This window comes from Camelus bactrianus, chromosome 4, assembly GCF_048773025.1.
Source record: "Camelus bactrianus isolate YW-2024 breed Bactrian camel chromosome 4, ASM4877302v1, whole genome shotgun sequence".
Lineage (NCBI taxonomy): Eukaryota > Metazoa > Chordata > Mammalia > Artiodactyla > Camelidae > Camelus > Camelus bactrianus.
The window spans coordinates 38,964,407-39,252,764 of record NC_133542.1 but is presented as its reverse complement, the minus strand read 5'-3'; the positions used below and the strand labels follow the sequence as shown (position 1 = coordinate 39,252,764).

Below are 288,358 nucleotides of genomic sequence, written 5' to 3'. Positions count from 1 at the left end.
ACTATTTCCCTTGTGTGTGTGCATATGATATGAGGGGTGGGGAGAGGGAGAAATACTGTGCTTCCTGTATTCAGAAAGGGCAATCAGCATACCTACTTGCCTCCAAGGAAGGTGTGTTCACTGTTGTTCTAGAATCAGTAGGCATGACTACATGAAAACTTGTTCAAGTAAGACTTCAGACCCATGCCTCCCACCACAAAGGGCTGAAACTGGACACTCCCCTGGCTACCAGGGATCCAAAACAACAGAGGAACAGTTTATACCTTCCTTGTCTATGACCAGCTGGGATTGGAGTGCACAGTAGAAATTTATTTGGGATTTCAAAATTAGAGGAGTGTAGAAATGTTTAAAGTCTCTTAAAATCCAGAATGGTATTGCCCTTAGACCAGGTAAGTGGGGCTCCTGTGTTAAGCCCCAAGCCTCAGCCTCATTCATTCCCCTCAACTTCTCTCCCTCCTCCCCTCCACCTCCTTCCCTCTCTTACTATCCCATTAGAAGCTTTGAAGTGCCTTCCTTGAAATTTTCTAAGTCTCCTTCTAGTGTTTGGAACTGGTACCTGATTTCAGCTCTATTGGTCTAAGGGTGTCTCTAATGCTGTAGTCCAAAGAAAACTTAGAAGTGATTCAGATCAAATGTTCTCATTATACAGATGGAGAAACAGACCCAGGGGGCAGCGGTTAAGTGCCTTTACTAAGGTCCCTTGTTATTAGGAAGTGGAAGAAGGATTAAAACCCAGGACCCCGGTTTATCAATCTCATGTGCTTTTTCCTTTACTTTGCTAATTTCTACAGAAATCTGTTTTGTCCCCCTTCCAACTACAAGCAGGTTCATGGCAGGGCCTGCATCTCACTTCTCAAGCTCCCCAAACTGCCCTAATATTCATTTAATGAACATCACTGCCTCAAACATTAATTAACATAACAAGGCAAGGTTACTTCATCACAAAAGAAAAGGCTAGTCCAAGAAAAAGAAAAAGAAAAAAAGAAAAGAAAAAAGAAAGAAAAAGAAACATGTTCTAAGAGTTGAATTAAGTAAAACCATAAGCATTGCCCTGGAACCCTTGGGTTCTTTCAAGAATGTTACAATGCATTTTTTTTAAGCCAAGGAGCCAAGTTCAAGTACTTCCACCATCCATGACCATTTTATTAAGAGGAGGCTCCCAGAGTAGAAAATGTTCCAGATTGTCAGTGACTCCGAGTAAAGCCACTGCGGCCACACTTACCGTAGTTGCTCGGGATTAGTCCAGTCCTGCCTTTGGAGGTGCCTTTCCACCAATTGGTATCACTCTGGTGAAAGAAGAGTTAAATTAAGTGGCACCAAATCCAGTTTGCACTCAATCACTTTAAAAACCACGCAGCTCATGGAGTGTACCTGCTCTACAAAATGCCCACCCGCCCTGGTCACACTGACCAAGCCTCCTCAGTCCCCAGTTACCCATGTCCATTCCCCTTATTGTTACATTACAAATACACACACATCTGCCTGCAACCAATCGGAGAGACTTCATCACAGAGCCTCAAACAAATCAAACGCAGATAATACGAAAGAGAAGGAAAACATTATGTGTAGTTTAAACTATTTATAGGATTTTTTTTTTTATCCAGAGTCTAATTTCTCTTAGCCTCAGTATGGCTTTCTAAAGATCTCTTCATTTTACCTTTGTTTTTTTGGGTAACTGCTTATCATAGAAAAATTCAAACCTATACCAAAGTAGAAAGAACAGTATAATGAACCTACACATACCCATTTCCCAACTGCATGAATTATTTACTCACGGCCAGTATTGTTTCATATATATCCTCACCCACAACTTCGCTCCCCTTAATCCCCTAAAGATTACTTTGAAGTAAATTCTAGACATCGTATTATCTCAACTGCAAATACTTCAGTATGGGTCCCTGAAAGATAAGGACTTTTTCAAAGACATAATATTAATACCATTATCATGACTTAGATTTTTTTTCAATAGTAAATCCTTCATATCATCAAATATCTACAATCCTCGAATTTTCCAGTATGCTTCATAAGGGCCATACAACATGATGACTGATTTGCCTCTTAAGTCTCTTTTAGTCTATGGGTTCCTCCATTTTTTTTTTTTTTTCACTCCTTCACAATATACTTGTCAAAGAAACTAGTTGGTTCTAAAGAGTTTCAAACAGTCTAGTTTTGCCTGTTGTATCACTTGTTATCAAAAATGAGTTCCTCCATTCCCTGTATTGCCTATAAATTGGTTATTAGTCCTAGAGGATTAATTAGACTCAGATTCCATTTGATGGACAAGACTATTTCACAGTAGCATTGATTCTTCCGTCAGGAGACAAAAAATGGTGGTCTCTTGTTAAAGTAAGTAACCACTGATGAGCATTATCTGGGTACATTATTCCATAGGGGTTACAAAATGGGGACATCGTAATTCTATCTTTTGTTCTTTATTTAAATAACTAGAATATTACTTTAAAGAAAAACGTGCCCTCATCAACTCTCAGGTTACCCAGAGATAAAGTGCACAGAGAAAAGGCAGAATAAATGCTGATTCTTTTCCTTAACAGTCTACAGAATAAAAAGTTAGTTCCCTAAGCATTCTTTCAGGTTGACCCATGATGTTTGTTTTGTTTGGTTTTGTTTTTAAGCATCATTAGGGACTCACGAATTTATATGGTTCAATCCTTGGGATTGTTGCCCTAATTGATGGCTCAAATTGTCCTATCTTTGACTGGCAACCTCTTCAGCTTAGTTTCTGTGTCTTTCCAGCATGACCCTAGTTCTCTTTGGTAGCTTCCTTGCTTTCCAATAACAAGATGTTCTGGGATTATTTTGTACCTTTGCTGCCCTCAATCTGGTACCAGACATTTCTCAATGGCATCTTATTCTTTTAACAGGAAATAACATATTAATACTGGGTTGGTCTTTTTTTTTTTTTTTTTTTCCTTTTCAACAGACAGAACAGGAAATATTTTTGCTAATTTTATTTTAGATAAAATGAACTGTGCTTCCAATTCAAATGCAGAGCTACTTAACCTCATCAATCTTACATCCTTCTGTATCCTTTCTTGCAAGATGAAAATCACTGACCTAGTGACTCATTTGCTCTAAACCACAACATACATGCAGCAATCTCAGAATAACAATACCAACACTTCTCCAACAAGATCTTGATTAAAAACAGTTTATAATTTGTGGGTGGCAGTTCTTTTTATTCTTCATATTATTCTACTAAAGATGTTCAATCAAACTGCTGGATTTTAAAGTCACTTGGAATAGTTCTCCTCTCTGTGTGGTTATGCCAAATACCTGGGGTTCAATTAAGTTCATTTGACTCATTCTGCTTTTAACTTTCAGAGATTTCTTTTTTTTTTTTCCAGAGATTTCTTTTTACCATTTAATTTAATTTTATAACTATGCAAAAGTTCACACGATTCCAAAGTCAGATCTTCAAAACAAGGTACAATTTTTAAAAAAGTCTGTATTTCACTTATGTTACCTCTCCCCTATTTCCCTTCCATCACACAAAAGAAAGTATTTTATTTGATTTTATTGTATGACCCTTCTTTTGACTTTTTATTTTAAATTGAGGAAGACAAGTATGTGTATGTCCTCTTACCCTTTCTTAGATAAGAAAGGGCACACTATCCAAGTTTTTTCATCTTGCTCTTTTCCACTTAAATCACTCCATAATGACATATAGAGCTATTCCTCATTCCTTTTTACAGTTGCATAATACTCCATCCAACTATTTTCCTACTGATGGACATAAGGGCTACTTCTAATCTTACAAATTGTGCTAAGATTAACAGACTTGGGCATATGTACTGATACACAGATATACATGTAAATAATGTACAATATTATAGCTATACAAAATAGTCTCATATACCTTTAGCTCACACATGGTATTACAAAATATTAGATAGATGGGCTTACCATGTCAGTAATGTAGATAATATCACCTTCTTCAAAGTACAATTCATCTGGCTAAAAGAAAAAAAAAATTTAAGTTTGACTCCATTTGATTTTCATGAATTAGATTATAATAGTGATGATGAAGATAATTATACAAATTTCTAATTTTAAAATATCCTTATAGACACTGTGGTTTTTATAGACCTAAATCTCCCCATAAACCATATAACAAAACATTACTGACAAACTAACAGAAGCACAGAAAGCTGAATTTTTGCCATGATGAACTTCAAAGAATGACAATGAATGGCCAGTAAGAACCACCCCCCACATAATCTTATTTTCTTCCACAATGAAATCAAGACATTTTTATATCAAAATAGAATATGAAGAAAACTTCCTTTCTTGCAGGGAATTTCAAAAGGTGATATACATTTTTTCACAAAAGGATAAATATCAGGAATTAAAATCATGAAAAATAGCTAGAAGCTTGGCTCTCTCCTAAATGATTAGGCTTTAATCCTTAAACACTTTCATATCATCATCTGCTATCTGCTTATTTTGAGAAAACCTTATCCTATCTCTTCATATTCAGAGAGAATGAATATTTCATGTATGAGAAGAGTTAATACATTATTCAACCATTAATAAGGCCAAAGAGCTGAAAGACATGAAGCACTAACTCAGTCCGGACCACAAGTAGCTCTAAGGGGTTAACTGATTATACAGACAATATGTGCTCTGGCTTGGATCAGCCAAATGTCCTACAAACTCTCTGAATAGAGCCAGGCTCTCAAATTAAACATCTTCTCTTTCCCATCAGTTGATAACACTTATCAGCATGACTTTATAAGTAAACAAGATGATGCCCGTTGAGAGCAAGTTTCAGATATTGGGAAATGCCTACATTGTCATGTTGACTGAAAAATGTAGGCCACAAAATTTCACATAGGATAAGATAACAATTATGCATGAAATATGCATAGAAAATTTTCCAAATTTTCCATCACAAGCATGTATTACTTCCATAATTTTGGTAGGAAAAATACTTTTTTTAAAAAAGGCTTGGATATTTGACTATAGTTACTGTTCTATACAAATAAAAATTATGCTAGTGAAATAAATTATTTCATTCTTTCATTTTCCTTTTGTTTATCTCCTTTCTCAGTTGCAGACTAAGGCAGTAAATGTAACTCTGCACTAGTAATTTATTTAGTTTTAAAAATGATATACACTATTATTATAACTATTTCTCCCTGAATATAAATGAAGACTATATCAGCTATAGCATGCCTTAAACAACTACAATTCATAAATATTTAGATGCACTATGCATTCAAATATAAAAATTTGCAAATGATGATTCATGAAACCAAAAAATGTCTTGAGTTCCTTTAATAAGCACTTCCTGAAGCATCTGTTGCATTTACACTTTGATTTTCAGAGACTTACACATAGCACATTTATGCAAAATTAGTTGAACCTAGGTAGATTCAAAGACACACATTTTAAAATTATTGGAAACAGGCATTCAGAAGGAAAAAAGTAAAGCCTTCTAAGATTTTTCTCTCATCTTTCTCTAAAATGTTCTGATAATCCATGATCAATATTACTACCAATATGTGATGGATACAGAAAGTGATTAAAGAAACAAACTATTTCCTTAGGTATTTCCTTGCTACAAACTGGGTCATTTCTCAGAGGGGCCAGAAAGGGGACTCGCTTACTACCAAAGCTTCCCAACTAGAAGCTGTGGCCATCCCTGCAACAGTAAGGTTGGCCTTCGCTGGCAATTTGAATACCATCTGACTATCTCTCCTTTAGATGACAGTAAAGAATGGCAGGACAGAATGAAACAGGATGTAAGGGAAACAGAATGAAACAGGATATAAAGAAAATGGCATACATGTGAAAACTCAGCATTTTTTTGGAGTGATTCTGAGTTTCTTGGAGTTTTGAAAGGGTTCAATGTTGGGGAGAGTATAGTTCAGTGGTAGAGTGCATGCTTAGCATCACGAGGTCCTCGGTTCAATCCCCAGTACCCCCATTTAATAAACAAACAAACAAACAAACTAGTAAACCTAATTACCTCCTCAGCTACCCACCCTCAAAAAAAAAAAAAAAAAAAGAAAAAAAAGAAAAGAGTTCAACGTCTTGAAGAGATCTTTCTGGTCTTAGAGCCATCCTGGACCATTCTTATGCCATTGCATCTCCAAGTGGGTAAGAGCTAACCTTGCCTACTTACGTCTAACAATGAATCTTCCTCAATTAGCCCTTACATTAAAAGAGTCATCTCTACCTACAATTTTGGTCTCCTAAAATCACAAAAGCCAAGATTATTCACCCTTGAAACAAAAAGGCATGTTCTGAGAAAGTACCGAATGAGTAACTATTAAAAACAAAATAAAACAAAGCAAAGAATACACACAAATCCCTGTAACTAGCCTTCTCATTAAAAAGAAAGGAAGGAAGGAAGGAAGGAAGGAAGGAAGGAAGGAAGGGAGGAAGAAAACCTGGTAGAATGGAAAGTAAGTGCTTCATAAGTACAGGGTTTTCCGTGGGGTAATGAAAATGTTTTCAAACTAGACAGGGTGATAGCTGCACGACATTGTGAATGTACTAAAGGCCACTGAATTCCTCACTTAAAAATGGTTAACTTTATGTTATGTGAATTTTACCTCAATTTTTAAAAAGGCAAGAAAAGCCAAGAAGAATTAAAACTCTTAAGGTCTTTTAAATAATTCTCATCCTTCATGGTTTGGTAAAGGGCATGATTTGGAAAACGTCACAAAGTACAGTCATTTCAATACTTCTCGGTGCTGTTTTGGTTTTTTAAGTTAATGGCTGCCGTTCAACAGTGGTGTCTGCCTGAGCCACCAAGCAGACCAGACTTGTTTTTCAGCCGAGGCAGCAACAGTAAGCAGTCAATTTCAGTCAGGTAAAAAGGGTCTCGTCATTTTTTTGTCCCGAGAAAAGACAGTGGATGGTTTATTCTCTTTTTAATCAATAGCTCCCAGACACACAATGCTACTCCCTGTAAAAAATTGTCTTCCAAAGAAACTAAAGGCAGTTTTTCCTAACAGAGCTAAGGAGGTGATCTACCAAATTCTTCCAACTGCTGCTGGCAGTAGACACAACAAGGAATTTCATCATTTAAAAACAGATTTTTACCTCCAATATTCACACTTTCCATAAGAAACCACTTGGAGGGCAATTAATGTAAATTGTTCAATGAGGATCTACTTTTAAATTCCTGACACCATATTCATGGAACAGAAATGGGAAAAAAAGTGACACCATCAAGTCAGCACTTCTGTTTCTAGTTTGTTCTTCGGTTTTTAACCACATTCCTCCTTTCCTCTCTCCTTGAAGAACCACAAGGTATCAGAAGAAGTAAATTGTTGGCCACTAGGATGTTATAGGGATGAGTACAGACTTGGTAATGTACATCCTCGCTCCTGTGCCATATATTCTTAGTAACATATAATTCTCAAGGCATTAATTTTGTTGGTTTATGCAAATACATATTTCATGAAAGATTTTGGAAAGACTACGACATCCTTTTGAAATCTTTCACATTTGTCAGCCTGGAGCCCCAAGAATTAACAGAAAGAAAAAAAAATCAAATTTCCATAAACATTTTTATTTAGCACTTTATAGTATCATGCCAAGTCTGGACACTTAGAAATATTAACTAATTTAATCCTCACCAACAACACTGTGAAGTGGCTGAGATTCTTATCACCACACTGTGGATGAGAAACTTGTCCAAGACCACAGAGCAGGTACATGGTAGACCCTAAACTTGAACCAGGACAGTCAGATTCTGGAGCCCCAATCTTACCAACTCCTATACTTTCTCTCATACAGGCGGGTCATGCATGGCCATTACTGGTCACCATGCTGTCATGACCAGAATAAAAGGCAGTGGCTGTGGAAAATATCTGTGGTTTCTCCCCACCCCACCCCACACATAATGCAATACAACAAAGCCAACAGCAACACCTTACACTTGCAAAGCACACTTAACCTCACCGTATCCTCACAACAACCTATCAAAGCAGGGCTGGGTCATGGGTATAATCCCCATTTCACAATCAGGCTCAGAGAGGTTGAAGAACTTGCCACAGATCACACAGTGGTAGGGAAGGGCTACTTCAGCTTTTGGAATCCCATTTTAGGGCTCCTTGTTCTACACACAGTGCTATAAACCTAGAGGAGTCCAGCAAACATTATATGATAGAGGAGGGTCCTACTGGTTTCCCTGTGGAAACCAACATACTTCCAGCACACAGAACATGCTGTGCGTGCTCCATCAGCGCAGCTTTATGCTGGTCTATCCAGTCCTGCCAGGCCTTTATATGACACTTTATTGGATTGGAGGTGAAGCAAGAAATAAGAACCGAACAGCACTGGGTGGTGCCAGGACTATCTTGCCTTCAAGCAAGGCAGAGGAAGAACAAGTTGGCAGGAAGAACCAGGAGCTCCAAGCTTCTCAGTGTCCCACCTGTTCAGTAGATCACCAAGACTGGAGTTGGGCGTTGCTGCTCGTGCCTCCTGAGGGTAGCCCAGTAGCTAAACACTGGACCCAGGCCTTCCTGGGGTGCTACACATGTCAGCAGTGGTCCCACAGAGTCCAGCTCAGTCCTCCCAACTTGCCTTGTCTCAATGACTTTAAGGAGGCCAGGTGAGTTTAGGACGTACCAAGGTACACCTATCCCATAGAGAGGTGCCGAGGGAGAAAATCCAACACAAATTCTCATTCAGAAAAAGAATGTAAGACAAATCAAGTCCTGGGATGATATTCAAAATATTGAACAACTGGTACAGCATGGGCACTTAACCCATCAGGAAGGGCCAGGGGACCCAGGGGCTACCTGCTTAGCCAGATGCCTCCCCTCTAACATTCGGACGGAGAGGAGAGGGAAAGGGGCAGAGTGTGGGGGGAGCAGGGCACGCGGTGGTCATTACTGACCATCCGGTACGTACAGGTGAATTAGCAGCACGGCTCTGCAGCCTAGGATCCATGGGACCAGAGACATTAAAAATAACACTTAAAATGTGGAATATTAAAAAAAAACCCAATGAATTAAATGTCTATTTTCTCCTGTGCATTCAGTAATAACTATGAGTTTTTAAAAAGAGTAAAGAGACTCCATCCTGGAGCAGAACTAGAGGTGAATTAAAGTAATCAATATGCGAACTAATCAAAAATATGTGTTAAGAGACTGTGAACAAGGTGGGGAGGGTGTAGCTCAGTGGTAGAGTGTGTGCTTAGCATCCACAAGGTCCTGGGTTTGATCCCCAGTACCTCCATTAAATAAATAAATAAATAAATAAATAAATAAATAAATAAATAAATAAATAAATAAACAAACAAACAAACAAACAAACAAACAAACAAACAAACAAATAAATAAATACAAACAAACCTAACTGCCTTCTCCCCACAAGAAAAATCATTAAAAAAAAAGTCTGTGAACATAGCAACCACTACTCCTAATAGTAACAAGAAGTCCTTAACAGTAACAGCAGCTTTACACAATCTCACTTAATTCTCACTAAAACCCTGAGATTATTATTATTTTCACTTTACAGATGAGTACACTGAGGCACAAAGGTTAGGTAATTTCTGAATTTACCAGGTCACACAGCTGCTAAAAGCTACTCTCAGCTCTGAAACCCTATGTTCTTCTGCACCCTAGATACCGTGCTGGTGAACAGGACTGCAATGCCAAGTGCAGAAGGTCAGAGCGGGCAGAAGCAGCCCACTCCTCGCTGGGGCACTCAGGGAGCCTCTGCGGAAGAGGAAGTATGTAATCAGAGCTGAGAGAGGTGCAGAGCCATAAGTCTAGAAAGGATTCAGAGATTAAGAGTTCTACTGTGCACCAAATCCAGACTGGAACAGTCCACAAAGGGAAGGAGCAGAGGACGGCAGGGCTGGAAAGGGGGCTGGACCACAGAGGACTCTGTCCTTAGTCAAGTGAAGGGTTGAAACAGGTGATAGGATCAAAGCTACACTGTAGGAAAACCCATCGGGCAGAAGGATGCAGATGGAATGGAGAAGCTGGAGTCTGTGTGTCAGGAGCCAGGAAAGGCACAAGGTCATGGGAACCAGAGGAGGAAGAGGTCAGTGAGAAAGGACTGACAATAAGATGACAATAGAATATTGGCGGGGAGAGAAGATAAAGAGTTAGGAGTCACCTCAGGTCTCAAGTTGAGTAAACGCAGGTCACTTTCTAGAGTTAGGGAGGCTGCTGAGTATGGTCTGTTCTTTGACCTGCTCAGAAGGGCAGCTGATGACTGCCTCCCCCACCAACTCCTATCCAGCTCAGGGGTCTTGCACCAGAGGAAACAAATGACTAGGACAACGAGGGGCATGAAACGACAGACCTCCCTGTGAGCAGAGGACAAAGATAACAATTTCTGGGCCTCATACTAGCTTACATTTTTGTGTCCCCCACCAAATTCATAGTTACAGTCCTAACCCTCAGTACCTCAAAATGTGAGTGTATTTGGAGACAGATTCTTAAAGAGGTAATTAAGTTAAAATGAGGTCATTAAAGTGGACCTTCATCCAATATGACTGATGTCCTTTTAAGAAGAGGTGACTGAGACACAGACAAGTACAGAGAAAAGACCAAGTGAGGACGCAGGGAGAAGACAGCCATCCACAAGTCAAGGACAGAGGCCTCAGAAGAAACCAGCCCTGCCAACACCTTGACCTCAGACTTCTGGCTTCCAAAATTCTAAGAAAATTAGTATCTGTTGGTTAAGCTATGCAGTCTGAGGTAGCAAACTAACACGCCATCTGCTCCACACCCTCACCAACATCACAAAGATATTATTGGAACCTCAGTGTGAGAAGAATTAAAACCTGAGACTTAGCCCCACCCACCCAACCCCTTTCTTGTTCCAGAGACATTTAGTTCCCAAAGTCTAGGAGGACTCACCTGAACACACCCATATGCGCTGCATTCACTGATGTCATTTAGGGGCACCCTCCATGTGGCGGGCTTTAAATACTGATCTCGTTCCACGCTCAAAACAAGGCTCTACCATAGGATGGTTAATATTATCCCCACTTTCGAATGAAGAAACCAATGGCCATAGGTTAAGTAAATTCACACAGTGAGTAGAGGACAGATGTGGGGTTTGAAGGCAGGCTCCAGCCCGATGGCAGTGACTCAGTGCTCAGCGCCGCTTGTTCTGCGCTACCTTCTGAGCTGCTGGCTCTGGGACAACAGGGTCCGGGGCAAACCCACGCAAAGCCAGCAGCAAGCTGAAAGCAGTGAGCTTTCCTTTCTTGGTTTCCTTCTCCTCTGCCTCCTAACTGTCTGGACTCCTTGCTTCCACTCTCGCACTCCTGGACGGTTTTCTACACCTCATGTGGAGGGATTCTTCTGAAACTTAGCTCTCTAATCAGTCCTGGACTCAAAACTCTCCAGTTGCTTCCCAACTTACCCAGGGCCAAATCCAAATGAGACCCAGAAGGCCATCCATGATCTGCCCTCCCATTCCACCAGGCTACCCTGAACTCGTCTCCGACCTTCCTCTCCCTCCTTCGTGACTTTCCCAACCCTACTCCCCTCCCCGCAGTTTCTAGGGCCCACCAAAGACACCCCTTGCACTTGCTGTGCCTCTGCTCCCTCACTTCCTTCAGGTCTCTTTTCAAACACGCCCTCTGTAAAAGGCCATCCCTGAACACCTGTTGAAAATAACACTCCTCCCTGCATTAATCTCTCGGCCCCTCACCCTCCTTATTTCCTTCACAGCACTTATCCGGCCCTGAAGTCACATGCATTGTCTGCTTACTGTCTGGCTCTCCTCACTAGGATGGAAACTCCATGAGACCGTCCCTTCTGTGCTCACTGTAGTATCCCCAAGGCCTGGACCAGTTCTGGCACATAAGTGCTCCCTAAACCACGGATGGATGGGTGGATTGATGGATGGACACTAGAAACTGTAACAAAAGAAAATACATACAGCAAAGACAGAAAAAGTGGCTCTGGACAAACTGGCAACATGTGCCACTGAGAATTAACGGGTCAATAGGAGAATCAGGGAAGGTTAGCATGAGATTCAGAGGAAGAATGACTAAGACAGGGTCACATATTGTATATACAGGTCACTTAGTGGTTTTAAAGCAAGTGGTGTCACCACACGGGGAGAAGCAGCAGATGAAAGACATGAGCCCAAGACAGGGAGGACAAACAGATGAACCGAGGGGCTCAGCTTTCACACCTGTGGACGGTACTGAGAAGTTTTTTGTTCTGGGTTTGGTTTTTTTTTTTTTTCCGGCTTTGGCAGAAGGATGTTTATTTGCTAGGTTCAGCAAGCAACACCCATTCCTGTGAACTATTTATGGCTATCAAAGAAAAGGCAGACCATTTAGGCTAGAGGAAGTATCTAAATGAAATCACCTTTGGTTTTTATGTCAACTTTAAAGTGAAAAACTGAATACTTACAGTTCTGGGTTCAAACGTATAAAGAGCTCTGAACACTTTAACTTGCCCTGAAAGACAAGAAACAAAAAACACATGATCAATTCTTTCATTTCTAAGTTTGCTCTGAATAGTATTGTCCTTTACATTCTTCAGAATTCCCTAACTAAAAGCCCCCATGAGAAATGTATTTTGGAATTAAGTGCTTCTTGTGCATAGGAGGTATTTTTAAAATATTGGTTAAATGAAAGTATGAATAAACACACACCCCTGGGGGATGATCTCATCCTCTCAAACAACAGGTGCTACCTAGTTATTTGCACTTAGCTTCTGTCCTATAGAGAGTCTTTCCAACCTTAAGATCTAAGTTAAAAATAGAAAGGTAGGCATTTGCCATAAAGAGATACTTAGTGTGGTAATCGACAGTGGGTCAATATTCCTAAATCAATGGCTTAAGATTTTACATTTTCTCCAAAAAAAAGAAAATACTAGGAAGAAAAATGGCGCCTGCTGGAGAAATCTGTGATTCCATGAAGTTTCAAAACAGAGTGCAATAACCATCCAACAACGAGGTCCCGTTCATGAGCGCTGTCCTCCATTCTGCTTTTCTGCTGTAAGTCCCTGTGTGGCACTTCCAGAATACCCAGTACCAGAATAACTAATTGGCTGGCCTGCCTCATCGGAGGGCAGGAACCCTGACTTGTTCAATCTCCCGGCACCTACTTGGCATATAGTAGGAACTTAATAAATGCTTGCTAAATAAACATATAAGTAAAAGGACAAAATCAAGTAGTGTAGGAAAAAACCAACAGATGTTAAAATAGAAGAACTTCCTATTTAGAATGTGGTAACAGTTCAGTTTCAGCACTGGAAGAACCTTCAGAGATGACTCCCTAGCTTAAGAGCATCATCCAGGACAGCGGCCCCCAAGCTGGGAAACGAGAAGACTATTTCAGAAGTTATTTACATTTTTATCACATTCTTTTTCAGTCCTATTTTAACACGTTTTAAAATATAACAGCACAATAGAATACATATATGACTTATAAAGACATTTATTGGGAGTACTCAAAGCCTTTTGCTGACAGAACGGTAAGTGTTATGAGGGCAGGTGTTTTATGAATAATCCAAATACCTAGCACAGTGCCTGGCACATCGGAGTCACTTAATGATTATTTATAGAATGAATGAAGAATGGATGAATAAAGGAATGGAAACGTGCTCTCAAAAAAAAAGATCTGAAAACCAGTAGTTGAGACCGGTACTGTCCAAAGATAGAAAAGTTCTATATCTGTGCTGCTTACATATAAATACTGAGCACTTGAGATATGGCTAGTGTGATTGAGGAACTGATTTTTAAACATAATTTAACATGAATTAAGTTAAATTGCCACAGGTGGCTGGTGGCTAGCATATTAAACAACGCAGGTTTAGAACATCAGAAAATGGGAAATGACGCAATTAAGAGAGGACTGTGCAAATCAACCCTGATTCATCTGTATGGCAGAATCATTTAAAAAAAAAAAAAAGGCTGCAGACAGACCTGCAGACACTGATATAGCAAAAAGCCTGCAAAATATTCAGTGGAAAAAAAGGATGTTATAAAACAGTACACCAAGCACCATCCATTTTACGTTGACAGCATACACACACTCTGAGGGAAAACACCAATTATGGGAACCTTCACATTCTACTTTTCATGTACTGTTGAAATTCCTCACACTGAGCATGCATTCCTTTTATTATCAGTGAAAACAATAAAAATACTTTCACTGGGGGCATGGAGGGGTGGGAATCATTCTTTCTTCTAAACATCCTAATATGGGAGAGCAGCTCAAATCCCGTTACTTACTGTATCTGCAAGAAAATATTATTTTTGTGACCCGAATTCCAGTGCCACTTCTAGAAGCAAAAGTGAAAACTCTTCTTTGTTTGGAGTTTGTTTTTACCCTACCCTCTTAGGCCTAAGAAAGGAAACACTACACGGAAGGAGGAGCTGCCAGGAGAAATATTTTCTGCTGACCTGTCTGTCTAAGAGGGGAGATCAGCTATTTGATTACTTCAAACTTTCCAAACAGAAGTTACACAAGGAAGCAGTCCCCTCATGACCAAAATCAATAAGGACAGAACTTTCTTGCTCCTTTGAGGGAAGGGCAGTGATGTGATGAGTGATGGCTAATTTTGGAAACAAGATCCAATGTTAACTTAATGAGTTTAGAAAAAATTCAGTATAAATTAAAGAACCTGGAAAAAAAAATACTTGGAAGTGTGACTAAACTGCTGATTTTTGTAACTGCGTCTTTTGTGACTGTCTGACTTGAAATGCTCACAAATGAAAAGGAAGCTGGAGAGTATTTGCATTTTGATTTATACTAAACAGGGAACATTCTCTCTGCATAATGCTGTAGAAGACACTTTCACAAACATGATCCTACGTATCCATTAATGTTGGGACCTTGGCCCTCTGTGGGTCCCCTTTAATCCATATATTCTAAAAGTTCTGGGCTTTAATTTATTCCATTCTCAAGCCTGAGTCAAGTAGAAATGAAAGTACGCAAAGAAACAGCAGAGGATATGGAAGAACAGCGTAAGGAGGAAAAACGGATGACTTTCATGATTACAGTTTACCAACCCTGGATGTAGTCTCTCAGGAGAACAGTAATTAATAACACTTAGTCCACTGATCATTTTTACATCATATTTAATGAAACTTCGTGCAATGGTCTACTGGTGTACAGGTTAACCCAGAGTACTGAAGGGACAAATCAGGGCATTCTGTTTCTGTAGTATTATCCCTGCTGATGTCTTAAAAAAGTGTAATAAACATCTTAACAAATTACCAAGAACAGATACTGATCCATGCCAAACATATTTAATGAAGACAGACTCACAAAGGTAAAATAGTCAGGTTCTTGAATACGCAGAGAGGCTAGATTAGATGCCTTCTCCAGACACCCTTTATCCTGATCATTTTCTCATGGAAGTCTGGTTACATTCAACAAAGGGAGAAAGTGACGGCATGAAACCTGAAATCACCCTGAATTAAGACTGGAAACAGGCCCAATCTTTTGTCTGATGCTTTACATGGCTGGCCTCCTGACATAAGCAAGATAAGCAGATCCCATTATGCCAGCAGAAGCTGGCTCCTCACCTTGCCAGGCATGCCCTTCCCTTTTCTTTGCAACCCCATCCAGCCCCTGCAGTGAAGGGGCTGTCTCCACTAGTCATCAGCCAAACTCGATTTTCCTCTGGAATTAGGCTGACCCAGGACTTCAATAAGCTAATCCTTGTTCATAACGGTGGAGGCTGGTAGAGTGGACGGAGATCTGGGACAGGGTCATGAACAGGCAAAGGGTAAGAGAATTTGCTGTTTCTGAGGTTTGCAAAGAGTATAGGTATTGGTGTACTGCTAAGGCCCTGAAGTAGCACTTAGAAGGATGTGTGCTTACAAATTGGAACACAAAGTTTCTAATCTACTTTATTCTCTGTTGGTGAAGGAGTGGAGGAGGAGCTTCTAGAGTGAGCCCCTATGACAGCATTAAGAGGGGACTGCTCACTGCAATGGACAGATATGCCATAAACAGCAACAGGAATGACTTCTCAAAATAACAGAACTTAGTCATCTGTAACAGAGCGACTATTTCATTTACATTCTGCTTTAAAAAGTTGGGAGGCATGAGATATTTTAGACGGATTTCATTTAAAGTGGCTATGATAACTACTACATACCCACTATGATAGTAGAAGCTAAAAGTACTGACAGCCCTAAGAGTTAAGAAGGATAGGGAACAACTGGAATTCTCAGACACTGCCAGTGGGCATGTAAAGTGGTACAACCACTATAGAAAATGACTTGGCAGTAGCATTAATCCATCTTTTACAAGTCTTAACGTGTGTTTGAGATCTTAAATGCATTTCTGGAGAAGGAACATAACTAGAAAACATTCCTTGCATCTTTGGTGGGACTAAAATATTGCATACAAAAATGACCCCTCCCAGACAGTGTCGCCATCCCCAGAGTACAGTGAATCTCAACATTTTAAAACTGTAGATCATGACATATTAGTAGATGGTAAAACTAATTTAGTGGCTTTTAAAAATATGAAATAAAACAGAAAAGACCAGAGTATACTGTATGTAACAGAAATAATTATGGTATTATGAAATTTTTGCTGCATTGGGACTGGACAGATGGATGGGGAAATGGGTGTTTATTTTAGAAATTTACCAAATATATATTTTGGCATAATGCCAAGTGGCCAAATATTAAAATCAACACTTGCCAAAGCCAAATGATACTTTTACAGAATGAACTACTGGGAAACAACAATCTATCTGAAATTTCACTCAAAATTTAATTATGATTACAATTTTATTATTCAAAATTCTGGTAGACCCATTTTTGAAGTTTGATATAAACGGGCAGGAACCATAATTCCTCGGCACCGTCAACTGCAGCCTGATGACACTTCTGCAAAATTAAACAAATATTCTCTCCAAAATGAGGTGCACGTAAAAGGATATTACGGTGCTAGTTCAGCCAGCGTGGCTGTTGCCTGTGGTGATTTTTCCACCAAATCGTTGAGCTTTCTTTCCTCCCTAATAGAAACTGACTGAAGTCAAAACTTACCTCCTCTTCATCTCCTAGGCTTGAAAATTTGTTTAATTCTGGTTATGCAATTTCACTGAAAGCAACCCCAAAAAAGGAGATAATGGTTTTCCCAATATTATTAAAGATCATATTCTCTCAACATTAATTGTCAATCTACACCTATTTTTTACTATTTTTTTACTATTTTATATATATATATTTACTATTATATAAATATATATATATTTTACTATTTATATAAATACATAAAAATAAAATAATAAATTAAATAAAAAATAAAATAAAAAACATATTTATATATCTTTGTCTTTTGGACAAATAAAATTAACAACCTCACAATCATCATTAACTATTGCAATGTTTTATTCTCCAATAAAAAATATACATTTATACTTCCAGTTGACTGAGAGAATTTTCATACATAAAGCACAAAGAGGACATTTGGAATAAGTTACATTTAGAGTATGTACCTATCTTTCAAAGTGAATATTAAGAGAACAATAAATCCAAATAGCATGCCTTGTTTGCATCACTGGCATGGCATGAGGTATACCCATGCAATCTACGACCCTCGCTCAAAGTACAAGTCTTACTGTGCCGGAAACGATACTGAAGTAGGCATTCCATTTTTTGGTCAATCATCCAAAGCTGAATGGTAGATTTTGGAAGAAATTTGAGGCGAAGGTAAATTTCTGTGTACTCCTATGTTCGTGTGTGCCCGTGTATTTTTGTATGTATTAGATCATTAAGTTTTATATATATATATGTATTATATATGTAATCTTATTGGAGGTCAAGGTCAAAAAAAAGTTTGAAAGCCACTGCACTAGACCATCTGATCAAATCAGAGATTTGCTACAAGACTAAAGAATGGGTAATAGTTCCTCTATGAATTCAAAATTCAGCTAGTATATAAAAACAATATTCTCCCGTCACCTGCAAAAGCAGATATTACAACCACTTTTAGATAATCATAACCAATCAAAAAGAAAGATGAGGAAGAGAATTATTAGAACAAGGGAAAATTACAGAAAAATAAGAATTTACTATAGATATTTCTCACATTTTTCTAGGAGAATGCAGGGAATATTAATCTTCTCAATTTGTAACCTGTGGGTATGAAAACGTGTGTCTCAGTGTAAATTAAAGTATGAATGTTATTTCTACGAGGCGTATTTAAATTACGCTATTAAACGTGCATGATGAAACAGGATGTTTTCCGCTCAAAAACAAAACAGAAAGAGTCTATGTGATGGTATTCAAAAGTCAAGGCCATCATTTCCACTGCTGGGGTGAAAGGAAACAGCTGTGCTCCTTTGGGCCAATGCAGGGCTCCTGGGCTTTGTGGATTCCAGCACCCATAAATGAGATGGTCAGCTCAGAACAGGCTTCTTGGTGAAGATCTCTATTCATGTCAGTCCACAAAAGCCCATGGTTCTTGAAAAAAAAAAAAAAAAACACATTTTCTTGCAAAGAAAATCATCATGTGAGTGCAGCAATGTGCGAGAGTTTCAGTGTAAAGACTAAGTTTCTTCCCTCTACTTAGATTCTTGAAAGAATTAAATCAAATCCAATGAATTCCATACCTTTAAAGGATATAATAAAAAAGACGATGAACATAATATTTTCATCTCTCCTTACTCCACACCACCTCTTTCTTTCCTGCTGCCCCTTATGCAATCCAAAAAAGAAAAAAAAAAAAAAACCTAAAGAATTTGAAACGTGTCTTGATTTCAGCTGCAGGAATGGCAGACTCGTTAAAAACAGTAGCCAGTGTGTGTTCTGACAAGAGGGTTCTGTTTATTAACAGTGTGCCTTTCTTATCCACTTTTTCTTTTGCTTATATTTTTCAGTGCCTTTCAGCAAACTTGGTTCCTTTCACATCTTGAGGGGCCATAACTGCTGGTTATTTTTATTTCTTCTCTGCAGTATAACATAGAAGTCCCTAGGAGTGGGGTTCAAAATTTCAAAGGACAAGCTCATTGCCAACTGCATCTTGACTGGTTGAAAATGAGAGAAAAGAGGAAAGGCCCCTAAAACTCTTCATCTCAAGACACCTTTCTTCCAATGTCAGTTAGAGGAGACCGCGGGGAAGAATGGAAGAAAACTCTTTATTTCAGTCCTTGGAATTTAAAGAAAAAAAAAGCCTACATTGGCCACGGCACCTTCTGCAAAAGGCAAGATGCCTCTGAGGGCTGACTCGTGAGAACTGTGCCTGTTTTTGTACAACCCATGAGCTAAGAATTAAGAATGGCTTTATGTTTTTACATGGTTGGAGGGAGGGAGGAACGAAAAAATATTTCATGACATATGAAAATTATCTGAAATTCAAATTGCAGTGCCGATAAATAAAGTTTTCCTGGAACGGAGCCGCAATCTCCATGCTGTCTATGGCTGCTTTCCCACGACAATGGCAGAGGTGAGTGGTTCTAACAGAGACCATCTGTGGCCCACAGAGCCTAAAACATTTACTATCTGCACCTTTACAGAAAAGGTCTGCAGACGTCTATGCTATGGTCCCCCTTTTCCTGGAAAGGACAAGTCAGACCAAAGGAGCATCATGTCGCAGGAGGAGCTGTGGGTCTGCCTCTCGCTGACCCCGCCAGCAGTCTGGGGCTCAGCCTGGTCCTATGGGAAATGATTGGTTTGCAAATGAGTCCATATACCCAAGATTGAGATAGAAAATGAGATAGAGAAGTCCCTAATACGAAAACCTCTACTTCAAGACGCAATGACCCGTCTAAGCTCGTATTTACGGGACCCTCACTTGTACCAGACACCATGCAGAGTGCTGACTTGCAGCAATTCTTTCAGTCCTCAAAACAGTCCTGGGACATAAATACCTTCTGAACGCTGAGGAAACTGACGTCAGAGGGGTAACTGGTCCAGGTCAACACAGCTAGAAGCAGCAGAGATGGGGGTTTAAACCCAGGCCGTCTGGCCCCAGGGCTCATGGTCTGAACACTCTGGATGGGGCTCAGAAAGATCTGAGCTTTTACCACTGGCACGCTGGGATTAAATGAGACTGAACCAATCAGTGTAGGTAAAGTACTGAGTGCAGTTCTGAGGCGCTGTCCGTAAGTGTTAGCTATTATAAATTACTATCCATTTTTACCTTATCTGGGGGCTTATTCCTTGTGTTTTCATCTTCCCTGGCAAGACAGCCTTATCAAAACTCTATTCCTAAAAAAAATTTTTTTTTAAAATACCTATTCCTGTACTAGAGAATTTATCATTTAGAATACCCCAGCAGAGAATTGAAATGCTTCTGTGAGGCAAACGAAGCATAACATCTACTATTACATCCCTCAGAGGATATTAAAGAATCTAGTGAGATTCTTAAGTTGTCATTTGTGAAACCTGTAGCCATTACCTTCAGTCAACTCAGGCTGCCTCAACAAAATACTGCAGACTGGGTGCTCACACAACAGACGTTTACTCTCACAGCTCTAGAGACGAGGAAGACCGGGATCAAGGTGCTGGTCGCTTTGGTTTCTGGGGAGAACTCTCGTCCCGGCGGCGTGCAGGCGGCCGTCTTCTCACTGTGCTCACGTGGCCTTTCCCAGGCACGTGCTCAGAGAGATCTTTCTCCTTCATCTTACAAAACCGCTAACCTCATCATGTGGGCCCCACCCTCATGACGCAATCTAACCCCGGTTACTTCCCCAAGGCCCCGTCTCCATCACATGGGGGGTTTGGACTTTAATATATAAATCTAGGGGGGAGCATAAACATCCAGTCCATTACAACAATGAGTATAGAATTATAGGGGAGAAAACAGAAATGCATGAACATGTAAATTCATACATATGTTGGAATACAGGTTACCACAGTAATAGTAAAAAAGAATTTATCATGACCTTTTAAAATTAGCTTTTTGGAGATGTGCTTACGTTTTATTGTTGTGATGTAAATATAATATTACAATCAGCCATGTAAAACAAAGACATGCATAGAAGAAAAACCAGGAGGAAACAACATCACAATGTTAACAGTTATCTCTGGGTGGTAGAACTATGAGTCATGTTTATTTTCCTCTTTATTTTCTTAATTGTCTACAAAGAATACAAATTCCATACATAACCAAGAAAACGTGGTCTCTTTTAATGCCCTACTAAGGGACAACCTAAAAGTTATATGTGCTTTATTTATTAGCAGAGTATTTTTTAATTAGTTTTCTTTTGTCTTCTTTGTCCCTCTGATTTCACTACCAAAAAAAAAAATTGGTGGAGAGATAAGCAACTATAATGTCAAGCATGCTCACAAAAGTGAGAATTCAGGGAACATGTAAGTAACATAGACAGTGGGTAGATTCTTGGGTCAGTGCAGACTGTTGGCAGGTGGTGCCTACTTTTTGGAAAGATAACAGGAGTTACGGATGTAAAGAGGGGCAGGTGGCAGGGGAGGTAGGCCCAGAATACAGAGCAGTATTTACACAGAGGGGCTAGAGGCCAGGAAGGGTGGAGGGTGGTCTAGGAATGTCATGTAGATCAACGTGCCTGAAGCCCAGCAGAAGTGGTAAGAGATTAGGCTGGGGACAGGAGCACAGACAGGCTAGAGGGTTCTCAAATTTTCCTGAGACTCTCATTAAGAAATATTTCATGTATCAGGAGCCAGGAGAAAACACACACACACACACACACACACACACACACACACACACACACACACACACACACTAATACATATTCTCAAAAAACTAATAAAAGTTTCACCAAAAATACTTATCTTTACTTTGAGTGTGTATAACCAGTGTTTAGAGACCAAATGGGAAATTTTCAGATTTAGGTATCTGGTACTCTTGCGATGATAAAATGCTCTCAGAATACATTAAAGATGGCTTTGGAAATTATTTTATTTCAAGAGGTTTTTTTTAATTTGAGCAAATAATAAATGGACAAGCCTAAATTTTAGACTTCAGGAATGCCCAACTCTTAGGAAAATTACAATTGTACATAGGAAATAAAAATTTGCAACGACAACAAAAAATGGTCTTAGCCCTCTATAAAGACATGTGCTAATAAAAACAAACAAAAAAAGGAACATGGTAGCAACACAACATGATGATAAAAAATATCTACTTTATTTAAAGCATAACTCCTTTAAAAACTGATGTCAGGTCAAAGATATACATAATACCTAAAAAAAGGAAAAGAGAATCTCTAGAGACATAGAACAGAGCTTAAGCAAAGTACTCACTTGATGCTTACCCAATGAACACATAGGTGCAAAATCTGTACCTGAGGGCATTTTGCTATTTCTAGTTAATACTAGAACTCCTGTATAATAATACAAACTCTGGATGTATGAAAAATATTATCAAACACAATAGGAAAAAGTAGAGAGCAAAGAATAAGCAATAATCTTGAAACTGAACCCCTCTCAGTTCAGAGAGAAGAATTCAAATTTTCTTCTCCAGCACATACGAAAGACTCCAAAAAAGTTCGAATCCAAAATTATAACAGAACCCAAAACAGGAAAGGGAGCCCAGAGAGGCCATCTATAGGAAACCAACAAGATGTCTAACATATTCATTTCTTCCAAACCCTCTACTCACTAGACAACAGCCTTTAAACTGGAAATTGTTGCCCTAACTGGATCTTTCTCAAGTCACACAACAATGCCCCTTTAAAAGGTTTGTCGAGTGTTCCTAACGGTCATGTTCCTGTCATGAAAATGGTAAGCCTTGCCTGGTGGTCCTGGAAATGGTGGGAGCTACATCCCCCGGCCTTCCCTGGGCCAGATCTGGCATCTCATTGAGGGCTCAGTCCAGGCAAGGGGATGCCCCAGGTGATGAGTTTCTCCACCCAACTCACCGGGATCTGAAAGTCAAGATTGTTTACGGAAAGGAGGGGCTACGAGAAGCCTAGAGGGTCTGGAAAGACCCAGAGAGTCCAAGTGACTCCTGGAAAAGGTCAGGGGAGAATCTTGACCCAGAGAAACGTTCAGGTATTTTCCCAAAGCAGATCAGATGCTGAGAGGAGGAAGAGGAGGCAAGAACAAGGTCCTTAGGATTTCCCCTAGAGAAGGACAAAGTGAGACAAATGAAAAACTGTGGTTTTCTGGGGTTATAACTAAAATAGGGTAGTAAAGGACCATTCTTAGGAAAATCTCCCTTCCACTCAAGGCCTTGAGCAGGAGCAGTGACATCTTCCTTGAGGGTTATACACTTATTTCAGTGACTAACTTCAGCCACTATAAGGCCCAAGGCATCGTTGCAAGGTTGCAAGTTGCTCATGGAGGTTTTCTCAACTCTTTTCATTAATGGATGCCCAGAAGATCATTCATCTTTTTTATGAGCATGGGGTCATGGGTGGAGGAGAGGGAGGCAAAGTATTGAGACATTGGAATTTGTTCTTAAACTTCTAGGAATACCCTTGGTCCCCTCCCTCGAGCCAGCAGAACTGTTTGCTGTACAATGTGGATGGGCTGACAGTGAAAATAAGGGCTCTGCCCACAGGGACAGAAGAAGGAAAACTCGGCGCTCTCCAGGGCAGTGGCTTTCCACCAACACGTAGTGGTCATCCAAATTGCAGGCTTTCATAATAATTACTAGGAATTCACCCTCCTTCAGCACCCACTGTGCAGATGCAGAGGTACCCCACCTTCTTGTCATCTGTCCTAAAAAACTGCAGTTCTTTATCTATGGTCTTAAAGATGTTTAGTGGAAAATTAACACTCAAAAGCATTCTAATAATTTTTAACTATGAACCAAATTTTTTGTGTGAGTTCTAAAGTTATAGCAATAAAACATATTCCCATCAGTACAATTCCATGTTCTTAAAATTGTCCTTATATCAGAATCCCTATAGGTATGTAAATGCTTTTTTCTTTAAAAAATTGGTTTCTTGTGTGGTATCTACGTAACTGACAAAGTGATGGGTGGACTGAGAGCCACTCTCTTAGAGGAAGACTCATCAATCCTCTTTTAGAGAGAAGTATTGGAAAACCCTCCTTCCCGGAATGAAATGTAAAAATTTCTACACAGCAAGGTGTGAACTTAAATTCATGGCTTAAAACTGTCACCTTCAAAAAAGACAGGAAAAACAAGATGAGTGAAAGGGGGACTCTGAACAATATTTTACACAAGGAATTAATTTCTAAAACCTAGCCAAAGATACATTCTCAGATCTCAAATCTACAGAGTTGATATTATTGAGTTATAATTAATCTTATATATATCCCAAACACAAATATTCTCAGTGTCTCAATGGCCATTCATGAATGGACATATTTTGCAAGGGTCTCATTGGAATCCCTGCATGTAGACCCCAGTCTCATTTCTGCAGAGCCACCCCAATGTTCTCTTCCTCTAGGCAACAGCAAAAAAATAAACAAACAAAACCAAAACCCCGCTGCCCTATATAACCAGAGCCTAAGTGAAATCAGATTAGACCTAATTAAGAATACACTAAAAAAAAATTTAAAAATTTTAAAAAGAACTAAAAAAAGAATATACTATGTCCCCATCCTAACCCATTTCCTATCCTTTCCTCTCTCTCTCTCATAGAAATCTGGATTTATGAACAGCACTTAAAAAGTATTTAATTTCTCTATGTTTGCATTCACGCCCCAAATGTTGAGAGTCACGGGAAGATGGGTAGGGCATTACCAAAAATGCCCCAGGGCTCTATTAAAAACACAGGATGAAATCATGAAGAAATGTGGGGAATTATTTGAAAAGTCAGTCTAAGGCAATAAATATTTAAAGATTTAGAATCAGATTTAGAATAAAATAAAAAAAAAATGAGGCCTTGAGTGGTCTAGGGACTGATTTATCAAAGTGACCTAGCAAGTTAATTAAAAAAAAAAAAAATCTGGGGCCAGAACTTCACCCCAAAGCTAATGTTCATTTCCCAGTACTATATTCTGCCTCCCTCCCTTCCAAATCACAGCTTGATCCTAGAATATCTACCCTAATTAGCCCATCTTTATGCCTAAATTCCTATCAGCAAAGAGCAGTTCATTTGAAAAAGGAATTCCTTTCAGGAATCTTCTTTTCAGCTTTTCTTATTTTTTAATGAAAGCACCTTTGGGAGGGGGATTTTGATAAATCAATGACTGGTTTGATACTGCAGGTGAATCTGTTGATCAGATGTGAAGCAGTGGGTTTGTCCTCCAAGGCCTGTGGAACTGAAAGAAGAGGAAACCAAGTTCTAGGTGATGTCAGAGAGGAAAACCAGCAGAGTCCTGAGCGAAATACTATTGTAAGGCTCTCTGGGCATGTGGTCCTGGTCTCTGAGCTCCAACAACAACTGGCTATGGCCTTCAGGCCTGCCAAAGGTTAGGTCTGAAGAAGGAAGGGCGCCCAAGGGGAAATACACCCAAAAGTAGACATAGATCCAGGCCAATCTCAGGGCCATGGTGCATGGGAAAGACACAAGCATGTTAGCTGTGGGGCCACACAACCTGGGGCATGTGTCCAAGTAGGGGGACAGTAGGCTGACGACAAGGGCTCAGGGCAGACCAAGCAGCAGATATCCCAGTGCCAGTCATCAAGGGAGTGCCTCTTGGATGTCAAAACATCAGAGAGACCCAATACCAATCAAGAGTGAGGAAATGGGGAGAACAGAGCTCCTACCAGTGGCAAGTCCTAGGGGCCTTTTAGAGACCCAATATTTAGGCACAGAACTGGTCCTCGAGAGTAAGAAGTTAGGCACAAACTAGAAGCAGCCCTGTGGATGGGACAGGCTCCCTGGAAGAGGAAGTGGGCGGTCACCATAAGCAGTGACTCCTACTTCCATGGTTCAGCTCGGCAGAGGCCCAGGTTGTGGTTGGCAGCCACTTGGGTGACTCAGATTTAGAACCCGAGTGCAGAGGAATAAAAGAGAATGATTTACCCCTCAACAGAAAAACAAGGTTGAAAACAATCTCAGGTTTGGCATACCAATCAGAAACAAAACTTTGGAGGGGGTGTGTCTGTTGAAATGTTTCACAGACAGTTTTCTTGCCTGAAAAAGCCATGAGAATACCTTCAGTTTAGGTCCTCCCGGGGCTACTGTTGACAACCTGCACTGACTCATCAAAACAAAAGGCCCCAAAAGTAGCCAGAAAACCCTGTAAACCTGGATAGGCAACATTGCAGAGACAGTCCTTAGAGTCTGGTTTTCAAGCAAGGAGATATAAGACCCTGTGCAGTACTCCAAATCTGGGGTCTGGGATACCTGCCACTGTGCCGAATCTGGAGGGGATTCTTTCACCCTAGTCCCCCTCACCCATGCTCAGAGACCTGGAATTTGGTGGGGTCCTCCCCTCAAGCATGAGTTGGATCAAGAAGTTCCTAAAAGGTAACACCCCTCCAGAATACTCTCCAGGTGGAAGTCATTTCTTTGTCTCACATAAGTGAGTTGATTCAAGTCTTTCCTCCTGGACAAGAAAATGCTGAAATAGGACCCATGAGTTTCTCAGAATCTAGCAAAATCCCTGGAGTGGGAGGATGCCAGAAAGACTCCCTAGGGCTGCCTTCAGATCACTCCACAAGGCTGGAGGCAGACTCTAGCCGGAGCATAAACCTGGCCTAGAGATCCTCTAGGGTCTTCCTTAATTTGAATTTAAATTGCCCTCAGGCTCCCTGGGAAACCAGAGCACTGGACTAGGGAAAAACCACACTGAGTACACTCTTTGGTCCCAAGAATATAAAACCAATGTATCAAATTCTAAGGAATACTAATCAAAATGCACAAATACAGAAGTCTTTCCAAACTCCTACCCCAAGAGTAAGTTGAGGGATTTCCCTTGTAAGTTTAAAAAAAAATAAAAAATCTACTGATGCCCAAACATGGAGTGGGAAATGACTAGTCAGAATTAATTAAAAAAAGAGGTGGCCTGAGCAGCCACCAGTGACTTTGAGTTGAAAATGTGACCCTCTTTAACCCATGGCTGAAAACTAACTGCCCACAGCTCTTGTTAACACTCCCGAGAAACAGATAAGCACAAGAGTAAATGGATGACAAGTGGACATTCAAATGCTTGCATTCTGTGTGGAGCAACACTATTTCCCACAATCTGCTGCCCTAGGCAAACGGTGGCTTTCTCTTTAATTTGGAACAAACTTCTCTGGTTCACAGCTCCACGTGTGTACAGGAAATCTCCTTGGCTTCTGTGAGGGAAGTTCAGCCCCAGTGCAGTCAAGCAAATGTGGACAGAACACTATGTCAAGTTACTTGACTTCTCTGCCCAAGTCAAATGACTTTTCCCTCTTTTTTGCCCACCAAACTCTTACTCAGCGCTCAAGACTCTGCTTAAATTTCCCCTCTTCTGAGACACCCTCTGAGCTTCCTTCAGCTCTGTGCCTTGTACTTCTAGCCCTCTGATCACTTTGATGATATTTCCTCTCATGCATTGTAATTTTTCTGTTTAAGGTATGCTCACTCACACATTTTTGGCAGGGAGGTAAAGTGGTACAACCTCTCTGGAGAGCATTTTGGAAATGTCTATGGAAATTGCAATGCACATACCTATGTCTGACATAACAATCCCCCTGCCAGGACTCTGTCCTGTGGATTTACTCACACAGGTAAGTGACAAGGCTGTTACACAATTTGTTATAACAAACAAATGGGAACAACCTAAATGCACACGAATATGGGTCTGCTTAAAGAAATTCAATAGAGTACCATGCAATTCTTCAAAAGAATCAGGAAGCTCCCTCTATACTGGCATCTTCTGGTATAGAGAGAGCTGGTGTATTTTGTTTCCCCTGGCCATTAAAAAAGTGAGGACAAATTTGGCAATAGTTTTCACTGGACATGAGGTAGGAGGTGAAGGGGATCAGAAAATGTCACACGAAAACATGCCACTTTGGCATAAGGGTTATTTTGAGTTGAAGGCAACGGAGAAAAAGCTGACACAGGAAGAGTTCTTTGCCCTTCCTACATCTGCCTAAAAGCAAGGCATAAATTCCCCCATGAAGGTATCCTCCCCTCAGCAGGTTCCCCAGACAAGAAGGAGGAGAGTAGCCCTGATCACAGGGACAGAGATGGCACTGAGATGAGTCTGCATAAGCAAACCTCACTAAAATAACTCTTAGTTTCCATTAGTTTCTCCATGTATCTATCTTCCCAAAATTCACTCCCCCTAGAAGCCCAACCCACCCCTTTCCTTGAATTGAGTCACTTCTTCACAATGTACTGCCCTTTGTTAAAAGGATATGTAAACTTCCAAGTCTAACCACATCTTTGGGTTTTCACTCTTTTCTGTAGAGCCCTTACACACATAAAATTAAAAACGTCAACTAAATGTGTATGTCTTTTCCTCCTGTCAATCTGGTTTTGGGTCAGTTTTGAATTCAGCTAATTCACAGTACCTAGATATAAAACCTACGAGGGTAGAGGAAAAGTTTTTTCCTCCCTTACAGAGGCATGTCAGAAAAGCTCACCAGATTAGTCACATGGAAGTCAAGCTGCGGGAATGCTGAAAACACAAGTGGGAGGGGGCCCCCTCTTTCCAGAAGTAGTGCTGATGGACACTGCCTCCAGACTTTGCTATTTAACATGAAGCTACAAGATATGCCCAACCGCAACCTCCCCCACCTTCTTTCAAACAAACTACGTTATCAACACCTTTTATGTATCTGTTACGCATACAAAGTTCAGTTCCTGTGCAGTTACAAATAAATAAAAGATTACTCTCAAAAAGTATCTAATAGTCTAATACAGATCCAGTTAAAGAGGGGAACTATACAGAGCAAATGCAAACACAACAACTGTGGAAGACGAAGACGGCTGCCCAAGTAAAGCTGGTCCAAGCTAACAGAATCCACACAGGTTCCTCTGCCCAAAATACACAGACTTCAGTTAAGGCTTTTGTTCCATTCCCAGGTCAAAGCAACCACCTCCTAGCTTTGAGACCTTAAGGAGTTTATCTAACCTCACTAAGTCCTACTTCATCCATAAAGTGGGGATATTAGGATTCACTTCATACGGAAGTTAGAGCATACGAAGTGCCTGGCGAAGTGCCTGGCACAGGGCCTGACACTTAGGGCCAAATCAGTGTTAACTATCACTATTATCATCATTGTCATCATACTGGAGTTTTCAAGATATTTCTCAGATTTTATTCTGCCATCAGGTATTACTAGAGCATCAAGTTTATAAAGAAAAACTATTCACATGCACATTTTAAGCCAACTCCGTATCTCACCTTTAACTAATTCATGTATTCAGAGGGGAAAAATTTACTCAAATCATTTTAGATGAAAACCTTTTCCCTCTCAACGGTGTTACATAAGCAGCATATGTAAGACATCTTTGAAGTTTTATGATATTTTTACTTTATATACAAAAGAACCCAAAACACTGACATTTGCTTCTTCAAAGTCCCGTGAATTTATTTTTCCAAGACTAGTGAAATATTTATGCCACTTTACTTCCACCACCAAAATCAATAAGCCATTTAAAAGAATTGGCCAAGGTCAGGCATCAGGCTTCCAACTGCAGAGAAGGGTTATCAAGCTTAAAATGAGAGAATTCTCATCCAAATCTCATTCAACATCCTTTGGCCCATCTTGACATAAGTCTCAGAATAAAGCCTCTTTTTAAAAAGTCTTTGCGAAAACAGGAGTTGTGGTCTATACTCTGACAAGCCTAGGGTCCACCCTAATGGAACTGTGAGGCTTTGGAGGATGGCTGGAAAAAACAAAAGTGCCGTATGTGTACAAATGAGAGGCTGGCTGGTTCAGTAAAAGGTAAGGAGGGTCCCATAAGGAATGAGCTGAAGACACTTTTTAGCAGACAGAGTACCATGGTGGCATGTCTAACACTCAGAGGGGAGCGTTTCAATGACAGACCTGGAGTGGCCAAAAGTGGCCTTATAGAAAAAAAACCAGGAAGGAGAGGTCAAAAGGTGACAGAAATGATTTTTTAGGCAGAGTGTAGGCGACACTATATAGATTGCAGTAAACATATGTCAACCAGCAGCAAGACACTCAGAACTGAAGCTGAGACACAGTTCTGAGGATAATTATTTGTATTTCCTTTTTTGAATAAAATGGATTTGAAGGGAAAAAAAAAACTTGAGAGGAAACAGTAGTTATCACTAGATGATAGGCAGGGATGCTTTTTATATCTTTAGTTTATTTATTATTTTGTTTTTTAGTACCGTAGTTTCTAGATTTTTCTATAACAAAAATATTACTTCCATTTTTAATTACAAGATTTTTTTAAAGGAAATGGATAAGGTCAGTCATCCAATTATAGACATGGGACAATGTACAATATTATCTGTAGATACAAAAAGCTCCCTCGTTAAACTCAAGATCTTCAAGGATGAGATCTTATTTCATTGTTCCTGTTGTTCCTTGGAACCCCAATGTCTAACACTGGGCCTAAAACATAAGCTGCATATATTAAGAAGTGTTTAGGGAAAGAATTTTGGATCTGGTCACTAACCCAAACCCTGGTATAACCTCAGGAAGGTGAAAAAGGAAATGAAGTGGCAGGGCTCTCCTGCCAGCATCTGACCAGGACTTCGAAAGAATTCTCCTTTCAAAATGGTCCCCCTATTGAGTACACACCAATCATTCCAATAGATACATTAGCCTACATTATAGCTTAATGTCCACTGTTACTAAAATCTTCTGGTAAGTCCTCTGTCCTCCCTCCCCTCGGCCCCCTCCTTTCGGCACTGCCTATGGAACCGAGCCCCGCTGTTCTGCCTGGATCTTATGCTGCAGGAAGCCATAGGGACCATATTATGATGTCCCATTTGTGTTTCTTGTAGAGCTGTCCAGTCCACTGCAACAGTTTAAGAGAACCCATGGGAGAAGTTCATCTCAGAGTTCAGTACCATTAAAATAACTTCTCAAAGCAAGTAGTACATTTTAATTTTATGAACACTGAGAATCTTGTAATTGATCTTTTCTCCCTCTGCTTGAAGCAGAGAGCCAGATCTGCAGGCCTCCTTTAGAAACTTTGCAGGACCTTATGATATGCATGTCTGTAAGCTAAGTTTCCCTCTGGTTTCCTCTTATTATTCTTCTCTCCCTCTCTATATGCCCCTGCTTCCTTCATCTTTTTTAAACTTGCACTTGGGATGAGGCAGGATATAAAAAAAAAAAAAAGAAGCCAAAAATTAAATACACCTCATCCCACAATTCCCAGCTGGCTTTAGACACTTCCACCCATATCGCCTGCCTACTCGACAAGAAAGTTAAGCTCAGTACCACTCTCCTGGCTGCTGCCAACCAGGGGATGATCTTTATGGGTATTCGTGACAAGAAAGTCTGACTGAGAACCAGGGGTGCTTTCCTTTCCACTTACTGTTAATCAGCTCTAAAATACACATGACAACGTGTGTGAATGGTATTCTGTGATGTAAGGCACAATAACCTTATGGTTAAGAGTCCAGACTCTGGAGCCACACTACCTGTGTTTTAATCCTGCCCACTCCACCCCACTCAGCGGCTGACCTTGGGCAAGAAATTTAGCTTTTCCATGCCTTGCCTTCATTTCCCCATCTGTGCAATGGGAACAATAAAGGTACTGAACTCACAGGATTGTTGTGAGAGGTAAATGAGTTAATATACATAGAATGATTAGATCAGTGCCTGGCACACAGTAAATGTGGGCCAGTACTATAATAGGACAGTTCTGTTTTCAATTAAGCCAGCCACACAAAGGTTCAAGTCAGATTGAATGTAATATTTCTCATTGTAAATTAGTAAACTAACAGACCAATTTCTAGGGTGACTTTGAGTTTGCGTCTGATTTATAAATCAGTGTGGAGTCTGATCAGCAGTCATTTTCAACCATTTGCTTTCTTATTCCTGAAGAGAAGGAGAAAGCAGTAGGGTCAGACAACAAAAATGGTTCCTAAGAGTGTATTTCCAAGTGATAACAGTATGGTCCCTAAACTGCCCTGATGTAAACACACACATAGACATCACATCAAAGTTCCTCCAGCTGCAGCACAAATATCACAAAGCCTAGAGATGAAAAACCTCATGAACCGCTTCTGGGGGCCTTCTTTAAAATAAAGTATTTTGTTCAACTATCAAAGAACAACTCTGCTTTGTTGGGTACTTGAGGTCCTGATTTACATCTGCGTTTAGAACACTGCCACCTCCTACATACGCACTTAAAATGCAAATTCCTCATCAGATTCCACATCTAAAGAAGCAAAGAGCCCAATTCTAGCCATGCCTCATCTTCGCTCACGGTAGAGGCAAAGTCCCAACAACTTCCTTCACACCCAGCCCACCAAAATTTAACTCCTCAGTGAATGACTATGCCATATATGTGAACATGTACATAATTTTCAAATAAAACGACTTGAAACTGCCACTGCAGGATGGCAAAGAAAGAAAACTAGATAATTATTAAAGTCGTAGTGCTTGATTAAAGTTTAGAAAAATCAAGAAAAAAATTAATCACTGAAACTCTACTCCTTCCTAATCAATGCTACTTTGAAATACGATGTAAACGTATAAATTTCAGCCTATGTTATACTGAAGTTACACGAGATTGGAAGGAAAAAAGAGTGTATCAGAGCTATTTATCTTCCTTTTCCTAGGTTTTCTGTAATTATCTACCAAATGAATGCACGAGTTTGTTACAGTATTGAATTGGAATATGCCAGTCCCTTTAAAATTCTCCTTTCTCCATATTTTCTCCAGAAAATATTCTAATATAAGAAAAAATGAACAAGGACTATCGACCAAGAAAGCTGCTTTGAGGAACTTAATCTCACCCTCTCCATTTTAACTTGCCGAATTCACTGGGGGGAACGGAGTCAGAGGACTGGTATTGCATGATAAAGTGACACTTCCGAGTAGTAATAGCTGGGATTACTCTGTCTCAGCCTAGATTCTTCTTGTCACGAGCTCGAGTACAGTTTTCTAAATGCTTTTCCCAGGCTCTCGAGGTTTATTTCTAACGCTGCTCCTCTCAAAAGTCCCAAAGGAGACTCGCTCACCCACCCCACCCTACCAGCAGCGCACTTCCCGTTCGCTTTGGCCGGTCAAGAACTTAAACTTGACAGTGACACACAGTGAGAAAAAAAAAAAAAAGAGGAAGTGGTAAAAAAAATTTTCAAGACATTTATTTAATTTTTTAAAGGAAGATCAATGGCCCTGTCTTCCAGGAAATCTTCAATAGGACATAGCCATCCCACTGACTGGAAAGTTGCAGCTAATGACAATGCTGCAAAACCGAGGGTGACTCCCTTTTAAAAATAAAATTTTTAAAAATCCTCGAAAATCTTCTTGCTGTCCAAAAAAAAATCTTTCCCCTGTAGCGAACGCAACAAAGCTAACAACTCTCACCCTGGAGGGTCGCATCTCGAAAGCCAGGCTCGGGGCCGGGTACGTGCCTGGTCTGCCCTGCCAAGTGGCAGAGGGAGCGCAGGGCACCGCGGCGGCCAGGGGACCCGGCGAGCACCTCCCTTACCTGGTTTGACCGGTTTGGGTGGCGGCGGCTTCGACATCTCTTCCTGGAACGGCTGATCCTAAAGACCACGCACGAAAAGCCAACCGAACGCCCCTCCAGCCGGCACTCCGGACGCCCCAAAGTTTCTTTTTGTCTGCTTTGCAGTGGTGCGCCTTCAAGGACCTGCGTCCACCCTTGGCAGCGAGACAAGCTGAGGCAGGCAGAGCCGCTCCGCGCAGAGCCCCGCCCCGTCCCGCGGCCGACAGAGCCGCCCCGAGCGCGCGGCCCGGCCGACGAGGAAGTGGCCGCCGCCTCGCCGAGCCTAATTGGCTCCCCGGCTGCCAGCCTCGCCGCGGCAGGAGCGCGGGCGGAGCGCACGGCGGCGCGCGCGGCGGCAGAACCAGCCGGAGCCGAACGAGGGCGCCACAGGCTCGCGCCGGGGCCGGCCCCGCCGCGGGCGCCCCTGACGAGAAAGGGCCGGGCCCTGCAAGAGCGCGCAGGCGCGCGCCCCGGGCCACGCTCGCTGGAGTCCCGCCCCGCGCAACGCCGGCTGGAGCCGGGCGCCGCGTCCGCTCCGGATAGGACGGAACCCTGGGTTGGCCACTTCTGCTCCGGGCCGCCCCTGACTCGGAAGGGGTGCGGGGTTAGGGGCTCTGGGCCTCTCGGTTAACGAGCTGCGGGGGTTGCGGCGGGCTAGTGACAGGCGCGCGCCTGGGAATCGCCGGTGCCGCTTTGCTTGGGAGCACTCGAACTGGCGCCCGGTGAGTACCTGCCTGACCCCGCCGCGCTGCGCTCATCGCGGGGTCTTGGAGGTGTTTCCGGAGTGTTCCTGCGCTGGAGCCCGAGTCTCGTTGTGTCTTGCAAGCCTTGTTGGGACTCTTACCACCCTAAACGGGCTGATAAGTGGCCTGCCAAGGGGGACGTGTACTCGTGATGGTGCCGTACTCTCACGCCCCCTGATAATCCTTAAAATGGGAATCTGCTTTCAAAAGATGTCGGAGAAGTCCCTGGGGACTGGGTCAGGCGGTGATCCCTACGGGAGAAGACAGTCTTTTATTCCTCCAGCGCTGGGATGGACTAATTGCGGCCCTCCTGCGCCTGTTACTGTACAGCCTAAGAGTGGTTTTTACATTTTTTAATGGCTTGAAAGAAATCAAAAGAGGCAGGTTTTGTGGCACGTGAAAATTATATGAAATTAAATTTTAAGTGTCCATTAAGTTTTATTAGAACACAGGCGCGCTCATGTATTGTCCGCGGGAGCGCTTACTTCCTAACAGTTGAGCAGCTGCCCACGAAGCCAAAAACATTTACAATCAAGCACTTGGCAGAGCAAGTTTGCCCACCCCAGACCTAGCAGATTGAATCTCCAATGGGAGCCAGAGGCTGGAGCATACAAGAAAGCAGCATGCGTTAAGTTAGAAATAGTACAGGCAGTATTATAAATCAGTCGTTATGTTTGGGGGAAGAAAGATGAAAAAGAAAAAACTTTACATGAGCATCTATGTAAAATGAAGCTTCGAAGTTTCTACTAGGGTTTAGTGAGTGATTCCAAGAGAAAGGGGCATGGATTGCATATTCGGAAACTCCAGCCTAGAGATTTCTGTTTACCAAAAGGGAGCAAAGTTTAAAGGTTAGTAGGAAATGTGCTGGCTTCGGCAGCACATATACTAAAATTGGAACGATACAGAGATTAGCATGGCCCCTGCGCACGGATGACACGCAAATTCGTGAAGCGTTCCATATGTTAAAAAAAAAAAAGACTAGTAGGAAAAGACTTCCCTGTCACATTGAAGATAATCAAAATGTTGAGTAAAATGAGTGAGAAGTCCTGAAATATTTCACTCTTAGAAATAACCAGGCTGCTCTTTTTAGACACATCGAAAAGCATTTCCTTAGCTTGTCATCCATTTGGACTAAGGGCTTGATATTTTCTTTACAACCTGCTGATTCTGCACATGCCACCTCTGACCATTTTACAGTTTAGAATCCAAAATGTACCATATTTAGTAGTGAAATAATTTAAATATGGTTAACACATACCAGTTATGGGAAAAAAGGACTCAACAACATATTTTACTTAGGGTTAAAAAAAGTATAAAAAAATTAAATTATTCATTTTGGATTTACTCTTTGCTGTCTTAATCTGCTCTCCTTCCCCTAGGCAAATTCTGTCTGCTAACGAGGAAAGCCTTGCACTTATTGGGAGAATAAAGTACAGTTGACCCTTAAACAACACAGATTTGAACTGCGTGGGTTTATTTATACTCAAAATTCTTTCACTAAATTTTTACTGCAGTTAGACACGATCCAAGGCTGGTTGAATGTGACCATTCAGAACCATGGATACAGAGGGCCAAGTATAAAGTTATACGTGGATTTTGGACTGCGAAGAGGTTGACACCCCTAACCCCCAAGTTGTTCAAAGGTCAGCTGTACATATGTATCTCATGTTATTGGAAGTGGTGTGTATACCTAGTAATCAGATACCCCTGGACTAATGAGGCTGGAAAGTCCAAATGGTTGTCTCTCTGAAGACATCCAGTGATTTGCAGCTTGTAGATGATGGAGCTTGTGTTTGCTTCACTGGAGTCTGCTGCTGTGTATATTTGGGACCTGGCAACTCGATTGTAAGCTGTTTTGTTGTTGTTGTTTAAGATCTTTTTAACAGTTTTTTATTTAGAATAATTTTTCTCCTTATTTTTTAATATCTTTATTGTGGTAGATTGCAAGTTTTTTTTAATGTGATTTTAAAATAGTTCTTAAAGAAGAAAACAGGTAGTGAAATAATAGAACATGGTGTAGAAATGGTCAATGCCAGGCCTGAACCTGGAGTTCACCTGAAACTGCCCTGTGCATGCAACAGTTTTTGAAATAAATAAATCGCTTCTGGGATTGCTACACCGCCACCACCTCCAGCCACTCAGCCCAGCCATAGGTATTGCCTCATCTTTTCTCAGTTCCCTTTTCTGTCCACCACAGTGTCACTTGTTCATTGCTAATGGACTGTGCCCAAAATTTACTCACACACTGTCATGGACAGGCTAAGACTGCTAACTGATATAGAAGTGAGGGTTCCTATATTGGTAAAATCTGGCACTTGACTGTGGGAGTTCCCTCTTGAGCCCAGGGGATTTTATAAGTAGGTTCTTGACTCCTCCTTACTGTTGGTTTCTGAATTATTAGAATTTTCACCCAGATAACCCCCTCAAGCCTATTTCCAGCACCACAACAGCACTTCCTTATTATTTACTTGTTATATAATTGATGCATCCTCCTATGTATGCACAGATGTGGCAAGAATCACAGGGGACAAGTAGTCCTTGCCACTCAGTGGAGACAGCAAATATACACCCCATCAATAACACATCAATAAAAATGACATCAATTATATATGAGAGCCTCACAATGAAGCCCGCACATGTGCACCATCCTTTCTTTGCTCTTGGTAATAATGTGCTTTTTAGCAGCTTAGAAAGATGGAAAGAAGTTAACTCACTTGGTTTAGTCTTGTTTCTAGCTTTTCCTTTTATCATTTGTGTGATCTTGGGAGAAAGTGAGTCCATTGTCTGGGCCAATCTCAACTTCTACAAAATGAAGGGGTAGACAAAATGATCTCTAAGGCTGTATTCCTGCAGGTTTGAGTATTTATGTTCTGACAGATTATCCAAAAGTAGGCAGGGTGGGAACAAGGAATAACAAAGTTTTATGAATATTTTTTCTTATTTTGCCAAATGAGAACATCAACCTATGACTACCTACTGCCAACATAATTTCATAGGAGAAAGGATATTTATCACCAAAAAATGTAAGAAAGCTGCCATCTCAGGATAAAGGGCAGCCTTTTCCTTCCTAAAAAAGAGTAATTGGCAGCCTTGCATTGACATATTAGAAATAATAATAGGGTAATATGTAATTCAAAAGTAGAAAAATTATAACATGAAAATTTATTTTTCAATACGCATTGTATCAGTTATTCCCTTGATACACTTTGGCAATTTGAATGGAGATATATGTGCAACCGGTACAACTCCTGGTGAAACTCAGATGTCCAACTTGATCTGCTATTTTATTTTTTATCACAGTCATTGTTGAATTCGTGTCTCATAGAGGCTAGTAAATGAAAGTGTAACCAAACCTTAAAAAATTGCATTCAATTTGAAATATAGTCATTCCTCGGTATGGGGGTGGCCAGGACCAGTTCCAAGACAACACCCCACCTCCACCCCAGGGATACCAAAATCCACAGATGCTCAAGTCCCTTATATAAAATGGCAAAGTATTTACATGTAACCTAAACACATTCTCCTGTGTACTTTAAATCATCTCTAGATTACTTATAATCCCTGATACAATGTAAATACTATGTAAATAGTTGCAAATAATATGTAAATAGTTGTAAATACAGTGTAAATGGTGTATATAAATAGTTGCCGTACAGCAAATTCAAGTTTTGCTTTTTTGGAACTTTCTGGAAGTTTTTTCCCGAATATTATCAAACCACTGTTGGTTGACTCCGCGGATGCAGAACCCTTGGACAGGGAGGGCCAACTATGTTCTGGGGAAACTGAGAAGAAGCCTCCCCTCTCTCCACCAGGCCCTTCTCCCCACCACCTCCCCACAAGGGGAACCTGGACACAAGTCTGGGATAGGAATGGGGAGGGCGGCTGAGAGCTTTCCACCGAGCCACCACTCACCCGGATGGCACAGCTTAGGTCCCTAATCACCCCACCAGAGCAGTCAGCAATAAAGAGCAGCATCAGTCAAGGGCAACCTTGTGGAACCATGATAAGTTTCCCTGCAGCTGAGCTTCACCTCTTCCATTAAAGAGAGGACAGTGGTCCTTGGAATATCTGCAAGACTGCTTTGGGGAACCCTAGGGGGCCGTGTGTGAAACTGCCCTCCACCCTCCAGACCGGGGGTCAGCAGGCAGTGGCCTGCAGCTAAAACCTGGCCCTGTATCCTGACACTCACAGTTCTTTGTGGCAGGGAACACTCATTGTGAAATCCAGGAAGGGAAATGGTATCCCAATAAAATAGGAATTCCATTCTTCTCATTCATAGACATGCATTATGAAAAAAAAAATTGTGCTCAATTATCATCATGTTTTGACTTTTATCAAAAAGTTTGTAGAAATTTATTTTCTCTTACTATATAAGTACCTACATAATAACCTCGATTTTTGCCTCTTGGCCCACAAAGCGTCAAATATTTACTGGCTGGCCCATTTCTGAAAAAGTTGGTATACCTTAGCCCTAGGGTGAGGAAATAGCACCCTTAAAGGGAATTAAGTACCTCTTGCCTCTGACTCGCAGTGACTTTCTCCCCATTTCAGAAGGGGAGAGGGAGAGGCCAGCTCTGCCGGTTCCCTGCCTTGGGAATAACGGATCATCCCTGGGAGACTGAATATTGCAGATGACAGACCACCTGGTCGAGGGGAGCGGGAAATTCTGTAGTGTGCCCTGTGGCTCAGGAACTCTTCTGCCCTTGAAAACAGACACTCAAGGTCAAGGGTGTATGCTTGACCCTGGGAACCCTTTCAGTTCCCTTGACTTCAGCTCACAAGCCCTGAGCACAGCCCAGTGTTGGTACCTAGCAGAGGAGTGAAGCTGTCCCACGGAATGTGTGTAATCCAGTGATGGGGTATCCCAGAGATCGCTGTCACCTTTCCCCGTCAGCTGGCCCTCCTAAGTTAGGGCTTTCTTTTGCCGCTTTAGACATCTAAATGATATGCATTCGATTTTTTTTTTAATTTTAGGAAGACGTGATTTTCAAAGCTAATTATGAAAACATTTGTCATTGGAATCAGTGGGTGAGTAATTTTGCTACAAACAGCTGATTGAGATACTCAGAATGTCCAAAGGGTGTTGCCACGTGATCATGGTGGGGGAAGGAGAGCAGTGAGGACTCCTGAGTCCCAGAGCCGCCACTGTCAAATTTAAAACAGTGGCGTGTTGGCTACACAAGTGCCAACAGGAGGTGGGAGAATTTCCTAAAAACTGAGAAACAGAGTAAGTAAACAAGAGTTTACCTGCTTTACCGTTTGTTTTCTGAAGCTGACACCAAAGGCAGGGCCTGATCAGATGCTACTTTGGTTCTGGGTACTTTGCCATTCTCCGTGTGGCTCCTCCAGTATGACACAGGAGAAAATCTATCATTTCTTTCCTGCTATGCCCAACTTTGGACCTGTGGAATAAGGAATTACTCCATCTCTACTCCTTTTTCCCCACACTTAGGGTGACCTTTTATCTTGAGCTATTGCCCTGGCATACTTATTAGTGATTTGCCCCTTTCCCTCTGAAAAGTATTCTAAATTATATGGTCACCTTACTTGTGGTACCAGAGGTGGACGGACATTCAAATGAGACAGCAACGACTCCGAAGGACATGCTTTGTTTTGCTAGTGTATTGTGTTCACCTTTCCTCTGAGTACTTTCACATTATGTGTAGTCTAGTTCATAAAATATTTGAGACTGTTGAAATTAAAGGTTTGTAATTTGGCGGAGATCATTGTAATACTGCATCACATTACTACAGTAAGTAATCAGTTAGAAGTAAAATTAAATGAATGAAATGTCAGAACTCTGCCTTAACTTGCTCCCATCTAATCAGAACCACAGTTCAGTTTTTCCCTACATTATTTCTCTTGTCCGTCCCTTCCTCCGCACTCAATGCCACCATCCTAATTCAAGCCCTCATTCCTTAATTCCAGTCTCTCCCTCATAATCTTTCCTACATACTTCTGCCAGTTTCATCTTCATACAGATTTTAAGTTATCCTCTCACCTCATGAACAATATTTAGTGGTTCCCAATTATTTAAAATAGAATCTGAATTTCCTGATACATGAGGATCATCTAAAAATAATAAAAGAACTGTATTAGCTTTGGAGGCGGCAGGCTGCAGGAAAGATTTGGTAAAGGATCTTAGTGGTGTCACCAAAGATTCAGTTTCTCTCTGCCTCTTCTCTGTGTCTTCTTCCATTTGAATTCATCCTAAAGTTGGCTCCACTTTTTGGTCACAAGGCCCTACCAGCAGCTCCTGGGACCTCGTGCTTCTTCTTAGCCTGTCAATAGTGGGGAGAAGTGCTTCTCTTCCTTTAGGTCATGGGTCTCTCTTTGACTGGACCAGCTGTGTGGCATACCCACAGTCACTGTGGCAAAAGCAACAGGATTCCTTGAGTTGGTTTAGGTCAGTTGGACTCTGCTCTGGAGTTGAGAGTGGGGTCAGTTCCAACCAGACCTTGGAAACAGGAGTAGGACCTGGGTACTCAACTATGAAGTCCACTACAGGGTCCAGTGCAGCTTTCATTCTGCGCGTGTGTGAATGCGTTCCCCTTGTCTCAGTATTCCGGTGCAGTGCCTTCTGTCTCAAAACCGGCCTCATGCTTTTTTGCCACGTGCATTTGGTTCTACTCATAACTTCCTGAGAAAGTCTCTTTACCATCTCTTCCTCAGCAAGTGCCAGGATTTCATTTTAGTGCTGCTGCTGCTGCTGCTTCTGTGAAGCCCCTGCCAGACTCAGCAGCAGTTCCTGGTTTCCTTCCTCCAAACTCACTGTGCTGTGTCTCTCCCCTGTGCCTGTCACTTGCTGCCCTGTGAATGTTCATTCAGTTGAGACTGCAGGGAATAGTAAGTGTTCTAAAGGATTCAGGGGGCATCTGTGAGCCTCCTGAAAACTTAGTGCACGTGTGAAGATGTTCATTTTTCTGGGGAAGCCTTCATCAGATTCTCACAAATTTCCATAATGTTAAAAAAACGTAAGCTCCATGGGCACTGGAGTGAGACTTTGCATCATACCTCTACTACTTGCTAGTTGTTACCTTGGGCAAGTTTTATGAGCACTCAGCTTTTCAGTCTTTAGTTTCCTCGGCTGGACAGTGGGAACATTGTTGTCTAACTTTTGTGGAATAAATTCTCCACTTGTTGGAATAATCACAGACAGCCTTTTTAACTTCTTCCTAGCCAAATACCATGTTCCAAATACAATACCCGCTCTTGTCACCTGTTACGTTAAAGAAACAAATGGATTAGAAGCAGTGCGTTTATTTGGGCATTGTCAACAAAGGAGGAAGTAAGCCCGTGTAGTCGTCCATCTCCTTCCCCAGATCCTAGGGAAGGACGTGCTTCTGTCTCCCCCAGGGTTGGGGAGCACGTGCAGGAGGTCGTAAGCCTGCCAGTGCCTGGTGGCTGTGAGCATGCTGAAGGAGAAATCTTGAGTCTTAAGGTATCACCTGACCGGGAGGGTTGCATTCTAATTATAGGTCTTAGACATGTTGAATACTTTTCCCCCTTCCTCAGCCCTCTGACCTGGACTGCCTTCTAGCTGGTTCATGTCCTCCAAGTCTACAGGAATGGGGTGCTTATTTCTCACTGGCTGCATGCAGTTCAGTCAGTGAGAAGGGATCTAATTACTATTGGTTTAAATGCATGATCTTGACTAAAGAGGCGACACATTTTCTAGCCAGATTGTTCATACTGTAATAAAGTTACCCCTGTTTACTATGTATTTTAAACCAAAATTCAGTAAATGAACTATAGGCATTGAGTATAGATTACAGACATTTTTGTTAGAAGAGGGAAAATCCTCGTAACAGTATCTTTTCAGTGCATAGTAACAACTGCCCACTTTTCCATTTTCAAGGAGATTGCCCATATCCTACCCAACTGTGTAGTCTAAGGTTAAATGAAAAAAAAAAAAAAGCAGAAACAAAAACAAAAACAAAACTTGTGAATCAAGTTCCTTCTACTTTGTAGGTGTAAGGTATTTGGGTAATAATTGAATGATATTCATTAAACAATGTTGATGAATAAATGTTAGTTCTCTTCCCCCTTTTTAAATTATAAACATATTGGAATTCATCTTACCTGGGATTGAGCACAGGTTCTTGTAAATAAATGTGCATTCAGGAGTCTTTTTATGCTATAGACATTTGGTGATGTGGTTAAGTCTTGACTTCTCAGAGCAGTGGTTTTAAATTCACAAAATAAGATACGGAAATGCAAAGGAAGCCAGTTACAGTAATGATGTAGTTATAAAAATATTTTTAAAGGAAATTTGTAGCATTGTGATATACATGCTTCTTTGTTAACTCACTAAATAACAATGTCCAGTGGTGGGTCTAAAAACTGCTGTAAATTTGAAATAATAATGAGTGCTAATGATACTTCAAGATGTCTGCCCCAAATGCAACATGATATGAAAATACCTGCGTGATTTCCATTGCTAACAGAGTCACAGGTACTATTAATGTGACATATTATAATTAAAGAAAATGCCCAAGTTCTATTAGAATTTAGTGAAAATAAAGATGTACTTTCTTTCAAGTTCATAAAGACCCTGATTCTGTCCACAGACTCTTTGGAAGTTTATCAGCCTCAGGTAAAAAAAACTGTTCGACTGACTGGAGAAGTGCCTCCCACCCAGTGTACACAGTGCTGGATACCAGAAAGCTAGATATGTACACAGAGGAGTTGCTTAGGGTCCCCTTTCTCCTTAATGTTACAGTCCAGCCAGATGGGACAAGAAACTGACTGAATGTGATAAGCTACAATGGACCTTCCAGCCAGCCCCAAAGTAGAGAAACATTAGGGGCAAAGGAGACATCACAAAGGAGATGAAAATTTGTGATAGGTAGGCTGGTAATAACCCACTCCTTCATTTTTCTCTGCTGTGTATTGAAACAAAATCACCACGTGCAATTGTACATACTGGCACTAAAATGTGCTACTCATACTCTCTGTGTGTGTATGAATCCTGTGACTATTTCAGCAGAGACCAATAATTATTTGGCTTATAACATAATAGCTGTATTTTAAGTCTCAGCGTTACCCAGTTCACTTGCCCAGTAGTGAGCTACCTTTCTGCTCCATCCTTTCCAGTTTATTTCTTATCATTTATTGCGTCAGACATACTTGGGCCTATGAAAGAAATAGTTTTTCTTATATATTACGTAATTGAAATATACATTTTCTAAGATAAATTAAAAATGTTTTATGTTCTTTTAACGCATCTTCCTTCCTTTTTTGTTTGTTTTTGTGGTTCAGTGTGACCAATGGTGGGAAGACAACACTGGCCAAGAATTTGCAGAAACGCCTCCAAAACTGCAGTGTTATATCTCAGGATGATTTCTTTAAGGTATTTATAAAGCTTCTAGATAGTTTATTTAACACAAAAAAGTTATAGTAGCAAAGCTAATTGGTTTATGTCCAAAAGCCTTGGCTGGTTGACTGGGCTTTTGTAATGAAGGTAGTCTCCATGCAGTGGTGTTACTTGTCCACTAGATGGCACATTTATGGAAGCTTCTTTGATTTCATTTATCCTCACCAGCCAAAGCATTTGTTAAAATAAAGGTTTATCACCTCTTCATTCTTTAATTGTATTATTTCTGCACTGCACAGTTCTGATGAGTACTTTATTGTTTTTTCCAGCCGGAGTCTGAGATACGGACAGATGAAAATGGATTTCTGCAGTATGATGGTAAGTAGATAAGCTTACAAAACATTATGCTCTAAAGTTCATTTTCTTTTTCAAACCCAAGTAACCTCACTAAGTAACCAGTCTCAAAATATATTTAAATAGATTGCTGTACTTTAAACCTGCTTTCATAAGAGTTTCTGATTTATGTTCAGCTATTTAAATAAATGAAACCTTTTCCCCAGTTTTATAGTTAAAACTGGAAATATTGGGACAATGGATTTTTCTTTTTAAGGTGGGGCAAGGTGGGTCTCTGTTATTCTCCACATCCCTGCCTCGGGCATACAGCCCAACCCTCTCCCCTCTTGCCTGGAGCAAACTCTAAGCCTGCCCATCCTCTGAGCTTACCTTCCCAGGGACCAAGTTACTGGGCAACTGTTCTTTTCATTGCTCAAAAAGATTAGTGAATATTTTTCAGATGAATTCACTTCACTCCTTTGCCCAATCTAACACTTCTTGAAGTCAAAGGAGTAAAGTACATCAGAAAAACATCTACTTACCTATAAAGAATATAACTAGTAATCTGTATTTAATGATGTTATCATGTTTTATAATTAACAAGATGATTATTGAGTCCTTATGCAAACTAGCCACAGAGAGAGCTCTCTAAAAGAACCATAAAATTAGTTCTTTATTTTGAACTTTGATAACCTTGGAGAAAAAATGATGTATCATCAGTTCTTACAGACACATGATAATTCTAAGAGAGGCAAAATCCTTGACTGGCTGTCTCTTTTTGTGTCTTGAGCTATAGCCAGAATAATTTTTTCTTTCTCTTTCCCTTTTCTAAAGGTTAGTAAGGAAGATTATTACAAAGTAAGATTTAAACAAGGGAAAACTGTTTTCAACAGTTGACAAAGAATGATTCCTAACTTAAATGAGTCTTTACAAACTGATAAGAAACACAGACACAAAAGGTTATTTGATTAAATGTACAATGGAAAGTCAACTTCAAAAGTAGTCAAAGAATTATAACATATTTTCCCACTTACCTGGTAAGCAGATTTTTAAAGCAATGATAATGGCATAGGCCCAATAAAGCAAAAACTTATAAATTGGAGTATAGATTGGTACAGTCTTTTCTGGAAAGGAGATTGAGCATATGTCCCAAAGACCTTAAAATGTTCATGCCATGTGTTCAGGTGTCCCACTTCTAGAAATCTATCTTAAGGAGAAATCTGAACGTTTCAGATAAATGCACAAATTTAAGGTAAGTCAAGGTAATGTTGAAATCTTTATAACTACCAAAAGAATAGTATATAGTTACCACATTTATAAATATATGGAATCACTCAAATATCATTGACAAATACAAAAGTGAAAAACAGAGAACTAAAATATCAAAAGATGGTAGAAAAGCAGAAGATGGTAGTAAGATGATAGTTTTAAATCAAATACATCAGTAGCTACATGAGGTTAAATGAACTATAATAAAATACTACAGAGATTGTCAGACTGGCTTTAAAAGCCAACTGTAAGCTTCTTATAAGAGGTATATTTGAACATTAGAATACAGAAAAGTAGACAGTAAAAGGCTAGAAAAAGATATACCATGCAGATACCTACTGAAAGAAAATTGGTGTAACTCTACTAATATTAGACAAGGTAAAGTTTAAGGCTAAGAGTGTTACTAGAGAAAAGAGAGATAAATGAATCAATTCAACTGGAAGATAAAACAGTCTAAAGTTTGTAATAATGTGACCTCAAAATACATTAAGCAAAAACTGACAAAAATAAGAGGAGAAATAGACAAATCTATAATTATTGTGGGAGATTTTATATAATTTCTCTAGTAATTAATGGAACAAACTGACATTATAAGAGTCTTACAGATTTGAACAACACAATTAACGAAACTTGACCAAACTAACATATAAAACATACCAACAATAGCCGAATACACATTTTGTCCTCGAGAACACATGGAACGGTAACCAAAATGGAAGGCATACACAAGGACATGCAGGCAAGTCCTAATACACTTCAGTGGACTGAAGTAATGCAGAGATATCTTCTAATCATGGAGAACTGAATTAAAAATCAATAGCAAAAGAGTAAGTAGAGAATTCCCAAGTGTTTGAAAATTAATCAGTGTCTTTTTTCTAATGTTTAAGAACCTTTTCTTGTGGAAAATTTTGACTGAACTCTCATGAATTCACTATTGTACTTTAAAAATGAACTCTTGGCCAATTATATTTCATCTATACCCTCACCCACTTTCTCCTATATTATTTTGAGGCAAATCCTGGACATCATCACATTTTTCTGAAACAAAACACTTCTGTATATCCCGTGAGTCAAAGATTAAATCTCAGTGAAAACTAGAAAATATTTTTAACTGAATGATAATGAAAATATATTAAAAGTAATGGTACTTCTGGTTCCAGCCAAGATGGCTTGGCCCCATTCCTTGCTCTTCCTCCTTAAAACTAAAAACCCTGAATGGAACACAACAAACAAGGAAGGACTCTGAAAGATGAAAAGAAGAGAGAGCAGACTGACTAGGGACTTTGGAACTTGAGGGAGGACATAGCTGTGAGTTCCCTGGGCCTTTATTTACTTATTTATTTTCTGCCATATATCTGGAAAGGGATGATGGAGAAGTGTGCAACATGGAACCATCAGTAGGTGCACACAAAAACTCCCAAGAAACTTGTCCCTTATAGTCAAAGGACTAGAAAAAGGGTGGCCTAGCAGTATAGAAAATTATTTTGATAATACCCACCTTACTCTAGTCAAACACAGAAGGGAAAACCAGCCTCCCTCACGGTGTTAGCAGGGCCAAGTGGAGGGCTGGACTTCTGGACCCATCAGCACCCATAAGACAGGATGTGTTGGCTTTCCATATCATCTGTAGGGATCATATCAGTGGTCCCATACAGGGAACTGAACTTCCACACTGTCCTGGCAGCAAAGAGATAGAATAAGGCAGTGTGAGGTGCTGCTAGTAGGGCAGGACCCAATGGAGAGCTGAACTTCTGTCTTCACTGAGCTGTATTGAAACCACACCAGCACTCTGCTTTCTTCTTTCTCCCCCCACAGCCACCACCCCCCACCTCAGTATCGGTGAGGCCCAGCAGGCAGCTGAACATCCACCCTTCCTGGACCTGCACACTACACCTAAACAGGGTGACTGCCTGCAAAAAAAAAAAAAGAAAGAAAGAAAGAAAAAAAAAAAGAAAAAAGGATTAACTAGGATCCAGAACCTCATAAGATAATACCCTAAATTTCCAGGATTAGACTGAAAATCATTTGTCATATTAAGAACCAGACAGCTTTCAACTTGAATGAGAAAAGACAGTTAGACACCATCACCATGATGACACAGATGTTGGAATTCTCTGAAGGATTTTAAAGCAGCATCCATAAAAAGGCTTCAACAAGCAATTGTGAACATTCTTGAATCAAGTGAAAACTTAGAAGGCCTTAATAAAGAAAGAGAAGATGTTAAAAAGAATCAAATGGAAATTTTAGAACTGAAAATATGCAATAACTGGCAGTTTAAAACTCATTGGATGGGCTTAACAGCAAAATAAATATGACAAGAGGAAAAAAAATCAATGAACTTGATTGAAGACAGAACAGTAGAAATTACACAATCAGAACAACAGAGAAAATAGACTGAAAAGGAACAGAGATGTGGGACAATAACCAAAGATCTAACATTCATATCATTGGAGACTTAGCAGGAGAGAAGGGAGTGGTACTGGAAAAATATTTGAATAAGTAATGGGGTAAAACATCTCAAATTTGGCATAAGACTTGAACTGATGGATTGAAGAATCTGATCCTCAAATCAGTTAAACGAGACTGATGAAGAAAAAAGAGAAGGCACAAATAAAAATATCAAAAAAAAAAATAGCATCACTAGAGATCCTATAAAGATCTTATAAAAAGATGAGGATATTGTGAACAATTTCCTGCAAATAAATGTGAAAACTTAAATGAAACTGATGATTTTCTAGAAAAATGCAACTTTTCAAAACAAACACTAGAACAAAGAGGAAATCTTAATAGTTCTTTATCCAGTAAATGAATTAATTCATAATTTTAAAACTTTCCACTATAAAACCTTTAAGCCCAGATGGCTCAACTCAGTAGTTCTGGAGTGGGACTGAGAATTTGCATTTCAGAAAAGTTCTAAGTTCTCAGGTGATGCTGATGCTGCTGGTGACACTTTGAGAATCATTGTTTAGGGTACTTTTCTAGAATTAAGCACTAGAAGTATGCACATTTTTGTGTTTGAGAATGACATATTTGTGTCCTTTATAAATTCCTTTAATGATTTTCCTCTTATTTATCTGTGAGAGCTCTTTATATATTAAAAAGCATTCTTTGACAAATACGTTGCTGGTATTTTCCCTAGTGTGTTGTTATCTTTCAAACTAATTTATAAATACTTCATCATCCAAAAATATTAAACTTTTATATGATTGGAGGGAATAGAAGTTATAAATAAAGCAGTGAGTTTATGATTGTCAAAGTTGGTAATGGGGACATGGGAGTTCATTGTACTCTACGCTCCACTTTTATGTATGTTTAAAATTTTCCAGGATGAAAAATGTATCACACATACCAACTTACCAATATTAGAGTTTGGATTTGTTATCTAAAATATTTGTTAATTAGGTATTTTGAAGGGTAAATAAAATAGTGTTATTTCATATACTTATAGACCACTGGATATACTCCTCATAAAAAGCCACAGCATGAAACTTTTGCTGTATTGATTTCATATTTTTATATGTTTTTTCGAAGTGCTTGAAGCACTTAACATGGAAAAAATGATGTCCGCCATTTCCTACTGGATGGAAAGCCCAGCGTACTCTCTGCCGTCAACAAATGAGAGAAGCCTCGAGGAAATCCCCATCTTAATTATCGAAGGTTTCCTTCTCTTTAATTACAAGTAAGCATTCCCCACTCTAATACTGACTCTGAATGAATAGGGGGAAAACCTGGTGAACTGAATATGCTGTTATTTTAGGCCCCTTGACACTATATGGAATAGAAGCTATTTTCTGACCATTCCGTATGAAGAATGTAAGAGAAGGAGGAGGTAAGTTTTGAACTTGCCTTTGTGGATTGTGATTCAAAAAACAAGCTTTAGAAAAAATGAGGCAGCGACATTACTGATCAATGAACATATGTCCTTTTTCAAACAAGGGAAGCCTTAACTCTTTTACACAAAGAGCAAAACCTTTTTCCGTAAATGGACATTCACTTGGAGTAACGTGAATTACTTTTCTAGGAAAAGGCCCTTGTACAAACTGTTGGGCTCATCTTTCCTAAATCTTCATATGAACCAATCCCGTGTGGATTATGATTTTAAATTAATGGGCCTGTATTCTGCTACAGCCACAGAGAACACCAATTAATTTAAAGCTTAATCCAACTTAACAGTATTTCTATCATTATTTACATTGATATTTGTCTCTCAATTCTTTTATAAACCACTGGGGGCGGGGGGGCAGAGATAACTAAGAATGGTAGTCAGTCAATTACAGAGTTCCTTTTTAGATCAGAGAACTAAATCCATTGTGTTGTCTTTGTAACTGGCATTGAATCTAAAATGTGTAGTCTTAATCCTGTTTAGACTCAGTTTCTGAGTGATTTCCCTGTTATCCTGACCATTATTTTACTTTATCAATTGTATGTTTGTCAACCAACATAGTTTCCTATGTATTTTAGGGGAGGGTATAGCTCAGTGGTAGAGCGCAGGCTTAACATGCACGAGGTCCTGGGTTCAATCCCCAGCACCTCCATCCAAATAAATAAATAAATGGAGTTTCCTATGTATTTTGATAGTACAAGGGTCTACGAGCCTCCAGATGCCCCAGGGTACTTTGATGGCCACGTGTGGCCCATGTATCTAAAGCACAGACAAGAAATGGAGAACATCTCGTGGGAAATTAGTAAGTGCATTTTCTCCCTCTGTGGAAGGTCTTTTACTCTTCATTGCCTCAAAGTACACAAAAGAAAGAAATATTTTTCTCATGTATTAGATTATAAAGAGACGTTTTAAGCCAGAACACTCTGGGCTCCTTCTTTTCCACTCTGGCTCTCCTGGCTTCTGCTTCTCTCTCTATGGCTCTTATCAGAGTTTGTCAACTTCTCGATGGTGTGTCATTCAGTCAGCAAATATTGATTGAATGCCTTCTGTATACAAGGCACTGCCCTGGCAACATCAAGGGAAATAAGGCAGGCCTAGTCTCTCCTCTTACAAACCAACGTTCTATCAGGGAAACAGACGCTAAACACAAGATTGTCCTTTCCAGCTGTACAGAGCATGCTCCAGGGGGCATGACCAAGTCCCAGCAATCAGGGAAGACTTCCTTGAGGAAGCCACATTTAAACCACACTGTGATGCATTTAGCTGGACCGAGGTAGGCAGGTTGAGAGAATAGAAGATCACCCCCAGACAGTGGGTATAGTGCATGAAAAGGCCAGGGGGCAGGAAGGAATGAGCACCTGAAGGAATAGAGAAAATGAAGGCAAGAGGTGGTGCTGGTGATACAGGAAGGGTCCACACCCTACAAGGCCATAGGCCAGTTAAGGGCTTGGGTCATTATCCTAAGAGAATTGGGAAGCCCTCTGAGAGAGGTTTTATACAAGAACATGGTAGGTACAAAATTCTTGTTTTAGTGAGATCTCTGTGGCCATGTGAAGGGTAGATGTAGAGGGCGCAATATTGGACCTATGTACTCAAAAGACCTGGGTAATAGAATAGATATAAAGGGCCTAGGCAATTGAGGTGTCAATGACACCAGCACAGGAATTGGCAGGTGTCATTTCAGAAAACAGAAAAAAGTAAGTCAGATTTACAAGGAAGAATGCGAGTCTGTTTGGCACATAATGAGGTTGAGATGCCATTTGGAGATAAACTTATACATCTGTGGGCCTGGGCTAAGAACAGATCCTTGGGATACAAAGTGCAACAGAGAAGATACAGGAGGCTGGAGAGAAAAGGCTTTTGGATAGGGCAGAGGAATCAGAACTAATGTATCTTTTCAGTTAGTAAAGGGAGTTTCCCATATTCTGAGAAGCCTCTGGTTCCCATGCCAGACCGTGCAGAAAGCACACAGGGCCTCCCCAAGTTCTGGCAGCTCTTATGACCCCATTTTCAGTCCAGTTTACCCACTCCTCCCCTTCCCCAGAGCCACTGCGGACGTTCTGGCCTCACTACTTCCAGATCAGACCACTGGTTGCAGGAATAACTTTACTGACCCTCCTTCCCTCTCCCTTTAAAATGCAAATCTGACCATGCTTCTACCTTGCTTAAATGCCTTCAGAGAGCCTCCAGCTCTTCAGAATTAACTACAAACTACCAGACACCAAGGCTTTTAAGGACTAAGGCACAGCCTTGCTCTAAAACCTCATCTCTACACTGTTTCTACCTCCCCACACGCTAGCCTTTCCCAACTGTGCATCTTTTTTCTTAAAAGGCCAAGTTCTCCTACCTCCCTGCCTCTGCAGTTTTCTGACTGGAAGACCCTTTCCTTCCTTTTACCTACATGACTTCTTTTTCTCCCAAACTGACTATGCCAGTTTTGTTTAAAATAAGTATCTCCTGAGCCTGGAGAATTGGGATTCAGTACACATATGAGAGAACTCAGACCCTCCTCTCCCCTCTCCCCGCCCCTCCTTCCCTGCGTGGTTTAAGAGGCTTCACAGGTGATCCTGATGCGTCCGTAAGTTTGAGGACTGCTCCCTTAAATGATTGTTTGGGAAAGGCACCTCTTTGGTGCTCCCAGAGTGCTATATGCACAATGCCACTGAACTCTGGTTCTTTCTTGTTTTCTTTCTTTCTTTTCTTTTTCTTTTTCTTTTTTTTTTTTTTTTCATAATTTTCATACCAGCTAGTTTGAATTTCTCTGATAAACTGAAATTTCTTACCTATTACACCTGGCTATGATATATTTCTCTCTTTAATGGCTATTACTTTCTTTTTAAGTTAAGTCCCTGAGTTCTTTGGTTAAACCTATTGGTGTTCTCAAGAGATTTCAGGTGCCAGAGTAAGTGTCCTATATACATAAGCCTGTTAGCATTTGAACTGCTCTCTGTTTCCCTTCTCAGTTTACCTGGATGGAACAAAATCTGAGAAGGACCTCTTTTCACAGGTGTATGAAGATCTTATACAAGAGCTAGCAAAGCAAAAGGGTAAGTATTGTCCAAGCAGAGTGGACTGTGAAAGAGCAGCCAGGAGAATAGTTCATTTCGTACACAAGAACCGCATACCAGAATGCTAACGTAGGGGTCATTGTATCCATCATTCATTGCTTTGAAGATAACTCAGAATCAGAGACTCTGAATAGGTCTGGGGACTTGATTAGTTTGTGAGTTATTTTTAAGGGTGAAAATATTTACCCTTTTTTACATCTCTTAATGATATTTATTTTACTTAGTTTAAATTTTTTTAGTAGGTGGCTGTTATTTCAGTGGGACTGATACTATCATTGGAGTTGAATGAAGTTAAAATACTAGTGATCTTGTCATATGTGTAGAGCTCTCTTTTCTCCTTTATTTTTCTTAAAGATTTTTCATAAATTTCTATTTCTCATATGCCTCAAAATAAACACAAGATTTAAAAAATTATTTATTAAGTGTTTAAGTTTTTCAGATCAGACAGTACATTTTGCAAGTGACAGAAACCCTCCTAAATCTGGCTTAAGCAGAAAGGAACTATAGGGTGGCGGTGGCTTCCGGCTCATCTGGATTAAGGAGCACAAATAGGGTCCTCCTGGTTCTGCCTCAGTTTCACTTTCTGTTTGGGTTTATTTTGAAGTCAGTCTTTTTCCCCTGACAGACATGATGTCTTTTGGTAGCACCATCCTCCTAGGTCCAAGAGACCCAGAGGGAAAAGACAGTTTATCTTTTTTTAAGATTGTCTATGGGTTGATAAATTTTAAAGCTAAGGAGATCTATATATTATTCTCACTACTTTTGCAGATTTTTAAATTTTTTTTTTTTTTAAGTAGTTCTCCATTTTAACCCAGCTAAAAAATCTCAGGAAAGACTTTGGTTCTGTTTGGGTTGCATGGCTTTTGTTAAACCAATCACCACAGCCAGGGAGATGGCTTACTCTGATTGGCTAGGACTGGATCATGTACTCATCTTGTAATTGAGTGCCTCTTCCTTCTAAGGCGTTCTGATTTAAGGGGAGAAATTCCCCAAAGGGAAAGCAGGGAAGGAAGTAGAAACCAGAAGAAGAAGGATGACAAAGCATGCTGGGAGAACAAAGCTATAGGCCTAGCTGCTGTTACATTGGAACTACTTGAACTAAAACGGTTTTCATGGCTAACACGTGCAGAATTCAGTCATCAGCTGGCTCAGGAGAAGGCAGTATGAGTCACTTTGGCAGCAAAGAATATTACATGCTCTTTTGGTGAGAAGCAACTACCCTTGTCCAAATGTCATCATCTGTCAGTAAGAATTAGATTTCCTATGTCCTCAGTAAATTCCTATCTGACTGGAGGTCTGAGCCCAGCCAGGAAAGCCCCTTAATCCTGCACACTCCTACTTTCAGGATCAGCCCTTTATGAAGTCATGAACCCATTTAAAGAAATTTCAGGACCATTTAAAAATTTCTTCCTGTGAGTGAAACCTGAAGTGCTTGCCAAATATGCCTGCTCACCCCTGCCATCTGTTCCTCTGATGAAAGGCAGGCCTCCCGTAATGAAGCTCAGGCACCAGCGTAAGTGGGTGGAGAGAGTGTAAGGTGCAGAGAGGGGCTCAGCTATCATAAATGATAACACATGAGCCAGAGCCACTTCTGTGAGCAAGGCTCCCTTGCTGACCCTAATAAGATACTTACAGGGCTGTTACAGTGGCTGGACACCTGTACCTTTCTATCTCTTGATAATGGCTAGTGCTTGGATCCAGTTCTCCTTTAGTGGCTAAGTCATACGCTGGAATTTGACCTTACGATCTACCTGCTGGTAAGAATGAAGGAGCCTTGATCATGTAGCTCAGGCAAATTGCACCTAATTCCATACCAAATGCCAGCATTTGCCATCTGGTCCAAAGCTCAGGAATAGCTGGCATGTCTTGACAGGTGCTGAAAGCCCACAAGAAAAGTACATTTCTGCATGTGTGACACCCTCCTCTTGCCTTGCCTATAACCTGGAGGTTTTTAAGGAAGTATTTCTTTGTAAGGCTATCTTGCTTGTTCTAGATGTAAGATAAAGTTTAAAAAGAAAAAAGTAATAACAGGAATGTTAGAGGAGAGATAAAATCCAAAGATCAGCCTTTCCTACCTCCAAGATCTATGTTCATTTTTTCCAGTTGCATAAGTAAGTTACTGTATTATTTATAGTAACCCATCACCTTTCCCAGTTCTAACCACAGTGCCCTGGCAAAGCCAGCCTGGAGGGATCCTCAATGTTGCCTCGTTTAACCCTCAGTATGGGACTGAGCTAGCTGGGAAGCCTTTCAAAGGTTTCAAAAGTTGACTATATCTCAGGCTTGTTAAAGCATCATGAACATGTTTAAATTTCAGCTCTAAACAGTATAGAATTATAATTGTGATAAAGTAATAATAATGAAAGAAAAACAACAAAGATTGAATTTAGTTATTAATAAAACAAATGATCCAAGAGAGTAAGCTGATAAAGTTATGTATTTAATTTAAATACAGACTTTGAGGTAAAGTTTAATCATTACCTATTCTCCCTATGACAAGACAGTCTAATCACCAGCAACGTTCAGACTCCCTTTAAAAATGTTTATTTCCATTTCATTATAAAAGCATATTAATTATAAAAAATGTTTTAATATAAAAGCAAAAGGGAGAAAATAATCACCTGTATTCCCACGAATCATCATTGTTAACATTTTAATGAGTACATATTCAGTGTTTTTGCTATTCACATCAGTCTCTCTTCTATATGGTTACATGGTTTTCATAGTTAATTGTCATGCTTATTTCTGTTTTTACTTTATTTTTTATTTTAATATTTTTTTGGGGGGATCATTAGGTCTATTTACTTATTTATTTATTCTTTTTTTTTTAATGGAGGTACTGAGGATTGAACCCAGGACCTCGTGCATGCTAAGCATGTGCTCTACTATTTGAGCTATATCCTTGCTCCTGCCACTTATTTCTATTTTTAAATTAGTAATTAATATTTAAGAAGCTTTCTAGAGTCCATTATATAATAAAACTGAATAAAACTAAATAGCTCTCCTAGTTAAAGAATTCAAGGCTAAGTTCTGTTTTGCTCATTAAGAGTGAATTGTAAGACAATGCTGACATCTTACTGCAGAAGAAGGATGTCAAATCAAAGGAACAAAAATTGCAAAATAAAAATTTAATAATCACGTGTTTTTATTTTGGGGAATATTTTTCTCTATTGAGTTGTTATAAAGTAATAGTATAATTATCTAGTATAGTAGCCCAAATTAACATAAAATGGTTAAACCATTTTCTAATTGTTGGCTATTTAATGTTAGAAAGTTTTTCACATTGGTAAATAATAAGCTATGAAAATGTCTGCACATAATGCTAGTTTTCTTCTTGAATTATATTAAAAATTTTCAGAAGTAGCACTTGTTTGTTCAAAGAGTGCAGCCATTTTTACATTTACAATCTTCAAAGATTAAATACTATACTAAAAAATGTGTGCTTCTCCAGCCTGAGCTGTGTAATAAGAATGTGGTAGCTTTATCATAGAGTTTTTAAGCCAAGATCATCAAGTTTTCAGCTAGGCTTCCTTGGTTTAAGAAAAAAGATTAAAGGTAAGAATACTTCTTTCCTCAAATGGAGAATAACAGTCCAAAACAAGAATTCTACTGTACTGTGATATTCTTTCGTGGTATTCTTCTAGCTCTCAAATTATTCCACTCCTTGAAGTCAAAAATTATTATACTAGTTGCAAATGATATTAGACATCTAATATCTGAACATAGGCTTAAATTTAACACAAGGATAAAAAGAATAAGAGAAACTTGGACTCTGTTTAGTTCTTTACAGAAAACCAGCATTTCTGGCTCCAGAATCCCTGTAATCTTAACACCCTTAGATGTCAGTGTGAAGATTTAATAAAATGAGAATTGTAATTCTCCATTAATTTCTTTTCAATTTATATTTATTCCCAAGGTCTGCAAGTAACAGCATAAATTTGGAATGCCCTGAATCCTTCCTGGAGTGAGTTAGGAAATTCAAAGAAATCTATTCAAGAACCTTAACCAAGATACAGTATGTACTTTGGTACAGAGACAGCTCTTGTTTTGTTTGTTGATCTGTTTATTTGTTCTATCACACATGGTTTCCCTAACCTGTGGAACAGTGAATAGCTATCCATGACAATGGACAGGAATTTGCCTTAATGAGTTATTCTCACTCCAAAAAGTGCAAAGATATGGCATAGCTCAGAAACAGGGATTAATTTCGCTAGACCAATGATTGTCAGACTCTTCTGACTGGGACCCAGAGTAAGAAATAAGATGTAGATCACAACCCAGTATATATGTCATCTATTGATGTATGTGTTTGTGTGTATGTGTCTATATGTGTGTATATGTATGTGTCTGTATGTGTTGCATGTATCATATCAAGTATCATAAAACATTTACCTCACATGCACTCTTGAAATTTTTTATTTCTAATTTTTTAAAAATATTGGTTACCATCCCATACCAGTGCCCACCTCCTGCAAATAATGGCATTACCAAGAATAGCAGTTACAGTGAATAAATCAAATCAATCACCCAGTATCTTTTTATATGTGTTTTGCCCTTGTTACTGCTGTTAATTTGTGTGTGTATGTATCTGAAACCGCTGAGTCACTTGTGTCACTATGTCGAGACTTTGTTACAAATAAGGGTTTTTTATGTGTGTGTGTTTTATTTTGTTTTTGTCAAACCCATGGTCTAAAATCACAGAAATAAGTTGCAGTTACTTCAGTGATACGCAATACAGGGGACCTTTCATTGAAAAGCACAAATAGGAGATCTGTATAATCGTATAATTTTTTGAGGCTTCATTCAATGCTGGAATTTAAATTATCTACTGTGCTGATCAACTTGTTACTTAATAATATGATTAAACAGATTGTTCACAACCCTTCCGGTCTTTACAAATATAAACTGTAATGTTTCATTAACTTTAAACATTCTCTGTAGGCTCCTCTGATCAGCTCTCATTACTTCCATATTTCTAACTAGCTTGCACTCAGTGATGATTAGGGGGTTTTTTGGTCACACACACTACAAAAACAAACAAAAAATGTGGACTCAACTAATAGTTCACCTTTTTAATAGCTATATGACTTGGATCAAACTGTTTAAAAGTATTTCTTCTTTGTAAGATGGGGATATCAAGAGTACTCAATGTGGGTTTATTGGAGAGTAAGGATAAAGTTCTAAATCCATAACATGGCCCCCAAGGAATCCCCTGATTTAGCTTCTGAGTGCCTCTCTACCCTTACTTCCCGCTGCTGTTCAGCCACTGGAACACTCTCCTCAGACCTACAGGAGACTTCCTGCTCATGGCAGGCACACGTGCTGCTTCTGATGCTTAGGGTAAACTTCTGCAACCCTTCCCTGCAACCAGTCTGCTAATTCCTACTCCTCCTTCAGATCACCCCTAAACTGCCTCTTCTCAGAGGATTTCCCTCCTTGTCCCCCCATAGGTACTCACCAAGCTCCCCTATTTTTTCTTCAAAGCACTAATCACAATTGTAATTATACTGCCACTTACAGAATCACTCATTTAGTGGCTGTCTGTCCAGCTAGACTATAAGATCCTTGAAGGCAGGCCCTACTTCTGTGACTTAGTTACAAACACACCCCTACTAATTAATTAGCACAGTGTCTGGCACATAATGAACACAATAAATGTAAATGTTGGGTACTTTTTATAAATTACTGCTACATCAGGGATGAGTTCACATGCAAGAAATGTGTCACTTGACTAATTGTAGCTTAAACTCATTGGGGTTTTGTTTTGTTTTGCTTTGTTTTTTACATGACAAAGTCCAAGGCATGTAGGCCAGGGTTTTTGCATAGAGTTGTTGTATTTAGGGGAAAAAAAACAAAAACAATATTCTAGGGTACACAGCTAAATCAGCACTTCAGATAAACTATAAATAACTTTTTAGTGTAAATCAGTCCCAAATATTAGATATTTAAGACTGCTGGTTTTCTGAAATTCAGCAATTCAGAAGTGTCATGAGAAAGCCAGGGACTTTCATCCTTGACTATCGCCTGAGGTATCACCAGGAGGTCACAGAGAGGCAGCAGAAGCATCCCAGCATAGTGTCGACTACCAAGGCAGGCAGATGGGTGTAGGGAGGCACAGACAGCCACACGCCTTCCAAAAGCACCCATCAGTGGTCCCAACAGACTTCCCCAGATGTCTCCAGGGCCAGAACTGACTCTCATGGCCACTTCTCACTGCAGAGGAGGCTGGGAAGAGGATGTTTTGATAGATTTGAACCAGTTACCATTCATTTCCTGGGGGATGTTGCCATGGGGGGAAAAAAAGCTTTTAAGGAAGGAGGAGGAAATAGGTAACCAACTCCAAGTGTCTACCACAACCTTTTTATGCGTATCTTCCCTGGCTATGATTTTTTTCAAGCTTATATTGTTGTAATTTGTGTTATCAGAAAATTAGGATTTTTCTTTTAGAATAAATCTAGATATGATTTTTCATAGTTTATTTCCAAGAATTTCTGAAATGCCCTCTTTTCCCCTTCTCCCCGACATGGAGAGAATTGAGTGTGATTGAGAAACGTCACGCTTGACTTTTCTCCCGGTTTCAGCATGGGAAAATAGGGCAGAGAGATACTCTTTATCTTAAACAAACAAATAAAAAACAAACAAACAAACTAACAAAAGACTTTAACAGACATTAAAAGTGGAAACATTCAAACCATTTTGGAAAGAAGTAAATATTTTTGCTCACTACTACCACCGAGAAATAAATCAGGAATTTGAAATAAAATACCAGTGCTTCATAGCTGTATGTGTGGTTGCACATTTAGTTAGTCTTATCAAAGCGGTTAGAGATAGTATATCTGTTTAGAAAAGCACATGCTCTTTTTCTATTGACAAGAAGCAAATCTGAAGTCTTCACTTTCTCTGCATGAGTAACCTCAATCCCTTTAGGATAAATTTGCTTTAGGAAGGTTTCATTGTGCTTGTGGTTAAACACAGAGGGAGTTTAGAAGAGGACCTCATGCACAGACTGTTACACTAAAGGGGGAGACACAAACCTAACAAGTTACCTTTTAAGGATATGCTTGTAGTACATAGAGTCATACAATGTTGGAGCAGTATTAGCTGGTTCGACACTCTATTTCAGTGTAGAAATTAAAACCAGAGCTGGTGACCTACCCAACCCCATGTGGCTAGTTACTGGCGGGACCAGGGCCAGGCCACAATTCCTATACCACACAAATATGCACACACACACATTTTAAATTTTAAAGCAAAACAATGGCAGTAAAATCACTTGCTTGAGTACATCATCTCTCCCTCTTTCCTTTGAAGGGAGAAAACTGAGGAGCCTGGAAAGGCAAGGGCTGTGTCAGGGAAAAGTGAAGTTTTCTGTCCTGGGCTACTGGAGCCTAGTCAAGGAGACAAGCCAGCTCATGAGGTTATCTGAGGGGCAAGGAGCAGTGGTGAGCTACTGTGAGCTCCACGCCATTGTCTGCTCTGCTCATCTCAGGTTTGTGGTGCTAACTGTTCTTTCAATAACTCCATGCATGGAGGAGAGTTAGAAAAGAGAAGGATATGGAATAAGTAGAATGGGCATTACTGTCCACTTCTGTGCACACAAAGAAACAACAGAAACAGACGAAAATTGCAGTAGCAGTTTTGCAGCCCTAATCAAGGTAGCATGACCTGCAGATAAGAGAACGTCATAAGCAGAATTTATCAAAGTGAGCATATTAAGTGCATTCATACCTTTGAGTCAAGAAACACATGATCAGCATATTATTGTATGCTCCCTGCTAATTTCCAGATCCCAGAGAAGTTAGATTATTTTCTTAAAAATTGAGATTAAAGCTCATACAAATAAATCCTTATTGACTCTTCCCTTCAAGCCTTTGCAGCAAGTTCTTAGAACTTACTGTTAGAACAGTGGTTCTCAAATCTTGGCATACATCAGAATCCTTTGGAGGGCTTATTCTAACACAGATGCTGGTCCCCAACCCCAGAGGTCCGATGCAGTCGGTTTAGGGTAGGGCCCTAGAATCTGCATTTCTGACAGGTTCCCAGGTGTTATTGATATTGCTGACCCAGGGACTATTCATAATTACTGCTCTGTGGTGGACAAGCAGCAGCTTACAGACCCAGGAGGGCCCACACTGGCTGTTGTTTAGATGCTAGTGGCCTGAAATTACTAGTATTATCAGCCCCTAAAAATATTACAGGATCACTCTTATGCCAGTTACTGATTTTATTCACTCTTAGCTCCAAATTCTCCCTTTTTGCTTTATCTGTGAAAATGAATCTGGGCCGTTTAGATGTTTTTCCCTTGTCCAAGAGGAATGGTGTTAAGTTTTGTCAATAGAGGGTGCTGGAGGGATGTTGCAGGAGAGAGGATTTTGCTTTTAGGTTCCTGTGGGTTGGCATCTGTAGAGAGTGCATCCAGTGAGACATCTGGGGAGTGGCTTTTCCATGGCATCCTAGAGGGTAGAATTCCCCAAAATTCCAAAGGGTAGATTTCTAGCGGATTTGTTGGCATTGCACCACAGCTACTTCTCTGACAGTGAGCCATGGCGGTGCCTTCTCCAGTAAGGTCTGGCTCTCACTTATAAGGAGGGAAGTCGGGGAAACCGAACCTCTTCCTTTGGTGTTCCTTCTCAGTCCTAGGGCATGTGGCTGTTCCTTGCACCTGTCTTCTTTCGAGTTCTCTTTACTTTTTAGCAGCCAATACCTTGTTTGTATTTTATTCAGAAAATAAATAATTTTAATTAATTAATTATTACTTGTTTGTATGTATTTGTTATATATTTATATTATACACTTTTACTTTATATATTTTAAATATATAAATATATGTAAGTAGATTATATATTTGTTTAGAGATATTTAATATATTCTATTTATTTATTAAATTTCTATGCATATAATTATTTATTACATTTAAAAAATTATTTTATGTAAAGAATCTATAAAATTCTTTATATCAAACTTTTCTTGTTCATATTAGCCTGGTTTCTCCCTCCTGATTAGACCCAGACTGATACAGCCATTGGGTATACTGTACAACTGATTTATAGAAGACAGATTTGGGCAATTGTGTGGTTGCTTTTTTTCTTTTCCTTTTTTTTTTTTTTAACCTTTGCCATCTCTTACACCTGGGACACCATACCCAAGAATAAGAGCATGTTGCAGGGATGTAAGGTACAGCATAGGCAGTATAGTCAATAACATTTAATACCTTTTTGTGGTGACAGAAGGTAACTAGGCTTATTGTGGTGATCATTTTGTAATCTGTGTAATTATTGAATCCTTGTGTTGTACACCTGAATCTTATGTAGTATTGTATGTCAATTATACTTCAGTTTTAAAACTGTTAAAAAAATTTTTGGTCAATAAAAAGGGCTACAGCCTGCAATCCTGTGATCTTTACCTCACCATCCTCTTCCACAGAAGACTATGAATGGATTTGCTAAGGATGTGTTGGATATTCTCAATTTGACAATAACATTTTTCATGTAGGAGGAGAGGCTCAGTTTTTTGAAAGAGGCTTTCAGGAAAATTTTTAAACATGACTTGTTTTGTTTAACAGATCTATCATCCGTAAGTCTGAAGGTTATATTGGAGGACTTTCTTAAAACGTCAAAGTGACTGTGATGAAATAATCTAACAGGAAAATAATTTCCAACAGTGATGATGCATCCGTAAAAGTATGGTGTTTATTTTACTGTGTGGGCATTTGGGCTTCTCTCTAGTGGTCTATAAATTTACAGTAATAACTAACCTTTGTTGAGAAACTACCATGTTTGAGGTTCGGTGCCAAGTGCTGTTGAGAAAGTTTTCCAAAACTTGGAAATAGGCAAAAGGGCTACTGCATGTCCTTTCAGCATTATCTAAGCATTTTCTACCCAACCCACCCAACCCACCCAGCCCATTAGCCAATTTCTAGAAGTGCGTATCTTTGACTTGCTATTTTCTTTTGATTAGGATATTTTAAATTTCATAAGGGTAGATGTTAACTTGTAGAAATTGATAGCCAGGGTTTCTCAACCTCAGAACTATTGGCATTTGGGGCTAGATAATTCTTTTTTGTGGGGGGCTGTCTTACACACTGAAGGATGTTTAGGACTATCCCTGTTCTCTACCCACTAGATGCCAGTAGCACCCCTCCCACCCAGTTCCGACAATCAAAACTGTCCCCTGGAGGGAGAAATTATCCCCACTTGAGAACAACTGTTGATAGTGATGAAAACTAAATTTTTCACTAGAGATGCAAGTTATCTATCATGTAAAGAAGACAACCCTGAAGGCTGTATTTTTATTGGCCTGAACATTAACCAGTTTTGTGTCTAAATTAGCCATCTTATTCAAGCCCTTTTCTTTCAGCCACCTTGACTACTTTGCTCTCTCCAGTTTTCTTTAAACCAGCTTACCATCTTGCCAGTTCTCTCATTAACATGTTAAAAGAATCTTTGACACATGCTCACTTTATATTTGTATGAAAGTCATGCTTTTAACTTTTTGGAAAGTATATTTTGACAGTAACTTACATGCATTTCTTTATTTAAGCCTTATAACAACCATATAAATCCGAGGTTTGAGAGATAAGAGTAACTACGCAGAGTTGCACACGTGTGAAGACATGTTTTCCTTTCTCCAGGATAACTGCCCAAGAGTGCAGTTGCCGGGTTGTATCGTATACACACATTCAGTTTTGTAGGAAACTGCTGTACTCTTTTCCACAGTGACTGTACCATTTCACATTTCCATGAGAATTGCATGAGTGTATGAATGTATGAGCTTTAGCTGCTTAACTAACAGTTCTTCAGAATAACTAAAGAAACCCTGATGGTGTGTTTCAGTTATTAATTCTTGTAGATGAATTGACCTCTGAATGAAAACATCCCAAAATTTTTGGCCCAAAGGGATCTATTATTTGGGAAGATTTCTACAGGAGAAACTCATTGCAAAGAATGAAGAGGAAGTCTGAAGAAAAGTGTTTCAAAACCAGGTCAAAAATATACTCTAAAGAGATCTGAAAGGAAGGGAGAAAACATTCATTAAGCCTACTTACAAGGCATGTTTCACTCTTTATCTCATTTATTCCTCCCAATGGTAGTGTAGAAAGGACAATGTTTTATCCATTTTAGATATACAATCGAGACTTCAGGTAACTTTTTAAACAGATCACACTAACTGGCAAAGTGAGAATGAGAAGTCTGTGCTTCTAGCTTCTAGCTACCTTTAGTTCAGTGCAAGAGATACATAGGAGGCAATCAACACATTTGTTGGAGAGAATGAATGAATAAACGTACTTCAGCTCTGCTATTTATGTGTCCTTGGGCAAGACAATTAATTTCTCTAATTCTGTTTCTTCATTTGTTAAAGGAAGATACCAACACTTCCTTCAGAGTTGAGGTAAGGAACAAATGAGGTGATACAAGAGGGAAAAACAATTTAGAAATGTAAAATGTTGAACAAATGTTAGATAGCATGATATATGTCACAAATTATGACATACATAGTTTATATGTGCTAATGAAAACAGTATCGGTAACAGTATTATGATAATTTATATAACTTAAAAAACCAGACTCTAAGAAAAAGGTACTGAATGAAGAACAGGCAAGAAATTGATATATTGTGTGTAGGAAGGGGATATGAGTGGTTAGGGACAAGATAAAGAAACTTCACATTTGTAACCCTTTGCACTTCCCTTTTGAACTTAGAACCGTGTATTACTGTATTCAAAAGATAGACTTTAAATTTTATAAAAATATTGTATAAAAATGTAACATTAACATAGAATAACCACGGTACTTTTTTTAAAGCATTGCCTTTATTTCAATTATTAATTTAAATTATGAAGATGAGGCCACACATTTTCAGTGGTTTTATCTTTTTAACAGAACTTGCGGTCCCTGGGCAAGTTTAACTTTCCTGAATAAAGCAATCTTCTACAATTATTTTGAAGACTAATTTGCTGGGTGGTAGACTAAATTTGAGAGGAATTAGTTATTTCCTAAGAATAACATCAAATGCAGGTAGGGCAGCCGTTTCACCCATGAGCCCAGAGAGAAATGGGGCAAAAAGTGAACGCAGAAGACTGGCATTGCGAAGGGCCACCATTTGATGTTAGTACTGCGCCGCATTACGCCTGCCATGAGTTTTGGTGGTCTTCCAAAGCTGGAGTAAGTACTAGGTAAGGTTAGGGTTTTGCATTTTCCTCATCTGCTCCCATGACCAGTCCATGGCGGGATTAGGACACTGAAAAGATGACAGTGTCCCTCTCCCGTTATGTAATTAAAAATAGAAATTCGCTCAGGAAATTATTTAAAACTTAAATTTCGGTGAATGCAAGGCTTTCTTCCTAGACTTTCTGAAATAAAAATTCCGAATAGATTCATCAAAGCTAAACTTTTTCCTGCTTTTCCTTCCTTTGCTAGTATCTTGACCGTAGTTCTCAGGCCCGTTCCACAGTCCAGCACTCGCAGACTCTCAAGTGTGAACCACACGGCCGCTCGCAGGTGCTAGCCCCAACCCACTAGGCATCTCCTCCTTCGCCCCACCCACCTGGCTCTTATCCCCGCCCATTTCGCGCGTCGTCGTGACGTCAGCGCGCCGTCGCCGAAGCCCGGCAGCAAATGAGCGCAGGTGGCAGCAGGCCTTCGTCGAACTCTCGAATGCGCTTGCGCGCTCGTTCCGGGGGCTCTGAAGACCTGGCTGAGCCCCGCGCTGATGGAGGCCTGAGGGCGGCGGGGGCGGAGCGCGCCGCGAGCTGGGGGCATGTCCGCGGCGGGCGCCGTCTAGAGGAAGGCCGAGCAGCCGCCACCACGCTTTCAGTCGCGGCGAGACGCCAGCGAACCAGGCCGAGGGCCGCATCGGCGATGCAGCGACGGCGGCGCCCTCCGCCGCCCGCCTCTCAGGTGCCCGAGGGCTGCGGGGGAGGCGGCCGCTGCAGTGGTGGCGGCAGCGGGAGCGAGGAGGTGGAAGTGCAGTTCTCCGCCGGTCGTTTGGGCTCCGCCGCGGCGGTTTCGGCGGCGGCGGCGGCCGCGCGCAGCCCCGAGGAGGAGGAGGAGAGGCTCGAGCGCGAGCACTTCTGGAAGATCATTAATGCCTTCCGCTACTACGGGTAAGGAGCCCGTGGCGGACCCCAGCTCAGCCGGTCTGGGCGCCCTCTGCTTGCGGCGGACCCGCCGGCACGGTGTCGCCCGCCGCGCTTGCCCCCCGGCCGCCACGCCTCCGGGGCGTTGGAACCCGGCCGCCTGAGCTGACCTCCGGGCCCCCGAGTCATCTCGCACCACCTTAGCCCCTCCCGGCCTTGCACACCCGCGTGTCTGCCGCGCCGTCTGCTGCTCAGCCTCTTGTCTTCTGACCTCAGGATCAGATTAGCCCTCTTGCCCTTCCATCCCTCGTTAAAGGTTTGGCTTTGAGGCTGGTGGGGGTGACCGGAAAAGTGCTGTAAGAGTTTCAGCTAGAAGATGATGGTGGTAAAATCGTCCGGTGCTGGGCATGATTTGTATGCTGTCGATGTCCTCCAAACTGAACAGATGGCGAGCCCAAGTTCACCTACACGTGGGATGCCGTAGGACGTTTTTTCCTAAACTGTTGCCAGTTCTTGTGAGAGCAGCATTAAGATTTCCACCCCCCACCCCTTGGCGCTGTGAACGCAGAGATACATTTGTGGTGAGCAAGCGAATGATGATGCTCGCTGTCTATAACTGGTGGGTGAAATTAAGGTCAGAGATGCTCCGACTGTTCTAAAATTTGCCAGTTTTTAAGGAGGGAAATGGAAGAAAGCAGTGTAGGAGCCGCCTTTACGGTCTTTTATTCTGCAGATTTGTATCGAATTCTCACTGTGGGTTAAGGTGGTAGGACTTTTAAACTTCTTAACTTCCACTTTTCTTCTAGGTAAATCTTAATGTAGCTTATAATTCCACAAAATTATAATTCAAAAATCTGAAAAGGACATAAATCAACTGACCTTTCAGGTAAAGAAAGCACTTTTATTCCTGTGAGAGATGAGTCCACCTACGACTATGTCCTGAGTCTGTAATTGGAGTCAGGTAGACGTTACCTCCTACTCAAATAAAAGTGTTCCCTTAGAAGGGCTCCTGCTGTGCTTTACGCAAATATTTTTTTAATATTGCTTGACTGACCTCCTCAAGGGCAGGGACTGATGAGCCTTATATGTCACCAGTGCTTGGCATGCTGTTGGAGCTCTATTTTTAACAAATAAGACAAGTAGTAGCAAAGAAGTACATTTGTTATTCCCAAGTAATCTGTCAATTTGTGACTAATGTTTAAAACTAGTTTGTTACTGTCCTGAATTTTAAAACTTACTTAACAAAAGCTTAAAGTTATTTAGACTCTGTTTACATTTGTGAGATGAATTTTTGAAATTGAAAGATCTTGAAATAATTTACTAATTAAACCCAAGCATAGGAACTGTGGACTGCGTTACTTAACAGAGCTCAAAAGAGAATTAGTAGTATGGGGATTTTATTTAATATAAACAGAGAGGAAGGCAGACAACCAGAGAATTGAATTCGGTGCAAGTATTGTGCCTGGAAGAACCGTATAGGGAGGGGAAGAAGTTGACATTAGATAGCTAAGAGTGATAGGTGCAGAAAAGCCTGGTACGTTTTGCTGTTGAGAAATCTAGAAAGAATACTGGGAAATGTCGTGGGACTGTAGTGGACTCAGTTAAGTTAAAATGTGCATTTGTACCCAATTCTAATATATTAGGACTAATTCAGGATTGGTATTTATGATTAAGTGTCAGATGGACCTTTTTGTGGGAGAGGACGGGGGATTTTGACCTGAAACTAGGACCCAAGTGTGGCAGTATGTAAAAGGGTGCTGTGTGCATGTTCTGGTGGTTGTGATAGAATTTCCTGTACTCTCATCCCTCTTCTTTACCAATGTGGGATTGAGGAAATTTTCATTTTTAAAAAAATAACAATCCTTTTTATTTGTATGTACTCTCTTGATGAAAAAATTCAAATCCCTATACTGAAAACAGTGTACAATTTAAAATATGCTTTTAAAAACATCAGGTAAAGGACTAAGGGTACAGAAAGACTGTGTAGCAGAAAACACTAGACTGTTACATTCCAACATTTTATGATCTTCTAGACCTGCACTGTCCAGTACCATAGCCAGTAATCACATATGGCTACATTTAAGCTTGAGTTAATTAAAATTTAATAAAACTTAAAATCTCCTTCCTCACTCTCCACTAGCCACATTTCAGGTGCTCAGTAGCCACATGTGGCTAGCATCTGGTGTATTGGACAGTGCAGATGTAAGCCTTTCCATCATTGTAGTAAGTTCTTATGGGCAATCCTATTCGAAGCCTTTAGCAGATATTCCCAAATTTCAGAGAGTTTGGTTTTACTGCTCACTGTCTCTAGTCAGTATATAGGCGATTTAGATAAGGATCATAAGGCAAGAAATGTCTTTTGATGAATATTTTCTCTTTCCAGTGGCTTTCACTTTTGTGCTTCCTACAGATTTTGCTTAAATGTCACATTCTAAGGTAAAAATGGCTGTAGGATTGTACTCAATAGCAAGAAACATTAGCCTCGAAATACTACTCTTGTTATGAATGAAGATACCCACTCATTTTAGGAAATACTGCAGTTGAAAAGCCAAAAGTCTTGTCAGAAATGTCCTACTTTTAGAAATAGCATTTAGGTGGGATTTTAAAAGCTGAGATGTAGAACTTATTTTCACAGGTGAAGGGATAGGTATACAAAGAGGTGAGCAACTTAGCTAGGTGGTACCCAACCAAATTGTGGTAGAGTCTGGCCTGAAATCCAAAATCATTCACTAAAACTTCACCCTGCATTAGTAAGCAGTGATACTAGTAAAACAGTTTTAACTTTGGTTATTTAATAAATATTTTAAATGGATTGAGACAAACTTTCCTTCTGAAAAGGTATGCTTTTCTGTTTGAAATTCTAGAATAGTTCAACAGGTGCAGAGGAATGAGTCTGTGACCTTAGCCTTGATCCAGCATTGGACCCACCTTTATGAAAGGTGACTGAGTCAGAGTTGGGGTCACTATCGAGATGAGCCTTCTAGAGAGAGCTGGAGGTAGAGATACCCTTGGGGAAATATGGCTGCTGACACTACTTTCTCTCCTCAGATGCCAGAGTATGTGACCTCTTAATGCTGACTGAGTTCAGAACCAAGGAGAGTCTGAAGGTTGTAAAACATTCCTTTAAAGCAGGTTGGCCAACTTTCCTTAAAGAGCTAGGCAATGAATATTTTAAGCTCTGAGAGCTAGGTGATTTCTGTTAAAACTGTTCAACTCTGCCCTTGTGTGAAAACAACCACAGGCAGTATGTGAACAAATGAGCATAGCTGTGTTCCAGTAGAACTCTTTACAAAAATAAACCAAGTAGCCAGGAGGTGATAATTTGCCCACCACTGTCTTAAAGCACAGTGATAATGTAAGGATTTATAGAGTAGTGCAGTTACCCATAATCACAATAGTAAGGATTGGAGTCTTCTCAATTTTAATAAGACCTCACTTATTTCGATAGGGGTTTGTAGGTGTATGGTATGGACAGCTTGGACACCAGTAAGTAACTAAAGGTTAAGGGGGTATGCCTCATCTTATCCTGCTCTGTAGTTATATCACTTTTATGTGGAATTGACAGTAAGTGTGTGTGGGCTCTCCTAACCAATCCATAACTTACTCAGCTCCCCTGCAGTCATGGAAATAAGTAGTCTCCAAGGAGAACCAAAAGTGGTGCCTAGGGAGCATAACTTAACATTTATTGATTGCTTTTTACATATGCTGAAATACGGAGTTTAAATAGAGAAGAAGGTGAGATTTGTACTTTGAAGAATTTATCTAGTTGGAGGTGGGAGGAAGGTAGATTGGGGACAGCATATTTAGGTAGCAAGCCTCACTTATCTTTGGGAGACACATGATAGGTTGGGGATAAAACTTGGGAGAATGGGTAATTTACAGGTAGTTTTATGAAGTAGAATCAGAAAGATTTTGAGCTTCTTCATCGAGTGGACTGCGAGAAGAGGCATTTTCGATGGCTCATCAGTTTCTGACCTGAGTGGTTTTCTGGTGGACCATTCGTCAATATCAGCCATGTAGGGAAAAGTGCAAGTTTTTTTGGATGGGATATATGCTACATTCACGATGAGAAATCTTGAGTTTTGAGGCATGGTGAGAGGGAGGTTGTGGGGCATTCAGTGCCCAGCAATACTAGGAAAGAATTACAATGAGACTAACCTGTTGATGGTAAATTGTAAACTGTTGTAACTCTGCTGCTTGCCGACTAAATAGTTCATTAGTGTCATATTCTACTGATAGGAATTTAAATTGATACAGTCTTTCTGAAAATCAGTTTGTATCAAGAGCTGTAAAAATACTTATCTTTTCTGACCTAGTAATTCTTTTGGGAATTTGTGGTGATTTTTTCCCTCTAAAATACAGACAGATTTTGAACACAAGAAGATCATTAAATAGACAAGTAAAAGTATCTAGGTGGCTCAGTGTTTGGAAAATAGCTAAGTAAATTTTGGTTGCATAAGGTGGAATGATGAGTAGTCATTATTGTCATTTGAGAACTTTTTTCTGACCTGGGAAAATTCTTTTGATAAGGATGAAGAATTCCAAGTGTTTCTAAAACTTTAATGTGCATGTGAATCATTTGGACATCTTGTTAAAAGGCAGATTACATTTCAGGTCTTACATGGGACCTGAGATTCTTCATTCCTTACCACTTCCCAGTGATCTGCTGTGGTCTGCACCACATTTTGACTCGAAAGGTGTTAGATGACTTTGTCTTAAACAACAACAATAAAGCAGAGAGAAATATGCCAAAACATAGAAGTAGTTGCCTCTAGAAGAGGAATTATTAGGAGCTTTTTTTTTTAAACCCCTGAGTGCTTTTACTTTACTGCATTTTTCATATTTTCACTGTGGGCATATAAATTAGATATACCTCCTATATTTGAGCTTTGACTATGTTGTAAGCACCAGGCTAAGTGTGTTGTGTACATTATTTTGTTATATTTTCAATGAAACCCATTAGTTACACAGGAGTGTAGTGTACTTCATGGGATTTTGTGGAGAGTTTTCAGAATAATTCAAGTTAAGTGACTTGGTTTAGTGCTTGGCATTTATTTATTCTCAGTAACTCATAGCTTCTATAATCATCATCATTGTTGTTATATATTACCTTGTGTTTGTATATGAGACAGTTGAGGCAGAGAGAAAGGAAGTAACTTGCCAAGAGTCACATAGCAAATAGACAGCATAACCTGGATTTCAGTCCAGATCTGTTAGACTTCAGAGCTCACTCTTATACTGTCTCCAGGAGGGAAAAAAGCAAACATTAGTGTAGCCACGGCCAACTTGGCTTCACATTATCCCTAACCACCTCAGAATACCACTACACACAAGCTTTTAAAAATGTGACCAGGTTTTTGCTTAAGTTTTGTCAAGAGCTTCCTCAGAACTTCTTTAAGTATGGCTGTTCAGAAATTGGTAATTTGGCATAAGAAGATAAAAATGAGAGAATTATTTGGATGAATAGAGAGATTCAGGCAACCAAATGAAAAAACATTTTTCATTTCCATTTAATGTTGAGTAAATGCCAAAGAACATTTAAAAGGAATATGCATTTATGTGTTTGTTTGTATATGTAAAATGTAAAGAATGATGTAGTGGACACCTACCACCCAATTTAAGAAGAACATTATCTTAACCTTTTCCCCTTAAAGGACATCACTTTCCTAAATTTTTGTTTCCTTACTTTCCTTATAGTTTTTCTACACATGTACAGTCCCTACAATATATTGTTTATTTTTATATAAGATGGAATTGTACATTATGTATTTTTCTGCAACTTTTTTCAACAAATATTTTGTTCCCGAATTTTATCCATGTATATTATTGTGTATAGCTATATATATTAATTTAACTGTGTTCCACTGTATGACTATATTGTACTTTCTTTGTTCAGTCACCTGGTGATGGACTTTGGGTTGTTTCCAGATTTTTTGTTTATTATTTCTAACAGTGCTGTGATGAGGATTATTTATGTGTCATGGTTCCCATCTGCGAGAGTTTCTTGAGTATGTGTCTAGGAGTATAATTGCTAAATCATATGGAGTGTGCATATGAAGCTTTACTAGCTAATGCTAAATTTTCCAAAGTGGTTGTACTAATTTATTCACCAACCATCAATCAGTATATAAATATTCTAATTCTTTCACATTTTTACCAATATTTCATATAGTCAGGCTTTTAAATTCTGCCCATCTGTCTGACTGATGTAAAATGACATTTCATCGTGAGTGTAATATTTAGTGTTTGAAAATGATGTTCTTTTTAGGTTTTATAAATAGATAGTCTTCAGAGTGACCTTTAGAGTTATTTGGAAACTTTTGAAATGTAAAGTGTGAGTATTGTCTTGTAAAAAGCTATAGAATTTCCATTTTTCCTTTGTTTACCACTTTAGTAGTACCTAAGATCTTTTATGATATTTTTAAAAATTCAACTTGATTGGCTCTTAATTTCAAAACACATCTTATGTATATTCTAAAGTAATTTCAGAGCAGCATTCTGCTACTTGATGGAGAAATCTAAAGCATTCAGCTGCTTAATTTTGGAAATTGAAATCATAAAAATAAACTTACTGTGCATTAATCCTCTTTATGTTTCCCTTTTTTATCCCTTCTAATTGGTGCAGATGTTTTAAACTATTTCTTTTGTTTGGTTCCTTAGAGAGTTTGTAATAAGGTGAAAACATACAAAACTTCTTAAGTTGATATCCTTTAAGAAACTATAAGATTGTAAATGACAAGGTAATACCCAACATTATAAGGGAATAATTGTACAGGAAGAAAGCCTTAAAATAAGATTGGCCTCTGGTGAGAATTCTTTTGCCAATTTAAAAAACACCTTTTATGTTTTAGCACCAGTATGCATGAGCGAGTACACCGAACAGAAAGACAGTTTCGATCACTTCCAACTAATCAACAGAAACTACTTCCTCAGTTTCTTCTTCACTTGGACAAGATCCGGAAATGCATTGATCATAATCAAGAAATACTACTGACCATTGTGAATGATTGCATACATATGTTTGAAAATAAAGAATATGGAGAAGATGTATGTGAAAGTTTGTTCTATTTGTTTTTATTTTAGGGTTTAACCTCTATATTTTGAGGTCTTTATCTTTCTAGATTTCATTTTTATAATTTTGCATGAGTCATTTGCTCTATATAGAGGATGTTTTTACTTATATGTTCAGTCATTTTATTAGGCTTAATAGAATAGTATACCAGAAACTATTTGTTCTCTGATTTTTTTTTTTTCCCTAAAAATGCTAAGATAATTGTTGGCATTTTGATCCATTTTTCACCTAGTGTTCTATTTTGGCATATGGGGTTAGTAATTTATGTTTTTATAAACACCTTTACTAGCTATGTAAAATTAATTTTCCCTTGCTAAACATTATTTTCAGAATCTTGTATCTATTGATCTATTGTTTTAAAAAACTATTTTCACATATAAATCTTAAGGGACCGGCAGTAGTAGAAACTGAAGTCCTCTTTTTGTATCTACAGGATAGATACAGTTGGGCCACTCCAGTGTGAGCCTCTCCATGCTGCCCCATCACTGACCTGGAGGGACTTTCTTCCCTCTCTTAGAGAGAGAGAAAGAGAAAATGTTCAGTCTCCATAGCTGCTCAGTTCTGGTCCTCTCCTGAGTAGAGACTGCTTAATTATATGGTGGTGTCATGATTAATGGACCATAATCTATTGAGAGTAGAAGTGAGACCACCATTCTCTTTTCATTTAGGATCTCAAGCTGCATTTGAGCCCCAGTTGAGGTGAGAGGCTAGTGATTTACCCACTAAACCATCCATATAGCCCCTTAGTAGCATGTTTTTATAACCATATTCAAGGTTGATTACTTTCTTGGACTCTAACTGATTTCTGTTTTTTAAACAGGGGAATGGAAAGATTATGCCAGCATCTACATTTGACATGGATAAGTTAAAATCCACATTGAAACAGTTTGTGAGAGATTGGAGTGAAACTGGGAAAGCAGAAAGGGATGCTTGCTACCAGCCAATCATTAAAGAAATTTTAAAAAATTTTCCAAAAGAGAGATGGTAAATAGTATCTTGTTTTTAAATATTTTCTTTAAAATATGTGATCACTGAGTTTCTCTAAGAGACATTTCACAAGTCTTGACTCATTTTTATACTTGCTTGGTGCCTGTACTTTTTCATGTGTGGGTGTGTGTGGTAGTATATTTGTTTTTGGATGCTTTGTCTGTGGGAAGATTGCAGTTAATGTTTTGAGTAATTATTGTTCTAGCACCATGGGAAATTACTCTATCTAGAAATTAAATAATGAGAAGATTAGAGTGAATCTTCATGATCAACGATGTCTATTTATAGTTTGCTTTATGGCAGAGCAAAAAGCTGCAAACTTTTAATTTTCCTCATTATGACATTCTTGTAAGCAAATGAGGGATCTGTAGCTCAGAGTGGAGATTCTTAACTTTGTTCTGCCATGAAAACCTTGAGCAGTCTGAAGCCCATGGTTTCTTTTTCAGAATAACATTTATAAATGAATAAAATAAAATGCATAGGATTACGAAGACACCAGTTATTTTAAAATACAGTTACCAAAATGCTTAAAAAGCAAATTTATGATATAACCTGCATTTTATCATGTATCATATTAAATAAAAATCTAGCAGCAAGTGTTAATGCATTTTGAAAATAACTGAACAGTAGTGTATGTTATTTTGAGAATCTGAACAGCTAATGGGAAGTGAAAGTATGTATGATTCCTATTTGTGATAAAGTCACAGGTACTCCTAAAACTGCTATTGTTTGTTGCCTACATTTATAATTCGTGAAAAAAAAATCAGTTAAAGTTTAATGAGATTAAAATGTAATTTTTTCCCACCCCCTTCATAGGTACAGTGAACTCTGTCCATTGACCTCTTGGGTCCATGGATCCCAGATTAAGAACCTGACTTAGAGGGCATGTATATTTAAAGAGAACCACTGGATGGAATTCAGTCTATCATTTAAAGGATGTTTGTAGAGAGGCTCTTTTTCCTTATCTCCTTCTTCTCCTCATTGATTGACATCTTTAAGTTTGGGTGTATCCATCCAGAAATTTCAGTACATTTGTATGTATCCCTTCTCTCCCTTACCTTTTAGAAATTTTTTTGTTTTGAAATAACTTCAAAATTACAGATAAATTGTATGAATTGTACAGAGAACTCCCATATATTCTTTACCTAAATTCACCAATTCTTAGCATTTTACATTTACTTTTTTATTTTCTTTTCCTACTTCCCTCCCTTCTTCCTTACCCTATTTATATGTTTGTCTATTGCTGTACATATACGCAATTATTTAAACCATTTGAGAGATAAATTTGTATATATCATGTTTTTTTACTGCCTGATACATGTGAGTTTTTTCTTAAGAACAATGATATTCTTACATAAACACAATGCAGTTACCAGACTGAGGAAATTTAACCTTGAATAGTGTTTTCTAACCTATAGTCTATTCAGGTTTCATAAATTATCCTGATAATGTCCTTTATAGCAGTTATTTTTCTGTACAGTCTATAAATCTAATCCAGGATATTGTATTATGTTTAATTCTAATGTCTTAGTCTTTAATGTGGAACAGTTCCTTGGCCTTTTTTTTATTTTCATGACATTAACATTTTTGAAGAATACAAGTAAGTTATTTTATAGAATATTCCTCAGTTTGATGTTGTCTGATGTTCCTTCATGATTAGATCTAGATTATATGTCCTCTCTCAAAATAATACATAGATGTTGTATTCTTTTCAGGATATCACGTTCAGAGGCATGCACTGTCTATCAGCCCATCATTGATTTTAATCATTGGTTTTCCCACTGTTCAGTTACTGTTTTTCTTCTTGCAACTAACAAGCAATTTCTGGGGAGACACTGAGACCATGCAGTTAAGCTCCTTCTCAAACCTTCTCCCTCCTAGAATTGTCATCCATTGCATCTTGCATGAACTAACCTGTGCTGCGATGGTTGTGGAATGGTGATTTTCTAACTCTACAGTTATCAGTCAATATTCTACCGTATCTATTAATACAGGAGTAACTCACAGTTCCTATTTTGTTCAATAGGTTATAATCCATTACTTTCTTTTTTTTAAATTTTTTTGTTCAAATTTCCTCAGATTTGGCCAGCAGGAGTCCCTTCAGTTGGCTCCTGTGTCCTTTTGGTATGTCATGCCCCAATCATTTTTTCTGAGCACTTCCTTACTTTCTGGCATAGTAAGATATTTCAGTCCCATCTTGTATCTTTCCTACTTCAGTCCTGGAATTGAGTATTTTTCCAGGGACCTGGATCCTTTTAATGTGGGATGGTTTGAAGAAACCAAGATCTGGCACTAGGCATGTTCATTATTCATAAGATGACATTGCTTATGGGCCTTTCAGTGGACAGCACACATACACACCCTGAACACAAGAAATCATGAGTTCATGCTGATACCTCCAGTTCTTTTCTGGCCCCATTGGGTTCCTCTCTTAGCTTCCCCCATTCTCTATGTCTGTCTGTCTTTTTCCACAGTGAGAACCCTGGCTTCTGACATCAGTATATTTACTCATTTACTTGATCCTGCAATACAAACAAAATTGTTTCTGAATTGCTACTTCCGTACTGTTAGGGAAAACAAAACTACCCAAAGGAGTTCAGGATTTGTTAGCAATTATTTTCCTTCCTAAACTAAGGGTTTTTAATAATAATATTCTTCACAGTTTACTAAATTAGCTCCCCTTCAGCCCCCTCACCCTCAGTGTGGTTATATTTTTTATATGAAATTCAGTATATTTAGGTTTATTCTGTTTGCTTTCCAGTTTTAGTGTTGTGTGTTCCTGCCCCCACCCCGATGTCTCATTCTGGTTGATTTTTTTTTTTTTTTTGATTTGTGGACTAGACAAAAGTATACAAAAAAGATGATATTCAGAAAAAATATCATTCCTTTCCCTGTTTCTTCTAGATATGGTTTTCTTTGTGTTTATCCTGTTTGAGATTGGCTTTGCTTTTTGGGGTTTGAAAAGAGATATTTCACCAAATCAGAAATTTTTTGCTTTTATCTCTTCACGTATTTCTCCTACCTTTTTCTCTATTTCTTTCTCTTCTGGGACTCCAGTTATGTGTATTTTAAACTGTTTGCTATTGTCTCTCAGGTTTCAGGTGGCTCTTTTTCCCTACTACCCCTCCCCCTTAACTCTTTCTGTATTTTAGTTTGGGTAATTTCTGTTGACTCTACTTGAACTTTGCTGATTCTTTATTATGCCAGTCTGTTGGTAAGCCCATTGAAAGACTTTCAAAAATCTCTTTTGTTGCTTATTGAGCTTTTAATATGAAATGGATGCTGATCCACCTTGTTTGAATACTTATGTCTGTTTGCCCTGTAGATTGTCTTTAGCTGAATAAGTATCTTGAAAATCACCCACTGTATCTCTGCTTGTGGCCCATAGTTTTTTGGCTTGCTCTGCTGTAATCACCTTCTGAACACACAGTTGAAGAGATAATAGATTAATTGTATACTTTTGATTTTTTTTAATCACTTTAAGTTTTCATAATTTTTGTTCTGTTGATGAAGTTATGACCCTTTACTGATTTTCGATTTTATAAATACTTCTTCAATCAGATATATAATGTTCTGGGTATAAGACCCATATACATACAGCTTAGTATGTGAGTAACCTTGGGTGCACAGTAGACTTTATCATTATTTCAGCCATATTATCAGACTTTAACAAAAAAAAAGACCACTGCTTATTTCTGCATGTCCAAATACCTAATGCACAAGATTCAGAAGTAGTATAGGTAATTGGATAATGATTCATTGCCTTTGTGTGTGTATGTGTGTGCTCTGCAGATATAATTTAGGAAGAAGTTTTTTAGTGACATGTTTTTCCAGAAAGAAATTTGTTCTTAGGCTTCAAGCCTAGGCAAATTTCAAATACTACTTACAAAAAGCTACTGGAAGTGCTTGACATACACAGTACTCATTTGATAAGGTTTTGATTTACATTTTTAGTGTGTGTAAGCTTGTTAATGCATTTTTGCATTCTTTATTATATCTGGATTAAAGATGATTTGTCATAGATAAGATTGTATGATCTTTGACTTTTTCTTTTTTTGCATGTATTAATCCAGTTTTAGATACATGATTTGCAAATATTTTTTCCCATTTCTTGATAGTGTCTTTTGATGTACAAAATTTTATGATTTGGTGAAGTCCAGTTTACTTTTTTCTTTTGTTGCCTGTGTTTTTCATGCTGTATCCATTAAATCATTGACAAAAACAGTGTTGTGGAGATTTTCCCCAATATTTTCTTCTTAGAGTTTTATAGTTTTAGTTCTGAAGTTTAGGTCTTTGATCCATTTTGAGTTAAATTTTGTATATGGTATAAGGTAAGGGTTTGATTTCATTCTTTTACATGTGGATATACAGGTTTCCCAGCACCATTTGTTAAAAACACTGTCCTTTTCCCCATTGAATTGTCTTGGCACAGTCCTTGAAAATCAGTTGACCATATATGTGAAGGTTTATTTCTGGACTCTTATTCTTTTCCATTGGTCTGTATGTCTGCCCTTATGCCAGTACCATACTATTTTAATTTCTGTAGCTTTGCAAGTCTTGAAGTCAAGAAATGTGACTTGTACAGTTTATTCTTTTTCAAGATAGTTTTGGCTGTTTGGGGTTCCTTGCAATTCCGTATGTGTTTCAAAATCAGATTTTCCATTTTTGTGCCAGAGGCTGTTGGAATATTGTTGGGAATAGTGTTAAATATGTAGATTGTTTGGTGATATTGACCTTAATAATGTTAAATCTTCCTATTTAGGAATACAGGATGTCTTTCCATTTATTGACATATTCTTTAATATCTTTCAGCCTTGTTTTGTAGTTTTCAGTGTACAAGTTTTCAGTGTAACACCTCCTTGGTTAGATTTACTCCCAAGTTTTAAATTATTGTAAATACTATTGTAAATGGACTTGTTATCTTAATTTCCTTTTGTGATTGTTCATTGCTAATGTATAGAAACACACTAATTTTTTGATATGTTGATCTTATACCCTGCAACTTTGCTTAATTTGTTTTACTGGCTCCAGTAGCTTTCTTGTGGATTCTTTGGGATTTTTTACATATATCTCACCTGTGAATAAAGATAGTTTTTACCTCTTCCTTTCCCATTTAAATAGTTCTGAAAGTACATAGCAGTGTATAGCAGTGGTGAAAGGGGGCATCCTAAGCTTTCTGGCCTTAGAGGGAAAGCGTTCAGTCTTTGACCACTGAGTTAGCTCTGAGTTCTTCATAAGTATCCTTTATGATATTGAGGAATTTTCCCTCTATTCCTACTGTTCTGAGTGTTTTTATCGTGAAAGGATATTGCATTTTGTCAAACACTTTTTCTGTGTCAAATGAAATGTTTGTTTTTTCCCTTTGTCCTATAAATTTTCCTTTGTTCTTGAAGGCTACCTTTGTTTACTTTAATAAATGCTACAAGTTATTTTGTTAATTTTTATCAAATATTCTACAACTATTTGAATTATAATCTAATCTCATATTTCTGTAGTTTTCATACTTTTTATAAATAAATGTTCTGAGTTTTATGAACTTCTATAAACATTACTGCTTCCGAAAATATATTCTTAAAGTTTCTAGGTGGTGCACTGTCCCCATGTATATACTATTTAGTGCTCTGCCCTATAAAATAATAGACAATAGTTTAATTGCTTTTGTAAACATGAAGTCCAAGTATTTCTCAAAATTCAAAGTATCTTAGTTTCTGAAAAGTAGATTGTGAGATAAAACTCTTCACAGTTAGAATGTACTAAAGTTTGGGTATTTTTGGAACGCTGAATGCCAAATGCTTATGTCAGCATAACTTCTAACACTTTAAACATGATTTTGTTCATACTCAGTGATCTTTGAATCATCTATATTACCATGGTATCCAGTCAGCATAACAATGATAGCCATACTAAAAGGGCCTGTCATTGTTAAAGGGACTTAGTGAACTAGCACTGAACGTTGTTTTACTGTTACTTAACTGTTGTTGTTGTTGTTGTTGTAACTGTTGACAGACTGTAGACTGGTGAGAAAAGAATGAATTAATCCTAATGGTTCTAACAGGTTATTTTAAAATAAAAGAATAATTAAAATTTTTTTGAGTAGGTAAAACATTTTACAGAGTTCAAAATTTTAAAGGTTTCAAATGATATAAAGTATCCTATCCAGCTACCTATTTCCCTTCCCTGAAAGTGATCGATGATATAAACGTGGACAGGGATATATGAACTTTCAATGAAGTGTACCAAAATATCAAACTTATTTTTTTGTCATTTTGGTACCCAGTGGAAAAATTGTGTGTTTCTTCCTATGTCATTTGTTTTTCTCATTTAATTTAGTTAAACAATTTGGTTTCTTTATAGTAGATAAGATGAGCTATCAAAAAACCTTAAAAAAATACATCTGATAAAACACAACAAAGTCCCTATCCATACTAAAGTTGTAACTTTGCCACAAAAAATAAACCCCAAGTCCTGGAAAAGGGACGTAATTATAGCCCTGCAGAATCCAGGTTGACTCTAGGTAAATCCTGGTCAAATCTGGGTCTCAGATAAATTTTTAGGATTCTGTATGTGCCACAGCAAACACATGAAAATTTTACGTTTTTACATTCAGGCTGAATTTGACTCATATTTATGTCAGCTAGCCTTTTGATTGTGTTCTTTTCTAATTGAGCTCTCTACAAAAGACAGTAGTATACTTAATTATACATAGAATTGACTATACTTGTGATTATTAAAATACTCTTTCCTATGAAAGCACGTTTGTATTATCACTTTGTCCAATCTGTTCCTGTTTAAATGCCCAAGTTTGCAAGCACAAGCAGCTTTGAAACCACAGATTGACGTCTGTATTGGGGTCTGTTTGTAAATTAAGGAAATTTTTTGTTTTATTTGTGCTGAATACCAGACACTTCAGTAGTTAGTAGCTTAAGAATTTAGTGGTATAAAATGTATAGTTTCTAAGGAAAGAGATTCTTAGGTTTGAGTCCTATTTGAAGTAAGAAATTGCAACCATGTAGAATCGTATTCTGTTATAAATCCTGAAAACTACTGGACTGTATTTTTAGATCAATTTCACTAACCCATTTTATTTTAGAAGAATTTGAAGTGGTATTTTGTTTGTGGGTGGGGAATCTATTATGTCTTTGCCTTTTAATATGTGTCTAACATTGCAAGAAGACAATGGTATACTATAGACTATTGAATATATTTTTCTTTTGTACAGTTGGGCATTAGGAGAAAAAAACATACTGAGCTTTAAAGAAGCATTTTTCCACTTAGATTAAAAGAAAGAATGTGAGTTATAATTTGTGAAAGGATTCTTTTAGGCAAAAGAAACCATTTTAAAAGAGCAAATGGAGGAACTGTGGACTGCCAAATAATGCAAAAGTAAAGGATGAAAATAATTTCTTCCTCATCCAGAAAACCCTCTTAGACCAAAGACAAATATATAGTTCAGATTTCTTTCAGATCAAGATCTCAAGCTCCTACATTTCAGGATTTCCAGTGCTTACAAATCTAGAGTAATAACTCAGGGGAAAAAACAGTTCAAGAGTATAACCTAGTAGAAAAATAGTATAAATAACTTACAGGAAAAGAAATGCAAGATGCTTAATCTCATAAGAAAATGTAAATGTAAAAACCACACTAAGATGCCATTTTCAATTATTGTTTAATAGTTATATAACTATTTAAGATTTTAAAATTCTATAGCTGTTACTGAAGGTGTGAGGAAACATGTTGCTGATGGAAGAATAAACTAGTAAGATTTTATGTAGGGTAACTTGGAAGTATTTAACAAAATTCAAATGCGTATTTTTGATCTTTGTAATACAGTTTTGGGGAAGCTTTCTACAGATACACTCCTACATGTGGAATATTGTTTATGCCAAGGGTAATAGTTTTAATGTTATAGTAACAAAAGATTGGACATAATCTAAATGTCCTTAATTAGATTTTGATATGCTATTATACAGTCATACAGTAGACTATTTAGTCAGTCATAAAAGAGATTAAGAAAGCTCTGTGTGCTGATAGGGAAAGAGGTACAAGAGATTCAAGACGTATTATATCAGGGATTGGTAAACTTTTTCTTAAAGGGCCAGCTGATAAGTATTATAGGCTTTGCAGGCACTGTTGTTTCTAGGGGCTGATTACTCAGCTCTCTTGTCATGGAAATGCAGCCATAGACAATAATGCGGCTGTGTTCCAATAAAACATTATTTACAATAACAGGTAAGGCCTGATGGGTCATAGTTATTGACCCCTATGTTAAGTGAAAGAAGCCAAGTGATGAGCCAGGTGTATAAATTATAACAGAAGCATGAATGAAGTACTGAAAGCACTGAGAAGTGAGTTAAAGCTTTGCTTGGGATATTTAGGAAAAGAAAGACTTCACAGACAAGGTGATCATTTCAGTTAGTTTCTGTAGATGTATAGGTGCTCTAAAGATTAAGAAAGTTTTCTAGAATTGGTGAGAAGTTATCTGGCTGGTATATGGAGTTCTTTGGAGTAGGTAAAGAGGTAAGTTGGGACCATATTCTTGAAGGGGCTAGGCACTAATCCTGATTTCTAACCCACTTTCTAGTTTGAATAAAAAGTATTTCAACCTTCAGCTCTATTAAACCTTGACATTTTGCCATATTTACTTCAGATTTTTTTTTTGTACTTTTTAAAAAAAGCACAACAAATACAGTTGAAACTGCCCTGCAAACCGTACAGAACACATTCTTCTCTTTCCAGAGATAACTAATATAAATTGGTTACTCTAATCTTACCTTCCTACATTAGCTACACGTGTATATACGTGTACATAAACAATACAGTACGTTTTGCTTGTTTTAAAAGATCATATAATGATTTGTGGTGTCATTTCACAATTGTTTTTGCTCAGAATTAAGTTTTCACAATTCCTCTGTATGAACCAGCACTGTTCAATGAGAATACAATGTATGGTACCTATGTTATTTTAAATTTTCTAATAGTCACATAAAAAGTGTAAATGGAAACAGGTGAAATTAATAATTTACTTTAATAATCCAGTATGTCTAAAATGTATTAACATATAATCAGTACACAGGATTATTAATGAGATAATTTATATTCCTTTTTTATACTGTCTTTGAAATCTGGTATTTATTTTACACTTGGAACACTTCTGAGTTAGAACTAACCACATTTTAAGTGTTGAGTAGCCACAAGTGGGTAGTAGTTTTTGCCATGTTGGACAGTGAATTGCTGTGATTCAAATAGAACCCAAAGCTTTTGGTGCTTGTAAGCTGTGCAGGGTCCTGCCACCAGAGGTCAGCTGTCATTGTGGTGACACACCAAGAGAAAGTATTTTGTGTGTCTGAATTTGGTAATTGCAGCTGCTATGCAGAAATCATTCTGTGTACAATAAAGGAAATCTCTCTCAAGGTTTACAACATTTACTGCTGGTAAAATAGTTGGGGCACAAAGGTTGGTGCAGACATGATCCTCAGCCTCTTCAGACACGCTCTCTGTTCTGTCCTTACAGATGTACTCTTCATTCTTGCTTGTCTGGAAAACTTGAAGCTTTCCCCACTATTTTCAGTGGTGTTACGTTTGTAGTAAATACACTGTTTCTCTATAGTTGGGTCTTAAGAACTAGATAAACTTGTTTGCTTGCTTGCTTTTGCTAAGAATCTCAAGCAGGTAACATTTGATTACTGAGGCACATATTAATTATATGGCTATATTCCTGGTTTTCTAAGTTTAAAGCCAGCTCACTGTAAAGGTCTAAACTTAGACTTGTGTCTCTCTTTTTCTCCACAGAGTAGAAGTGCCCTAGACTTTGTAAGAATCCATAGTAGAAAATGCCTTTTGGAGTGCCTTAGTTTCTTATACATTGTAATTAGAGGGGCTTTCTGATATGCTGTTAATATCCCTTATATAAAGAGCCAATGGGGGAAAAATTCTAGCTAAGAACAAAGATTTGGGGGAAAATTCTCCCATTCATTGCTTGATTCTTGATCATTATTTTCAGTTCTAGAGTTTGTTTTAATGTGTCTCCTCTATATGCCCACTGAATTTTTTTTTCATAAAACAGATAATTGGTAGCTCTATAGTAATCTCTGCTAACTCTTAAGGTAAGGCTTGATGCATTCTGCATTCCATGGCTTCATGACAACTTAACAGCGGCTTTTTAAGGAGATTTTCTGCCGCAAGGTGGAGGTAGAGAGTTCTATAGGGCTGATTAGTATTTGTTAATAACTGTCATAAAGTTAGCTTTCTTTAAGTTAACAAAATAAATGTTACTACTGTTATTAACACAACTTTCCCTTAATGTTGGCCTGATTTCTAATTTCTGCATAGTAATCTTTTACTTGGATTTATCAGCTGTTCAGAAATTAGTAGTGATTATTTTTATAAAGATTTAAATACTCTATGAATTTACTTTCAGATCCTTTTACTTCTGTTGCATTACCTTGGTTGTTTTTTTTTTTTTTTAATTTAAGCTGAGAACAGCCACTTAGGAGAAGTGCATTTTTTTGATTGGGCCAATGGAAACTGAGAAAAGAGGTATTGTCGAGAGTAAGTGTTTTGGTGGGTCTCGTAGGGAGTAGAAGATGAGAGACAGGCCTGGGTGAGGTGCAGTAGTGCCAGGTCCTCTATACAAGGGCCAGCATAGAGTTCTACAGCAAGGAGTTTTTCAAATTCTACTGTTAAAAAATATATATATATTCATGTTAGATAACCGATATTTGTAGGCCTGAGCAAAGTGAGAGGATGTACCCATTCTCTTTATTGAAAACTAAAGTGTTTGCACACACGTAATAAAAAGTATAATCTGGAATAAAAAGGAAATATTCTATTTTATTTTAGTGAAAACTCTTATAAGGTACCTTGGCATTAGTTTGCCCATATCAAGTATTTTTTAAATTTTTTTTATTGAGTATAGTTGATGTGTAATATATAAATGACAGAAGTACAGTATAGTGAGTCACAATTTTTGAAGGTTATTTTCCATTTTTAGTGATTATAAAATATTTGCTGTATTCCTGTGATGCACAGTATGTCCTCGTAGCTTATTTTCTACATAGTACTTTGTACCTCTCAACCTCCTACCCTTACATTACCCCTCCTCCTTACCTCTGCCCACTGATAACCACTAATTTGTTCTGTATATCTATGAGTCCACTTCTTTTTTTTTAATATTCACTTGTTTGTTGTATTTTTTAGATTCCACATATAAATGATACAATATGGTATTTGTCTTTCTGTGTCTGACTTATTTCTTCTAGCATAGTGCCCTCCAAGTCCATCCATGTTGCTGCAAGTGGCAAAAGTTCATTCTTTTTTTATAGCTGAGTAGTAATTCCATTGCGTATAAGTATCACATCTTTTTTGTCCATTCATCTGTTTTTGGACACTTACATTGCTTCCAGATCTTGGCAGTTGTAAGTAATGATGCTGTGAACATTGGGGGTACACATATCTTTTCAAATTAGTATTTTTGTTTTCTTGATATATACCCAGGAGTGGAATTGCTAGATCATATCATAGTTCTAGTTTTAGTTTTTTGAGGAACTTCCATAGTGTTTTCCATGGTGGCTATACCAATTTACATTCCCACCAACAGTGTACAAAGGTTCCCTTTTCTCCATATCCTCACCAACATTTGTTATTTGGGATCTTTTTGATGACAGGCATTCTGACAGGTGTGAAGGGATATATTATTGTGGTTTTGATTTGCATTCCCTGACAATTAGCTATGTTGAGCATCTTTTCATGTGCCTGTTGTCCATCTATATGTCTTCTTTGGAAATGTCTATTTATGTCTTCTACCTATTTTTGAAATCAGGTTGTTTATTTTTTGATATTGAGTTATATAAGCTGTTTGTATATTTTGGATATTTACCCCTTATCAGCCATAACAATTGCAAATATTTTCTCTCATTCAGTAATTGTTTTTTCATTTTGTTGATGGTTTCCTTTCCTTTGCAAGAGCTTTTAAGTTTAACTAAGTTCCATTTGTTTATTTTTGCTTTTGTTTCCTTTGCCTTAGGAGACAAATCCAAAAAAAAAAATTGCTACAGTTTATGTCAAAGAGTATTATACGTATGTTTTCATCTAGGAGTGTTATAGTTTGTGGTCTTCCATTTAGGTCTTTAATTCTTTTTGAGTTTATTTTTGCATATGCTTTTAGAAAGTGTTCTAATTTCATTCTTTTACATGTTGTTGTCCAGTTTTCCCATCACCACTTATTGAAGAGACTGTCTTCTCTATCATCTATTCTTGCCTCCTTTGTCATAGAGTAATTAACCATAAGTGTGTGGGTTTATTTCTGGACTCTCTATTCTGGTCCATTGATCTGTGTCTGTTTTTGTGCCAGTACCATATTGTTTTGATTACTGTAACTTTGTAGTAGAGTCTGAAGTCAGGGAGCGTGATTCCTCCAGCTCTGTTTTTCTTTCTCAAGATTGTTTTGGCTATTTGAGGTCTTCTGTGTTTCCATACAAATTTTAAAATTACTTGTGCTAGTTCTGTGAAAAATGCCATTAGTATTTTGATTGGGATTTCATTGAATCTGTAGATTGCCTTGGGTAATTTCAACAACACTAATTTTTCTGGTGGGGGGAGGATATAGCTTAGTGGTAGAGTGTGTGCTTAAATAATAAATAAATAAATAAACCTAACCCCCTCTTCAATAATAATAATTTAAAAAAAAAAACACTAATTCTTCTAACCCAAGGACACAGTTTATCTTTCTATCTGTTTGTGTCATTTTCGGCTTCCTTCCTCAGTGTCTTATAGTTTTCCAAGTACAGGTCTTTTACCTCCTTAGGTAGGTTTATTCCTAGGTATTTTATTCTTTTCGATGCAAGCTTATATCAAGTATTAAAGAATGTCTTAGTAATCATAATAATCTTGTTTGTCAGAAATCGTTTTTAACAAATTTCAGTTTATGCTTATTGTATATGTAAAATTCAGCAGTGAAACAAACTAAATAGACTTCATTGAAGTTTTTATACAGATACATGTTCCATATATATATAGGTATTTAAGATTGAAGGACCTGGGGTTGATTTCCTTTGCTACTTTATTTGTAGACTGAATTTTCAAAAGCCTCATAGTTCTGTTTGTTTCTTTTCATTTCAAAGTGGGAAAAGCTCGAGGTTATTATATGGGCTACTGGTAAAAAGTCCTGTTGCTGTTTGGGGCACGCCAAACTTAAGGACCATGTAGTTTAAAGACTTGTCCATAGGAGTAGATTTGGAAATTGGATTTAATTCATGAGCTAAATTTCAGGAATACAGACAACAGTGAAATTCATTTTCAATTGATACGATGACACTGACTATACACATTTTCTTTGGTTTTCCATAAAAATACCATTTTAGTTTCCTTAGGAATTTATTGATTTGCTAGTAGCCCTGAGGAAGGTCCTTCCTTTGCTAATAGGACTTTCAGTGGCTTGAAAGTGGAATGGCAGATGTTTCAGCAAAGGAAATTTGTGATGGTAGGGTGATGGTAATAAGTGGAGAACAGTTGTGAACCTCTGGTTTGTTGTGATATGTCTGCCATCATATGTGCTCAGTTAGAAGGCAGTTCCCCATTTTCCCCACAAGAATATTCCAGCTCCAAATTCTTTTGCCAACTCAAATACGTAAGATTTTAGAGATAGATCTGTTATATTAAAATCTTCAGGTACTTAATTTGGTTACATAAACCATTGTATTAGATATAGAATTTAGAAATAAAGTTAATGTTTTGTTTTACTGTCTCATGATAAAATAATTTTGTTCAATCTCTTTGTATGTATTAGAATCCCTTTGAAATAATTTATCTTCCTGAGACAGGTGATAGCTGCTAGAAGTATGAGTGTCTTCATAAGTCTTGAATATGAGACTCCTTTTTCTTCTGAAAAATAATGTTTTGGGTATAAACCCCTAATGTGATAACTGAACATTTGATAATTCTTTATATCCTTAATCCGTATGGATATTTAGAAGTATTTCTCAAATTTAAGAAGTCAGTTTTGAGTGAGCTTATTCTTGTTAAAAATCTTAAGTTTTTAGTTGTTAATGTGGATTTTGTCTATTTTTTTTCTCTTTTATTTGAGGAGTCAGACATAATTGCCTTATTTCATTTCAGGGATTCTTCTAAAGTAAATATTCTGGTACCTGGTGCTGGACTAGGAAGACTGGCCTGGGAAATAGCTATGCTAGGTTATGCTTGTCAAGGAAATGAATGGAGTTTTTTTATGCTCTTTTCTTCCAACTTTGTACTCAACAGGTATTTGACTTACTTTTTGCTGGAAATAGTAATTTCTCAGAATCAGATTGACTTACCTATTTTTGAACAATTCTGAATTTGAAGATGACTACATACTGTTTAATTATGATGTATATCATAAATGTATCTTATATTAAAATTAAATTGCTTATACAGTTACTACTTTAATCAGTTGCCTAGCCAACAGAACGTTGAATAGGATGGCTAAGTGACGTTTCAGAAAATGACTGGGGTACTCTATGAAACTGAAGTGATTTCTGTGCAGAATTTAGGGCTAAGTGTTTTCTCATTGTTCCTTAAACTTCTTTACCCCTTTGTTTCTTTAGCGGAATAAGATTTTAATGTAACAGTCGTAACTTTTTTCTTAATCAGATTCTCATAAAATGGTCAATTATGCTCACAAAACTGAGTTGGAAAGACCTCTCAGAACTTTTGTGGCCTCTTCTAGAAAGTAGGGTAAATGAGTTTTTAAAGCCAGAAGAGGTGTGTTAGAGAAAAAATAAATAGCTGCCTTGTTTAAATAATAAGTTGTCTCGACAGCAGTATAAGTTAGGGGATGATGAGAAGGAAAAAAAAAAAAAAAAGGAGAGTGTTGCACAAATTAATTAAAATAGTTGGGTGGCAAACAAAACCCATACTATTTTTTTTCAAATTTTTTTAACTTGAGCTTGAATTTTGGCAATATAATTTTAAAAATTTGAATGAACATTTAAATCTCTGAATTTAATTTTGTCTTTTAATCCATGATTGGTTCTCATCTACATGTGGAGTTTCAGGTAATTGGGTGGAGTGTAGTGGTAACACTTTTAAGTATTAATTATAAGTAAATCTTCAAACAGAGTATATGTTAGTGTTTAAAGTAGATTTTCTTGGTAGACTATTTAGTTAACATTTATTTTATGCTCATATTTTGCAGATGCTCTGAAATTAATAAATATAAGCTTTATCCCTGGATCCATCAGTTTAGCAATAACCGAAGGTCAGCCGATCAGATTCGACCCATCTTTTTCCCTGATGTTGACCCCCACAGTCTTCCTCCTGGTTCTAACTTTTCTATGACAGCCGGAGATTTTCAGGAAATATATTCAGAATGCAGTAAGTCTAAAGCATTTTACAGGTCATATCCTTTATTCTAAATTTAGTGAGCCAGTTTTATAGTAAGTCAAAATGGTCATTTTTTTTGATATATATATTTTTATTGAAGTATAGTCAATTTACAATGTTGTGTCAACTTCTGGTGTACAGCACAGTGCTTCAGTCATACATGGTCATTCATTTTGACAGAATATCAGGTATCCTTCAGTGACAATTCAGAATATTTTGAAGGTTACGTATAAGGCACTGACAAGAAATATAAAGAAGTATGAGATCCCACAATTAAGAAATTTAGAATCTGTTGGGTCCATTAATATTAAAAGACATATAAACAAAGTTTAAATGAGTAATGAATGCAGTAAAAGTTGGTTAGGTTAGTGTGAGAAGCGAGCTCTTGGTGGAGAGGCTGTGGCTTGAAGGACAGGGAGGACTGGCATCTAGGCAGGCAGAGGTACAGAGCTGTGAATGGGTAAGGTAATCGGGCATGGTAGAACAGCCTGACTGGGAGGGATAGGGATATCTGAGGATTTAATGGTAGGTAATGGCTAAAGAAGCAGCTTGGTTCCAGATTGTGGAGGGCCTTATAATTAGGCTATGAAGTTTGGACTTCAACCTGGCAAAATGTTGAAGAAATTTTAGAGCTAAGCATTAGAGAAAGGGAGACGGTAATGAGGAAAGAGAAAAGAGGAATTGACCATAAAAGGAAGAAAAACAGAGGGCTGAAGGGTCAGCAAGGTCGCTCATTTAACAAGTATTTGGTGAGCACCTGCTAAGTAGCAGGTATGTTCCAGGCATTGCAAAGAGAGAAGTGAGCAGAACAGAGCCCCTGTACGCAGGGAACCCACATTCTAGTTGGGAGAGAGATGCAATAATACATTACTATTGTGAGGAAGAAAAATAAGGCAGGGGAAAGGCGATAATGGGTGTCTAGGGAGGGGCTACTGTTATATAAAGAGCTACCAGGGAAGGCCTTTCTAAAAGGGGAACGTAAAAAGAAAAAATGAGCAGAGCACCTCGAAAAAATGAAGAGGCAAACCATTCAGAATGGCAAAGAAAGGAAGGTTGGGGGTGGAAGGAGGCTGCTTCTCAAAAAGAGCAAGAGGGTCATTTTGACTACAGTGTGGTAAGCAGTGGTCGAGTGATGGGGGATCGGGTTGGAGAGGGTTTGGTGAGGCCGACTTGCAGGCTGTAGCAAAGACTGACTTGTACTCTGAGAGAAGTGGGAAGTCAGTGGAGAGACTGGAGCAGGAGAGTGATAAGAGAGTAAAGTTTTAATTTTTCCTTGATTGCTGACATTGGGAAAACCTGTTCTCTGAAGGTAGGAGGAGAGAGATGGAAAGTGTTAGGTATTAAGGATAAGTTAGGGAACAAGGTCTCAACATGGGAGTGAAATAATGGAAGACATTGCTTTGGCAAGTAAAAGTGACTTTCTTCTGGAGCAGGGTTTGAGAGAGATGGTGAAGGTAATCCATGGTTGGATCAGGTGCCTCATCACACCAGCATTTGTACAGGCACCCACCTTCAGGCCAGTCTGTCTCTGTGCCAGGCCACAGTGTTCTCTGCCCGGTCCCCCCTGCTGCTGCTGACTGCCCTGTCCCCCCTTCTGAACTGCCAGTTCTTCCAACTACTAGTGCGTGTTTACGTATTTTGATGCCACTTCTTTCTCAGTTAGCAGCAATTGATAGTTAACACTGGTTTAAATCACAACTTAAAGTTCAAATGACTATTATTTTATCTTAACTGATTTTAAATGAAGGCTGGAAGTTACATAGATTATAAACAAAAGTTATCAAAAATGATTTCCAAATTGATTACTTTATCAAATTGGTAATGAAAGCTTTTATGAATTACAAAGTATCTCGTAAATGATTATTTGGTTGCTTGGATTATAGTAGTAGTTGATTGGAAGAGTTTAGCTTCTGTCCTCTGCAGTTAGGTGAAATATAGTCTGTAAAGAACTAACTGTTATATTTATATAATTAATTAAAAGAAAGGCAAAATAATAATAACAAGTGTAGCAATTTGATTTTCCTTGAATAGATACCTGGGACTGTATTGCTACCTGTTTCTTCATAGACACAGCTCACAATGTAATTGATTATATTGACACAATATGGAAAATACTCAAGCCAGGTGGAATTTGGATAAATTTAGGTAAGTTCCTCAATATTTATTAGAATTTACATGTTAATCTAAGTATGTATAACTGTTCTACGTTTGGTAACTTCACAGTGCTAAATGTTCGCAAAAGTTACAATTGTGTCATACATGTTTTAAAACCTCCGCAGTTTCCTTTAGATTGCATCCTAGTTAGTGGTGCAGTTCCTCCAAAAGCAGCGGGACCCCCAGAAGTTGTGTATTCATACCAGGCTAGTCTCACAGCAGTCATAATTTCAAAGAGGTGCTCATTATTAATTGGATGATTATCATTCCTCATCTTTCCCACCCCCTACTCCATGGATACAGCAGTTCTGTTAAGCAGAGAGTGTTCTTTTTTTCTTTCTGTGGTGAAACTTTTGAAGGAAAGAACTTATCTCTCCCATGGAAGCCCCCCCCCCCCCCCAGTATCTATACGTACTGGGAAAAGAATAGGTATGATAACTTATGACAGCCTTGGGTTTAAGAGTAGAAATATAATTTCACTTATGCAAAAAACTTTTACTGCATCCTATTGCTAGGTGCTGGAAATCAAATGATGAGTGTGACATGGTCCTTCTCATCCAAGAGTTTAAGAGAAATTGCCAGTTTTATCTTCCTTTAAAATAAAGGGAGAATAATGATAGTATCAAGGTAAATATACTTGTCTTTTTTAGTGAGATATATAATCCATGTTAAGAAAGACTTTATATTACCTAAAAGTTGGATAAACATTGTTTGAGTCCTTAGTCTTCAGTATTGGTGTAACTTTGTTGGTGGGTTCTGTTACTTGCTCTCTTTAATGATTTAACTTTACCAGAGATTTTGCCAGTAGGAGTAAGCCTACAGCTAGTAGTAGGTCTTTCAAAACATCTCTTCAGAACTTCACAGGACAGATGAAAGCAGCTGTAAAATGTAATCATAATATGAAGTGAAGCAAATATCTCAAACCTTGGATCTTTATCAAAAGAAAAATATTTCTCTTCCCACAATATGATTGAAAGATAACATTACCTACTGGGTATTTGCTCCCTGTGGACTAAGCATTATGTTAGCCATTTAAAATACCTTGTTTAGTCTCGCAACAACCCTATATTGAAATGGCATTAATACTGTTTCATAGTTGAAGAAACTGAGTGTTGGGTTACATAACCAGCAGAAAGGTTGAGGAGTGTATGTATGGCAGAGACAGGCTTCCAGCCCAGATCCAACCCCTTGAATGCCTAAACAGCTGCCTCTGCAGGCTTATGCTGGATCAGTTTATAACTTACTCTGATTGTGTATTTATGTAATTTTTTTTTTAATTTCACTTTTTTTGCTTTTTTTGTGGGGGGGGTTTCTGGGGGTAATTAGGTATTTATTTTTATTTATTTATTTTTTAACGGAGGTACTGGGGATGGAACCTAGGACCTCGTGCATGCTAAGCGTGCACTCTACCACTGAGCTATGCCCTTCCCCGCCTTGATTAAAATTTTTGACCCCAATTACTGAGTTATGGTAGGGTTTTGTGTACTTCTAAAGTATTTGACTTAATTTTCATAGAAATAATTTTTCTTTTTGAACATTTATTTTATTGGTTTATTAATGATTTATTAAATAATGTAATAACAATTATTATAACTGGAACAAATGAAATTGGCTTTTGGTAAGTATACTATTTGATAAGAGTAGATGTGCTGGAGTATGACCTGTGATCTGTTTTTGGCATCAGAGTTAATGGAGCATATTTGTTAACAGGAGGTCAACTAGGAGAGCATCCACTCTTCTTAGCATGAAGTTTCCAAATGATTTTGAGAATTAGAATAACGAGAAACAATTCTTAAAAATAGATATTTAATAAAATCTCTTGCATGTAAAAGTTAAATTAAAAAATAGTTATTATCTCAGAGTCAATTTTCCCTTAAGTATCATGTATTCATTATTCTGTGTTACTCCTGCCCAGCCCTCTGACTTCTGCTCTTTGGGTACCCAGTCTGTATCTCTGGTCCAAATACTTCCCTACCCTGCTTATAAACCTTTTTCCTGGGGTTTGAGTTCTACCTCTCCATTTTGCACAGATGCAAGCCATGTTTCTTATCTTTAAGTGGGCATGTCAGTATAACCCCATGGTACATAATAATAATAATTTAATAATTGTATGGCATGTCTTTTTCTCTTAAGAATCCTTTCTGTATCTTTATGTTTTAGGTGTATCTCTTATATGCAGCATACAGTTAAATTTTCTTTCATTATCCAATCTAATAGTCTCTATCTCCTAACTAGAACTTTTGGAAGCTTAAGGTTATAAATGATTTAAATCAATTTATCCCAGTTTTGGTAAATGGGATCCCCTTCAAGCTGACTCCTGTGTTCTCTTTTCTCTGTCATTGTTCGAGCACCTCCTTTCTGGCATAACCAAGTGTTCCAGGCTTATCTTAACTTTCTCTGCCCATCCCTAAGTTTAGCCATTTTTTCCACAGATCCCTGGCTCCTTTTAGTGGGGAGTGGTATGTGGAAGCGAAAATCTGGATTCTACCACTGTGATGGGATTGCTTCTAGGCCTTTTTAGCAGACAGGGGTAGGGAGTATGAGTTTATGTTTATAGATCATGAGTTTATACTGATACTTTTAGTTCCAAAGCAACACCAGGTATAGAGTACAAGAGTACAAGGTTGGCAGATAGCTTTCAACGCACGGAAGATACCATTCCAGTGGCTTGTAGCTTGTATTTTTGCTGTTGAGAATTCCACTATTTTAACTGTTGCTTCTTTGAGTAATCAGTTTTGTGTTTTAAGATTTTCACTATGTAGTTTTCCACTATGTAGATTTTTATATCTATATGTGAGTTATTTTTTAAACCTGTGTACAGTATGTTGGGCTACCTGAGTCTATAAAGTTTTTTATCAGTTCTGAAAAATCTCAGTTTAAAAGGGCTCCCCACTTGCTAATATGAGACCAGTGTAGCATCAAAATAAGTAATAATGTAATCAAGTAAGGTAGAGGGTACCTGGAGAAAGAGAACCAAGCATGGCTTTCTTGACAGAAGAGAAGCTATTTTGTGATCTAAGCCTGGCCACAATGCTTGCCGTTGAACAAATCTCAGTAATTAATGATTTTAAGGGATCTTAAAGAATTCAGAATCAAGCGAGACAAGTAACAACAGCAAAGATAATACATCATTTGTCAAGACTCCCAGTTGTTTCGGTGGTAAAGAGCAGCCTGAAGTGCTCAATCACCATATAAACTGGAACCTAAGGGATGATGGTGTTGATCCATTCTGACCCTTGTGACTTCGTCATCTAAAGCTTGGACTGTGTCTGCCACCTAAGCCCGTTTATGAATTTGCACGTACCCTTAGCTCAGAATGCCCCAGTTTTGCTGTTGGGGGAGACACGGCTTTGGGGAGGTTCCCTGATGTTCTCCTTACTTGCTGCGGCCCTTCCTTCTCCTGGTCTTTGGCTTGGTTATGTCTTTTGACTTGACATCTACCAAGAGGTGAACTCGTTTTGGGGTAACAACAACAGTTACTGTTCATATACTTCTCCCTCGTTCTTTTTCTCTCTGTCTGGAAATGCAATCAAATGTATTTTAGACCTTCCCACTCTAGTTCTAGTTTTCACTTCTCTCTATTTGCCTTTTTTTTTTTTGGTCTCTGCTGCATCCTGGAGAATTTATTCTGACCTTTCTCCGCACTCACAAAAATCTCTTTAACTATGTCTAACATCTATTTTATTTCATTTTCCTTTTCTCTTTTCTTTCTTTCTTTTTTTTTTTTTTTTTTTTAGTCAGCTATGTTATTTAGGAATTTCCTATTCTTGGCATGTATTTTCAAGACAGTCTTATTTCTCTGAGAATACTAAATGTATCATGTCTGATAGTTCGAATATCTCAAGTCTTTGTAGGTCACTCTCTGCTTTCTCATGTTTCTGCTGGTTCTTGCTTATGGTTCTTTGTTTTTCTGGGCTGTTGACCTTAGCTGTTTATTGGTTGGTCATTGCCCTTGAGAAGTCACTTCTGGGGATTTCTTGAGGCCTAGGTGGAGGTGTTTTTTTCTCCAAAATAATTTGCATTTGCTTCTGCCATACAATTGTAACATTTCAGAGCAGAACAATAGAATATTAAATTCTAAATTAAAATTAAATATTAAACTAACGTCAGGGCTTAAGGTTTATTGGATCACCCATGTTACATAAAATTATTGTGAAAATCTACCCTAGGGTTAAAGCATGATTTACAATATTTCTCTGAAATGATTTTCTTTTTCTCTTTTTTTGCTTTCTTTATTAAGCACTAGGTCAGCTTTTCCTGCAGTCTCTTTGGGTTAAAGGATAGAATTAAGTTTACTCATTTCTTACTCTCACCTTAAAGGTACATAGTTATCCAGCTTTCAAAATGCTTCAAACTGTACACTTAAAAAATGGTGAATTTATCATATGTCAACTATATAAACTCACTTAAAAAGAAAAAAACACAGTAAGCATTTTTATTAAACTATTTACCAGTTTGGCAAGAGGAAAATGATAGGCCATACACAATTTCACCTGCATTTCCTTAAGGCTGAGCAGTTTTTCACATTTACTGCCTAGGTGCTCATTCTTTAAATGAAATGTTTACCAGGCACCTAGCAAATGCCTGGCACTGGATATATATAGATGAATAAAACATGGACACACTCCTTAAGGAGTCCTTTATTTTCCCAACTCTCATGTCTCTTCATACTTGTTACTAGAACTAGTAGGAGGAACAAAGAAATAATTTTTCCTTGACCATAAATAAAATACAAGCTCAATAACAGAAAGCTAAAATAACATTTGAAAAAACATAAAAATAAAATCAGACCCATGTCCAATTCTAACATTCACAGATAGCCACTTGAAAACTTTATGTATCTCCCTGCAGTCTTTCCTTAATACTATGATATAGTATCTATCTTGATACTGTGTATATAGTTTCACATCTTATACTTCGTTAGGAACATTTCCTTATTTTATTACTTCTGGACAATGGTTCTACTGTGTCAGGCATGCATATATATATATAAAACCATTAACCTCTCTCAAGATAGGGAACATTTCTATCACCTGAAAAAGGTCTCTCATGCCTCTTTGTAGACAATTCTCACCTCTTGTCGTTAATACCTGGCAGTTAATGCTCTGTTTTATGTTACTGTAGTTTTCTCTTTACAGAATACCACATAAATAAAATCATACAGTAAGTTGCTTTTTGTGTCTGGCTTCCTTCACTTAGCAGAATGCTTTTGAAATTCATCTGTTTTGTTGCATGTACCAGTGGCTTTTTTCTTTTTATCGCTGAAAAATAATTCATTGTATGGATATACCACATTCTGTTTATTCATTCAGTGATTGATGGATATTTGGGTTGTTCCCAAATTATTACAATTATAAATAAAGTTGCTGTAAACACCTGAGTCCAAATCTTTATGTGGCCACAAGTTTTCATTTATCTTGGATAAGCACCTAGTGGTGGGTCATACGTGGTGATTGTATGTATAATGTTACAAGAAACTGCCAGCCTCTTTTCTCTAGTGACTGTACCATTGCATTCCCACCACTTGCTGAGTAAGGTGTTAAAACAAGTATTTATCATTGCATTTGTGGGTGAAAACTGTTATATCTCTTTTGGAAAAGCATTTTGATAGTTTGGTAGTCAGCAAAAATGTTTATCCTCTTTGACCTGGAAATTTCACTTCAAGGAATGTCTCTGTGAGCAAGAATCTGAAATATTCATAGAAATATTTGTTGAAGTACCATTTGTAATCAGAGACTAAAAAATACAGTGCAACTGTAATGGTTGTCTTTGGGTGGTAAAATTACAGTTGCCTAATTAGTATATTCAGTGCTATGGTGTACATTGTGGTAGATTCAAAAGAAACTTAGGATATATTCCTTTATTCATGTAGCTTATAATGGAATACAACATGAGTAGAGGTAAAATACGGCCTGAGGGTGTAAGAATCACTGGAATCTGTTTATGTAGGTATAATGAAACAATATTGTTGGAGGCGCTTAATGGAGCAGGAACAGCATACACTTTAGAGCTGGAAAGACTGCTGTGAGACTCTGCATTCTTTAAAAAGAACAAAGGCTTCAAAAGCTTTCGGATGGTCTTGGGTATAGTAGGTGTTCAGTAAATCGTAGCTACTTTCATTTTTACTAGTACTAATAAAACAAACAGGAATTTAAGCTTGATAAAGTAAAGTAGTTGGTGGGGAATCATTGTTATCTTTTGAAAAGAGCACTAATAAATAAGTTAAATTTATTTTTACTTTTTAATGATTTGTATACAGTAAAAAAGAGAGAAGAGAAACTTTTTAACCCTAAATAGTATGTTCTACAGAGTGATGAGCAGTTTGGAAGCAGAAACTTTGTCCTGTTTTTACTTTTCTCTCTTGTGATTAGCACGTTGTGTGAGGAGTGGGGAGGGGGGTGAGGGAGGTGAGTTGGTCTCAGGATGTATAATTAAGCCAGTTAAAGGTAAAGAGAAGATTGTCTACATTAGTCTCTTTGTATAACTGCGGAGTGATAGCGTTGCCCAGATGAAGCTGATGGATTGGGCAAAATGTGAGATCAAAAGGTTGGAAAATCTGGCTTGAGCTAGATGATAGTTCCTTGGACATCTGGAGTGAGAGGCTAGTAAAGGAGGATGTCATTTTTAAAAGTTGTAATAGCTGTGATTTACTTAGGGCCTTTTATATGCCAGATATGTTCTCTCACATTAAAGTCATGTTACGCATGGGGCAGAGTTAGTGACTTGTTCATAGTCAACACATTTAGTTGGTGTTACAGCTGGAATATGAACTATGCACTTAAAAAGCTAGCTCTAGTATCACCTCCTTCTTCCAGGAAGCCCTGCCTATTATCTCTTCTACCCTGTGACCCCCACACTTTCTCCTACCCAGGCTACCCAACTTGAGGACCCTTCTCTGTTTTCACATGATACTCACTTTGTAGCTGCAGTTTTCCATTTAGTTACGGCATTATAATTACAGTATACTCTTGGAATCTGGGGACTTAGCAGTCTCTGATTCAGCTCCTCCTTCAGGAACTTGAGTTACAAGTAAGTGTAAGGCCCGTGATGTGGAGAATCACAGGGCGAGGCTGGAATACCAGAGGGACTCACTCCGCATGAATGTCGGCTCAGCACTCAAATGTCAATTACTGGGCCAGCGTTTCATGGGTCTGGATACATGTTCTTGGCAAATGTAAAGATTTTTTACTTCTCCTTTTATGTTTCATCCACTAGCCAACTTACTATTCAATGTGGAGTTCAGTCTAAACAGCTACTAATGCATGTTTATATATAAGTAATTCATTCACCATATCTTTAAATCATAGGTCCTCTGCTGTACCACTTTGAAAATTTGGCAAATGAACTTTCCATAGAATTGAGCTATGAGGATATAAAAAATGTTGTTCTGCAGTATGGATTCCAGGTAGAGGTAAGGATGGAATGAAGTACTGTCAAAGTTTAACTTACAGAGCACTTAAACAGGAATGGCGATATTATGACAGTTACTGGCTTTACCTCTTAACCTCTCTGTTTTCTCATCCAAAAAGTGAAAATACTACTACTTAGCTTTTCAGATTATAAGGATTTGAGATAATGTGTATATAAATGGAAAATTATGATCTCTGGTGTAATCACTTTTCAGTAAATGGTAGCTGACCATTATCATAACATTGGCCCTTGTAGACTGACTGATAGATACCAAGCAGACAGGGTGGGAGGGCAGGTGTAAGAGGGATATTATTCACCATATGTACTTTTGTACTGTTCAGTATTTCCTAATCATGTGATTATAAGGTTTCATGATGGTTTTGACTACTGTTTCTTAGTTGTATGTTTCTTTAGAGGCATTCCATTCATTTAAAAAATAAACAAGTCTGTTCTTCAAGAGAAGCAATATATTATAATAGTTGAGAGTTCAAGCTCTAGAGTTAGACTGCCTGAGTGTGAATCCCAGTTCCACAGATTATTAGTGGTGTGACCTTGAGAGACCTATTGTTCAGTGCCAATCTTAAGGGGATGCTTACATGTAATAAATTAATTAATATACAGAATATGTTTAAAATATGCCATGGTCGTCATCATCACCATTATGATTATTGTTTACCTTTCAGGTGGAGAAAGAGTCTGTCTTGTCAACATACACTGTGAATGATCTCTCCATGATGAAATACTACTATGAATGTGTCCTGTTTGTGGTCCGTAAACCACAATAACGGTCTCAAGTGATATCACCAGGAAGAAAGTTTGATAAGAGCAAATGCTGAAACAAACAACTCAGAATCAACTATCCCAATGACAGGACACAACCTCAAATCAGTGGTGCCTTCTTATTCCTAACAAAATTTAGAAATAGTGTCTATTTTCTTAATATGTCTATCTCTTTTTCAGAAATATATTATGCCATGCATATTTGTACTACACAAGTTAAAATGGAGGAAATGTCTTCAAGTATACTTTTTCCTTGGAGCCCAGAATTGTCTTTCAGTAGAAAAAACTATCTCCAGTGTATTCATGAAGCTGTCCTTAGCAAGTCTGCCATATGGATGACTAATAGCATTGAAGTCCCTAGTAATCCCCTTTGTTGTTGTTTTGTATGCATTGTACATGTTATTTTTAGAAGAGTCTAAGGATCCTCTGTCACTTTCAGCATTTGGAATTGGGACTTCTGTTTACTTTGGACCTACGCAGTCTATACATAAAATGTATGTCTATTTTATCATTCAAGGTATTTTTTTTTCCCAACTCAGCTGAACTTATAGTTAGCATCAAACGTTTCATTTCTATGAGATGCTAAATTTATAGGATCACAGGCCAGTAAAATGCATTTTAAATAGCTGAGAAATTAGTTAAGTCTGGCCACACTAAACTGAACCCTCTTTGAGAGCATAATCATCATGGATCACTCTGAAATGTGAGAGATCTCAACATTCTAAGTGAGGCACAAAAGCCTTTATTAAAGATACTGCTAGGAGACTGGGGAAGTAAGAGCAAAATCTGCCCATTTGAAATGTATGATTTTAAACTATAAACGAATACAGAGTTTGTCAGTGATATGTTTACAATAATGTCTTTTTTAACCTGGATTACAAAAGCAAGCACTTTTTTTTTCCCGTTAAAACTATTACATACTCGTAAAAACTGTCATGATGGTATTTATGTGGGGAGATTTTGATAATGAAGTTTAGGGATAAAATACTGCCCATTGTCTCTGTCTTCAATATTGTAAGCAGCAGCCATCAACATAATTTCACTTTAACACCAGTTTTGTTCCCCTGATATCTGTAGCTGAAACCGTATATGCTGCTTTGCATTTCTACCTCTAGCAGGTCTTTATTGGAGGGAGTTTTCCTTTGTATTGTTTTATGTTTATTATCCTGTTTTCCAGTAGCTTGAAAAGTGGAGATGACTAATTTAACATTTTAACCTTTTCTTGGAGAAAAGAAAGTACTATTGAATATTTTCACGGATGATTGTGATGACATTAAGTGACCTCTGTGGCAGTTTGGATTAGATAGGCTTAATTTCAATAATGTGCTATAGTATAACTGTCATGTTTTCATAGGAAATCTTACTTATGATCTTTAGACCTTTATTATCAGTCACTACACGATCTGGCATCTTACTAGTAGGACTTTTTCTGCATACACTACGGCAGCTCCTGTGGCCTTTATGTCCATGATGCAGTAAAGGATTCCATGAATTTAATTTGATTTGTCAAATTATGGACACCTGTAACCTGCTGAGTGTTTCTGAAAAACTACTTCTCTTTTTTGGGTCCCTCAGTACTTAGCAGATGTTCATTTAGTGGGAATTCACATTACCTACCACATGAATGAATTTGAAATTAATGCAAGGGTAAAAAAGACCCCAAGTTTATTTATTTTTTTTAAGGAAGAAAATCTTAAAAGGAGCATAAGTATTTAAAAAATCCATTGAAAGGAAAGGAATGCATGCTGTTTGTAATTTAGAAATGCTTTTTATTCACTAATAAGTATTCACTTTTTTACAACTTGTATCAAAACAGATAGATGATCTTGGTTTTCTCATTGAGGAAAAAACACCTTGACACCAATAGGTTGGCTTTATTACTTAAAACTTTTGCTATCAAGTTTTATTCTTTAATGCTACTTATGTTTCTAAATTATGGCTTATATTTTAGTTTTCTGAAATCATTTATTTGTTTCTAATTTCTCCCTCATATCATGAATACTGTTTTTTAAATATACTACACAAATTTGCACCACTTTTTTTCTCTTATAACTTTTGTAGTTAATATATTCTAAACTTGAAAATTGTGGTATCAATCAATAATAGAGGTGTCACTGGAGGATTTAATTTTGTATTTTTTAACGTGTAGTCCTAGCTACTAAAGTGTGCAAGCCTTAAAGTTTAATTTTTTTTTTCTTAAATAACTCTATACACAAATGTTTTCATTCATCTTCATAAAGTAGAGGGAGTTAGGTCATTGTGCTTGCTTTTTTTTTTTTTAATTTCCATAATCTGAAGCAGTGTAGGCTAGGGAATGTTTTAATCAAGTGAGTAAGATGGGATATGTAAAATATAAAGAGAAGCTGTATAAATCACAGTATAAAATTATGAAGTTTGGGAACTGTAAAATGTACTGTATTTATATGTAATTCTCATTCTAAAAGTTGCCGCAAAGGCTGAAGTGGAAGCTTCATGTCTGCATGAAATTTCCTATATTTTTAATGTGTATGATGGACTTAATTTTTCTTGAATATTAAAGTCTGCCAATTGCTATGAAACAATATTTGCTTGGTTGTTTCCATCTAAAATTAGTGATAACCATAGACATGGAAATTTTAATTAATTAAGCACGTTATAGTCTTGAACTCTTGGAGTAGCTTATTATATGCTTCTACAAAGTCAGTAATATGAGTACTTGGTCTTTGAATATGCTAGGCTTTAAACTAATCTTTTTTGAAAGTAATTAATTTATTTTTAAAATTTATTTTTATTGAAGTACAGTCAGTTACAATGTGTCAATTTCTGGTGCACAGCTCAATGTCCCAGTCATGCATATACATACATATATTCATTTTCATATTCTTTTTCATTAAAAGTTATTACAAGATATAGTTCCCTGTGCTATACAGAAGAAAGTTGTTTTTTAATCTATTTTTATATATAGTGGCTAACATTTGTAAAGCTCAAACTCCCAAATTTATCCCTTCCCACCCCCTTTCCCCAGTAACCATAAGATTGTTTACTATGTCTGAGAATCATCTGTTTCTGTTTTGTAGATGAGTTCATAGTGTCTTTTTTTTTTTTTTTTTTTTAGATTCGACATATGAGTGATATATGGTATTTTTCTTTCCCTTTCTGGCTTCACTTTAGAATGACAATCTCTAAGTCCATCTATGTTGCTGCAAATGGCATTTTTTTTCATTTTTAACAATTTATTTGAATAAAAATCAATTTAAGTTGGGCAGCATCCAATCTAGCAGATAGAAAGGGGAGCTGTACAAAACGAATGTTTTACAGGCAGAGGCGAGTGGGAACAAGGAAGTTATACTGTCCAGAAAAAGCGGGTTGGTTATTACAGTTACTTTCCTTTAGGGGATGGTAGCGGCGTCTCAGGCAGATTACTTAACTAGTGCTGATCGGGTGATTCCTGGTTGACTGACTCTCCTGTCTCTGGGAGAGTCGAAACCGTAGTCAAGTTTAGGTCTTGGTTTGGCTACGTGCTGCTTAGTATAAGCGACTCCATTTTGGGCTTGTCTTGTTTTTAACAGATTCGGTGAGCACTCCTTACAACTGTGACCATGAGGAATTAGGTTGATGAATAGAGCTGGTGTGGGTGCTTTTCCTTTGTAGCTATAGACGTGTTTTCCCAAAAGCCCGTTCCTTTTAATGGAAGAACCAACAGGGTCTTTGTTGAGAGCAGGCCTAGTTGCGGGAGGGAACTCAGAGAAAGCCAGGCTGTGGATCCCCACAACTGCCAAAATAGAGGTGCTTCTAATCTCCAGGGAGAACACTTTACTTGCATTTATTCCTGAGTCAAGCTGCTTTCTATCCTTTGTTACTGTTTTTTCCCCCAGCATCTGATATAAAGTCCAGAGTTTCCTCAAGCTTTGTTCTTTTATCTGGGTCTTGATAACTCACACTGGTTTGGTACCTAGACAAACTGCTTTCTTTTGAGAGTGGTTCCCAAGTTTTATTCAAGAAGTTAAAGCTTCTCTCTACTCTGCAGAAGCTGGGGATGGGGAGAGGCAGCATCCGCAGGGCCAGCTGTCCTGAATCAAGGTTGTTAGTAATGACCCTGGCTGGGCTCCAGAGGAATACAGAGAGGCAGCCTCTGCAGGGCCAGCTGCAACGAATAAGGGTTGTTAACCTATCCGGGGCCCTAGGTCCACACCTGCTCCTTGTATCCGTGGCTTCTCTGCTTCAGTTTGTTCCAAGCTCTCCTGGGAAGAGCCACGCTTTCCTCTGCTCTCTTGGGTCAGCGTTTCCCCTGGTTTTTATTCTTTCCATTGGTCTGTTTTTCAGTATTCTGGACTGTAGTTATTTCCATTTCATGTTTTCCAACTTTGTTATGATTTTCTGCTTCCCTTTATATTTTCTTTGTGCTCTTTCTTCGAGACCTTGAGAAATACGGAAGGTAAGCAGATATCCCTTGTCTTCTTTGGATCATAGTATTTATATGGTACCTTCTTTACGGGAAAAAAACACAACTAAAACAAGAGAAAAATCTCCTTAGTCATGCTGACACTGTTTTGTGAAGTGCTGATACCGTATTTTGGAATTTAGAGACATAAAAATGCTTAACTACTGGAACCTTGTGAAATAAGCATCATTATCTCAACTTTAGAGTTGAGGAAGCTATAACTTAAGAGTTTAGTTACTTGGCCTCAACCAGTACATGCAAGAGCTGGGAGTGGGCCCAAGTTTCAAGACTCCAAAGGCAAATATGTATAATGTAGCAAAAGCGTTACAATATATTGGATGAATTTAAAATACCTTTTTAAATGCACTAAAAATCCAAGCGGTTGTGACTAAAATATGCATTTGTTTTCCATCCAGAATTTTGTTTTTTACGTAGTTGTGTCAGAAGTTCAGAAACAGCAGACGTAAAACCACTGAATCACTGAGAGTAATTAGTAAATACTGTGCACACACAGAAAGTTGGTGAAACTGGAACACTTAAGCCAAACACCAAGTGAGCCTTAGGGATGTTAGAAAGCAGCTTATGTAGTGAGGAGGCAATGACGATGTATTCTTCACAGTGATTGGTTATATTAGTGTTTTCTTGATGGTAAAGAATTGGTTAGCTTATATCAACTTGGTGGAACAATTTAAGTTTTCCTTACGATTTTTCAGAGGTATTAACAAGAAGTGACCCAGCTCAAGTCTCGCTTTTCTTGCAAAATAGCTAAATTAAGTTCTGCTTGTGTGACTAAAGTGGTTTTGTCTGCTCTAGAAGTTTTCAGCTCTGGCCTCCGTTTGTGTTTTTTAACCATCATAATGATTATAGTGGATTCCTATTGGAAAAAAATTAGATTTATTTTCACCAAAAAAATCAATATTAAAAATATTGCTGTTACAAACATCCTCATGCATTTGCTTTCAGTATGTCCGGAGGACAAGTTCGCCAGAATGGAAATTTCAGAAATTAAAAGGTCTAAACATTCCTGTTTCCTATTACAAACTGAGAAATCAGGTTTCCAAAATTTTGTCTGAATTAGCCTCAGTCTCATAGCCAACACTGTTTCTCTGTAGCCTTGTCATTATTTTCCTTTACGAACACTTCTTAATGAGCTGATTTTTGCTATCAGTCCATCATTACCTTCCTTTACAAACATTTTTTTTTTTGAGGTATAGTCAGTTTACAGTGTTGTCTTTCTGGTGTACAGCACAATTCTTCAGTCATATATGAATATTCATTTATTCATTTTCATATTGTTTTTAACTGTTAAGCTACTACAAGATATTGAATATACTTCCCTGTGCTATACAGTATAAACTTGTTTACCTATTTTATACCAGTATCTGTAAATCTCAAACTCCAGTTTATCCCTTCCCACCTCCCTCCCCCCTGGCAACCACAAGTCTGTATTCTATGTCTGTGAGTCTGTTTCTGTTTTATATATACGTTCATTTGTCTTCTTTTTTTTTTTGATTCCACATATGAGTGGTATGATATGGTATTTTTCTGTCTCTTTCTGGCTTACTTCACTTAGAATGATATTCTCCAGGGCCATCCATGTTGTTGCAAATGGCATTATTTTGTCATTTTTATGGCTGAGTAGTATTCCTTTATATAAATGTACCACCAATTCTTAATCCAGTCATCTGTTGATGGACATTTGGATTGTTTCCATGTCTTGGCTATTGTAAATAGTCTTGCTATGAACATTGGGGTGCACGTATCTTTTTGAATTAGAGTTCCCTCCAGATATATACCCAGAAGTGGGATTGCTGGATCATATGGTAAGTCTATTTTTTCTTTTTTGAGGAATCTCCATACTGTTTTCCATAATAGCTGCACCAAACTACATTCCCACCAGCATTGTAGGGGGGTTCCCTTTTCTCCACACCCTCTCCAGCATTTATCATTCATGGACTTTTAAATAATGGCCATTCTGACTGGTGTGAGGTGATACCTTACTGTAGTTTTGATTTGTATTTCTCTGATAATTAGCAATATTGAGCATTTTTTCATGTGCCTATTGGCCATCTGTATGTCTTCATTGGAGAATTGCTTGTTTAGGTCTTCTGCCCAATTTTGGATTGGGTTGTTTGTTTTTTTCTTATTAAGTTGTATGAGCTGTTTATATATTCTGGAAATTAAGCCTTTGTCAGTCACATCACTTGCAAATATTTTCTCCCATTCCGTAGGTTGTCATTTTGTTTTGTTTATGGTTTCCTTTGCTGTGCAAAAGCATATAAGTTTAATTAGGTCCCATTTGTTAATTTTTGCTTTTATTTCTATTGCCTGGGTAGACTGTCTTAGGAGAACATTGCTAAGATTTATGTCAGAGAATGTTTTGCCTATGTTTTCTTCTAGGAGGTTTATCATGTTTTGTCTTATATTTAAGTCTTTAAGCCATTTTGAGTTTATTTTTGTGTGTGGTGTGAGGGAGTGTTCCAACATCATTGCTTTACATGCTGCTGTCCAGTTTTCCCAACACCATTTGGTGAAGAGACTATCTTTTCTCATTGTATATTCTTGCCTCCTTTGTCAAAGATTAATTGACCATAGGTGTGTGGGTTCATTTCTGGGCTCTCTATTCTGTTCCATGGGTCCATATGTCTGTTTTTATGCCAGTACTGTGCTGTTTTGATTACTGTAGCTCTGTAGTATTGTCTGAAGTCTGGGGTGGGTTATTCCTCCAGCTTTGTTCTTTTTCTTCAATATTGCTTTGGCAATACTGGGTCTTTTGTTGATTCCATATAAATTTTAGGATTGTTTGTTCTAGTTCTGTGAAAAATGTCCTGGGTAATTTGATAGGGATTGCATTAAATCTGTAGATTGCCTTGGGCAGTATGGCCATTTTAAGAATATTGATTCTTCCAATCCAATAGCATGGGATATTTTTCCATTTCATTAAGTCATCTTTAATATCTTGAATCAATGTTTTGTAGTTTTCCATGTATAAGTCTTTCACCTCCTTAATCAGATTGATTCGTAAGTATTTTATCGTTTGGATGTGATTTTAAAAGGAATTTTCTTTACTTTTCCTGCTAATTCATTGTTCGTGCAAAGAAATGCAACTGACTTTTGTATGTTCATCTTGTATCCTGCTACCTTGCTGAATTCTTGTTATCAGCTCTAGTAGTTTTTGTGTGGAGCTTTCAGGGTTTTCTATATATAGTAACATAATATCCATATATAGTGACAATTTTACCCCTTCTCTTCTGATTTGGATCCCTTTTATTTCACTTTCTTGCCTGATTGCTGTGGCTAGGACTTCCAAGACTATGTTGAATAGAACTGGTGAGAGTGGGCATCCATGTCTTGTTCCATGATTCTAGCGGGAAGGCTTTCAGCTTTTCACCATTCAGTATTATGTTGGTTGTGGGTTTGTCATAAATAGCTTTTATTATGTTGAGATATGTTCCCTCTGTTTTTATCATAAATGGGTGTTGAACATACTAACTAATCTTAATCTTTGGTTTTGTTAAATAATTAACAAAGAATTACAAAGGAACCAGTAGGATAAAGTTCCCAACCAGCCATTACTAGAACGAGCACTAGGTTGACACTTAGATAGCCTGGGTTGGTTTTCCTGAATTACTGTTTGTGATCTCAGGCAAGGTGCTCTGAGTTTGTTTCCTCATCTGTAAGAGAGGATTGATACCATCTATTTCAATGGGTTTTTACAAGGTAATGTGTGCTATGTGTGAAGTATTATACAGGCATACCTCATTTTATTGTGCTTCACAGATAATGCCCTTTTTTTTAAGAAGTTTGTGGCAACTCTGCATTGAGCAAGTCTATTGGCACCATTTTTTTCCAACAGCATTTGCTCACTTCATATCTCTGTGTCACATTTTGGTAATTCTTGGCAGTGTTTCAGATTTTTTCATTATTACTGTATTTGTTGTGGTGATCTGTGATCAGTGATCTTTGATGTTACCACTGCAAAAAGATTACGACTTGCTAAAGGTTAAAGGTGATGGTTAGCATTTTTAGCAATAAGGTATTTTTAAATTAATGTATTTTTGAAGGTATAATGCTATTACATACTTAATAGACTACAGTTTAGTGTAAATATAACTTTTATATGCACTGGGAAACCAAAAAAAAAAAAACTTTGACTCGCTTTATTGCTATAGTCACTTTATGGTGGTGGTCTGGAACTGAGCCTGCAACATCTCTGAGGTTTGCCTGTATGTGAATATGTGAAAGCACATGGTGGACAATTAAATGTGAATTCAATCTTTGTTGACTGCTGTATAATGATAGAAAAAGATGAAGGTTGGTAATAGGACATTACTTTTATAACAGGACATTATTTGAATAATGTTATGGTGACCCTTTTTTAAAAGTTTCAGTGCAATCCTGGGGATAAAGTAAAAGATGACAAGTATTAGGTATAGATTCCAAAAATTTGGTGGGAATTGTAAAGAAATATTATATATAGTAAGTAATGGGAGAAAGGAAACATGCAAAATTTAATGGAGAATTACCCTCACTTTTACAAACATGTCAGTTCATGCCTCTTATATGTGTCTGATTATTTCTCTTCAGTAGCTATTTGGAAATGGAATCATTCAGTGTGTATGTGCTCTTTCAGTCAAGTTGCCTTTCAAAAAGACCACCAACTTATACTCCATCTGCAGTGAGAATAACGTTGCCTCCATTCCTGGCCAGTACTGGATATTGCTAAGCTTTTCATATTTTGTCAGTATGATAGGAAAAAGTAGTATCTAATTTTTGTATTTTTTTTCTTTAACTCTATTAGGGAAGCTGACCAATTTGCCTAAGTTTAAGGGCCAAAGAGAAGTGTCTTTAATCTGCCAGTATATAGGCTTTCACCTGGCAGACCAGACTCAAAAGTTAGTAAAAACTTTAGTAGCAAGGTTCATCAAGAGGTGGACTGGCCAGAGTCACGAGGACTGCTTTGAGTTCTGGCCTCTGAAAGGAGTGACCATACCTGCTCTTGGTTTTACATGACTGGCAATGAGGCTAACCAGCGGCAGCAGCCAGCCCACTGGACCCCAGTAGGTTTCAGCGTAGCGCATCAGTGATCTTAGTGAATCAAGAACCGCACTGAGCCAGCAGCTTTGCTTGAGGTGGTCAAGGGGGCATAAAGCTTACTCCCAAAGGAATAGCTGCCACTTTTTCATAGCACCCAAAAGCTGCTAGGGCTGGCCATGGCCATCTAGTCTTTGAAGCTGTGGTTTCTCTTTCTCCTGCTATACTGTTTCTTTTGGACCACCCAGGAGGGGACAGTCCATGCAAGTAGTCCATGAATGTGACATTTGTGAATTTTGCCTGGTCATAGCAGATGCTCAAAATAATTATTCAAAGAGTAAATTAATGAGTGAACATAAGACTGTGAAGGGGCACAGTTATACTTTGGTTATGAGTACCTGGCTGGCTGACTGATGGCTCATAGGGAAAACCAGAGGATGGAGTAGGAGATGCTTGTGAGACATCCAGGTGAAAATGATGAAAAACCATTCATTCAACAAATCTCTACAGACCACCTAATATATGCCAGGCACTGTTCTAGGTGCTTAAGTATATCGGTGAAAAAAATAACCCTACCCTCAAGGAGCTTACTTTCTCTAGAGAGGAAGACAATAAGAATAATAAGTAAGTGAATTATAAATTGGTTGGAAGGTGTTAAGTGCTACGGGGTAACAAACAGGCAAGGGGACTCTCGAGAGACATGGGCAGTGACAGTGAGTTGTGATTTTAATTATGGTAGTCAGGGCTGTACTCACTGAAAAGCTGACAAGGGTCTGTTAACATTCAAATTAGTATGAAATTCAAAACAGTATTCAATTAATCCAAAAGAAATCAGGAAAGGAGATACAGAGCCAAAAACGAAAGGGAACAAACAGAAAATAAACAGTAAAACAGACTTAAATCTAGCTATAGCAATAGTTTATATCAAATGTTAAAGCACTAAGCATTTGAATTAAAATACAGAACTTGCCAGAATGCCAGAAAAGCAAGATCCAACTATATACGTTGTCTGCAAGAGAAACAGTACACCAGAAACTAACACAACATTGTAAATCAACTACATTACAATAATAAAGAGACATTAAATATTAAGATAAGCTAAAAGCAAACAGATGAAAACAAAGATATACTATGCAAATAGTAACCATAGAAGGGCTGGAACAACTATACTAGTTTTAAATTAAGACAACTTCAAAACAGAGTCTTACCAGAGATAAAGAGGGATATTTCATAAGGACAAAGGGTTAATACATTATATAGACTTGACAAACATAATATGTGTACCTAATAACAGATTCAGAATACGTAGAACTAAAGGGAGAAACAAAAAATCATCATCATACTTGCAGATTTTTAAACCTCTTTCTAGGCAATTAATAGAACAATTAGGCCAAAAAAAAAAAAAACAAAAAAACAACCCGGTAAAGACATATAAGATCTAAATATCACCATCAACCATCCTTACCTAAGTCATATTTACCTAACTGACAACACTGTGCCCAATACAAGCAGGGCTTTCAAGAGCCCATGATACATGCACCATGAGAATTCATATGCTGGGTCATAAAATAAATCAATAAATTTAAAAGGATTAAAATTATATAGATTATGAATTAAATGAGAATAAAGTTAAACTAGAAATCAATAAGGAAAGGACAGCTAGGAAAACCTCAGATATTTGAAAAATCAACAGATTTAAATAATCCATAGGTCCAAAAAGAAATCAGGGAAATTAGAAAGTATTTTAAACTGAAAGGTAATGAAAATACAACATATTAAAATTGTGCAATGGAGCTAAAGAAGTACTACAGGGAAATTTATAGCTTTAAATGTTTATATTAAAAAGAAGAAGGGCTAAAATCAATGACATTAAAGGTTAAATCAAAAGAACCTAGGGGAGAAGAACAAAGTAAACCCCAATTAAGTAGAAATCAATGAAACAGGAAATAGAGAAACTGAGAAAATATTAGGCCAAAAAATTTGACAGCTTGAATGAAATGGACAAATTCCTTAAAGCAATGAATCTTGTACTGTTTACCACTTGGGGTAAACTAATTTCAAGTTCTAGCCGGAGTTTTTTAAAGATAGCTCAGGAATAGTAACAATAGTTCAGAAAATGTTGGAGGAAAAAAAAAAGTGTGGGAAGGAAACTATTTACAGAAACTATAAAGTGCCTAGGAATAAACCTAAGAAAAGATATATAAATTCCTTATCTTGAGAATTATAAAACTTTTTTTGAGAGACCTTTAAAAGGACCTAAATAATTTGAGAGCTATATAATATTATTGAATAGAAAGAGGGTTCCATATTGTAAAAATGACAGTTTTCCCCAAATTGATCTATAATTTCAGTGCAATTATAATCACAGTTCCAGAAGGATACCATAGCACTATGAGATGATTCTATATGGAAGAGCAAAGGGCCATGTAGAGCCAAGACATTCCTGAAGAACAGGATGTGGGGGATTGCTCTACAGATACCAAAGACTTACTGCAAAACCAGTCATTAAGACACAGTTAAATTGGCCCAAGATAGCAAACAGACCAATCGAACTGAATAGAGAGTGCCCCTAAATTTGTATTTACAAAAACTTGACTTATGACAAAGCAGATACTGCACAACAGTGAGAAAAGGACAACTATTCAGTATACAGTGTTGAGAAAACTAGTTTCTGTATGAGGAAAGAAAATGAACTTAAGTCTTTTCACACCACAAATACACACAAATCAATTTCACATAAATGAAAGTTTTAAATGTGGAAGAAAAACATAACACTAAGAAATGTCTCAAACAGGAAAGGATTTCTTAAAGAAGATGTAGTATGTGCAAACCAGAAAAGGTTGATAAAGTTGACTATATTAAAGATATCGTTGCAAAAATAACACACAAATTGGGAGAAAATATTTATATTTACAACACCTTAAACCCACAACAAAATTCCTTTCCAGAATATAAAAGAAACTTTTACAAACCAGTTAGAAAAAAAACAACCAATGCAGTTTTTAGAAAGGGCAAAGGGCAATTCTTTCACAAAAAGCTGGAGATCTAAGTTGGGCCAAGCTGAAACTGGGATCAGGCAGGGTGGTCTTGAGGTAGAGGTGATGGTAAAAGGGCCCATGCCTCAAGACCAAAAAACAAAAAACAAAAACAAAGCATAAACTGTAAACAATTAAAGAAAAGACTGATAATTTAGAGCACATTTAAGTTTTGAATTTGTAGAGCCAGGGTTACTGCTCCCAGAATGGTCCATAAACTATACAAAAAGATGTCCAAGTTCACTGGGGAAATACAAACCAAGGCCACAGGGAGATACCATCTCACACTGTTGAGGTAAGACCATACTAAGTTTACTGGTGAGGACGTGACAAAAGGCATCTCATCCTCTACTAAAAGGATAATCTTTGGCATTAACCTAGTCTAGGTGAAGTAAAATATACTCTACAACTCAGTAATTCCATTCTATATAAATATTCTCACACATGAAATACTTATTTAGAAAGACTAAAATTAAAGTTTGACCAAACCAAGTGTTGGAGTTGCAGCTCTCATACACTGTTGGTGGGAATGTATAATGGTACAACCACTGAAAACCAGTTTGGCAGTTTGTTAAAGAGAAGTTAAATACACCTACCATGTGATCCAGCCTTTCAACTCCTAGATATTTACCCAAGCGAAAAAGAAGCCTACGTCCATACAAAGCGTTACACACAAATGTCCTCAGCAGCTTTATCTGCAATAGCCCTGAACTGGAAGCAACCTACATGTCCATCAATAGGTGAATGGATAAAAAAAAAAAACTCTGACATATCTATACAACAGAATACTACCGGGTAATAAAAAGGAATGAATATGTAATAACTTGGATGAATTTCAAAATAACTGTGTTGAGGGAAAAAAGCCAAACAAAAGAGTATATATACTATGATTCCATTTATTTAAAAAAAGAAAAAACTCTAGAAAATGCAAATAAATCTATAGTGACCGAAAGTAAAGCAGTGGTCACACTGCCGAGGGAGGAGGGAGGGATTACAAAAGGGCAAGAGAAAACTTTTGGGCGTGAAGGATATGTGCATTATCTTAATTGCAGTTACAGTTTCACAGGTGTATACATACATCAAAACTCAGCAAATTAAATACTTTAAATATATGCAGTTTATCTTATGTCAATTTGGCCTCAATAAAGCTGTCTATATACCAACAAAACTAAAAATGCTATTTAGAAATACATATACAGATGGGGAAATTACAAAGAAAAGCAGAAGCATTGTTAATTCAAAATTCAAATCAAAACAGTAATTACCCGGAGTGGAAAGGAGGGAGGCACCAGTGGGCGAGGCATGTAGGTACCTTGTCATATTCTCGTACTAGTAATACTCTATATCTGAAACTGGGTGCTTGGGTATCTCACTATCTTTCTTTTAACTACATATATGTTTTATACAACTTTTTGTACATATGGTACATTTTACAATTTAGAAAAAAAAGTATGTGGAAAGGACTGCAAGGGAATGAGCTTCTATTTGCTAAACTGTACTTTTTCATCTTAGGAAGGATACACTCAAAACCTTTAGATAAAATTAAGCTCTTTCATATCTAATCTGTGTCACTAATTTGAAAAAGGCAAACTCTTCATCTATTTGAGATAGATGGGTTATCAATTTTAAACAAGAAGGAATCAGAAAGGGAAATTAGGAAAATAATCCCATTTACAACTGCATCAAAAAGAATAAAAAGAACAAAATACCCAGGAATAAGTCTAACTAAGGAGGTAAAAGACCAGTAGGAAAACTATAAGACACTGATGAGAGAAATAATTGAAGACAACACAAACAGATGGAAAGATGTACCGTGTTCCTGGGCTGGAAGAATTAATTTAATATGACCATACTACCCAAGGTAATCTATAGATTTAATCCAATCTCTATCAAAATACAAATGGCATTTTTCACAGAACTAAAACAAATAATTCTAAAATTTATATAAAAATACAGAAGATCCCAAATAGCCAAAACAGAACTGGAAGTCTCACGTTCCCTGACTTCACGCTATTCTACAAAGCTACAGTAATCAAAACAGTTTTACAAAACAGAAACAGACTCACACACATAGAAAACAAACTTATGGTTACCAGTGGGGGAAGGGGGTGGGAAGGGATAGAGAGTTTGAGATTTGCAGATACTAACATACATACATATATATACACATATACACATACATATACACATATATATATATAAAATAACAAGTTTATACTGTATAGCACAGGGAACTATATTCAATATCTTGTAGTAACTTACAGTGAAAAAGAATATGAAAACGAATATATGTATGTTTCTATATGACCGAAGCATTGTGTGCTGTACACCAAAAACTGACACAAAACTGCAAACTGACTATACTTCAATTAAAAAAAAAAAAATTTGGCATTGGCATAAAAACAGACACATACATCAATGGAACAGAATGGAGAGTCCAGAAATGAACCCACACTTAATATAGTCAATTACTCTATGACAAAGGAAGCAAGACTACATAACAAAGAAAAAACAGCCTCTTCAATAAATGGTGCTGGGAAAACTGGGTAGCTACATGCAAAAGAATCAAACTGGACTACTTTCTTACACCATATACAAAAATAAACTCAAAACGGATTAAAGACTTAAATGTAAGACCTGAAACCATAAAACTTCTAGAAGAAAACAGAGGCAGTAAGCTCTTTGACATCAGTCTTAGTATTTTTTTTGGCTATGTCTCCTCAGGCAAGCACAACAAAAGCAAAAATAAACAAATGGGGCCTAATCAAACTTAAAAGCTTCGCACAATGAAGAAAACCATCAACAAAATGAAAAGGCAGCCTACTGAACGGGAGATGTTTGCAAACAATATATCTGGCAAGGGGTTAATATCCAAAATATACAAAGAATTCATACAATTCAGCATCAAAAAACCAACAACCCAATTAAAAAATGGGCTAAGGACCTAAATGACTCTTTCTCAAAGGAGACATACAGTTAGCAAACAAGCACATGAAAAGATGCTTAACATCACTAATCATCAGGGAAATGCAAATCAAAACCATAATGAGGTATTATCAGAAAGACAACAAATAAATAACAAGAGTTGGCAAGCACGTGGAGAAAAGGGAACCTTCATGTACTACCGGTGGGAATGTAAACTGATGCAGCCACTATGAAAAACAGTATGGATGTTCCTCAAAAAGTTAAAAATAGAACTGCCATATGATCCCTCAGTTCCACTCCTGGATATATATTCAAATAAAACAAACACTAATTTGAAAAGATATATGCATCCCTATGTTCACTGCACCATTATTTACACAGCCAAGATAGGAAGCAACCTAAGTACCCACAGATAGATAAATGGATAAAGATGTGTATATACAATGGAATATTATTCAGCCATGAAAAAGAATGGGGATTTTGCCATTTGCAGCAATACAGATAGATCTAGACGGTATTATGGTAAGTGAAACAAGTCAGAGAAAGACAAATACTGTAAGATTTCACTTATATGTTGAATCTAAAAATCAAAACAAATGAGACAACAAAAGAGAAACTGTCATAAATACAGAGAACAAGTAAGTGGTTGCCAGAAGGGAGAGGGATAGGGAGATGAAAGGAAAGACAAAACAAAAGAGGAAATGGAAAGATCAAACAAAAAAAGCTATATTTACTACCCTACTTATTACATTTCTGTACTTACTAGTAAGTAGGTGGTTGTCCTAGCTTCTCACAACAGCCTTGAGGTGTAGGGGCATGGCGTAATTAATATATAGGTAGTACCAACCAATTAGAGCACAATGATCTTCCTTGCACACTTCTCTAGATCATAGTAGCATCTCTCTTCAAAGCACTTATAATTTTTTTCCTCATCTTTTTACTTGGTTACTATCTTTATCAACTATTTAAATATAAGATATAGTAGTAAATATACGGTTCTCTCTCCTCACTCACTTTGCTTGCTAAAAGGAGTATCTTGGAATCTCACTGTTGATCATCATGCAAAGCAAGCAGGCTGAAATCTGTGCTTCCCACATAATTTGAGAACCAAATAATTTTCGTTTTCACTTAGAAAAGAGCTGTACTCCAGGCTTGGCTCTTCGATGAGCTATTTTGGATGAGCTGCACATGTCTGCAACTTTATCAATTAATTTTTAATAAAAGCTCGAGGAATGTGGTGGCTACTTCAGTTCACAGCAGCCAGTGCAAAACACGCTATTTTTTATTTATTTGTTTTTGTTTTTTGCTTTTGCTTTGTTTTTACGTGTTGCTTGTTGGCTTTAGCTACTTCACTCAGCCCTGACCCCCGCTCAGCAACTTGTCTCGAATAATCCCTTAGCAAAGAGCTACAGCCTCTTAATACTGATTTATTAAGTTTGTGTAACTTTCTGTTTTAGCCTCCTGGGGACGTCCAGGTGGCCACTGACTCGAGGAAAGGAATACTAACATACACAGTTTAAGCTCCGGCTTTGCGCACGCTTCTCTCCCCGCCCCTGAGGGAAGGTCACGCCCTCCCAGGGCAACTCGACTGGGCCTTTAATAAGCCCGCCTCGGCCTTCCCGCCTCGCGCACTTCCGGCCGCAGGGGCGCTCGGGAGCGCGCCCCGCGAGCCTCCACCAACCAGCGGCTCCGCCTGGCCGGCGCGGGTGCGCGCGCGCACATTTGTGCGCAGGTTCGAATCTCCGCCGCTTCGCGGTTGCTCCCCAACGTCCGGTCGCACCTCAGCGGCGGAGAAGCAACGCGCGCGGGCAGGGCCGGACCGGCCGCCCCGCCCTCTGCACCTTCTTGCCACCGCCTAGTCGGGACTCGGTCCTCGCCCTCCCTCGCGCGCTGCGCGCTCCTCCCTCGCCCTACGCCCCCGCAGCTATCGGCGCTCGGCCTCCGACGCTGGGCGGGCTCCGCCCGAGCCTTCGGGGCCCATGGCCAAGCGGCGTGCGGCCGAGCCGCTGACGTTCCACGTGCCTTGGAAGCGGCTCCTGCTCTGCGACTTTCCTGAGGAGCCGCCGCCGCCGCCGCTCTGGATCCCGCCGCCGGGGGCCTCGCATCCCGGGCAGCCCCTCGGCGTCCCGGAGCTGCCTCGAAAGCGTAAAATCGACGCGGGGGCTATGACTGAGCCTTCGGTCTCGCCCAACAAGCGCCGCGACGGCGGGGACACCGGCGCTCCGGGCGGCGCGGAGCGTGAGGGCCGCGGCCTAGAGACCGGCGAGCCGCCGCTGCTGCAGCCGCCCGTGAGGCCCCGCGGGCCAGGGGAGGAGCCCCGGGGTGTCCGGCCCCCGAGGGGCGGTGGCGACGACGGGGCGGGGCGCACAGAGCCCCCACGGGGAGACTGGGGGGCCGCACCGCGCCAGGTAGGGGCTGCCGGTAGGCTGGGCGCTCCGGGGACGGGGGCGGAGTGAGGGCAGAAGGGGTCACCCTTTTCTAGGCATTTTGCGCACCGGGAAGGAACCAATCGTTCCCCTCTAGACGTGTTCGTCAAGATGCCCCCAAGATGAAAAACGGGTTCCCCGCCGCGGGACTTAAACAGCGACCCTTAGGCGACACACTAAGGGCTCCACAGCCCACCCTTAGCAGCATTTTGGGAGAGTCGGACAGGCTGAGAGCTCTAAGCTAAACTAGGGGGAAACTGACCGTCGGGTGAGGTAGACGCGGCCTTGCTCCTTGAGCACCTGTGAAGTGTAAGCGGGAAGCAGGAGCGTGGGGCACGATGCTGTAGAGCTTAGAGAAGACGCTGGCCTTGAACCGCGATAAGTTCAGCCCAACAACAGAAGTCAGCGAAAGGTGTATCGTGCCTTCCTTGGTTTAACGATGATTCTTTTTCTGTAATTCGTGGTGAATTTCTTTCTAAAGAGGGTGACCAATTTGGTGGCCATCACTTGGACGTCCTTTAGGCATGGTACCACTCTTTAGCAGAGAGGAAAGGCCTTCTCGTTTTGGGAAAAGGCTTTAACTCAGTGTTGAATCTGATCCTGTGAAAAAGAGTCGTTGAAAATTAATTTGGTTCTCAGGGTAAAGCATGTATGGGTAGGCTCTTTGGAGAGTTCTCGTTCCTTGGGAAATGAGCCTGCCCCATCTCTGCGCATAAGATCTGTGCTGTTCAGTGTGGTTTGTGACACAGCTGAACACCTGAAATGTGACTGACTAGTCCCAAATTGAGATGTGCAAGTGTGAAATACACACAGATTTCGAAGATCTCAAAAATTTTTATATTGATCACACGTTGAAATAATTTGAAGATAGGATTGAATAAAATGTATTAACATTTATTTCACCTTTTACTTTTTTTAATATGACATTAGAAAATTTTAAATTACGTTTGTGAGTGGCATTATATACTTATTGGACAGCTTTGGTCTAGTCAGGAATTCTAGCTGTGTTTTGGCAGTTCTGGGTTGACTTAACAGGAGCTTTGGGGTTAGAAGAACCAAACGTAGGACTCGGAATTCACAAAATTCTCTTCAGCCACTACCTCGTAGCATCCACCCCGTATTTTTCCGTTGTCTTAAGTATCTTATGCAGAATTTATCAAGTACCTTGCCAATAAAATAATGGGAATTTTATCTTTTTAGTTGGGAAAGATCTTTTTCTGTAATTCTGAGAAATTATCCTTTAGATATAATTATTATGATGAGCATTTCTGGATGAAATTATAAATTGTAGCTATTTCCACCCCCGGTTTTCTTGGAATTTAGAAAACATGAGCCTTATTTAGACTTTTTTTTTCAGACTACTTTTAGATGTTCAAATCAGGTTACTTAAGAGTGAATGATAGCACTTGTGTTTTGAAAATAAAGTAATTAGAATTTCCAATTAAATCATGCGCCAATGTGTAAAACCTGAAAAAAAAAACCAGGATGATAGTCATCCAGACCTGTTCCATATGGAGATAAGGACTGTGTAGTTTGAAGACCTATTTTTGGTACCCCACGCATACCTAGGATTGTGTTTCCTGCCAGAATGTATTGACTGCAGTGTGCCACAAATTGTTGAGGGAAATGGAAATGATAGGTAGGCAAAGAGAATTTTTCTAGTGAACTGACACACAGATCTGCTTAGAATCTCCTAGACACACCTATATCTTACTCCACAGAGTTGATTACGTCTGTCAGTTCTCTGCTTCCTGTAGTCACTACAAGCCCACAGCAGGGAACAAGCTTGGCTGTAGGGGTTCCTTCTTCACCAGGACTAGTCCCCTGTTTTCTTTTCTTTTGGCAGAAGCCCAGGAACTGTCATGTTCCTTTCTTTTATTCTGTTCTTGAACTTCTGTGCGAACTTAAATTTTCTCCAGAGTCCCTCTTTCTTTCCTGCCACCAAAGATGCAGGGGTTTTGTTTGAAGGGTTTTACAGTCAAGAGAAGATAGGATATAGCAAAAACATGGAGAAGTTAACCTTTTTCCATTCATGGAGCAAATGTCTCCCTGGTTCCTGTTGCACTCAGAATAGAGCTTAAGTCCCTGCCCTTCCTTACCCTTGGGATCTCATTTAAGAAAAATTTCCTCAGAGATGTCTTTTCTGTATTGATGCAGTCTAGGCAGAATAGTGGTGCCTCCTTTCTGTCCTAGAACCTCAGAATATTTAATGAGTTTCAGATTTTTTTTTTTTAAACTGGAGAAGTAAAATAAAACCAGGTATTACTTCAAAAAGTATTCGTGTATTTTCTCATGTTAATGTCACTTACTCTGTCATTCATTACTCTGTCAGTGCTGACCCTTACTGTTAGATGCTTTTAATAGAAGGGAAACCAGAAATGTCTTCTTTTACTAAGAAGAAAGGGATATTGGTTCATAGGCTTCTTGGAATATAATACCTAGCTATATTGGGCAGTCATAGTGCTAAACCGTAATTTACACAAGTCTACTTTTTACTGATGAGAAAGCAGACCTAGATCAAGATCAGAGTTAGTAGGTGGTGGAGTTATCATATGAACCCAGGTCTGTCTGGTGGCAAAGTTTGTACTGTTAGCTACTAGTTACGCTGACATCATTAAGGGATCTTTTTGGGCCTGTGTTTATAAGTAAGTACTTTGAACAATAAGTTTTTTCCAAAAGGCAGAGAAATTGGTCCTTGTTCTTAACCCTATTTACTTATTAAAATGAAATTTTTCTTGACATTTCTACCCCAGTGTTAAGAAATTCTAAAGAAACTTTCAGTTCTCTAAGCCTTACTGTCTAAGGCGCTGAATGAAATTACTGAGATAAAGTCTTACAGATCTGTGCTTTCCATTAAAGTAACTAGCCACATGTGGCTATTGAGCATTGAAATGTGGCTAGTCTGAATAGTGCTGGAAGTATAAAATATCTGCCAGATTTTGAAAACTTAGTGTAATAATAAAAGGAATGTAAAAATCTCATTAATTTTTTAATATTGACTGCATGTTGAAACAGTAATAATTTGACTATATTGGGTGAAGCAAAATTTTAAGATTGATTTCACCTGTTTTTACTTTTTAGAAAATTTTAAATTACAGATGTAGCTTCCATTGTATTTCTGTTGGATAATGCTGCTATAGCAAATGTGAATGTAAAGCATGAACACAACTTAGTGAACTAAATATAGATATATAGATATCCATCTGGGAATGGTGTTAACCTTCCAAATGGTCACCCTGAAAGCCTGTATATAATTTCAGTGCCACCTCCTTTGCAAAAAGTAGTTTTGGGATGCTTTTGAAATTTTGTGCCAATTTTTAACTTTATTGGAACATCAGCTTCATCACTTCATAGTTACTTTAAACAATTTTATAGCCTTTCAGAGTAAACTGTTGAATTTTTAAGGGGCCAGCACTCACTTGGAATTATAATTTTGGTATACTGATTTAAAAGTCATGTCTTGTAAAATAATGATCAGTTTAAGATTTTCTTGCTATTTACCATGTTTTTATTCTAATGCTTTTTAGAAAGTTGTCAAAATATTTTAGCCTATGTAAAGTCAATCCCTTAAAATACCAAACCTCAGGGAAAAGAACAAAAGTAAGTTTTACAGTGTGTGTATGTATTTTTTAAATAAATTGTTTTCCTCACTGAAAGGTAAAAAAAAATTTAAGACTGTCTTCAGGCATTACTTTTTGGTTGAAAAATACAAGAAAATCCTGGGAAGAGAAGCTCTTGGAGGAGATTCTTTTAAATTTAAACTACTAACAAGAAATATTTTCACAAATTCATGAATATGAAAATTCACAGATTTGACTGTGTCCATGAAGTACTTTGATTAGGCAGAATTAAAAGTATATTTTTTACTGAAGATGCAAAGTAAAAGACTGCAAAATCTTATGTGAGTTTGCTTTTAAGACAGAAAAAAATTTGTTTTGTGGAGAAACTTAACTTTTCTAGACCATTGATGTACTTTCATCTCTCTTTTCTTTTCATCAAAGCTAAATGACGAATTTTGGCAGTATAACACCTTCCAGTACTGGAGGAATCCTTTACCACCTATTGATCTGGCAGACATTGAAGATGTAAATGAAGACAACCTGACGGAAACAACACTTCAGGGCAAGAATGAAGTGGTTGAGATTGACATGGAATCCTGATAGAAGGGGCTGAAGAAATGGGTTTTTCTGAATTTGAGGAGACATCTCTTAAGTGAATTTATGTATTCTTGAGGAAAAAAGCTATTTTCCATACTTAATGTGATACCATTCTCAAACCTGAAAAATGAGGAAAAGTTGTTTTAAAGATAAATGCCTGCAGTCACTGCTGAACCTACCAATAGGGATTTGTCAAGGATATAGTACAGTTATAGGGGAAGTATCTTACGTGTTCTTGAAGAAAAATTTATGTTTAGGTTCTGAATTTGAAGATACCAGTCTTATAAAAAGGAATTATGACAGTTTTAGAAATAGATGGGAAATATTCAGATGTTCTTGTTGCACCAAAAAGTTAATTTGTGGTACATGAAGTGAATATTGTTTTATAATAACTTATTAATAAAAGGCTTTCTAATACATTTTATTGACTCTTCATAGTTGAACAAATAGCTGACTTAAACATCTGTGCAAACTTAAAATGTGGGAGATTCTTTCTGAAACCTGGTATTGTTTTAAAAGAGCTTTCTAAATGTAGTGAGAATTTCGATTTGGGTAGCATGTTTGCATAACTTCCAATATTTAATGTTTGTTAAACTTGACTTTAGGTAATCAAAAATAAAGAACATTGAGAAATCAGTAGGTGCTTCCCTCCCCCGTTTCCCAGGATAAGAGGAAAGAAGTTATCATATATTTTTTTAAATTTTTTGGTTTTGAATTGCTTTGAGGGCATGGTTTTTATTGCTTATTACTTTAGACTTGTTCTCAGTACTGACAGCACTTCAAAAATCTTTGCCTGGGCGCCACTCTTGAGAGGTTGACAGATGTTCTGAGGTGGGCTTTGGGTATAGCTATTTTTTTAAGCACTAATCTTCCTACCATTCCTCAAGTGTGCAGACAGGTTTGAGAACCACCAGATTAATGGCAGTTTTTCCTGTTTAAAGGAGATAACTAATTTGAGCTGAAGCAATGCCTCCTTAATTAGCTTTGTTTTTATTTTGCTCTGTTGATGGCTTTGTTAGAACTAAATTATTGTGTTGTTTATTACTATTTTCATTGTTAAAGAAATAAAGTAAGCAATTTGTGTTTGAGTTATATGAGTATCAGTAATTAAGTTAATTAACTCTTGTACTGCTTCCAGAATATTGGCTTTGTAATTGACTTAACTCATCCTTGCTTGTATATATTTTGTTGTTGTTTATGACATTAGATCCAAAACTTAGGAAGGATGATAAATGCCAATGAGAGAGAAGAAAAAAACAATGTTTTGTGTGTACTGTAGGATTTAAGTATGAGTTGACATTAATAATATTCTAGAACAGAAGACAAACTGTATAGTGTTAGAGTTAAGTCTTTGGAGTCAGGCATAGTTCAAAGTCTTGTCCTGCCACTTTCTACCTATGTAACATTAAGCAAGTTCTTTTTCATTTCCAAGCCCCAGATTCCTCACTTGTAAATTGAGAAACAATAAATAGTATCTACCTCAGACTATGTTTATTGTCAAGCAGTGTACTAGGTACTTTACTTGCATCAATTTGTTTAATTCTCGTAATCTAATAGGTACAAAATTTTAATTAGAATAAATGTGCTTTCTATATAGTTGCACTTCATTCCACTTTAAATTTCTACTAGAAGTTTAAAGGTAAGAGGTGGGATTGACGAAATAGCAATCAAAGCAGGCAGGTGGGAGGAAGCAGTTAAAATACTGTGGAAAAAATAAAAGGGTAAAATTTCTTCCCCCATTCTATTTGACCTGAGAGTAGGAATGTGTCCATTTTTGTTCAGTGCTCTTCTAAGTGCCCAGAACAGTGCCTGTAACATAGTAGACAGTCAATAAATATTGCATGAACAAGTGAATGGGTGTTCTTATCTGTTAATGGGAAGGTCTTGCCAGCAATATTAGGCCATTTTTGAAAATGCATGTACAAAAGTTTCATTGTAAAGATCAAGTAGTAAAACATTGGTAATGTGCTAAATTTACTATATTGTGTAATAATATAAGGACTAAGATGTCTTCCAAATGAACAATAGAAGGTGGTTATTTGACAGATTTCATAGGACACCACATTGCAGTGTCTGAGTGAGATTCAAAGAGTAGCTTGGACAACTCTGAAGCATCTGTCAAAAAAATACTAAAACCATAGGGTAGAGATTCAGGGGAAATATTTGCTGTTACTATGTTAAAAGATTTAATATTTTTATGTAGGGGTATATATTTTAATACAAAGTAAACATACATATGTGTGAAATATGTATTAATATAGACATGCAGAATGTGTTGTGTATACGTATATAGAGAGAGATTTGAAAAAATTTTGCCTCAAAAAATTTTGTTAATTTAGTAAGGCCCAGGTAACTTGGCATTGTGGGAAATTGAGACAAATTAAAAAGTAGGTTTTTCTTTTTTTTTTTTTTTTTTTTTACGTTGTATATCCGTCACCTAGATTCCCTAATGTAATATCTTACGTTACCACAGTATGGTTATGAAAATGAGGAAATTAACATGAACATAATTCTGTTGTGCTTTCATGAGGACATGGGAAGAGTGACTTCAGACAACTCTTTTAAAGAATATGTGCTTAAAAACCTAAAAAAAGAATTGAGATTTCACTGTTGTCTCATTAACATCCTTCTGGCTCGGGATTCAATCCAGGGTCACATGTTATATATTTAGTTGTCTCTCCTTACTCCCCTTTAATCTAAACAATTCCTCAATTTCTTTGCCTTTCATGACCACAGTACTTTTTGAAGAGTACTGGTTAGTTATTTCATAGGATGGCACTCTATTTCAATTTGATACTTCCCATAATTATGCATTTTTGATAAGAACTCCATAGGTGTGATGTAACCTCAGTGCATCATATCAGGAGGCACTTGATATGAATTTGTCTTGTTATTGGTGATTGTAACTTTGATTACTTGGTTAAGGTGGTGTCTGCCAGGTGTTTCTCTTGTAAAGTTACAATTTTCTCCTTTGTAATTAATAATTATCTTCTGGAAAGTTACTGTGAAAGTATATAAATTTCTCATTCTGACCACAATCTTTAGAACCCATTCATGATTCTTGCCTGAAATACTTACTTCTCTGGTATACGTCAAAAGGTAATTTTCTATTTCCATTATCCCTTGTGTATTTGTTAATTGGAATTTACTGTAAAGGTAAGAGCTTTCCTTTCACCCTCGTTTCTGTATTCAATTATTTATTTATATCAACATAGACTAATGAGTATATATTTTGTTCTATGAGTTACAATCTGTTACTATCATTCTGTTATTATCCCAGATTTAGCCATTGGGAGTTTCTTCAAGTTGACTCTCGTGCCCTCCCCTTTTTAAATGTATTTTATTATTTATTGTATGAATAATGGTTAATATTGGCAGTATACTTTAGCATTTACAAGGTCCATGAATGGAAATCAGCTGTGGTAACACTGTGTTACTAAACAGTTTGAGCCTTGGAATCCTCAGAAAATGAGGACACTAATCACCTCAGGAGCAGAGTTGGGGTGAAATGACATGGTGGCTGTTGGGGATCTATAGTGGGCAGTAAATACATAGGTCTCTTCCTTTATAGAACTTGAAATGTATATGTTTACTATCTTTATGATAGATAGTTAGCTATTAGTGATTTTTCAAGACCTTAAGTTGATTAATGCAAACACTAGGAAGATCACTTTTAAAGAATATCTATTGAATTATCTGGAGTCCACAGACCTAAACACTAATGTTATAGCACTTTATATTTCTTGATTGCTGTATCTTGCATGCTTATGATATGACCCTGTGATAGGCAGAGATGGGCTCTGAGATTCCCAGAGCCTGTTGTAATGTCCAGTTATTTGATCAAACACTAGGTGGTATTATGAATACATTTGCAGATATAATTAAAAGTTCAAACCAGTTGACCATTAAGATGGGGAGGTTATCTAGGTTGTCATGATGTAATCACACGAGCCCTTTATATATGTGTGGAGAGGTCAGAGACAGAGGAAGTCAGATAGATGCAATAGGAAGGGATTCAATATGAGAGTAATTTTCCTTCTGGCTTTGAAGATGGAGGGAGCCATGTGACAAGAACCTGAGAGCAACTGCCAGAGGCTGAGAGTTAGTCCTGATGGCCAACCAGAAAGGAAATATGACCTCAGTCCTACAACCTCAAGGATCTAAATTCAGCCAGCAACCTGAATGAACTTGGAAGTGGATTCTTCCCCAGAGCCTTCAGAAGGAATAGCCTGGCTGGCACCTTGATTTCAGCTTGATGATACTCTCTGAACAGGGAAACTTTCATGTCAAGCTGGACTTCTAATCTACAGAATTGTGAGTTAATAACGTGACACTTTTTTTTTCCCTAGGCTGTTTAGTTTGTGATAATTTATTACGCAGCAATAGAAAAGTAGTACACATCCCATCACTTTTTAGTACTTCCTTACCTTCTCACACAAGATATCTGGCATAGACGTTTCTCTTGTAATTTCTCTACCCTAGTCCTGAAATTACTTCTCTACAAAGCTCTGTTTCCTTTATTGGGGAATAATATTTAGAAAGGAAGATCTCAATCCAAGATCTGCTCGTTGGTATTGGGTATCATTGCTTCAGGTCTCTGAGCTGACAGAAATATAAAATATATGTTTGTATATACAACTATATGTATTTCTATATCTATGTATATTGTATCTATTTCTATATACTTATTTTTGAATGGATTTTTAAATATTTTAAAATATTTTAAAACACATGAATTCATGCTGATACAGGATTCATTCTAACTTCCCTTCTTTCCTTATTTGTAACTCCTTTCTCCAGCAGTGATAAAACTAGGCTTTATATCCACAGTATACTTATTTGCTCAATCCTCAAATATATATAACATAGTTGGTAAACTGCAAATCCATACTTCTGTAAAAAGCAAGCCTGCTAATCAGATTAAATATCTGCATACACTTTTTTTTGTTTGTTTAGTCTTTGGATATTCAATTAAAATACTGTTTTCCAAAGTTACCTAGGTTAGTTCTTTTTTCCCGTTTCTCCCTTCAAAGTGGTTATTTTATTTATTTGTACTGCAGTTGGATTCATTTGTTTCATTTTTACTTCCCATCTATGTTCTTTTAATTTTATAAGTTTGCAAAACATCCACATAGTTCTACAAGTCAGAACTATACAAAAATGTACAATCAGAAAAATCATTCCCTGTAAATCTTTAACCCCACTCTCATTCCCCTGTTTTTCCTACTTTGTTCCCACTTACCCCTTAAGTAAACAATCTCAGTGGTTTCTAGCTTGTTCTGGTGTTTTTATTTTTGCACTAGTGGGCAGATGGACATGTGATTTCTTCTTTATATATCTATAGTTCATAGAAATTTATTATAGAACTATGATTCTAATAAATGGGTAATGGACATGCATTCAAATGCAAAAGATAGCTTACAAAAGAAAATATACATGAGGATAAAAAATGAACATTTCTAATCAATTGTAATCCTAAATATTAAATTAGAATATTTTCCTATATAAATTGATGAAAGTTGTAGATACTGCTTTAGTTTTAGTAATATCTTTCTTTTTGAAAAGCAGTTGGGAAATATGCTTTAAAAACCTTCTTATAATTTGAACTAGTAATTCTATATCTAAAAATTTATCCTAGACAAATCATTAGAAAACTAGATGCACATTTGTACATCACAGTGTTATTTGTAATAATAAAATATTAGAAATAAATTAAAAATAGCTTTGAAGAGAATGGATGGATAATTAAAATATGAGTAATAGAAGATAATGAAATCATAAAATGGTCTTATTAAGAGTTTTAATGGTAAAGAAAAATGCTTAAAAATAAGTGAGAAAAAAATTAGGACTTTCAAAGCTGATCAAGATAGAGTAAACTCACTACTCTCTCTCTTCCCAGCTAATTACATCTAAGAACTCTAGCTAAAATACACCTGTGATCTCTAAAAACTAAATGAAAGCATTACTGGATTGGAAATGGCAGTCAAGTTTGAATTAAGTTTTCTGGCTTTATTTCTTACTATTTCTCCCAGCTTTGAAACAAGAATGAACACCCAGCAGAACTGTAGTGGCAGCATGGGCAGCCCAAATTCTGAGAGAAGCTTCCTTCTTGGCTAGAAGACCAGGAAAGGGAGCTGCTTTGAGCAGGAGAGAAAATTATGGAGATGAGAGAGCTGGGTAAGTGATCCCGTAATTTTGTATATAAACTGGCACTAGCCTGGATTTATCTCTAAGATACACAGGCATGGTACAGATCAAAAGCTATTATAGCCAAGACTTTTAAAGCTAAACCACAATATAAACTTCTGCCCAATTTCTTCATTGATGTCTGAGCGATGCATGCCTGGGACAGGCCCAAAGCAGCATAGCCAAGGATTTGAAAACTGAACTGACCTTAGAACCATGCCCATAGAAGAAGAGACAGAATTTATGGTCTGAACCTAACTGGGTTCAGTGCCTGCTTTAAAAAAAAAAAAATCAACATCCTTTAGAGGATTTTAACAAGACCCAGATTCTCACAACATAATATTCAGGACACAATCATTATATAATGCCCTTTGTTGTCTTTGGTATAGACTTTGTTTTAAAGTTTCTTTTGTTTGATGTGAGTATTGCTACCCTACTCTCTTGTCTTTTCTCTTTGCACGAAATACCTTTTTCCATTATCTTACTTTCAGTTTGTGTGTGTTTTTAGCCCTGAAGTGAGCCTTTTGTAGGCAGCATATTGAAGAGTCTTGTTTTTTTTTTTTTTCTATCCAGTGAGCCATCCTATGTCTTTTGGTTGGAGCATTTAGTCTGTTGACATTTAGGTAATTATTGATGGGTGTGTTCTTATTGTCATTTTACTACTTGTTTTCTGGTTGTTTTTGTTGTTCTTCTCTGCTCGTGTCTTCTTTTTGTTTCCTCCCTCGTGGTTTGATAATTTTCTTCAGTGGAATGGTTGTGTTCCTTTCTTTTTAGTTTTTGTTTATCTATTGTAGGTTTTCGACTTGGTTATCATGTGTTTCATATATGTTGACTTATAATTATATCTACTTGTTTTATACTGGTAGTCATCTAAACACTTTCTAAAAGATCTACATTTTTACTGCCACCTTTTTGCACTTTTGATGTCATATTTTACATCTTCATGCTTATCCTTTGTTTATTGGAGTTATAATTGCTTTTACAATTTTTTGTCTTTTAATCTACATACTGGCTTAATTAAGTGGTTGATCCTCAGTCCTAGTATATTTGCTTTTCCTGGTGGGGTTTTCCCTTTACTATAGGTTCTTCTTTTCCACTAAGAGAAGACCCTTCAACATTTACTTTGGTGTAGGTTTAGTATTGATGAGCTCTTGTAGTTCTTGATTGTCTAGAAAGTTCTTTCTCTCTTTACATTCTTAATGATAATCACCCTAGGTAGCATAACCTAGGTTGCAGATTTTTACCTTTGAGCAATATAAATATATCATGCGATCTCTTCTGGCCTGTGAAGTTTCTGCAGAGAAATTAGCCAATAGCCTATGGGTGTACCCTTTTATATGACTCTTTGTTTTTCTCTTGCTGCCTTTAAAATTCTCTCTTTATCTTTACTTTTGCCATTTTAATTATGATATGTTTTGGTGTGGATCTGTTTGGGTTCATCTTGTTTGGGATCCTCCATGCTTCCTTGTACCTGGATATCTGTTTCCTTCTTCAGGTTTAAGAAGTTTTCACCTATAATTTCTTCAAATATATTTTTGATCATTCCTCTTCTCTTTCTGGGACCCTGACAGTGTGAATGTTGATACACTTCATGTTATCTCAACAACTTCTTAAATGGCTTCTATTTTTAAAATTTGTTTGTCTTTTTGCTGTTCTGATGGTGTGATTTCTATCACTGTATCTTCTAGATCACTTATGTATTCTTCCGTATCACTTAATCTGTTACTCATTCCTTCTAATGTATTTTTATTTCAGCTGTTTAATTATTCATTTCTGATTGGATGTTTTTATATTTTCTAGTTCTTTGTTAAAATGTTCACTGGTTCACATCAATTTTTTCCCTCTAATTCTGTTATTATTTTTATTACCAATGTTCTGAATTCTTTATCAAGTAAATTATTTATTTCTGTTTCATTTTTTTCCCCAGGGGTTTTCTCTTACTCTTTCAGTTGAAAGTGGTTCCTCTGCGTTTTCATTTTGCTTATCCTTCCCTGCCGCTATGGACTTAGGTGAGACAGTTACCTGCTGTGGTCTTGAAGGGGTGCTCTCATGTGGGAGCATCCCTATACAGACTATGTGTTTGGTGCCTTCAGTGTGGGAGCTGGGCTTGACGTGGATGCAAGTCATGTCTGTTCTTAGGGTATGCTGGCAACTATCACCTTGGTTTTGTGTGGGGCTGGAGATGGAGGGGCTAGAGCTGGCACCAGGTGTAAGGCAGGTCTTCCTCTCTGCTCAGTAGCCATCACTGCCCTGTTGGAGGCAGGGTCTGATCCCAAGTTGCTAGAGCAGAACCCCTGAGGGTTGGGCTGAAGCTGGCCCTGTTCCCTTTAAGTATGTTTTTTTCCCCTCCATGTACTGGGCCCCTGTCTAGAGGGGAGTGCAAGTGTGGCCCGTGTGCAGACATAGGGCTGATGCGCTTCTTGTTCAGGCAACCACAGCTGTGCTCAGACGCAGACTTAGGTTCAAGTTCCATTTGTCTCTCACAGCTGATCACTGCCCTCAGCATCCTATACCCCCACCCCCGAACTCCTTGTTGTGGTCCAGCTCCACGTACTCTCAGCGTGTACTGGGAGGTCAGCTGTGTTGGAGTGGCCACCATCAGGGATCTGTCTTCTGAGATGCGTCTTGAGTAAACACCAACAGCGGCTGCTCTGTGTCCCACAGTTGGGTCTTTTCCCTGGTTTTGTGAGCCCCAGATCCAGTGCTGTGCTGTGGCTAGGAGTGAGTGCTCTACTTGAGTTGGGGCACACAATGAGGTGGTCATGGAAAAACTGGCAGCCACTAGAGCAGACCGCTCTCTGCCCTGCCTCATGAATGAGCCAGTGCATGCATGCTCCTCACAAGCAGAGTCTAGGCTTCCCACAGCCGTTCTGTTTTTGTCCGAGGTCCTCGAACTGGCCAAGGGGGCTTCTCTCTTGCACATGGAACCTCAGAATTGGGGTTCCCAATCTGTGGCTCAAACCACTCATTCCTTGGGGAGGGTATCTACCCGTGTTATTTTCCTTTTCCTCTGAGTCCTCTCTCAGGGGCACAGGTCTCAACCCAATCAATTTTCTTCCCTTACTACCTGATTATATGTGTATCTTTGCTGCAGTCTTGGTTGTACAGGAGTTCTTCTGCCAGTTTCCAGTTAGTTTTCAGTCGGGATTATTCAAAGTATAGATATATATTGGATGTGTTCATGGGGGAAGGTGAGTTCCATGTCCTCTTACTGCACCATCTTGATCCCTTCCTCCAAATTTTCAATGATTTTAAAGTAGTTATTAAAACTCTGCTTCATGAATAAAATGAACTTAATGAAAATATGAAATTTCTCAAAAGAGAAATATAAACTGTAAGAAAAGAAACAAATGGAGATTTTAGAAGTGAAAAGTAAAATATCTGAAATAAAAGATTCAGTAAATGTGCTAAGTAACAGAATGGAGATGATAGCAGAATCAGTGAACTTGGATATAGATCAATAGATATTCTCCAGTCTGAAAAGCAAAGAGAAAAAAAGATGAAAAAAATAAACAGAACCTCTGCAACATGTATGTAACAAAACACATAATATATTTGTGTCATTGGAGTCCCAGATTATGAACAACTTTATTCCTGTAAGTTTTATAAGTTTGATGAAGTGGACCAATTTCTTCAAAGTCATAATCTACCATGGCTCAGTCAAGAGGAAGTAGATAACCTGAATAGTCCTATATCTATTAAAGAAATTAAACTCCTAGTTAATTCTTTAAAAGTTTAGACTTACATGGTTTCACTAGACCAGTTAAGGAAGAGATAATTTAATCTCTTTCAGAAAAATAAAAGAGGAGAGAACACTTTTCAGTTCATTTTATGAGGCCAGTATTACCCTGATATGAAATCCAGACAATTACCAAAAAAATCCACAGATCAAAAGAAATAATAATTAAAAAATTTACAGGTCAATACCCCTCATAAACCTAAACACAAAAATTCTCTAGAAAATATTCACAAATAAATCTAAGAATATATTAAAAGGATAATATACAAAGTGATAGAAATAGATGTCCCCCTCTAATTTTCTAGAAAAAGTTAAACAGATATAAATGTTGTTCTTTTGTCCTCATAATAAGCTAATTCTGTTTTTGATTTGTCTGTTTTGTTTTGGTTTTGTTTTTTAGTCCAAGGTAGAATGATGTTGTAGATATTATTACTCCTGAACATTTTATTTGAGTTTTCTAAGGCTTAATGAGTCTTTTGAACACCTGGAATTTTTAAAATAGTATTGCTCTTCATATAAATAGCCCAATATTTTTAATCAACTATTTAGAATATGTTGGCTTGACCTTTAGATGAAAAGCAGTAGTTATCAGAATTACAAAGGGCATTACTACATAATTCTGTAATGCATATTAAAATTTGAAGCTAATATTTTAATTTTTTTAATATGATAGGTTTTCTGACTTGAGCTTGTAGAACTGCAGGTGCAAAAGTGTGGGTGTGCTCAGTAATACCTAATAGAATTCCAACTCTAAGCGTTACAGGCATTATTTGATCACTGTCTTTCATTGTTAAAGAAGCAGCCATAAAGTCTTGTAGGCAAAGCTGTTAACCCAGTTCATGACTCTCTAACTGTTCATAGCTAAATCTATCAATTAATTTTAAAAAATATTATTTTTCTGTTTATATAAGTTAAATGTGCCCATTTTGGAACTTCATGAAGATACAGAAAAAAACCAGAATGTCCATGATCACTATTTTATTTCAAAAATTTTCTGGATATTCTAGCTAATGATTAAGAAGCTAAAATAATTAGTTAAATATGGAGAAGAAAAGAGAAAATAATATCTATGTAGATTTTTAAAATATTATACCTGGAAAACTCAAATAGATGTTTTATTAGGGATTGTTCTTCAACTTTATACTTTGTTAATTAATTAATACAGTCATATGTCTCCTGCATGGTTGGGCAGCAGCCATCTTGTAACCATGAAGTTGGAAATCATATACTAAAGGTGGCAAAACAGAAAGATTGAAGGAGTATGGTTCCTCAGGATCCTTGGAAGGTTGCACCAGCCCTGGAGTCAGACTTCCCAACTTCTTATGTGCATCAAATTCCTTCCTTCCTTAGGCTGCCAATGAATTTTCCATTATTTATAGCCCAATGTAATCCCATCAGATAAGACTTTTTCTACTGTGTCTGTATTTCCAGAGCCTAGAAGAATGCTGATACATAACAGGGATTTTTAAATTCATCTTGCCTGAATTTAATTAACATTTTCAGTGTCAGACTCAAAATTTTTATCAACTCAGGGAAATTTGTATAGTTTTTAAAAAATTGTTTACTTAGTTTTTACATCTTCATTTCATCTTTTTCACTCATGGAATAACTTGTTTGCAGTAAATTCTAAAATCTGTCTTCCAAATCACTTATCTTTTCCTTCACAGTTTCCATTTCTTTTTCTCTGCATTTGAGATATTTCTTCCAGTTAATATATCTATAAATTTGATTCTCAGTAGCAACCAGACAAGTCATCTATTGAATTTGTTTTTTAAAAGTCAGCTTTGATTTTTATCAAAATATGCATGTTTTTAAACATAAAATACTTTTACAAAGTTTATACCAACACTCCCCATCAGCTGATTATTTTGTATTATAGCTCCATACTCCTAAATAACATGCTTTTATTGTTATTTCTTGGTTAGCTTTAGGTATTATGTTTTGACCCCTCACACAAAAGCTGACGATTTAACTTTTACTGCTCCCACCGTACATAAACAGACATTTCCCCATAAAGATATATTATAACCTTGGTTAATTCAGTATTCAGGACTTACAATATTATCACTATATAAATACTATTCACAGGTGAGTTATGTAGTACACTATGATTACTTTATCTTATCTGCCCAGAAAAGAGAAATACAGTATACTATGATTATTCTTTTATGGGAATTAATAATTGCTTTTTATCACTTGCTTAGTTTTCTATGTATTTACTAGTATTTTTAAACCAACCTCTCCTCACATCTGTAAATTGTTTTCAGTATGTTCTAGGAATTTTATTATTTACAATTTATTGAGGAAATTTTCTCCACGTTCTTCAGGCCTGTTCAGTTCTGTATGGTTACTCTTGGGCCTGCTGTACTGCTGTCATCTTGGGCTTTCCTTTCTCTTTATCCTGTGGATTCTCTTCACTTTTCCTTGTATTGGAGTCTTTGTTTCCTGAACACTAAACTCTCCTAGTCTTGATTTATTCCTTTGTTTTCAGGGAGCGAATCCTCCAGTAAATTCTTAAGAAGGGGAACATGGGAAAAATTTTGGAGGTATCTTTAACACCTGAAAATATCATATTTTAACCCTACGTTTTGTAGTCTAACTGGATTTACTATTCTAGGTTGGAAATAATCTTTCCTCAAAAATTTGAAGCAATTGGGCCATTGTTTTTTAGCTTCTGATGTTGCTGTTGAGATGTCCAATGCTCTTCTGATTCTTCAGTTTTTGAACATTTTTCTATTGAAAGCTTGTAGTAGCTTTTATTTGTTGCCACTATTATAAAATTTCACAACAGTTTGACTCTTTTCATTCTTTGTGTTGGGTGCTCAATAAACTCATTTAATCTGGAAATTTAGGTTCTCGTATTCTAGGTAATTTTAAAAACCTATTCTTTAGCAATATCCATCTCTGGTTTTTCTCTTCTATTCTGGACTTCTTGGGCCAGTGTATTAATTTTCTTAGCTTTTCCATCATATTTTTTTACATCATTGTCTCTTTGTCCTACTTTCTGGAATTTTTTTTTCAATGTTACCGTTCAACCATCCTGTAGACCTTTTTCATTTCTGCTCCCACACTTTTAATTTTTTATAGCTTTTGTTTGTTCTCAGAATATTCCCTTTAAAATAACAATCGTCTCATGGATGCAATACGTTCCTAACTGTGTAAGTATACAAATGATTTCTTTTTCTCCTTTTCCTTTTTTTTTTTTAACTTTCTATTGAGTTATAGTTATTTTACAACGTTGTGTCAAATTCCAGTGTAGAGCACAATTTTTCAGTTATACGTGAACATACATATATTTGTTGTCACTTTTTTTTTTTTTGCTGTGAGCTACCATCCTTTTACTTCTATTAAATGTTTTTAAAAATATCCAGTAGCCTTTGGCTATTTGTTCATATTTAAGATTACGAAAAGCTTGTTAAGGTCTGTCAACTAGGGCCTTAATTATAGACTGGTCTTGCTAGTAGGCCTTTTTTGGGGGAACTTCTAATATTAATCTTTTTAGGTATATTCTTCCTGTTAGTCAGAGTTTCCAGAGAAGAATCTTCAACTTCCTGTCTGGAGGGGAACTGCTGATTTGGTGTGCTCTGATTGTCAAGTAAAGAGAAGACCAGTGCTCTACTCATTTATTACATGCAATTTTGATTAATTTCTCTACCTCAATTTTCCTTAGTGTTTCCTAGTCTAAAGACTATTTTCTCTTTTCCTAAGGAAACATCTTTTATTGAAATATAACATACTAAGAGAAAGTACACCCATAAATGTAGAATTCATTGAATTCTTACACAGTAAACATACCTGTGTAAGCAACTCTCAGATAGAGATACAAAACGTAATCAGCATCTCAGATGATTACTTTGTGCATCTTTCCACTCATTCTTCTATCATCAAAAGTAACTAGTATTATGAGTTTTATCACTCCAGATTAGTTTTTGCCTGTTGTTAAACAAACACACACGTTAAACAAACACGCACACAAATATATGTAATTTCCCTTTTTGTTGGCTTCTTTTACTTAACGTTATGTTATCTAGATTTACCCATGTTATAACGCATAGCTGTTTATTTTCATGGCTTCGTAGAATTTCACTGTATGAATTTACCATAATTTATTTTTCCACTTTACTACTGATGGACAGTTGAGTTAGAAACAAAGAGTTATGGTTCTATATTTCAAGCACTGTGTTTTTTAAACTTTATTAAAGAATAATTGAGAAGTATAATTGTATATATTTAAAGTATGTAACATGATTTGTTATACATATATAGTAGAATAATTACCAAGATCAAAGTAATTAACATATCCATCACCTGACATAGTTAATATAGGTAAATCTTTTTTGTGTGTGTGGTAATGGTAAGAATAATTAAGATCTACATCAGCAACTTTTAAGTGTATAGTATATTAATAACTATGATCACCATGCTGTACATTAGGACCTTGTACTTATTCTTCTTAGAACTGAAAATGTGTGCCCTTTGACCTACATTGCCACATTTTTATCTCCCCTGAGTCCGGGGCAACCATTCTATTCTCTGTTCCTATGAATTGGTCAAGCACTGTATTAAACACTTTACATGTCCTATCCTCATAATAATCCTGGGTATGGACTATCATTCATTCATTTAACAAATATTTATTTATATACCTATTATGTTCCAGGCAGTTTTCTAAGTGTTGTGGAATCAACTGAAAGAAACAGACAGAAATCTATGAATAGTTAAATGAAGCAGATAAGAATCTATGCCTTTCTAAAGCTTACATCCTACAAGCAAAACATTTAGTATATTAGATATGGACAAATGTTACTGAAAAAAAAATAGAGCAAGGAAGGGGATGTAAGGAGCTGGTGATGAAAGAGGAATGTTCTCAATTTTAGATAGTGGGCTAAGGAAGATATTACTGAAAGAATGACCTTTGAGTTCAAGCTTGAAGGAAGCAATGGAGTAAGATGTGCAACAATCCGGAGGAAGAGCAATCTAAGCAGAAGAAAAGGCAAGAGCAAAAGCCTAGATGAAGGGGCTTCTTGCTGTTCTAAAAACAAGGGAAGCAGAATGGTTAGAGTGGAGTGAGCAAGAAGGAGACAGCAGGGAAATGCAGTCAGGGAGGCAAAAGGTGGGTCAGAGCATGTGGTTTTGTAGGCCATTGTAAGGATTTTCTTTTTGCCTGAGTGAAAGGAAAGGTGTCGAAGTCTTTCATCAGAGGAGGGACACAATTGAGGGACATGAAATTGTTCTGTCTGCTTTACTGAAAATAGACTGAATGGGGCAAGGGTAAGGGCAGGGTGGCCTGTTATTAGCTATTAATCTCCCTATTTGATAAATGAGGAGAATGTGACTTAGACATGACCAAGGTCATAAACCCTCAACACGTGGCCCATGGACCAGCAACGTCAACATCATCTGGTACCAAGAAATGCAGATTCTCAGGCCTCATTCCAGACCTAGAGTGGAAGAGCCCCGGGTGATTCATGTTCACATTAAAGTTTGAGAAACTCTCATCTAAACTATGAAATACTTGAAGCTTATTGATCACAGGAGGATATTATTGAAGTGATGCTCTGAGGAAATTTTATTTGGTAGTAAATATATGGAGAAGAAAGAAGGCTACCAACTAGCAGGAAATTACAATAACCCAGACGTTTTGCACTGAATGGCTGAAGTAGGATGATGACAGTAGGAATGAGAAACAAGTTTTAAAAGGAAGGAATGGAGGCAAGAGTTTTTTTAATGATGGAAAGAAAACCGTAAAACTTAGGCAATGATTATACACTAGTGAGTGGGAAGGGACTCTAAGACAGGAAGAGAGTTAGATAAAGCATGACATTAAAGTTTCAGACCTTGGTAAAAGAGACAATAATTGGACCATTGCTAGAAGTAGAGAAGTGAAAATGGGAATTGTGAGAATGAGGGAAAGGCTAGTACAGAATTGTTAAACTGAACTTGGTGGTGGCTGCCAGTGTTCATCATGTAGTCAGGAATCTCAGGCTGGAGAAAACTTGGGGCTGATTTTAGAGTTATTTGCCTGCAGGTGCCCTTTGAAGCAACAGGAGTAATTGAGATACTGAGGGAAAAGGCAGAAAGCAGACTACGGCTACATACCTAAGACCACTGCCTCATTAAAGCTATAGAAATGGTACGTGGAAGAAGAAGGGCAGTCAGAGATGTGGGGAAGAGTGTGGCATCTCTAAAACCAAGGATGGGGAGGGAGTTTGTAGTTGGCCACATGTCTTGGTGGTTAGGAGAGATCAAGGAAGATGAATCTTAGCAAAAGTCAAATCAAACTATTGAGAGATATATATATATATCTCTCTCTATATATATCTTTTATATATATATATATATATATATATATATATATATATATATATATATATATATATATATAAAAGAATTATTTTTCAGGAATGAAAGCCAGAAGCTTGTAGAGAGTAGGTGGTCAGGAAACATGATTCTTATCCTTACAGATTTCCCAACCACTAGAAAGGTAGACAAGATAACGCCATTAAGTAATTATCTGAGAGCATACACTTGACAGCCGCACAGTTATGATTCATATTAGTTTTTTCAGGGGGTAAATCATCAACATATTATACAGATGTATGCAGGGTTCTAATGTTTGCAAAGCTCTAAGTGAAAGCCAAATTTGAGACAAGATGTATTCCTATTTGGTCTTTTTGCAAAGCCTTATTAGAATTTTCTTTGTCACATTTTTTCTGACCTGTCACAATTTTGCAATAGATCTTATTTTTTTAATTGCTGGCCACTTAGTGTAAGAGACTTTTTTTTTCTTAGCTTGTCTTTGCTGCTTATCAAGTGTTACTCCCCCTGTTACTCCATTGTTACAGAGTACTAATGGTTCTATGAAACAGTTCTCCTTGTGCAAATGACCATGAAGTGACCAAGAATTATGGCCTCATTTGGCCAAGTGTCACTCAGTGATGCCAAGTCAAAAGAATGCTTTGAGCTGCCTGTGCCTTTGTAAATGTCACTCATGTGTTAACATTCTATCAGAATCACAGTCAGTAGATTTTACTTACTCTAAGTAAATGTTTGACAGTGTTTCAGTCAGTGTCTTCTAAAGATTAAATATACCAAAATACATCTTCCTTTTATAAAAGAAACCCTGAAAATGTCATTGAAAATATGAAACAAGCATGAATATTAAAGTGTTTACAATTGCACCTTTTTCTGTGAAGCCAAAAAGATGTTTATTATTGTCTACTCCATCCCCTTGCAGTGATGAAGACTGTAGATTGGTGTCTGTTTCTGTGCCATACCATACTGTTTTGATTACTGTAGCTTCATAGTATATCCTAAAGTCTGGGTGCATGAGACCTCCAGCTTCATTCTTTTTTTCTCAAGATTGCTTAGATAACTTGGGATCTTTTGTCATTCCATCTGAATTTTAGGATTGTTTGTTCTAGTTCTGTGAAAAATGTCCTGGGTAATTTGAAAGGGATTGCATTAAATCTGTAGATTGCTTTGTGTAGTATGGGTATTTTAACAATATTAATTTTTCCAGTCCATGAACATGGCATATCTTTCCATTTCTTTGTATCATTTTCGGTTTCCTCCATCAATGTCTTACTGTTTTCAGAGTATAGGTCTTTCATGTCCTTGATTAAGTTTATTCCTTAGTCCTTGCCTGTAATAACAGTCTTACTTCTTCTCTTGCAATTTGGATGCTTTTATTTCTTCTTCTTATCTGATTATTGTAGTTAGGACTTCCAATATTATGTTAAGTACAAGTGGCAAGAGTGGGCATCCTTATCTTTTTCTTGATTTTAGGGGAAAAGCTTTCAGCATTTTACTATTGACTATGATGTTAGCTGTGGGTTTTCATAAATGGCTTTTATTAGGTTGAGATGCGTTCCCTCTATACCTACTTTCATGAGAGTTTAAATCACGAATGGATGTTGAATTTTGTCAAGTGCTTTTTTGTGTGTCTATTGAAATGATCATGTGATTTTTATCCTTCCTTTTGTTACTGTGGTGTATCACATTGATTGACTTGTAGATATTAAATCATCCTTACATTCCTGGAATAAATTTCACTTTAACATGGTATATGATCCTTTTTATATATGGTTGAATTTGGTTTGCTAATATTTTGTTAAGGATTTTTGCATCTATATTCATCAGAGATGTTAACCGATAGTATTTGTTTCTTGTAGTCTCTTTGTCTGGTTTTCATATCAGGGTGATGGTGGCCTCATTGAATGAATTTGGGCGTATTTCCTCCTCTTCAATTTTTTGGTATAGTTTGAGAAGAATAGGTAATAGCTCTTCTTTATATGCTTGGTAGAATTCCCCTGTGAACTCATCTGGTCCTGGAGTTTTGCTTGCTGGGAGGTTTTTTTTTTCTTTCTTTTTTTTTTTTTTTTTTTTCATTACAAATTCAGTTTTACTAGTAGTGATCAGTCTGTTCAGATGGTCTGTTTCTTCCTGATTCAGTCCTGGAAGATTATATGTTTCTAGAAATTTACCCATTTCTTCTAGGTGGTTTAATTTGTTGGTATGTAACTTATAGTAGTATTCTTATAATTTTTTAATCTCGGTGATATTGGTTGATTTCTCCTCTTTCATTTCTTATTTTGTTTATTTTGGTCCTCTCTCTTTTGAGACTACATAGTTTTAATACTTCTCTGGGGTGGTGGTTCTTGTTCTTTTCTGTGTGTGTTGTTGACTCATTCAGTTAAGGATCTGATGAACCCTAACAGTGTTTTTCCTAGAAGAATGCACACAATCATAAATTTTACATACAAGCTAAGGTGTTCACAGAACCCCTGGTTCCCTTAAAATCTATGTTAAGAACTTCAGTTCTGGAATATTTAGAGTTTTGTTTGTTTGTTTGCTTTTTTTTAATATGTGTGTGAACATCATCCTTTTGAACAACTGAATAATAATGACAAATGATTATTCAGTGCCTTCTATGATCCAGGCAATGTTAAAATTATAAACAGTGAAGATGTCTTAAGACTTGTATGTGAGGTGCCGGGGGAGGGGAAATTTTTCTCCAACTTCCTAATTGTTTCTTGTAGACAAACAAAATGAAGTGAGGGTGTGGTAGTTAGGACTGGAAAGTGCTCAGCATTTTAGGCATGCAAAGAATATTTGAAACTCACTCAGCATGTGTTAAATTACAGAGGCAAAAGCAACATAAAGGTTCAAAGAGAAAAACTAGTTGAATTTATTTGGAATCGTTTTACAGCATTGAAACAGTTCAGATGTGCCTTCTTTGGTGGTGGTGGTGCAGTTGAGTTCCTAAAAGAAACTTGGCAATTCATGGAAAATCCCCCAGGAAGGGTTATATGAACTCTGAGTCATCAATTTACATCTAAATCAGCAATCTAAGGCTATGAAGAAAATGAAGTTTATAGCCTAATAAACACAGCAGACAACTAGCTCTTGAGCTCTATTCAGGACTATATTTTAGACCCGGTTTGACTTTCCTAGGCCATTTGACAGGAAATGCACCATCTACTTTGCCCTGTTGGTGGAGTGAAATTCCACATAAGAGCAGCCATGTGTTTGCAGTATCATCTCAGGCTCCTGTTCACAAAATACTGCACAGAAGTTTATCTAAATAAATCTCTGCCATTTCTTTCTCATATCTGGGTGAGATTATATTTTCTTCTACAAGTATTTATGATCAGGTAGTAGTTGCTATTCATAACAATCATTTTAAAGGAAAAAAAAATCCTTTGATGGCTGCCTAATGCCTCTAAATTATGTATACCAATTAATTAGTTCTCCCCCACTTTTCCATATCTCTGGTTTCCAGGAGAGTTGAGAGCTGGCAGTTCAAAAGGACACTGAAGCTTTAGACACAAGCATGGTTGGGAAGAAAAACAAGGCTGAGAGAACACAGAGGTATTGCTAATGTTACTTATAAAACTTTGGAAATTTAAGGATCTAAGTGATGATCTTTCCTTTAAGGGGGAAGGGGACAGTGAAGAAATGAAAAGTAAAAGTAAAACCTTTTATAACAAGAGTTCAATCAAAATAACTACTAACCAAATTGGCAGAGGTTCTAAATACATTTTTATTTAAAATACCTAACACTGAAGTTGGATCCAGCACACCAAGTGCCAGCTCAGGAGGACAGTGTATTCACAGCACACATGTCCTGGATTGATGAAGTTCCCACTGCCGACTTCCAGCAGCTGGAGAGCTCAAGCAGATGACGACAACAGGAGTGTTAATCATTTCCCAACCAGGCAGTCTTAGTCACAAGTTCCTGCTAAAAGTGAAATCACCCCCACTAGTTTAAAAAGAGCTAAAAACTTTTTACTCCATTTACATTGCAGTTTCTCCCTTTTAGGTTAAGCACATGGAAATTTGTTTGGCAGTTCTTTTTACATCACTATTTCCATTAGTTGCTCCCACAAGCTGGGGTTTATCTGATTGTGAGGTAGATGGAAACCTCAGGATAAAAATCAGTGGCTGAAGGCTGAGTGAAGTTCACCCTGCCTCTGTTATGAAGAGGGTAAGTGACTGAACCTCTTTGTTGCCATTGTGCTTATTTTTTCTTATACTCGATTTTATACATCATAAAATGCAGATGGTATAATCTTGCATTTATAGTTAACCATTTAAGTTTATTTGGTGATTGTTTTTAAGTGATCACAGGCCAAAGCCAAGAATTTAAATCACACGATTAAACATGCATGCCAAACAGAATTGTTTCACTTTCCTCATATAAAAAAAATCATTTCTATTAATTTCACAGCTTGTTTACTTAACTGAACTGTTACTCAAATGTCTTTCTTTGTTGATGGAATGTAAGACTATTCAGTAAATAGACTGGAGACAAGTTTATCTGAATGAAAAGACAAATAATTTTGATTATTGGAAATAGCCAAGATGGGAACTTGATGGAACATCTGGAGGTAGACTAAAAATGTCAAATAATTCTAATAGAAATATATTTCATGGCTGTGTGGTTTTATTCAGCAAGGTGATTTTTTCCTTGATTCTTGAAATCTATTTGAAGTAGTTGTAATAGTCTTATAAATGAAACCTATATCGATATTTCAATTTTTGTCTTTCCAGAAAAGGAAAGTGATATTTGGGTACAATAGAAGTATTTTCATTGGAAGAGTACTGACTCTTTTCTTGCCCATTTCAACTGTGGGTACCTTTTATTTCAAGAAGAATACAGAATTTCTCTTCTCATCCTCAGGAATCCATGCATCTAACATCCCAGTTGCTGTGTATCTTTTTATGTGCATAAGACCCTCAAGATCCTTTCTGTCCTCGATAGCTAGCACAGGGCCTTACACACAGTAGGATGGTTTTGTTGCTGGGTATTCCTTCTGCAAACTTTTGTGCAGTTCTTATCGACGGCCTTACTGTAATCCCTCCTCCTAGGCTACGTGTAGTATACAGTAGGCACTTAGTACGTGTTTGTTGAATGAATGACTGGAGCATGACTCTGACATGTAACCTCTGTATACATGAGTGATAAATTCAGTTCTGAGGGAGATAAGGGAAGGCTGCCTCAGTTCGGAATTCTTCCGGTTGACAGAACACCTGACTAAAATTAGCAGAAGCAGAAGCAAAAGCAAAAGGGAATATATTGGCTCACATGGCAATTTAATGGTGCACATGGCTTGAGAAGTAGCTAGACACTGTGGCTCATGATCTCTCTCTGTCTCTCTTTGTCTTGTTTCTCTTTCTCTTATTCTGTCCTCAGACAGGCTTTCTCTTTGAGGCTACAAAATAGCTGCCAGAATCTCCAGAAGCCATATTCTTTCAGATTCCAATCCAGCAGAAAAAAGTGAGAATCTTCCAGAAATCCTAGAAAACTAAAACATGGCACTTGCTCGTAGTGGACCAACAGTAAATGTAACCAGAAGAGTTAGTGTACTGGTTTCATAAACTTCTAGGGCCAAGGGTAAATCTTCAAGCAGGCCAGCTGGACTGGGATGGGGTGAGGAGGATCCCCAAATGAAAATCAAGGTTGTTGCCACAGAAAGGGGAATTGATGCCTAATAGTTAAACAAGTGTCAAATGCAAAGTAAGATGATCATTTCATTCTCCTATTTCCACTATCCTTAACATAAATAATCCAAACATGAGTAAATGTCAGATGCAAGAGCTCAGTCAACTCTAGCTCTATAACAATGTGCATATTGGTACTGACTGTTAAAGAGAAGGCAGTTGGAAAAATGGAAGATTGGGGCTTCTGAATTGATTGAATGCAGAGTTTTATTTAGAGCAATGACTCTCAAATTTGCTCTATACTGAAATTACCTGGGGATAATTCTGATGCCCAAGCCATTCTTTCTAATACTTATCCTCAGAATATCAAGTGTTGGAATCAGTACTTCAAGGCTCTCAGGTATATTGTGTTTTATGCAGGTTTGAGACCCAGTGGTCAAGAAAGATATCAGGGAGGATTTAGAAGAGTTGTAAAGGTATCTGAAACTATGCCTTGGATATAGTAGAACCTCAATAAATACTGATGATTTAATTGAAAGGGGGAAAGGAATATGACTGGGGAACAGTGTGGGAGAGGATTCTGGAGGACTGTCTACTGTGTGTAGGTTTCATGCTCAGTTCTCAATATACATTTCTCATTTGATCTTTATTGTCAGGATTTTTTTTAAAAAAAAAACCAAATTCCATTTACAGTGAAGTACTAAAGATTCAAAAAAGCCTAAGTAATCTGGCAAAAGGTCAACCAATAAGTAAAACAGGTCTGTTGGGCACCAACTTATATACTCTTTCACAATATCACAATTGCAGATGTCAGACATGAATTTAAAGGTAAACTCAGCTGTTGGGTGTAGCAACTAGATTTACCTGACTAAATAGAGTGTGGACCAGGCATGAAGGCGGTTCTGAAAGGTTGACAGAAGTAGCATCATCTATAGCACAGGTTGGCAAACCAGGGCCTGTGGGCCAAATCCTGCCCACTGCCTGTTTTTATAAATAATATTTTATTGGAACACAGCCACACTCAGTTGTTTACATATTGTCTATGGCTGCTTTTGTACTATGATAGCAGAGCTGAGTAGTTGTGACAAGCCACTTATATGGCTTATAAGGCCTAAAATATTTACTAGCTAGCACTTTACAGAAAAATTTGACCTAGAGTTCACGTTTTTACGGGATGAGCAGTTCTGAGAAGGAATGAGATTAGCATTATCAGTCCAGGAGTGATGATAATTCTTGTAGCTGTATGAGTATATTTCTCCAAGCATCTAGGCATTCATTCAATCAGTAAACATTTATTGAGTATCTACAAAGTGCTAGACACTATGAGCTCAGCTGAAATACAGTGCAATAAATTCTACAGTGAAAAGTAGGATATGATAGCTTCTCTCTCTGCTTCTAGGCTACATGAGGGCAGAGTCCGGTTCTGTTTTTGCTCATCATTGTGGGCTCAGCCCAGTAGGCAGTAGGGGATCACTAAACATTTGATGAATACACTCATGATCAATTAATGTGGTAGAGGTAAGCATGGGTTGCCAGGGGAACACACCTAACTAAACCAGACTCTGGTGGGATGTCAAGTTACGAAGTTTAAGAAGTGGGAGAAGTGAAAGTAGAAAAAGCTGTAAGTTTTGGGAGGGGGGCAGCAAAGAGAGACAGGGTGTAGAAGGAGTTCACTGGGCCCACCTTGGACACCTGTAGGACTAGACAAAAAAAAAGAACGGCGATTCTGAGCAGTATTTGGTGAAAGTTTGATGTGATAATATAACAGAAAAATCTATTCAGTTCGCAACTCAAAAACCTCCAGAAGTTTCCTGCTGCCCACAGGATAAAATCAAGATTACTCGGTGAGAACTTCAAGTCGCCCATAATTTGTTCTCTGCTACTTTAATCTTTCTGCCCTTAATTCCTTACCTCAGTTCCCACCATCTTGTTTTATGCTTTCTGACTGTGCTTTATTCAATCTTAACTTTGTTCCTTATAAGAAGACATGTCCTCCCCCTTACGGTGTCCTTTCCTTTCTCTCCCTCTCCCTCTCTCTCCCTACTCATTATATAAGATCCAGCATACCTGGGCTCTTCTGGAAGTTTTTCCCACCCACCCCAATTCTCACTGATGTCTCTTCTCTGGATTCTATCACACATTAATATCCACTGCTTACTTTTAAATACTAAATCAGTACTGCATTGAGCCGTTTTGAGCCGTTTCATGGGTTAATGCTTCACATCCACCACTGGAATGAAGGTTTCCAGAAAAAGGGATCATAAGACATTTCTAGTATATCCTCTTAGCACTCAGAACAATACTTCAGGTACACTTAATATTTGAGTAGACACTCCAATACTTACTGAATAAATAAATGAATGAGTCAGATGAATAAAAAGTTATGAGGTTGAAAATACTGCTAAGAAAGGAAGCCAAAGAATGGAAAATAATTAGAGAAGATGTTAATAGGACAAGGAAAATAGAAATTTGTGGTTAGAGGTATTCTCAAAAAATACAGGTTTTGAGGGAAAATATTTAAATTATTTTTTAAAATCTTAGTAGAAATTCAGATGTGGAGAAATGAGTTGATCTACTTCTCAGTTTAGGGCACATTATCACCATTGACCTGTGTGAGACCCTGCTCTTGTTGTTTTGTACCTGTTTATTTGTTTATTTATTTACCTTTTCCTCTTGTCTCCATTCCCATTGTCACTCCCCTTCACTCCAACAGCCATTCTTTTGCGGTTAATCTGTATCCTCTTTTCGTATCTGTTTTTTGTAAAATGTGTATTTTTGTTTTGTTTTGTTTTTTAACATGTCTTTAAAACATTTATATATGCTATAATATGTTATGGATCTCAATTTTTTTCACTTTCTTCACTAAGCATTAAGGTTTTAAAGATCTGTACATATTGCTATGGCATAAATCTGTTTTTTCTAATTGCTACATAACACTCCATGATATAAATTCACCACATTTCATCTATTTACACTGCTAGTGATGGAAACTGGTATCACAATCTCATATTGTGCCTTCATACACCTAATATGATAATTTTTTTGGAATATATCTCCAGGAATGGCATTGCTATATCACAGGATATACATCCATTTAATTTGGCTAAAAAGTGCCAGATTTCACTGCAGAATGGTGACATTTGTTTTTACAAACATTCCCTCCTCTCCCCCTCCACTAATAGAGTTTCTTTCACTTAAAAAGAAAAAAAAGTCTGCTTGTAAGAACCATTCCAGGCTCTGCGTCAGAGTTTCTATAAACTACAACCTTATCAATTCTTAGTTTACCCAGTTTTCTAATTTTTGCTAGACTAACAGTTAAAATTGATATTTCATTGTTTTCTTAACTGGTATTCGTTTACTAGTAAGTTTCAAAATCTTTTATGTTTCTTTCAGTTTCTTCTGTAAATTGCCTGATTATAAATATTTGTCTATTTTTCCCTAAGGTAATTCTTGTCTTTTTCTTGTTAATTTATAATTAAATCCTTATTAAATCACTTTAAAAGCAAGAAAATTAACTCAAGTTGTAACATTGAATTACTTTGTACTTGTTCTCCTTACTTTATTATTATAAAATATTATTGGTGATTTTGAGAAGATAGCAGTGGCTGTATAGGTTTTTGATCCTCCACAATCCCCACTTATAAAATATATGGCAAAACCAATAAACAAAATTTACAACAGAACGAAATAAACTTCAGTTTCTAGTCTGGCACGTAAGGAGATTAGAAGTTGTCATTCCTAACCCTGCAACAAGAAAAAAACTGAACAAACTGAAAGTCAACAACTGTTCTTTGAAGAAAGGTCAGTAGAAACTTCTAAAACTCAAATGCAAAAAGAAAAAGAGAATGAAAAAGACAGAACAGATATTCAATTCTGTGGGATTAGAAAATGTATAATATGCATGCAATGGGAATACCAGAAGAAAAAGAAAGACAGAGAGAAATACAGAAATATTTGAAGCAATAATGACTGGGAATTTCCCAAAATTAATGATAAATACCAAATCACATGTTCAGAAGCTCAGAGAACACAAAGCAGAATAAATACCAAACTAAGTGATGAGGTAATTATAGGAAACCCCATGTACAACCAGGTAGAGAGAAATCACCAACAAGCAGACTGCATGTATTATATCATCTTTGTGGGAGACAGCAGAGGGGAGCGGTGGGGTGGCATATGGACTGAAGACAAGAGAAAAAAATAGAAAAAGGAGAAGAAAAGGGGGGGGGGAGTGGGAAAAAATCCTAAGTATTGAAAAGGCAAAAATGATTCAACATATGGGTTATGGGAGTCCCAGAAGAAGAAAACCCAAGAAAGAGAACAGAGCAAATAGTAAAAGGTATCATTTTAAAAAGATTTCCTGAAATAAAAAGATTTGAAATAAATATTGAAAAAGCACAATGAATAGCTAAGAACACTGACTTTGAATAACTACAGCCAAGACATATTCTGATAAAACTGCTGAAATTTAAAGAAAAAGTTTGGTCATCTAGGAAGAAAAATAGCATGTGATATACAAGAAAAAGAAAATCATATTATCATCAGACATTTTGACAGCAATAATCTATGCCAGAAGAAAATGAAGATATTCAATGAAAGAAAATGTGAGCTGAGACTTATATCCAGCAGAACTGACCTTCAAGTATGAAAGAGATAAACTTAGCAACATGCAAGGACTCAGAATATTGTTTCCATGAGCTTTCCCTGAGTAATCTACTAAAGAACAACTTACCAACCATAATGATATGAGAGACATCATTATACCTTTGTATTGGTGGGAGGCATTAAATATACTGTATGGTTACTCGTAGAACTAACATCACATGACTTAAATAGGGAAAGTGTATAGTATATAATGACTATGTGATCAGAGGATGTAGACACGGCACAACTATTAAAAATGGGAGAATTGTGTTAGGATAAGCCAAAGTTTTTCAAACGTTTTTAAAAATCATGATTGGTGGTAGTATTGGAATTATTTTCTGAGACTATTGTTTATGTGGATTAAAGCAAATGACTAATTAATGGATATATAATTTTGTTGCCTCTGTCCTTGAGAATTAGGATTCTCCATGTAGTTGAAAAGAATCAGGTTTACTATAAAAGAAGTTAAATAAAAATCTTTAATCCTGAATTTGAATTGGAAATTTTAGTATGAACTCACAAGATATTTTCTCTCCTTACTGAAAAGTTCTAGAAATAACAACCAACCAAGCACCCATGGCACCCAGACTGTGGTCATTCTTAAGACCATCCCCGATAAAATAAACCAGGACTTCTTGGAGAAAAAGCTAATCCTAGTTTTTGAGCAGTCAATGTATAAGAAAACCCTGGGTTATCTTCACAGATTAGATAGCAAAAGAGCTATTATAAAGACTACTAGGATTATCTCAAAAAACTCAGGAGACAATTTCAAGAGGCCCCCACTGACCAAAGATGGGACAAATTGAGATTCAATAACAATAAGAATTGCAATGGATTAGCTATGTATTGCTGTAACAATATTTGCCTCAAACCTTTGCTGAAAGCCAGGTACATTTATTAGATCACACAGTTTCAGAGAGTCAGGAATCCAAGATCAGCTTAACTGGTGAGTCTGTCTCAGGGTCCTTAAAGAGATTGCAGTCAGGCTGTTCACTGGGAATATGTTCATTTGAATCTGGGTATGGAAGATCCAATTTGAAACTCATTCACAGGGCTCTTGACAGGAGGCTTATAGAGCTGCTTACAACATGGCTTCCCCCAGAGTGAGTGCAGAGAGTCAGTAAGAGCAGTCCAGTGAGTGATCACCAAAGGTAAACGCTACAGACTTTTATAACCCAATCTCAAAAGTGACACACCATCCCTCTGCTGTACTGACGTACCTCGGTTTATTGTGTTTTGCTTTATTGTACTTCACAGATAATTTTTTTTTCTTTACAAATTGAAGGTTTGTGACAACCCTTCATTGAGCAAGTCTATCAGTGCCATTTTTCCAGCAGCATTTGCTCACTATGTGTCTCTGTCACGTTTTTGTATTTCTTGCAATATTTCAAATTTCTTCATTATCATTATATTTGTTATGGTGATCTATGATTGGTAATCTATGATCAGTGATCTTTGATGTTACTATTATAATTGCTTTGGGGTGCCATGAACCACACCCACATAAGACTGCACTGAGTGTTCTGACTCTTCCACCGACTGGCCATTCCCCCTTCTCTCTCACTCTTCTTGGGCCTTCCTATTCCCTGAGACACAACGATATTGAAATTAAGCCAATTAATAATGCTACAATGGCCTTTAAATGTTCAGGGGAAAGAGTCACACATCTCTCACTTTAAATCAAAAGCTAGACATGATTAAACTTAGTGAAGAAGGCATGCCAGAATACAACATAGGCAGACGCTTAGGCATCTTGCGCCAAACAGCCAAGTTGTGAATGCAAAGGAAATGTTCTTGAAGGAAATTTAAAGTGCTACTCCAGTGACCACACAAATGACAAGAAAGTGAAATAGTCTTATTGCTGATATGGGGAAAGTCTGAGTGGTCTGAAGAGAAGAGGAAACTAGCCACAACATTCCCTTAAACCAAAGCCTAATCAGACCAAGGCCCTACCTAGCTCTTTTCAATTCTGTGAAGGTTGAGAGAGTCAAGGAAGCTGCAGAAGAAAAGTTTGAAGCTAGCAGAGGTTGGTTCATGAGATTAAGGAAAGAAGCAGTTTGCCTAACATAAAAGTGCAAGGTGCTGCAGCAAGTTATCCAGAAGATCTACAGTAATTGACAGTGGCTATGCAAAACAACAGATTTTCAATGTAGGCAAAATAGCCTTATATTGGAAGAAGATGCCATGTAGGACTTTTATAGCTAGAAATCAATGCCTGACTTCAAAGCTTTGAAGGACAGGCTGACTCTCTTGTTAAGAGTTTATGTAACTGGTGACTTTAAATATTTTAAGCCCACTGTGGAGACCTACTGCTCAGGAAAAAAAAAAAAGATTTCTTTCAAAATATTACTGCTTATTGACAATGTACCTGGTCACCCAAGAGCTCTGATGGAGATGTACTATGAGATTAACATTATTTTCATGCCTGCTAACACAACATCAAGGAGTCCTTTTGACTTTCAAGTCTTAGCGTTGAACAAATATACTTCATGAAGCTATAGTTGCCATGGACCTGGGCAAAATAAATTGAAAACCTTCTGGAAAGGACTCACTATTCTAAATGCGATTAAGAGCATATATGATTCATCGGAAGAGGTTAAAATATCAAAATTAACAGGAGTTTGGAAGAAGTTGATTCCAATCCTCATGGGTGATTTTGAGGGTTTCAGGACTTCAGTGGAGGAAGTAACTGCAGATGTGGTGGAAACAGCAAGAGAACTTGAATCAGAAGTGGAGCCTGAAGATGGGACTGAATTGCTGCAACCTCGTGATAAAACTTCAAAGGATGAGGAGTTGCATCTTATGGATGAGCAAAGAAATTTTGGTTTCTTGAGATGGAATCTACTCCTGGTGAAGATACTGTAGACTGCTGAAATGATGACAAAGGAGTTAGAATAGTACACAGATTTAGTTGATAAAGTAGCAGCAAGTTTTGAGAGGACTGACTTCAATTTTGAAAGAAGTTCTATTGTGGTAAAATGCTATCAGAGAGCACTGCATGCTGCAGAGAAATCGTTCATGAAAGGAAGAGTCAATCACTGCAGCAAACTTCATTGTTTTCTTATTTTAAGAAACTGCCCCAACCACCCCAATCTTCAGCAAACACCACCCTGATTAGTCAGCAGCCATCAACTTTGAAGCAAGACCCTCCATCAGCAAAAGATTAGGACTTGTTAAAGGCTCCAATAATGGTTAGCAATTTTTAGCAATGAAGTATTTTTAAATTAAGATATGTATATTGTTTTTAAGACAATGCTACTGCACACTTAATAGACTGCAGTATAGTGTAAATATAACTTTTATATGCACTAAGAAATCAAAAAACTCACGTGACTAGCTTTATTGCAATATTCTTTTTATTGTGGTGGTCTGGAACCTAACCTGCAATATCTCTGAGGTATGCCTGTAATTCATTGCTTACACAGACCAACCCTTGTACCGTGTGGGAGGGGACTATATAAAGCTGTGAATACTAGAAGACGGGGATCATTAGGGGCCATCTTGGACTTTGGCCCACACAATCTGAAAGCTATTAGATGTGCTTAAATCCATGAGTTCACAGTAAAAATAATTTTAAAAATCAACAAACTGGTCTTCTTTTGCGGATGATAGAGACCATACAATATCTTGAAAACTTGGGAAATGAAAGGAAAGAATCAAGCTTTTCCTATATCAGGTGTAGCATTGAGTAACCAAAGAATAGATGAATGGAAGATTCTTCTTATAAAATTATTTCAGCTAATGCAAATGAAATGACAAATTGGAATACTACCATATTGCAGCCTCCAATAAGTTAATGAACATAGGCATTGAACAAGAAATACTGCTAACAATGAAGAACAAAAATCAGACATTATGTCTCATCTGATGAAAGAACATACCACCACCTAGATCTTGCTGAAGGTTCAGTCAAACTTAAATCTGGATTCAGCTATCAATTTTCAGGAGACGAGAACATGTTGAACTATATACTGTGAGTGTGCAATCACCAAAATCCAGACTGGGAATAATCTCTGTTGGCCAAATAGCCTGAGTTATTCAATAGAAAAAGTGTAAGGAAAAAAAAGAATGGAGGGGGAGCCTGTACCTTACGAGAGACACAGAAGACCAACTTTTAAAATAAATGGTCAAGACTAACTGTAGCAGCTAGGGATGCATACTTGATTGATAAAATTATAAAGAAATGCAAGAGAGTTATCAAAACCAGGATAGTGGAAGTAAATGGTTACTCTAAAAGCCAAGGTAGTGGATACTTTTGGAAGGAATGGGGGCAGTCTATGATTGAGATGGGGCACATTGAGAGTCTACTGGGTGGCTGTCAAATTTTATTTCTTCTTTTTTTAAGTTTTATTTTTTGACCTGGTATCAAAGTAAACAAAAGTGTTTACTTTTTAATAATTTACTGAGACATTAATTTGTTTTATGTTTTTTGTCTGTGTTTTATTGTACAATAAATAAGATAAAAACAACATCTCTGAAGATAATACATCCATGTGGTAAAATATTCAAACAGTGGAAAATTTATGCAGTGGAAAGTCAATCTGCTCAACTCAAAATTGGTCCTTGAATTTTCTTCTCTGGAGGTAGCTGTTTTCACCTGCTTCTTGTGTGTCTATCCAGAGAGCTTTCATGCATATAAAGTCACACATGTATGTGTACGTATATATATTAATGTAAATATGTATAAAATGTCCTCTCATTTTAAAAGCATAAATGGTAGAATTAGAATGCCATGCACATATTCAGGTCTTTGTTTATGTCACTAATTATTTTATTTTGTAGATAAAGTATCTATCACATAGTTCCAAATTGGGTATAAGTTACAGTTGACCCTTGAACAACATGGGAGTTAGGGGTGCTGATCCCTCTGCAGTCAAAAATCACATTTAACTTTTGACTCCCCAAAAACTTAAGTGGAAGCCTTATCAATACCATTAACAGTTGATTGACATATTTTGTATGTTATAAGTATTATATACTGCTTCCTTAAAATAAAGTAAGATAAGAGAAAATTATTAAGAAAATCATAAGGAAGAGAAGTTACATTTACAGCACTGTACTTATCAATACCGTAAGTTTACATCATCTATTTACAAGATGAATTGTATGTCAGTACCTACATCATTACTATTTTATATGATACAAGACACTAGACATAAAAAATGAAAAGATAACGTGAAAAAGAAATTCATATTTATTTACAAGTAAAACGATTCATGCACTGATAACAAAGAAGCAGCAATGTGATTGCTTCATGGTACAATAGCCTATACACTAATGAATAAATCACTATAAAAAATTTTGTGGCATTCAGTATTAGTCATACTCATAATACAGTATTAGAAACATGTTACATTTCTATAAAAAAAAAAAAACAAAAAACACTTACCTGTGACAATAGGCTGAGATGCAGTTTCTCTAGTTACAAGAGAGAGAAGCATACTGTATAGTAATGTCCTTCTTTGAAAGCAACATTATAAAACAGTAAGAAAACTAACACATTCTAGACTACAACCAATATATTTCAGCCTATAAATAGTTTAAATCAGACGGTAACTCTTCTAAAAATATATTCTATTAAGTCAGTAGATTTGTTTCTACTTTCTCAATGTGGAGATACCGGTCATATCGCTTTTGAAGTTACACATTTTTAAATAAAATTTAAAATATACCTGTCTTTTCTCCACTCAAGTTTTCATCTTCAACAAACCTGTTCACCTTTTGATTGAGACAAGATTGCTGGGGGGAAGGGTGGATTCTGGAGTCAGCAAAGTGCTTCTTTAGCATTTCCCTCAATGAAGTCAGAGAAATTTTATGGCAAGTGTTAAAACAACACACCTGTGACTAACCTTTGTGCTTCTCAGCTGAAAACTACCTGTTCATGGTGATAAACAAGAGTAAAGGAGACAGATGTACATGCTTCTACAGCCTTTAAACTCTAATCTTGGGCCAATAAATGTTTCCTGGGCACCAAATTATATTGTTAAAAACAAACAAACAAACAAAAAAAACCACTCAGTCAAATGTTTTCACTATTTTTTCTTAGTATTTCTTGCTTTTTCAATCACTTTAGTATTTATTGATTACCTAGCATGCAGTTAGCAAGGTGCCATGGGGGTACCAATGAAGGCGGTACAAACACAGAGCTTACAGTCTTGAAGGGACTCACAATATATATATATATATATGAACCAGCTAGTGAACAAGATGTATTATATACATCCGTGTGTTTGTCTCAATGTATGTAAACATATACAAATATATGCAGTACAAAAATACCTGCGTGCTAAGTGGTGTGGTGCAGATAATTAGAATGTAGGCAAGATGCGGTTTGGAAAGCTGAGTTTTTCTTTTTCTTTTGAAATAATTACAGACTCACAGGAAGTAGCAAAAATAGTACAAAGAGGTCCTACGTACAATTCCCCTGGCTTCCCCTAATGGTAACACTTGAGTATGATACCTGAATTGGCATACTGACATTGGGACAACCTACAGCCCTTTTCCAGATTTCACCAGTTTTACCTGCACACACCTCTGTGAAGCTGAGTTTTAATGAGTTCAACAGAGAAACAGGGATGAGAAAAAACTAGAGATAAACACTTTGAGGGCAGTTACTTTGAAGAACCGTCCTCTTTCCTTGTTCTTCCAACTCTTACTAGACATCCCACATAATCCTTTGTAAATTACACACACAGCTTTCCTCACCAGGGGCCAGCTTCTTATCTCCTCTCCACAGGTGTTACCCAACCACTTACTCCAGTTCTCTTATTCCAGTCATCCAAACACAGGCATCTCCCTATAAGAAATCCTTTGTTTTCCGTAAGCTAGTTTGTAAATAAGTACTTTGGAACCCAGAACAGATTTTCTCATGGAAATAGATTATGGGTTCCCTGGCCTATGTCTGGCCTGTGTAACTCAAAATGTAACAACTAATCTCTATACAGAGCAGTACTGATCATTGCTGTACATGGTGGTAGTGGTGATGTTCTGGGAGTTAGGGAGGATTCTCTGCTGTCAGGTGAACTCCTATCTTAATAGGAGTTCTATTGCTACAAACTGCCACTGCATACAATTGGTAATATTAAAGAAAAAGCCTCTTTTTGATACTTTAGTTACACAAAGTAAAATCTTTCCTAATTCAAGTATTCACCTACTTAACCATCAGTTCTAGAAGAGATGACATAGGAAATATAAGACAGGGAGCTGTTGAGAACTCAGTGGAGAAACACTGCAAAGAGAGCTTCTTGAAGGAAATGCACCAGAATAATACAGTGTTTCTCTCTGAGAGGTGACCAGTGAGTCATTCTTCATATTCTGTTTCTCTTTCTTGCTCTCCCCCTCCCCACCCCACGACCTTTCTGAATACTCCAAATTCTCTGCAAGTCAATGATGAGTTGCATTATTTGCAATAATCATCTGCTTTTGTGGTTTTTGATTTTCATTATGCTATTACAACTTTGTAGAATATTTTCTGGAAATAGGATACTAATATCTGTGCAACATGTCTGGTTTTTCCCTATAGATAAGGTCATGCTGCCTTAAGCATACTAATGCCATAAAAAGCTAAAACACTTCAACTTGCTTATTCTTCATTCTTCTTAAAAAATGGGAATGCCTGAGTCCCATAAAATAGAGATACTTAGCAATTTGCATCTATTTCTTCATAACTTTAAGAGAGGATAATTTGGAGCCAAGATGATACTTTACTAAATAGGAAAGATAATAAAGTTCCTACTTCTGTTTAATTGGATTGTGTAAACATCTCTTGCATGCAGGACCATGTAAATGCTAGTTGATACAAAAATGAGAAAGAAGCAGTTCCAACCTTTACAGGGGATACAGTTTAGTCAAAACAAAACAAAAATTGATGAAAGTTTTTTTTTGTTTGTTTTGTTTTGTTGTCATTGCACCAGAGGAGGTCTTTAAAAATCAGAAATACTAAGGTGATTGTGAAGAGCCTCCTGGCTGAATGGAAGTGGAGTGTAGCGAGTATTGTGGGTGGCGTGAGAGGTAGGATGGACACTATATATAAACATGGACACTTCTGAGAATAAAAGAGGGTGTTACTAATATTTATGTTTGTGCGAGAGGCATAATCTTAGTCTATTTTAGCCCATCAGGGAATCATGATGCCCCTTGTTAAAAGACGGGATTTATAAGAATTTCTATGACTCTAGAGAGTACAGAAGTGTACTAGTTTTCCAGGGCTGCCACACATGGATGGCTTAAACAATGGAAATTTTATTGTCTTGCAGTTCTGGAAGTTAGAAGTCCAAAATCAAGGTGTCTTCAGGGTTGCTTCCTTCTGAACGCTATAAGGGAAAGATCTGTTTCAGGCTTCTCTTCTTGGCTTGTAGAAGATTGTCTTTTTCTTGTATCTTCACACCATCTCCCCTCTATACATGTCTGTGTCCAAATATCCCCTTTTTGTAAGGACACCGATCATACTGTATTAGAATTCATCCTAATGATCTCATTTACCTTGATGACCTCTGTAAAGACCCTATCTCCAGATAAGGCCACCTTCTAAAGTACTGAGGATTTGTACACCAATGTATCTTTGGGGCAGAGGGGACACAATTCAACTAATAATGGGAAGGATGGTAGAAACTTGACAAGAGCACCACACTAGAAGAGATGCTACATCTGGATAGTTAGTGGGCACTGTCTTCCTAGTATACATCATGATTAGGAGACAATCCTATTATAGGCTTTAATAAGTTAAGATGGGTGGGGGAGAATAAACAGAATGGAGGATCAGGAGAGAAATAGAGCCTTTTAGTTTGGGGAATTATTAGTGTTCCATGATTCCTCTTCCCAGGTGGGCAATAAAGACTGGACACTGGTGCCAGCTGACTAGAGCATGTGTAACTGTGGGATGCCACGTCTGGGAGGCGCCACAAATAGACTGCTCAATTTTTATCACATTGATTGATAATTCTCTGCTGTGAGACTTGACCTTCTTAACTTACGAAATTAAAGCTATTTTTCCCTTTTCCCATTCCCCCAGGGGTCTTATGATTCATAGAATAATAAATAGGATGAATTCTGAACTCTGTGGTGGAAGGGTCTTGAGTCGTTTCAAAGTGTTTATAGTGACAGTAGTTTTTGGTCATGTTCGTGAAACTGCATATAAAACTGATCACTTATACTTTCAAAATAGCATGCAGGCGAAAAGTTAGGAGAGGAAAATATATTTTGTTTGGCTTACATATTAGTGGCTTATAGGACTGTTAGACCTTTACCTGCCTATAAGGTGCAATCTGTGCCTTTGTGTCATTACTGTGAAAGAGCAATAGGAAACTTCATCCACTATGATGACATGTAAATTCCATGCTGAAATTCACATAAGATTGTTTTTATTCGTATGTTGTTGTGCTTTTTTCATTTATCGTGATCTTTGTAAGTATAGATAAAATAGTGGTACACACATTTTCTAGGCAAAGAAGAAATTGGCATAACTTGTGTGTGTTCAGTTAAACAGCTGTAGCCAAAACAAAATTATCCTAGACTATGTGGTTAAGAAGTACCAGGTTAGCCAATGTAATACATGAATCATAAAACATTTTTTAAAAAATAGCATTGATACTTAACTTGTGGGCTCAAAAGGCCTGGGAAATGAGTGAAATGCATGTTTTACTAAATCAGGAAAAATAAATGATCAGAAAAAGTGTAATATGGAAATTTCAGGTACACTAGTCCTATCAGGCATTCCAAGATATATAGGATTTGCATTTTACATTAATTTGAAAAATTATTTTAAAAATAACGTCATGTTACAGAATACTTGGAAAAATGAAAAGGGGCTATTTCTTTCTAATATTTTTCTATCTGGTTTTTGACAAAATTGTACTCATACAGTTCCTACTAGCTCCTTTTTTGACTATAATCTTCATTGTTAGCACTTTTTAACAGTTTCATACTTGCTCATTTAATACTTTACTTAATTACTTCTCAAATAATAGGCGAAGCAAATTCCTAATGCTTTATGTTATCTGTTTTTGATATGAATATCTCATGTAAATTTGTATCTTGTAAAAGCTTTTTGGGGGGCAGGAGTTCTAGATGTGATCTTTCTGGGTCATATGGTTAAGAGGCCTTTTATGAGGCATTTCGTTCTTAGGTCAGTAAGATAGTCTCCATTTTACCAGAGCCCAAGATGACAAAATAAATTTTGTGGTTGAATTTTATATCTAAACATACTGACCTTGTCTTTAAAAGTTTGAATTCTCATACCTTCAAGGATATTACAGAAGTTCTTGGGCATCTTTATCATCAAGTCAATCAGATACAATTTGTTTAGAGAAAGATATGATCAAAGATCTCATCAGCCCCGGAAGCATGCAGATTCTTTTGCTATACAAACGTGCTACTGCACTGAGAGTTGGTTGGGAAAAAAACAGGCCTCTGCTCAGGGTTTATAAATAGTTTCACCAAAGTAATGTTTAAAAAAATTAAATCATAACAAAATAAAACCTCACTAGTAAATGGAAGTTGAGATTATTTTGGATAGGAACTCTGATAGGATGGAAACACCATGGGCTCTGGTGTCAGACAAACTGTCTTCATAATTGCAGCTCTGCCACATATTCAGTCTATGACTCTGGATAGATTTTGACTTCAGAAACTCAGTCATTGTATAAAATGGTGGTTAATAATGTATAAAATAAAAGTAAGGTATATATCAAAGTGTTTAGCCCGTTGAGTGCCTACTTATTACTGATTAGTAGTAATTTCTTCCCTCCTTTATTCTTGGCACATGTTGAAAATGTAAAGAATGTTTCAGAAGGAATATTTAAAATATATAATTTAAAATACTTAAAAAGACTTTCACTTTAGTCCAAGAGATTCTATAAAAGCATTTTGCAACTTTCTGTGAGGCTGTACTATACTCATTTAAAAGTAAAAAGTTTAGAAAAAGGAAAAAGACAGTGCTAGATAAATGAGTCAGATATGGAGGGCTCAATTAGTTGGTCCCTTCTGGTTAAATCATTTATTTTTTTCTGCTCTCAGTTTCTCACCTGAAATGGAAAAACACAATTCCTTAAGCTACTAAGAATACTTGTTCCAGGGATGAAGAATTGTGGTTCACCTTTTAGGGAAAACAGAATTGGGTGAATAGTGTTTCCTTTCAAGAAATTTAATCAAGAGAAAAGGACTAAGCGTTAACAGTTTCTTACTGTAGACATTTCTTGTCAAGTAAGTATATTCTTAATTCTGATATATATGAGTGACAAAAACTAAATTCTGATTCAGTCATCCAACTACATTTGTAATGAATGCTCATTATGTTCAAGGTGTCTATAGAGAAAACAATAGACCTTTACAGCCACACACCTGTGTTCAAATCCTGGCTGGCTTCACACCTGACTAGCTGTGAGACTGGTGATACAATGAATATTTCTGACCCTCACTGAAGCCTCTCAGAGATTTTGTGCAGGAAGAAAAAAAAATGAGGAAAACAATAAGGAAGGAAACTGAGTTATCTATCTAGGCACAACACGTTACCCCCAAATTTAGTGGCTTAAAATACCATTAGTTCATTATTTGTCATGATTCTGAGGGTTGGCTGGGCTCTCCAAGTGGTCTTTCTTCTAGGATGGTGGTCTCAGGGCAGTATTTCAGTAGGGTGAAGGCCAAAGCTTCAGGGTTGCTGGAGGCCTAAGCTCAGGAACTTAAACCATGTCACTTTGGCCACATTTTACTGGCCACAAATCTAGCTCAGATTCGTGGTGTGGAGGAGAGACAGGCCTGTGTGTGGGAGGGCTATTGCAAAATCACCTTGCAAAGAGGTATGCTGCTGGGAAGAGAGGAGTCTATGATCAGTAAATCAGCTATAGTATCAGCTGTGTTTGTTTTCAAGAAGCCTGCAAACGGTGGTATCTAGCCATGTGCCTGCCCTTTTGTTTCAGGTGCTCAATCTTCATACTCCTCCTTTCTTCCCTTCAAGAATCATGCAAAGTTGAATGTGAAGACACAGTTCTAAAGGAGCCTAGGCACCGGTGTCGGTGTTTGTAATACACACTTTCTAACAGCACCCACAGCTGCCCGATGCCACCAGCGTGGGCTTGTGTAACAATCTTGTGTGATAAGACCCCCAGTTAAACTTGAATTTCAGATAAGCAACCAATAGTTTTTTAGTATACGTATGTCTTCTCCTGTTAACAGTTCAGCATATATTCTTCTAGGACTTTCCTGTCAATATTCCAACATATGCATATAAATTTAAAAAGTAGAATTGTATTTACTTTTTTTTTGCAAACAATTTTCCATTGGTGAATATTTATTCTAAACAATGTTTAGATCATGCTTTTTTTAAACATTTTTATTAAGTTATAGTCATTTTACAATGTTGTGCCAAATCGGTGTAGAGCACAATTTTTCAGTTATACGTGAACATACATATATTCATTGTCACATTTTTTTTCGCTGTGAGCTACCACAAGATCTTGTATATATTTCCCTGTGCTATACAGTATAATCTTGTTTATCTAGTCTACATATGCCTGTCAGTATCTACAAATTTTGAACTCCCAATCTATCCCTTCCCACCCTCCTCCCCCTTGGCAACCACAAGTTTGTATTCTGTGTCTATGAGTCTGTTTCTGTTTTGTATTTATGTTCTTTTTTTTTTTTTTTAGATTCCACATGTGAGCGATCTCATGGTATTTTTCTTTCTCTTTCTGGCTTACTTCACTTAGAATGACATTCTCCAGGGACATCCATGTTGCTGCAAATGGCGTTATGTTGTCGTTTTTTATGGCTGAAGAATTGTATTTACTTTCACTAGTTGCTGTTTCCCCTTTCCATATCTGTACATTTAGATCACATTCTTTTAAAAGCTGCCTGGTATTTCATGGTATGGACGCTCCACATGTTTATTTCTAAAGATCCTTTGATGGCTGTTTGGATTATTGGCACTCTTTCTTCATTACAAAGGATACTACTTTGTATATCTTTATACACATATCTCAGTGCATTTCTGAAGTATGAGGGCTAGAATTGTGATGGAGAAGGATATGCCTAGAATCCAGATCTCTAGAATGCCTTCAAAAAGGATATCATTTTAAACTCTTACCAAAAGTGTTTGGGGGGTTCTATTTCTCCCCTTGCTAACTATGAAAATTTTAATCTTTGCTTTTGTGACAGAATAAATAATCCACTTTCATAGCAGAGAAACAAATTGGGAGCATTCTCCCATAGAAGCACTGAAGAAGAGAAATATTTATTCAGTAGGCATAAGAAAATATATTGCTACCTTTCAAAAGGAAACTTGATTTGTAGCAGTTTAGGAGAATGAATGGTTGGGATTCAAACTCAGCACCTTGGGTCTGAATGAGAAGGTCTGAAAACAGAAACAGTTATGCAGGAATGGACTGGAGGGCTGAATTTCATCCCTCATTACTGGCAGTACACCTTTATCTCAGATTAATAACTCATACCTTTAAACTTCTCCCACTTGTGGAATGCCCTCTGGGTTTATTATAGTTTCCATTATCTTGGTAAGAATGCAACTGCATTTATTTTGTTTCCTTTATGCTTTTGAAAGGAAAGTGGTGGGGATCTAAAGGGAAAACCACAGACCAGAGATGATAATATACCATAATGCAGTGGGCAAGAGTTTCTCATGGTGCTTTCTTCTTGGTGCAAATAAACAAAGCTACTTATTTCTCATTTTTTTTTTTTCTTTTCTGGGCTGTCCAGAGGGGCTGAGAAGTATTACTGTTCAAATTCCCCAACAACCCTCAGCCCTATCTAAATAAAGGAATCGGAACCAAAACCAAATCCAAGCATGAAACAATTTTCTTTAGGAGAAGAATACATATATTAGAAACTACTTCTTAGGGGGAGAGTACAGCTCAAGTGGACCTCATACAGTGCTTAGCATGTATGAGGTCCTGGGTTCAATCCCCCATACCTCCTCTAAAAATAAATAAACCTAGTTACCTCCCCCCACCAAAATAAAATAATTAAATAATAAATAAAACAGAAAGCTTTTTTTTTTTTTTAAAAAAAAAAGAAACTTAAAAAGAAGAAAGAAACTACTTCTTATGGCCTCCAATAACTGGGACTCGGTAAGATCTTCACATATTAAAAAAAAATGTTAAACCCATTTTTCTGTGCGGAAAAATCAGCTGTTCCTCTCCACTTTGAAGTCATTAGGTTGACTTTAAAAGTTGGGGTAGTATGTTAAAACCATGTTAGATCCGGAATAAAACATTTATAATGTCCAGGGTAAAAAGGGAGGTCTGACCAAGAAGAAAACATAGGAGAAGTGAATGGGAAGAGGAAGAAAGGGATTAGGGAGGACAACGAAAGAGAAAATAAAAGTTGTTTACGTTGAGTGTTACCAATGGTGCACCAGGTACTGTTTCACTTTTGACTGTTTCGCCTCCCTACAAACTCCTTGCAGACTGGACAATGTCTTATTCATCTTTGTTTCCCCAGTGCCCAGCAGGATGCCTGACAAACAGTCTGTGTTCAGGAAATATTTGTTGGGCTGGATTAAGCCACACTAGACTACTAATGAACACCCTAAAATTTAAATTTCATAGCTAGCCTCTTGGCATAGGTGTATTTGTGACCAGAAGACTTTTATAGACAAGCATTTAAGTTGACAGAGGTGCTTATGAAAGATACAGATTCCTGCCCACCCAGCCTAGAAATTCTGATACAGATGGTCTGGGTGGGGCCTGGGAATCTGCACTTTCAACAAATGCCTCAGGTGTTTCTGATACAGCTTGGGAACCAAAGGCAGCGTGTAAACCAGCACACCAGATGCCTTAAGCCCTGGAATCGCCCTCTTATTTTAGACTCTCTGTCCTGAGGCTTGATCTGAAAAGAATATGTGATCATCCTAACATGTAAACTTACCAAAGAGATTAAACTAGAAGATGGTTGATTACAGTGTACCAACACTCGTAAGAATTTTGAGTTCCAAATATCTATCCTTCTTGGTGGATCTGCAGATTTCTGAAAGCTCCCGGTCTCTTGTGCTGTGACAGACCTAACAGGGAAGATGTATGGAGAAACACCAATCAAGAGGTGCTTACTTGCTTTACGGGGGGCTGCTGAACCTGTTAATTGCTCACAGATCATGAACGTTTTGAAGGAACTGGGTCAAGGAGGAGATTATATGTGTTAATAGAAAAACAACAAAATGTTAATATACGTATGATATGTTCAAGTTTTTTAACAAAGAAAAATTAAAACCACATTGAGAAATGAGGGAAAAAACGGTGTTCACAGTGTGAGCTCACTGGGCAGAAATTCAGAATGGACTACAAGGTGAGCTTACTTTGCAGCCAGTTAGGGATGAATGGTTAGCATTGTTAATGACAACACCTGTAATAAGTGAGCATGATCTCTGCCAACATACTAGGATTCAATCATAGTAACTGACCACAGCCACTAATTAATCAAGACAGCGTAGCCAGAGAAACCCACAGAAATCACAAAGCTTTTGATTGTATTTTATGGATTTCAGTGTAGCCTCTGAGGAAAGGGAATTTATTCGCTATGGTTCTCACTGTATAGATAAATAAACCCAGGCCCAGAGGGGTCATCTAACACCCAGTAAATCCCGGATAGTATATCTCCAGTGTCCTCCCCGCACCACACTGACTCAACAAGAACAATTCAGTAAAATGTCTGTGATGATGATGAACATCTCATTTGACCCTCCCTATACTCTGATCCAGGTAAGGTCGGCATCACCTCCTTTCTACACTGGAGTTACTTGTGGCCAAAAGGTACTGTGACAAATCTATAGGGCTGTAAAAGGCAGCATGTGGAGGTGGAGCCCACATCTGACTCCACAAGTCAGAAGCTCAGATAAGGCTTTGGTAGCAGGACCTGCAGGTCCAAGATGGGAGCCCGATCTGTGGAGCGATTACAGGTATGCTGGGCTGCCAGCCGGCGGGGCAAAGAGCCTTAGGCCATTTACCAGATCTGAGCCCAGGGCCCTGGGTGGCTGTGGGTGGGGCCAGCCACAGGATATCTAACTGGGATCTAGAATAGCTAGGACTTACGAAATACCTTCTCTCAAGTCCTCTGATCTCCACCCAGAGCTGATTACCATAACCGAGGGTTCGGTTAGGACACTTATTTAAGGGCATGCCCCACAGCCCCCGTTCCTGGAGCTGGAATGGGGCCAACGCGGAGGTGGTATCAGAGGAGAAACCTAACGGAGTTGGGGTTCAGCTTAGGGCGGTGGGGACCCGTCCCGGGAGAGCAGGCAGCTCTCTGGTTCCGCTCCGGGCCGGCTGCACAGGAGACCGGACGTGGCGTGAGTCGGGAGCTGGGAGGAGAGAAGGCTCAGTTCGTAGCGGAGGGGCACGTCTGGCCTGCCGGGACCTGGACGAGCCGGCCGTCGCGGTTCCGGGAGGCAGCGGGAGAAGTGCCCAGGCTGCTGTCTGCGCCCCAGCGCGTCCCGGCGCGCGGCGCCCCGGAGTCCCGGAGCGATGAGAGTGCAGGTCAAGGTAAATGCCAGGCGCCCACCCTCCCCTCCATCCTTCACCTCGCGCGGCCCGGACTTGGCGTGCCGCGCGCGGGTACCTCTCGACTGCTTGCGCGAAGCGCAACAGGAAATTCTGGGGATTAGGAGAGGGAGGGCGCCCCGGGCTGCTGGGGATGCTTGGGAAAGAAGGGAACTTGGGGGAGTTAGGGAGAGGACTCGAGACTCCGGTCGTGCCTTGATCTCTTGTAGGGAGGCCAAATCTCAAACAGGCTACACACGATGTGTGACTAGTACCATTTATTGTGCACATTTCTTGCATTTTGGGAATGTGTCAGTACTTTTTTTTTGGAGCCAGATCACCTGAATTAGCATCCCAGCTCCACCACTAGCTATGATCTTAAGCAAGTTACTGAACTATGCTTCGGCTTCCTCATCTGGGAAATGGGATAATATTTATAATTTGAAAACTAAATGAGATGCTGTATATGCAATGAACTTAGAATAATGGCGAACATATTTAGCGGACTGCAAGAATTTGATTGTTATTATTTTATCCAGGCAATAATCCTGTGAGATCCAAGTATAACCATTCACCCTCTCCCACCTCACTGGTTTACAAGCGAGGAAAATGAATCTAAGGGAGAAAAACAGAATTAGGGTTGGAACCCAGGCGAGTGCTTTAAATCACTAGAAATATGGATACCAATCACAGGATTTTGATCATTTCTTCTTAGGGAGAATGTGGTTCATTCTTAACAACCGACGTGGGAACTGAATCCTTCGATTTCTTTTTCTCTGCCTACAAATTCTGATGTTTCATTTTTTATCTGCTTGGATTCTCCCATGACTGGTAAAGCAATAGATATTCTAGCTTGTTGACACCTGAGTTTGGCTATAAGAATCTGGCTGTTTCTTGGGTATCGCCCTCCCCCAACTCTGGAGTGGGGGTGGGGCTGTGAATCATTTGAGATGGGACTCAGCATGAACCTCTTTTCTGGGGCCAAAAGTGGGGACTAGTACCCTTAGATAGTATTAAACTTGCTTTGCTAGACAAGGGTGTGAATAACAGTTTGAGTTGATTGTACCCCCGAGGCGAGGGGAAAGACCCAGACAGCATATTGGGGATTTGCTGCAAATTTTGGTCTTATCTTTCCCATTTACAATTCTCTATCATAGCTAAAAATTTTTTGCAGGACATCATGCCAAAACCATCAAGCATTTGGTAAATACTGGATCTGAAATATGTCTTGTCTCTTTTTCTTTCTCCCCGGGTTCTTAATCTTGGGTTTTCAGTATAGTTTGGAAAGCCCAGCCACTTTCAGAGTGACTCTCCTTATCAAACTTCTGGTAGAATTATCCAGTGTTGGACCCCAAAGTGGCCATCCTACCTATAACTCTGTTATTTCTTTATGTACCACAACAGCTATTTTCCTGTAAGAACAACAACAAGAAATTGTTAGGTAAGGTATTCTGATGTGGGTCTCAGTTGTGTTTTTTTATTTTTTTCCTTCATGATTTTATTGAAGTTGTATATATACATAGTTCAGGGGCAAATAATTCCATAAGGTTTATTACAAAAAAACAGAAGAACCTCCATTTCCTTCTTTTCAGAAAGAGTAATCATATTCATCTCTTTAGTTAGTTGATACTTACTCATGTCTGTAAACAATGTTTATATTGCTCCTTCTTGATTTCTCAGATTTAGTCATCATACACTGCCTTTCCAGCCTGGGATATGAGGATTGAGCTTTCTTTTGTGTTCCTCCACCTACAGCTCACATGCATCTTTCCTGTTCCTTCCATCTGTCTTCAGAATACAGTTATCTTATAATTTTTAGTTAGGTCAGTATGTAGTTTGGTCTACATTAGTATGCCTTCCTATCCACTGTTAAGAGCTGAATTATGTAGTACATGATTCCTTTCCCTTTATTTTGTTTTCCCCCAGAGCTGTCTTTCTGTGTATGTTTACAGAATTTTCTATAGAGTTTTCACTAATTTATCCATAAGTTCTTTGCCAGTTGTCTAAATCTTCTCTCAAGATCTTCTATTGCAACATCTATTCCAGTCAATTTTATGTTGTGGGTTACAGCTTTTTGACCTGATTGGCCCATCCAGCCTGGTTGCCCTTGATGTTGGATGCACAGCTGTAACATTGGGTTCTCTCTTCACATCAGCTTGGGGATTCCTTTTGCCTCCCTCTCTTATCCTGGTTCCTGTTTCCTCTATCCTGTGTCTTCTTTTTTGATTTTTTTCCCCATCATTTTAGTGGAGCACATTCTTCAGTAGCTCTCTGAGAAAGGTTTCATGTACTATACATTGAATCAATGTATTTTTATGACAAATTAGCCTTTCAGATTTTTTTCCTTAAAAAAGTTCTGCTAACAATACAGAAGTAATGTCTTGTGGTAAATAATCCAAACACTACACATAGAAATTCAAACAAAGTTCCCTTTCTGCCCTTTGTCCTCATCCCCTTCCAATCCAGAGGTCATCAAACTGTTGGATTTGGAGCATATTATTCAGGTATATTATTATATACATGTATATTTATTGTTTTGACTTGTGCATTTGTTTTTACATATAGTGAATTATACTGTTCATTGATATGTAACGTGATTCCTTTGAAAATAGTTACTGGAGATCTTTCCATGTCAATACATATTGGTGGTTTCTTGAATAGTATGTTCAGATGAGCTGGAGCAATCAAAATCAAGCACATAGCATATCTTGCTACCATTGTGCTTTTCTCTTCGTGAGCAATCACTCTTCTAGACTCATTCAGCCAACAAATATTACTGAATGTCAACTATATGCTAAGCCCTTTTCCAGAACCTGGGAATATACAGTGAACAAAAGTTTCGTTTTTGAGGTAAAGTGGGATGGTGAGATAGTCTGCAGTGATGGAATTGAGCTCAGCTCCAGCTTTAGTTAGCTTGGTTAGCTTGTTTTTCCTCTCTTGGAGTCCAAACCTCATTCAATCAAGCCCCACCACCACCACCCTCTCCCCCACCTCTCTCTTTCTCTGTATAAAATCATGACCATTACAAATTGAATTCTGTAACTTGTACGCCACCAGAGCAACAGAACCATACCCCTGAGATATAGAACTAGATATTCTGAATGGATAAACAAAATGTGATATACACATATAATAGAATATCATGCAGCCTTAAAAAGGAAGGAAATCCTGTCACATGCTACATCATGGATGAACCTGGAGGACATTACGCTAAATGAAGTAACTAGTCACAAAAAGACAGATGTTGTATGATTCCGTTTATATGAGGTGTCTAAAGCAGTTCAGTGCATAAAAAGAAAAAGTAGAATGATGGTTGCCAGAGGCTGGGCAGACAGGGAAGTGGGGAGTTGTTTAATGAGTGTACATTTTCAGTTTTGCAAGATGGAAAAGTTCTGGAGATTGGTTGCACACATCTCTAAATATAGTTAATAATACTAACCTGCACACTAAAAAATGGCAAAGATGGTATATTCTATGTTATGTATATTTTACCACAATGAAAAAAAAGATTTTCACACCATTGTGGGTTTTGTCCTATACTTGGAATTCCGTGATTGAACCTGCTGTCAGCTAGGTTCACCTTTTGCATGGAATCAGCTTTTCTAGGGCGTGGGGAGCAGGTAGCAATGGACTTCCCTGAAATCTTTCTTCTGATGGACTTGGCACTGAAACCTTTAGCATGTCCCCTTGTTGGGGGCAGCCCAGTGCTGCTTTTCCTTTCTCTCCACCACTGTTGCTATTTCTGTATCTATGGGGAAAATGTTTCTCAGTTGCTTATAGCACAGATAAACTTTGAGACTATTTCATTTACACAATTAAAACCAGTGGAAGTAGTCATTTTGTTTGCCTTAGAGGCTGCATTTTTTTTCTCAGGTTTGTAAGCATGTGCCTCTGCAAGAACCTCCTGGTTCCATTTTGTTGGGAAAAGAAGACTTTTATTCCATAGCACAGACAGGTGCCTTCCCTGACCCTGATTTTCCTGCATTTTCCTAGCTGGTATTTGCTTCCAGTCCTGGCTTCATGTGGAATGATCCTCTGCTGTTTGCCGGCTCTGGATCTTGAAGCACTCCAAGATCAGATAAGGGTCAGGTAATCCTGGGCTTGCAGCTGTGCTCTGTGTTTTGATTGGAGAGATTCACCTGGTGGATTGAGTTGTTCTTTATTCTTCCACCTCTCCCTAAACCATGTGTGGCCATCATACAGAATTTTCTTCTAGGCAGACTCAAAGCCCAGTGGGATGACTGACTATGGGCAACCAAAGTTCTCTCCTTACTTTACCAATTGTGGACTCAGAGCTTCCTGTAATGTAAATGCTGATTTTTGACATGAGCAAACCACCTGGTTCAAGGATGGAACCATCCCTGTCTGTCGGAAACTTGTGGGAACTTGTGCTTCCTGTAGCAGGTGTGCTGGTGACCTTGGAGAAAACACGCTGTTAGGATTCTTTCCCTGTCTTGAGTGTGAGTTTAACATTATCTTCCTTGGTATAGGGGTGTGTTTGGATATGGGTCAGGAAGACTGACTCACTTGCCCACACAAACCAAAGAGATTTAGGTCTAGGCAAAATTTGCTCATGATTAGAAGATCATAGAGCCTGAAAATCACATGTCATTTTGGAAAGTCCAGCAAATTCTTTCCTTTCTCACTGATTTCCCTCAGTTGCTGTGGAAGAAGGAACAGGATATGGTAACTGAAGACTCTCTAGAAATATCAGCAGGGAGGCCAAAAGAGTAATGAAAGGAACCAAAAGTCAGAAAAAATAGTTTTACTTCTGACTGCACACCATCCTGGCCCCAGGCAAGTCAGCTCAGTTTCCTTATCTGTAAAGCAAATGGCCACCATTTGCCGCCCAGCCAGTTCTTTCTAAGGGCTGTGAATGTGCTTTGAGTTAGAGATTCCTTTGAGAATCTGATGAAAGCAATAGATAAGCAACTCAAAGACTCAAACTAGAGTGGAAACCTGACCTGCTGGTCACTCTGGCTTACTGGTTAGCGTAAACTCTGTCTAAAAAATGGCTGCCCTTGGGGTGGGGATGCTTCACCGGTAGAGCACATGCTTAGCAAGCATGAGGTACTGGCTTCAATCATCAGTACCTCCATTAAACAAAACAAAAAAACCCAAAAAACAAAAAACGATTGCCTACCCTTCCACCCTTGGCCACAGCAGACTATTGACAGGTTAGAATGCAAGCTTAGTATTGCCAGATTCTGGTTTTTTTGTTTGTTTTTTGTTGTCCCATTGTGTTTTACTTTGTTTTTAACTTTCCTTGTTAAAGAAAATTCAGGTGTAAAGATTCTTTCTTGAATATGAAACCTCTGAGTTTTTACATTTTATTAGTTGCATCAAAGATTTTTGAAAACACTTGATGGGCAGAACAAAATGCATTTGTGGCCTGCTTTCTGCCTGTGGGCAGAAATATATGTGTATTTTGTGTTTCCCTGTGGGTAAACCCAAATTATTTGTGGATTTATATATGGATTTTTCTCTTTCTTTCTGCCTGTACTACTACTCCTTTAAATTTTTTTAAACAGATTTCTTGAGATATATTCATATATTATATAATTTACCCATTTAGAGTGTACAATTTAATGGCTTAATTTAGCTTATTCACAGAGTTTTGCATCCATCACCACAGTCAATTTTAGAACATATTCATCATCCCCCCTCATTCCTTGGCTGTCAATCCCTAGTTCCTCCATTCCCACCAGCCCTAGGCAACCACTGATGTAATTTCTGCCGCTGTAGATTTGCCTATTCTGGGCATTTTAAATAAACAGATTTATACAACATGCATTCCTTTGTGACTGATTTCTTTCACTTAACATAATGTTTTCAAGGTTCATCCATGTATTAACATGTGTCAGTACTTCACTTCTTTGCATGGCTGAATAATATTCCATTGTGTGGATATATCACATTTTATTTGTCCATTCATCAGTTGATGGATTTTTTGTTGTTTTTGCTGTTTCTGTCCATTGTAAATAATATTGCATGAACATTTGTGTTCACGTTTTTGTGTAGACGTATGTTTTCATTTCTCTTGGGTAGGTACGTGGACGTGGATGTGCTGCATCATGTGGTAATTCTATGTTTAGGCTTTTGAGGGACTGCCACCCTTTTCTGCAGCAGCTGCTCCACTTGACATTCCCACCAGCAAACTATGAGAGTTCCAATTTCTCCCCATCTTCCTCAACACTTTGTATTGTCTGACTTTTTTTTTTATTATAACCATCCGAGTAGATGTAGCAAGGTATTTCATTGTGGTTTAGATTTGCATCTAAATGATTAATGACCAATGATATTGAGAATCTTCTCTTTGATTCACTGGCCACTTGTACACCTTTGGAGAACAGTGTATTGAGATCCTTTGTGTGGCACTTAGTTTTGATCCAGCTCTTGAGCTTTTCTCTTGAGAAATGCATATATTCACATCCACACAAAAGTTGTTATTCAATTTCTAGGGGCTCATGACCCTCCTGATATCTGTGCGTCTAAGGATACCCACAGAGGACATGCTATATAGCGGAGATTTTTCTGGGCACTTCATATTCTTGATCTCACTTGTTATTATCTACTAAGGATCTCACAGGATTTGTGTGAGGATTAGATATTCAGGAAGGTGATTTGTAAACCCTACAATACTGTTCAGCTTCAGGGACTGGTACAGGTGCAAGTTCTGCAGGTAAATGGTGGTGAAACGAAGTTGTTAAGGGCATGAACTTGAATCTGACTGCCAGTGTTTGAATCCTAGTGTCATGTTTATGAGTTATTGTGTTCTTGGGCAAATTACTCAACCTCTCTGACTCAGTGTCCTCATTTATAAAATGGAGGTAATAACTTCACCTGCTTCCCACATGCTCTTGGGTAGAGTTCATATAAACAAAGTGCTTTGTATTGTGCAGGTGGGTAAATAGAAAATGCTGAATAAATTGTTTAACTGCTACTGTGGACTGAATGTTTGTGTCCCCTCAAGGTTCACATGTTGAAGACTCAATCTATAATGTGATGGTAGTGGGACCTTTGGGAGGTGGTTATGTCTTGAGAGCGGAGCCATCATGAATGAGATTAGTGCCCTTATAAGAAGAGACACAAGCGAGATGAACTCTCTCTCTGCCACTTGAAGATGCAGTGAGAAGGTGACTACTATAAACCGGGAAGAGGATTCTCACCAGAATTGCACAATGCAGGCATCTTGATCTTGGATTTCTGGCCTCCAGAACGTTGAGAAATAAATGTTTGTGATGTAAGCCACCCAGCCAATGGCACTGTGTTCCTGTAGTGCAGGACAACTGACTACGATACCTGCTACTTATATTAACTTACAGAACAAAATGCGTTATTAGCTTTTAGTGGAGCAGGCTGGTCTTTGAATATGAAAACATCTCTCTTCTTTTGGAAGGAAATAGATGTACTCCATTGATCTTTTAAAGAGCCAAGAGGTTTTTGTAGCTTGAATCTTGCAATCTTGGGAAAGAGACTTTTCCTCTCAGAAGGATTTAAGTCCACAGGGTACTTTATACAGATCTTTGGCCTGGATCAGTTAATCCTCTCACTTTTGTCACTACTGTTAGTGTCTGCTTTAAAGTGATTTAAAGCACAAAACAAAAACCCCAATCTTTGTCCTTATCTGGCCTAGAGAAACTCAGGTTCCAAGCAGGCAGTTTTGCTCTGTGATCAGGTCAAGCGAGTAGATATTGTTGGATTAAAACAAAGAGGGTCCAAAGTCTTAAGACTTAAACTCTTTATAATATTAGCTGGAGTCTTTAGGACAGTCTTAAGAAAGGCAAACTGGAAGGGAGTCAGAGGATTGGCCCAGACTTTACAGACTGGATCTTTGTTCTTGGGTAGAATAAAGAGGCAAACCACTCAGGCTCATGTTGTGGTCTCAAGCCACTTACAGCCACTGCCTTTAAAAGGGTAACCACATTTTGAGAAATAACTGTTATAGTGGAGATATTTCAGACAGAAAGTGCATCTTGCTGGCTAGTATTTGGGGTTAGCAAATACTGACTGTAAAAAGCAGGGTGACAGATGAAGGACTAGGATCCATTACCCAGAGGGAGTCATCTGAGGTCCTTCTCTGTCGAGTCTTCCTGATGTCAGAGTCTGTCATTTCAGTTTAACTGAAGGGAGAGCTCTGTAAGGTTCAGGCCAAGGGAGAGTGTCTGAGAATTACTAGAGTCCCAATATTTTGTCAGTTTTGTTCCCTTATCCACAGACAATGATTTGGATATGTGTGTGGTCTCAGTTTTGCTAAAGAAAAAAGTTTTATGACATTTGTTAAAGATGGCAAGGAAAACTATTCAAGAAAAAGTGTGTGCAATGGGGGTTTTGCAGTAGGGACGAGAGATCAGCCTCAACTCTGAATACAAGGGAAGTGGAGGTTTATAGCCAAGGAGCAGGATGGGGTCAGTGGATGGAAAAGGGTCAAGAGGAAATATCAGGGCCAGGGGGATTCCTGCTGGACCAACTCAACAGGATTCTTGCTGAAGGTGGGCCAAATTGATCAGATACCAAGTGTGGGAGATTTTGCTAAACTAACTCAGTAGGATTCTTGCTACAAATGGACTAAGCGGGTCAAGGGCAGAGCTCAAATTGGGGGCCTAGTTAGAAACAGCCTGACTCAAGTCTGGTCAGGGAAGAAATTCTTCCTCAGTTTGCAACTAGAGGTGACTACGGCAGAATATTCTTCTTTATAATACAATCACAAAACACATGAACATTTGAGTGACACTTTTTTTTTTTTAAAGAAAAGCTGGTTTTCTTTTGTGTAATCCTTCTTTTAGAATTGCCTCTTCGGGTCATTTCAAGGACTCTTCCTTATGGATAGAATGTATTTCTTCTCATCATATGATAGCAGAAGAAATTAAATACTGAAGAAATGTCTAAATAATCAAAACCCAGCAAAAACAGAAACCTATTATGTGTTTTGGCTTCTCAATGACTTACAGAAAGGCATTGTGTAATAGCTATGTTCCCCTTTTCTTACTGAATTGCATTGAAGGACAGTCCGTCTCTAAACAACGGCACTGGAACTTTGAAAATCAAGTGTAACAGCCAGAAACCAGAAGTTGGGAAATTTTTTTCTAGCAAATGATATTTCATATCTGCCAACCTCTGTTGCTCACAGAATTCTTGGTATCCCACTGACAGACTTCTGATTCTCAACTTCCTGGACCACCCTCATTCCATTAAAACATCTTTTTCCTCCTAGAATTTCAGGGGAATTGTTTATTCTGGATGTGATTTTTTTTTGTTTCCTGAGGGGAGGGAAAAAAAAAAACCAACCTGATTTGACCCCTACCATAAATCTTTCAGCTTAAATTAAGATAAAAATCTTCAAGTTTGGTCACCTCAAAATCCTTTTAGAAGGAAGTTGAGTATTAATAATTTAAAAATCCTGTACTTCCCTAAAGCAATTAAAATACTCAGTGTACTCTCTAATGTTTGAAAGTTGTTAGTGATTTATGCTTTTTGCTTATAAATTGATACAACGTCTGTGAAGGGCAGTGTGGAAATAATCTGAATTAACATAGACATTTCACTTGTACTTTTTTATCCTACAGATGTACATGCACATGAAAGCTATGCTATATGTACTTTTGGATACATAAATTATGAGACTTCTGTACAAAGGAATACTGGTCAGCCCCCAAGAGAATGAAGCAACTCCATGTGTACAAATGTATATGATATTCAAGTATTAATAAGTGAAGAAAAAGCAAGATGTAGAATGTTGTATATGTCTCTATCTATGTCAAATTTTTTGGTATATGCTTTCAAACGCACAGAATATCTTTGGAAGTATACACAACGAACTGTAATAGAGGTTCCTTTGTGGGAAGGAAACTAACGGCTGGAGTGCAGGGCTGGGAGGGAGATTTAATTTTATGCTGTATCATCTGTTGTACCTTGTAGATTTTATACCATTTGCAAAATTACCTGTTAAAGTTGCTGGGGCCCAACTTACTTGTTCTATGAATGATAGAGTGAAGGCTTAGAGTACAAGAACCAAGAGCAGCATTTTAACAGTTACATTATAGCAAATCTCTTCTGATTGGTTTTTGCTGTGTGGCAATGAGGCACACAGTAGTAAAGAGTTTACCTGAAGTGATTATAATTAATTTTTTTTAATGGAAGTGGACTGCTTATTTCTAAGTGCAGCTAAAGGAATGCTCATGAAAATTTCCAGCTGGATAGTTAAACAGCTGGAAATTATTTAAACAACCCCTGGGGTCAGTTACCTAGGAGGAACAGGATTTCTCCAGTTTGCTGACAGAGGTTTCTTAGAGACTAGAGAAGAAAACACATTTACCTTGTTCTTGCTCCCCAGTTCCTTTCCTTTCATCATACCTTGCCCTGACTTTTCCAGTTCCCCAGTGACCCCCAATTACATTTACTCTTCACCCATACCCCAAATTCCTAGTTGCTCAGTCTAGTTGTCTGCAGACCCTCCTATTCTGGGGCACACTTTTTTTGGTGAGCATGTTAAGGACATTCCTGGAATACTGTGTGGCATTTTTCTCCGTAGGGTGACCTGTGGGCTACTTCTGGTGTTCCCCATCTATCTTAAGTTGGGAAGATCCTTCAGTGAGAGAGCATTTCATATGCTTTGTGATCTGTAGACTATCAACTGTACTTTGCTGATGTTGTATTGCGAAGAGCTGGTAATAAAAAGAAGCACTGTGCCTGCCCCTGTGTATCTCCTACATGCCTTTCTTTCTGGGTAAGAGGGGCAAAGGAGAACGCTGAGCTCTGCAGCCATCAGAGCTGAATGGCCTATGACTTTCAGCAGAGCACTGATGATAGGGTCTGGAGCAAGATAACAAAGGAGGAGAAGTTTGTCATCCACTCCTTGCCTTTATCAGAAGCGGAAGCATTTTCTTCAAGGCTGAGCCTTCCTCCTTGGCTTCTCGTACCATTTCTTTTCCTGCTGCCCACCCCTAAATTCGCTAAAGATATTTTTATTCTCTCTTGCATCTTCACCGTCTCTCTTTTATCTACATACAAGGTTCAAGCTTTCTTAACCTAAAGTAAACCTTCTCTCAACTTTGCCTATTAAATTCCTTGTAAAAGAGCGCTGGCTCTCCTATGTAAAGTGGTATAATAATTGTATCCGGCACACAGTTGTGAATATTACTTTTGTGATAAAACATAAAACATTTGTTTAGCACAGCCCTTGGCGTATATGAAGTTCTTACTTAATGCTGGCTTTTGCTTTAGATTGTTGATCTGGTGTCAGTTGTTTTCCTTTCTTTCTCCCAAGGATATTTTACACTAGCTGCCTCCTCTGTTTCACAACCTATTTCCTGACTCTCTCTCAGTCTGTTCGTTTGTCATGGACAAAAATTGTCATTCTCCTCCTTTTCTTTTCAGTATTAAACACTTCTCTGTTTCTCTTTGAAACTTCCTACTTTTCGTAATAAAACAAACTCTTTTATTAAAGAGGGAAACTTTCTCCCTTCTCGGCTTCAGGTATCGTGTCACCATCCTGATGTGTAACTGTCTGTGTTTTACTCCATGATCTCTTCTACACTTTATTCCCCTTAGTTATTCCCAGAGGTTCCTGGCTCTTTTATCTTTTCTGTTCTCTGCTCAGTGACTTTGTGGCTTTTGCTGTACATTAACGTGATATATTCTGAATTCTCCTCCAGGCCAAAGTCTCTGCATTTCCAACCAGCATGGAATTTCATCACCCACCTTTCAAAGCCTTTCTTATCTTTCAAGGACTTTCCTAAGTTCTGTGTCCTCCACGAAGACTTCCCAGATATCGGCAGACAGAAGGGATGTCTCCTTCCACGGAGTTCCCACAGCCTGCTCTTGTGCCATATTCGGTATCTTTTTGTAAACATAGGTTCTTCTCCTTTGGTGTTGGTCTTTGGGACACAGGTTTATTATTTATTTTTATCAGAATAATATGCTATGCCCATCAAAGTATTTTTTAATGAGTGAATAAGCTATTACTCTTTAGAGGTATCAATATTTTAAAGGAAGAGTAGGTAAACTGATAGAATATATGCTGTCTGTGGGTTCTGAAGGGTTGATCCCCCACTTGCTTCAGTGACATCTTTGGGAGGAAAGACGTAGGTACCAAAGTCAGCTGTAAGGTTAAAAATGAGTGCAATCAAAGTTTTCCTTCAAAAGTCCCTTAGATCCCTCAGAAAGACTGGCATGTGAAGATTTGTTCTCTAATTGCTTTTTCTCTATGTTGCAACTTCCTTCAGTTGGGCACCAGATTTTAAATAGGGGATGTGGAAATACTGCTGTGCACTCACTGAGATGAGATGCACGGACCAAGACATGCATGCGGGACCTGAGACCAACCAGGAAACAGCAGATCCTGTCTCTCACTCACATGCAGTCACTTTTGGGCAGTGGTTTTCTGTGTGTGGTACAGGGACTCCTAGGGATCTTTGAGACCCTTTCAAAGGTCCTCAAAATAAAAATTATTTCTCATAGTGATACTAAGACATTATTTTCCTTTTTTACTCATTCTCTCATGAGCATACAGTGAAGTTTTCCTGCAGTTACTGGACAAGTTCACAATATCTAAAAAGGCTATTAAAATACTATTTCCTTTTTCCAACTACATGTCGATGTAAGGCCAATTCTTTTTAGATACTTCAACCAACATCACTTTGCAACAGATTGCAGAAGCAAATAAGAGAATCCAGCTGTCTTATCTAACAAAAATACAAGATAACACTCTTCTCATAAATCTTTTTAAAAGTATTTTTCATAAAGGTTTTATTATTTATGTTTACATGTAATAGGTTTACTATTATTATTTTAGAATGAACTAATGGATAAATAACTTTTAAAAGTCCCAGTTCTAATTTCTAATATGTAAATATTGGTAGTTATACTCTATAAATGAAAGCTTCCTGGAGGTCCTTGGTAAGTTTAATGAATATGAAGTGTCCCAACCCCCAAAAGTTTGAGAACTGCTGCTCTTGTGTATCATAGCTCCTGAATGTGGAACAGCATTGAAACTGCCCACAGTTAAACATTTTATATCTTTCTTCCCACATTTTTTCCAGCCCTCCCTCATTCTTTTAGCAAAGATTTTGAATTTGTCCAAGTTAAAATTGTGATCTCTGTCTCCACTGAATTTGAAGAAGCATAACCCTGTTGCCAATTCTTTCTGCTGTGCTACACTGAGAAAATGAAACAAGTAATCTTCATGGTATATGTAAACCTTAGTATGAATGACATAAGTGAAATTGCCTTTAACCTGTAGTTCCTAACAAAGGCTTTATTGTCTCAGAGAGTGGTGAGTTTCCAAAAGTCAGTCATTTGAGTATAGCTCCACTATATATATATATATATATATATATATATATATATATATATATATATATATATATATATACACAGTGAAGCTTGGGGTAAAAGAATATAGCTTCACTCCAAGAAAAGGTAGCTCACTTGGACGTAGTCCTAGTAAAGCTGGATAATTTAACAGGATATTTGTAGCATAAATACAGGCCATCTGTGTGCTCGGATAACGCACTTGTGTGTACTTTGCTGTGTGGAAACTGGAGATTGGGTGTATCTAACTTGAAAACCTTAATTGATTAGAGGGATTCTACACCAAATAGCTTCTGCATTCACTAAACTGTTGTGAGCAGTCGGGGGGGGCAGTTGTAAAGGACGCTCATAAAGGAACCTTCCGTTTCCTTTCCGCTTCTTATCAAAATGATTTCACATGATCTGAAATTTATAAACATCTTGTTTGCAAATTGAATACCCCAGGATACTGGATACAGCTGAAGCATGTGTGACAGCAGAGGAAAGAATGTCTTCTCTTTGCTATTTGAAATTGTGTTTGGGGCTTTCACCAATTTGGGGAGGGGTAGGACGGGGTAGGACATCATTTTGGTTTGAACCTTTCTGATATGCTCACTGCTGAGTTCTTCTAATTCCCCATTAGGCTCTGTGGAGAATTCATGAATGTTTTACTCAGGTACTCATGAATTTATGTGATCTAGATAGTCATTCTGAAGTTTTAAATGCTTTTGCTCAGCAGGGTAGTATGTGAAAATGTCAGCAAAATTTCTCATCTAAACAAGAGAAGTGGCATTTTAGGGAACTGTGAGTTATTTAGTTGGGATTCCATTTTTAAAGATATTACCAAAAAAAAAAAAAAAGTATTAGCAGCAAAATAGTGCTTACCTCTTACTACCCAAAAGGAAGAAAACATATGAGGTTATTTTGTATTCTTTATGAAGTACTCCTAAATGCTGCCTCCTGGAAAGATTATTTACTGGAAAATCAGTGAGGTCAACTTGTGGCAGTGTTGTTGAACCAGATCCTTGGGTTTGGGTTATTTTAGGTTTGGATGCCCTTTGCCTGAGACTCTTAATCTTGGGTCAAGAAAGTCTCATGAGGTATCCCTGCAGAATGTGGACAAAACCCCATGGGAGACCCTGAGCTGAGTCTTCCAGGTGGAAGGGCTGGCTTTGCACTGTTGAATTTCCCCAGCTGTCTGATCATGCGCTATGGAAATCCCTCTGCCTGGCGCTCAGTTTGAAGAGGTCTCTGTTCCAAAGGAGGGCCTGTGTACAGAAGATACCACATGTCATTCTGGAGTCTGAAAATATTACTTTTCTATTTGATTCATTCTAGTGCTTCCCAGCATGTTGCAGGTTCCAAGATAAAAAAGCTAACACCTGTCTTGAAGTAGATTATGATAAAGTTGTTAAGAAAGAAAAACAACTGAATAAGTGCATTAATGCATTTAAGCATTGTGAGTGCTGTGATGTGTATAAGATAGAGTGGAGGATATAAAAAGGGAGTAAGTAGTCAGTTTCATCTGGAAAAGTACTTGTTAGTTGTTAGATTTTTTTTTAATAAAAAAAGTTTACAGAAAGAAAATAAATGACTTGTTACCCGTGTGCCGTTCAACCCCCCAATCATACAGTCCCCTGGATGTTAAAACAAATCTATGCACATTTAGAATACTTTTTTTTTTTTAAATCAAGGAATGGCTCTAAGACTATGCCTCCTCAGAGATTCCTCTAAGAGAGAATCTGTTATCTGGAAACCCAAAAAGCCCCAGTGTAGAAATACTTTCAGTGACATCAGGAATTAATTCATATATAGTTACTGTTAGAGGATTAGTCTTTGGACAATTCTTTTCTATTCCCCACCCCAACCCCAGTCCTGGGATTGTATGTAAGATCGGAATGTGTTTTAGGGTGAGACAAATTGTGCCAGTAGAGCCAGAGATCAACACTATTTCCCTTCTTTGTCCTCTGCCTTTCCCTTCCCCAAATAACAACTGCAATTAAAACAGAAACATCCCCCCGCCCTCAGTATATAAAAGACACCCAGCCTATAAAGACTCCCATGATAGCTGCAGAAATGGCATGTTCTTTGCTGTCAAAGACAGTTTGCTGCTCCAAGTGGCAGCAGCCCGCATGCTGGGTGTTTGCCCTCAGTAGATTTGGGCTAGTGAATCAGAACCAACAAACATTTGGTTCCTGATAGTTCTCTGTTGAACTGAACATGGCAGGGGGCTTCTTCCACATGTGCTGAAAAGTATAGAGAAAAGGTACTATTATGAGGTGGGGGAGGGGAAGTAAAGTTCTAAATTGAGAATTGTTCGAAACACTTGCAAATTAAGCCTGCTTTTCTTTTCCTGTAATTTCGAGATAACGGTATGGGAGTTGCAGGAGGAAAGTTTCCACGTTCTTGTTATGGCCCAGGTTTCCTGTTTACACCCTTCCAGGGAAAATTGTATACATGGGCTCTTGAAGTTCTATTTTAAGTGTGTTCATTTTGTTGTTCATTCAACGATCATTGGGCTGAGCCCTGGGGCAGCAGAAATGACTTGCACAGGGCTTGTAGGAGCTGGAGCCTAGTGGGGGAAAGCGGACACATAAAGTCCTTTGTTTGTAGTATGAGAGGCCCGAGGAGGGAGATTTGGAGGTCAGGAATTATTGTCCTATGAAAAACTACATCAAAGCTAAGTTCTCAGGCTACCAACCGAAAGATAATTCTTACCTTTGCTATTACCAATAATAGCTGAGCTTTTTTCAGCCTTAATAATCCCAGGGAGAAATCTAAGCCTTTATCTATTCCTTTCAATAGCCCAGTGAGGCATTACTATTATTATTATCTCCATTCTTAATAGATGAGCAAACAAGCAGAAAGAAATTAATTTGCCCCGATAGTTCTGCTAGAGTCAGCTATCTAGCCTTTAAAAAAAATGGGGGTGGCTTGCTTAATTTGTATATATAGTTTCCTAAATTGGGAACCCTTTTTGGAGCTGTTTTTAATAGCTAACTGTTACACATGAAGTTTAATGACACCAAACTATTATCTGTTTCCTCCTTTTTATTGTAAGTTCCTTCGGAATAAGAACCTTGCCTTATTTGCTATAGAATTCCCTGCATGCCACGTGGAGGCCTATTCCAAAATATTCAATGAATTCAGGTATTTTGAAATTCAGCCGTTAGTAAACTGCTCTTAGACACTGTGTATCAAATTGTCCACCTAAGTAAAGAGGCAAACTGAGGCAAGCTCGAATTACCAGAGATTGACTTTACTCAGGAATAGCAGAGGAACGGCAGTTTGGGAAGAGCATGCTGTAGTAAGCTGCAGGAAAGTCTGTTAAGGGTTAGGGGCGGGCTGTATTTATGGGCCCGGAGTGCAAAGAGGGGGACATCCAGCCAAAGTCCAAGCAGTGAATTCACTGTCTTGAGGATGGGGAGAGATTCTTGGTGGATGGTCACTAGTCAGGAAACAGGGCTGGTCTGTGAAGCGGGCATTGACAAGAAATCAATCTCTGAGTTCCTAAGTTCTGTTCTCCTGAGGGTGCATGCGTGAGTCTATCCTCCAGGTTGGTTTCAGGTTGAACTCCTCCCACAGAATCTTGCTGAGACTACATCTTTGACACACCTTACAGCTTCCCGTCAAATCTTTGGCACTCTTTACAGCTTCCCGTCAAATCTTAGCCAAAGTGGGACTTCTAAGTGAGAATTTTGAAGTTTGAGAGCTTGATATTCACTCTATAGGATTATGGTGCAGGATTTAAAAGTGACTTTTGGCACAGTTAAGAGAACACCTCAGCTGTATCCTTACTTCCTTGCTAGAGTTTTATGCATTTAGGGATCTTTCACTTAAAATGAGATTATGGGCCAATTAACTTTGTAAATATTTTTGTATTTGCAGTGGCTTATTTGTGTCTATGTTTCTGTAATAGAAGCCAAAAAAAAAAAATGCTTAGTCTGTTTGGGGTTGGTCTTGGAATTTCAATTTTTGTCCACTATATTTAAATATATCTTGCCTACCTGAACTACTGTGGTTACACTGTATTCTCACTTAATTAGACTCTAAAAATAATGACATTTTCTATTCAGTCCCAGAAATCCTGGATTGAAGGAGTGTTCCACAAGAGAGAATGTAACAAAATCATACCCAGCTCAAAAGACCCTCACAGGTACAATTTTTAATCACATTTTTTAAAGCAACGGTACTTGGAGAACTATTTATTGAAATTTAGCGGTATGACTTGTTTCAAGGATTTGAGAGTATCTGTAAAGTTAGCATTTATTTTTAATTGGTTTGTTTCTTCACCTTTGTAAAAATACAGATCTTCTGGTAAGAGTAGAAACTTTGTCACTTCAAGTCCAGTGCCTATGACAGTGCCTACCGTATAGTAGGCACCTGAAAAACACGTCTACTTAATGAAGTATAAAAGCTCATCATAATGACATCACCCTGATGGAGCCACTGTTAATACTGTGGTAGATTTTGCTCTGTTTTTTTTTAATCTTTGATGCTCCTGTTACTCCTATTGGGAGGATGGATGGATACCAGGGAAATATCTAGTGCTACATGTATTCCCCTGGATTTGGATGAAAAAATGTACAACTTCTGAATATTCAGTATGTTGTGACTGTCCCTTATACCCAACTAAAGGGTCTGTGGAAAATAGTAACTGGGATCTTCCAGGACTCCATGCTCAGATTATGCAAACAGTTAATTTTTTCCTCCACAGGCTTTTCACTTGAGCAGGTAATGGGCAGAAGAATGGAGTGATTTGAGTTTGACTACTCTGAGTTCTTGACAACCCTTTGGAAGCTCTACTTGTAGAACAAAGTTCAGAACAGCAGCCAGTGAAAGATAGGGGAAGAGAGGGCTATGGAAAATTCCCCAGGGTAATCAGATCCATGAAATTAAGACTGGGTAGCGTTGCCGTTGGAGAAAAGAAATTAAAAGGAAAAGAAAATAGTAGAGCAGTATTTTAATTAGAGGGACCACTCTATTTTTAGATTCTGTTGAGCATTATATTCTTTGAAGTTAAGAAATCACAGCTGTATGCTCATGAAGGGCAGCACAGTGAGGTTACTGAAATCCTAGTTCTTTGGGGATGACTAAAATAGTGTTCTTTGCCTTTGTTAAATATTTACTAGTCCCACCCTCTTTGGATTACCTGTGGCTTATAAGTCCTGTGATTGGAAATCCTCATTTTACCTGTGTATAAAATATTTACAGACTAAAAAGGCAGGGCAACCTTGGTTTTTCCCGTCATCTTTTATGACATTTTGTCATATGATGGTGGCTGCATTGGAAGGCAGATTGAGCCCAAGCAGCTCCTACTGTTCTGTAAAGGGAAAATCATCTTCACAATCACCTTGAATCTCATGAAAAGAGATAAATTATAGGTCATTGGCCCATAGACTCAAGAAGAAGATCAATGACCGTAATTCCATGAATGGTACAAGATGCACTACATCTTATGGGAAAAAAAAGCAGTCTCTCCTTTTGTGTGATTGTAACAGAAAGTTAATGGATGACTATGCCTATTCCTTCTATGCTAGCCTTTTTCTTAGATCCTGGTAAGATTCTCAGAATTGTAGCATTTTCTTCCTTATGGTGCACAGCAAAAAGGTGATAGTTCACTATTTTAAATTTAGATAAAAGTTTATCTTTTATTGATTCTTTTTGTACCTTCTAATAAGAAACAAATCATAGGCTTGATCTCAGAGTCTTTTTCCTTCTCATTTTGAACTTGTTGAAATGAAGCTTCTGAGAAGAGATTTCTAAAAGACAAGAAAAGGAAGAAGAGAAAGGCCTGAATATTCACTTCTAAATAATTTAGAATGACTGATGTTATGAACACTACTTTTCTCCCATTATTTTAACTAGCATTCTCTCCCAGTTAAAACTCCTTCACACTTAAAATATGGTCCCTGATGACTACAATGCTAACCCCCAAATCCAGAAGGCTTTTTTCAATTATGAAAAAGAAAGATTAATAAAGATAATAATTATAATCGTACCAACTATGTCTTAATTTGATAGTGTTTCAGGGTTTTAAAATTGTTTGTGTATATATACTTTTTCTTACTTAATTCTCAAGAATTCTGTGTTGTCTTCATAGTGTAATAATAATAATAGTCACCATTATTATGCATACTGCAATGTACTAGGTACTGTATGACACTTTACATATATTATCACCCTTAATCCTTTTAATAACTATATGGGTCAGATATTATTTTCAGATGTGAAAACTGGAGCTTAGAGGAATTGTTAAATCAGTGAGATTTGAATCCAGGTATCTTGGTTCCAGACACAGTGTTCTGTTAATTAGATCATAGTTACTGAAGTGTAATTATATTTGGTAAATGACATATGGGAATATTTGGGAACTGATGTATGTGTACTCAGTAAACCCTGATTTCCAGAATATAGAATGTAACAGATATTTACTGAATAAGCATTAAATGTTTTCAGATATATTAGTAAACTAACAGTGGTTTTATTTCTTTAATTTAGCTGTACTGCAGGATGCCAAGTCTGCCAGAATTTAATCAGGTAAGACTCAAACAGTTCTGTGTTTATATATTTCTCTGAAGTTGCATCACTTTTTTTTTTTTGCATTGATTAACATTCCTTCCTTTTGATGTGCATCTTGTGTTTTACACGACATTTTCTTACTCTCCTTAAGTAAGGAGATTCTTGTATATTAGAGTTTATTTTTTTAAAAACAACTTTGTTGAGGTATAATCCAGATAACATAAACCCCACATATTCAAAATATACAATTTGATGTTTTTCCTTTACCATTTTAACCATTTTTAAGCATGTCGTTTAGTAGTGTTAAATATATTCACATTGTTGTTTAATGGATCTCCAGAATTTTTTATATCTTGGAACACTGAAATTCTGTGTCCATTCAATAAAAACTCCCATTAGTCCTTACCCCCAATCCCTGGCAATGACCATTGTACTTTCTTTCTCTGTGGATTTGTTTACTCTGGGTATCTCATATAAGTGGAATCATTAGCATCTGTCTTTTGACAACTGGTTTATTTCACTTAACATAATGTCCTCAGGGTTCATCAATGTTGCATCAGATCACAGGATCTTCTTCCCTTTTAAGGATGAATAAAGTCCCATTGTATGTATCTACTACGTTTTGTTCATCCATTTGTCTGTTGATGAATACTCGGGTTGCTTCTGCCTCTTGGCTATTGTGAATAACGCTGCTATGAACATGAGTGTGTAAGGGATTTTTAGGTTTTTTTTTTTTTTTTCCCCGAACATCCCCAAAATTATTCTAATGTGAAACCAAGGGAGAAAACCACTGAGGGTGTTTTTCAATTTAGAAAATAATCCAGTGTTAGAAATCTGATATAAATCTCAATGTGAAGTTTTAAAAATTGTTAATATGTGTCATCCATACATTATGCTAGAAACATGTGGAAACACTACATCTATTTTCTGTTCTGAAATTGTGTATTTTCTTTTTTGAAATTGGTTTTTGTCCTAAATTGAAGGTGTTACTGCGGGCGACTGATTAGAGACCACCATGGGATAGATTATGCCCGGGCCATCTCGGCAGCCGATGGCGGTGAAAATGAACAGTGGTCTATTGAGGAGCACACAGTGAAAAGCCCTACGGATACCTTTGGCACGATTAATTTCCAAGATGGAGAGCACACTCACCACTCCAAGGTTTGCTAATAACCCATATTATTTTGCTGGTTTTTAACAGAGGATATAACCTCCACATTGTATTTCTAAGTGTAGATGGTCAGATGACCAGGTTTTATTGCAAAAGTGATCCATGTTATGGACCTATTGACAAAAATGACCTGACTCTTCTCTTTATGTCTGAAGGGCAGTATACCTTTCCCAGGTGTGGTGTGGCCAGCTCTTTATTTGACTGGCCTCTTTCAGCCAGCTTATGCCCTCTGCAGAAGAGAATGGCTTATTGATCTTGAAGGAGTTGCCACAGGATTGCCCTTTTCTTAAGGAATGTAGGAAGTTACTACCAAGGAACAGGCTTTACTTGAAGCACGGCCATAGCAATAACCAGTGGATGTTAATGCCTCCCGTGTCCTTGAGAGAGCCTCTTCCCAGGTAGGAAAAGGGGGAAGTGCTTTCTGTACTCCCTGCAACTGGAAGGCCAGCTTTCTCCTGTCCCTAATATGGCTACTTTGCCTGTGATTTACATAGTTTTGACAGGTCAGCCATCTCTCAGCTGTTTTCTCTTGAGCTTGTTAACTACCCACTGCTTTACTGGAGGCAGCTCTCCGTGGGGAAAATGCAGGGGGTGCCCACCTCAGAACAGCTCAGAATCAACTGCATCCTGGAGTGTGGTCATCAGTTGAATGGATTTGAAACAACAGTTCGTAATAGTGTAATCATAGTAAGGTTTTATAATATAGTTGTACAGTAATCTGCATGTCTCACTATTAATTCTCTTGCATTTAACTTTGTGCATTGAATTTCTTTTTTAAGTTGGTAAGAAAATTGTCCGCCTTCTCCTCTCCAATCCTTTTTGGAAGCTGACTGTTGCAGAACTCTTTGTGTAATTTTTTCCCTTAAGTTTTCACCTTCTTCCTTTTGCTTTTATGTTTATTCATAATCACCTTCATTTACTCATTTTTCTTTGTCCATTCAACAAGTATTTATTGGATGCCCATGCTTTGCTATGCCCCAAAGAGCTGTTGTTCTGTGTACTAACATTGCTTACAGTCTAGTGAGGGAAACAGGAAATAAATATACAATCACCACAGAGTGTAGGGATGCTATGAAAGGGGAGTACAGGGTTCTCGGAGGGAATGAGAAGAGTAATTCCTCCTGTTTTTCTGGGGCAGTGTGCTTGTGTCAAGGAAGCGAGGCATTTGGTGTCTGCTGAGGCAGAGGGGTGAGACCACTCAGGGCACGAGGAATAATAGGTTGTGTGAAGGCCACGGGAGAGTATGGTACATTTAGGAGAACTGAAAATGTGGTTAGACAGATCTCCTGACCACTAATACATTTTATGCTTAGCTTTAGGCTCCTGTCACATCCTCTGTGCCTGAATGCATTTTGTGTGATGTCTCAGAAGGGAAGTTGCTAGCCTTGTATTTGAGCCTGGAATTGCACTTCAGGTTTAGGATGGACAGCAGGAGAGCTCAGAGAGCTGCCCATTCGTCTCCCTCCACTGCATTCCCCTTTCCAGTTGTTTATCTCTCCCATCTCCTTCCACAAACAGTTAGAGGTAAGTTAATTATAAAGGAGGAGGACGGAAAGAAAGACTCTTCGACCTTTAGCACCATCTTTGGTTGGCCTTGAGGAGAAAGACTTTAGTGCTGATAATGTGGTTCATCAAGGGTGTTTATCTTGAAATCTCAGGAAGTATCTTCTAGGACTGAAAGGACTTAGGATTGAAGGAGAGGGCTACCTGAGGGAAAGAGCTGAGATGGAGAGAAGGACTAGACCAGAGCTGCTTCCTTTGCCCTAATTCATTATTCAGAGCAACACAGCCCATTTCACAAAAGTCAACTTCATATTTTCCCTACTGTTTGACTATGTGGTAAAGCCATGGCAACTCTGTTTCCTCGCTTGTAAACTGAATCCTAGTTACCCTTAGATTCTTTCTGTTACATTCTGTGATGGCTGCACCATCCTGATGTTCAGAAATTCTGATATTTTAATTAGGAAACAAAGAAATTATGTTTAAAGAATTTCAAAGATGAATGGACAATTGTTTTTAAATCACTATCACATTCTAGAGTCTAATGTGATAACTCCTATTTGCATATCTATGGAGAACTCTGCCTGTGGTTGTTTTTGCTGTAGTTTTATGATTCATGGTTTCCTATAGCCCTTATTTCTTCCTGTAAATCTGACTTATTCTTGCTGTTGGTTGGCTCAAACTCATCTCAGTTTGATTTTAACAGTCTGTATGTGGCCGCATAGGCTGGGAAAAGAAAGCCAGTCATACACTATAATTTAGGGCAAAATGCAAAATGATTCTGGAGTTACCTGCATGTTTGGATTTCCCTCATCTTTTCTTTTGATTACATTGACTCTTTTGTGAAAAGTACTGATTCTGGGGGGGAAAAAAAAACACTTTTAGAGAGATAATGATAGATACAGGAAATGGTTAGCATGTAAAATTTAAAATAAATGTACATGCTCCTAAATCTTAATTTAAATTATGCAAATATATGAAATGGTCAAGTTAATTAAAAGCCATAGCATTTATGAAAAACCCCATTCAATTTATTTCTAAAAACCTTTTTTTTAAATGGATTTGCTGGAGTCATGATTTTTGCCAGTTTGAATATTTCTGCCTCACCTCAGACCTTTTGGAGAACATTGGTGGATCAACCCTGAAAACCAGAGGAAGCCTTCCTACTGTGACTTGTAATTCCCAGAAGGAACTTAAAGGGGGTGTGGGATCCTTTCAAAGTAAATATTTTCATTATACGAAGATGAACTTTTAAAGAGATCCCAGATACTTCCTTTCAAGTTTTGGCCGTTTCAGTTGTCCTGCCATGTGCTTATTGTGACTTGGCATATATTTTTCACTATTTTATGTACCTATGTGTATGCATGTCTTCCAGTATATTAGAACGTCTTATGACACAAATTTGGATCATCTATTACATTTAATGTTACAAGAGTGGAAGATGGAACTGCCAAAGCTGGTGATCTCTGTCCACGGGGGCATCCAGAACTTCAAGATGCCCTCCAAACTTAAAGAAATCTTCAGCCAGGGTTTGGTCAAAGCTGCAGAGACAACAGGAGCATGGATAATAACTGAAGGTATTAATACCGGTAAGGCACATGCCCTGTTTCACTCTTTTTTTAAAATTCCTTCTTTTCAGCTGTGAATCAGGCAGTATGGCACCTAACCTCTGCTCTGCAGTGCTCCCAGGGGATGTGATGGCATAAGGGAGAAAGACTGAAAGTGTAGTGACTGGAAAAGAAACCCAGAATAATCATAGATGTTCCTGGAATGTGTTTTTACCATTGTTAAAATACTCTCTGTTGACATAACTTTGGCTAACCCTCTGGCAAAGAAAATAGTCTCTTGTGTGCTTTGGACTATGGTGAGGTTAGGAAGGACATGGAATCCACGCAGGTGTGCAGTGTGTGGGCATGGACATGAACTAAGCTCCCCATGGTCAAGTTCTCAGTCGTTGGCCGTCAGTGACCCGTGCAGCAGTTGCATTGAGTGTATTGGGCATGAGGAGGTAACCAGCTACATAACTGCCATTTCACTCACAGTCTCTATCACTGACTCTTTCGTACTCCTTGAAATTTGACACGCAAGAACTTCATAGAGGGGCCTCTGAACCTTACTCCATGTATGCACATCATGAGAATCATCTGAGAGCTTTGCATAAATACAGACTCACAGGCTCTTCCCCAGATTAATTAGAGTTTTTCAAGATGGAGCTTCTGAGGACTGTCCAATATGCAGCCAGGGTTGAGAACCAGTGACTTCACAAACCCTCCTCTCTTACCAATCTGTTACTAGCCTGTTCGGTTCTCACACCAATTCCAAGGTATGGGTTCTTTCCCCACACCAAGGAACTGAGCAACACCAGCTGTGTTATATTCAACTCAATTCTGATCCTATTTACCTGGAAGTTGCGTCAGACTCCAAGGGTTAAGGGCTCCGTCCCACAAGACTGTCCCCACTTCAGATGTCACTCTCAAGACCAGGTTGTTACCTGTGGTTCTGACTGGCTAGGTATAAATCAGAGGTTCCCACCACCCTCTTCTTGGGTTGGATTAATCTGCTTAGAGCAGCTCACAGAACTCAGTTTTCTCTCTAGATTGCCCATTTATTATAAAAGGATGTAACTCAGGAACAGAAGAGATGTGTAGGGCAAGGTATGTGAGAACGGGAGCAGAACTTCCACGCCCTCCTCATATTTCCACGTGTTCACCCATTTGGAAGCTTCCCCAAACCCTGTTTTTTTGTTTTTATGGAGACCTCATTACTTGGGCACAATTGTTTAAATCATTGGTCATTGATAACTGAACTGAATCTCGAGTCTCTCTCCCCTCCCCAGAGGTTGGGGTTAGGACTGGAAGTTCCAACCCTCTAATCACCTGGTTGGTTGGTTCTGCTGACAACCAGCCCCCATCAGAAAGCCCCAAATAACAAAAGACACCTTTGTCACTCTCACCACTTAGGAAATTCCAAGGTTCTAAGGAGCTCTATGTCACTAACAGGACCAAGACCAAATATATATTTCTTATTATAAATCACAATATCACACCCGTGGCTTTCTATCTTCCCTTTACTTCTCCCTCTTTTGATTTGGGATGTCCTAGTCAATGTTTCCTGTTAAGTTCTGCCCATTCTTTAAGATCTACATTAGATGTCAACACACCCAGGAAGCATTCTCTATCTCAATTCACTTCTGTTTCTGAATTTCTGTAGTATTTATTGCCTGTAGCCCTTGTAGCATGTTTATGTTTTGCCTTACAGGTTAGTTTAGGATGAGTCTGTGTATTAGCCCTTCTGCCTGATGGGAGGTAGAGGCCAGGGCCCACACTGAAGTCTAGGAACTGAGCAACACATACCAATGTAACAAATAACTTCTTTTGACTGAAAAGGAAGGAAGGAAGGAAGGAAGCAAGTGATGGAGAAAAGAGAGCAAAAATAAAACCAAGGGATTTGGCTTGTCACTAGTGGGTAACCTGGCAGTCCCTCTTGTGCATTTCATTGAGATAATTACTGTTTCACATTCTTGGAAGAAAGTGGATGTTGCAGGGTTCTAAGTCCAATGTGTAGTGCTTATTTTGTGTCTAGTAAAAAAAGAGGGCGGATAGGGAAGTTTTGTAGAGTTCAGAAAAAGGTGAACTTGGGCAAGGTTTTTTGTTTGAATAACTAACCATGTTACATGCTTTATTTTACTTATTGCTTGTTTTGTTTTTTTAAACACTTTAGGTTAGGGCAAATTAGAAAACACAAATCGTGTGAAAACTATTGAAACGGTTTCACATGAACAAAAGGAATGAGAAATGAGATATACTTGGAGCTTCCTTAAATAATAGTCGGGGTCTGACCTGATTCAACCGCAGCTCCTTAGGGCCTGAAGTGGTCCCTGGACCCGCAGCATCAGCCTTACCTAGGAGCTTGTTGGGAATGCCGATCTCAGGCCCCTCCTCAGACTGGTGGGATCAGAGTCTGTGTTTTGACAACATCCCCAGGTGATTCTTATGTACATTTAAATTTGAGAAGCTTTGCTTACCAGCTCCAGCCCAGGCTTGAGATGCTTCTCAACTGTAGTTGGACATTATTTTGGCATGAATTGATGACATTTACTTACATTGAATGCCAGAAGCCTTTAAGAATCTACTGTGTAGAAAGCATTTGGATAGATGCTGTGGATGAAAGATGAGTAAGATATGGGCCCTGGGTTCAGTGATGGGTGGGTGACTGTGACAAACAGACAGTAAGCAACAAACTAAAAATTGATGCTGAATGGGTCATAGTTGAGATACAAAGAAAATCTTTGGAGTAGAAGGAAAAGGAAGAGAAATTCCAATTCCAACTGAGGGCACCTGAGAGGACTTGGTGAAGGATATAGCACTCAGTGTTCACCTTGAGGGAGGTGGGGGAGAAGCACTTTACGCAGAGGTTGAAGTTCAGGGCCAGGAACACAGCTGGAGATTAAGGCATGTGTAGGAAGAGGTGATGAAGCTGCCGGCTGGAAGTGCCATGTGGCAGAGGACAGGGACAGCAAGGGAGACTGGAGCCAGACTGGGTGCTGTGCTGACTGGGCTGAGGTTTTATTCTTTATGTAGCAGGGAGCCTTCAAAGGATTCTGAATAGAAGAATGGATAGGGAATGATATGGTCAGATCTGGCTTTGCAGAGTCTCAGCAGACAATATGTATAAAGATCACATGTGGCCTGCTGAAAAACGACCACCACCACCCCCAACACATGCTGGTAACCCACGCCAAACCTCTGGAAGCTGAATCTCTATTGGTATTGATGTGTGCCTGTGGTCCAGAACCCCAATTCTAGACAGTGACTCTGGGAAAAGTACAAAAGACAAGCAGGAGGGGAAGATGCTAGAGATAGGGAAATAATTTAGGGGCTATGCATCAGATGCATGCAATATGTAGGGTTTTTTTTTTCCTGTGCTAATGACACATACAAAGTCAGACTATGCATAGAAAGAGTAAGTGGTATAGTGTAGTGTTGTGATTAAAAGACAGACTAAGGCAATCTCAAGAGGCTACATATTGCATAATTCCAACTATCTGACACTCTGGAAAAGGCAAAACTATGGAGACAATAAAAAGATCAGTGGTTGTCAGGGACTAGGGGGATGAGAGGTGAATAGACAGAGCACAGGGGATTTCTAGGGCAGGAACTACTCTGTATGATGCTGTAATAGAAGAATGTATGTTATTATACATTTGTCCAAACCCACTGGATGTACAACACCAAGAGTGACCTCCAGTGTAAACTGGACTTTGGGTGATTATGATGTGTCAATGCAGGTTCATCAGCTATAACAAATATTCCACTTTGGTGAGGGATGTTGATAGTGGAGGAGGCTGTGAGTGTGTGGGGAAGAGGGTACACGGGAAATCTCTGCACCTTCGGCTCAATTTTGCTGTGAATCTCAAACTGCTCTAAAAAGTAAAGTCTATTTAAAGAAGAAGAGTCAGATATCCTGGATTGGAATCCAAACTCTACAAACTACTGACTCTATAACCTTGGGCAAATGATTTAACTTCTTTGTGCTTCAATTTTTGCCTACAAAATAGACTAAAAAAAAAATCCTGCTTAAAGTGTAAGTGCATGTTAAACACTTTAAAAAGCACCTGGTGTGTAGTAAGAGTTCAGTAAATGTTGGCTATTATTACTACTACTACTGCTACTACTATTCATCCCAGAAGGGCAAACATTAATGTATTGGTTCTAGAATATTTGTGTATATAAAGCTGCTAAACTAATTTGCCTCAATGAAGCAGGGGACACATCTTCAGGATGTTTTGCTGGGGCAGTAGAGGAGGCTAGAGAGAAAAATACTTGGAACATTTATGAAGTCAGGAGTGGGCCTGGAGGATGTTCTGGTCAGGCCAGAATAGGGACAGAACTGAGGCTGTAAGTAGAAATTGTCCAAAGGGAGAAGAGAATTGTTCAGATAAAAAGGTCAGTGATAGAAGAAAGAGGAGTCAAGAGGGAGTAGATAACAGAAATTAATTCCACTGTGCCCGCAACTTTCCCTGATAATGGCTTTTTGTATATACTTGTCTGTTTGTCTCTTTCCGGCACAACTGTGGTGTTTGCCATGATTTGTGAGTTAAAGTTTGACTTCTAAACCCGTTGTTCATAGGTGTGTCCAAACATGTTGGGGATGCCCTGGAAGCCCATTCCTCCCAGTCCTCTAGAAAAATCTGGACAGTTGGAATCCCTCCTTGGGGTGTCATTGAGAACCGGAAAGATCTTATTGGAAGAGACGTAAGTAGACAATCCTTTCACAACAAAAGGAAATAAATACGTATCTGATTGCCAGCTTAGCACTGTACCTGGATATCCGATAGATGTCATGAATGTAATATACCCCAAACCAACGCCAGACTTCCTACTGCCTCCTTTACCCTGTTTTAGAAAGTGACAGTCTTGTCCAAAACTAATCCTGGGATGATCTCTTGCCTCAAACCTGATCCTTCAGTAAGTTATTTTAGCTTCCCTTTAAAAATATGTCTGGAATCTGACCTCTTTTCATTACCCCCACTTTTCCTGAGCAGGTCCAGGCCACCATTTTCTGTCACCTGGGTGACTGTAATACCCTTCCCCACTCTCACCTATGTCTCTTATTACAGCCTAATCTCAACACAGTAGCCGGAGTGATTCCACTGAAACTGAAATCAGCTCATGCTACTCCTCTGTGAAAAACCCTTCAATGCCTCCTGTCTTCCTCAGAGTACAGTCAGCCCTCTGTATCTCATGGGTTCTGGTTTCTGCATCCTCAGATTCAGTCAACCACAAATTGAAAATATTCAGAGAAAAAAATTCCAGAAAGTCCCCAAAAGTGAAACCTGAATTTGCTTCCCACTGGCAACTATCTGTATAACATTTATGTTGTATTAGGTATTATAAGTAATCTTGAGATGATTTCAAGTGTAAGGGAGGATATCCAGAGGTTAAATGCAAATAATATGCCACTTTTTTCAAAAAATTTTTAACATTTTTTATTGATTTATAGTCATTTTACAATGTTGTGTCAAATTCCAGTGTAGAGCACAATTTTTCAGTTATACATGAACATATATATATTCATTGTCACCTTTTTTTCTTTGTGAACTACCATTAGATCTTGTGTATATTTCCCTGTGCTATACAATATAATCTTGTTTATCTATTCTACAATTTTGAAATCCCATCTATCCCTTCCCACCCTCCGCCCCCTTGGCAACCACAAGTTTGTATTCTATGTCTATGAGTCTATTCCTGTTTTGTATTTATGCTTTGTTTCTTTGTTTGTTTATTTTTAGATTCCTAAAATATAAGCGACCTCATATGATATTTTTCTTTCTCTTTCTGGCTTACTTCACTTAGAATGACATTCTCCAGGAACATCCATGTTGCTGCAAATGGCGTTATGTTGTAGGTTTTTATGCCTGAGTAGTATTCCATTGTATAAATATACCACTTCTTCTTTATCCAGTCATCTGTTGATGGACATTTAGGCTGTTTCCATGTCTTGGCTATTGTAAATAGTGCTGCTATGAACATTGGGGTGCAGGTGTCATTTTGGAGCAGGGTCCCTTCTGGATATATGCCCAGGAGCGGGATTCCTGGGTCCTATGGTAAGTCTATTCCTAGTCTTTTGAGGAATCTCTATACTGTTTTACCCAGTGGCTGCACCAAACTGCATTCCCACCAGCAGTGTAGGAGGGCTCCCTTTTCTCCACAGCCTCTCCAGCATTTGTCATTTGTGAATTTTTGAATGATGGCCATTCTGACTGGTATGAGGTGATACCTCATTGTAGTTTTGATTTGCATTTCTCTGATAATTAGTGATATTGAGCATTTTTTCATGTGCCTATTGATCATTTGTATGTCTTCCTTGGAGAATTGCTTGTTTAGGTCTTTTGCCCATTTTTGGATTGGGTTGTTTGTTTTTTTCTTATTAAGGCATATGAGCTGCTTATATATTCTGGAGATCAAGCCTTTGGTGGTTTCATTTGCAAAAATTTTCTCCCATTTCTTAGGTTGTCTTTTTGTTTTACTTATGGTTTCCTTTGCTGTGCAGAAGCTTGTAAGTTTCATTAGGTCCCATTTGTTTATCCTTGATTTTATTTCTATTGCTTGGGCGGACTGCCCTAGGAGAACATTTTTTAGATGTATGTCAGATAATGCTTTGCCTATATTTTCTTTTAGGCGGTATATTGTATCATCTTATGTTTAAGTCTTTGATCCATTTTGAGTTTATTTTTGTGTATGGTGTAAGGGAGTGTTCTAGCTTCACTGCTTTACATGCTGCTGTCCAGTTTTCCCAACACCATTTGCTGAAGAGACTGTGTTTATTCCATTGTATATTCTTGCCTCCTTCGTCGAAGATGAGTTGACCAAAAGTTTGTGGGTTCATTTCTGGGCTCTCTATTCTGTTCCATTGGTCTATATGTCTGTTTTGGTACCAATACCATGCTGTCTTGATGACTGTAGCTCTATAGTATTGTGTGAAGTCTGGGAGAGTTATTCCTCCAGCCTCTTTCTTTCTCTTCAGTAATGCTTTGGCAATTCTAGGTCTTTTGTGGTTCCGTATAAATTTTATTATGATTTGTTCTAGTTCTGTGAAATATGTCCTTGGTAATTTGATAGGGATTGCATTAAATCTGTAGATTGCCTTGGGCAGTGTGGGCATTTTAATCATATTGATTCTTCAATCCAAGACCATGGGATATCTTTCCATTTTTTAAAGTCTTCTTTAATTTCCTTCATCAATGGTTTATAGTTTTCTGTGTATAATTCTTTCACCTCCTTGGTTAGATTTATTCTCAGATATTTTATTACTTTGGGTGCTATTTTGAAGGGGATTGTTTCTTTACTTTCTTTTTCTGTTGATTCATCATTAGTGTAAAGAAATGCCACTGATTTTTGAATGTTAATCTTGTGACCTGCTGCCTTGCTGAATTCTTCGATCAGCTATAGTAGTTTTTGTGTGGACCTTTTAGGATTTTCTATATATAGTAACATGTCGTCAGCATATAGTGACACTTTTACTGCTTCTTTTCCAATTTCGGTCCCTTTTATTTCTCTCTCTTGCCTGACTGCTGTGGCCAGGACTTCCAAGACTATGTTGAATAGGAATGGTGATAGTGGGCATCCTTGTCTTGTCCCAGATTTTAGTGGGAAGCTTTTGAGTTTTTCACCATTGAGTACTATGCTGGCTGTAGGTTTGTCATATATAGCTTTTATGATGTTGAGATATGCTCCCTCTATACCCACTTTGGTGAGAGTTTTTATCATAAATGGGTGTTGAATTTTATCAAATGCTTTTTCTGTATCGATTGAGATGATCATGTGGTTTTTGTCCTTTCTCTTGTTGATGTGATGTATTACATTGATTGATCTGCATATGTTGAACCACCTTTGTGTCCCTGGGATGAACCCCACTTGGTCATGATGTATAATCTTTTTTATGTGTTGTTGGATTCTATTTGCTGGTATTTTGGTGAGGATTTTTGCATCTATGTTCATCACTGATACTGGCCTATAATTCTCTTTTTTGGTAATGTCTTTGCCTGGTTTTGGTATCAGGGTGATGGTGGCTTCATAGAATGAGTTTGGGAGTATTCCCTCCTTTTCAATCTTCTGGAAGAGTTTGAGAAGGACTGGTATGAGTTCTTCTTTGTATGTTTGGTAGAATTCCCTGGTGAAGCCGTCTGGTCCTGGACTTTCATTTGTAGGGAGGTTTTTTAGTGCTATTTAGATTTCATTTCTAGTGATCGGTTTGTTCAAGTGGTCAGTTTCTTCTTGATTCAGTCTTGGTGGACAGTATGTTTCCAGAAACTTGTCCGTCTCCTCTAGGTTATCCAGTTTGGTTCCATATGGTTTTTCATAATATTCTCGTATGATATTCTGTATTTCTATTTTATTTGTTGTAATTTCTCCATTTTCCTTTCTTATTTTGCTAATTTGTGCTCTCTCTTTTTTCTTCATTGTGAAGTTGGCCCAGAGGTTTGTCGATTTTATTTACTTTTTCAAAAAACCAGCTTTTAGTTTGATTGATTTTTTCTATGTTTTTTAAATCTCTATTTTATTTATTTCCTCCCTGATCTTTATAATTTCCTTCCTTCTGCTGTCTTTTGGGGTTTTTTGTTCTTCTTTTTCTAGTTCTTTTAGTTGGTGGGTTAAATTGTTTGAGATTGTTCTTCTTTTTTGAGGAAGGCCTGTATCGCTATAAACTCCCCTCTTAGCACTGCCTTTGCTGTGTCCCATAAATTTTGTGTGGTTGTGCTTTCATTTTCATTTGTTTCAAGGTATTTTTTAATTTCAGCTTTGATTTCCTGATTGACCCATTGGTTTTTCAATAACATATTGTTTAATCTCCATGCTTTCCTTTTTTCCTCCTTTGTTTCTCTGTTGTTGATTTCTAGTTTCATGGCATTGTGGTCAGTAAAGATGCTTGAGATAATTTCTATCTTCTTAAAATTGTTGAGGTTTCTTTTGTGCCCAAGTACATGATCAATCCTAGAAAATGTTCCATGTGCACTTGAAAAGAATGTATATCCTGTTTTTGGGGGGTGTAATGCTCTGAAAATATCCACCAAATTAGTTTTTCTATTGTATTATTTAATTTCTCTGTTGCCTTGTTTATTTTCTGTCTAGAAGATCTGTCTAGTGATGTTAATGTGGTGTTAAAATATCCAACTATGATTGTATTCCCATCAATATCCCCCTTTATCTCTGTTAGTAATTGTTTTATGTATTTAGGTGCTCCTATATTGGGTGCATATATATTAACAAGTGTAATACCCTCATCTTGTATCACTCCTTTAATCATTATAAAATGTCCTTCTTTATCTTTCTTTATGGCCTTTGTTTTAAAGTTTATTTTGTCTGAAATCAGTACTGCCACACCTGCTTTTTTGACTTTTCCATTTGCATGGAATATCCTGCTCCATCCTTTCACTCTCAATCTATATGTGTCCTTCTCCCTAAAGTGGGTCTCTTGTATGCAGCATATTGAAAGTTCTTGCTTTATTATCCAGTCTGCCACTCTGTGTCTTTTGACTGGAGCATGTAGTCCATTTACATTTACAGTAATTAATGATAGATGTGTGTTTATTGCCATTTTGAACTTGTATTTGCAGTTGATTTGGTATTTCCTCTTTGTTCCTTTCTTCTTCCTTTTGTGGTTTGGTAATTTTCCTTTGTATTATCATGGATTTTATTTAGTTTTTGTGACTCCTTTGTAAGATTTTGGCTTGTGGTTACCCTTTTCTGTAAGTCTATGAGCCCATTACTATATCTCGAACCCTTCCTACCAAAAACAAAAAATTTAAAAAAGAAAGAAAAAAAAACCCTCTATATTTTCTTGCTTCCCTCTCCCACTCTTAATGATTTAGATGTCTTCTTTTACAATTTCATGTTTATTTTATTTGTAATTCATGAGTTATCACCTTTCCGGTTATGAGTTTCTCATTCCTGTAGCATCCTGCTGCTTTTCTATTTAGAGTAGACCTTTCAATATTTCTTTTAGTATGGGTTTAGTGTTGCTAAACTCTTTTTGTTTTTGCTTGTCTATGAAATTCTTTATCTCTCCTTCTATCTTAAAGGATAGCCTTGCTGGATAAAGTATCCTAGACTGCATCTTTTTTTCATTCAGGACTTTGAATATATTTTGCCACTCCCTTCTGGCCTGTAGTGTTTGTGTAGAGAAATCAGCTGAGAGCCTTATGGGGGTTCCCTTGTAACGCACTCTTTGCTTTTCTCTTGCTGCCTTTAGGATCATTTCTTTATCCTTGACTCTGGCCATCTTGATTACAATATGTCTTGGTGTGGGTCTGTTTGGGTTCTTCCTGTTTTGGACCCTTTGAACTTCCTGTACTTGGATATCTGATTCCTTCTTTAAGTTTGGGAAGTTTTCAGTCATGATTTCTTCAAATACCTTTTCAATCCCCTTTGATCTTTCTTCCCCTTCTGGGACCCCTATTATGCGAAGATTGGCACGCTTTATATTATCCCATAGGTCCCTTATGTTGCTTTCATTTGTTTTTATTTGTTTATCTTGCAGTTGTTCTGATTGGGTGCTTTCTTTTGTCCTGTCTTCTAGGTCACTTATTCGTTCCTCTGCATTATCTAGTCTGCTTTGCACAGCCTTTAGATCATTTTTCATCTCAGCCAATGAGTTTACCAATTCTACTTAGCTCTTCTTTATAGCTTCAGTTTCATTTTTGACATATTTTATATCTCTAAACACTATCTCTTTTAGTCCCTTCAGTACTTTGATCACTCCTTTTTTGAAATCTTGATCTAGTAGGCTATCAATGTCTATTTCATTGATTGTTCTTTCAGGGGATTTCTCTTGTTCTTTTAATTGGGAATGGTTTCTCTGCTTCATCTTGCTCATATCTCGCTGGCACTGTGGCTTATGGAGTATCAGTTATCTATTGTGGTCCTTAAAGGAGTTTATTTATTTATCTGTCTAATGCCTATGTAGGAATAAAACTTAAAGAAAAAAATGAGAGAGAGAAAGAGAATTTTAAAAGAAGGGAGAAAGAAGGTTTGAAAAGAGTGTATAATCAATTATAGAAGACCAATTTGAATCAGACTAGCATTCGAGTTGAGACATTTTTTAAAAAACCCTTAAAAAAAGGAAGAAAGATCAAAAAATGGTATTTGAAACTTATTTATAATCAATAACAGGAGATCAAAACCAAAAGAAATGAAAATGAAATCGGGTGTATTTAAAAAAAATAATGTAACTACTTTAAAAGAAAATTTAAAAAGGAATTAAAACTAGAAGCATATACAATTATTTAGAAAGTAGAAATTAAAAAGGTAATAGAAAATAGAACAGACAAAAAAAAATAAAGGGAGAATTATAAAAGAAGGGAGAAAAAAAGGTTTGAAAACAGTGTATAAACAATTATAGAAGAGCAATTTGAATCAGACTAGCATTTGAGTTGAGACATCTTTTTAAAAACCCTTAAAAAAAGGGGAAAAGATCAAAAAATGATATTTGAAACCTATTTATAATCAGTAACAGGAAATCAAAACCTAAAGAAATGAAAATGGAATCAGGTGGATTTTTAAAAAAAAATAATAAAACTACTTTAAAAGAAAAATTTTAAAGGAATTAAAACTAGAAGCATATACAATTGTTTAGAAAGAAAAAATTTTAAAAGGAGTTAAAACTAGCATATACAGTTGTTTAGAAAGTAGAAATTAAAAAGGTAATAAGAAATAGAACAGATAAAAAAAGATATGATAAAGAGAATTTTCAAAAAGGGGAGGGAAAAAAGGTTTGAAAACAGTGTATAATGAATAATTAAAGAGCAAGTTAAAGCAGAATAGCAAGCGGATTGAGACATCTCTTAAAAACCTTTAAAAAAGGAGAAAAAAGGAAAAAAAATCTTTGAAACCTGTGTATAATCAATAACAGGAGATCAAAACCCAGAGAAATAAAAATGACATGACGTGGATTTTTTAAAATAATAATAATATTATTTTAAAAGAAAAATTTTAAAGGGATTAAAACTGGGAGGATATATAATTGTTCAAAAAGTAAAAATTAAAAAGGTAATAGAAAATACAACAGGTAAAAACAGATTTTTTTAGAAAAGGGGAGGGGGTGTTCTCCTGGAGACTGTGTGCTCTTAATCAGAAGTCTTTCTGTCTTTGCCCTGTTCTGGGAACTCAGCTTGCTGTTTCCAGAGGCCCTCTGTTGGCACCCTGGTCTGTGCTGCTCCCGGTGCCTGTTGGCAAGTAGATCGCCCCCCCTCCCAGCAGAGTGTTCCTGCCAGAAAGGCGAGGGGCCACCCGCCGTCTCCTGGCGCCAGTCGCTCTGCGGCTCCGTGCCGCTGCGCGCTCCGTGCCGCAGCGTGCTCCGTCTTGGGGCGAGGGGCCATCCGCTGTCCTCTGGAGCTGGTCGCTCCGCAGCTCTGCGCAGCCGGGCGCTCTGCCCGGGGTTGGCGCTCCTCAGGCAGCCCCGGGAAGACAGCGGAACAGCCGTGCCCCTGCTCCGTGCCCAAACTCAGCTCCTTGTTTGTCCTGGCAGTGTGAACTTTGTGAGGCACCAGGGCAGAAGGATCCTATCTGACTTGGGCTGCAAACAAGTCACTGTCTGGCCTTTGACGCTGCTGAGCCCTCAGGAGCAGATTCAGGTTTTGTCCCCACCCCTACCTGGGTGCCAAGCGCCGGAGGATATGGCTGCCGTGCCTGAGTCCCGCTTCTCCTCACCGAAAACCTTCCGTGGCTTTTCAGAGATGGGGGTATGCACCCTTACCCCCAGGGCAAATCAGCCCTGCTGTTTTATGGAGGGCCCAGATTGTTCTGCCCTGTGCACCCACTCATCCACGTTGCGCAGCCCCTTGCAGTCCTCCAGGGCTGCCTCAGTGCAGACGCCCCAGTCCTCTGCCTGGCTCAGGCAGCCTGTCCCGGCCCCCAGCTGCCAGCTTGCTTCTGGGGCTGGGTGTCACAGGGACCCTCTGTGCCCATTTAACTTAGTTCTGTAGTTCAACGGCTGCTCCGTACAGATCTGAGCGTGGGAGGCTCCCCCTCTGTCCCGCTGGCCTCTCTGGAGCGCTAGTCCTCCTTTGCTGCTCCCTCCCCGCGGGACTAGTCCCGCACTGTTTTGCCTTTTCTTCTTTCTTTTTTTCCTTTCTCCTAACAGAGTTTTGGCGTCTTTGTCTTTTGAAGAGAATGATGTTCTGTCGGAGTTCTGCAGGTGCTCTGGTTGGCTGAGTGGGTCCGTGAATGTGAGTCTTGGTGTATCTATGAGAGAGGGTGAGCTACGAGTGTCCTACTACTCCGCCATCTTGGCCTCTATACTCAATACTATGCCATTTTATAATAGGGACTTGAGCATTGGAGGATTTTGGTATCTGTGGGGGGGTCCTAGAACCAACCCCCCTGCAGATTCCGAGGGAGGACTGCAACAGCAAGCTTTCTGCAGTGGCGTGCATGTGGTAAAACCAGGGACATGTATGATTTGCCCTTCTCTTCCCTCATCTGGTACTACTCTGCTTTATTCATTCCTGTCATTGATGCTTTGATCCTATCTGTCCATTTTTTCCTAAAGGGAATAGACTTGTCTAAGTCTGTTTATAAAGAGTCATGTATATTTTTGGTGGAAATCTTAAGTATTACAAAAGGTTTGAAGAAAAAGTAATCACTTTTAATGTTTTGGTGTGTATCATTCCAGAATTCTTTTCTGTGTATGTGTAGGCACATATGTAGGGTGCCCATTTCCTTATACCATTGCCAGCTTTGGGTATTCTGGGTTTTTTTATGCCCTGCCATTCTGATAGGTATAAAATAATACTTAATTTCTGGATAGTGATGTAGTCTGTGTACCAATGCAGATCTTTGAATTGCTTTTTAATGATCTGAGACAGGGTAAGTACAGAAATTGAAAATAAATATTTAGAATCTTTTAAATTTTATTTATTTATTTATTTATTTATTTATTTATTTATTTATTTATTTATCTATCTATCTTCTTTTTCGTCTTTGAATGAATTTTTAATACAGTTAAGAGCACCAGACTTTTCTGGTTGGTTTCTTTCTTTCTTTTTTTTTATTTTTTGTAGAATCTTTTTTAGCAATGTGACAGCTCTGTGATGTCCACGCATATGGCCAGTGGGCTTATGTTGCTCAGCATGGTGTGTGCGAGTGTTGTTGAACTTGTCATGAGTCTCCTGTAGTACACGCTGCATCCTCGTCATGCATGATCAGCCTACATATTTGTCCATAAAAATATAAGAAATAAAAAAAGAAAACTCAGTTGATTTTTCACTGTGGGTAGCTTGAGAAGCACTGCTTTCGGTAGCAAGTGGTGCTTTTTGACCTGGACGGGAACTCTGTCATGTGTAGACAGGTCTTGGAGCAGTTGAGCCAGGAGGGGTCTCAGGCTCTGACCCTACCTTGCCCTGGCTGTCTTATAGGTGGTGTGTCTATACCAGACTCTGGGCAACCCCCTCAGCAAGCTGCCCACACTCAACTGCATGCACTCCCACTTCATCCTGTCCGACGACGGCACCGTGGGCAAGTACGGCAATGAGATGAAGCTCAGGAGGAACCTGGAAAAGTACCTCTCTTTGCAGAAAATCCACAGCTGTGAGTACCCCGGGGGCTCAGCCAGCAGGGCCTGGCTGGGGGTCTGCTATGGAGCAGAGTGCTCCGTTGCCACCTGTGCAGGGTGGAGAGGTCTGAGCTGGCCCCTGGCTTAAGTTAACACCTGTGAACCCTCAGCGAGAAGAAGGCAGGGTGTCAGGTGGTGTGGAGTTGTGGGTGACAGTCAGAGGGGCAGCAGGAATTTCTGGGGGGACAGCATAGTCAGGGGAGTTTCGGTGTCCAAGTGGAGACTTTAGCAGGGCCTCCAGGAGTCCTCAGGGTTGGGTGGATAGAGGGAGAGAGGAGGGGAGGGATTGATGTGGGAATGGGGATGGCTGAAGAGCAATGAGGAGACAAGCCCGAGAAGAGGGCGGGTATGCACCTTGACAGTCAGGGAAGATGACATTTCGTACATGAGTGGGGTGGCCCTAGTCAGAGAAGGGGTTGAAATCAGGATTTGTAGAAATCGGGGCCTTTGAAGGTACTGATGTTGTGACATGCTGGCAGTGCTGCTCTGAGACCGCCATTTTGGTGGTGTCTGAGGAGAGGAGAGAGGAGGGCCAGAATCAGTGAGCATTCTTGGGTGGGGAGGTGGGAATCCTTAAAGGGAGGAGGAGGGCTGGGTTCTGCCTGGAGAAACAGAGACTGCATCCAAGGCAACAGAAGGCGGCCCCTGCCTCTGGGTGAGTTAAATCTTCCACAAAACGCTCCCACCCTTCAGGCAGAGGTGCCAGGGGGTGGGAAGACCCTCAGGAGGCTCGTTCTCTTCAGCCTTTGACTTTGGGCTGGAAAACCAAACATCCTTTGAGTTTTGGGCCCGAATCCTCTGAAGCAGCAGAATGTAGTGAGGTCAGATGGTCAAAGCTCTATCATGTACTGCTGGGGACCTTGGGCAAGGAAATTAACATCTGTCAAACTGTTTTCTTGGTACAAAACAGAAGAAACTGTCTCCCTCTACCTTTTGTTGTGATAATTAGAGGAGAGAAAGTATGTTAGGTGTGCCTAGAATAGTATTTGGTACATAATATGTCCTCAGTAAATGTGTTTCTTTCTTTCCTTTTATACTCCTTTGGTATGGGGTCATCTCCTGGTTGGGATGGAGGTAGGGACAGGGACTCTGGGAATTGTTGCCGGTCCTTTAGAGCTTTGTGTGAATGAAGTTTGGAGGCTCATTTAGATCAGGAACGAGAAGAAAGGAGCAGGTATGTGGACCTCTAGGAGGTGGGGGTGCTACTGGGGAGGGAGACCGACAGAGAGCAGGAGGAGGAGGGCAGGTCAGAGACTGCCTTGAAGACGAATCGCTGCAGGGAAGTCCCTGTAGGACTCTGAAATATCTGTTACCTCAAATGTCCTGTTGCTTCTGTTGACCTGAGCTCACCACCTGGGCTTGGGGATTCTGTGCAGCACTATAATGCGTGCCCTGGGAGACCCAAGTCTCTGTCTTTCCTATTTCCTGCTGAGTCTCCATTTGTGGATGAATGAAAACAGCCCTGAACTTGCATATCACCAATGCAAGTGTTATTTCTACTTTCAAAGGGTTTGAAATTTAGGATTTATTTGGAAGGTTTTGCTGTCTGTGGAGAGAGAATGTGGAGTCAATTCCAGTGGGACTGGTAACATTTATTATTCTGTGGAGAACTGACAGGAAAACAGCAAAAAACAATAAACTACACACATGCACACATAAGAATGAAAGAAAGAAGGGAGGGAGGGAAGGAAGAAAGGAAGGAAAGACAAATGAAGAAAGTCCCTAACAAATCCAAAATTCTTACGTATCAAAGGTGATCTTCATACTGTGCTCACTAGGGAGGCTTCCTGCCGTGTTTGTAGGTGTCACTGACTTATTTATGAAGGGATTTACTTGGATGGAATGAAAATAATTAAATATTTTCTTGATTTCTTTCATTTCTTTTTAGCCAGCTTTCTCAGAGTCCCTGGCAAACCCTTGATTTTGGCAGAGAGCACTTAAAAAAAAAAAGGCTGACTCCATAAGGTGGCTATAGAAACCACTGAGTTTATCCATTTGAAATTGGCCAATGTCAGTTCGTGTGCTGTAAGCCTCTGAGGATGGAGAGCATAGGGTCAGCTGACTCTGAATGTGGTCACGATCCAAGTCTCAGTGGAGAAGAGCACCCTTTCCTGAGACACCTACTCTGGGAGCTTTTCATGTTGAGGTGTAGCATCAAATTCCTGCCCACCCTGGGGGCCAGGAGCAGAGGCAGCTCTTTGATGAGATTTGCCAGCAAAAGCTTCACAATTTTTTTCCTTTTTAACAAACTGAATTAGTAGCATCAGTAAGATCCTTTTTTTGTAGAAAACATTTATCAAAAATATTTATTTTTGCGGAAATTAGCCATTGCTTCAATAAAGATGTACCTAACAGAAACTAAATCCTTTTCCCCTCTCCTCAAAAAACCCTTTCTGATTTCTTTTTCTGATGATAAAAGTGTTACATACTCTCATATTAGGGTAAAGGAAGAAGACGTAGAAGAGAAAGGAGCAATAGCTTTTTGTAATCTCACTATCAAAAATGACCATTGTTAACTTTTTCATCTGTAAGCTCTCAGAAATTTTCTACATACACACACAGAGCAGCTTTGAAAAATGAACACTGGGATCATATAATATCTTTTGTTGGCTTCTCCTCTTCTTCCACTAAACATGGATGTATTTTCATACCAGCAAGCGTAATTTAGCACATCTTTAATGATTGCATAGTATTTCATTGTATAGCATGTAAGAGATTCTCTTGAAAAAGTTTTCATCCATCCATTTCAATAATTCTATAATTAATGAAATATTAATCGAAATTTTCTTCTATTACTTTTATGCCTTAATAAACCATTTTCACCTTTCATTTAGATTTTACAAGACTATGTTGTTGAAAAAACCCTAGGACTATCAGTAGATATACCTTGGGTTTGCTTTTTAGTGATAGGGAGAACATAATAAGGAAGTGGAGGTATGTGGAAAAGGAAAGCGAGTAGAATGTCAAAGCAGTTAAATAGACTGAATGGGGCATTTGGATGTGTGTTGGCAGACCCACTCCTAATGTTCGTGGAGTCAGGACAAAGGCACACACGGAAGCCCACACCCTATTTGTCTAAGTGTATAAAAGCTTTAAATCAAGCTAACGAAAGTAACAAGACAATAAGGTTCAATCCTTTCACCTTTTTGAAGGCCGGGTTTGAGGTCAAGTCCTGGATTTTGGGGAGGACTGAGACAGAATGTGGAGGTGAAGCAGAACCAGCACCTTGGCCCATGGCTCACAGGTCGCTCTCTGCTTCTCTTCCCACCTTTGGCTCAATGTTATGATGTCCAGGCCACATACACGTTACCTAGACACATCAGACTTATGTCCAAGTTCTAGCCACCTCTCCACTACTCCTCAAAGTTGTTTCTTGCTTTGACAAGTGTGTTCGTGGGGCAGAGGTTCAAACAGCCTTGGAAGCAAGAATTTTGGGATCCAGGGCTGTCTCGTAAGTAGGAGAAGGGGCAGTCTTCCCTTGAACCTTGACCCTGTAGACTCCTCATCATGAGGGGAGGCGCATGCCCAGAGGAGGGCTCTATAGAACACAGGGCCCAGAGTAAAGTCATCTGTTGTTCAGGTGCAAGCGTGGTGTTGCCTGCCAATTTTCCTCCTTTTGAAAAAAAAATTGGTTTAAATATAGCAATACACATATGGTGTAAAAGTTAAATCAAATAAGAAATCTATAGAATAAACAGTCAAAATCCCTTTTCAACATTTCCCCAAATCCTCCTCTCTTTTCTTCACTATTAATAATTTAATATATATCCTTCCAGAATTTTCTGGTCATTTATATAACATTATACATATAGATATGTGCATATGTATATATAACATAGATACCCATATATAATATGGTTTAAAAAATTTTAAAATAGGATTGTAGTGGGCATATTATTCTGTATCTTTTGTTCACTTAGTATCTTTTAAAAAAGAATTACGACAGGTTTTTCTTTTTTTTTGTCTTCCTTACTTTAATGAAGTAATATGTAATCTGATAAGAAAGTCAAACAGTGAAAAATGGAATAAATTGAAATATAAAATCTCTGAGTGTTACCCATCCCATCTCATTCTTAGAAATAACCACCATTAAAAGTTGTTTGAATTGGCAAAAGTTTGGTCATTTTTGGAGATGAGTGATGGATGCATTGGGATCCATTATATCATTCTGTTTTCCTTTAGATACGTTTGAAATTTTCCACAATAAAATATTAACATTTCTTGAAGACTATAGTTAGCCTTTAGCCACCTTTTCAACTGGGAGAAGATGCTCTCCCTATATTTCTGCTACTTTTATTTAAAGTCCAAGCTTCTGGGTTGGTCATAAACTGAGCAAGGCTGAGTCAAAGAAGAGAGAGGGGCTGGTGCAAGGAGCAAATATATGTGGTAATTGAAAGACTTGTGTCTGGCAGTGAGAATTGCTGATTGGCTGAGATGGGGCTCCTTTGTAACAATCTGATGTTGTTTGTCACCTGAAATAGGCTCAAGACAAGGCGTGCCCGTGGTGGGGCTGGTGGTGGAAGGTGGTCCCAACGTCATCCTCTCGGTGTGGGAGACTGTGAAAGACAAAGACCCCGTGGTGGTGTGTGAAGGCACAGGCAGGGCTGCCGACCTCCTGGCCTTCACCCACAAGCACCTGGCAGATGAAGGGTGAGTTGCTGACTCTTTTTTTTTTTTTTTTTTTTTTACCATTTTTTATTGAGTTATAGTCATTTTACAATGTTGTGTCAAATTCCAGTGTAGAGCATGATTTTTCAGTTATACATGGACATATATATGTTCATTGTCTCATTTTTTTCGCTGTGAGCTACAAGATCTTGTATATATTTCCCTGTGCTATACGGTATAATCGTCTCTATTCTGCATATTTGTTGACTCTTTATTTCTGAAACTGTGCTCTTTATTCTTCCGTTTAAGTTCTTTAAGCTCTGCTTCCATGTGGGCTGGATATCCTTAGAGGACAGAGACTAGAAGTCTCTGGATATCTTGGAGGATGGAGAGGTTGAGATTGGAATTCATGTTTCAGTGGTTTTTGTATTTGTTAAGCAACACTAAACTGCCCTCCAGTGATGCAAGTTGCTGGTTCCTTAGCTGAAGAATGGCCTGCTTCTGACACGGACCTGGAGCCTTGTCTGAGCTTAGGGAAAAAGCATTTCCCGGGGGAGGGAGGGAGGAGACCATTGTGGCCCCAGATCACCTTCAAATTCAGTTGCCATTAGTAAAAATAGCCAAAATTAGGGAAACCACCATCCTGACATTTTTGTAGCATATGTTGTGCTTATTTGAGGCTTTAATTCTTTCCCCTTTTCAAACAAGATGGTAGTTTTCCTCTAGCCATCCCTGTACCCAGTGTGATTCTTTTCATTTCAAAACATTATCTTTCTACTGTGTAAATAAATACAGTACCTATGAACTGAAATGTCTACCCCACTAATTTACTTAATAAACATTTGTTTATTGCTTGTGTTGTATGTGCTCTCTGACCACTCTTCCCCTACAGTTTCTTTCCCTTTTCAGCTCTCAGCCTCTGCTTCCACCCTCTGCCCCCTTCCTATTCTAATTTTACCTCTCTCTTTCCTAAAGTCACCCAGAGGAGTGGTTCTTCAGCCTTTCAGAGTTTCAGATTCTTTGAGAGTATGATGCCTCTAATTTCTGGAGATTCACAGCTCCCTGGAAGTCTATCAGCTGGAGAACCCTGCCCCGTAGCCCGTTCTTCCTAGAACCATGGCTCACCAGTCCTCTCTCGCTCTCAGTTCCGCCTTCTCCTGGTGCCACTGCTTTGCTTTGCTTGGCTTCCCACTCACGTCTCCCGGCAGAACTGTTCATAGAAGCCTTCTGAGTCAGACAGGACTGACGCAGGGAAGCTATACTTGTACTGATGTTTCTGGCTTGTCCCCTTCTCTGCATTGTGTCAAGTCACGGCCGTTTTTCTCTCTCTCCCAGGACCCTGCGTCCTCAGGTGAAGGAGGAGCTCATCTGCATGATTCAGAACACCTTCAACTTTAGTCTTAAACAGTCCAAGCACCTTTTTCAAATTCTAATGGCATGTATGGTGCACAGGGATTCTGTGAGTATGATGACTCAATTGACTTAAAAAATGCTAATATTCGACAATTGTGATATTTATTTTTATGATTTTTTTTTTCATTTCTAACTTGACCGTGGATAACTCTACAGAACTTGACCTTTAGTTTAGTAAACTTGGCTTCTTTTCCCCATTCCCCCCACCATGCTTCAACTTCCTGACTGTACCTGGGGAAAAGCACTAAGATAATAAAACAGTATTACAGGAAAATGATCAAATTTAGTGAAAATTACATGTAAATATTTTCAGAAGGTAAAGGAGCAGCTCCATGTCTTAAATAAACTCAAGTCTGTTGGCTTAGATGACTGTGTCACACTGTCCTCAGTATATCCTGCAGGAGGTCATGGGGGATGCACTGGACAGTGGAAATGTGAGAATATACTCTCAGAAAACAGAGGCCACAAACCATGGGCTATGAACATAATATAGATTCAGGAAAAGGTTTTAGTGTTTTAGGGTACTTTGATCAAAATTTTTATCAGTGACAGATGGTATGAAGCTGACAGTTACAGTAAATATTCACATATGTCATAATTCACAGTGGCCTTTCCAGGATTTGAAGGCTGGACCAAATCATACAAGATTTTGATAATATTAAAGCACCTGGCCTCAAGAAACCAACTGAACAAGTTCAGTCTAGACTAAGCATGGCTAAACCGATGTGAAAAACACTTTGGGATTTTAGTTGACCTAAAAACAACAAAAATAACAACCATGTCTACAATTAACAGTGTGCTTTCAATATATACTTTTTCAAGATATTTATTTACTTGAAATAGTGAGTTGAGTTGAATGAGTTCAAGATGACACTGATGGTGTATTTCAGTTTCAGAAAGATGATGAAGCTAAAGCCTGGAGAATTTAAGTGATTTGCCCAGAATCTACTATGACATGGTAGAACAGAAACTTGTGCACAGAATTGAAATCTTGTACATGATCTACTACATTTTATATTCCCCACAATAATCAGTAAGTTAAGAAGAGGACACGTTAAAGAGATCACCCTTGTATTTTGTTTCTTCCAGTCATCAAGGAGAGTAACTAAGGAGTGGTGTAGTAATCAAGAGGGAGGGTGAGGGTAGAGCTCAGTGGTAGAGCATGTGCTTAGCACGCACAAGTTCCTAGGTTCAACCCCCAGTACCTCCATTAAGAATAAATAAAGAAATAAACCTAATTACCGCCCCCCCACCTCCAAAACAAAAAGAGGGAACTAGAGGAGGCAGCTAAGGGTTTACACGAAATTAGGTTCTCAATTCCTGCACAATTGAGGGTTGATTTTATTCATGCATATGGAGGGGATGTTAGGTAGAAGGGCTCTTAACGTGAATTGTAGAATCATAGTTTTTTCTATCTTTATGAGACCTTAGAGATTATTTAGTGAGTTCCTCTCATCTTGTGGGTGAGGAACCTGAGAGGCAGTGGCTTTAAGAAATTTTCCCACAGCTGATGAGTTAGTGGCATATTGAGGGCTTGAACTTGCCAATCTTGGCTCTTTTTTTGTTGAACAGCCCCCTCTGCTATATAATATATTTTCATCTGGAAAGACTGAGGTACACTCATTAACAGCAGGAGAATTTTTATAATTATAAATAGTGTCCTTATTTGTCTTAAAAAAAAAATCAGTCACATGCCAGGAGGCACTGGACACTTTGACATCGTGAAGGCTGTCTGTGCTGTCCATTCTGCTTGCTCACCGGGTGCATTGTAATTGCCTCACTTACTTTATGACAAATCCTTGAGGATTCATTTTTCATTAAAAAGTAGAAGTTTTAGTCTCTAAGGCTAGGTGAACAGAGGGATTTCATTTTGTATCCCTTCAAAATTAGGAATGGTTTTCTTCACATGAGGAGTTGACACTGAGTTTCTTTTCACTATAGTATGTGAATAGTAAATTAATGTAGTAATGTTCTTTCACGTATGTTCCCTGTAGGATCCTCAGAATTTTTCATTTTTTTTCCTGCATGTGCACAATTCTCCTTTACCATACTTGAAAGTTTTCTCTCTTAATTAGTTAAATTTTTTTTAAACGCTGTGTGATTTTTGACATTAATGAACAGTGTTTTCCTCAGTTCATTGGCTCAAGAGTGAATTTTGTGAGTACTTTGGAGAGCATTTCTTTGCTAGTTCCCCACATATATGACTTTCTATTTTTCAACTGCTATAGATTACCATATTTGATGCTGATTCCGAGGAGTCACAGGACCTTGATTTAGCTATCCTAACAGCTCTGCTAAAGGGTGAGTGTCCAAATAAAATTACAGTTTTTCCTCCTTTCCTCCTTTCACATTCCACGGCACTTTGTGCTGTTTATGTTGACGTTTTGAACAGAATATGTAATTCCTTTCTTTTACCCCAGGCACAAATTTATCAGCATCAGAACAATTAAATCTGGCAATGGCTTGGGACAGAATGGACATTGCCAAGAAACATATCCTCATTTATGGACAGCATTGGAAGGTATAATGAAAATGGAGCTATTTGAATGCCTATGTAGTGTGTTGGTTTGTTAGGGAGGGGCAAAAGAGAAAATAGGAGGAGAGATAGATTGCTTTGGGGAGGCGTATGGGGGTAGCATCTCTGATGCTGGGATTCAGGGATCGCTAAGACATTTTTCTCATCTACTTTGCCTCCCTGAAAACATATTTTTCCTTGGGCTTTGCAGCCTTGTTGAAGCTGACAGAGGAAGTTGAGAGAAAGACAAATAGAAGGAGTTTTAAATTTACTTTTTGAGTGGGCAGATTTTTATATTGCTATTTAAAACTTAAAGTTTTTTTTTTCTTTTTTGCATTAAAATGTAATGCATGCTTATAATAGAAATTAGTGAAAACAGAAAAGCAGGAAGAAGAAAGATTACTCACAGTGCTAATGCTAATCACGATGAACATTTCATTTTTAAAAATTATGGCTGTGACCTTACCACAGGTCTATTACTTTTGGGTCGAACTAATTTGTGCTCATTGTTTAAAATGTCAAATGGTACCAAAAAGCTACCAAAAAGACAGTAGTTCGCTGCCCTGCTAATCACAGAAGCCAAATACTTTTGACATTTTTGAACTGTTCTGACATTTATAAATCTCCATATTTCTAAATAATGTCATATTGCTGTTTTCTGATTAATTTTAGAGACGCCTCAACATTTCTGTCTGTGGTTCTCACTGCTGCAGTCTGGACTGGTTGCCTGTACTTCCCGGTGCTGGGCCATCATCCATCATCTTAGAAATTCTCTCCTGTGTTAGAGCACCCGTTTTCTGTATCCCCTGTCTTCCTTTTTCTTGGTTTACTCCTTTATTTGTTAATGTGCATCCTTCCGTAACTTCCTGAGAAATATGGGAGATAAAAATTTTGAGGACTTGTATGTTTGGATATATTTTAATTCAAGGCTGAACTAATTCTCCTAGAAAATTTTGAATACTTAGCTTCTAGTGCCCAGCAGTACTGTTAAAAAGTAAAAACTTTTCTTTTTTTTTGATCCTTTGTTTGCAACCATTCTTTCTTCTCTGGAAGTTTAAGAAAAACTTTCCCTTATTCCAGTGTTCTGGGATTTCACAATGATACGTGTTTTTGTGAGTCTTTAGATCCATCACTCTGGGTCCTTGCTTTCAACTTGGCAATCGTGTGTTTCTAGGCTGGGCAGTTTCCTCCCCTGTTTTCTCTGCTCTCTTTCAGGAATTTTACCATTTAAATGTTAGACCTATGGCTGCTCCGCTAATCTTACCTTTTTTCTCTTGTTTTCCATATCTTTTCTTTGGTAAATTTCCTCAGCTTTAATTTTTCATGCCTTGTATGTAACTTTTTGTTTCTGGTAACATATTATTACTTTCTAAGAGCAACTTTGTTCTTTCTCCATTTTGAAAATAACATCCTGAATATAGGATCTTCTTTTATATTTTTGAGGCTATCAAAGATATTTCTTTTGAAGTTTTCTTCTTCCTGCATTGTCTGATTCCTCCTAGTTGATATTTTGTGGATCTTTTTGTCCTGTACTCTTTGTTTAACAGTGGAGGAAAGAAAGCTCATTAGAAATTCTGAGTCTGCAGATTTGGGCTTCACAGTAGGGTGATCTGGCTGTCATTTCTTAGGGGTCCTGAGATGTTAGCACATTCATGTTTTTTATCGTGAATTACTCATAATATCAGAAAAGAATCCTCCAGCCCCCTGTCTGTAAGGTAAAAGCATTGCTGCTATTGTTTTGGAAGTTAATAGGGGAAGATGACTGGGAAGGTCCTGACATTAGCAACTTATGCTGCCAGAGTTCTGTGGTGTAGATTTGTTGGGTTCTTGATTTTTTTCAATTTCAGTTTCTGGGGAGCTTCCATTTTCTGGCTTTCTGGGGACTGCTCAGTCAATTACCACTTGACCATCTGCTTTCCAATTTCTAAAATGTTTCACTGTTAACCTCCTTGTTCTTGTAGATTCATTTCTTTAAAAAAAAATATTCCCCTTACTATAATTTTGGTGGAGCTTGAGTAGAAGTAAAAGTAGATGAGTATGTTTAATTTGCCACAATACCCAGGAGGCAGGTATAGTTTAAATAGAAACATGCAAGGTTACAAAGAAAAAACAAAGAAAGAAAATTAAGAAACCTTGGGTTTTCATTAGAATTGTATTAAACCTGAACATTAATTTGGGAAGTGTTGAGATCTTTCCCATAGTCAATCTTCTGATTCAAGAACAAATTTATTCAAGATGTCTTTTATGCCTTCAAGTACATTTTTTATTATTTCTTCACTCAGGTCCTGAACATTTCTTAGTAAGATTGTATTTTATGATTATTTTTTCTGTTATACTTTTGAGTTCAAATACATGTAGTTCTTTAGTTATTTCTACTTTCTTAATTGTCTCTTTATCTCTTATTTATTTCCACCCTCTGAAGCCTGGCTCCCTGGAACAAGCAATGTTAGATGCTTTAATGATGGATCGAGTGGATTTTGTAAAGCTCTTGATAGAATATGGAGTGAACCTCCATCGCTTCCTTACCATCCCCAGACTGGAAGAGCTCTATAATACAGTGAGTACTGGAACATTTCATCACCTCCATAAGATTTATTTATTAATTAGCTTAAGATTTACCTTAAGCTGTGTCTTGAATGTTTAAGCCTCCTTGATATTCCTATGTAAAGATAGCTTATAGAGCGATAGACTTTTCAATCAAACGAAAAACATCCTTACCAAATCTGTTTTATCCTATGGTCATTTTTACGTTTCCCATTTTAATTAATTACTGAGAATAGAAGTATAAACCAATTTAAGGGAATAGGGTAGTAAAACCATAATTAAAACCAAAGATGTGAATAAGAACAAATTGCTTTCATTGAGTAATTAGAAGCATTTCAACCTAAGGTCACTGTTAAAATTGTGTTCCTTCAACTTCCCTGTGCATACCCTTTGTTGAAACTAGACTGACTTGCTCATTGTAAAAACACCAGTTGCTCAAGTCATGAACTCTTCTTAAGATGTCCTTCTTTGCCTTTGGATCTTACTCTTTCTTCAGAATCCTGCTCAAATCCTGTCGTTTTGATTATTCCAGTTCACAGTCATCAGCCCCTACGATACAGATTATTTGCCACTCTTTTTAAGCATATTGTTGGTAATTTTTTAATCTAAGTCCCACTCCTTCTATTAGAATGTAAAAACTATGAAGAAAATACTTGTATTCTTCGTTGAGTTCCTCAGAAGCTTGAATGAACACAGCAAATGTTCAATAAGTACTTGTTGATGGAATGTAATTGTGTGATTGATTTTAATGCAAGTACTAGGGATTGAACCCAGGATCTCATATATGCTAAACATGTGCTCTACAATGAGCTATACCCACCCCCCCAATAATTGTGTGGTTTATATGAGAAAGATAGTCATAGATTAGTTAAAATTTGTATCTGCTTCTTGTCACATAAAGTTAATTAAGGCCTTACTACCTAGATGTTATACATCTTGCATTGAAAATATTTCAATCTAATTAAATTTTCTCTTGAGAAACGCCTTCCTTAGAATTAATTTGGCTTAGACTTCATTACTAAAGATGTTGAAGAAAATTTTCAGTATTAGTTTTTTTTTTCTCCCTAGCATGTTGTAATTAAAAAGGGACTAAAATCCTTCCTCTTGTTCTTTATTACAGAAACAAGGACCAACTAATATGCTCTTGCATCATCTTGTCCGAGATGTAAAACAGGTAATCTAATTATGAAGGTGTGCAAACTTCTTCTTTTATTGTCTTAACTTTGTGGTGGAATGTTGCCAGGTTTTGCTTTGTGGAATGTAGATTTGGATTTTATAGCGAAGTACCTATCCTCTTTACCTGTGAACCTGAAGAGTTTCCTCACCAAGCTACACTCACATTTTTCCCATAATTTACTTTGTGTTTTTAAAGATTTGACCCACCAAGTAAGTTGCATTGGCTAATCATTATTTTCTGTTATAAAACATGAATTGGAGACGTAGAAACTTCCAAGCAGAATTTCAGTTCAACATGATACAACAGTATTGCCAATGATGATAATAACACCTGCTGAAAATTGAGAAACTTCCTGGTTCTGTTGTCTTTATTGAAGGACTAATATGTGATTTCCATTGTTTTTGTGATTGTTTTGGCTTTTAGTGATACTTTGGGGGCTCTCTCTTCCGTTGTGAGTCCAAGAATTGTTCTAGGGAGCCAGGATTGATCCCAATGCTCTAGACCTTTGCTTATATTTTTCTCATGGTATTCTCACTGAAAGTTAAGTCAGACTTAAAATAATCTGATCCCCTATTAGTTACCAAAACTTGCCAACTTTAACAGACTTTGTGCCTTAATTCTTTCTCTTTTAATTACCAAGCACTTTTATTTACATCTGCAGGAAACTGGGAGTGTCTTTTTTTGTCATCATGATTGAAATCCATCCACAGTACATTTAAAAAGTTTTCCCCTCATTTTTCTGAAGTCTAGTATCTTGATGGAGAGAGTGGGGGCTTTCTGAGTGTATTGACTTGGTGGAAGAGCCAGAGTGGAAGGACTGAGGAGGAAGACATTTAGTTGGCAAATTAGTTGTAAGCAAAAGTATCCATGCTGATGTAAATTTGTTGTGTGTTGGTTTATGCCAGGGCAAAATGACTTTCCTTAGATTATTTCCTTAAACTCTAATTCTATCACAGTAACCTGAAGGAAAAGGAATGAAGTCATTAATTAACTAGCATCAAATAAGAACATTATTTGTGTTCCTTTAAAAAAGCAAATTATTAATGTGAAAATGAGAAATTAAATTATTTACATTTACTTATATATGTAATCTTATTTCTTGTTCAAAACTTTGTGAATATTATTCACAATCTGTTTATTTCGAAGACCTTGCTCAGCACTCTGTGCCTTTAAAAATGTACTATGAATGACAGTTAAGAGATAACAGTTATGAGGAGGCAGTAAGGTGGCTTTTAAGGGGTCAAAATAATTTTCATTTACACTAAGACTTATGTGCTTGGCAATCTGCTGCTCGGGCCTCCTACCAACCGTATTTGTCTTGGCACAGCCTCATGTTTTGATATCTCATTTAGTTCTGCCATTTCACATTCCTTGTTTCTGTTTGTTCTACTTCCTTCCATGTTCTTGTTTTGTGTATGATGTAGTCAACACAGTGCAAAGTGTTAAACAGCCATTTCAATGAAGAGAGAGGCTGAAGATTTAACTTAATGTTAATTTTGGATCCTCCAGTTTAGCCTCCAGTATTTATACTTTTCTTGTACTAGTTATATTGTTTCCAGTTAAAAACAATCTTGTACACTCTTTTTAAATGTATTGTATTCTAAAGTGTGTGTATGCATGACAGAGAGAGAAAAAGAGAGTGAATGAGCACAATAAGCAGACGTTTCATGTGTATGAAACAAAGAACATATCAAATCTAAGTATTTTTTCCCATTTGAAGAAGTAGGGTATTTCAGTAGCTGGCCATATTAATTGATTACTTTGTAGAGATGGTTGAAGAGTGTTAGTTTCCCTCTTTGCAGTTGATTTGGTTATGTTCTAGTGACATGACAAAAGAAATAGAGAAGGAGAACTGAAAGTTACAATGTGTTATATATTTTTGTTTCAGCATACCCTTCTCTCAGTCTACAGAATAACGCTGATTGACATTGGACTGGTAATAGAATACCTCATTGGTGGAGCGTATCGTAGCAGCTACACTAGAAAAAATTTCAGAACCCTCTACAACAACCTCTACAACAAAAACAAGGTAGCGTAATTGAAAAGTATCCTAGTAAAATGAAAGATTACTAGAAGTTAACACTTTCAGAAAAATGGCTTGGGAAATTTGGATGGAAAGCACTTCCAAAATGGACGTGCTATTTATTGACATTTTTTGAATAGCTGCTACATGTAAATTACTGTGCTTAGCGCTGGCATGCTGGCCTGGGATAGACATAAAGATCAGGAATTTAGAAACTCTTAGAGGAAACAGATTTATGGATAACTAGACATAATACAAAACAGGATATAATATGTGCTATACTGACATAGAAGTTTGTGGTGAGGAAGATTAGAGGGAGAGATGACTGGTCCTTTCCATATGTTTCTTTTTCTTTTGAAAATGCAGAAGTGAAAGTCTTGATAGAATCAGATCTATAAACTCATAGCAGGTACAGAGCCTCGAGATGGCAAACATGGGACAAGTGCACAGGTATTGCACTGGAAGATGCATGCAGAATGTACCATGTAAAAATACATGTTGTACATATTCTGTTTTCTGTTATAGTTTTGAAAGTCTAGTTATGTAAAATTAGAGTTGCTGGTTAGTCAATTAACAGAGAAAACATTACTTGTTACTTAAAATTGCCATCATACATCAGTAAACTGAAGAGCCTTGTTCTTTGTTTTTGCATTTTTTTAAATTATTTTTTGTTGCTTTTTTTTTGTTTGTTTTTTGTTTAAAAATTTTTTTTCTTTTAGTTTTTTTTTCTTTTTTGGTCTTCTTTGTTTTTATTTCTATTTTCTTTTTTATTTATTTGTTTTGGTTTTATTTGAAGACCTACTTCTTATTAGAGGACAATGGAAGTGTTAGGAAAGGTAGTTTGGGCATTTTTGGCTGAGAGAAGAGCAGGAGCATGAAAGGCACAGTGCTGTGGACAACAGGGTGTGGTTTTGTAGTGATAAGGAGACCTTTGTCACTGGGGAGGTGCCGGAAGGTTGTGAAGGATGACAGTGGAAAGATACTTTGGGGCAGTCTAGAATATCAAACTACTTTTGACCTTTATTTATCAAGAATGAGGCAAAGTGAAAGTCCAGCTTTGCTTTAGGATATGAAAAAACAAAAAGAAACCCAAATCTCATAGAGAAAAATGTTCTTTTTTTGAATTTCAAAGGCATAGGGATACACTTGAGGAATCAGCTCCTTCGTTTAAACAAAATATACCTTACTGTGGACTTACAAGTGGCAGGCATAGGACTGACTGTAGCCTTCATGTGACCCAGGGGGGTGCCTGCTAGGATGGTTCCCGTAATGTCCTTTCTAGAAATGGGTAGGAAATTACTCACTTCTCTGATTATTTTCTAGTGAATGAATATGGAGTTTATTGTGTTTCCTAGTAAGTTAGATCATAGCAGATACATGGTTAGGAGTCAGAAAGATCTGGGACTAAATCTAAGTTTTGCTCATTAGTAGCTGTGTAGTCTTGAGTGAGAAACTTAATCTCTCTGCATGTCAGTTTCTTCATCTATAAAATGGGGATAATAATGGGACAATAATAAAATCCCTCTTTCATAAATTTATCAAAATGATTAAATAAAGTGATACCTGGAATATGAGAAACCCCCTTTTCCTGTTAATGATAATAGTCATTATGATTATTACTAGTGACACTATTAATTCTATATCACAATAATAATGATAATAATTTGAGTATTATCTTTAAAAAGTTTGGGCCTCATTGCCTCATCACTTCTGTCTAATTTATACCTATAAAACACAAACTAAAAAAATTAAGTAATGCAGTGTATCATGAATTTTTTTTTGTAATTCCCTTAAGAATGCTTTCTTTTGTTTTTGTTTTTCATTGATGAAAGCTTCATGCTGACAAGCAATTAATTATGTTGCTGTTGGGCCTCACCACTGAATTCCAGTAGTGACATTGTATAACACTTGAAGAAATTCCATAACTTTCTAACTTAAGCTTCACCTTGGAGCTGTTTGTGAATGGGAACTATTTCTTATCAGAACTGTGGATCTTTATTGCCTATTCTGAACTTGTCCCAGATATATAACATCCATTGATTCTAATGGAATTTCCACATGGAGAAGGAATGCAGATACGTAATAGGGAACAAAAGAGCATGTTCTCTAAGATGTTTGGAAATAACAGTGCGCTTAATAAGGAGAGCATGGGAAGCTCTTGTTGGATGAGTAATTAATTACTAATTATGGGTGAGAGACAGAACCATTGGATATTTGGGGGGACATAGTGTTACATTTGGTTTTATTGTTGTCTAAAAATAAAATGTTAATTGTTACCACTGTAATCATCTTTTAACCTTTTTGTTTTATTTAAAAAATAAAATAACATATGCTAGCGAGTGAGCACTTTGGCTCAAGCCCTTTCCCAGCCGCCCCCTCTTCACCAGAGACGCCGCTCAGGAAACAGAAATGAATCTGCAGAAAACACACTGCATTCTCAGTTCATTAGAACTGCCCAGCCTTACAAAGTCAAGGTACTACTTACTTATTTTTAGATTTGAAAATAGAATTGTTCTTGCAGACTGTGATCTTTACTTTATTTAAAGTTGGAGAATGGGAGACACACATAGAGGGACCATTTATAAGCACCATAAACAGATGGCGTAAGTCGAAAGCATAATACCGCTCTTCTTTAACAACGATGAGCAAATGCCCAGGACAGGCACCTGAGGGTTGCGGGGGCCGAAACCTCAGGCTGCCTTCCTTATTCCTACCTCTGCCACGTCCAGATGATGACTCAGGAAGTCTGTCCTTGGGATGGTACCAAGAAATAGAATCACTAGCCCAGCACTGCATTGTCATCTCCTTTTCCCCAAGGCTCACTGGAGATGACTGCTTCCTTCTCCTTTGCTTCTCTCTCAGACTGCTTCTCACATCTTATTTTTTCCCCTTTGAAGCTTTCTGGAAATTAATTTTAGCTACTATTACAGTATGACAATGACAATGTATTTGAGTGTGTACGTGTGTGAGAGCAACATTATGCCCCCCTCTCCCTGTACTACCTCAATCCCGCTCTCCTCTGGGGGTGAGTGCTTCTGCTCAGGAGTTTCCGTATAAATGGTTCCTATGTTGGCTGAAAGAGGTTTGCTTTGCATTGCTCTTAGAATGAAAAGATATTCCATTAAAATTACCCTTGATCACAATCAATGAAGAAACAAAATTCCCTTTATTTATAGAAACAGAGGAAGCTTGTTAAACTTGTGTTATGATCCCCTTTAATTAAAAAGAGTAATTATTGAATCTTATTATTTGCCAGGCATTATTTTGGCTGCTTGGTTGAATTTGAGATGCAGCTGGGTTGGAGAAGACACAATGATGACTGAGAAATGGTCCCACTCTCCCCAAAGTAATATAATGAGCACTGAAATAGAATACCTACAGAGTGATATAGAAGACTGTGTGGGGCTAGAGAGTGGTTTCTGAGATGAGCTGTAAAGTGTGGGTTTACCAGCTAAAGAAGAGTGTTTCATTTATTACCTGTTACCTTCACTAGAAGAATATAGCCAGAGTAAGGGAAAGCAAAATTAAAACCAATCTATCCGGATTAATGTTGGCAACACTAGTGGCATTTTTCTAAGAGGAAGGTAATGAATCTATTTGTAAGGTGAGGTTAGAGTTGGTATTTTTTTTTTATAGTTCTTATTTATCAAATATGTTATCTCAGCCCATTTCCTTGAGAAATTAAAACTTGTCATATAGTTAGTGGTTCTGTTCCAAAGGTGTAGTGTTTTTTTTAAGTTGTGCTAAGTGAGTGTGAGGTGTCTCACCCGAGGGACCTTGGGGCCAGTAGAAGTGCCAAGACATAGATTGCCTTAAAAGGCCCAAATTTTGGTTTCTGGTTTATAAAGTTCTATTATTATTTCCATCTCTTTTCAGTGTTTTAAAAATGTCTCTAAGATACCTGATGTGTTTCATCAGGTAAAACATCATGCATCTGTGTATTTGGAAACCCATTCCTGTTTCATTTTCGAATAGGAAAACCCCATAGCCCTTCATAAATCAAGGAAGAAGTCAAGAGAAGAACAAAATGTATCAGATGACCCTGAGTCTACGGGCTTTATGTATCCATACAATGACCTGCTGGTTTGGGCTGTGCTAATGAAAAGGCAGAAGATGGCCATGTTCTTCTGGCAGCACGGAGAGGAGGCCACGGTCAAGGCAGTGATTGCTTGTATCCTCTACCGAGCAATGGCCCACGAAGCCAAGGAGAGCAACATGGTGGACGACACCTCGGAAGAGCTGAAATACTACTCAAAGTAGGACTTCTCTCTTCACTTCATACTGAACAGCGACAGTTCTTAGAATGGTCAGACAGGTTGATCTCCCTCGGCCTAGAACTTGGCAGACGAGTGGACTTGTAGCTGTGCATTTCATGGACTGTCTGATAAATAAAAGTCTTGAGGTATTTTAAGGAATAAAGGGAAGAGAGGTGGCCCTCAAGTCGGGAGGCTTGGGTTTTAGCCTTAGTTCAGCTGTTTGCTAGTTGTCTAGTCGCTTGACTAGATTTCAGGACTTCAGTTTTTTAACTATAAAATGTTCAGTGAATGATTCTGAAAGTCCCTCTCAACTCTCAAACTCTTTAATATTAAAACTTGTTGTTTACTTTATGTACCTCTCAGGCAGGAAAACAAATATATATATTATGTATTAAAGGACCAGAGAGTGATGGTGGAAGATAGAAAAGTTTTGATTTTTTAATTTACTAAAGCATTATAGTAGTAGGGAAAGAAGAGAAGCTAGAATTAATAGAAACTAATTTATAATTTTGATTGAAAAAGATTCCAGAGAATGACAGTGTCTACTTTTTAGAGAAAACAACCTCCGAGAAAATCACCTGGGGGTGTCTCCAGGCCCAGCTTCCTACTTAAGTCATCTGTGTATTTTGTAAAATCTTTAAAAAAAAAAAAAAGAAAAAAGGCCAGGGAAGTTTCCACAGTTTTTCCATAATTGCTAGTTTGGTTTTAAATAGTCTATATTAAAAAAAAATTCTTTATTAGGTCTTATCAAGGAGCCGCCAAACAAGCCATACGTAGCTTGTTTTGCAGTGTGGGGTGGCTTCTCTCCATGAATAGCTCAGGCACTCCTGGTGTAAGCCAAATCTCTATGCCACAGTGGGAACCCTCTCATTCTGTTCCAGAACAGTCCGTTTCCTGAGCAGCACTCCCTTTAAAACAGCTTCTGCAAACCGAGATTGTTACTGTTCCCTCTTCTGCACTGGTCTTTTCTGAGTCTCATATCTAGTCTCTTTGAACGTTTCTGGAGCTCACACCTGCATTTTGTTTTTGCCACTCACCCCTGTGTCATTGCAGACAGTTTGGCCAGCTTGCCCTGGACATGTTGGAGAAGGCATTCAAACAGAATGAAAGAATGGCCATGAAACTGCTGACCTATGAACTCAAGAACTGGAGCAATTCTACCTGTTTGAAACTGGCTGTTTCTGGAGGATTGAGGCCCTTTGTTTCACATACTTGTACCCAAATGCTACTGACGGACATGTGGATGGGGCGCCTGAAAATGAGGAAAAACTCTTGGTTAAAGGTATATCTACTTGTTTGATAGAGTTTAATGTTAGTATAGTCTGAAGGCCTATGCTCTTGAGTTCATTTTTCCATTGTTCCTGAAGAATACCTTCAGGAAAACCAGTTAATCCCTTTGATTCTCATGGGTGAGCTGGGATCTTCCCAGTGGAACCTCTCCCACTACCACAGTTTCTTTTAAAATACGGGCGTAATTATACCATCTCTGTCCATCACAAAGGTATACTCATAAGAAGGTGGTTAGGAGAAGTTAAAATCGTGTACAAATACGTGCAAGATTTCATTATTGGTAAAGCCCATTGCCTCAGGTAATTATAGCAGAAGTGAATGAGACTTTTTAGTGAAATTTTCCTCAGCTTAAGAATACTGACAGATAATAAACGAAGTAAAATTAGCCATTTCCGTTGTTCTGCTCATCCAATGTGATGTTTCAGGGAATAAATGGCTGTTTTATAAAGCTGCCCTCAAAACATTCGTTCACACCATTGTCTCCATATTTTTCTATTCCATTATGGTTTAGCCTCTTTTCTCATCTTGAATTATCAAGAATAATTTAGTTAATTATTAAAGACATTTAACTTTTGACATTAAACCTAAGCCTAAAGCTTTAACTTACAGTCAAGCTTAAGAACTACATGTGCTGGGGGAGAGGGTATAGCTCAGTAGTAGAGTGCATGCTTTAACGTGCCTGAGGTCCTGGGTTCAATCCCCAGTACCTCCTCTAAAAATAAAGATAAAATAAACCTAATTACCCTCTCCCCCTCAAAAAAACCACTAAATAAATAAACAAACAAGCAAACAAACAAATTACTGTTTAAAAAAAAGAAATCTATATGCTTATGAAACTGAATAAAAGGATAAGACATGAGCATTAAGATCTACATAAGACTGTATTTTATATTTTAATTTTATTCTTTGGAGTTCTTAAAAGTCTGACATGTCCCAAATAGAATAACTGTTCTAAAAATATATATTTTGGGTGGGCATACATAGAAAATACAATGAAATAAAACATATAAGATATAAAATACATAAAAGAGCTTGTACATTTTAATTCCACCACTGAGATTGCAGAAATAAGAGAAATGTCAACCAGAAATTATTTCTCATAGATTCCTCTTGAACAAAATATCAGAGAAACAACAATTGTTTCTAGAAGTTCTCCTTTGATTTGTTTCCATTTCAGCTTTGGAAACACTGAAGGAGAGATGTGAATGGGTCCACCTCTAGATACATAAGCTCTGGCAGTAACTCTTTAGAAATGTTCAAAGAGTGAAATGGGATATAGACAGTTGGAATTTTGAGAATTAATTTTCCCAATGGCTATGTCCTGTACATACTTTAGTTGAATAGAAATCCTTATTACTGAGAACTTAGTAACTTTTTGCTCCCCATAGACCTTATATCAACAAAGAGACTTAAGTGAAAGCAAGACTAAATGTTTTGCCCCAAAACGTAGTGAGTTGACAAAGAAGGTTGAATTAGCTACATAAAACCTCTGAGATGCAGTAAACCATATTGCTCTCCATGCCTAGGTACTAATTCATCGCTGCTTGGCTTGTGAGTTTGGGGAACACTTTTGCAAATAATTGTAAGATGTCCCGGTTAGACTAATGCCAAGTGGATGAAGACTGGAGGAAGACCTTGTAGAGTTTTATGTGGAAGGGAAAACTGATTTGAGTGCTTTTAGGGAATAGACTCCAACCTATTCCTTGGAAATAGGATATTGACATCACTGAAAACTGTTTCACAAGCGAATTGTTCTGCAAGGGTCAAGGGCAACAGAATGTGGAGCCTTTTCAGGAAGTGGGTTAGGAATTAATCAGTGTAATATCATTGTGCCTGTAACCATGACGTTTGCAGACCTAGAAGACTGCATGTATTTTGGGTTCTACATCTGAAAAGAAAACAAACACAAGAAGCCAGTCCCTATCAGAACGGGGAAAAGTCCAGAGAACCCTCACAGGAGGTCAAGCTTTGAAACAAAACAACAGAAAGTCATTTCAGCATAAAAAAAAAGAAAGTTGACAAGGATATGACTTTAGTTTCTTCAGTCATGGATGGTATATAGCCAGGGTTAATCTTATTTTCATTCACTGAATCCCAGAATAACAGGCCTAATTTACCTTGAAAGAGAGAATAATGTTCAACAAGTTGATTTTCACAACATTTAGTAAATCTTCTAAACTCTTTACCCTGAAAGGCTGTGCAAGTTGAACATAAAAATGATTTTGAATAGACTATAAATAAGTTCATGAGTGATAGCAATAGAATGAAAAAATTATGGCTGTCTAGATTTATACCTTTGTTGGGTTTTACTGGCAGAGGAAATATATGTGTAAGATGGGGGAGGGATCTAATAGATGGTGACTTGGTATGTTTTTATAATCTTGATTTTATAATATGAATAAATTTTAATGTGTTTTATGTGATAATAACTACTTAGTGGCTTTAAAGAATTATTAAGCAAAATGGTCATTGCAAAAGAATACTTCTCACTGCCCTGCCTCAGATATAAATAATAACAGTGTGGTATACATATTTTTAAACTTTCAAATGCATATATGTTTTTAAATTAAAAAACATTTATAAGGAAGGATTACACTATGCATGTTATTCTATAGCTTTCTCTTTTTATTTTTTATTTATTTTTTCCCTTTGTGTTGAAATGTGGTTGATCTACAATGTTAGTTTTAGGTGTACGGCAAAGCGATTCAATTATACGTACACACCTATATATGTATACATATATATTTCAGATTCTTTTCTATTATAATTTATTACAAGAAACTGAATATAGTTCCCTATGCTATACGGTAGGTCTTTGTTGTTTATCTATTTTATATATAGTAATGTGTATCTTATAACTTACTCTTTTTAAACTTAACAATATAACTTCCTTTTTATAAATTGAATTATAGTCAATTACAGCATGTCAGTCTCTGGTATACAGCGTAATGTCCCAGTCATATATATATATGCATATATTTGTTTTCATATTCTTTTTCATTAAAGGAAACTTAACAGGGGGAGGGTATAGCTTAGTGGTAGAGTGTGTGCTTAGCATGCACAAAGTACTGGGTTCAATCCCCAGGATCTCCACTAAATATATATGTACACACACACACACACACATACACACATATATGTATATACATGTATGTGTATATGTATGTATATATATACATATATATATAAAGCTTTATATATATATAAAACTTTCATTATATTCAAAATTGCTTTTGTCTTTTTAAAGGTTGCATAGTACAGTTGTCTCGAAATCTGTGGGGGCTTGGTTCCAGGACCCCCAAGGATACCAAAATTCATGAATGCTCAAGTCCCTTATATAAAATGGTGTAGTAGTTGCATATAACTTACACATCTAGATTATTTATAATGCCTAATACCATGTAAATGCTATGTAAATAATTGCCAGTGTGCAGCAAATTCAAGTTCTGCATTTTGGAATTGTCTTGAATTTTTTCTGGAATATTTTGAGTCCGCAGTTGGTTGAATCTGTGGCTGTGAAATCTGTGGATATGAAGGGCTGCCTGTATTCCACTGTTAGGTTGTCCCACATCAGCTATCCCACTATAGATGGGCATTTAAGTTGACACTAATGTTTTGCTATTACATAACCATGCAGTGAACATCCTTATCTACATATGCTTGGATTGATGAGTATTTCTGAGGGAGACCCTTTTAGAATTTGAATTGTTGAGTCAAAAAGGATGTATAGGATTAGGATATCAGCCGAACTGGGGATGGATCTGACGCTTTGTATATACCAAAGTCAACTTCATTTGAATCATAATTGTGCCTTGTATAACCCCTAGTACTTACTTTGTTTTCTTTCCTTTTAAAGATCATCATAAGTATTTTTTTACCACCCGCTATTTTGACATTGGGATTTAAAAGCAAAGCAGAGATGTCGCATGTTCCCCAGTCCCAGGACTTCCAGTTCACGTGGTATAATGATGAGCAGAACCCCAGTACCACCAAGGAAAGTGCTTCGACGGTTAGTGCACTATCATAGTGAACTAAGTTTTCATGGCATTGACTGCACACAAATATACACATACACAAAGTTTATTTATTTAACAAATTATTTAACAATCTTAATCATGTTATACTATGGTCAAGTTATAGCATGTATGATAGTTCTAAGTAATCCCCATATGTGATTAAGCAAAATACCCTATGTCTACCTCAGGGCCAAAATCAAAGACTTTATTATGTCTTGAAAGCTGTTTAACTTTTCATTGTCTTTTGTGACTAGTGGAATGAATGGACTTACAATTTCTCTAAAGGTATAATAAGGGATGCCTCATATCTCTTAAAAATATTTATTTAAAAAGATGCTGGTTTAGAATTTGCGTTGATCTTCACTGTTTCATGCCACCGTTTTTTTCATTTGCTGTTTCTAATCAGCATGACTAGTTTTACTTGAGTTCCCAGATGTATACTCTTCCCTGGGTCACTTGAGCTACTTCTCTTGCACCCTGTTTTCACTGGAGAGCCTCCAATATGCTGCCTGTGCATATATTTTTTGAAATGATGTTTCAGCTTGGATCATTGCTTTTATAAAGTTGTCGTTTACTGTGAGGTGTAGTAAACATCTTTCCTGTTACTTAATACTTCAGTGAGGCATCTATAGCTAGCATCTTGTCTGATGTGCTTTTGCACTTATGAGGTATTAGTGATAATATTTAAAAGCATATTTGATAAATGGTAAATGAAAAAGAATTATAATTAGTTTGTATGGCTGGCTTCTGTTGTGATTGGTTGAGCATCCATTCTGATTGGTTAATGCCAGATCAGTTAAGCAGATCAGTTGTTAAATATTTTGGTTATCATGCGTATACATGTGTTTCTCTTCTCTTCCCCCGCACCCCACCCCCTCCTTACTTTTCTAAGCCTGATAGTTCTATCTGGGATTCTCAGAGTCCAAGATGGCAGGTACATTCTAACTTCTATGGAGTGTGTGAGAAGTTATCCTTTGCAAAGGTGGGCTTCTCAAGTTGTGATAATTGTGATTGTACTGGCTAGATGATTTAGTTACTAAGTTTAGACCATTTCAATTTTATTTTTAAGGAAAGAGAAGAAATGTAGTGCTGGCCTAACCCTCTTAGAAATAGAAGGCAATCTTTATATGTGAGACATTCTGTTTGGCTTTATACTTAATTAGATGTTTGCATTGTTTACTTAGCTTGTTGAAGTGAACAATGAAGAAAGCTGTTTATCATCTATCTGTCTACAAACAAATATGTTAATATGTTGGCGCTTTGTAGCAAATAGTACTTTGGAAGTGGATGTAACTTCACTTTTGGTTCTTGAGGTTTCATAAAAAGATTAGCTTTCACAGATACTAAAGGCATTGTAGATAGCTGGAGCATTCCACTAAGCAGTTCTTCCTAAAGGGGAGACTCTTAGGGAAAGAACTCCTTCCTTGAATGGCAATTAACATTAAAAAAAAAAAAAAAGATAATAAGTTCTCACCGTTCCCTGAAAAGTTAAATTTTGGATGCAATTACAGTGGTTCTATTTATAGCAATCACTCACCCGGCTGGTTTGGACATGACCATGTCAATGAATAATTCAGTGAATGTTTAATAGCCACCTTCCATGTGTCAGACAAATCCTGGGGGCACTTCATTAACTAAGGCAGATGTGGTCTCTGCCACCATGGAGCCCATAATCAGACAGAATATCCACGATGCCTCGCTATTGTTCAGTTTAGAGCATTTATTGGAAAAGTGTTTCACATCTGTTCTGTTATGAATGGATTATAGTCACAGTAACAATGTTCTTTCATCTTTGAATTTAACTAAAGCAACAGTTTTGGATTATCTGCTTTGTGTTTAGAACTTTGTTAATCAGAGGGAAGACATGGAGGCAGGGTTTGGTGGGACATATAAAATTTCATAATGCTAATTAAGCATAACGTGCTTGATTAGCTGAGGAGCACAATTTGCATTGTGCATTTTGGGGGAAAACCGAAGGTGAGTGAAACATAGATGCTCTTTTAGAGTGTCTTTGTGCTTTGTCACCATGGTAATAGTGTAATAATAAATATGACGAAAGCACTGCTGGTAACAAGGGAAGAAAGACCATTATTCTTTTTTTTAATTATAATTTTTTTTATTTAAAAAAATTTTTTTATGACTTTATGTTTAGAAGGTGGAAGAGCAGAAGAAAAAAGGGAGAACAAAAGACTTTGGTGTTTTCTTTCTTCAGATGTATGCAGAGGTGATTATATTATGAGTAGAATTTTATTACAATTTATTTCTCCTGATGAAGAGCTTCAATAAATGCATCAAGTTCTTCTTGAATTTCTCTAACTTTCTTGAAGTCTTCAGGCAATTAAACTCATTTAGCAGTAAGCAATTTAACTTTCTTCTTATCCTCAGCAAAACTTCCAATACCGCTTTAACATTTTTCTCTAATTGCCTGACTTCAGTGTTTGGGAGTTGCAGTCTTAAAGTATTCAGGCGACAACAAGCACGCATTATATTCGCCAAAACAGGGCAACATCATTACCTTCCTACTCAGAATCTACAAAACGCCATTGTTAGTAATAAAAGCCTCTTCAGCAAAGGTTACGGTGATTTAGAGCTGTTTTTTAAGAAATGTCTTCTATAAACTTGGTGCCAAATATCCCTAATCAAGCCTGGATCTACTTCTATTCTACTGCTTGGGATTCAAGTTTCTTTTGGACCATAGTTATCTCATCACTTGCAAGATAACCAGGGTGCTCCTCGTTACATTTCAACATCTTCCCTAGTTCTTTCTTGGTTTCACTGTGAACACACTGTCCTTGGGAACACACTGATTCTTCCAGTATAACCATCTCTTTTCCATTCTGGACCTAACATGTTTTCAGCTGCATTTTCAGTATCCTTGAGACGAGCCTGAAGAGCCTCTTCTGTAACATAAATGGCTGCATCCCAGTGTTGTTTATCCGACATGGACTGGTCTTCTAGAGCACTGTGTTGAATAACGCTCCGGCTGTCCTCCGCAAAATCGTTCCACTTGTGGCATTTAACGCTTCCTCCCTAACAGCCTCTTTCAGTTTATCAGCTATGTCATCATGCTGTTTTCCTTTTGGTTCTGTCATGAAGTGGGAAAATTCTCCTTGTAGGGTCTCCCACGCAGCCTCTGCTTTATTAGGAAGCTGTTTATCCGTCCATTGTTTAAGTTTGACATCCACAATAGTGTTAAAAGTCCCTGCATTCATGGTCTGTGCAGCCGTCTGTTTCACTCACATGAGTTACTACTAATTCCCACAAAGAGGGCTGAAGGACGTCCTCCCCCTGTTTGGGTATAACCTGGCTCTGACTGATAACTTCACCAAGGGTTTCATTTTTAGTTTTTTCAAATAGTTTGTTCTGGTCAAGTTCTCTCAGGCAAGGATAGTTATTCTTCCTCTCAGTTTCAAGGTTAAAATGTGTTGCTTTGAAACCATCAGCCTGTTGTTGTTCAATCGATTTTCATACCATTTTCTAAAAGTAGTCCAATACAGCAAGGCTTCAATTTCTTGTAGGCACTTGGTGTGTCTTTAGCACAATTGTATTTAGGAGTCTTAAATTCCCCCCCAAATTCTCCTTCATGTTCTCTTATAGCTCCAGTGCTTTTAGAGCTGTTTTCTTGTCTTGTTACAATAGCAAAATAACCTAGAACTTTCTCTGGGAAGAGTTTTCCTTCAGTTATCTGCTGAATCCTGCTTGGACTAGCCACATTTTTCTCTGCCAGGTCTACTTGGGTCAAAACAAATACCACACTCCTTCCATGACGATCTGCTTGAGGACCAAGTCTGTCACAATGTTGCGTTCAGCAGCCACAGATCCATCTTGAATACACACATGATGGTAGTAGGATTCTGCATAGAAGCTTTGCTGATACTGAAAATCGTTTGCTTCGTGTCTGTCAGGAGCTGTGCTGATGTCACAGTATTAGTCACACCTGGTAGGTCTACAAGCACCGTCCTCCGTAGTTCAGGGCCTTTACACTTAAGAACATGGTCTCAGAGCTAACAGTACAGCCTTCTTTCACATTTTCCCTCATTCAGAGTTCTATTTCATGTCTTACTGCAGCAAGGTCTTTCTCTCTGATAGGATCAAACTCCCAGGAACTATCCTTAAACAAGGCCACAAGGTGAGAACCTTCACTCAGAGTCATCTTCACTGGAAAACATGTCATCACCTCCCCAGATCTTCTCGGGAATATTTGTGCTTGAGCAATCATTTCCAACACACTAGTTATTTTTCCAGCACTGTAATCTCTAACCACAGTGTTACCTTGGCACATGATCTTGTGTATTACAATCAGCATCATAACCAGACAGAACATCAAGAACTTCAGAGTGTGTGCCAATCAGAGATTTCTTACGCTTCCTCTGGTGGATGTCTTTGTCATCTTCCTGCAATACTACGTTTCTCAATTCTTTGTTCGTTTTTCAAACATTCCAAGATTCTCTGGTACTTTATCCAGAAGCGTTTCTTGAAGTTGGTCGATTTTCTCTTTGCCACCTTTCTGTAATGCTTGTCACTTTCAGTTCCATGATCTGTCACTCTAAATGCTGTTTCTCCAGGTGCACCTGTGGTGAAAGCTGAGGCTTTCAACAATCTTGTCAAAGTTGGGTGCCAATTTTTCCAGGTCCTCTGAATTGGAAGGGCTTTTCTAATTTTCTGTAAACAGATATATTCAATGTCAGACACAATCTATTTATAGGCACTAAGGTCAGGTATCATATCTTTCCACTGATCAAAATTCTTTTTGACTGTGTAGTCACCCCTAATAGCAGACACACAAGTATATCTTTGATCATCAATAGTATGAGATATCCAAGTTTTAAGAGTCTTGTAGCTAATCTCACTGGCCAAAAATTCCTGCAGGGCTGGTAACCATGTTTAATTGGAGAAAGTTTCAATTTACATAAAGGAAGGTTAGTTAGAGAGGAGAACTGCTGAAATGATGTCCTGAATTGGGGACTCTGAGAAGCTTAAGATGGGATGTTGTGGATGATAAATACTTCATGAAACCAGATGCAGTTTTTGTAATGGTAAGCTCTGTTTCACTAAGGATTGGCAGACCTCACAGGCCAGTCATAGTGGCCCAGTGTAGTCGCCTCGTCCTGCCAGTGAGGAGGTCACACAGCCACTGAGGTGGCCATGCAGGAGCCCCAGTGTCAGCCCCAGTCTGGCTCCTGCTCCAGGAATGACCCAGGAAAAGGCCCATGGCAACAAGGACATAGAAGGCCATGATTCTTGAGCTGAGCTGTATGGAATCAAATACTGCATCTGTTTAATAAAGTTTTATAAAATTCCTTACTGAAGTTTCTGCAGGCAAATAAATTTGCCATGAGAAGTTTGAATCTTAGGCTAACCCTGTGAAAGCATGACTTTTGAGGACAGGAGCTTTCTTAGCAATAAATTATAGCAAGATGGCAGAATGGGTTAGCTAGTCGAAGATGAAGACTTTTCTCACTTGGGATCAGTCAGTGAGGATTAGGGTTTGGTGACAGCTTCATGACTGAGGTGGTGTTTGAGCTTTGACTTGAGGATATGAAGGGAGGAAATAGCATTTCATTGGGAAGAAAGACTGTAAGTAGGGGCCCAGAGATTGGAAATGCAAGGGGCATATCAAGCATTGTAAGTTGTGTGGTATGGCTAGAGTCTGGGTTGTAGCGGATATGGGACAGAGAGTGGGTATTTGCAGGTGTGGCTGGAAGGGTAGACTGAGGCTAGATCATGGAGACTTGTATATCCTATGAAGGTATATGATTTTTATCCTACGGGGAGCCAGTGAACATACCCATAGCAAGGTGATCTGATCATTAGGGAAATTGTTCTGTCTTCAGTGTATAGGATGATGTAGCAAGAAGATAGGCTGGAAACAGAAAGAGCTTATGCTAGTGTAACCAGCCAGGTGAGAAGTAATAAGGCTTTAGCCTGGGTTAGTAGCAAAGGGCATGGAGAAGAAAAGAAAGATTTTAAGCAAAGAGTCAAAGAGGATTTGAACATGGGGCATGGATGAGAGGGTGATAGCAAATATGACTGAGAGGTTGATGGTTAAAACAAAGCCATATTGAGGGGACATAGGGTAACTGGAAAAGGAGAAGATTTGGAAGGTGAAAGATGAGCTTAGTTTTAGACATGTTGATAAATCACAGTGAAAAAATACTTTAAAAAGTTGAACAAAAATCTATTTTATCAGAACATCATTAAATAGGAAAGATGTAATACAATGGAAAAAGGCATGGATTGTATTAGAGTTGATTGTTGTGGTTATAATTTTATTCTGTGTGCTTGCTGGTATCAGATTCTTATTAGAGACAGAAGGAGAGAGAAGGGGGAGAGGGAGGGAGGAAGGAGGGAGGAAGAAAGAGCGCAAGATTATCCTGTACAGCACAGGGAAATATACACAAGATCTTACGGTAGCTCACAGCGAAACAAATGTGACAATGAATGTATATATGTTCATGTATAACTGAAAAATTGTGCTCTTCACTGGAATTTGACACAACATTGTAAAATGATTATAACTGAATAAAAAAATGTTTAAAAAAGAGCGCAAGAGAGATTTGAGTAAAATAAAAGTTAGCTAGGTGAAATATTTTTGTGTTTACCATCTCGTAAGGAAAAATAACAGTCCTGAATATGAGTTTATGGTTCCACATTGTTAGGCTCAGTTAGTGCTGTATAATCCATATGAAACTGTCAAGAATAATTAAGTCCTAATGAAACATTCTTAGAAAAAATAATGAGAAGTTATTTAATAACAAGATCATTACTTAAATTGCTTTCTAGGGTCTTTCTGAAGTGGTACTGATGTCTCTAAAATCACAGTGTATGATGACTCTTATAATCGGTTCCAAGCCATTTTAACTCTAAGCTGGCTCAAACCTGTTAGTAACTGGGTCAGTTCCTATACCTCCAAGTCACAAACCCAATTTCCCTGTCCAAAGTGACATGAATGACAGAACTCTCATTCAGGCACTGAGATAACTCACCTGGATGCCTGAGGCCTCAAAAATTACATTTTCCTTCAATTACATGGACAGTTCAAGCAAAACTTGACTCATTCCTTGACTTGGAAATTCTTGGTAACTGTGCAGGTCTGGTGCTAATGAGAGAACTTCTGTGGATAGGCTGGAGAAATGTACTAGTTTGAGAGGCACCAGGGAACATTCCTTTCTTTCCATTTAATATGACTTTTAAACATTACAAAAATAATGCATTTCCTATTAAAAGACTAAAACCAGACAGAAATGTATGAAGTGGGAGGACATCTCTTATGCTTTGCTTTCAGTATCCCTGAGTTTCCTCTTCTCAAAAGCAACCAGGCTGCACGTGCTTTTTCCCTTTCTTTTCCTTTCTTTTTTCCCCTCTTTTTATAAGCTCTTCTGTGTGGACACCTGTGTAGTCACACTCATGCAACCGCTTCCCTGCCACACAAATTCTTATTGCTCACCACCTACAAGGGTTAACCCCTTTAGGCTGACACATAACTTTTGAGAAACTGATTAAAGATGTTTTCCCTAGAAAAAAATACATGTGTAAGAAAAACACTTGCATATAACTTCAGGAGGTTCAGGGAACTCCAGAAGCTCAGAGAGTCCATGAACTTTAAAGAATCTCTGTTATAAATGAGTAGAGAAGCTCTCAAAGCCAGAATCCTCAGACTCACACTGTGCTTGACTTTCCTATGACTTGGAAAAGGTGTTATCACTGTTAGTGTCCATTTTGTCCTCCTGTATGTTGGAAATAATTACATCATCTATTATTGACTCCACAAGGATTTTATGAATATCCTTAGGTTCCAAAATTACTGATAAAGGAGATTAAAAAGAACAGGAAGAGAGACCACTTTTAAATCCTTGGAACTACTCTTAGTTTGAGTAGGTCTGATTGTGGGAGACTCAGCTTGCTTTACCAAAGTGCTCTGTGCTCCTTACCCAGTCAAAGATTTATACAACACATGTAGTTTTCTTTCAAGATTAAGATTACAATTTGGCAGGTGGGTGTCCAATTAATTTCTAAAGTCTTTATTATATTTCTATATTTATGAAATATATTGTATTTTAGATATTTGCAACTGTCGGTATTTTAGTTAAACCTCTGACAATAAATGAGTATTTGTTCATTTTACAGAATGACTGTGACTTGGAAAGGGGCCCTGATGAGAAACCAGATGAACATCAGCAGTTCAGTTTAAAGAGAGAGCCCCAAAGGCTTCCATGGTCCAGAAAAGTCTATGAGTTCTACAATACTCCAATTGTCAAGTTCTGGTTTTATACGGTTGGTTTCATTTCAAAAATTATATTTATTCTTTGGGAGGGTTAATTGCTGATGATAACTTTGATAATGATATGCTTGATTTACCAATTTGTGGAAAAAAAGTGAAAATGCCGTAAACCTTTTTTTTTTTTAATGGGAAGACTGACAGAGGACGTAAGAAAGAAGTTTGGAGGGAGGTAAGAAAAGGTTAGGGCAGATCTCTCCTACTTTGGGAGTTAAAGTATAAACATTTTCTTCTTCCTCTTTTTTTTTTTTTTTTTTTTGAGTATTTCCAGTTAGCACAGCTGGTACTGAGAATTTGTGGAACAATAAAATTAACAATAGTGGTTGTAGAAGTAAGTGATGGGGGTGGATTCTTTTCCCATCTTGGGTAAAAAAAAAATCAGTAGTTGAATCGATTTTTCCTTTGTAGGAATAATGTGTAATATAGACCAAAAAAAATGCAGGTGTTTGTTTTTTGTCTTCAGTAGCATATGCTTATAAATATTTAGAGGGCAATAAAAATTTTAAAAGTTGAATTCTATGAACAAATACTAAATCTATTATGAGTGGTAGAGATACAGAGAAAGCAGTAACTGTACTTTAAATGTACTGAGTACCTTTCACATTTATTTATTAGTGTTTATTTTTCTTTTTTTAATGAAAACTACAAAACATTTTTTTAAATGGAAGTATAGTTGATTTACAATGTTCTGTTAGTTTCTGGTGTATGGCAAAATGATTCAGTTATATTGTTTTTCATATTCTCTTTTCATTATGGCTTATTACAAGATATTGAGTATAGTTCCCTATGCTGTACAGTAGGGTCGTTTATCTACTCTTTTTTTTAAATTGAAGTATAGTCAGTTTATAACGTATCAATCAGTGTTTATTCTTCTAATGCTTATCTATAGTTAAATTGCTCGTGGCCAAGGTTGTGTATTTCTAAAACATTTGAAGTGTGACTATAAAAGGATATTTGTCCAAATGTGTTATATTTCAAAATATCTACTTGCCTAATCACACACTTACTTCATATACTTACTGAATAAGCACGTAGCTCTGAATAATTTTTATCTGTTTTCAAAGACAAAATTTTCCTTCCAATGTTGAGGTTTCATCATTTTTGAGAATGTGCAACAGAAAATCCTAGAGACCCTGATACTAGCTCCAAGAAAATTTTAACCATGGTCACATCGTTGGGTAAAGAGTATTCAAGAATTTCTTTCCTTGGCAATGTCCAGCTTATGAACTCTCAGAGACAGGAGCAAAGCTAAGCAAGTAGAACAACAGCAGCAAAAATAGCTGAGAGGTTGAACAAACTGGCCAGCCTGCCTGCCCACCACAGTGGGCGGTGTTAGCAGAGAGCACGGGCGTTTCAGACTTGGCTGCTGCGCTGCCAGCTTGTGGTGCCTGTGCTTTATGGAAGCAGTGTCTTGTTATAAATGCTATGAGGAAAAAGCAAAAATGTAAACATTTTTGGATATCTTTTTCAGAATTGGAAAGAAACTTTTTGAGTCAGAAGTAATACCTTATTCCAGTATCTACAGTGTTTTAGTGCCTGGCCACCATGAAACCAATGACAACAAGTTTTTAAAATGGTTGCTTCATAGTACAAATAAATTTAAATTATGTCCCTAAGGGGGTCATTAAATGTGTTCACACTTTGAGACATAGACCTAGAGAAGTATAGAATTAATAGAATTTACTTTAACTTTCTTAACATGCTTCTCTACGAAGCTCCTTACTCATAGGCAATACTGATACCCATCACGACTGCCTGAAATACCATGTATTGTATGTAGGATCATATGCGTTAGTCAGAAGTGGTTTCAGCCATTCTCTGTGTAGAACTAAACTTAGAAGAAGACTTATCAAACTTAAGTAGAGCTCAAAAAGATACGAGAAATAGGGATCCGGGTTAAAATAATCTAATTCTTGTAAGAGAATACACACACACACACACACACACACACACACACACACAGAGGCACTTTTCTCTGTATCGATCTGGGGTTTTAATACGTGTTGTTCAGCTAGCATTGTGCGTTGTCTCTGAAGCTATTTAAAGGACTGCACCATCTCATGCATTGTTGGTGATTGTGGAAACTGGTGAAGCCTTTCTGGTGGGCAGTTTAGTAATGTGTCACAATTTTAAATGTGTGTGCCCAGTTATTCTGCCTCTAGGAACCAATCATAAGAAGGTAGGAATGTTAGATAAGGTCACAGAGCTATTAGTCACTGCGCATCTATGTGTATGTGTTTCCCGTGTCTTAATTCTTGGAAGAGACTGGAAATCTAGGTTTAATTATACACAGTAATTAAACAAACATTTCTTGAATGTCTATCGTGGGTCAGTCTGAGTGCTTAAGTGCTATAGATAAAAACATCAACAGTCTTTAATTATAAAGACTCACAGTTGGACAATACTTTTCCACTGACCAGAATATTTTAATCAACATAAAATAAAACTCCTAGCATTAGTAAACATCACAATTTATTATATTTGAGAATAGTCGCCTACCTCTCTTCTGGCATACTTGGGGCACACGTTTTCTGTGTTTCAGCAGAGGGGAAGGTGTGTGAGTCCCTCCTGGCTTGCTGTTAGTCTGACAGGGTCCACAGCAGAATGTGCAGGGTTCTGAAAATTCTGGTCAGGAACCAACAAGATGAGACAGTGCCCCTCTGCATGCATTTGAGAAGAGTGATCTTCATTCCTTCCACAAAATCCTAGATTAGAAAACTGTGGATTCTTGTACTTTCCTTGATACTAGGTCATCAATAATCAGAGGTGGGCCAGTTATATTTTCATGTTACTCATGTTTAAATTCACGTGTGTGTTTCTGGGTCTGCTTGGCATCCTCCACTGTGACTCTCATTCACGTCCAGGGAACATGTGTCCCCCTCACAGATGGCGTATTTGGCGTTCCTCATGCTGTTCACCTACACTGTGTTGGTGGAGATGCAGCCCCAGCCCAGCGTGCAAGAGTGGCTCGTGATCATTTACATCTTCACCAATGCCATTGAGAAAGTCAGGGAGGTGAGTTATCCCTTCTACCTTTGTCTTCTACATGCCTTTGCTGGAGGTGTTCTGGGCTTTGCTGATGAATACAGAGTGGTCAAGGATGGGGGTGAGACAGGTAATGATCCTGATTTGCATGCTATGTGTATGGGAAGGGTATTCGGGGGAATAAAATCTCTGATCTCAATCTTTTATTGTTGCCAGATACTTTCTGCTGGTTGTTGCTCTTTGAAAGCAGTTATTTTCAAGGACGTCTTAGTGTGTTTCTCAGTCCTAGAGTGATGGTATTTGTTGTTATTAGACCCTCCAACTATTTGATTTCCCAGAAGAGGATTTTTTTTTTGTAAGATTGATTTTTTTTAAATAGCCTAACATTACTTGCGTATTATCAGTTTCATTTCACGGAGTGGCTCATAAATGGCCAAAGTTGTGCAATATGTAAATAATTTACTTATAGCTTTTGAAAGTTCCTACTAAACATTTTTGAACATTGAAGCGAAAAATTGCTCTGGGGCAAGTAGTCCAAGAATCAAAACAAAGAAAACTTTTCATTTTTAGTTTGCAATGAGTCATTAAAAAAAAAAAAGAATATTCCTTTGCAGTTGTAACTACAGTCATACAGTTATGACTTACACTGTTTTAGGTATCACTGTATATATGTCTCTAACTCTATTCATTTAGGTACATTGATTTGTCCTAGAGCTAATATGACCAACATTATACACTATGTAAATGTATTCTTAGTAATTACACTTATATTGCCTGCTAGTTACTATTGTGGAGTTTATAGATTGTAGAAAACAATTCAGCAGAAAAACGTTACCCAAATTCTACCGGTTTTTATGCTTCAAGGAAAATAGGTTTACTGTTTCACATTTCAATTTGTCTGATATTCTGTTGCAAGGGTCATTTCTTATAACAGTGAGTTCGAATATCACATTCTGAGTAATTTGTTAACAACTCACTCAATAGCAGTAGTAGGACCAGATTATGGTTCTTTGGTTTCAAACCAGTCTTCTTTGCATGAGTCTGTACACCTCATGAAGTGAAATTGTAGCTATATTCCATTGCAGTATTGAGTTTTAAAATGTCTTAGTGCTTCCCAGTGTTAGTTTAGGATTAATGAAAGCTAGAAAAACTTTTTTCTTTTACATTTCTAGTTGGGTTTTTAAATAGCTGACCAGCACTAACAATGCCATTAAAATACATTTATAGAACTGTTTAAAAAATTCATTTCCCAAAGATAATTTAAGTCTTCAAAATCCCATTGTGATCTGAGGTTTGGCTGGATTCAGATTACTTTTAAATAAACAATTGATGTATTAAAGATCCTATTGATGAGATTTGTGGATTATACCCCATTCTTTAAATATCCCTCTTTCTTTCATCATTTAGGTCTTAATTTCAGAACCTGGGAAGTTTACCCAAAAGGTGAAGGTATGGATTAGTGAGTACTGGAACCTAATAGAAACTCTGGCTATTTGCCTGTTTTCAGTGGGTTTTGGCCTTCGGTGGGGTGACCCTCCTTTCTACACAGCGGGAAGACTAATATACTGCATTGACATCATATTCTGGTTCTCACGGCTCCTGGACTTCTTCGCTGTGAATCAACATGCAGGTCCCTATGTGACCATGATTGCAAAAATGGTGAGTCCAGTCTGCTTGTGTAACCTGGTGTTCTTTTAACAGTTCTACCTAATTTCATGGTTCACATCCAGTAATTTAACTTTTGAAAATTTTTGTACTTCATCACTGCTTTCATTGTAACCATAAACTCACATTTAACAAATTTCGTTGGATAACATATTGGATAGTTGGATACTAGCTTACCATTTTGGTTAAGGCCAGATGATATGACATTGAATTAAATGTGTCTCTGAGCACAATAATTCCTAAGGGCCAGATTTGTGTGAAGCTTCCACTAATAATATTTTCTGCTGAAATATTTATTTATCTTTTTATGTCTCCACCCCCAGCCAAGGCTTAAATAGAAATTACTGTGTGCTATATACTGTGCTATGTACTTTGTATATAATAACTCATTTAATCTTCAAAACAACTTTATGAGATAGGTACTATTATTAGCCACATTTTACATTCAAGGAACCGGAGGTTAGGTAAATTTCCCAAAGGCTGAAGTCGGGGAGCCAGGATTCATATCTGGGCCACCAGCTCTGTCTCCCATCTGAGCTCACTGCAGTTGTGCTAGCCCTGTCCAGCTGGCTTTGCACAGGACCCAAGAAGGACAGTATCTCAAGGTCATCTTTGCTTTTCCTTCTAGAATCCCCACTGTCAGAGAAGGGGCAAGTTCTTGAGAGAGAAAAGTAGTGCTGAAACAAAGAAAGAGGATGGAAAAGGGAGGACCTCCAGGACTCCAACAATAGATTTTTCTTACTTTGTATTTTTCTCTTAGACCAGCAATATTTTCTCTGGTCTTGGTGACACTGGTATTAATTTGGTAGGCTATGCTGAGGTAACCAGTGCCTCTCGTGATTTAGCACAAGTTTATTTCTCCCTAATGTAAAGTTTGATGTGTGCTCATGGGAGCCGTCCTCTACCCAGGGACTCAGAGATCCCAAATTCTTCCATCTTGTGCCATAGCTGTGTCAACATGTGGCTTTTAAGGTTTCCTCTGACAGGGAGTGAGAGGGTTGGAGAAAGTCTAACAGCTTTTAACTGCTCTGGACAGGAAGTGTCTCAAGTCCCTGTTACTCCATAGCCCATTGGCCAGAATAGGTCACGTGGCTCCTGCCTCATGGAAGGAAGGCTAAGAACTGTAGAGAAGCTCAAGGAATACTCAGGGAGTAGGTCTCTGCCCAGTGAACAAATGGGATGAACTTATGTGCATTTAGTAAGTGAAACAAATGATTTAAAAATTATAGTATATGTGCAATATATGCATGTGTATACTATATAAGCTCTATAAACAGTCCTCCATTGTGCATTATAACAGTAAGCCTTACTTTTTTTTCTCTTTTTAAAAAAATTTTTTTGGAGGGGGCAGGTAATTAGGTTTATTTATTTATTTATCATTTTTTTAAGGGGAGGTACTGGGGATTGAACCCAGGACCTCATGCATGCTAAGGACATACTACCATCTTGCTATACCTTCCCCCTAGTAAGGCTGACTTTTAATACAAAGACCAAGTGCATGAGAGTTAATGAGCCACTGGATTTAACAAACATCATTATACAGTTGCTTTCGCATCTTTTTTTTTTTTTTTTTTTTTTTTAGTTCTTCATCTCATCAAAGTGTTCAGTAGCTTGGAGTTCTTCAGCAGATTCTTGGCCTGATCAGTTTCTCAGACTCTAATTAATCTTGAAGAGAATCCTGGGAAATAAGATTCCATTTTACTACTTTAAATATCCCTAATTTTTTTTCTTTTCCTAACCTCTGGTCCAACTGGTGAAAAGTTGCATATTAGCTAATTAAAAGTTGTTTGTATGTCGTCACGTCTTAAAAAAAGAAGGGGAAGTGGATACAGCTCAGTGGTAGAGCACACGCTTAGCATGCACAAGGTTCTGGGTTCAATCCCCAGTACCTCTATTGAAAAAAAAAAAAAAGCACAGATTCTCTACTGTTAGCACATTGATATTACTCCATAGACTGCATTGACGTGAAACACATACTGTGCAGAGGAAAGAAAATCTTTTAGCCAAAGGAAATCCAGCTCTTCATGGACTAGGCATTTCAATCAATGACTAGACAGTCTTACTATTTACTGGCAGGTATAATTATGGTGGCCGCAGGAGTTTGATTTGTTTTACGTTTCTAATCTGTGATGAAATTCTGGCTGTGCTGTGCTTTCCTGCAGACAGCAAACATGTTCTACATTGTGATCATTATGGCCATAGTCCTGCTGAGCTTCGGGGTAGCTCGCAAGGCCATCCTCTCGCCAAAGGAGCCCCCGTCGTGGAGCCTCGCTCGCGATATCGTGTTTGAGCCGTACTGGATGATATACGGAGAAGTCTATGCGTCGGAGATCGATGGTAAGTAGAGGGTTCCGCCGTCACGCGGAAATGGAACCCCTGGAAAACAATCATCTGAATCTTAAAAATGTCAAGCATGTGTGGTATTCTGCTCAGTTAATGTCCTAAATATATTTGTCTAGAGTCGTAGGACTGTGATTCGTCTTATCTCACTCTTTTAAATTCTTTATTTGTAGTTTGTTCAAGCCAGCCATCCTGCCCTCCTGGCTCTTTTCTTACTCCATTCCTGCAAGCCGTCTACCTCTTCGTGCAGTATATCATCATGGTGAACCTGTTGATTGCTTTCTTCAAGTAGGTTATTTTACTCAAATACGGTTATTTTGTTTAAATCAAAATGGGGGCAGAGATTTTGAAAGACTCACATGTATTTCGAGGATGTGACTTTTGTTTTTTGTGTGTTGGATGTTTTACTACTATGGTTTTAAATTATGGACATGGAACTCCTGGTGGGAAGGCAGCAGAGTCTGAGAAGAGAAAAAAATAGGGAGTTAGTGTACTAAATAAATAAACACGGAGAGTGTAAGAAACGCAGAATGACGGGAGATCACACATTGTGATTAAGCCACAATTTGGAATCACGGAGAGTAACAGTTGATGACATTGGAAGCTGGCTAAGGAGCCTTTGGTAATTTTTCTTTCCTTGGCCCTCAGTATACCCCATTCCCTGTCTTCTGCTGTCCCACTCTTCACTTCTTCTCAGTCCCTTTTCTGGACCATCTTCTTCTCTTCAGCCTTTTAACACTGGAGCGTCCCTGAGCCCAGACCTTGCTCGTCCTTTGTTGGTGCTTCGTTTGGTGGTCTTGTTCAGTTTCCTGTATGCATGTGTATACTGTATCTTCAGCCTGGATCTCCCTCTCCTGCAGAGCCAACTTCCCTGTTCCATTATTAGTCACATGTATGGCAGATTTCTCAACTTTTAAGTGTCCAAATGCTCGACCTCCCTTCTTTCCCAGCATATACTTATTCTACTTGTAGTCTTTCCCAAGTCTGTATGAACACAAGTTTCTGTCAAAGCTTCATCTTTCCCATTGTTCAGACCGAAAGCCTTGGAGTCATACTTCTGCCTCTAAGCTGTCAGGAATACCTGTTGACTCTACCTGACTCTACCTTCAAATAGATTCAAATAGGTCATCAATCCAACCACCTCTCACCACCCCACTGCTGCTACCACAGAACCTCCTGATTTATTTCTCTGCTTCTATCTTTGGCCCCTATATTCTGTTCTCAACACAGTAGCCCTAATGGCACTTAATTTTTTCTAATTGAAGTATATAGTCAGTGACAATGTGTCAATTTCTGGTGTACAGCATAATGTTTCAGTCATACATATACATACATATATTCTTTTTCACATTGTTTTTCATTCTAGGTTACTACAAGATATTGAATATAGTTCCTTGTGCTACACAGACATTTGTTTTTTTAATCTTTTACAAATAGCAGTTATTTTTTGCAAATCTTGAACTCCCAGTTTATCCCTTCCCACCTCTTTTCCCCTCAGTAACCATAAGTTTGTTTACTATGTCTGCAAGTCTGTTTCTGTTTTGTAGATAAGTTTATTAGACATTTAAAATTTTTAATTAATTAATTAATCAATCTATTCCCTAACGACCCTTTAAAAATATAAGTCAGATGATGTCACTCATCTGATCCAAACGCTTCAGTGGTTCCCCATTTCCTTCTGGGTAAAAGCTAAAGTTTCTACGATGTCCTGGAGAGCCCCACCTGATTTGGCTTCCCTGCTACTTCTCTAGTCACCCATCACATTTCTCTTGCCCTAATCCATTCTTTTTCAGCCGCAGTGGCCCCACATGTGTTCTCAAACAACATAGGGGTGTTTGCAGTTACTATTCCCTCTGCCTGGAGTGTTCTTCTCCCAGATGTCATTGTGGCCCATCCCCTCACCTCCTTCCAGTCTTTCTCAAATGTCCCCTCTTTAATTAGCCCTGAACTCAAGTCTGTTATTTAAAAGTGCAGCCTCCTTTCCTTTGGCCAACTCCTTGGCATGGCTGGTCCTCCTTACTCTTCTTTCTTTATACTACCCACTTATGTAATATATACAAATATATTTTATAATTTGTTTATATATTGTGGGCTTTTTTTTTTTCCTATTTATCTATCTCTTATCCTGGAATATAAACTCCACAAGAACAAATTTTGGGGATTTTGTCTGTTTGTTTTGCTCATGAATTTATCTCAAGCACTGTAAAGAGTGCTTGGCACGTATTTGTTTAATGGATGAAAATAATCAAGTGATGGGTAGAAACTAGTATTTTCTGAATGCCTCTTTTATGCCAGGCAGGGTACTAGGTATTTCATTCACTGACTGTCTCACTGCATAGAGAAGGGTAATAAAGGGGAAATCAATGCATAGAATTTAAGAAAGAAAATAGGACAAAGGTTGGAGGCAGGCAAAATAAATCAGAATACTTAAAAAGAAATGAATTGTTGCACATATATGGGGAAGACATACCTTTTTTCTTGTTACCTGATTATATGACAGCTATCAATTCCCTTTAACCTCACCATTTTACAAACTTACAGCATTTGCTGGTGTTTAGTTATTACAGCTTTTTTTTTTTTGATATTTCAAATAACATTAAGAGTGGGTATGAAATTTTTGTTTCTCAAAAACAGCAGGTATCAAAAGAGAGGTTGAGGAATCCTCACATAGGCGTCTTATCACTGAGAGGAACACATGGAGGGCCACACAAGCTGAGCAACCCCAGATCTGACTACTTGTCCAAGGGCCCCCTTTCCAGGTTCTTTATACCAATGATTACAAAGAACCTGAACTACACTGTGGAGATCGCCCCCTGCTGGTGGGAAGGCTGTACTCACACTTGGTCTGGCAGTAGCATTTAATCTTGGTGGTTCTCAACCCTGATTGTGCAGAATTACCCGGAAGACTCGCCAAGACACAGATTACTAATTTGGTAGTTCTGGGCTAGGGCCCAAGAACTTGCATTTCTGACACGTTCTCAGGTGATGCCTGTGCTGCTGGCTCAGTGACCACACTTTGAGAATACTGTTAAGCCCAGTCATCTATGTTTCCTTCATCTGTTTTATGGACTCTGAAACTTGGCCCCTTCACTTATCCTAAACTGGCTTCCTCTGGGATAGTTCAGGTTCCTTCTCTTTATCCTAACTCCAGTTTGGGGTTGCCTGTACTTTTATTTGCCAAATTTGGCTGCCCTTCTCAAGTACTTGTCTGCCATCTTTCTCTAAAGAGACTAAATTACATATTAGCCTAAGCAAAATGTTAACATGGATGGTCCATTGTGCCTTCCCCACCCATATCATGTTATAGACTTAAAGTCAAGTGAAGGATGATGTTGTTTCAGAATTTGTACCATCCACCACAACTTCCATCACATGTTCCGTAATATTGACACATTTACTGCACTGTCTGCATATCATAATTGATGTAATTGAGGCCACTGAAAGAAGTTACTTCTGCAAGATTAATCTTAATAATTTATCTAGCTTCTGAATCAAAGCTCTGCTTATTGATTTTAGAATGAATTGATTCTTCTTCCCTGTCTCTTCTTCATTAATATTCTTTTGTTTGAATGTTTTAACTAGGATTATTCTAGCAGTCTTCACATTTGATATTAAGAGAATCTCTTCATAAGGTTGATGCTGTAGAGGAACATGAAAGCTGTTTACCATGAATGATGAATTATGGACTGAAAAGATTTTCTTATATGAGAAGAGAGGGTGAATCAAGAATAGTGTTACGTTCCAGTGGACAGTTTCTGTTTATTACATTTAAAATGTTAGCATTTTTCTCCCCTCTGATTGTAATTTCTACCTTTTTCTTATTCTGATCAGCATATTTTCTTGTAGGAGGTGATTAATGTATGTTGTTTGGTGGAAAAAGAATGATCAATGAAATGGATCTTGTTTTTATTGGCTAACTGTGGTCATGTCAGGTCAACCAATCATAAAAGTTGGAAAATAAAGCAAGGATCTAACTGTTATGTTTCTGGACTCCATATTAAAACATTGTCCCCCTCTTACTACAACCTACAGTAACGTTTACATGGATATGAAATCCATCTCAAATAACCTGTGGAAATACAATCGCTACCGCTACATCATGACCTACCACGAGAAGCCTTGGCTGCCCCCACCTTTTATCCTGCTGAGTCACGTGGGTCTCCTCCTTCGCCGTCTTTGCCATCGCCAAGCTCCAAATGACCAAGAAGAGGGTGATGTTGGATTAAGTAAGTTCTCATTGGTGGGGCAGGAGGAAGAGAGTAAAGAGTGGAGCTCCAAGGTGAAGACACCTGGAACATTGTCGCTTAAATTCAGGGCACGGGACGGAAGGTTCTGGGAGTAAACTGACAAGAGAGTATCAACTGAGGACCTGAGTCGAAGTAAATACATTGATCTCAGTATGTGATTGTAGTACCTTTTGCTAAGAGGAACTGATACTTAGAAAGAAATAGCTAGGAACAGAATCTCTGCTTGAATGTGTAAAGGCTTTATGTCACCTTGAAAAATCCATGTTTTCTTTACTTACCTGGGAAGTGGTCAGAATGACCCCTAGAGAGTAGTCACAGCAACCTATACCTACTTCCTCGTTGAAGATGGACTCCAAATAGAAAGGGTACGGACGGTCTTGTGGACCAAGGGAAACAGATAAACCAGACTTCGCTTGGTTTACTCACTGCAGTCACAGCTCTCTGGTTCTCTAATCTACTGAGTGTGGAGGTGATTCTTTATGGATGTTTCATATTTTCAAGAGCTACAACTCAGGATGGAAAAAATGTGGAGTCTCTCTCTCTCTCTCTCTCTCTTTTTTTTTTGGCAAAGCTTAACTCTATGTATTTTGAGATTTTCCTAGTTCATTTTGCTCATCCATATCCTGATTGCATGATATGACTGTCATACTAAACGTCATAAGAGAACATTCCTTCTGTGGTTTACAAATCTCTTGTGGTTCATCTCAAGCAATTCTACAGTTGGTTCTAGGCCCATTCCTAGATGATTCCTAGATAGAAAGGAAATGGGCGGCATAAATCCACACTCCTTTATCTCGATCCCTAAATCTAAAATACCTCTGAAAATGTAAAGTCCTTTTCTTCAGAAGTTGTAGGAAGACTCATTTGGACAGAAGAGGCTAATGGGACTAATGTGAAGCCATTTATCCTCTTTATCCCTTGTGGTAAGAATATTCACTGATTTTGCTGTAGAAATAATGTGTCTGATTTCAGGGTACTGCCCTAGCTCTAACCAGGGGTTTTTCTTCATTTATGGCATATGCACTGTATTAATTTTCCAGAACTAGAAAGGAAAACTTCTGAATTCTAAAACGGAACTGGTTCCAGGAGTTTCAGATAAGGGATTGTGGACTATTTACACATTTCAATGGGCCCTTAGGAGGACAGGTGCTGTCACGAGGTTGATGGGTGACACGCTTCTGCTCCTGCTGAGAGTTGGCTCTGAGAAGTATTTTTCTCCTCTTGATCACTTTGATGACTTATTTTTCTTTTCCATTTCTTTCCCCCAAGAGATTTAGCTTTTATGAGGAAGTCAGAGCACAATTGATGTTAATTTAAAGCCTTGTAATTATATTTTAATTTTTAGGTTTCTGATAGCTTGCCATCCCAGAACGATTGTAATCTATCAGGAGAGTGTGGAACCACTTGAGAGATCCTGGAATTAACTAGGATTTGGCCAGCTTTTCTAGCATCATAGCAAAGAAACTTTCCTGGCCTTACTTTGATCTGGGCTTATGAGATGATTCTGGTATAAAAATCAAAGACATGTTCTGATAGATAGAGGTGCATTCACCTGAAGCTCTGGAAAACTCTTGAATTTTTGTGAGATTGCTTCTGATCCCCAGTATTGAGGATCAGGATGGGTGCACATGGGGCAGCAGTGCCACCTGGTGGGCAGTCGCAAGAACGCACCACGTTCTGCAAGCTGCACCTGTGTCTGGAATTGCTCTGTGGGTTGTTTGCTCTCAGGAATCCAGAGAAGGCTTAAATCATGACAGTTCGGAAGTTCCTTGCTCATAGAAGACCCTTAATGCAGACATATAGGGTTGAGTTGGGGTGAGGGGATACTGGATTTTTTTTTTTTTGTATATGAAGGATTCTTCCACACCATAAAAACCATAAAACATTGTACTCTTGATTTGTGAACACATTTTATGGCTGAATTTTTTTAAGCCATCTTTTTCAATTTTAAATTAGTATTTTTATCTCTCATTTTATTGGAAAACCAAAGAACACTTGCATTTCTAATAAATTCTGTGGAACTCTAATGGTTCTTTTTTCCCCCCAATTTAGGTGAAATGATCAAAGGAAGAGAACATTCCAGTTCTACCCTTTTTGCAACTACATTTTTATATTTAATAAGTATTAGAAACTTGCTCAAAAAATAGTCTTTTTCTGTTAGATCAGAGTTAGAGCCAAGGTGGTAGACCAAATGTGATTGCTAAAGTTTAACATGGAATTGCATTAGCGTCATAACATCATGAAATAATACGTCCTTTAATGAATTATAACTGTCAAAAAAGATGTAGAGCCTTGATTGGCTATTGACTGGTAATATCTTTTTTTCAACAGAAAAACTTTGGATATACAAACTCAGTGTATATATAAACTCAGTGCAACAAGATGAAACTTTCTTTTACTTACTGGACTCATTTCAACAGACTGGCTTCTTCTAACCTTGATTGTAACTTGTAGGTTACTTACTATTATTTTATTTCATAGTTTTTGACACAAAGTGGAAGAAAAGTCATTCATACACTGTATCAGTTTCCTGTGGAGGGTGAATAATGATTCTTTTTATGTACTATACTTATTTCCACAGAACTCTACCTGAGTACAGAGGATCTGAAAAAACTTCATGATTTTGAAGAACAGTGTGTGGAGAATTACTTCCACGAGAAGATGGAAGGTCTGAACTGTAGTTATGAGGAACAAATCCGAATGACAACAGAAAGGTAAAAGTTATACATGTGTTTTCACCCCCTAAACTGCTACCTAAACCCAATTTTACTAGAATGTGTGAAAAGAAGTAAAACTACTTTCAAAACCCAGAGGTTTTGATTCTCTGAAATTTTCTCTAGTAGCGTGTAATATTCATGTAACCAGTGCACATTTCTTCAGCATCTATTATGTTCCAGGCAGTCTTCTAAGTTACTGGAGATAAATGGTAAATAAGAGACCAGGGGCCCTTCCTGCATAGAATTTACATTCTGGTATATGCATGTAGAGGGGCGAGGTGGGTGGAAGACAAAAAAAAGTATGTAATTGAATGTCAGACAGTAAAAGATCAATGAGAGGAAGAAGTAGTATAAGGAAATAGAGAACAATGATGGCGAAGGGTCTGCTGGAGTTGGGGGTTGTGTTGGACTGTTTTTGGAGCCTGGCCCAGGAAGGATGCTCTGAAACATTTGAGGAGGAGAGATCTGAGGGAGGTGGGGTGGCACACCTGGCCAAAGGAGCAACAAACACGGATATAGGTGTGTCCAGGGGCAGTAGGTAGGTCCAGAGGAGGTCAAGTGCAGGGGCTCACCCTGAGTGGTGCCAACACCTGTATGATGGACTAAAAAGACTAAAAAGTATTGATCAGAAGAGCGTAAGAAAAACGAAGAGAAGAGCGTATTGTTCTAATGTTAGTATCTATGCTGCCGAAGCGAGAACAGAAGACAGTATCATGAGTCAAGTGAATACAGAGTAAAACTTGAGAACCAGATATTTACAAACAAGTAATTCAATAATAATAGTAGTAGTAGTGAACATTAACACCAGTAGTCGTCCTATGCTGTTACATTTATCTTGAATTTTTTTCTTGGCATTTGAGTAGAGAAGGATTAGACGTTAGATGAATATGTAACTTCTGAAAAATATTCTAGATGCTTTCACGGGCTCTAGAATTTGATCATGAAGCTCCAAGTAAACTTCAAAACACAAGCAGTCGATTTTCCTTCTGGATAGAGCCACCTCCCTGTCCCTCTTTGTACGTGGTTGTCCTTGTTGAGGTCATCCTGGGGAGCTCGTAAGTGGGTGTGGGAGGGAGGGAAGGAAGAAGATTCTCCTGAGGTAACTGAGCAGTAGTTTGAAGACAGAGGGAAAGGAGATTAGGAGGATGTTTGCATGTTTGCTTGCTTCTGAAGAAGAGATCACCTGTATCCTTCTAGAGTTAAGTGAATTGCCATAGTAGAAAAAGAGAACACATGAAGGCTGTTTTATATCTTATTTTCTCTGTTTGGAACACTGGCTTCTTTTTGTCCCTAGTACTGTAAGCCAGTGTTTCCCTCTCTCTGTTCTGTGGAGTAAGACGTTAACTGGGTACTTTTTCATAGTAAACGTGTTTGGTGCATGAAATTTGGGAAATGCTACATCTGAAAAAAAGGTTTAAAGACTTTATCACAATGGGCATTGTGACTCAGGAGAGTTATAGCTTGCACAGGTCCTATCATTTTGCCTCGAAACCTTATGGGGAAACATTTGTGAGCAACTCCCAGCATGAAAGATGCTGATGTAATTCATTTAGTGCTTCACGGGACCCTAGGACCCTGGTAGGACCTGCCTGGATCCCTGATGAGTTGCTGAGAGATGCTGGAGTGCTGTGCTTAATGCCGTTGACCATGGAGTCACACTCTGCATTTGAAACCTCACTCTGTCACTGACCATGTGATTGGCCATGTGACCTCTTTTAATGCAGGGGGCAGTAATGCCCATCTTATAGGGGAGTCACGTGGATTAAATAAAATAATGTAGAGCCTTTGTAAACTGCCTGGCACATAATGAGCACCCAGTGAATATTATGATTATTATGATGATTATAATTATACCTGCTATAATTGCACTTAAAAAATCTGGTCCAGAGGCCCACAATGGAATAATAACCATACTGGTCCCCCCACTCCCAACCCTCAAGCCTAGCACAGAGAATCCTAAAATGATAAGAATTTATTTTACGTGTCAGAATGACTGAAAGGTTAGATTAAATTAATGTAGTTGGTGGTTGAGGAATATAATTAAAAGATGTTTCATAGGACATTGAGCTTTAGAAAATAAGTGTCTATAAAAGCAAGAGGACCTGATTCGAGGGTGACCAGGTTATTTGTCTAACAGTCTCTATTGTAGCATGTTACCTGTCACTGTGAATAGTTACTGGTGTCTATTGTATCCATTCGATGTGACTGCTGCTAATGGAACTTAATGAGTCTCCATTACTGCTGTTCGGGCTGCACTGTTGTTGAATTAGATGAAACAGTGCACTAGATGCAGAGGCTCTAATTAAGCACATTTTGAAGGGATTATACATACTTTGTGCTCTTTTCCTCATCATCCTTGCCAAGACTAGTTTTGCAGATTCCAGAAGGTCAGGAAGCCTTTATTAAGCCTCTGTTGAGTTACAGAAGTTGAGTAGTATAGCAGAAGCAAGAAAGAGAGGGTTCCACCCACATAGGCAATAATAAAAATGGCAAACACCACCCTCTTTATTCTTTAATTCCTATCTGCAGAGCTTCCAGAAGGAAGTAGAAGATTTCTCAATCCATGGGACTTGAGATATGTTCTAGAGAGGGGGTGTCTAACACTATTTTGGGAAGTGCTTGCTACAGTAAAATACTAAACTCTTCATGGTATAATCACTGCTTTTCCCAGCCCCCAAATAAGACTGGGAATAATTTTTTTATTTCTGCATGTGGTCATACCAGCCATGAAACTGTGGTTAGATTCCCTTCCTTGCTATTTTTCACTTTTTCATGTTTACCAAAGATTTTCATTTTGAGAAATTGGAATCTCTACTCCCTCCTCCAAATAAAACAGTGAAACAGGGGAAGGAAAGAAAGGGAAAAGTAAAATGTCATGAGCCAGAGCCCACTGTGAAAATTTTGGTCTTTTTCTATTTAGTCTATCTGGTCGTCTTCTATATATTTTTAGTTAAAATTATACAAGTTTGTGTTTTGTCCCCCTACCCTCCTTACACATCAAAAATGTTTCTTCACATACTTAAGCATTCTTTGTAAACATATTTTAATTTTTATTGTTTCTTGACTTGCAAAGTTTTTATACCAAATTTAAAAGCATATAAGGCAGAACGTAGCAGACATCCATATCCCAACCTCTGCTACCAGAATCAGACAAAAATTACTATCAACAATATAAATATGATTTATAATGACTGTGTAATATTCTGTCTTCTGATGTAATGGTATTTGTCTCCCTTAGCTTAGTAAAATTACTGCCTCTTTGTATATGTTGCCTGCTTGAATGTTCCAATGTTGCATCCCCGCCAACACTGAGTTCCTTTAATTTTTTTAAAAATTTGCTAGGTTAAAAAAGTTGTTACAATGCAGATGAGCTCATTGTGGGCTTAATTTTCGTTTGTCTGCTTACCTAATGAAATCGAATATTTTTAACATGTTTCATAATCTTTCCTATTTTATCTTTTGCAAAGTATCCATTCATGTCCTTTGGGGCCTTTGCATTTTTTTTTCCCTCGTCAATTTGTAAAAACTTTTGATTTGTTAAGGAATACAAACATCTCATATTTGTTAGAATAATTTCCTATTTATTTTTTGCTTTAAAATTTTGTGTTTTAGTTTTATATAACCAAATTCATGATGTATTTTGTAACTTATTGATTGTTAAACTTAGATACTATGTTAGTTTCCTAGGGCTGCCCTAACAAAGTACCAAAAACTGGGTATCTTTTACCAAGAGGAATCTGTTGTCTCAGAGCTCTGGAGGCTTGAAGTCTGAAGTTAAGGCGTTGACAGGTCCATGCTCTCTCTGACGGCTGCAGGGGAGAGCCTTCCCTTGCCTCTCCTAGCTTATGCTGTTTGCTGGCCGTTCTTGGCGTTCCTTGACTTGAAGCATCACACCAGCTATAGAGTGGTTTCTCCCTGTGTGTCTTCACGTCATCTTCCCTCTGTGTCCAAATTTCCCCTTTTCACAGAGATACTGGTTATATAGGCTTAGGGTGCACCGTAATGACCTTATTTTAACTTGATTACACTGTAGGGACACTGCTTTCAAATTAAGTCAAACTCTGGGAGTTTTGGAGGTTAGGACTTCCACAAAGGACTTTGAGGGGAGGGCATAAAACAAAACCTATCCCCATACAGACATATTTACAGAAGTATATACAGGTAAGTATTAACTAACACTTTATTCTTTCCAATTCTCTAAATGAAATCACCTGTTACGTTTAATTGGCCTCTGCTGGCAATGTGCTTTTGCACTTGCATAGCTGAAGGTGTCTTGTTGCTCTTACATGGATCAATGGCTGGACATCATAATATGGGGTTAAAATTTAAACTTTAAAATTTTGCCTCAGGCTTTCTCTGAATGTAGGTCTCTTAAAATGGGTTCTTTCTGAAGCTTGGGAAGCCTATTTGTACTGCAGACTTGGAATTTTATTTTAGAAGATCTATAATTTTTTTTTCTAATTATATATTTGATGATCGATTCTGTTCCTATCATTCTGGTTTCTTCCTCAGGATTTCCTTTCTCTACAAAAATAGCACAGCGTTTACAATAGAAGGTATTAAAAGTATGTAAATTAATGAATTTATTAATGAATACAAATGGGCTGTTTGACGGGATGATTGAAGGGAGAACTAGCAGGAGCTGGAAATGTGATTCTGAAATACTGAAGAGCAATGAGGGCTGGAAAAGTAATTTTTAATGTTCCTTATTCAGGTGATAGTGGGAATAATAGGAGTGTGTGAGGTCGACTGGGATGGGCGTGTATGTTAGAGAGGGAAGAAGACAGACTTAAATTTGGGAAGCAGCTGAGGCTAAGGAACCACCTAAAGACAGAAACAGGACAGGAAGAGAGTAAGGTGAGTTCCCATTGGCTTACTGTGTTCGTTGGTTTTTCTCCCTCCCTTTACCATTAGGGTTACAGACATGTACTTCCAACTGAAAGAAATGAATGAAAAAGTGTCTTTTATAAAGGACTCCTTAGTGTCTTTGGACAGCCAGGTGGGACACCTACAGGACCTCTCTGCCCTGACGGTGGATACGTTAAAAGTCCTTTCTGCTGTTGACACCTTACAAGAGGATGAGGCTCTCCTGGCCAACAGAAAGCACTCTGCTTGGAGAAAACGTCCCCACAGCTGGAGCAATGTCACCTGTGCAGAGGTTCTAGGCAGCATGGAGATCTGCAGGGAGAAGAAACACCAGTGTTACAGCATGCCCCCTTCTTTGCTGCGGAGCCTGGCCAGAGGCTGGCATCCCTCACGAGTGCAGAAAGGACCCTTTCTTGAGGGTACAGACAGAGAGACTTCAAACGTAAGAGATGACCAGGAAGAGCAAGAAATAGAAAACAGTATAGTTGCTTCTGGGGTGGCCCCGAACAGACAAGCACGCCGAAAGTATGGTCAGTTTCTCCTGGTCCCTTCTTATCTGGAGCAAGTTCCTTATTCTGCAGAAACAGCCTGGCCTCTGCCCAGACCATCCGTAGAAGCAGGTACAGATGTGCCGGCAACTGAGCATGTCACCCAGAGTGAGGTGCCTGTTCATCTGACGTGGCAGACCCCGGCTGACTCAGCTCAGGGCTCCGTGGTGGAAACCAAGGAGCAGAGTGAGTCACCTGCTCAGACGCCAGCCAGACGAGACGAAGGGGAGCACCTTCTATCCACTTTGGTTTTCACGCCTGCACCCGTGAAAGTGACCTCCCTTCCTTCCCAAGTCAGGAACATGCATACTGGAGGTGGATATATAAACTGGGCGTTTTCAGAAGGTGATGAACCTGGTGTGTTCAGCCTCAAGAGACAATGGCAAACCCGCTTGTCCTCCACTTGCAGCAGTGACTCCAATCAGAGTGAACAATGCCAGAGGCAGATCCAGGGCAGTTCCCTGACTGATAACTCAGTAAGACTGGCCCAGAGGGATTGCACAGAGGTGGGACCATGGCTCCAGCCAAACACCTCCTTTCGGATTAATCTTCTTCGTAGAGACAGGCCCTTCATTAGGAGTCAGAGTCTGAGACTGCACAAGGAGGAGAAATTGAAGAACCGTAAGATTAAAAGTAAGAAGCAGAATTTTTTTAGAAACTAGTGTTAAATTCTTGCATCACTCCCATTCTCATTCTCCCCATTCTCTCAGTCTTTTCTGGGAAAAAGTATGGTTCCTCATACCATCTTAAACTTTCTCATGTGAATCATTTCCTCTACAGATCTTTCAAAATCCTCAGAGACTGGGCAGTCAAAATGGATCAAAGCGAAAATGCTAACCAAGGATAGGAAATCATCAAAGAAAAAGAAGAAAACACACGGGCTCCAGGTGCCGGTAAGTGTCTTTTACGTTTTTGGCAATTGAGGTAGTATCCTTTCTCAGCTTGGTTTCTCTTTATTCTGAAGTATCATGTACACAACATAGTACTAGAAGGAATGAAGATATAAATTTAAGAGTCATCAGAGTGGACAAGCCACAGTTCATTCGTCAACTCACATGTTGCAGTGCATTTGCTTCATTTTCAGCTTTTGGCTCTTCCAGACAAAGCCATTATGAAGATTTGTGTACAAGTCTTTGTGTGGATGTATGTTTTAGTTTCTCTTTGGTAAACATTTAGGAGTGGAATGTTAGAGTCATATGGTAAGTATTTGCTTAATTTTAGAAAATGCTTACATTCCTACCAGTTTATGAGCAGTAGTCTGTGAGTGTTCCAGAGGTCCACATATTCAGCAGGCCTTAGTATGTTCAGTCTTTTTAATTTGAGCATATGAGTAGGTGTGTAGTGGTGTCTCACAGTGGTTTCATTTGCAACAGTGCTGCGAGTTGTCTTTTCATGTGCTTATTTTCCATCTATTTATCTTTTTTGATGACATGTCTGTCCAAATCTTTTGTTCATTTTTAAAATTGAGGTATCTGCCTGACTAGGTTGTCAGAGTTTTTAAAATTTTATTTTAATTTTTTATTGTAGATTTAAACCCATTGTTGGATATGTATTTTGCAAATATTTCCTTTCAGTTAGTGACTTGCCTTTTACTTTTCATAAAAGCCCTTTGAAACATAGCATTTTTATTTTGATGAAGTTCAATGTTTGCCCAGTTCATATAGCTTTTAAATGACAGAGCTAGAATTCTAACAACTTCTTTCAAATCCAAGCCTTATGTTTTTGTTATTATTGTTGTTTTTGTGTATATGTATATATTTATTGAAGTATAGTCAGTTCACAATGTTGTGTCAATTTCTGGTGTACAGCACAATGCTTCAGTCGTACGTGAACATACATGTATTCATTTTCATATTCTTTTTCACCATAAGAAAAAAGAATTGAATTGAATAAGATAAGGTATTGAATACAGTTCTCTGGGCTCCCCAGTATGCACTTGTTGTTTATCTGTTTTACATATATTTGTTAGTATCTGCAAATCCCAAACTCCCAGTTGCTCCCTTCCCACCCTGTTGTTGTTATTGTTGTTGTTTTGCTCTGTACCAGAGGTTCTCAGACTGCGGTCTCCCATCAGCAGCAGCAGCAGCACCTGGAAACTTGCTAGATATTCCAGTTCTCCCCCCAAGACCTACTGAATCACAGATCCTGAGGGTGGGACCCAGGATTCTATGGTTTAACACAGTCCTGGGTGATTGTGTTGCACACTCAAGTTTGAGAAGCCCTGTTCCCCACCCTGCTTCTCAATCATGACTGCAAATAGAAAAGTCACATGGATGCTTGTGTCCTGTCAGCATGAGTGGGAGTTCAAAGCTGAGTTTAACGTACAGGTGATTTTAATGTACAACCAGTGTTAACAACCGTTACTCTTCAGCATGGTACCTCTATTAATACAACACAAAATATTTTCAGAGTAATATCACCGTTCCAACGAGTGTCCTTCTCCCCAGGTCATAACAGTCAACACCTGCTCTCAAAGTGACCAACTGAACTCAGAGCCAGAAGAAAACCAGATCTCAGAAGAACAGGAGTGCAGCAAGAACTGGATTCCCATGTCCACATTTAGTCAGATAAGTATGTGTTAGTCTACACTCTTGGGTCCCGGAAACTCTGGTAGAGTGTCCTCAGGGTATGAGCGTTAGACCACTGGGGGTCCCTGCTGTTCTTTCAAGTGGGGCTGAGAGTATGAGAAGATAGCCACACTCTCTTAAGAAAATAGCTCTTTCCTGCTTTCAGCTTTTTTTTTTTTTAATTGAAGTATAGTTGGTTTACAATATTGTGTTAGTTTCTGATGTACAGCAAAGTGATTCAGCTACACACACACACACACACACACACACATTCTTTTTCATCTTCTTTTCCATTATGGTATATCACAGGGTATTGAATATAGTTCTCTGTGCCGTACAGTAGGACCTTGTTGTCTGTTTTATATATAGTAGTTTGTATCTCCTAATCCCAAACTCCTAATTTGTCCCTCTCCCTCCCTTTCCCCTTTGGCAACCATAACTTTGTTTTCTATGTCTGTGAATTTGTTTCTGTTTCATAAATAAGTTCATTTGTATCATATTTTAGATTCCACATATAAGTGATATCATATGGTATTTGTCCTTCTCTGTCTAATTTACTTTATTTAGTATGATAATCTCTATGTCTATCCACATTGCTGCAAATGACATTATTTCATTATTTTTTATAGCTGAATAGTATTCTATTGTGTATATACACCACATCTTTTTTGTCCATTCATCTGTTGATGGACATTTAGGTTGCTTCCTTATCTTGGCTATTGTGAATAGTGCTGCTATGAATATTGGGATGCGTGTATCTTTTCAGGTAAGAGTTTTCTCCAGATATATGCCCAGGAGTGGAATTGATGGATCATATGGTAACTCCTGTTTTTAGGTTTTTAAGGAACCTAAAAGTATAGTTTTAGCTTTTCTTATAGGTATTTTATTTTAATTATAATATTGTGCTATCACTGGAACCATATTTATCATAATTTTATAATATTATAAAAAATCATATATGAAATGTTGTGAGTTTTTTCCCAGTAGCTTTTTTTGCATTTCCTGTATACTTTTTTTTTTCCAGCACAAAATATTAGGAAAAAAATTATAACTGTTATCTCCTATATTTAGCCAGGGACTCTTAATAAATACTGGTCTCAGAATTAACCCAACCAAGTATTTATTAAATCATTTTGGGGCACCTACTATATGCCAGGGGCTCTGTAAGTACCAGGTATACAAAAATCATAACAGTAATGATCCTTGTCAACCTTTTAAAGAAAAGGCTTAATATTAAAACTATTTCCTGGCATTCTTTCTATCTTTCTTTTGTTTTTCTTTTGTTTTTTTTTAAGTAGCCTACTACAATGCTTGATGCAGTTGTTAAGGAAGAATTTCTAACAATCCAGACCTCAAATTTCATGTATTTTGTTTTTATTTTATTTTTTATTTTTTGAAGGGGGGAGGTAATTAAGTTTATTTATTTTTTTGATTTTTCAGTGGAGGCACTGGGGAATTGAACCCAGGACCTCAGGCATGCTAGGCATGCGCTCTACCACTTGAGCTATACCCTCCCCACCTCACATATTTTAAATAGAGCATGGATGGTAGGGTGCAGGGGAAGGTGAGAGTGGAAAACTTACTAAAGGTGTTTTATTGGAGGACAGGTTATGGATAACTTAAAATTCTTGACTTTGATAGAGGTATAAATTGTTATAAATTTAAAAATAACTGTTGAAGAATAGATATAGAATTTCAACCACCTGAGTAAAAAGGACAAAAGAATCTTGGTAAAACTTGCTAAAAAGAAAAAAAAACTATATTCAGATTCACACTGAATGCACTTGTTTAGATCTTTTATTTGGGAACTGTGATTCGAATGTAACACATTTTCATGTATTCTCCAATTTTTTTCTTCCTTTTAACAAGGTCTAGAACCGTACATATATCAGAAGATGCGAATCAAAGCTCCACGGCGTTCTGCACAAGTCAGTGATTACATAAGGCAGTCTCAAGAGGTAAAAACATTTTATCTGATACTTTAAAAGCTCAGTTTTTTCACTGCCCCCCTCCCACTTTATTCTTTCCTTGTTTTTCTTTTTGCAGTTTACCCACCCAATAATTTATCCTGGGTATTATGAAAGAAAGAATTTAGGAGTTTTGGAAACTGTTTTCAAATACATAAAAGTTGCCATGTGGAGAAAAATAAAATATTTTCAATATGCTTTTAATAGGTAGCGCTAGAATCGACATGTAGAAGCTGCTGGGAGACAGACTTCAGCCCACTCTGAGAAGGAATTTTTAGCAATTGGAGCTTTCCAAGGAAGGAACGGTTTATTTACAGAAGTAGTAAATTCCGCATAGTGTGGTTAGTTAAACAGGATAAGCAGACCTCTCTGCAGAAGTGTTGGAGGGGAGCTGGACATTGCAGGGTAAAGGACCCTCCGTGTTTCTCCAGCACTGAGGTTCTTTGATTTTGCAGTCTGTTTTTCTTGCTGTTCTTACCGTAAGTGCCTGTTCTATTGCCGTTCAGCATGTGGGAAGTGTGATCTATTTAAACTAGCCCAAGAAATCTATTTTGGTCTTGGTTTGAACATTATCCCTATGACCTTGGGAACTGTATACCCATTACCTGTGTGACTGTGTCCTAACAACCTCAGATGTTCTTGTAGGAATGTAATCTGTGAAAGTGTAAGTGAAAGGAAATTGGAGGCAGGGGCGTCTGCCCTGTCAAATCTTGGCTCTGCCACTTCCTAGGCTTCAAAGCTATCCACATCAATTAACCAGTGGGCTTCATTAGCTGTATCTCTAAAAGGGGGTTAATGCCAGCCTTACGGAATTGATTATGGATAACGAAAATAACGCTAATGAAAATGCCTAGAGTAGTGCTTGGAGTGTACTGGGTTTCAAGAAATAATAGTTGAACCTAAGTAGGAAATAGTATGAGAGAAATTCAAGGTCACATTCTCAGTAATCAACTGAAACAACAATCTACTGATGAGAGGACATAATAATGTAGTGATCAGCGTTTCCTGTCAGCTTTGACCTTCATTCCTTCTTTTATGTCATTAACTGATTTTATGTTTACTCTCATTTTTGGAAAAACCTTTGTATATTACATTTTCTCTTTGATATCCCCATAAAAGTAATTTTGGTCACCACTTTGAGTTACTCATGTATGTGCTAACATCATGCGTCTTTCTAGTATGAGTTTAGTATGTTTAGTAAAAGAAATATTGAGCTAGAGGAAAGGAAAGAAAGAACTATACCGTCCAAGGAGTGTGTTTTGCATATGTGTTACTGGAAGCTGGTGTGACATGTAATGACCTTTCCCTTCTGCTCAGGATCTAAGCAAAAACTCTTTGTGGAATTCCAGGAGTACCAAAAGCAATAGGAGCTCTCAGTGAGTATTTCTAAATGTCTGTCTTTGAGCATCTTTGACTTCTATTTTTTTAACCTGATTAGGAACAAAGATTTAATTGGGTCAGAAAAGGAGGGGAAAAAAAAAGCATGTGTCCAATGACAATATTTTTCTTTTGTTAGCAAGAATAAAAATCATTTATTATTCTCCTAGTTTTCCTGTTTCTGGTAACAAGATCTCACCTATAACAAGTATCATATCTTTTTTGATAGGTAAGATAGTGACATTTGCATTAAAAAGTAGGACTATATCTGTCTTGACTTAAAAAAAAAAAAGAAATAAAGACCAGATAGTTTTTTCTTCAATTTTTTTTTCCAAATTTTTTTCTTTTAGTTTATGAGGTTGATTTTTCTGGTTTCTTATTAACATCCTAAGTGTTTGTCAAAGCAGTAACTTTGAGAAGGACTGAGACAGAGAGAAAGGAAGACAGGGCTAGAGAAGAGATAGAGAACTCACATTGCTGTGGACTTGAGTGTCCTCCTGAAATTTTGTTTATTCGGAGAAGGTGTGAAAACCAACCAAGCAAAGATGATTCTATTTTGCTTGTAGTGTTTGATGGACTTTTCCAGCTGCATCATCAAATTAACCACCCATACAGCTATGGGAGCAGCATTCAAAACCATCTGAATTCTACAAAGGGCCAGTTGATGCCAAGCAGGTGGAATGTGACTTTCAGCTTGCAGTCAGCACTGTCTGATGTGGCCTTTTCTCTGGAGCTCCCAACAAGGTCTCTCTGTGCAAGCCTGCCTCTAGACTCAATGTGCACATGACTTTCCTCTCCCAAAGTTTCAGTAGTTTGTGCTCACGCAGAGTAGTGGGTTATTGCAGCATGAAATTAAACAATAACTGTAATTGTACTTTCCTCCCTAAGGACCTTAAATACTGGAGATATTCTTTGGATGCATTTATTCAGACTTGCCTGTGGCCACTTGTGCACTTGAGCAGGGCACGTAACAATTTAAAGAGAGATAATTTCAGCCTGTGAACATTTAGGGGCCACGTGGGCTAATGAAACTGATTTGTAGGCTTGTCCAGAGACATTCACAGACTCATTTGTAGGCATCTGCTTTGCATAGTTCAGGAATTCTTTAGTTTAATTGATCCAGAACAACACAAACACAGTTAAATCTTATATATGTTGTGTGATCACATAGCTAATTAAAAGCAAAAACCAACAACTGCTTTTCAGTTAGCTTAGGGCATACACAGTAAATGAATTACGTGATTTATCTGGTGCTTATTTTTTTATGAAAATAATTGTAGGGCTGTAAAATGTTTCTCTATTGCTAAAGATAGGGGTCAGATGTAACTGATACTCTTCTTTCAAAGAATTATATACAAATATATATGCATTTATACATATAGACTCTGTATTATTACTGTTTCACACACTTTTCCTTTCTTTGATCACTGAAAAATTTAAAGCTTTATCTAAACAACTTTAATTTTTCAAACAGGTTGAGAATTTCAAATGGAGCTGACAGTAAGTTTTTGTATTTATTTTTTCATCATATTAATGGTGAGGTTCACTCTTCTGCTGAGGTTTTTGGAGTTCTTGAAATCCTATTGATGATTTTTGTCTTCTATACAAAGAAGCAGTTTCAGTAGAGAAGCAGAAAGTTGAATGTCTTTCTCCAGATAAATCAGGACAGATGTCTGATTTAAAACTTTTGAGTTACCTGTTTTTTACTATGATTTTCCAGTCTTCTCTGTGAGTGAGGTTATAACCACTGAGCTCATCTAGACTATTCAAAAACTCTGTCAGATTTTAACACATTGCTCATTAAGAACCATTCATAAGATTATGTGTGGACCTCCTCTCCTGTATGGTTTCAGTGGGACTCCATGCCCCCAGTGGCTCAGTAGGACCAAGCCCTGTGAGATACCTCCCTGGTGAAGCCATTCTCAGTAGCTACCCTCAAATTCACTGCAATCTGTGAGCTCCATTACATCTTCTTGACCCCTGGGTACAGACTGGCCACCTTCCTCTTCTATGGTCTTCTTCCATCCCACTTTCTTGGGTTTTCAGTACTTCTTTTGCAGTTGATTCCTTCTTCTCCACCTACAAACAAATTTAAGTCATTTTCTACACAAAAAAAGAAAACGGTCTTTTCCTTGATTTTACCCAGCTTTCAAACTGCCTTTCCTGTCCCTCACCTCCAAATTAACTGAGTAAGTACTAACATTTGGTCATCAGCCCATGGTGTCTGTCCCCACCACTCTCCTGAAACTCTCCTCTTCCTGCCCCGTGACATCACTTCTTTTTAGTCCTCATCAAGCTCGGGGTATTTGATGCTGACCATTTTTGTCCTTCTTGATACTCTGTGTTTTCGAAGTTTCTATGAGGCTGCTGTTCTGTGGCTGCTCCTCTGTTTCTTTGTTGACCGGCTGTTGGTCTTTTTGAGAGCCTACTCTCCCTTCTCCAAGCTGAGGACCTTAGTCATTCCCATTCCTCTTCCCCCCAACACCTCTCTTAGCTATCAACTTTGCCTTCTAACTCTATATTACCCCTCACCCCCACCTTTAACAGCTGTCTGATTTGCTCCCCTCTATTGCTCCTGCCTTAAAGCCTCCAATGTTCATTGTCCTAAAGAAAAAGTATGCACTCTCTCTTGCCGTTGATTTTGTGTTGGCATCATGTGTTTCGTTTTCCTCCCTTTAAATGTTCCCGTTCCTACTGGAATTACCTTTCTGAACAATAGATCATCACTTATGTGGAACCTTCAATGGTTTCCTACTACCAGCAGGATGGGCAGCTAATCCCTTCGTCTTTCTCAGTGCCCTTGAGAGCCTGGCCCCCGTCAAAATTTCCAGGCTCATTTTATGAGCCCTTTCATTCACTATTTCTTCCACACACAATATGACCACCCACCTGTTGGCATCTCCACGTGGTGTCTAGAAGGCAATTCAGAATGTTCCACCTCCCTTCTCTCCCACCTCAGGAAATGGCAGCTTTACCCTTCCAGGTGCTGAGGCCAAAGTCTTGTAGTCATACTTGACTCCCATTTTCTCACATCCCTACACCCACCCCATCTGTAAGTCTTTTAAAAGATATCAAGTATCTGATCACTTTTCTACCCCCACGTACCACTTTTCATCTCTTCCCTGGATTACAGGTGGTCTCCTAATAGGCTATTTCCAGAAAACAGGCAGAATAACACTTTTAAACTGCAAGTCAGATTGGGTCACTCTTCCGTTCAAATGATGTTTTGTCTCACTCTGTAAAAGCAAAGTCCAAACACAGTCCACAAGGCCCTGTTGATCTGCTCTCCCTCCTCTAACTTTCCCACCTTCTTTCCTCTCAGCACAATGCACCCTGGCCACTCTATCTACCTTAACATAGCAAGTGTTCTGCTGCCTCAGGACCTTTGCACTTGCGTTACTTCTGCCTGGAATGCTCTTCCTTTATCCATGTAACTCACCCTTGCTTTCCCTTCAGGTCTTTGCTCACGTTTCACCTTATCAGAGAGGTATTGCCTAACTACCCTGTAAAGTTGTAACCTCCCTGTCCCCCACACTTCCTCATGCTCTTGGTATACATGTAATGTACTATGATATTATATATTTACTTGTTTGTTTATTTTCTGTTTCCCTTTCCTAGAATGTAGCCAGAGACCTTATCTGTTTTCATTACTGCTCTTTCTCTCAAGGATAGACTGGTACCTGGCACATAGTAGATGTTCAATAAATATGCATCAAATGAAATGTGAGCAAGATCTCACAGCTCCTTAAGTGGTGAAGCCAGGTTTAAAACTCAGTTTTGTCAGACTCAGATGCCCATAGTCTTTAAGTATTTCATTGTTTGTCTATGAAGTTTCCCTAAGCCTCTGTCTACAGCTCTATTATATTACTTAGCAAACTGTATTGTGATTATAGTTTACATGTGTTTCATATTAGCTTTTCTCTAAGGTGAGAGCCACTTCTTATTCACATCTGTCATGCCTAGCATGACCCTTAGTGGGAGCTAAATACTTTTTTTTTAATTATTGAATTGAACTTAGGAAAGAACAGTCTTTTCTGATGATCTTACTTTTTACCAAGCACCCCCAAAGGGATTTTTGTTCTTTTCCTTATCCAGCAACAAGAAGCCAGAGAGAGCCATGAAACTGGGCTCATTACATTGCTTCCTCTATGAGGTATAAAGCAGTTACCACCATGAGACTAAAGTTCTCCACTCTAATTTCGATTTCATGAAATGTCAAAACTGTTGCAGAGGATGTCTCTGGAGCCTTGTAATTCAGGACTTGAGCAGATAGAAGAGAACCAGTTAAACTTTCAAGAGGTGTTCCCAGCACATGGTCCTTGTGAAACCAAACACCTCCCTTGCTGTCACTTTTTCCACCTCCTCTTTTGTTTCTGGTATATACCTCTTAATGTGTTCTCATCATTTTGTTGTCATTTTAAGTCAGTGAAATAGTCTGCTAATAATTTGGTATTAATCATGTCTATACGGGTACTGCATCCTGGTAGGGAGCTCAGAGAATTGTGCTTCTGGGATGTCATGAAGTGTGATGGGCAGCCAAGTGCCTTCTGCAGCCCAGAGGTGTAATTGGTTCAGAGGAAATACATCTTTGAGGCTAATATTACCTGTCTTTCTTCAATTCCCTGTATAAATATGTTTGGAGATATTGCATTGGTGATTGGAAGCTGTCAGGATACCATGCACAATAATGTGGTTAAAGGGTATCAGGCAATCTTTTTCAAAAACTGAGAAGCCATTCTGATTAACCTGTTCAATAGTAACTTTGAAGGCAATATATTCATAAGCATTTATTTATCTCCAGCCGAGTAATTAAAATGCCAATCTTCTCTATAATTTCAGAAATCTCAGCCTCCTTAAAAAGCCCTCAGGAGCCTCACCATCATTATTCAGGTAGGAGGCATGCGCACATAGACATGTCAACTGGGCTAAGCGTCTGTGATTCTGCACTTGGAAGCAGAAACACTGATGAATTAGTGGTGTTGGTATGGCTCCCAGGTTGAAAAGTTGTTTACTCTGATGAGAGACCATTCAGATTTCTTATCTTGCCATTGACTCGGGAAAACAAGTTGGTAGGGTTTAAGAGAGTTTGGATTTAAAAAAAAAAAAAGTTTATTTGTATTGGAAAGTTCCAAATTGTCAAGGGGAAAGATGACCTTGAGATCTGAAAATTCTTTACAAGCTCAAAGCCATCCCAGAGCCAAAGGTCTTTGTGTTTTGGACTGGGGAAGAGACAGGCCTGAGACTCATTCTCTGAGCAGGGTTTTGTACCCTCAGTGGGCCCTCAGTGACTGTAACCACTGAATGGTTGCCAGCCCCACAGGGTAGGTTCAACAAAGACACCTTAAAGGATGTTATTAAACAAGATGTCAATGGTCTTGACTCTCTTAAGCAGCATCACTTCACAGGGCTTCAGTCGTCTTTCTTTCAAAGTGGGAATAATTGTACTTGCCCTTCCTGAGGAACGGTCTGCCAAAGGGCTAGCTGAGAATACAGACGGAGATGCTTTGAAATGCAAAGTGATATAACAGCCAACTGGACTCGTGCCATTGGGTGGTCTTTTGGGCATCACTGCTCTCAGCATTGGATTAGATAATACACAGGCAAGCTTTTTATGCAATCTAAAGCTCGGTATATGAGTAAGTGTATTGGTATGATAATTACCATTATTATTAATTATATCAAGGTCATGTGCTCGGGGTCCAGTAATAGACTACCTTATCCTGAATTCTCCTCTGTAGTGAATAGTGTATTTCAGTGGATTCCAGACCCCACATTCCAGGCTCTTATAACCAGCTCTTTTCAGCTCAGCAGTAATCCGTTATTTTGACTCCAGCTGTCAACTTAAGAAAGTCTCTGGTGAGGAACACTGTAATTCACATTGACTCTGATCTGTTAGGCTACAGCTCTTAGCAGGAAAACGCAGATCACTTGCTTCTAATTAAAAGTGGTCTTCAGCTCTCTCTGGGTAAAAGAAGATGAACTCTGCAAAGTTAACAGTAGATGTCCCCACAGTCCACTGTGCATTAGATTCGACCTGGAAAGGAAAGACCACAGAGAATGAAAACCACAGATTAAAATACTCTTTAGGAATTTGACACAACATTGTAAAATGATTATAAATCAATACAAAATGTTAAAAAATAAATAAATAAATAAATAAAATACTCTTTAAAAGAAAGTTCCTCATATGTAAGCGTTAATATGGTGTTTGGTATTCAGGAGAGCGGAGGTGATAGCCCTACCTCAGAACGTATTACATAATCTTATATAATCTATTCCTAAGACTGGGATATCCTTCCTGCTTAGGGCATAGTATATTTTAAATACTGTGTTGTAGATAATATTTTTGGTAAAGGGGAAGATAAAGGGTCTTTGAAATAAAATATTTTACTATTATATGAGTATATTGATGTGGGGGAGGCTTTCTGTAAATTCAGCCCACTGACGCATACTTAAAATAATAAATCTGCTTTTGTTTGCAGCCATCGAAAGGAACAATTTAATGAGGCTTTCTCAGAGCATACCATTTACACCAATCCAACTGTTTGGTGAGTGCCATTTCTACCCTCTTGGGGTTGTGCCAGGATAAAGGCATAACATCTGAGTAAATCATAAGAGAAATCATTTTGCATCATTTTAGTGGAAAATTTCCTTTTGCTCATGGTTGCAGTTTAGTGAGATTAATTTCCTAAAATGGAAACTCTTATTAACTGCCTGGCTGGTATCTGGGGTCAAAATCTAATATACTATGGGGATGGGACCTATAATGAGCAGCAGTTGGGAAAAAGCAATAATGTTGCACCTGGCATCCACTGATTTAAGGCTGGAAGTAAGTAGAAAAGAAAAGAACCAACCAACCATGAGTAATAAACACAGAAGAAAATGTTAGATGTCAATACGGTAAAAGCGAACACATCTGAAGAGAAATGCTTTGTATATTGTTTTTTATTTGTTTGTTTTGTTCCCTGTAAACTAATTGCTCTCAGCTCAGAGCACAAATGTCATTTTTAAAGGCTGGAGTAGTAAAGAAAAACAAGCTGGCATCAGCCGGATCTACCAGAGTTTCTCTGTCCTGCCAATCGGCAAAATCACAAGGGGCCCCACACTGTCCTAGGTCTTGATTCTCCCTACACTCTTCACGTGGGGACGATCATTGATGCAAATACCTTTTCCTCCACTTGGCTCCTTGGCTGGTTTTCCAACTCAGTAGCTCTGTTCTCAAACGTCTAGGAATTTAGAACTCTAAAGAGATCTTTGGTGGTATTTATCTGGGCACCAAGTATAAATTTTTGAAAACATGTTACTAAGCATTGCCTAGAAAAGTTCTTTGTTAAGCAATTGAATACAAGAATGAGCGAATTTCTTGGTAAACCAGTACAGTGTTTATTTTTTTAAAAAGCCATTTGAAACAGAGATATAAGGAGAAGATTAAACACAGGCTGGACAGAAGTTGTATAGAATATGCTACTTCTGTTAGGAAGCATTAAATACTTTATTAGGTGGAGTCTAGGCTGAATAAGAATTGCTTCCTGATCAACAGCTTAAATGTGGAAGGTGCAAAGCAGTTAAAAACATTTATGTATAAAAGCTTTGAGTGGGGTTGGGTTTGTATCCGAGGTTCTATTTCACATTAGCCAGGTTAACATACTTAACAACATACTTAACCTTTACAACAACCCAGTGGAGTGAGCATTATTTTCACTTCCATTTTACTGATGAGGAAAGTGAGGCTTTAAGTAACTTACCCAAAGGCACAAGGGAAGGAGGGAGGGGCCCTGGGGTATGACTTTGGTTCTAACTCCAACTGGGTTAAACCATGAATTATCAGTGGAGTACTGTCACCCCCAAGGGAGCAAAAACATCTTTATCTTTTTATATTAAAGCATACACACACACACAGAGTACACAATCAGATATACAGTATATCTTTGGTATTAGAATGTTAGGGAAGGGGCAATTAGGAAAAAAAAAAAGCCTGAAACAGCTCCTAAGGGTGATCATAATAAACACAATAAACAATAAACTATCTCTTTGAAAGTATTTGTAACAAAAGAAGCCTAGCCTTGCTACTCTGTTTTTCTTTTTGTCCAGTTGTAGTCTACAGTAAGGACAGCTTAATTCTTGTGTGACAGCTGGCACTTTGTCTGTTCTCGCCCTCTCCCTCTTTACTGGACTATCACATGGTCAGATGTCTATACTTGACCCTGTACAGATGAAATTCCCATCCCTCTCTGGTCCTTTAGGAAACTGAACTGGTTCTGAGTTGAAATTTAGGATGCCGTTCACGTCACAGACATGGATCTTGTTGACCCCTCCCCTGGACTTCTCTTTGCGGCAGGAGAAGAAGTAACTGTCTACAGGCTGGAGGAGAGTTCCCCTTTGAATCTGGATAAAAGCATGTCTTCGTGGTCCCAGCGAGGGAGGTCTGCAATGATCCAGGTGTTGTCCCAAGAGGAGATGGATGGTGGCCTCCGCAAAGCCCTGAGAGTCATCAGCACCTGGTCTGAAGATGAGGTCCTCAAGCCAGGGCAAGTTTTCATTATGAAGTCCTTCCTCCCTGAGGTCGTGCAGACATGGTACAAAATCTTCCAGGAGAGCACTGTGCTTCATCTTTGCCTCAGGGTAAGTCAGAGACCCACAGCCCAGGTGGGAAGATCACAGAAAGTGGATCTGGCTCTGCCTGGTCGAAGGCCATGATCTTCAATCGGAAGGATAGCCTACTCTTTTTTGGAGGTGGTGGTATTGTGTTATTTTTGGCTTTTGCTCATGGAGTGGGTAGGGATGGGAGCTGAATAAGGCTGAATAATCACCCCTGGGAGGCCCCTAGTAACTCTATTTTCATTAATTAGTAGGTGTGTGATAGCAAACTAGTATTTTTATCAATGCTCTCTGTTTTGCAGGAAATTCAACAACAAAGAGCTGCTCAAAAACTAATCTATACCTTCAACCAAGTGAAACCACAGACCATTCCCTACACGCCGAGGTGAGAAAGTATGGGCATCCTGGCCCTTCACTTTAAGTGGGAATTTCTGTCAATTTCTTTGCAGCCCTGTCAGTCATGAGAAGTACCAGACCGGTGGGGAAGTTCCCCATGACCTTAACTTCAGTTTCTTCCTTCCATAGTTCTTGGAGACAGTAGAAAAAGAATTGGACATCCCAGGGATACTTTGGCTTAAATCGCTGAACTTGTGTGAGTGGAAGAGAGACGATCAAGCAGAGGCCATGGCTAACCTCTCAGTTACGAAGACAGGCAGATCTTGGGTGTAGCTACCAATGTCCAGAAACGTTGTGGCAGAAAAGCACTTCTGTTTTAAGTATAGTTTCTTGCCCTAATATCTTACAGAAATTAGGAACTTTAGAAGAAGGATCTCCCGTTGCTTTCACTTGAGTGTCTCTGTACACTTGCATTCATTTAGCAAGACAGATCATAATTTGGTGCTGAGGACTTAACAGTAAAGTTTTATTGTTTCATTTACAAGGAACTTCATAGAGCACGGCCAGCAAAGTTGAGTTTGGAACTCATACAAGGGTTCCTCAAAGAGAAGGGAGGTGGGGAAGCATGGGGGAAACTCCCAATCTTTGCATTCCATTCCTTTAGTAGAAAGGCAAGGGCATGTGCCTTGAGGCTGCATCAGACGAGAGCTGGGTAATTTCCCCTGCTGCTGACTGTTCAGTAATGTGAGGTCCATCTTTGCTGCCCTGTGGGGAATCAATGGTCTCTTCCTCCCCCCACCCCATAGGTTCCTGGAAGTTTTCTTAATCTACTGCCATTCAGCTGACCAGTGGTTGACCATTGAGAAGTATGTGACTGGAGAGTTCCGGAAGTACAACAACAACAACGGGGATGAGATTGCCCCCAGGAACACCCTGGAGGAGCTGATGCTGGCTTTCTCTCACTGGACCTATGAGTATACTCGGGGAGAGCTGCTGGTCCTAGATTTGCAAGGTGATTGATAGCTGAGGATTTGATACAACAGGCATGAGGCAAAGTTCAGGAAACACTGACCAGGGATTGCTTTCTCTGTGTCATTGTCACCTACATTCGACCCTGGCTCTTTCTTTACTCAAAGCCAGAGTTAAGGTCTTTCAGTGGAGACCTTTCTTGACAGTGTGTAGTGTTTTTGTTTTTGTTTTTTTAATTTGAAAATGGAAGATGGTATCTGTTTCCTGAATTTATTTATTATTTGTGAAACTGTCTTAAGAGGGAGGAACCAGACACATGTCCTGAGAGATCATGTAAGAACCAGGATGGATAATGTGTGGAGTGGCTGTCTAGCTTTGAAGGGAGGTTTATTTCAGAGACATTGTACAGGGATGACGGTGAGCACCTGCTGTGCTGTTTCTCATTTAGATCAAGAGAAAACTATAGGCAGATGATTAGTTGTCTAAAATTTAATGGCATCTAGAATTTTAATCTAAATGGGAAATGATTTTTGTACCAAATTGTCCAGTTTTATGGCTTTTCTTTGGATTTGTGTTCAAAATAAGACATAGGCATGCATTTATACACATAGGAAAGTTTAAATTCTGGTCATTTTTCATGACTTCGAGTCCAATACTTTAGCAGTTTATCATTTAGCTTGCTCTCTTCACTGTGTACCTTGATATAATAGTTCACAAAAGTACGAACTCGGTCTGAGCGAGACAACGCAGTGCACTCTTATTTAGTGGAAGCCTTTGATCAGTGCATCTTTCCACTATCAACACCTCACATGTGACTTATAATCCTGCAGCACGAAACAGAGTATCTCTAGCAGGCTTTCCTTGCAGGGACAGAACAAAATATGTATTAAGGTCAAAGTTTAGTCCCTGGGCTCACCGACTGGGACTTTGGTTTTAAATAAGGGATTTAGCCCAGGACCTTTCATAGAAGTTATCTCATTTAATCCCAGATGCAGCACCTCGAGGTAGATATTATGGGGAATTTAGGCCCAGAAAGTTTAAATAACTTGCCCAAGGTTGCACAGCTACTTAAGGGGGAGCCAGGATGCAGACTTAAGCTGGTTTGACCATCCGTGTTCTTTCCTTTTCACTGTACTGCCTTTTATTTCTTTACAAGTTTCATACCCATAGGACATTACCATGTTCTGGTTCATTTAAACAGATCGGGCATTTCATTGTCCTCTCTGACTTTCCCATCTCTCCAGACCTAGATTCTGTGCTGAAAGCCAGACTTTGAGGCTGGAGACAGTCGAAATAAGCAGGCAATCCTGGGGCATCGTGAGCAATGTCCACTAAGACTGCAAAGCCATGTTGATTGAAATTTGTGCCACACGCCCAAGGATATACACACACACACACACACACACACACACACACACATGTATATGTATATATATACATATACATATATGTATATGTATACGTCCTAATAGTTTTCAGTTCAGTTGTGTTTTTTATTTAATTGTTTAGTATTTCTAGTCTTTGGAGAGATGATGTACATTGTCTGGGTGGCAGGGAGTGGAGACTGAAAGGCCAATTAGGCTCATATATATGTGCACTTTTCAAACTACATATAAGTCCTTCCATCCTTTCAGATCTGTGCTGTTCACAAGGTTGAATTGTACTTCTAACCCTCAAACACAGTATTTTAGGAAGCAATTGTAAACAAAGTTAAAACAGGCTAGATGATTCAGCTTTTAAACCAGCAAGTACATGATCCATGTAAACCCAGCACGCTGATGCCCAAGGCGTCTGCTTTTGTAGCTCATGTTGGGGAAAGCTTGATTGTTTTCATCTTGAGTACTTGAGTGTCTGCGCTTTGAGTTTTGGGTGGAGTTGTTTAAAAAGCGAAAACAAAACAAAAAAAAAACAACCAAAGAAAAACTTTAAGAAATTAATGATGACTCTTCAGTGTGTTTTGTATTCCACTTGAATAGGTTTTTGTTTAATGATGTTTATGTTTGGGGATTTTTATGTCTCTTAGTAATCCAAAGTGGCATTAAACAGAACAAATGCTGTGTTGATAGTCTTGGGGGAAAAAGGAATTAACTTTTTTTTTTTTAACTGAGCAATTATGTGAATTGCAGAAACAGATGCCAAATAAACTATGTCAAAATATTGACCTTCAAAGGAGGGAAGACTGGATATCATAGAATGAGCATGAAGAGATTGAGATACTTACCAGAGAGTTTTTGCCAATTGGTTAGCCCTGAATTTATGGAAGAACGTGAACCCTATAATAGTAATTATAAGCAGCCATAGTAGTACTATTACTAGCTATCATTGACTAAATACTAATTTTTTTTTGCCAGGCACTTGGCTAAAGGCTTATGTGCATTATCATATTTAATCCAAACCAGGTTGGACAGGAAAAATAGGAGAATATAATGTATTCTTAAAACGTCCTAATAGTTTTCAGTTCAGTTGTGTTTTTTATTTAATTGTTTAGTATTTCTAGTCTTTGGAGAGATGATGTACATTGTCTGGGTGGCAGGGAGTGGAGACTGAAAGGCCAATTAGGCTCAGTTAGGAGAAGCTCTGAAGTCACAGTGCTGGGGTTTGACTCCTGGCTCCACCATGAATTAGCTGTGTGACCAGGGGACAACTACCTTGAGTCCCACTTCCCTCATTTGTAATTGGGGTAAATAATATTATGCACTTAAAGGGCTGAAATGAGGCAAGTTCCCGACACAGTAAATGTTAATTGTTGTTGTTGTTAGTATTAATCTCTGTGTGGCTTGTTAAAATGGAAGTTAATCTTCAGCAGTGGGTAGTCTACGCTTAGCTGTGTGGTCCTGGTGGTGCTTCTGGGAGACCCCAGCTTCAGCGTCTGTAGAGTGAAGCCCCGATCAGCTTGCTGTGGCTCCCTATTGCTTGGAGGAAAGAAGGAATGAGAAACCCTCTGGCAGTTTATTCTTTCAGTTTCTTCTTTTCTTTTCCTCTTTACTTTCTTCCAAGGAAGTGCCAACCATTAACCCCGGAGCTGCCACATCAGGCCAGGAAGCTGAACTCTAAGGAGAGGCTTGACTAATTTCAGATTGCTTGTAATTACACTGTAGTCTTCCAGTCTCTTTCCATTTAAAAATTTTCATATGACAGCCTGAATCATCATCATTATGTGTGAAATCCAATATTTAATTTCCAGAAATGAGAATGAAAAACAATTGTATTTCAATTTACAGTGGTCTATGGCATGTATTTTTTTTTTAAGTTTACTATAGTTTTCAAAGAACTTTTGGAGATATTAATTTTTTTAATCAGAATAAATCAGCATTTGCATCTGCATCAGCATGACACATTCTGCTGCTACAAGGAAGGTAACTTTCCGTAGATGTAGAAGTTCATGAATGCATCCCAAGGTGGGTGGGATCAGAATGTAAGTCTCTGAATTTCTCCTAAGGGCATGTCCTGTACTGCTTGTGTGTGGGCAGTTACTCTGTTAAGGCTGGTAAAGAGATTTCATTGGGATTTTTAGATCTTAAAATGTCTTATTATCTTTCATGTTTTCCAGATATCTAGGTGAATAGGTGGATGGGGTAGGATGGGGTCTATGCTAAAGTTTGCCAGTTGGGTGACTGCTGTGTAGCTGAGTGAGGCAGAGGTGGTGGGCATGATGCTGGTGGTGCAACATGATTGGTCCTCTGAGCTGCTTTCTGTTCTTCACTCATTGGAGTGCCCTGTCTGCCATTCGAGGGTCCCCAAATATGTTTCTAGTAGTCAAACTTTGAGCTGTCACTCTGGGTTTAAGGATAGAAAGGCTTGGAGATATTCTTTACCCTCAGTCTTAATGGCTGTTCTGTTCATTAGAAAACAGTACTTTAGGGAAGTGAAATAATCGGAACATGGTTTTACCAGTGGTAAGAAGACAGAATTTAACTTCACAAGAGCTCTTGCTCGAATAAAGACAATGGAAATAGCAGCTGACACGTTGTAGCTTCCTCTGGGTCATTTTGCTAAGCAGTTTGTATGGTAGTTCATGTAATCCTCTCAGAAACCCTATAGCACAAGGCCTGTGATTATTCGTGGTTTCAGATGATAAAACTGAGACTCACAGAGATTAAAGAAGGTGTCCAGGTCACACAGCTAGACAGTGATGGGGCCGGGAGTGGGACCCAGATCCTTTGACTTTGGATGAGCAGTGAGATGGAAAGTAAATGGGAGCTGATGTGACCTTGATAGACTTTTTTCCTTAAAACTTCCCTTTTTCCCCAATTCTTAGGTGTTAAGATTTAAGCTGCATATCCCCAGCTTAAATCTACAGTTTACTCACATGTCAGCCTAAAGCTTTCATCATTGCCGGGAATTGCAGACATAAAGTCAGACCTGAGCCTAAACGTGTGAAGGTTTTGTAGCTGTTAGTCTCTGTTGGTGGGACCTGGGCTATTTGTCTGTTGTTCTGTGTATTTACTACATAGTGCTCTTTATTTACTGCAGAGTTAAACATAGTTGTTGTGTTTATTTACTACATGTTTACTGTATAGCTAAGGTCCCATTAGGCTGTTCCTTCATGTGTCTGTAATGAGAAAAGCATACAGAGCCCAGCCTCTTCCTATGACTTTTCCTGTAAAAAGAATAAAGGCCAAGCAAAGCACATTTTGCACACTTCCCCCTGAGCCTGTGTTTTAGTCTTATTTTCCCTTTCCCTGTTCAAAATCAGTATACAAAAATACTGAGCCAGTGGTTCTTCAAGGGTCCCTGGGTAGGATTCAGAGGATCTGTAAACTTTGATGAAGAAACAAATTTAAGTTACACCTTTATTTCACTAAACTGTGGCTGAAATTCATCATTTCCTCCAGTTATAATGGAGACCGCAAACCACAGTGGTATTCACAGGAGCCATGACTGTTTGCAATAGCAATTACAGATATTAACATAGCACATTAGAGTGCTGGCAGATATCTCAAAATTCTGGTTATATTTATTACTAGTTGGATGTTAAAGTGTTATTAAACTTGTACTAGATCCTGTTATTTAACGTGCTATTAAAGAAGTACATGTATTGCAGTAAAATTTTAAAATATTTTGGTCACTGTATTTCAGTATTATTGGTTTCCTTTGTAATCGTATGCATTCAGATTATATATTGTAAAATATTATTCTGAGAAGGAGATCCCTTAGCTTCATCAGACTGACAAAGAGGGTCATGACACAAAAAAGGTTGAAAATCCCTGTTTAAACAGGTTATTTCCCTAAGGAAGTCAGTTTCTTAGGGGAATGGTCTATAAACTATATAAGGATTACATTTTCTTGTGAAAGGTTTAGCATGTAGTAAAAACATACAGAACATAGTAAAAATCTTTTTTAAAATAGTGGTTAGGAAACTTTTTTAACCAAATAGAAATATGTGTTATACATTTTATATGATTTTTAAATCAATTTCCCACAAGGGTGGTCTCTTCCAAGCCGCGAGAACCAGTGCTGATTAGAGGCTGACCTCAGAAATCCCGCTGGCTTATGCCCACCTGGCGCATTCACCTGCCTGACTGGCTGTCTTGTCTGTGCAATGCTGCTGTTGGAAATCAGTCTCACCATGACTTGCATTTTATAACAGAGATTTGCTTTGGCATTGATCCCTGTTTTGATAAGTGTTAGCTTTAAATTACACTTATGTTATCCTTTTATGCTTTGATGTCATCTTTTAAAAAAGTAAATTTGATTGAAGAATCACACACATTCAGAAAAGTGCACACAGCATAAGCACACAGCTCAAAGAGTTTCCACAACTGAACATATGTGTGTAACCAGCACCCAGATCAAGAATGTGGGGTGTTTATATTTTTCTGCTTAAAATTCTCTATATATAGCATTTGATGTGTGTCTTTGATGGAGCAGAGGTTGCACCTGCAGAACCACACAGCACCTTGCACCTTGCTGAGCACTGATGGACTCCATCTAAGGAGACCATGGACTAGTGGGAGGGACACAAGCTTTGGCTCAGCTTGAATTGAGTTACGACCTCTTGTGGACTGTGCAACTTCTGATAAACTGCTTAATCTCTTTGAACATCAATGTTCCCATTGGTAAAACGAGGCTATGAGGATACTAATGCTTATTTTTCATGATTGCCAAGAAAATAAAATTAGAATGTCTAGTATATATAAGTGGTAAATGAATGATAGATGCTATTATCAATGACTGTGAATACATTACAAAAACAGTCATTTGTAGCCTAGAAGTTTATTTTAGCATAATAGAGAGGGTTGCAGGAAACAGCATATTAACTAATACATTCAAATATGCCTGGATAATTTTTATAGTACAGTTAATTCACATGATGTTTAATGTACTACAGGGTGGATGTAGGTTTAAAGAAAGAAGTTAAAATTTGGTTATTATTTTCCTGAATTTCTGGGAAAATGAAATTCCCTGTTTGCTAAATGAATTTTCTTTTTCTTTGGAGGTGTTGGAGAAAATTTGACAGATCCATCTGTTATAAAACCTGAAGACAAACAGTAAGTTAATTTATGATGTTATCATTTAGAAAATTGCATTTAACACATTGTACATGATTTCTTAAAAGTAATTTTTTTCTTAAAAGTAGTTTTTAAACATTTATGTATCTTGCCTAGATCCTAGAAAGGTTTTGAGGCAGTTTATATCTATATTTATATCTGTATCTGTATCTATATTTATATACCCAAAAATATCTATGTCCAAATACAATACAATAAAATACAATAAGATTTAAAATTCAGTAAGGTTTTAAAGAATGCATAGATTAGGAAATAGGAGCAAAAAGAAAATAAGGAAATAAAATAAGATTAAATCTGTAGTTGTTAGTACACAAAAATGGTAATTATGTATGAAGACCAATGCAGTAGCCAGAACTTTGTTGCAAATTTGACTCTCGAGTTTTCTAGTGATCCAGACTAAAGAGAAATATGGGTAAGTTCAGCCTTCTCTGGCTTTGACGTGAAAGCAGTTAACGTCATAGGAGAAGCACCATTTCCTTGATTGTCATCACGGCGGAGTCATTGCATCTTACTGTGGGCAGCGTCTTCCATCACATGCCTGTAAAACGAAAGCTGAGGGCATAAACTGTGCTGTTCAGTAAGAGCAAATCTATGAGAGGCCAAAACAATGGGGCTTAAATGTGTAGCATCAGACTGTTAATTCAGGACTGAAGTGTCAGTTATATAGAGGGATGAGTCATCTGCCTGTCCTTTGAATTTCCATGGGCATTCCATCCCATAAGCAGGGTTTTGGGAAGACTTGGCAGTAGAGGATCGGGGTGGTACTCTTCTGTTGAAGGTGAAGTAGAAGTAATGGTAATGATTAAGGATGGATCAATATGATAGATGACAGTGGTTGTCAAACATGATTTTCATCATAATCGCCAGGAAAGCTTGTTGAAACACGGATTGCTGCCCCTGCACCTCACCCTTTGCCCCCAGTTTCTTATTCAGTGGGTTTGGGGTGGGGCCCAATAATGTAACAAGTCCCCAGATGATACTAATTCTGCTGGCCTGGAGCCCACACTGTGAGAGCTGCTAATATACAACATTTTAATACCCTAGTCATCCTAAGTGTCTGTACTTGGCCCCTGGGTTGTAAAAATACACATATAATTATATAAGCGGGCAATTACTATGTAAGAAAATCTGACATTTTAACTTCCCTCCCATAGGACTCACCCTGTAAATATTCACTGCTTTAATGCTCTATTCTTTTACTGTATGATTTAATATGACTGTGGTACCATCTGCAGGCTTCTATGCAAAGAGGTCCACCTAAAAGTGTATTAGCTATTTCTTTGAACTAGGTGAGCTGGAGAAGATAAAGCCAATCCATACCGTTCCTGTGCATCCGATTCCCATGATAGGTGACCATGGAGTTCACGTTGTAACCCTTACGGTACAGATACAGGCTTTGTTATTTTTCCGTTTAGCCAAGCTAAAGTGTTTTTAGATAAAAATACACATTATTTCTTCAGTAGCCCTGTGTGCCCAAGGGTTTGTAGTAGGAACCCTTTATAATTTTTAAGCACTTCCTTTATAATTTTGCATTGAAAAAATTTTGCATATATAATGCTCCAAGTTTATGTATACTCTATCATTATTAAGTTTTGACCTTGGTATATATATTTGATATGACCTGAATATTTCTAACTTTTAGAATTCTAAGAAGATTATATTATTCCACTTGACAGTTGAGTATTTAATTGCATCCTATAGGCCAGTGGGTCTCAATTTCTATTAGGGTCACCTAGGGAACTTAAAAAAAAAAAAAGCTGCTCAGAATTAGCATCAAGTCAGAATCTCAGAGGAGAAGGCCCTGATGTCTGTACTTCTTAAGGGTTCCCCAGGTGATTCTGACGGGCAGTCAGGGTTGGGAGGCTCTGTCTTATGGCAAACTTCATTTTTTATGACTTGAGGATATGGATGGAAATGGATGGATTGTATCACTGTAGCCTGCCTGGTTGGTGGGGTCACCTAATTCTGGGTGCATTTGGTCTTCCTGGTGAAGATAATAAGAAGTACTATTTTTTCACAGTGTGGTAAATTACCCCTAATTAGTTCAGTGAGGCTCGCATTTTTGGATGCCATCTGTGTGTTAATCCTTTGCTACACAAAGCATGGGCCGTGGACCAGTAACATCATCATCACCTGGGAGATGGTTAGAACTGCAGGCTCTCAGGACCCTCCCTAGACTTCCTGAATCTGAATCTGAATTTTCACGAGATCTTCAGGTGATTTGGTGTAAATGAAAGTTTGAGAAGCAGGTGCTTTCACATGTTGTCTATTTCACTCTGCATCTTCAGTCCCAGTTCACCAGTGAGAAAAATGGAGCTCAGAGGAGCTGGTAACTTGCCTGTGAGGAGAAGGGGTCAATGAAAGGGAATGATCCTCTACCAAAAGGGAAGATGTTTTTTTGTGGTGCAGATTCTGGTACTGTCTCTGTTGCCTGTTGTCTCCTACCTTTCCCCAACCTTTTGCCCTTGAAGGCAGAGTCATCAGACCTTCTCCCTCAGAGCCTCTCTGGCCACTTGGTTCCCCAGGTGATCGACTCTCAGTGGAGGCTGCCTTGGTAGTTTGGGACTGCATCTTCTCACTGCCTTGATGGTTTTGGCCATTTGATAAGTATGAAATGATAATAATGGTGAGATGTTCTCTAGTAAATCTCTGTCTGCATGGCACTAATTAGCATTTCCTCGAATGTGGAACCAAGCAACCACCTGCTTTCCTGTGCTGTGAAAAATCCGGAAAACAGTTGTCTTTTTATTCAGATGTGGTTATCTGAGTCTGCAGGGCTGTGGGCGTGCTGTGCGAATGTCCCTTCAACCACCCTCCTTCACAGGCGTCCCCTGTCGAGCACCTGATGTATACGTATTGCAGTAGTTTTGATTCTTGTGTCTTTTAAAAACTTGGTTTTTTTTTTTCTTCTATTTTTATTGTTTTCCCTGCTTCACAGAGGCACTGAGGGTTGAACCCAGGACCTCGTGCATGCCAGGCATGCACTCTGCCACTGAGCTCTGCCCTCCACCCACTGAGTCTTCTGTCTTAACTTTAACAAAGCTCATAGAGGGAACTGATTTAGCTTTCAGCTTTTATCTGAGAATCAATGATACATTTCTAAGTTGGGAACTTTCATGTTTTACTGGGAGGAAAGAAATGGCAGTGCAGAATGCAAAAGAGTGAAATATTCCATCAGGGTCATGCCGGAGAGACTATAAAAGGGATTCTTCAATTTTAATGGCTAAAATAACCCCTTCTTTTTTTCACTTTATCAGCATCACGGAGTTCTGGTACTAAATATTGAGCGATTCTATTTCTTCGCCACATTTGGTTTTGCCTTATAGAAGTGGTTCCATACCAGATAGACTGAAAGAGGAATAGTTAACAAGAGGCATCTCATGCAGCCCGGTAAATACCACCAGAGCCGTGCTTTGTAAGGGAGATTGAGTGACCAGGAAAGTTAATCCTGGGTGTCTGTTCACGTTGTCTTCCCGAGAGGTTTCCTCCACCTACTCGCCTCAGAGCAAAGAGGCAATCTGAGATCAAACTGACATCAGCCCTCATTCTGAGCTTGGCACATCTTCAGAGCAGCTACTGTTATTCTGCCGAAAGGAAGTGGAAATTGAGATAAATGTTTCAATACTCGGATGGAAAAAAAAGCCCATTTTTACACCACGTCCCTTTTGAAAGACCACATTCCTTAGAAGCAAAGTTTATTGTTTCCTTTTGTGATAGTTTGCTTTTCTTTTTTCTTAAGACGTGGTATTTAAGAGCGGTAATTGAGTTCAGATTTTAAAATGTGCTGTTTTCCACTCTGCATGTCATTAAAATAAAATATTAGCTTTCATAAAGTTTCTCTGGAAGTGTTTCTTGTGTGCTGTGTTCCGTGGTGTGTGGAGTGTCAGCCGAAGAATAGTGGTTGTGTGTGATCTGATGGCAGATGAACATTGATCCTAGAATCTTCTAAGGATCTATTATAATTATAGTGTTCAAAATGTGCCTGATATATCCTCATTTTGTTTGTAATGTTGTCACCTGTGTTTAGCAAATGCAGTTTACTTCCATAAAATCACTGTCGCCTAGTAGTCTTGTCTTCTCACGAAGAGCCTGGCTATAACAGTTTGCAGGGTAGAAATAGCTATCGAAGAGCCATGAATACTGGGTGTAGGGTTTTGTCACACATTTGTATTTGAGGACATTTGTTATTTTCAGAGCAGTATTTGGGTTTGAAACAACGAATGTCGGTCTTTTCAGAAGGCGTGTTCCAATAGCAAATTTGTTTTACTTTATACCTTACCTTTTGGGTCTTCTAGTGGAACAGTTGGTAATGAATGTCATTCTCTCATCCCATATGCATTAAAAAGGGTCTCACTGTATTTTCTTTTAATGTGGTACATAGAAAATTCACTCTTCTATCAGATTAGCGTGGAAATGAGTTTCACAGTGGGTCTTGGAGTTGGGTACAAAGATTGAAGTGCATTTGAATTTTAAATTTGCAAACCTAACATTGTTGCTTCCCCAAAGTGCTCCATTCTTTGTTGGCTCCTTCAAGTTTACAGGGTTACTATGGGATACTGTTCGGTATCTCAGAGAATCCTGGTTGAGCTCCTTTTTCTTAGCTGTGATCTAATTGATATTCTGATATTTCCTCTAGATCAAGAGGAATGGTGTTTGGACCAGCCAATTTAGGGGAAGATGCAATTAGAAACTTCATTGCAAAACATCGTTGCAACTCCTGCTGCCGGAAGCTCAAACTCCCGGGTATGCCCCAAACAATTCTATTTTTCTCTAAGTAAATCTCTCATTGAACGACATCCATTGTAACCTGGGATAGAGGAGAAAATCTTAATCACATTTTTATCTCATTCGTAGTCGAGGCCTGACTTTCTGACTGCAAATTTTTCAAGTCTCTAAAGGGATTAAAAGGACAGGGATTTACTTCAGGTTCTGCCAAAATGTGATAAAACAACGTTGGGCCCAGTACTTGTCACAGTCTCTCCAAGGGAAAAGTTCCACCTACATAATTGGAGTAAAATTGGACCGAGGCAGGTCTCTGTTCCCTGCCCCGCCCCCGTCCTCTTTGGGTCCTGTGTGGTACCCACAATATTTCTAGTCCGTTCTTATTTACTCATTGGATACTTGGGAACGTCAGGTATGGAGGGAAACAGCTATCAATTAAAGGAGTGCTTTTCACTATAAAACTCTGCCAGTTTAAACATACATTGCAAGGTATATTTTTAAAATCTGATTTGATAACATGGCACACTTTCTGTGAAACTAATATAGTCAGCACAGAAAAATATTCCTAACATAAAAGCAAGCGGCTGGAGGTCTGTGCCCCCCAGACTGGCAGCTCCAGCTCTGCTGCATTCCTTCCTTTTATCTCAGAAGGGTTGCTTTATGTCTGTCTCGGCCGGCTCCCTCTTTTCCTTAGGTCATACCACACTTGTCCTTAGAATGGAATTTCACATCTTTGAAGCTGAGTAGCCCTTCCTGCCTTATCATAAATGATCATACCCTGAATTGGAAATCCGTAGAAGGTCACCATCCATTGTAACTTGGGATGGAGTAGGTGTAAATTCACAACAAAGGAGGGCAATTTCTAATCTTGTTGGAGTCAGAGGTGGGAGTCGCTCTTGTGGGTGTGATGTAGCAAAAGACAAGGATGTCGGGCAGCTTCCAGTTCCCATGGGAAGCAGCTTGTCAGCCAGGGGTGGTGGTAGTGGCGGTGATGGTGGTGTGGGTGGTCGGGGTGGGGGTGTCAGGTTGGAGCAGCACAGAGAGGAGGGCCATCACTCTCATCGGGTGGCTGCCCAGGACTTGTTCCCCCAAACCACACAGCAGAACTGGGCCAAGAGATCAGTCCCGGCACCCTGGCCGAGCTGCCCCCTGGCCTCCTCCGTGCTCAGCAGGGGCTGGGCCCTGCGGCGTGGGGCCTTCAGGTAAGGGTCCTACGGGAGGCGGAGGTGACACACGTCTGTCACCCCAGGATTGCAGGCTGGAGTCCAGCCCCTAACTCAGTGCCCTCAGGTGCCAGCCTCTTCCCAGGTCTTATTCATTGTTCCCTGGGCAGGGTAGCTTCCCATTGTTGAAGACACAGGAGAGAAACATCTGATCAGCCAGGAGAGAACCAGACTTGAGGCATAACTCACTGCTTCCATCCTCTTCTGTATGACTGAGATTTTTTTCTCTTCTTTATTTCTCTTTTTACCTACCATGGCGGGTCTTGAGTGAGTAATTCAATAATTCCTCCATTTCTGGATCTAATCCTTTCTTTCAAAACCTTAGTTAACACATTTACATGGAAATCAGGAATATCCTTGTTTACTCAAACGTTCAGAAATTTGAACTAAAAAAAGTTTCGTATGGAAAATAGGATTGGGGTGATTTTTCTTTTTGTTTTAGTTAGTTTTTTTTTTTAAAGAGAGGTAGTTTAGGATAGTGTATAAGAGCATGGGACCCATAGGTTGAGCTCACATTACAGAATTGCTTTTCACTAGTTTGACCTTGGGCCTCAGTTTTCTAATCTGTAAATTGGGGGTAATAGCACCTATCTCATAAAGTTTGTGTGAGGATTGAAGTAATTTATGTATGTGTTCAATAACTGTTGGTTATTATTAAGTTGTAATATGTATTAGTTTTATATCCAGATAATCTTCATTTAATGTTAAAGAATACACAGAATGCACGTTTAAGGTTAACTGATTTCATCAACATGACAAAAAATGGCACACAAACATTGTTTTTAAAATTAAGCATGCTCTACCACTGAGCTCTACCCCCACCCGCTATACAAACATTTAAAGCACATTCTCTTCCATACGTTTCTCCCCCGAGGTTACCCTTAGTCATGATTTCTTTTGATAATTTCCCTGTCAAAATAAAGAAGGAGGCTTTAGGAAACATAGGATTCGATGATTGGTGGAAGCTTTCATAGGTGGGGCCAAGCCTGAGGTACAGCTTTGTGCCAGAAGACTGACCACTGATGTCTCGAGCCCACCATTTTGGCTGAGCTCTGCCACCATTCAGTGGTGAAAATGCCCTGTTTCCAGTCTGGCCTCACTTAACTCTGGCCAGGTCATGTCTTATAGGGCACCATGCATTGAATCAATGCATTGACTCAATCTTGCCTCCCTCGCCCCAGTGAACACAGCCTAAAACAGCACTGGGGAGTTAGAAGCACATGTGTGCAGGGTGAGGGGGTGGGGACAGAGCTTGGACACAGTCAAAGGCTTGAGCCTCACGTATCAGTGGCTGGAAGAAGCGGATTCCTCTCTGAGCACTGGCCTAAAGTCCTGGTCCGATCAACTGTGTGAGTATTGGATTCCTAAGGACTCCCTGTAACAGTCTTAATTGTCTTCCTTGCAGATTTAAAAAGAAACGACTATTCCCCTGGAAGGATAAATTCTGCCCTTGGACTTGAAATCAAAACAGAACCAGCTGTGGAGACTCCAGCAGGGGAAGAAGGCAGTGATTGCCCAGAAGACCTCACACAACTGTGAAAAAGGGAGCCGTAAGAGGGTGACAGCCCTTGCTCTCCCTTCTGTGGACTCTGTGGTAACATAGATGGATTGACGTGGCATTGATTATGTCAGAACCTTTGCCAGGATGGCCTTACCCAGAGGGCCTCCTGGGACGTGCCTTCTGAGCCTCATGTCTCCCCTGCCCGAGGGCCTCACTGGTGTGTGACGCACGGGTTCTCCTAGATACTGCCCTGCGTGCAGGGGGCTTGGCATCTGTCTGTCATCCTCAAGTTGCACAGGAAGACTCTCGGATGAGTCAGCCAGGGGTGCTGCTCCTTCATACCTCATTGTATTAGCTGGTCACTTAGAACCCTTGGAGCAGCATGCTGGGCACTGAAGAACCAGGCAGATGAATTTAATTTATTTTCTCACTGTGTGTGCATCACCTCACCACGTATTGTGTTTATGTATATATGTACATAAAAAAAGTTCCTTGATTTCCTCCTCTCTCCTTTCCAAGCAGCATAGGGCTTTGAATAGAGGCAGAAAGGAAAACAATGGAGCGAGGGTGTCTTTGCACAGACTGGAGCACCCTCCTGCACAAAGTAACCAGTGAGAAGTTAGCATCCTGGTGAAATCTAGATGGTTTTGAGGTATTGTCAGTGAATCAAATGATACTTGGGGATTTCAGTTTTCTCTGGAAGAAAGAAAAGGGAAATCAAACCAAATGCCCTTGCATCCTTTTTTTTTTTTTTTTTTTTAAAGAAATGTTTTCCCTTTACTTAAGCTCAGGGACACTTTTGGTTAGACAGTTGACTCAGCCAGCCTCTAAAGCATCACCCCCTTTTTCAAAGCTGTGTATATAATATTGCAAGCGAAATTACTTTATATCAGGTCCCAGAGGAAAGATGGGGTTTCTGAATGAAAACAGGCTTCATTGCCGTGCAGAGTTCTGGCTTCAAGAGGACTGGAATGTGTATTTTAAGTCTGACCTGAGAACATATAATTAATTTCAGAGGCCTGAAGGGAGGGTCCCAGCAGCCACGCTGTACAGCATGTCTGGAGGACCAGTCGTCCCTCTTTTGTACTTGCCGGGGGCGCCCTACCTCAGAACAAGCATGAGCTTTTCACACAGGGAGGGGTCGGAGAGCTGGGGGAAGCTTCTCCCCTCTCCCCCTGCACCTCCCTCCCTCGTTATAAAGTGTTCCAACCCACCAGCAGCAAATCTCCTGGGGCTGAAATTTTCAACTTAGCCCTTACATTAGCTGGCTTGTTTTCTAAATCCACACTCCTGCATTGTTAGGTTGCACTCAGGGGACGTGTAGTAGCCCAGGGATAGGGGGATGGAAAGCCAAGGATTTGGTTTGCCAAGGATCGTGTCTGATTCTTGTGAGCTGCACAAGGGCTGAGTTATAGCCATTAGAACTTTTGGGGGTGGTGGGAGGTGGGAAATTTGCGTGATTTCTTGACTGGCAATGAGGATAAAATGTTAAGGCTTTTTTTTCAGGGTTTAATTGCTTTATCCTATTCTGCAAATCAGTAAGGGATCTTTTGGTACTCACTTTAGAGCCATGCCCAACTACGGAAAGAGGCAATTTGCCTATCCAGGGCCAAACGAAAGGCATTAATTCACTGGCGAAGTATTTCTTACCTGGAATGGAACTTGAAAAAAATACATTTTGATTTTAATTTTCTGTGTTGTGATTTTTTTCTCTCTCTTTTTAAGAAAAATCACTAGAATAACATTTTAAAAAGATGAACTGCTGGGCAAAGGTCACTGTGGGATCACTTGCATGCAGATACCAAGGTGACAGTCTTGACTTTGATTCAGGACCACAAATGAATGAATGGATTCATTTTGTCAATTTTATTCAACAGATATTTATAAATGCCTTCTCTGTAGTGTGTAAGCAATGAGGATGTGGTGAACATTAGCATTTCTTTGCCCTCAAAAAGCTCTATGGTCTCCTGTTTCTTTTGTTGTTGCTGTTGTTCCAAGTTTGGATTCCAGTTAGTGCTAAAAAATTTGACTTCTGGGCAAATGTTGAGTCCAGAGATGTGTTCTATACCCTACCTGCCAGTGGGTGGTAGGTTCAAACTGGGATAAGAGAATTAGGGTGAATAAAGAGACATAGTTAGGGCTGGTTTTAGGAACTACTGAGGAAAAACGGACTGTGTAATCCTTGTATGAGTCCTAAGCCCATCTCACAGGTGGGATCTGAGTCTGGGGATGAGAGAAGTGGCCAGATTCCTGGGTGTCCTTCCTGAAGGCATCCTGTGCACAGGCCTTCCTTCCCATGAGGCTGGACATTACCCATGATATCTCAGAGCTTCTAACATCTCCAGGGGTGTGAGCTTAGATACAGTTTTGGGTGTTTCTCAGCCTATTATTTTCTGTGGCTTTGCAAAACAAGTACTGGGTGACTCAAACTTCCCAACCATTTAATCAAAGTTAAAAAAAAAATTGTTGTTGTTGTTTATTACTGTTTTAGGTGAGACAGATCACTCAGGTCCTAGAAGTCATGACACAGATGCTCCTGTCATGGCTTGCTGTCTTTCTCCATCAGTCACCAGCGTCTAGCACAAAGCATGGCACATAATAAGCTTTTGACATTATTTGTTGGAAGAAATAATAAAACCTTCAAATGATAATGGATTTCATTCACTAGTTAATAAATCAGATTTGCATTTTTAATCTAGAAGGGAATGATTACCAATTCCTTAAGACCCAACACAATTCTTTTGATCTCTCTCTGTTTTAATTTTCCAGGAAATAGCTTTTAACAACCTACACCTCATCTATTGAATTCTCCACCAGGGCTTGCCCTTACCGTCCTGGCGATAATACCAGGGTACTGTCCTTCTTCCTGGTGACTGTTGAAATGAGATGATAACTTCCCAGAAACTGCCAAGAAATAATCATCACTTTATTACCCTTTGAAAAGAAGATTGATAGAAAAGTCATTTGGAAGATGGCTCATTACCATGCCCTCGTATGATTTCTTTACTCACATCTCTCCAAAGCATGAGAAAGGGCGGATTATTCTCTGAGGTCGGAATTTGAAGGCTGTGTGTTTGCCTCTTTGAAGTCTTGGTGTTTAATTTTCTGTAGTCATTTCTTGGGCAATTTTCTAAGAAACTAGTTGAAGCTAATTTATCATAAGTTAAAGTCAAATGACAGAAAAGGTTTTCTTCCCCCCTTAACAGCATTTTATTCCACAGAGGTTAGCTTCTGAAGGAAAATGAGACTTAAATAGCATTTCAAATCTCCAGCCACATGGGTGAGTACGCAGAATAGAAAGGGTTCTGGAAACCACACTGATTTTTTTATTGAGTACAATTATTATTTTGTGATTTTTCTTCCTAGACCTTGATGTACAGATAAAATGTATTTTTTTGTGTGTGTGTGAAATGCCCTCCTAAAAATAATTAGTTAAGTTGCTCAATTTTTCAAAGAGAGACTTTTAGTCTTCAAGGGATAACAACCCTTGGTCTCCATCATTGGCAAGTTTGGTGTAACTTTATATAATTCTTTCAACCTTTGTCTTAATTCCCAGCTCTGAAATGGAGATGAGATACTTACCTTTTCAAACAAAGGTGAACAATAATGAGAGAGCATTTATAAAGTCCTTTGAGAAATCTCATTTTACAAGGCTTCTTGTGAGTATGGGATCCAGTTCAATAAATAATAAGGGGTTTTCATTTTTGATATTATGAGATCATTATTTAATGTTTACAGAGGATGCTCAGTGGACGTGTTTCAGTATAAGCACCAAAGTGATTTCTCCTTTCTGAGGGGAAAAGGCTCATTGCTCCCTTTCTGTTTTGAAGCTTAATTCAGTTAGTTTAAAATCAGGATGTTCACCATTTCACAGTGTCTCCTATTTATTTTGTTTTTTGATGGATTTAGGTTTACACAGCTAATGTCTTTTGCCATCTGCCCAAAGAAAGCCTTCTAGGACAAGTAAAGCACAAATCTGGCACCGTGATTGGTAACATTTTTAGGAATTGAAAGAGAGCAGGTTTAGAATCTTGATACTTGTAAAGCTTGATGTTTTGCAAAAAATTTAATTAATGCTGATTTAGATTTTGTCAGTATAGGGCTGAGAAAATTCTGGCCTTTAGCTTGCCAGCACCTTTTAGTTACTAACTTCCTTTAGAATTCACACCTTCCCCTAGTGTTTTTTTGTTTGTTTGTTTTCATTTTGAACCTTTAGAAATTCCATTCGCAATATTAGCCAGAAAGTCCTTAGAATCGTTATGGTGAAACCCTTTGGCTAATGACTGTCCACTTGTGGACATAATGACTGCCTTTCACTGGAGGAACTTGGGGGCATCATCACTGGTGTCACGCGATTGCACTTTGGCTTCTAATGAACCTTTTTCTTTGTGTGGCGTTAGTTACCAGTAAGAGGTCCCAGAACCTCAGGATATTTAGGTAACTGAAAAAAATCCTTGGTGTGTGTTATGGGCAGAATTGTTTCTTACCGAAGTTTATAAAATCCTAACCCCAAGTACCTCAGAATGTGATTATATTTGGAAATAAGGTCTTAACAGAGGTAATTGAGTTTAAAGGAGGTCATTAGGGTGGGACCTGATTCAGTATTACTAATGTCCTTATCAGAAGAGGAGATTAGGACACAGACATACTCAAAGTGAACATGTGAAGACAGCGAGAACGCAGCCACCTGCAAGCCAAGGAAGGCG

General features: G+C 38.3%; 5 protein-coding genes, 1 non-coding gene and 1 pseudogene across 11 annotated transcripts in view; 5 read left to right on the top strand and 2 right to left on the bottom strand.

The window, feature by feature from the left end:
• The window catches only part of OSTF1 (osteoclast stimulating factor 1), a 51,443-nt gene extending 17,783 nt beyond the window's left edge, over positions 1-33,660 (bottom strand). The window contains exons 1-4 of the mRNA XM_010952768.3: positions 33,345-33,660; positions 12,372-12,418; positions 3,925-3,975; positions 1,223-1,286 (exon numbers count right to left, since the gene is read on the bottom strand). Of these exons, the coding sequence (XP_010951070.1) occupies positions 1,223-1,286; positions 3,925-3,975; positions 12,372-12,418; positions 33,345-33,381 (199 nt within the window). The 5' untranslated portion in view covers positions 33,382-33,660. The remainder of the gene's footprint in view (positions 1-1,222; positions 1,287-3,924; positions 3,976-12,371; positions 12,419-33,344) is intronic.
• A 162-nt stretch (positions 33,661-33,822) lies between these two features.
• NMRK1 (nicotinamide riboside kinase 1) lies at positions 33,823-56,856 on the top strand. 3 transcript variants are annotated; one of them, XM_045515144.2, is made up of 10 exons: positions 33,823-34,084; positions 35,620-35,748; positions 39,080-39,133; positions 43,367-43,457; positions 43,751-43,799; positions 48,555-48,702; positions 48,781-48,852; positions 49,602-49,708; positions 51,870-51,953; positions 55,891-56,856. In XM_045515144.2, exons 3-10 carry the CDS (start codon positions 39,105-39,107, stop codon positions 55,908-55,910), a joined length of 600 nt encoding a protein of 199 aa, XP_045371100.1. In that variant the 5' UTR covers positions 33,823-34,084; positions 35,620-35,748; positions 39,080-39,104; the 3' UTR covers positions 55,911-56,856. The 3 variants fall into 3 exon arrangements, with proteins under 3 accessions (XP_045371100.1, XP_045371101.1, XP_010951069.1); XM_045515145.2 differs by lacking the exon at positions 35,620-35,748 and having other exon boundaries at positions 33,829-34,084; positions 51,914-51,953; XM_010952767.3 differs by lacking the exon at positions 35,620-35,748 and having other exon boundaries at positions 33,832-34,084.
• LOC123616305 (U6 spliceosomal RNA) lies at positions 34,967-35,070 on the top strand. Its single transcript, XR_006724293.1, has one exon. It is a non-coding gene; the product is annotated as a U6 spliceosomal RNA (small nuclear RNA).
• A 7,709-nt stretch (positions 56,857-64,565) lies between the features above and the next one.
• CARNMT1 (carnosine N-methyltransferase 1) lies at positions 64,566-101,370 on the top strand. 4 transcript variants are annotated; one of them, XM_074361717.1, is made up of 8 exons: positions 64,566-65,076; positions 71,901-72,096; positions 72,942-73,105; positions 87,221-87,361; positions 88,278-88,456; positions 90,497-90,610; positions 97,927-98,030; positions 98,713-101,370. In XM_074361717.1, the coding sequence occupies exons 1-8, from the start codon at positions 64,589-64,591 to the stop codon at positions 98,812-98,814; spliced, it is 1,488 nt and encodes a 495-aa protein (XP_074217818.1). In that variant the 5' UTR covers positions 64,566-64,588; the 3' UTR covers positions 98,815-101,370. The 4 variants fall into 4 exon arrangements, with proteins under 4 accessions (XP_074217818.1, XP_074217820.1, XP_074217821.1 ...); XM_074361719.1 differs by having other exon boundaries at positions 64,733-64,870; XM_074361720.1 differs by lacking the exon at positions 64,566-65,076 and adding an exon at positions 65,099-65,630.
• Positions 101,371-114,833: 13,463 nt separating this feature from the next.
• C4H9orf40 (chromosome 4 C9orf40 homolog) lies at positions 114,834-122,660 on the top strand. The gene is made up of 2 exons (XM_074361721.1): positions 114,834-116,631; positions 120,651-122,660. Exons 1-2 carry the CDS (start codon positions 116,203-116,205, stop codon positions 120,807-120,809), a joined length of 588 nt encoding a protein of 195 aa, XP_074217822.1. The 5' UTR covers positions 114,834-116,202; the 3' UTR covers positions 120,810-122,660.
• Positions 122,661-163,250: 40,590 nt separating this feature from the next.
• Positions 163,251-285,340, top strand: TRPM6 (transient receptor potential cation channel subfamily M member 6). The gene is made up of 39 exons (XM_074361716.1): positions 163,251-163,802; positions 181,166-181,245; positions 183,591-183,629; positions 184,595-184,772; positions 187,658-187,871; positions 192,412-192,536; positions 202,196-202,367; positions 206,874-207,042; positions 208,336-208,459; positions 210,642-210,714; positions 210,834-210,934; positions 213,351-213,485; positions 214,593-214,646; positions 216,538-216,678; positions 219,009-219,146; positions 220,648-220,928; positions 221,982-222,210; positions 226,075-226,227; positions 234,362-234,508; positions 237,399-237,527; positions 238,905-239,156; positions 241,325-241,499; positions 241,676-241,790; positions 245,535-245,728; positions 248,331-248,463; positions 253,381-254,513; positions 254,661-254,773; positions 256,328-256,451; positions 258,317-258,405; positions 259,732-259,790; positions 261,266-261,291; positions 264,631-264,681; positions 266,274-266,339; positions 268,130-268,413; positions 268,692-268,774; positions 269,532-269,737; positions 276,134-276,185; positions 280,843-280,949; positions 283,557-285,340. The coding sequence occupies exons 1-39, from the start codon at positions 163,785-163,787 to the stop codon at positions 283,688-283,690; spliced, it is 6,096 nt and encodes a 2,031-aa protein (XP_074217817.1). The 5' UTR covers positions 163,251-163,784; the 3' UTR covers positions 283,691-285,340.
• On the bottom strand, positions 228,492-231,307 carry LOC105067504 (dynamin-like GTPase OPA1, mitochondrial pseudogene; annotated as a pseudogene).
• Positions 285,341-288,358: the final 3,018 nt, after the last annotated feature.

What these genes read in the sequence shown, in the direction of transcription:
- CARNMT1 (XM_074361717.1), top strand. Translation starts at nt 64,589, where the DNA reads ATGAGCGCAGGTGGCAGCAGGCCTTCGTCGAACTCTCGAATGCGCTTG. An exon ending in AATTTTCCAAAAGAGAGATG is followed by an intron (nt 73,106 to 87,220) that starts GTAAATAGTATC and finishes ATTTCATTTCAG; the next exon opens with GGATTCTTCTAAAGTAAATA. An exon ending in GGAAATATATTCAGAATGCA is followed by an intron (nt 88,457 to 90,496) that starts GTAAGTCTAAAG and finishes TTCCTTGAATAG; the next exon opens with ATACCTGGGACTGTATTGCT.
- C4H9orf40 (XM_074361721.1), top strand. Translation starts at nt 116,203, where the DNA reads ATGGCCAAGCGGCGTGCGGCCGAGCCGCTGACGTTCCACGTGCCTTGG. An exon ending in GGGGGGCCGCACCGCGCCAG is followed by an intron (nt 116,632 to 120,650) that starts GTAGGGGCTGCC and finishes TTTTCATCAAAG; the next exon opens with CTAAATGACGAATTTTGGCA.
- TRPM6 (XM_074361716.1), top strand. An exon ending in GTCCACATTTAGTCAGATAA is followed by an intron (nt 256,452 to 258,316) that starts GTATGTGTTAGT and finishes CCTTTTAACAAG; the next exon opens with GTCTAGAACCGTACATATAT. An exon ending in ACATAAGGCAGTCTCAAGAG is followed by an intron (nt 258,406 to 259,731) that starts GTAAAAACATTT and finishes CCTTCTGCTCAG; the next exon opens with GATCTAAGCAAAAACTCTTT.
- NMRK1 (XM_045515144.2), top strand. Translation starts at nt 39,105, where the DNA reads ATGAAAACATTTGTCATTGGAATCAGTGG. An exon ending in CTCAGGATGATTTCTTTAAG is followed by an intron (nt 43,458 to 43,750) that starts GTATTTATAAAG and finishes TGTTTTTTCCAG; the next exon opens with CCGGAGTCTGAGATACGGAC. An exon ending in AGAGCTAGCAAAGCAAAAGG is followed by an intron (nt 51,954 to 55,890) that starts GTAAGTATTGTC and finishes TTTATTCCCAAG; the next exon opens with GTCTGCAAGTAACAGCATAA.